We start from the raw sequence: 250,996 nt of genomic DNA, 5'->3' as shown, positions 1-250,996 counted from the left end.
ACATTAGGTTGGACATGTCTCTTTCCGTGACACTCGGAGGATATAGTGCAGACTTTCAGGCTACAGTAGAGGTTAACTTTTGCTATGTTTTGATTGTACAACTTGAATATGTGTTTAATTTTTTGTGAACAGATCAAGGACTCTTCTGCACCCACTCCTCTGGCCCAGCTCATTAAGGTATGTGTATATTCTTGTCAAAGACTTAAAAAAACCCCACCACCAACAACAAAAAAACCCACTTGCTTCATATTTTTAAATCTTGTATGGTGATGTATAACTGGATGACTGTTGTAATGTGAACAAAACTTAATTTTTAATAATTTACAGTATTGGTTTTAACTTTAAAATGTGTGTATATTTCCATAGTATCCCGTAAAGAGTAGTTCCCACTTTGGGAGGATAGAAGGGGAGTCCCTCAACGTAATGTTGCACTATTGCTCATCTTCAAGACATAAAGAAGCAGCACTTCAGGAGCTGTTTATTGTTTCTCAGAGCTTTCGTTAATTTTGTGTTGGAGACTGACACAATTTTCACAGAAGAATTTAACTGGCTTCAAGTTATGGACATCTCGGGGGGGGGTTGCACTGGCCAAAATAGAAGCGTTTGTGTAACACGGGCAATTGCGGGCTACTGTTGAGTTTCTAGTCACTGCAGTTATAGAGCCACTCTCTGAATGCTGCACAGTTTCATAACTTGTAGTCTATGGAGACTGAACAACGCAACCTAATTTGTTTGAACGCAGACTGTAAATTGTGTAAATGTGCCTAATTGTTTGCAGGAATATACCAATGTGTTAGTGCAGTGTATTAGCAGAGGTGGCCTTCTGAAGCTGTTGTAATGCCATGGTTTGCTATGGAACTGCTTGCATTTTTTGCTCAACAATGTGTAACTTTGTCTGGGAAAGCACTAGTGGGTGCACTTTGTGAAAAGGCGTAGTGTGAGCCTGTCAAATTACTGGTCTTAAAGAATAGAGAAGGCAGGGCCTCATGCAGAGGGGCTAGTTCTTTCTTCTGAAAATAAAGGCTGGAGTTCGAGAATTCTCTTCCTACTCTCTTCTTCCCTCTCTCACTGCAGAATTAAATTGTGTACATTTGGGGAAAAAATCCCAACAGTTACTTTGGAAGGTAGTCACCAGAAGAAATTGGTCTTCATTAGCGCTGTCCCTGAACATGTCCTTGGTTCTGTAAACTCATGTGAAGTTTGACTCTAAAATGTGAAAAACTGTCCAAGTGCTGTACACATTTAAGCTTTGGAGAAAATGTACGTATTTCAGAAAAATACATAAAGCAGCTCCAAACTGTTATACTCCAACCTCCTCAGTGCAGACGGGCTTGACACGGAGGCAATGTGTTGAAAAGTTTTCTGCTTTATTATTACCTTGTAGGAAATTCCGTATTTGAATTATGGTCTGTGCCTAGTAATGGTTTGTGGGGTTTGGATGTGTCTTGTAAACTGTCTGGGTTTAAACAAATTGGTCAAGTATCTGTAAAGTTTTCTGTAAATGGTAACAGAAGGGGTTTCATAGATGTCGATCTGGATTATGTTCCTGTTGTGTCTATAAAACAACCATTTAATAAACTGTTGAAACTAGTGGGTTGCTTTTGCGAATGAATGCATATAAAATCAAAACCATGAGTGGCTGCTCTGAATGATGGGTGCTTGGAGGTCTGTATCCTTTACATCCCTCCCTTAGACCCTGCTGGGATCTGGACTAGTGTGTAATGAGAACATTTGAACAAATGCTACTTACAAAAAATCAGCTGGCTTCGATAATTTGAAGGTCTAGTTCTGCATAAGGGTTCTATTACAAGTTGTGTGTTAGAAGGACACAGCAAACAGGAAAAAACCTGCAGGTTGTGCTGACCGTAGTTAAATCACTTAACGTGAAGAAGTGAGTAGGCAGGGGACATGCAGTTTGGGCTGCCTACAGCACACGATGGTCCAATTTCTGCTGAAAAGAATCTTTTGTCTTGCTGAGGAATTATAAAAAGCTTGATTCCTCTTAACGCTTCTGTGTCTGAAGCTGAATTTCGGTGAGCAAAAGCAACTTCCCTGACTCTTAAGTTGTATGTCCTTTTAATGCTGCAAAATGTAAACACTGATACTTGCATACATCTCTCTCAATTAAATGTACAGCGGAGATTTTCTCCTTCAGATACTCTGGAGCTCAAGAATCCATTTAAAAATACTGGATAATGTAATTTTTTCTACGCAGAGCTTCAGTCTGCTTGGAAGACATTTGGATTGGTTACACAAGTCTTTATGTAAGGTACAAACAGAGCCTCAGGTTTTGAGTGCCCAAGAATGCTCCTTCCAAGCAGGTTAACGGGCACAGAGACACCATGTGATGGCGTCAGGGCTCCCCAGAACATCTCTGGGACAACTCTAGCTCATAGAAGCAGCTGCTTTCGTGCAACCTCAGCTACTGCTGGGCTGCTTTTTACAGGGTTGGGCGAGTCTTTGGCTGGGGGAGCTTAAATGTGTTTCTAATGTGCGTGTCCAATAATTACCTGTTAAACAGACTGGCAGTCTGGCTGAAGCCAACGCTTCCGAGGAAGATAAAATATGAGCTGTGATGATCCAGTCTTGCCGTCAGTACGATCCAATCAAGTAAGTGTTGGCAAAGTCCTACCTGTTCTTTGAAGACTATGGAAACATTGTAGAGATGGTTGTTGGAACAAGAGAGACGCTTACATACCATTTTCTTTTTTTCCCAAAAACCTTTTAGTTACGTGAAGAAACCCTTGGGTCCACCTCCACCGTCCTATACTTGCTTTCACTGCGGAAAACCTGGGCACTGTATAAAGAACTGCCCAACAAATGGGGTAAGATTGTGGGGGGCTTCTGGTGTCACTTGGTTTTTACTTGTTTTACCTTGGCAGTTACGCAGCAATTACATCAATACCCCTATTAGGAATTGTGTCTCTTGGGCTGAAATACAGAGGTTCTATGGCAGTGGTGCAAAGCCCTTCAAAATTCCAGGGAAAGCTGGAATTTTCAATGGGAAATTTTCTTTCTTCGAGGTCATAGTCATTATATATGTCCATAGATCTTTCTCTATGAACTTTAATGTGTATTTTTATATATTTCAATGTTACTGCAAATTTTTCTTGTCTTAACTCTTTTTAATGAGAGTTTGCAGTTTGTAGTATTTTGTAGAACAAGAAGACGTTTCTCTTGATCCCATCTATTGAATATTTGCGTGTTATAATTACACAAGTCTCTGGTTGAGTATTCATGCCATTTAACGTTACTCACTGAACGTACGTGCATCAGCTCTGAATTCAACCTTCACCTGTAGGTGGTGAATATCAGTTTCCCCCGTGGCCAACCCAGAGCCCTGCATTAAGCTCTCCCTCTGAACTGCACTTTGGAGGAGAGGGGGTTTGTGCCTCTCCTCTGAGGGGATGGTGAGCTGAGGGATATTTCAACCTTAAGGACCCTGAAGTTGAGCCAAAGAATGTCGACTGAGTTCAGAACACCGCTCGAGCCTTTGGAGTGTCCTGGCTATATTCAATTAGGAAAAAGAGTATTTCAGTCGAGCAACCCTTAGGCTAGGTAAAAGGAGAGGATTAAAGGCTTTTGCTGCTTAGAATAGTCGTTGAAATGTCATTTTAAATGTGGGTCTTAAGATGAGCTATGTCTGCATTGCTTTTCTTAACAGGACAGTAATTTTCAGTCTGTTCCCAGACTTAAAAAGTGCACAGGAATTCCCAGGAGTTTCATGGTGGAGGTGGAAGATCCCAATACAAAGGACGCTATGCTGACAAAGACCGGAAGATATGCAATACCAATCATTAATGCGTGAGTATGGAATTAGTTGGTCTGACCAAAAAGTGAAGGAGAGAAGCCACGTGTCAGTGTCTGAGTGGCAATGCCACCAAGCTGGCCAGCATCTGTAATTACGGGGGAAGAAGCACTGTCATTGTATCTTAACCTTAAAATCTGTGATGATTTCTAATATTAAAGTAGGACAGTGCTGCTGTTCACGCGCCTGAACGCTGGTTAAGCTTGTGGTATGCTAAGAATCCATATTTTTGCAAAACATTTCAGTCGTGTTTACAGTGGCGTCATTGTTATTGCAAGCTCCTTTTGCTTCTGTTTTATCTTGCTAAGGCTTCTTGCAGAATTTAACAAATAGCTGTTGGACTGAGATTCCCTCTCCCTCTGACATTTATCAGATCCCATGTGTGAAGCAGAGGGATGTTTTCCTGTTGCTGTAAACTAAGAAAATCCTGCTGTGTGCTGACAAGAGTGGCTGTTTTAAAATGCACTTGGGAGCACCTCTGTTTTTCTGTCATGGATCTCCTTTTGCAGAAGCTGTAACATAGACTTCTTCCATTTATAAAACATAATTAGGCAGAGACTGATTTTATCCTGAGCCTGCGATTTACATTTACCCTATGGCAAAGGAGAGGTGGGATTCATTTCACCTGGTTTCTAGCTGTCAGAAAATGATTTCTCTAGTCTGAGCTAATATCTTAGTTGATCCAATGAATGGAAGAGCTCTGCAGCAGGAAAATTGTTCCCCCCTTCCTTTTCTAGTGCTCTGGCTAGAGAAAAGTAGTTTAAACTAAATGCCTGTATTTTTGAAGGCTAATGTGGAGTGAGAATGCCACCTACTGTCTTCATTGGATAAAATCCAAAGCTTGGGAAAGTTTTCCTTTACCCATCTTTAACTTTTTTTCTTTTTCCTTCCCCATCCCCCCTCCAGGGAAGCTTATGCCAGAGGAAAGAAGGAAAAGCCTCCCTTTTTACCTGAGGAGCCTTCCTCTTCCTCCTTTTCCTCAGACTGTCCTATTCTGGAGGAGCTGTTATGTTTAATTTGTAAAGAAATCACGTCCCATGCAGTTGTTATTCCCTTCTGTGGAAACAGTTACTGTGACGAATGTAAGTGTTACTGCCATGTTTGTTAATTCCAAACATCACACCTGATCTTCTGACAGCAGAAAGATCATAACATTCCTTTGTTACCAGCTCTGTTTAATACTTCAGTATACCCCGAATAGGAAAGGACTCTTCCTGTAGAAAGGAAAAAACAGAGGCAGAAGGCTTTTTTCCCTTTTTATGCATCTAGTTAAATCCTCTTTCCATGCGGAAGGATGAGTACGAGAAGAGTGTGTAATGCTGCAGCTGATTACAGTATTAGTTATCAAATGCATTGAGCTTGTGCACAGTCCTTTCTCTCATACAAAACTATAGAGCCAACGCTGGTGACTTACTGTGGTCTGCAGCAAATGGCTCGTTAGGCATTTAATCCACATTCTTCTCCACGGGAGAGTTGGTTAAAACCGTCAGAACTTGAACCTACTAATGGTTTCTGGAGATGTGTCTTATTCATGAACCTTGAGGTTGGGGACTTCTCACTGTGCTGGACAGTGGAGAAAAGACTAGTCAAAATATCAGGACACGGCCTACTCTGCATCTTCAAATGTTACAATAGTGAAATAACAAAACTGGGCAGCCGTTTCCTGCATACTAGAAATTTTTTACACTGCTGAACATTTATAGCTTCATGCTCTCAGTTCAGGACCATATTCACCCATTAACCATCTACAGGATTTTATAACTGATTAGAACCCCAACAATGTCCTTAGTTTAGCTAAAACCTGTTTCGATGATTCTGATTATACCCAGGTATTAGAACGGCATTACTGGAATGTGAGGAACATACATGCCCAGCGTGTCATCAGGCAGGTGTTTCTCCTGGTGCTTTAGTTGCCAACAAGTGCCTACGCCAGGTAATGCAGTGACTTTATGCAGTGACTAATGCAGCGGCAGACATTACCTAATTTAGAAGAGCAATGACGGGGACCTGGGGAATCTACCCTAGCGGATCCGCTGGTTACAATAAAGCTAGGGACAGAACAAAAAGAAGTAGAATTTTTGGTGGACACTGGAGCAACATATTCAGTCTTGAACAAGGGCTTAATACCCTTAAAGGAAGATTACGTTATGGTGATAGGAGCCTGAAGTACTAAGGCTTGGACAATAAGCCCAAGCCAGAGTTGACCTATAGATGAATCCTGTACATTTTATAACTGATAACCATTGTGCTAATAGGAATTATACTAAGTTATAGCAAACCAACTATTCTGATGTAAAAGGTGGGAATACTGAAGCCTGAGCACCAGGCCCTGAACTGAAACTGCTAACTCTGTGTGTAGTCATTAGTGAAATATGCATAGAAGATGTAGCTTAAACATCATAAAACATGTCTATCCTGAATGTATCCTTATATTTCTTTATGTGTGAGCAAATAACAAGGCCACAGAAACAGTTGTCTGGCCTTGTGACCTTGCTCATAAATTAACTAGATAAGCAGGGAAACTCCCTTAGCTTCTCCCTTAAGCCCTGGCCAGGCTCTGGGGGGAACCTAATGTGAGATGAAAACCAGATATTTCCGCTTAAAACAAAGGTGCCAGCTATTCTGGCTTACTGATTTTTAGGTATATAAGGCTGGGCCCGCTCACAGCGACTTTGGAAGCCTCACCTACGGGTGGACGCACCGCGTAGGATTTCCCACTTGCAGGGAAAGGTTCTCCAAACCCTCGCTGTAACCGGGGCTCCCCAGCGACTGCGGATCTGGATGATGGTAACGTATGCAAGTGGTGATGGATCTTTCTTAATCACTACTCTCTCTCTCAAGTAGTAGTGATTTGATACATTACCCTGTATTTTCCTATCTGTTTAAGTGCACTGTTCTGTCTTTTCTTACTGTAGGTTTTCTGTATTATTCTGTTATATTATTTAGTTATTTCACTCTGGTGTCTGAGTTTAATTGATATCCCTAATCAGCAAAACAAAGCCACTGGCCAAAGTGAAAAGGCGTACTTTTGCAAACCTTTAAAATATGAATTAGGAAAGCAGTTAGGCATACACAAGTTTTTGTATATGCCTAACTCTCCAAAAGCGCCCCTGGGGAGGGACTTATTAGAACAATTAGGAGCAACCATCAATTTTAACAATGGAGAGATTACTCTGGAGGTAAACAATCAAGAACTCATTCAAATCATGAGCTTATCTCTAACCAGTGTTCCCACAGAGGGAGAAATTAGCGAGAAAATCATTAATCAAGTGTATCCTGGAGTGTGGGCCACTGACACGCCTGGAAGGGCGAAGAATGCTCCTCCCGTAGAGGTAAACCTTAAAGAAGGACAACAACCGGTAAGAATTAAACAGTACCCCCTAAAAAAGGAGGATCGGGAAGGGATCCAGCCAGTTATAGAAAAGTTTTTGCAAATAGGATTGTTAAAAGAGTGTGAATCTAATTTTAATACTCCCATATTACCTGTCCAGAAACCTGACGGGACATATAGAATAGTTCAGGACCTAAGAGCAGTCAGTAAAATAACAGAAGATCTCCACCCAGTGGTGGCAAACCCATACACTTTGTTAACGAAATTAACTCCTGAGCTAATCTGGTTTACTGTTTTAGATTTCAAGGATGCTTTCTTTTGCCTCCCTCTCCTCGAAGCCAGTCAGAAGATATTTGCATTTGAACGGGAAAATCCTAAGAGTGGGTGTAAAACCCAGCTAACCTGGACAGTATTGCCACAAGGATTTAAAAACAGCCCCACTATATTTGGTAACCAATTAGCAAAGGACCTCGAGCTATGGGAAATCCCAGCTCCACCTGAAGAAGGAAAGCTGCTGCAATATGTGGATGACATCCTAATCGCCACCAAGACCGAAGAAGCCTGTGCAGCCTGGACGGTAAGCCTTTTAAATTTTCTGGGACTTCAGGGCTACCGGGTATCTAAAAAGAAGGCTCAAGTAGTACGGCGTGAAGTGATCTATCTGGGATATGAGATCAGTGCTGGAAAGAGAACATTAGGACAAGCTCGGAAGGAGGCAATTTGCCAGACTCCAAGGCCACAAACAGTGAAAGAATTGCGAACATTCCTGGGAATGACAGGTTGGTGCAGGCTGTGGATCTATAACTATGGACTACTTGTCAAACCCTTATATGCACTAACTGCCACTGAACAGAAAAATCTTCAATGGAACAAAGAGGCCATACGAGCCTTTGATTCGCTGAAGAAGGCCCTAATGTCAGCCCCAGCCTTGGGACTCCCAGATGTAAGTAAACCATTCTTTCTCTTTTCACACGAGAAACAGGGAATTGCATTGGGAATACTGGCACAAGATCTAGGCCCGTATCGTCGGGCAGTCACCTATTTTTCGAAGCAACTAGATACAACCACCAAAGGTTGGCCCGGATGCCTCCGAGCGGTTGCAGCAGTGATCTTAAATGTGCAGGAGGCACGAAAATTCACCTTGGGCCAGAAAATGACTGTATTAGTATCACACACAGTGTCGGCAGTATTGGAAATTAAAGGGGGACATTGGCTTTCACCCCAAAGATTCCCGAAATATCAGGCTGAATTAGTGGAACAGGACGATGTGGATATCGTAGTAACTAACATTGTCAACCCAGATTCTTTCCTTAGCGGAAACACAGGAAAGCCAGTGCAACATGACTGCCTGGAGACCATTGAAGCAACCTACTCAAGCTGCACAGATTTGAAGGACAACCTGATGGAAGATACAGAAAACTGGTTTACAGATGGGAGTAGCTATGTCCTGAGTGGCAAAAGGTATGCTGGGTATGCTGTTACTACCACGGAAGAGATACTGGAATCAGGACCACTGCCTGTAAGTACATCTGCACAAAAGGCAGAGATATTTGCTCTAACCCGTGCACTGGAATTAGCCCAAGGCAAAACTGTGAACATTTATACAGACTCAAAATATGCCTTTGGGATAGTCCACGCTCATGGAGCAATCTGGAAGGAAAGAGGACTGTTAAACTCGCAAGGAAAATACATCAAACATGGAAAAGAGATTCTAAGACTACTAGAAGCTGTCCAACTTCCAAGAAAAGTGGCAATTATGCATATTAAAGCACACCAAAAGGTGAATTCGGATTTGGAAAAAGGAAATGAACTGGTGGACAGAGAGGCAAAACAAGCAGCCAAAAGAGAGGTAAAAATGGAGGGAGCTCTAGTCCCTGACGGGCAGACTATTTTAGAAGGTAAGCCTGCTTATACTGAGGAAGATCAAAAACTTATTACAGACTTGAAAGATCATATAATGAGGAGGGTTGGGCCGTCACTCCCCAAGGGAAGGTAGTAATACACTCTTATTTAACTAGACACCTGGTACGGGAGGAACACTGAAAAGGACACTGGGGAGCGGAGGCCCTGTACCGATATTTGGTCAGAAGTATTAGAGCCAGAAATTTGTATACTATAGTAAGGCAAGTGACTCAACAGTGTGATCTTTGCCTCCAGACTAATCCTAAGAATACCCCCAATATAGAAGTAGGCCAGATTGGAAAGGGAAATGAACCAGGACAACAGTGGCAAATTGATTTCTCAGAACTTCCAAGAAAGGGGGGGTATCGATATTTATTGGTACTAACGGATACCTTCTCAGGTTGGCCAGAGGCATTCCCCACTAGGACAGTTAAAGCCTGGGAAGTGACAAAAGTACTAATACAAAAAATAATTCCACGCTTCGGGGTTCCAGCAACTATATCCTCGGACAGAGGACCACACTTTATTTCAAAAATAGTTTAGCAAATAAGTCGCCATCTAGGTATAGATTGGCAACTTCATACCCCATACCGTCCCCAATCCAGTGGTCAGGTAGAGAAAATGAATCATTTGATTAAACAACAAATAGTGAAGCTCGGTCAGGAATCAAACCTGACCTGGCCCCAGGCTCTCCCTTTGGCTCTTTTGCGCATATGAGCCAAACCGAGAGCCAAGGAAGGATTAAGTCCTTTTGAGATACTATATGGCAGACCTTACACGGTGCAGAAGGGAACATCAATGCAAGTTGGGGAGGAAACTATGACTTCATACATGATAGCCCTAAGTAAGCAGCTCAATAAAATTGGGAAACATGTATTTGGAACTCGGGGCAGAGGGTTAGATGGGCCTGTGCATAATATACAACCTGGAGACTATGTGTATGTTAAGTCTCTTGCAGAAAAGACGTTGGAACCACAGTGGGAAGGGCCATTTCAAGTACTGCTCACGACATTTACGGCGATCAAAATTAAAGAACAGACATCATGGATACATCATACCAGGACATATAGCAGTCAGAATGAGAATAATGAAGACTATGAGATCCCTCCCATAACACCTCCTAATCTCCCCGACCCTTCCCTCCTGCACTTGGTGGACCACGAAACTGGATATCACTCCCTGTGCCACAGCCTGCCTCCAAACAGCCTGATACCAGCGTAACCCTACCAGAACATGGACCTGCCGGCCATCATGGTCTCCAACATGTTGAGTCAGGACAGGCATCTTCTCTCCAGCCAACTACCCACGATCCAGGAGATGGTCCACTCAGACGCCATGTCCTATGAGTCCAACCGGCAAGTGCCCCTGATCAATCACCCCGAGATGTTAGCCGGCCCCATGAGCGCGCTCAGCCAGTCACAGCTGATTTCTCAGATGGGGATGCGGAGCGGTGTTACCCACGGTTCCCCATCGCCCCCGGGAAGTAAGTCTGCTACACCATCTCCCTCCAGTTCTACTCAGGAAGAGGAGACAGAGTCACATTATAAGGTTACTGGAGAGAAAAGACCATCAGCAGACCTGGGCAAAAAGCCCAAAAGCCAAAAAAAGAAGAAAAAGAAGGATCCCAATGAGCCTCAGAAGCCCGTGTCAACCTATGCCCTGTTTTTCAGAGACACACAAGCAACCATCAAAGGGCAGAACCCCAATGCTACCTTTGGAGACGTATCGAAAATTGTTGCGTCAATGTGGGACAGCTTAGGAGAAGAGCAAAAACAAGCGTACAAGAGGAAAACAGAAGCCGCGAAGAACGAGTACCTGAAAGCCCTGGCAGTGTACCGGGCCAGCCTTGTCTCCAAGAGCTCTGCCGACCAGGGGGAGACGAAAAGTTCCCAGAGCAATCCACCTTCCAAAATGATCCCCCCCAAGCAGACCCGATGCTTCCTTGCCCTACCCTGGCCTGGGCTCGTTCAACTACCGTGGCCACCCCCCACCTCAGCATCTCCCGGACCCTCACCTCCAAACCCATGCTGCCCAGCATCAGTGCCTCCCTGCCGCCCTCCTTCCAGATCAGCCCCCCCCTCCACCAGCAGCTCTCCTTGCACCAACTGCAGAGCTCCCTCCTCAGCCAGCCCCTCAGCATGCAGCAGGTCCCCCAGCAGCCCCTCCTGTCCCCCCGCCATGGCACTACAGGTACAGCCCCCCATGAATGCCTCGCCTCCCAGGCAGCAGGACTTCTCACATATTTCGTCTGAGTTTCAAAACAGTGTCGGACCCCGTTCACCTGGTGCATCAAACCCTCCAGGAAGCACTGAGTGGTACTAACATATTAAAAGATTAATTATGGACTAGCCAAGTAGTAAAAGAATTTACTAAGTAGAAAGAAAAGGGGGGAAAATGAGACAGGGAATGCAAACAATTGTAGTTAGATGGCGCAAGACAGAAGGACTCGCGCAGAGACGAGGAGGGCTATGTGCAGAGACATACCAGGTGCTGATAGTGTTGCTAGGCTACTATCTCCTGGTCCAGGCAGAAGCTTCCTCTACCCTTGAAGATGTGTGTGTCAGCAGCAAGATTACCCTGGATTCCGGTACAAACTGGCCTGGTAGTTTGGCCAGGGAACAGGGAATAACTGAGGCTGCACAGAACAACTGGGTGAAAAGTTCACCAGCGAGGAAAAGGAGATACTTCATCTATAGGACCACTGCCCAGGGCTTGAGGAACTCAATGCGCAGGCGCAAGGGGAGGAGACCTAATTACCATGAGAAGCGAGGGGAGGTGGTGATAGGCAATGAATATGTACAGGCGTCTTATGAATATACAATACTTTGTACCATAAAAGCAAGGGAATAACTACAGAAGCGCGCGCATGCTTGTGGAGAAGCGATCCCCCGTGCGCCCAGCGCTGAATAAACATACCTGCTTTACAACTCCAAAGTTGTAGAGTTCTTTTCTCCGCAAGTCAGAGGGACGGGGGGTGGCTGAGGAACCCTCTGAGTGTGATGAGGAGGACTCCAAGGAAGAGAAGTCTGAGGGAGAGGAGAACATGGAGGAGGGAGATTTTTCCGGGGAGGATGATGTGGCAAGTGCTGTGTCTGAGGGAGAGGAAAACATGGAGGAGGGGGAATTTGAAGGGAAAGATGTGGCGAGTGCTCTGTCTGAGGGAGAGGAGGACATGGAGGAAGGAGGATTTGAAGGGAAAGATGTGGCAGATGCTGTATCTGAAGGAGAGTAGGACCTGGAGGACATATATTTTGCAGGGGAGGACGATGTGGAGATGGCCAGAGCAGAAGGGAGATGGGAGCAGGCGGGGGAGATAGAGCAGGGCAGAGGTGGCAGCTGAGGAAGGGGGCTCTAGGGGGTCTGGGGGGGATGGGGAAGGGGCAGCCCATGGAGCTTGTGGGCGAGGGGTCAGCCAGGAGGGGTGTGAGGGAAGGGGCCGAGGACCAGGGTGAAGCAGGGAGGGAGTGAGGCACAGTTTAGTAGTTACATCAGATCGACTTGGGGTTTCCCAAGTCCCTCTGCAAGAGATGCCAGAGTTTAACCACTGAAAATAAACCTGGCAAATTAAACCAAAGAGCTGGGATGTGCATTTTAGTTGTGGCTTAAGTGAAAAGCAATAAGCAAGTGTAACGTGTTGTCTAATAAAATTATATTCCTGTATGATACACCTGAAATAATCAGGTTTGCAGAAGATATCTTTATCTTTGATGTAACAGCTGGTACGTCTTCCTAGAGACGTTCTGCAAACCCTGCACGAGAGACAGCACACGTGCCAGCAGAGGTTGTTTGCCTGCAATAACGTAAAAGAAAAATACCCCTCAATGTTTGTGCTACCAATATTATAGTTTGTATTTACAAAAGCTATTTTTTCCATCCATCCATGCCCAAAAATTACACGTACCATGACTCACAGGAAATCTATCTTCAAGGCAAAACATTTTTCCTACAGCACGCATATTGAGGGTTAACTAATTTGATGGAGTTTTCAGAATAAGCTTTCATGGTTTTGTAATTAAACGCACCAGAAGAGGAAGCAAGAGATTCAAGTTCCACAGAGATATTTTGTGCCCAGTTCTGTTCTCACAGCATTAGAGTAACAGAGCAAGTTTTGGCCTCGCCTGAGCTCGGGGAGGCAGCTAACTTACATCCTTTTATTTCCCAGTCTGTACAAAGTCCTGCCTAACAATGAACAAACTTTGCAAAGTGATATGAAATTTTAAAATTAGAGTATTGAAGGGGGGGGGAAAAAGTCTGTCAAATGGAAATAAACCATGAACCACATCTTGATTTACCAGGTGTCTGTTAAAGCAAAGTGAACAAAGTGCGAGTTTCAAAATATCAGCAGTTGTTTTGACAACAAATTCAACAATTCTTTAGAATGTAACATCCATAGTGAAACCAGACAGAGTCATGGAAAGCAGCAGAAATCAGCAGTTTTCAAAACTCACATACAATTTTTCAGCAAGTAAATTGAGTGCAATTATTTTTTTTCTTCTTTCCTATAAAGAGAACTCTGTCGTGCAGACATTGTACATCACACATCAGCTAAATAGCCGGAATACTTTGAAAACCCAAGACTCCAAGTGACCGTAACAATTAAGTAATAACCCTTTGGATAATGGCATGCTGCATAGGAGGAATTTTGTAAACCAAACAATGACTAAGTTTAGATTTACTTTTTTTTTAAATTTTATGAGCCAATTTCTCATCTCATAGCAAACAGCTCATCTATTGCCTATGGCAGAGCAGCAGATTGGAGATGATTCGGGATGTGCCCTTCACCAGAACGCTGCCAGACCAACCGCAGAGAAAGCGAGGTCTGACTCCAGCCCTGACGCTGGAATCCCCCGTTTCAGTCATTCTTCAGGCTGTGACACCGCGGTTTGCAGTCGCCCAACCTCTCCCGACTGTCACCCTGCTGGCAGCCATCTTCCGCATGCTGACAGATTTACACCGCAGCGTAACACAGCACTGTTGGTAACAGCTGTCACCGAGCCAATCCTTAGCATTTCTCCAGTCCCTGCCCGCTCTGCCCGCCGCTGCCGCCTTCTCTGACCAGCGGTGTCTGGTTTCTCTCCTCAGAGTGCCAGCATCTCATCAGGTGGTGTTTGTCCTCGCGACCTTCAGACAGACCATCTCTGGAGGACGTTTTCAACCACTCCTGACTGCGAGGCATTCACCTGCCCTAGGAGATGGCAGACACCCCGTGTGCACGGTTTGGCCCAGGACCCTGGCACATAACAGCTCCAGGCTTCTCCTGGCCATAAGAAGCAAAGAAGACCACGCTTCCTCACCACCGTGGCACTGAGCAGGGATCATCGGGAACACTCACATCCTGCCGCAAAGCTGGGCTGGAGACCTGGTCTTCCAAGTGCTGGTGGCCACCATCCAACCCAGCTGTCCTGGGCTCCATCTGAATGACCCTGTCTCATTTGCTGGTCTTGCCACTAATTTTTTTTTTTTTTTCTTTTGGTTCTGTTATTGGTGGAGAGAGGAGACCTTATTGCAAACCATCTGGTTTTGGTGGCTCCCAGACATCTCCCTGAGCACCTGAATTCCGGACGGCGAGAGGATCAGAGACCTTATTGCAAGAGAAGCTTCAACAGGGGAAGAACAGTGGCGGAATGGCTGCCTCCGCTGTCACCGTGCTCGAGTGCCTTCAGCTGAGATCTGGGCTGTGCTGGAGGAAATACTTGAATTTTCCTACACTGCTGCTTTTCCAAGACTCACCTGGGTATATACTTCCTTTTCCCCTTTCAAAAAGAAAACAGGTCAGAAGACACCTGGTCGCCAAGCAGGCGATCCCTCACCTCCCGTGCCTCCACCTCACCTGGTTTTCTGGATTTCTTTGCTTCCCGGTGCCCTCACGAATGCACAAACGATGCAAACCAACAGAGCTGTAAATGCGTTCAGTTATATAGGGGCGAAGTTTGATGTACAGTTGTTAATAGTGATAATGTTTTACCTTTTTTTCTTTTTTCTGGTTTTGTTTTTAATTTATTTTCATGGATTTGTTTATTAAAGAAAGAGTTCTACCCGGCAGGATAACTTATTTATTTATTTATAACTCGCGTGGGTTTCCAACCCACGCCTTGCTCCCACAGCTGCTGACCCACCGGTTTTCTGTTCGGGCCTTCCCTCCGTGTCTGCCCCGTGCCCATACCCACCCGCAGTGTTTGTGTCTGGCGGGGTGCAGAGCGGCTGCCTGCTCCCCAGCTCTCTCTGTACAGAGTTTTGGTTGCTGTTGTACCCTTGACAGGTGTTTTGTTTTTCCCCACAGGTGTCTTGTTTGGGGCTGGGGAGGGGGGAGCTGCTCCGGGCTGTCCTCGCTGTCAAGTCTTTATATGTTTTAGCCGGCGGGTTTTTTCTTAATAGTTCATATTGTACAGGGGAATTCAGAAATTTTGTATTTTTTTAGTGCGCTTTTAAATAAAAGCAAACCACTTGGCGTGACGGAGACATCCCTTTACTGCGGGGCGGGATGAAGGATGCTGCGAGCGTGGCGGGTACCAGTGGCCACACCGTGGCGTGGCTACTGCAGGGCTACGGCGGGGACCGCCCGTTTGTCTCCAGCTGAGACTAACCCCAAAGGCTCGCTGAGCCACGTCAGCCAGGACCAGCCAGCTGACAGCCCCACGAGGAAGGCTGGACCCATCCCTCGGCGGGGTGTTTCCAGGGCCGACAGCTCCTGGCAGGTCTGGGAGGGATCAAAGGGCTGTGGAGCCCTTTGCGTTTCCGTTCACCCACAGGCTGGTGCGGAGCGTGTGCTGGGGACAGCGAGGAAACAACCATCAAAGCGACCTTGTGAAAGGCCGGGTGTTGTCAGCCACATTAAATTTCTGTCAGGCAGCTCCTGTTGCTCCGGCTCTGTTGGCGTGGAGCGGGTGTTGGGTGCCGAGTGCCGGGGGTTGAAGAAAGCTGCCGGCGGGCTGTGCCCACCTCCAGCTCGGCTGCGGCGAACGCGGAGCGAGGGGAAGTTGATCTTGGGATTACGAGAAGTCGGTCGCTATCAGTCAGTGGCGGTAACGCTTCGCTCGAGCTTTTACCCTCCACACTGTCAAACCCCACTTCCCAGCTCTGCAGTGCTCCGGCTTTGGGGGTGTTGGTTTTGGTTTCTGTTTCCACTTGGGATTTTTTTTTTTTTAAATTAATGTGCTGAATTTTGAAGCCCTGTTCTTGCTTGACCTCATGGCCCACCTGCTGCGCTGTGCACGCAGGGCTGCGTCTGCCCCAAGGAAGGGGTACGTTTCCCCTTCTGCAGGTTACTTTGCAAGTCCCCCAGATCTCAGACAACAGGACCATCCTTTCCTTTTGTTGCCCCAGGGCTTTCTTGCTTAAACCTGCCCCCCACCCCCCCCCCCCACCCCACCCCGTGCCCAGGCAGCGGTCCCTCTCCCTGGCTCACCCTGGGGTTGCCAGCACTGCTGTCCGAGCCGGGGGGCTGCTGTGCGAGGGAATGGGGGGTCCTGGAGCCACGTCCCAGCCTCGTGGTGTGACCTGGTGTGCTGTGTCACTGCTGTGCCTCTGCCTTCAGCAGAAAGCATTAACTCTGTCTGTTTGGTTTGCTTTTTTTTTTTTTTTTTAAAACTCAACTGCATCTTTCATCTCCTCAGGGCTGCTACAAGCAGGAAGCGCAGCTCCACACACCTTCAAAGTTTAGGCCTATTTTGAAATGTGGTTTGTATTTAACCTCCTCTCTCGCTCACTTTTTCCCCGGACCATCCGGGAAGCTGCTCTTACACAAAGCAAACCTTCCCGCCATGCTGACTGCTACCGCGAGGAGCCTGAGCCCCTCGGGTGGCCGCCGTCCCCCTCGGCACCACCAAAACGCTCTGGCGGCTGCCCCGGCTGCGGCCTGAGCTCGGCCCCCCCTGCCTGTAAACGCTGGCTGACTGCTGCGGTGTTCCTTAGAAAACTCACCGCAGAAAGGCTGAGCAGGTCGGGCGCGGGGCTGGGGTGCTGATAGTCACTTTGTTTCCACCTGTTGCTGATGATTTTGTCCCTGCCAGGCTTGTGCTGCAGGAGGGGAACGGTGCCATCGTGTCCCCTGGCAAGATCCCGCTGCCCGGGTACCATTTTATGCTGCCAAGGTGATGGGGTGTATCCAAGGTTTGGGTGTTGGGAAAGGATTGGTGCATGTTTGATCCCTGTGCATCTGCCTTCCTGTGCAGTAATGCCTTCACAGGGCTGAGAGCCACCAGATTCATGTCCCAGACCTCTGCCATGGGGACAGAACCATGGTAGGTGTGATGGGATACCTGAAAATGGGCAGCCAATGCCCGTTGCTCCCCTCCACATCATCTCATTGTGGCACAGGGGCTGGGGAAAAGGAAAAGGCTTTTTCATCCCTCATTTCTCCTTGACAGGGAGATGTTCACTTCCATTTGAGGCTGTCAGCTATGACAGGAGAGGATGAAGATGCAGGAGATTTCCAGCAGGAAGCGATTTGGAGCCAGCATCGCACTCCCACCTCTATTTCACAACTTTTTATTGCTCCCCGCAAGGACCCACATTTCGGAAAGCAGAAAAAAACGATGAAGCAGGAGCAGGATGAGATTTCAGACTGTTGGACCTCCCGTTCTGGGAGCACCAGAGTCCCGTGGATGGCTGAGGACTTGCAAAGGGCCAGCACTCATCACACCTGTGGCTTCCTGTACCCATCCATCCCCAGCAAAGGTGCTTGGTGATGCAGAGACGACTGGCCAGGGCAGCCCGCAGCCACAGCAACAGCGAGGGTTGTGTTTTGCACGTCGCTGTCTGGGAATGAGAGATGAGCAACAGTCAAACCCCTGTCACAGCTGGAACAACGCAGATGAGCACCGAGGAGAAAAACCACCTGGGGCATGGGGGCCGGGCTCGCCGCAGGGACACGAAGAGCTGGAGACTCCGAGGTGGCATCTCACCCCACGTCCTGCCGCAAGGAAAACATTCAGCTGCCCCCGAGGCGGTGTCTGAAACCCTTTGGTCCTTCTCAGCACAGTGAGGCACAGGAGCTATTTTAAACACCTGCCTTAGGATGGGGTGAATTATCAGCAAACCAGGTGTCCCGCGGCTCCGCGCCCCAGTAATGAATCCTGGTGGAAGTCACTCTCCAAAGGCTTTTTGCCAACGACCTGTGTGGCAACAGCACCACCTCCACAGGGCAGGTGGGGAAACTGAGGCACGGTGCCCCAACCTGCTGGAGATCTTTTGCGGTGGAGCTTGGGCTCACCTGCCTTTCCCTGTCCTACCCCTCCTTAGGCTGGGACCAGCCGCAGGGGAGCTCCCAGCTTTAAACCCCTGATGGCCCCACATCCCCCAGGCAGGGGATTTAGTCCTCTGGGAGTCGACACTAAAGCCCTGCACGCCCCTCAGCATGAACCCGGGGTGAAACCTGTCCCTTCCCAGCCCTCCTCTGAAAAATAAACCCCGTGCTGTGACAGTGGGGGCGGCCAGGTGCTGGTTTCAGGCACCTGTAGCCCCGCTCCAGACCAGATTCTCATGTTTTGGGGTTTATACCGACCTTCCTGAGAGTGGGATCTGCGCTAACCCTGCCTGTGTGACACATCGAAACTGAATCACTCGGCCTGAGAGTTGGTGGGGGTTTTTATGAGGAAAAAAACACTTTATTCACTGTAAAAAAAAAACCAAACCAACCAACCAACAACCACAAAACCTTCCGTTGTGTAAAGTTGAGTCAAATTTAGCAGCTTCATCTAAGGAAACATATTTTTTAAAGGAATAATCAGTGTGATTCTTTCATCCTTTTTCAAGCTTTTGGTCCCCTTTCTCCAGGGTAATATTTGTGTGTCCTTGATCACTGTGTTTATTACAGTTAGGAGGGGGTTAAGCAACCCAAAAAATGGAACAGCTGCTCCTGTTTCACATTGAAGCAGCCGCTTCAGTGAACCTGCAATGACACACAGGCACGCGTGTGCATCTGAACGGCTGCAGGGACGGAGATCTCGCCCCGCTGCAAAAGCTGTAAGAAAAACAGAAAAGCAGCAAAATGTCATTTCAGGTCACCCCTGCCAAAAGTCTTCCTCTTGCCCCAGCTCCCCGAAACGGGCAGGCAGGGCCGGGCCCCCGGCACACGCACGTGGCCTCGTAAGCCATCAGCACCGACCCCAACAGAAACTGCCCCCGTGCTGCCACCCGCGTGGCACGGGTGTGCCACAACAGCCGTGATCTCGGTGCCAGGCTACTACTCGTAGTAATCACTCGCTGTAGCATCCCTATGTGTGTGCATGGGTGCGTGTAGATTCCCCCCCAAAACACATACATTTGGCTCAGTTGGGCCCAGGTTGGCTCCTGCCGTCACCAGCTGAGACCTGACGGCAATCGAAGCACAGCTGAGGATGCCGAGGACTTGGATTTCAGCCCTTTTCCCCCATCCTCTGGGGGGTTTTCTCTCCTTTTGGGGAGAGGAGCAGGATGAGGGCAGCGTGGAGACAATGAGCCACCTTCCCTTGCCAGGGTGGAGGGGTCACTCTCCTGCTGCTCTAGCAGGGTGTTTCCAAACAAAGTCTTTGATAAAGCCAATAAATGAAGCACGAGAAGATGGAGTGTGACTGGCGATGACTCCAGGACAGATGGACAGACTCTCTGGCATGCTCAGCCTCCTGCTGACACTGAGGGCTCCCCCTCTGATGCAGGATGGTTTCTATCTCTCAAAGTTTGCAGCTGTGTTACGGGATGAAGTGATTTGCAATAACCCTGTTTGTCACACCTTGTAGCCCACAGGTTTTTAACTCTGGGTGGAAGGAACAGCATTTCCACCCTGGATGAACCAGCACCTTTCTGGAAACTTTTTTAGTCCAACACTGCACCCCTGAGCAGGAGGGCAGTGATCTCCCTGCAGCTGGGTACCTCGAAATGCTCTATTTTTTGTCAGTTCTTAAGTTTCTCTTCTCTGCTTCGGCTTTGAGATGGGAAAAGGAACTGACTCTTCTCTCTCAGTTTTCATTCTCATTCAAAATTGAAAGCTGTCAGAGATCCTGGGCTCGTTGCCACGGTCTTGGGCTCACTCTGCCCCCCGAAATATCTCCCTGTACCCCGAGAGCAGCTGATGGTGAGGGAAGGAGCAGGAAGAGGTTGGGTCAGGGCAAAGCACCCAGGTGCCAGGCCAGGCCCTGTGGTGAGGCGCCCGTGACGAGCCTGTGCCACCCTCTGCTGTCAGCCCTGTCCGCCCAAAACAGGCTGGTTTTGCAGAAATGCACCTGCTCTTTAATTTTTCATCCCTTTTTTGAGTTTTTCCGATCCTCCTGTGTCCTGAAAGGCTCTCCAAGCCTCTCCCTGGATGCTTGGCAGGAGCCATGATCCTGCCAAGCCGGGACCTGACCCTGAGGGGATGGCGAGAGCCACCCTGGCCAGGAGGCTGAGCTGGGGGGGGGGGGGCAATTATCCCTTTTCCAATGCCCCCCCCCACCTGAGACACCCCGACGGACAGCCAGCTCCCCTCCTGCCATTGCCCTGCCCTTTGCAAACAGAGGAAGCTGAGGCGTCTCCTCAGGAACTGACTCCTGTGGGGCAAGGCCCTGCCGGCGGCCTGGCTGTGTGAGGCGGCTGCTAATTCAGCAGGGCCATCGCACGTTTCCCTCAGGAGCAGGACGTCCCCATGTCCCCACAGCCCGGAGACACTGGTGACAGCAGATCCTGTCCCTCTCTGCCCACACCCGGCACCATTAAGGCCCAGTGGCTGCCGGCCACCCCTGTGGTGAGGTTTCTCCTCAGGGCACGAGAGGGATGGCAGTGCCCTGCGGGCTGGCAGGGTTCCAGTCCCACGTCACCTGGGAAGTTGGGGGGTTTTCTGACATCTGTGGGGTTTTTTTCCCAGTTTATCCCCACTTATTCAGAAGGTGACTGCTTGTGCCTCATGGTATGTCCAGCACAGACATCACATCACAGAAGTGGTCAACTGGGCTGGGCCACAACCCTTCAACTGGCTTGAGAAGTCTGTGATGATTGTGAAACCAATCAGTGCCCCAAGCCCAGAGCCAGCTGCCAGCGGGGAAAACACCTTCCAGCTCATCAGCCTGTACAGAGCATGGGGTGACACATGGCCAGGGACTGACTGTAGGACATGGTGGCCAGCAGGTAACACTCGCAGACTGCATGAGATCTAAGGAACTGGAGCTGAGCCGTGCAGTCCTGAGCAGAGGTGGTCCGTCCCCAGTCAGGAAGCTGGCCAGCAGTCCAGGAGGGTTGATGGAAGTACAGCACGTCTCCGAGCTGCTCAAATCCACCAGAAATACATTGGGCTGTGGTGATGCTGGTGTCACCACCAGCAGTGACGCTGTTCCCAAGCACAGCCTCTGCACAGACACTGAGAGAGAGGAGGAAGAGGCACCTGGAATCAGGCGCTTTCCCAACCCCAGCAGCAGAAGCTCTCCTGGTGACGTCTGTTTTTTCCCATTCCCCTTTCTCCATCAGTGTCCTTGGTCTGTCTTTTCCCCTCCTGTCAGAAAGGGCACCTCTGAGAGAGGGAATATTTGTGACAGAAGGTGTTACCAGAGGGAAAGCAGTGTTTGCACACACCAGGCTGTATCGGGTACCCTGAGCAAGAGGCCTTACTCAGAGTTGCTTAAATTTTATGTGCTTGCCACCCCTGGGAAAGAATGTATTGTTTACTGGGAATCATCGGCCGCAAAACTGCTTCTCATGGCACCCTGCAGGCCCCACAAAGGCTTCTCATCACACCCAAGGACACAGGGGACATTTATTGTCCATGCAAATGTTTCTCATCAAATACAAGGACAGATTGGACACATCAGACAGGTCAGTCTGTCCTTCAAACAGTCAGCAAGGAACTTCTAGTAAGGAGCTACCGTTCTTGGAGAGGAGAAACACCCTGGAACATGGAAACTTGTTAAAATTGTTTTACTTAAATCGGTTTAAGAACCTGCCTGGATACAGACCCTCACCCTTTGAACTTGCACAGACAATTAAAACCCCACTGTCACTTTAAATCAGAGCAAGCATGTCACTCCCCACTGAGGGGTACAAGCGATAAGTAATTAACCAATAATCACTGCAGTAAAGGTGTAATCATGTAGTCTGGGGTGTATAAACACTCCGAAGTTCTTTTGTGCCGAGTGCTTGACCTGCGGACTCTTCCCCTGTGCGGGATAAAGCAGTATCTCCTCTCCAAACTCACCTTGGTCTCCAGAGTCTTTATTTCAGGTGTCACACTCCCGTGCAGGGGCTCCACACTCCGTGCGAGAAGAGGAGTGGGGTCTTGGTGAGGCTGCTCCTAGGAGCGCGCCTTTCCCCCCCCCCCCCCCCCCAGCAGAGGAGTCGCCCCAGGGCGGTCCCTGTCCCCGCCTCTGGAATAAAGAGGGAACGGCATTTGCTCAGGCTTCAGCAGCACGGCCGCTGCGCCTCAAGTTATTCCCAGGATGCTCTGCACAGGCGGGAAAGGTTTCTCCGTTTGCTGTCGGCGGGAGAAAGGCACCTCAGTGTGGGAGAGATTTAAATCTCAGCCCACGGCGCGAGGAGAGGGAGCAGCACCAGCACCCTCAGCTGTGTGTCTGGCCAGGCAGGAGCTCCCCGCACTCGCTGAATTGCTGCGGGGGGTGTCCAGCTCGTTCCCGCGTCCTGGGATGGGCCCTGCAGGAACGGCACGGACAGAGCAGCGGCAGGACAAACGGACAGCTCGGAGGGGTCCAGATTTGGAAGTGCGGAAACTTCAGATTCCAGACATTTTTAATTCAACATTCTGGCATCTCAAAATACAGCACTTTCAAATTCAAACTGCCGACATTCCAAACCCGGACAGCTCAGATTTAGAATTCAGAAAATTCAAATCTAAAGTTCAGAGATTTCCAAATTTTGAAAGTCAGAAATTTCAAATTTCAGAAATGTCCAAGATGCGGACATTTCAAAATTTGTCATTTTCAAATTCAAAATTCCAACATTCCATAACCCCAGACATTTCAAATTTGGAATTTGGAAAATTCAAATCTAAAGTTCTGAGGTTTCCAAACTTCAAAATTCAGAAATTTCAAATGTGTCCTGGCACCCCCACACCCCAGACTCCCCCAGACCATCCAGACCCCTCCACACCCCACCCAGAACTCCCAGACCCCCCCGGGACCCCTCCTGGCACCCCCAGAACACTCCCAGGATCCCTAGAGCCCCTCCAGACCTCCGCCATCACCCCCAGACCCCTCCAGGACCACCCCCAGCACCCCCAGGACTCTCCCAGCATCCCCTGAGGATCCCCAGAGCCCCCCAGACCCCCCGTGGTACCCCCAGACTCCCCCCTGAACTCCCTGACACCTCCAGACCCCCCAGGCCCCGTCCCAGCTCACCCTGACCAGGGTAACCATGTGCTGCCCCTCCTCCTGCAGCCGCTCCTGCTGCCGCCCCTCGGCCTCCTGGGAAGGGGTGAGGGCGGTGGGGGGGGGGAGGGTCAGTCACCCCCCACCAAAGGTCGGGGGGTGTTGGGGGGACGCGGCAGGGTTCAGGGGGGCAGGGAACCCCCCCCAGAGCAGTGCAGATGTCACAGACGCACCCCAACCCCTGGTTGCAGAAGGTGCAACGGGGGCACTGCCAGCTCTACGGTAAAAAAAAGGTGTGGGGGGGTCAGGGCTTGGGGTCACCCCCAAAACTCGGGGACCCCCCCAAGGAAGGGCAGGGACCCCCCAAACTGACCTGGGGGCTGGGGGGGCCGTTGGGCGAGGCGGGGGCACTCGCAGACCCCGCAGAGGACGCTGGGGCCGGGCAGGAGGCGCAGGCACAGCCCCCACCTCGCTGCTGGTGTTGGGGGGCAGCCCCAGAGTCGGGGGGCCCCCCCTATAGCGCTGGAGAGGAAAAAAAGAGGGTGAGGGACCCTATAGATCCCCATAATGCCCCATAGGGGATCGGGGGGGGGGGGTTGGGGGGGCTGTACCCTGGGGTCCCCCCATGGGGGCTGGCTGGGGCGGTTCGCCTGGAGGAGGGAGGGGGCGGGGGGACACTCTCAGGATCTATAGGGGCCCTACAGACCCACACGTACCCCAGGAGCCCCCCCCCAGGCCCTCCAGCCCCTAGAGCCCCCCCAGCACCCCAGGAGGAGGAAGAGGAGGAGGAAGAGGAGGCAGCGGCGCCCACTCCGACCGGTGCCGCCTCCAAAATAGCGGCGGCGGCGGCGGAGGCGGCTGAGCTGAGGAAAGCGCCTTCCCGCCCTGCGGCCCCCACGCCGCGCCGGCCCCGTCCCCGAACGGGCTGCCCTCACGCGACATGGCGGCCGCGACGTCGCTCCGCACCCCTTCCGCGTCCTGCGCATGCGCCCTGCTGTCCCCGCCCCCTCACTGGCAAGGCCCACACTCGCCATGGCGGCCGCGGCGTCACTCCGCACCCCTTCCGCGTCCTGCGCATGCGCCCCTCTGGCCCCGCCCCCACCCTGGCAGTGCCCACACTCGCCATGGCGGACCCCGCTCCCCTCAGGGCCACCATGACGGCGGCGGCGGGGGCCGCTCCTCCGGGCCCTGCGGGCTCAGGTGAGGCGGGAAGGCGGGTAGGGGGGTCCTGGGATGGGGGGGACCTCGGGGGTGGCATCACGCCCGCGTCGCAGCCTCACCCCCGGCTGCTCGGGGGGGGGGGGGTTGGGGTCTTCCCCCCCCTCTTCCCCTTCCCCCTCCCCTCTTCCCCTTCCCCCTCCCCTCTTCCCCTCCCCCGCCCTTCCCGGGGGGCACCGGGGCCCGGGACGTCCCGGCGAGCGCCCCGACTGCGGATTCCACCCCACCCCCTGCCGCGGCCCCGGGGCCTGGCAGAGCTCGCAGGAGGCGCAGCAGCGGCCAGCGGGGCTGGGGCGGCAGCTGCAAGGTGAAGGGGAGAGCGGGGCCGCCGGCCCGGGGGGACCGGCCCGGGATGGGGGGGGCCGGGCCGCGCTGAGCGGGGCCTCAGCGGCGGCCAGCGCGCTGCCGCGGGCGGGAGGACGCCGAGCCCGGAGCTCGGGGGAGGCGCTGGGAGCCGCCCGGCCCGGCCCGGCCCGCTGGGCCCTGTCGCGGGCCCCCCCGAGCTTCCCGTGAGGGCTCTGTCGCGCTGCAGGAGCGGGGCCCGGCTGGCGAAGGCCGTCGTGCGACCGCGGGAGCAGGGGCCGGCCCGGAGGCAGGAGCCGAGCCGGCGGGGGCGGCTTGGGGCGGCCCCGGGCAGGGGCGGGCAGCCCGGGCCTGGTTCGCCCGGGCCCAGGAGCGCTGGCGGGAGGAGGGTGCCCGAGCTGGGCGCAGGGTGGGGGCAGGCCCGGCCCGGCCCGGCCCGGAGCCCGACGGTGCGCCCGGCGCTGCTGCCAGGTCATCCCGCTTCTGCTGCCCGTGCGTGTCTGCTGCAGGCGAGCAGGAATCTGCTGTGGCTGAGCGGGACTGGGGTTGGAACTAACTGTACTTGCTAAATAGTGAAAAGCAGTTTTGAAAACTCATTTCTCCAACTTCGAGGGCCCGCTGGACTTCCAGCCCGCTGGAAATACTGTTTGGGGGTCCATAGTGGCCGTGGGCCGGGCACGGCTGTCTGGGCCTGTCTGCTCATTCTGCTGCCATCGCTGCCGGAGCTGAGCAGGGAGCGCTACGTGTAAAAGAAACCCTGTCTCAAGTTCTTTAATAATAGGTAAGGTGAAGCTTCCCTGTGTCATAACGGCTTCTTGTTGGCCGTATCGGCAGCACTGGGGAATGTGCTGTGCTTGGGCTGTGAAGACTCAGAGAAAAGCTGGTGCGAGAGAAGCCGAGTCTGTTACAAGCTGCATTCGCTCATCTTTGTTCTCTTTATCCACCCAGGTGCTGCAGTACCGGACTCGGTGTCAAGAGCTGGAGCAGCAGCTGGGAGCAGGAGGGGTGAGTGTGGAGGTTGCTGACTACAGATAGTGCGCGTAGCATTCGTGCACACAGACAAAAAGCTCCTGAAAACAGTGACAGAGGAAAACAAAGTTTCGCTACCTGGGGATTTAGAGAAGTGCTGTAAGTTTGCCCGTCACTGTTTTGTCCCGTTGCCATTCTTAGAGCAGCCAGTAGTCCCAGAAATGCCAGTCCAGAAAACCCGTTGAAGAAGGATTTCAATTTTGTGGAAGAGTGCTTTATTGCCAGAGTGATATTTGTCCTAGGTCTCAGGAGAGGGCTGTACTGCCTGTTACATTATATGGCTGTCTCTGAAAAAGAGTCGGCTGAAACACAGCATTTTGGAAGGCAAGAATGGTGGCGTTCAACACACAGAGCCGGCCCTCTGCTTTTCTTTCTGCTTGACAGCTAAAGTAAACCTAGGAGACAAAGGATAGGAGAGTATTCCCAGGCTTCAAGTCTAAGTGAGTGCTCACGGTGATGAGCTAAGGATACCCAGCTGTGAGAGTGTGACAGTGGGAGGCTGAGGAGAGCCACTCCCACTGAGTAACACCCTTCCCCTCCATGGTCAGGAAGCCACGAGCTCCTGAGGTGCCAAAGAAACGGAGGGGAAAGCGGTGGATGCTAACAGTAGTGAAGGGAACACAAGAATTTGACTAAACATTTCCTTTCTTCTTAAGGGATCCCTTCCAGGCAGGGGGGAAGCCACAGAAGACCACAGCCTGGAGAAAGCACTGCTTCAAAGGTAAGGGGAAGAAGTGTTACCTTACATTTGGTATCCTGGATGCTTATGGAAGTGAGGGAAAACCTGTCGGGTTCTACCTGGTCTCCCCAAGGGAAGCAGTTGGGCAAGTTGTTTAGAAAGGAGAAAGGTCCACAGACTGTTCTGTGGTGCAGTAGTAGTGTTTCGTGCTGAATGGCTCTGTTTTGAGCAGGGGGTTGCTCTGGGTGACCTCCAAAGGTCCTTTTCCAGCCTAAATTCTATGATTCAGTAGGTGAGCTACTCAGCAGAGCCCCATTTTAGGTTGAGAATCAAGCCCTGACATGCTGAACATTTTGTGGCGCATGAGTTTTCCTGTTTGATTCTCCGCGAATAGCACACCCTGTGCTTATAACAGAGTCCCCAGTAGAGCACTTGCACCACAGGCATCTTCTGCCACATTTCTTTCTTTGCTTTTCTTTTTACCTCTGTCCAGGAGATGAACTGTGTGTGCTGTGTTACGTATGTTGCAAACTAAGGTGGGAGAAACACGACTCACGTTTTGATCCAGAAACTGAGTTTTGTGCTTGTTCACAGGGTAGCAGTTCTTTAAATTTTGTTCTTGAAATGTTTCCTGGGTGGGATGTCAGTCTGTGGCCCCAAAGTCATAAGCCTGCAGCGCCTGGCTCTTCAATTTTCAGTGGAAAGTTTCCTATAAAGCTGTTTCCCCTATGTATATGGTGCTGTCTTTGTGGTGTGCACTTTACTGGGTCAGCAAGGTGGGGTCTTTGCTACAGGTCTTACCCACTGTATTGTACAGACAGGGAGAGGCTTAAGGAGAGGGTGAGGGCAGTGGTGGGTACAATCATTGCAAGGGAAGAGGACATAGAAACTGAGGATAGTGGAGGAAGAGAGGTGGTCAGGACAAGGATGGAGAAAGGTGGTGCACCCAGTGATCAGAGAGCACGAAGGGAAGGCAAGACATTAGCTGTGGACATCATCAAAGGAAGGGGGAATGAAACTGTAGATGGAAATTGAAGGCTCAGAGCAAGGAGAAGCAAATGAGTGTGCCATCACAGAGAGATCTTAGTTAACCCTAGAAGGCACTTTTACTGCCTCTCAGTTTGACAACAGTCAGCGTTGAAGGAGTTGGAAAGTCACGGGGGTGCTGCCTGTGGACAGCAGTTGTTCCGTGACCTCATTGCTGTTTCTCCCTTTCCAAGGTGTGAGCATCTGGCAGACGTGAACACTCTCCTGCGGGAGCACGTCGATAAAGCCAGTGAGGTTAATTCAGCCCTTAAAAAAGATGTTGAAAAACTGATGGCGGATTGGATGAGGGCCCAGGAGGAGCTGGAATTGAAGGAGAGCGAATGGCGCAGTGAACGTGAGGTAGGGATAAGGCTGCGGGAATGTCAGACGTGATGCCAGAGGGGAATGAGAATGCATTTTATTTCTGGCACAGGCGACTTGCTGTGTGAAAGTTGTGGCTCCATTGAGGCTGTGTTGGTGCTGACTGGCAGGAGGCAGGGGCGTGAGATGGAGGAGTGTCATCAGACTGTGTGGATGGGAGATACCCCCCTGCTGTGACCACACTGCTCGGTCTTAAAGGCAAACGGTTGCTGTTGCTGGATGCTGTAGGGCAGTCCCACATGAACGGTCGTTGTTTCAACGGTTCCTAAATCGCTGTCTACAGCAGTGCAGAGCAGAGAGGTCTGTGTGTTTTCAGACTCAGAGTAGCCAACAGCAGAAGAGGACAGGCCTCCCTTACCAGTAGCCTGTTGTAAGCAAATCTGACACTGGTCTTGGAGGGGCTTGTTTTTGTCTTCTTCCACCAAGACTGTTTGACACCTCTGCAGGGCGAGATGATGAATCGTGGTCAGTTTGCTTTGCTGATCCCCACTCCCACAGGAGAAGTGTGGATGTTCCCTTCTCTGAAGTCAGGTGGCAGGCCCACTGAGGATGCCTCTGTGGTACCTCTTCAGCCCTTGATGCCCCTGTTGGAATTGTTATTAAAGGAGACCTGGTGATGATGGTTGTGCTCTCTCCTATCTGAAAGACTTGTACAGTGACAGTGGAGGCTGAATTGGCATTTCTTGTTGTCTTTGCCTGTTTAGCTTTCTGACAGCTACTTAAGGGGTGAACGTAACCGTCTGCTCAGCCTGTGGCGCCAGGTGGTAACCTTCCACCATCATTTCCTGGACATGAAGACTGCCACTGACTGGTGAGTAGAAGTTCAGGCTGGACCTCTTGCAGAAAAAATGTAGCTTCCCTTCACAGCTGCTTTTTAAGCCTTGATGTTACTTTAGCTGCAGCTAAAGGTAGGATTTCTCCTTTGGCAGTCTGAAGCAGTGCCATTAAGCATGCTTTTGGCTATTTTCAGAATAATATTTTTTGAGCTGGTTTTCAGAGGACACCGCAGGGCTCAGGCTATAAGCGGTGCGGAGGCCCTGAAGAGATGAACTGACTCTGTTGATGTTTGGGCGTATTAACACAGACAGGGGCACATGCGGACACCTTGGAAGAGACTCACCAAAGCTGTGCGTGCAGCATGTAGAGCGGTCCCTTTCACAGAGTGATTAACATCTGCCTTAAATCTCACTGGCTTTCTTTTCTCACTGCTCCTGACGGAAAGGTCATTCATGAATATTATCTTTTTTTTCCTTCTCATTTCCAGCTTACATTTATTCTGGTCAGTTTGTATCCATTTATTCCTGTAGCAACATTGTTGAGAGGAAGAATAGCTTCTTGACCCTGTTACTGCATTTATCCAATGTATTTTGCTTAGTTTGATACCTTCTTTTGATGACTGTTTTCTTGTTCTTGGTCTCTCTGAGGTTCCTTTCTCACAGCTGCCTTCTATGCAAACAAAACCAGTGTAGCCATAATAGTACATTCTTCTGTTGAAACTGCATGCAGTTTCAAACTGTGAGTTACTGTCAGCCATTTACCTTACTTGGCTGTAAGCTTTCCTTAATGTGCAGGGTATGCCCTGACCTACTAGTTCATTCTTGAAGCCTTTTGGCTGTTCCATACTTCTTATCTCTGAGGAGAAAATAGCCTCACTCCTCAAACTGTCAAATAGACCCATTGCTCAACTATCAAGATGTGTCCTGATCCCAGTGTCAGATGAATGGTTTGTCCCCAGCAAAGATGTCATCTTTCCTGCCAGCTTTTACTGCTGCACCATTAATGCGCTTCAGAAGTGAGTCAGCTGATAAAGACGGTGGTGTGAGTATGATCTCTTTCTTGATCCTTCTGCAGAGATTTGTCCGAGCTGAAGGCAGAGCAGATGAGGCTTTCTGGATCTGTACTTGTAAACTGCTCCCGCCTGAACTCTGACGTGCAGCTCTGGGAGCCTGTCAGTGTGGGCAGACCTGTCCTAAAGGATCAGGCACAGCAGCAAGCGGAACAGGAAACAAGCCAGAAGACTTGGGAAGTGATGCACTTACAAGTCAAGGGGGACCTGGAGAAGAAGGAGCTTCAGGACAGGTAAATGTGTTTTAAACTTTGCTTTTACCAACATTACCTTTTGTGGCTGCTTCTTGGATTCGTAGATGGGCTGTGTTCACGTTTAAAACATACCCGTTCTGCACAGCCTTGTTTCTGTCCCTAGCCAAGCTATGGCCTTCAACAGCAGGATAGAAAAACACGTCTGACCAACAGAAGCTTTTGTAAGACAAGACTGGAAAAGAGATCACAGTGTATTACAGCGTTTTTTCTGTTACCTGGTTCTTGGTGAGAAGTTGAGACCAGCATAAAGAAAGCTGTGTCTCTTGTACAGCCCTTTTGCTACCCAGGGCTGTGCAAAGGAGTTGGGAGGAATTTGCCCAGGGCCATCCTAAGCCCCTCTGTACTGACAGTTCCTTACAAGACTGAGTGCAGAAGTCCTTTGGGGCAGGAAGGGCCATTTTGCAACATCAGGCATATTAACCTGTAGAGGTGAACGCTGCCTTTGCTGTATTTTCTGGGCTGAACTTTCTCTGCTGTGCTTCTGGGAGCTGCTTAGCTCTTTAGCAGGTGATGGTGTGCGGTGCTTTTGGAATGGCACGTGGACCTTCTCTTCTCAGGGTGACGGAGCTCTCAGCCTTGCTCGTACAGTCTCAGAAGCAGAACAAGGAGAAGGAGAAGACCATGAAAACACTTAACGACACTGTGGAGATTCTAGTATGTTTTACCTTTATTTGGGAGATGGCCCAATGTTTGTTCTCCAGCTTTAGCATGAAGGGGTGTGGTTTCCTCAAGAGAAAGAGTGGTGAGGACTCTGATGTGTGGGAGCATCAGGCACGTGTGAGTCAGCCCAGGTGCCAGGTGCAGACAGTGGCGGGGAGCTGCAGACAGTTCCCGGGGTTGCACCAGTGCTATTCTGCCTGTGACTAAATCTCCAGGGATCAAAGTTCCTTGGAATTGACAGCTTCATAGCAGCCTGTGAAAATCAGCTGTTGGTCTTTCTCTTCTTAGTTTTAGCAAAGAAGGAATTCAACAGATGTGGGAAGGAATATACTGGAATCACTAGGGCTGAGGCTTATCAGCACGACGATGCTGCTGAGGCTGGGAGCGCTGCAGAGGGGAGCAGCTCTTCCCTGCCCACCCTTTGCTTATTCTATTCTCAGGAAGCAAGTCTGTTAGAGAAAGAATATGAAGCTTCATTGACTAAAAGTGTCAAAGAAGAGAATCTTTCCCTCCAAAAGCTGATAAAAGATATAACAGAGGTGAGTGAGTACAGAGTTGGGACCACATCCCTGTAATTTGATTTAAAAGTGCTTGAGGAAGGCAAACGACTAGCCCGGGGAATAGATATATGTGTTTTATACTGTCTGTGTTTTCTGAGTTGGCTACTTGACATTTGTGTTCTAGTGTTGCCTGGAGGCTTCTCCCACCTCTTGAGCAATGACTCTGTTGTTCTTTAGATTTTTATAAAAGGTCACTGACTGAATCAATGCACGTGCCAACTCTGCTCCTTTCACTCTGCATTCACTGACCATTATTATTTCCCCAGAATTGCAACTGATCTAACTGTTTAGGGCTAACTTTAGCTTAGTCCTAAACCTCACTCTAGGGAGGGGGGTTTAATCATCAGATCTTTTACACAGCTTCTCACAAAGTCAGTTCTTTCCCCTTATGTAGTCATTTTTATCTTCTTGTGCTACTGCTCAGAATAAACATTAGCTTTTTCATTGCTGTTTTCCAGTATTCATCAACTTCCTTCTTCCCTGGGTAGCATTAATATTTCCTTTCATTGCTACTTCCAGTGTTGACCCAGTGTTGACAGTGCTCCTCATCTCCGTGGCTCTAAGAAGCTGAAGGAGACTAAAATCATTCATGAGAGCTTCAAGAAACTGAGCGTTCAGGCAGCCTCCAGCCACTTCACAGTTGTTTCTTCTTGTTTGTAGTAGCTGTATTCAGAAATCCCTGGAGCACTTGTGACCGCAGGGACAAAACTTCTTTGTTGACTGAAGAAATTGAGTTTTTAATGGTTTTCTAGGGTGAAGTGGGGGAAAAGGAGAAATAGACAAAGAAAATTAAGTAGAATGAGCAGAGAGTAACAGCTTGATATGGGCTTTCAGGTGGTGTTAGATGAATGTGACAGCGTGGTCACTGACAGCTCCCAGCAGGCAGAGTCTAACAACATCCTCTCTTGTCTGAGCTCTGTTGATACAGAGCGTGCCTTCGTATTGGTTCAGGAAGCACTGCCAAGGAGGAGAGGAGCAGCACAGGTGAGAATTTCTCCTTATCTTCACCACTGGCCACAGGCTCAGCTGCTAATGCCTTGCTTATCTTGAATCCTTTCCATTCACTTAGCCAGTTTCTTTCTAGCCATCCCACTCTTGGTACTATATCGCCTCACCAGTCTCACCAGCTCTGTGTTCTGCTGCTTTTCTCTCTTTGATCTCCACCCCCTCATCACAACTTTTGCCTTCAGGTGAGCTGTCTCGCTGCTTGCTTCTCTCACAGCTATCAGGAGCCATCTTCCCTGCTCCTTATTGCTTGTTTGTGCTTTTCCCTGCCCATTCCTTGCAGGCCCTAGAAGAAGAGCTCTCTGCCAGGCAGGACTCTATCAGTTTCCTGCTGCACCAGCACAGGCAGCAGGAAGAGAAGTGCAGGAAGCTGCAGCAAAGCCTCGAGCAACTGGAGCAGGAATGCCAGACGGCCAGCAGCACCTGCAGTCTCTGGTAGAAGCACTCAGAAGGTGAGTGTTCCCTCCTCCTCCTGCATTCTGGAGGCAATCTGCTTCCCGTTCTGGCAGTTCAGAGGTGTTATGGGCAAAGAATTCGCCTGCCCTCCCCGTGTATGCCCCTGTTTGGCACTTCAGCATCCTCCTGTCACTGCTTTTCCTGCTCTACTGTGAATCCTAAGGCTGTCTTGGAGACTCAGAGCGATGTTGGAATACAAGACGCCTCCCTCTCGACGTGCTGCTTCTCTGAATTCTGTTCTCTGGGGGCCCTTTGCTAGCCACGGCTTCTCGGTGAACGAAGGCAAAAGCCTGCCTGCCTTCCTCTGTCCCTCTCCAGTGACCTTGTGAGGGGAAGGGCAAGTTGTTCCTTACTGTGCTGCTCACAGCGCCAGCCTGGAGTGACTGAAATGGGATCCGTGACTCTTCAGGCCTGTTCATTCTTCTGACTGAGCTTTGTCTCTGCAGTGACTGTGCAAACCTCGAGAAAACCAGGGCAGAGCTACAGCAACAGCTTGAAGAGACGGAGCAAGAAGCCTTGTGTCTGTGTCAGAGTAACACTGAGTTGCAGCTGAGGGAAGATGCAGCCCAGGGGGAGAGGGTGGAGCAGCAGCAGAGGATGGAGAGAGCATGTCGTGGCCAGGAGCTCCTGTGAGCATTAAAGCTTCCTCTGGGCAGGGGTGGGTGCTGCCGGATGGTGGGAGGCCCCCCTAAAAGAATGGATTTTGTCTGCTCAGCATGTGTAGCACAGAATGATGAAGGGAGCACGTGGGCAGGTCTGGCTCCCTGCTGACACAAGCAGAGGTGCCTCCTTGTACTTTCTTTATGGCCCTTGAAAAAAATCATTCCAAAGCTGACCGGAGTAGTTGATGACAGGCCTAAGGTGAAACAAGAGAGGTTCCGGCTGGATTTAAAGAGAACAAAAAATGGAACCATGAAGGCAATCCTGCAGCAGAACAGGTTGCTCAGAAAGGTTGTGCAGATTCCATCCCTGGGAATTTGGAAGCCCCAGGTGGATCGAGCCTTGAGCAACCTGGACTGATCTCATAGCTGACCCCAGGTCCTTTGACCTGAAGGCCTCCTGGGGTCCCTGCCAGCCTGAATCATCCTGTCATCTTATGGTTATTGGATTGGAAATTCATACAGATCTCCCCAAATAGATTGCAGGCTCTTTCATCATTTTGTTGCTGCAGGCAAGAATAATGGAGAGAATGTTAATCTGGACTTTAAAAGTCTGTCTTATGCAAAGAAGAACTTTGGAAAGTCTGGTATCTAATGTATCAAAAAGAGGAGAGAGCTAACAGGCAGGAAGCCGTTGAGAGCACCTGAACTTTTTGGAAACCTGTGATTTCTGGAAGCTTGTTTTACTTTCTCAATGATGAATGTTTCACTTGGGTCAGTGACAAAGACTGATGCAGCGCTAGGCAGGAAATTACAGTGTTCTTTAGGGGTAAATAGAAAGCTGTTGCAAATCGTTCAAACTGCCATATCTCGGAAATAGTATGTAATCTTGGTTTTGGAAATAAGACTGTTTTTACATTAAAAACTTGTTTGTCTTTCCCCTTCTCATAGGCTGAAGGACTTAGCTGCACTTGAAGAAAAACATTCTTTATTAGAGAGTGAGCTGGTAGTTGCAAGAGAGACACTGGAGGAATCGCACCTTCAGAGGGATCTGCTGAAGCAAGAGAAACATGAGCTTACCATGGCGCTGGAGAAGGTATGGTCACCTTATTCCTAGGCAGCACTCGTGGGAGAGGGAGTTGTGGTAGCAAGACCAGCACAGGTGCCATTTCTGTCAGTAGAAGACAGTGACGGTGTTGTTCTTCTTGCAAAAAGGGTGATCAGACCACACAGGCTCCTTGGTGTAGTTAGTCCCCACGTGCTTATTGGGAGCGCTGGACTGGGGGTGTGTCAGAGACACCAAAGGGGATCTGGAGTCGCTGCTTCAAGTCAGGGATTTTCTTGTCTTTGCTTTCATGTTGTTCTTTTGTCTCTTCAGGGAGAGCAGTCAGTGGCAGAGTTGAGAGAGGCTCAGAATAAGCTGGGTGCTGAAGTAGCTGTTCTACACGTTGCAGCAGCAAAGATGAGCAGTGTCAATGAAGCTCTTGCACTGGATAAAGTGCGACTGAACAAACTTGTGTCGCAGGTGAGCGGTTGCCAAAGATCTTGGCAAGTGTTCATCTGCAGCTGCTGCTGCTTTTCAGACTTCTTGCCTTCAGACGTATGACTGCCTGAATATGGAAATGTTCCTTTTTCTGTCGAAGCCAAACCTTCTCCATGGTAAATCTTACTGTATTTCATTTCCTCTGTGCTTCTGTAACTGCAGCTGGAACAAGAGAATGAAGTTCTGTCAGGTAAAGTGGCTGAGATGGAGAGAGTAAGGAACTCTGACCAGGAGAAGCTGAGCTTGTGTGAAAGAACAAATGAAGAGCTCAGTGCAGAGAAAGCCCACCTGGAGCAGCTGCTGAAGAAAGTGGAGCAGCAACAGGAGGGGCTGCAGGTAGAGCTCAGGATACTGGCAGAGGAGAAGGCAGAAACCCAAGAGCAGCTCAGTCAGGTGAGACCAAACACCTGGTGCTTTCCGGGTGGGCTTTTGGCTGCTCAGCTCAGTGAAACTCAGTCTGTTGGATTCTGCGGTGGTTTTGTCAAGGAGACACTTAGTAGTGCTGGAGGTCAGAAGCTTTGTTTACTGCCTTTTGGAAATGTGTTGATGGCTGGCAGAGCTGTTCTGCAATTCTCTCAGTTGTCCTCTGCTGCTACAGATGACTTCAATCCACCTGTCTGTGGTGGCCTCTTTTTTGGCTTTTGATAAGCTGCAGAGAGATGATTTGTCTTGCCCATGAATCTGAGTGAAGCTGCTACTCTCCCATGTGGCAAAAGAAGCAAACAGCGTAGCTCTCCACCCTTTTTCTGAGTCAAAAAACCACGGGGTTGCATGTTTCTATTTATGCTTTTTGTTGTGAAGTCTGCAACTTTCAAAACTCCATTTGTTCGAGCCTAGAGAGCGGGACAAAACTGCAAGTCAATGTCTGCTGTCTTGTACTGCTAAGAACGGGAATGAGATCTTGAAATTGTTGAAATTGTTGAAATTGTATTTTAAGACATACATGCAACTTTGTGGCTGGACATATGCCTGGGGAAGAAGGACCTGGGGGTATTGGTCAGCAGCTGGCTGATTATGAGCTGGCAGTGTGCCCAGGTGGCCAAGAAGGCCAATGACATCCTGGCTTGTGTCAGAACTAGTGTGGCCAGCAGGACTAGGGCAGGGATTGTCCCCCTGTGCTCAGCACTGGTGAGGCCACACCTTGAATACTGTGTTCAGTTTGGGCCCCTCACTACAAGAAAGAATTTGAGATGCTGGAGCATGTCCAGAGAAGGGCAACGAAGCTGGTGGAGGGTTTAGAGTACAAGTCTTATGAGGAGCAGCTGAGGGAACTGGGGGGGTTTAGTCTGGAGAAGAGGAGGCTGAGGGGAGACCTCATCGCTCTCTACAACTACCCGAGAGGTTGTAGCGAGGTGGGTGTCAGTCTTTTTTCCCATGTAACAAACGATAGGACGAGAGGAAAAGGACTCAAGTTGCACCAGGGGAGGTTTAGGTTGGATATTAGGAAAAATTTCTTCATGGAAAGGGTTGTCAAGCCTTGGAACGGGCTGCCCAGGGAAGCGGTTGAGTCACCATCCCTGGAGATACTTAAAAGCCATGTTGATGTGGTGCTTAGGGACATGGCTTAGTGGTGGCTTGGCAGTGTTGGGTTAACAGTTGGACTTGATGATCTTAGAGGTCTTTTCCAACCTAAATGGTTCTTTGATCCTGTGAGCTGTTAGAGCCTCTTCAGGCTTTGAGGAAGATGAGAAATCGGTGATCACACAAGACTCTTCACTCTGGACTAACTGATTTTGATACCCTGGAAAAAGAGCTTGGGAGAATCATGTCACTGAAGGAGACCAGGGAGTTTGTCATCATTTAAATGTCAGTTTCATAATGTACAACCTTGGATATTATGGGATAACTTTGAGAGAATTGTTTCTGATGGTCTGTTCTCTGTTAGATAGTCAGTCTTGGAGTCCACGGTATGTTTGGCAAATACCCATCAGAGGTGTTATATTGAAGAAAAAAGCTAAAAAATCATGGTTAATCTTCAAGTTTGAATACCAGCAAGGTATATTAGACAACTTCTTTGTGTGAAACAAGCAAACAGTGTTTTTGACATGAACTGCTGTATGAATAGAGTCTACCATCTCTTTGGCCGCATCAGCCAGACTTTCATAAATCACCCCAAGGGCTGTTTCCCTGCTCAGCATCACCTCATTGCAGCCAATGCACTTTGATCTTTTTTTTTTTCAGAAGGAGAAACCATGTGTATTTTCACTTTCTTCAGCGAGCAAAGTTGCTTTTGCTCAAACTTTTCTGAAAATTTCCAGCACTGGGATAGATTCTGATAGAGTTCCAGTTTGCAAGGTGACAGTTCTGGAAGATGCCATATTTTTGCATGCAAACACGTAGTCTGGTGTATTTATGTTTGCTGTGAAGGGGCTGTGTGGTCCCAGGCAGCCCAGCGTGGCCATACTCATCACTTCCAAGTTAACAGTCCCAGTGCCTTTTGGCAGCCCAGGGTATTAGCGTGGTATAGAGCAGATGCTCTTAAACTTTCAGCCCGCAGTACAGGAGCTCTTTCTCCTCCAGCTGATGCAGAAGTGGCACTGGCTGGCTCTGCACAGAACTCCAGAGAAAGGACTCTGTCTTTTGTCCTGCTTTCACGTTTACCGCCAGCAAGCGTCAGCTCGCAGCGGTCTGAGCAGCTGCGCCAGGAGCCCTCTCGCCAGGGGCACGCACTGGCCACGGTGTCCAAAGAGAAGGAGTTCCTGGAGCATGAGAAGGCTGCCCTAGAGGTGCGACTGCAGCCCTGCAGCGGGGCAGACGAGGCCTTTCAGAGTAGCTGGCAGAGGCCAGGTAAAGGCAGGGAGGAAACCCTAGGCAGGACATTATATAATGGCTGTAATTATAAAGGTGGTAATCATTACACGAGGATTTACTGCATCCTGTGTGCTTTTCAAATGTTTTCACCTTCCACGGGCAGAAAATGAAAGAATCTTGAGCAAAATGAAAAAAGTATACTATGATTTTAATGTTGTTTTCCTGACAGCTAAAACTAGCAAACATCTCCTGGGCCTTGGGTTCATGTTTATGCCCCCTTCCTGTGTGAAGTCCAAAGCAAGGCAGCTTGGCTCTGAATTGAGTAATAATTAAACCCTGCAGACGTTTACTGAAACTGAAGTTTCTCTCTGGTTTTGGTTTCTTGTTCTATGCATTTGAACATAGATCTTTCCTTATCAAGTAGTTGGACTGTTGATGGCTGTTCCATGCAGACGTTGTGAGTAGGACACTGCCATCTAGGGTGGAGCCAGAGGCTGGTGCTGCAGATCTCGAGGGCCTTCTGGTTGGAAGCTAAGTCTTGTTACCTGTGGTGCAGGACCCACAGCTGGTTACACCAGCAGCTGGGAAACCTCTTTTGAATCCTCACGTCTTTGAGGATTCTTGCCCATCACTGATGTCTGCGTCCTGTACTCCTTACCACCTGCTGTTTAGAGACAGATGTTGTGGAGAAGTTACACAGGGAAGGAGCAAGATTCTGTCCTTCTGCCTTTCTAAGATCATATGTGACAAGTTCTGCTCAGAAAAAAAAAAAAATTGAGTTGTTTGTCCTCCTTGTAGGTGTTTTTTAGAAGACTCCTGAACTTGCAGAGTTGTACAAATGATGTTTTAGACATTGTTTCTCATGTTTCTTGACTTTTACACTGTATTACTCCAAAGTATGTCATTAGGATGGCTGATAAACACCTATTTTGACTCAGTATGTTTCTTGAGAGCTGCTGCTTCTTCTGAGCTCCAGCTTCTCTTATTTGATCCAGCTGAGTTATGTTTGGTCAATTATTGGGCTGTTACTAAACTATTAAATATTCAGCTCCTTTTTAAAAATTTTTTGAAAAGGGATACATTTTTTTTAAAAAAGATAAATTAGTTATGAAGAACTTTGACAATAGATAAAAATTCAGCAACTGTTTTTGCCAGATGTTGTTCTCAAGAGTCTTTTGTTGTCACAGTTTTGGACTCTATCTTTTCTGTTCTGTTTTAGAGACTGATTCTATTTATCCTGAAATGGAGCCTATTTACTTTGGACTGCCAGAGACTGGCACAATCAGAAATATGTGCTTGTTCTCCTTCTTGAAGATACACCCTCCATTGTCCATCCAAGTAGTGAAATTCTACTGCTGTGGTTTTTATGGCATCCCCGTACTAGTGAGGCAGTGCTGTGTGTTGTAGGAACCTGGCACACAGGGTGCTGTGTTAGATCAGGGAGGTCACTTCAGCTCCTGGTTCCAGAACCCTGCATGTCATACGCAGCAGTTGGTTGAAGTCTGTGGTTGTAAGAATTTGGCTCTGCAGTACTACAGCTTCCATTTTAAAGAGCAACAAGTCACTTGGGCTACTGCCTACTTAAATAGCAACACTTAGAGAAAAGCAGCAAGTTTGTCTCTTGAACTTTCAACAGTTGAAACTGAAGGCTGCCCGTCTCTCCTTTCAGGTGGTCCTTGTTCAGATAAAATCTAGTTCAGATTTCTTACGAATGCTGCTCCAAGTGGGAGATCTTACTATATCATCTTATGTATTTCTTGAGTCCCTTTTAAATACAAGGAGTCTGGAAAATCACTTACCTATAGCTACACTGTGAACAGCATTCAAAAAGTCACGAGTCATCCAGGGAGATACTCTTGTTCTGTTCCCCTGCAGAGCAGCTTGGAAGCGCTGATGAGCTGAGGGCTGTGAGCAGAGACCGGGCTTTTGCTTGTTGGCCCAGACTTTGGGCACAGCTACCTGTGTGTCAGCCAACAGCAATTTCAGATTTGGCCATTGAGATCAAATTCGGCTGGGCTTTCTGTGTTATGCTAGGTCATAAGCAAAGCCTGGGCATTCCCCTGGAGGGGCCTGCATTGCTATTTTAAATGGAGAAATATGCTTTCTGTATACAAGTTTCCTTGCAACCCATTTTCCGTACTGAGGGGTAGGGATCTTGTGGGCATAACTCTCAGTGGGCATCAGGAGCAACAAACTCATTCCTCTCTGTATTCACAACTCACAGGTCAGTGAAGGAGACACTGGAATCCAGCCTGTTTGAAGCTCAGCAGCACTTATCTCAGCTGGAGATCACCAGGAGTCAGCTTGAAATCCAACTTCACACAGTCACATAGGCCAAGGAGGTGATACAAGGTGAGAGCCTCCTGTTTCTGGTGATCCCCCTGCTAGGGAAGATGGTATAAAAATAGCTCTGTGTCCGCAGTGCTTCTGAGGAGTGAAGGAGATGGAGGCAGATCTCTCCTGCACTAGAGTTCAGATGGCTTAAGGTCAGTGAAGTCAGAACCATTGTTTAGACTCTGAATCTTGTCGTTTGTCCTGTTTGCAGGGGAAGTGAAGTGCCTTCAGTGTGAGCTGGAAGCAGAGCGATCTCTAATGAGGCAGAAACGGGAAAACATGGTACAACAGCTCTTGCAGACAGAACAGCAGTATAACAATACCCTCAAACTGCGGCAAACTGATCATGAAGTGGAAACAAACCAGCTCCTGCAAGACGTGGTAGGAAACAACATGCTTCTGAATTCTTCAAGCAAGCTTTGTGGGCTGGCTTTAGAAGAGTAATAGCCTGAGTGTGTGAAATGGGAGAAACCATCTGTCATAGGTCACACCTTGCTGGGCCAGGCAGATAATCCTAACCCCTAACCTGTAACCCCTAACCCGTAACACTAACCCCTATCCCCTTACCATAACGCCTAACCCCCAACTCCTAATCCCTACCCCCTGACCCCCTACCCCCAGCCACTAACCCCCCTACCCCTAACCCTGACCCCTAACCCAGACCACTAACCCCTACCCCCAGCCCCTAACCATCTAACCCTAACCTGTAAACCCTAACCCCTAATCCCCACCCCTAACCCCTAACCTCCACCCACCATGCCGAACCCTAACCCCTACCCTTAAACCCCACACTCAGCCCCTTACCTCCTACCCCTAACCCCCAAGCCCAAAACCCCTAACCCGAACCGCAAACCCTAACCCTAATCCCTAACCCCCAACCCCTAACCCCCACCCACCACGCCTAACCCCCAACCCCTAACCCCCTAAACCTTAACCCTTACCCTTAACCCCCACCCTCAGCCCCTTACCTCCTAACCCCTAACCCCAACCGATAACCCCTATCTCTAACCCTAACCCCCAAAACCCCTAACCCCAACCCCTAACCCATAACCCTAATCCCTAACCCATAACCCCCAACCCCTATCCCCTAACCCCCACCCACCACACCTATCCCCTATCCCCTTACCCCCACCCCCTACCTCCTAACCCCAACCCATAACCCCTATCTCTAACCCTAACCCCAAACCCTAACCCTAATCCCCAACCCCTATCCCCCCATCCCCCCAAGGCCCCCGATCCCCCCAAGCCACCCAGCCCGTAACCTCCTAACCCTACCCCCTACCCCTAATGCCTATACCCTGATCCCCAACCCCTAACCCCTAGCCCTAACCCTAAACCTCGTACCTGAAGGCATGTGAAGACCCCCAGGATTCTGCCAGGACAGTAGAAGCAGCCACAGATTCAGTGTGGGCCTAAGGCGAGTTTAGCTGGAGTTTGGGTGCTCCCCACCCAAAGCCTGGCAGGAAAGGGGTAGGATCTTACCAGCCTCCTGTCTGCCATGAAGTAGACTCCTCACATTGCTACCAACTGCAGTCACGGGAACTTTCTCCCTTTCTTTCTGTCCTGTAACCGTCGTCAGAGGTGTTACCTCTGGGCTTGACGCATGTGTAACAGGCCCCTTGTTCCTGGTACCGCCGTTTGTGGCCTGTCTTGTGACTGGGGCATCAGGGTACCAGTCTCTTTCTCACCCTGCAGTCCATCTACATCTTTTCACTGATGGAAAGGGATGTGAGCTTTGAAAATAGACTCTAAGAAGAGAGAGAAATCCTGAGGAGACAGGTGCTAGGAAACAGGCAGCCATCAGAGAGAGGAAGGTAACATCTCCTTTTCATAATGATTGGACTCAATGATCTTAAAGGTCTTTCCAACCTAAATGATTCTATGATTCTTCTACCTGCTGACCCGCCTTTTTAAGTTCCTTGACAGGATGTGATTTATGGAGAGCACAAAGCCATTGTTGTGCACTGTTGAGGTGGGGGATTGTGGGAGGGATGAAGCTTCACATTTGTTTTGAGGAGCGTGGCTGGGACTTCACCTTGAAGTCTTTCCCTCCACTCCTCAGGCAAGCGAGTGGGAAGGGCATCATTCAGAGCTGCAGAAGATACTGGAGCAATGGGAAAAAGAGAAGGTGGAGACAGAAGGGGAGCACGAGAAGAAGCTGTTTGATATGAAGCAGAAAGTTGCTACCATGCAAGCTCAACAAGAGGAGGAATGAACCAGAGTTGAAAATGCCAAGCAAGAGGTAAAGACTGTGAAAGGAGAATTTGTGTAGCTTTTTTGCAAGGCTAGAGCCTTGGGAGATGTCTGGATGTCAGGCTGTGTGGAGCATGCCCTACATGTTTTCTACATTGAATTTGGTGAGGTGAAAGGCAAGCAGGGTTCTCTTTGGGACTAGGAGTGAGACCTGTCAGAGGAAGCCAGGCAGAAGCATCACCTTTCAGTTGAGATTTTTGTGCTGCTGTTGTGCTGGGTTTTTTAAGACTTACCTCAGAGTATCTTCACAGTTCTCTTAACAGTCCTCTTCTGATCTTTACTGATACATGCTTATAACCTTAACTTCATTAAAGACCAAACTGAATTTGTAGCACTGAATCCCCATGAGGATGGGGTTTTTGTTTTTGGGGGGGACAGGGGGACATGGCAAGATTGTTGACAAAAGAAAAAGAATTTTAAAGACTCCTCTGAAATATTTCTGAGCAGTCAAACAGGGGTGTCTTCTGGGCTGTTTTAAGTCACTTGCTGGTAAGCTATTTTGTGCCCAGATCTCCTGTGAACCCTGTCACACAGTGAGAGTCCTCCTTGTGTCCCACCCAAAGTCCTCTTCACGGAGTCTGCCTGGGGACTGCAGTACCCCCAGCTGTGTCTACAGGTATTGAAATGCCAGGGCAGTGCTCAGAGATGACAGTGTGTCCCTGCCATGTCAGTACTTTACCAAAGTCTAATGAATACCTTAAAAATGAAGTAATTTTCACCAAACCCCACTTGAAATGCATGAGTTTTCTGAAGGAGCTGCCTCGCTTCAGCCCTCTGGCAGCCCTGCATTTTCTCTGCTGCTAAGTAGGTTAAAAGTTGCTATTGAAAGACAAACAGGACACAGCAGAAGATGAGGGATACCCTCACCAGCAAGGCGAGACATTTGAGAAGTGCCACACGTTTTCCTGTTCGATGTTTGTTGGAGGTTCAATCACAGGGGGACTGTGGCTGGACCATGTTCATACTGCCGGTCTCACTTAGGAAGCTGTGTCTGCAAGTGGGCAGAGAAGGGCCTGGGAAAGCAGCAACACAGCACTTTGAGAACACGTCAGCCCATCGGTGTTGGAGCCTTGCCACACAAATTCTGTGTGGGAAGTTTAAACCTGTCTTCTCTTTGTGTGCAGGTCCTGCAAGAAAACGAGCGTGAGAAGAGTGCTTTATTAGAGACAGTCTTTGGACTCAGGGAGAGCTAAGAGAAGCCAACCAGCAGCTGGAGAGCTCAGGCAGGAGGTGAAAGAGCAGCACGAGGATGGGCAGGTAAGTCTGAATAGTAGGGTGGGTTGAAGGAACAGGCCGTTGGCAACTGGACGTAAGCTGAGAGAGGCCGAGAGAACCAGCTAACAGAGTGAAGGGCAGTAACAAGGAAATAAAGCCTAAGTGCTGTGACTGAGGAGGCAGGGACTGCTGCAGGCACTGAAATCACAGAGCCTGATGAGCTCCAGAGATCAGCAACAGGAAGGAAGCGTACAGTGGAAGCAGAGCTGGGTAGAAAAGCAGAAGTGGCTGAATGAATGTGATTTTGAGACAGAAAGAAGACAAAGCTGAACCTGATGGCAGGACCCAGTAGCTTGCTCTCCATTTGTGTTTGCAGAACATCACAGAAAAACTGCAAGCAGAGCTGCAGGAAACTCAGAGTAAGATCAAGGCAGTGGAGAAGAGGCACAAGGAAGAAATCAAAACCGTGAAAGAAGAAATTAATGTCCTCCTTCAGCAGAGGGATGATCTACAAAACCAAGTGACTGAAAACAGCAATAGCTACTCCACTCATCAAACAGGTGGTCTCTCCCCTGGCAGAGCAGCAGGTGATGGGGTAAGTCCCTCTGGCTGCCATCACACTGTGGTCTCCATCTCAGCTGGGCTGAAGGAGACTGACTGGCCAGCTGCTGCCCTGGACAGATGGGCTACTCTTTTTGCCTGTTTGCCAGCACTCATCAGAATGGATTTCTGCTGGCCTGTTACTGCTAGCCTTGTTTTTTAAGGTGCTTTTTCAGATGAACATGGTGACACACTTAGATTTTTAAACAAGCCAGCTGTATCCATTGTGAATCTGGTACTTTCATGAAAGGGTGAAATTTAAAGTTGTTCTTTCCCTTTCCTCATAGTATATGATATGGCTGATATGGCTGACAGTGGCAAGCTGTAGTCTTTGACTGCTTTGTTGTGTTTTACTTGAGGTGGAAGAGTTGACATCTCAACTAGCAGCCTCCAAAGAGTCCCATCAAGTGATTGGCCGCAAAGCTCAGCAAGATCTGAGTGAGACACAGGAACTGTCAAGGCAGAAGGTGCTGGAGGTTGTGCACCTCCAGAAGATCCTGGAGGAGAAGAGGAGTCAACGGGAGAAGGTAGAACATCAGAACAAGATGCTGCAAGTGTGTTTGCAGTCTTTGGAGGAGGAAAGGAGTCGATGAGGAGAAGTGGAGCGTCACAACACAGAATTTCAGGCTTCCTTGAAGGTCCTAGAGAATGAAAAAGCCAGGTAAATGAAAGTCTGTGAAACTCTCTATTCTGTTTAATGGATTCCCTCTTTCAGATCTTCACATATCCAAGTGGCTCTGGCAGCATTTCCTAAAAAGCAGAGTTCTGAACTATCCATGCAGATATGTTTCATTCTCTTGATGCGGTGTTTCATTTTCTTTTCTTTTAATCCTTCAGTTACAGTTTTTCTGAAGACAGTCGCTTTTGGAGTAGTCCTTTCCTTAAAATGAGGTGTTGTTTTGTTAGGTTGGCATGTTAATGATGTTAAATGAAACTTTCAGGGGTTTCAAACCTGAAACACACCAAAGGAGGCAGAACAAGCTGCAGTATAATGAGCTAGATACATCCATCAGCTCTGTCTTGGGTCTGGTAAATTTTAAACATTTGGGATCTGTATCAGTCTTCCATCCTGATGCCTTTGGTTAAAACCATGATTTTGAACTAAGCCAGATTCCCCTCTGAGGCACCCAAGAAATAAGCATGTTTCTTATTGCCATCTCTTTCCTCATTCCTCAAAAAATCCCAGCGGGTGTCTGGAAGGGCTTGAGCAGGGTCCCTGCCAGGCTCAACAGTTACAGATGTTACTGACTTTCCAAGGAATGCAAGAAAGAAGAGAAAGGGTAGGTAGGGTACTTCACCTGGTAAAGTCTTGCCAGCCTTCAACACACACCTTCATTGAAGAAGAGAAATAAAAGGCTGTGCCCTCTTGCTTGCCCCGTGAGGGATCTGGCATCTTATGTAAGGATCTGAGTATTTTCTCCAAACCTCCATTACTGCTTCTGGTATCAGCCTTCATTTCTCTAGCTGAAAGTAATGTGGGTGCTGCAAGTCTTAGGAAACTCCGCAAAGATCACCTGGCTGTCAGTTGCTGCTGTTCCTACCAGGACATACAAGTTAGGGGAAGAAAATGTCTCTTCGTTATTGACAAAACCTCTCCCTTGGAGTCTCATTAGTCAAAAGAAAAATTTTCCTCTGCCCTAATGTCTTCATTTCAAGACTTTGTTGTGTTTCTATTCACATTCCCATCTCAAAAAAAGTAGGGTATTTAGCCAATAATTCACCTTTCTTCTGTGGAAAAAAGTGTAGTGGGCACGTGCTTGGGTGTGGTTGCCAACCTGGCTGAGGACTGAACAAGCAGCCTGGTTGTTCAGACAAACCTCAGCAGACAAATCAATTTTCCCCTTGGTGGTGGAAGTCCTAAGAGTTTATTAAATGTTATATACCCTGTAGTAATGAGTTGCATGCTCCGACTTTCAGGCTGTGTCTCTGGAAGAGAAGGAACTGAGCCTCAAAACCCTGGAAGAAAACAACCTTGCCCAGCACAACAAGGTGTCTCAGCTTCTTTCTGCTCTTCACCAGGCCAGGCAGCTCCATTCCGACCACAGAAGAGAAATACAAGAGCTGAACAACCAGGTGACCTGTGCACTAGCATCGTCTTCTCCAGGGACATAGAATACCACCTTCAGCTTGTAGGCCTCAGCTTGTTTTCCCTCCCAACAACGTACACTCCTTCTGTGTTCTGCCCAGAGACTGCACACTGAGGCTGGATCTGCTGTGTTCTGCCTGGGTTTTCCCCGGTTCTCTCATGGTTCATGGCATTAAATGTCTGAGGAGAAACAGAAGACTCCTTTGGAGCTTCTCAGTATCTCTATTACACCCAGATGGTGTTTCTGCCTCTGCCAGGCACTGAGCAGTCTGGTGAGACAACATTGGTTATTGGCAGTCTGTGGGAGCACTCCCGTCTCGGCCATTCAGCTGGCATTGGGGAGGTGCCCCATGAAGGATGCCGATTGTCTCCCCTTTGCTTCTAATCCCAAGCGTCCCTGGCAGCCCCGCTCTCCATGCAGGAATGCTTCATCTGCCACCTCACCCTGCCAGCCAGCCACTCGCACCCTCACACACACAGAAGCCTTCATTTCTGAGGATGGAAGGCACGAAAACCTGACCGTTCCTTTGGGGATGGGGAAACTTCCTTTAGGCCCCTTAGCCTCCAAGTACCTGTTTGTAGCTTCTTTTGCTCAGTTTGAATCCTTGCCCTCGTGCGTTCTGTTTCCAGTGTGGTTTTTGGCTTGAAGTAATTCCTCCTTCGCCCCTTCCTCTAGTCCCTCTCTGGTGCCTCAGCAGCAGCGCTGTCCCTGAGCGCTGTGCGTCTGTGTTACAGGTGCAGTCGCTGCAGGCAGCGCTGCAGAAGGAGGCTGGCCTGGCAGCTCGGGAGGAGCAGCTGCTGCGGGATCTGGAGGAGTCCCAAGCAGGTGAAGGGTGCTCGAGGAACTCTCTGTGCATGCTGGAGGCTGAGGTGTCTGGCCTGCGTTTGAGGCTCTGTAGCACAGAGAGCAGAGCACAGGCATTGGCCACGGGGTGTCAGCAGGCCAACAGTGCCCACCGCAAAGCCCGATCCCAGCTGGACAAACTGCACTTGGTTCTCCAGCACACGGTCTGTGACAGCAGAGACTTAGTCCTTTGGAGTTCAGGCAAGTGTGGGGCTGGGTTCACAGGTCTGTAGGCGGGTATAGGGGAGCAGGTGCAGGGGGAGTGGTTCTTTGTAATCCTGATGTGACAGACCTGTCCTTTCAGTTTAGGCTGATTCAAGTTTTGGGAAGTCTTGAAAGCCTGACATCCCTGCAGAGACAAGTCCGTGTTTGTATGTGGAAAAATGACCAGCATCAGAATGAAATAGGGCCCAAGTCACAGGGCACGTGTGTCCTTCCTTGAGGCAGTGCGGACATTAGTGGTCATCAAAATAATGTTAGCCCGGGACACACATCTTGCTGTAACACGAGCTCTAGGACGACGTCAAAGGCACTGCCACCTCCTCCTGTGCATAAAGAGGCCTTGTTTGTTGGAGACCCTTTCGGTTAAAGCTTGCAACAGAATGGCTTCTCTCTTCAGAACAGGCTCATGCCAGCTGTTTCCCAGGCCAGGGACCTCCCTGCAGAGCTCACAGTGGACAGAGTGGCCGCAGCCCTACAAGATCTGCGTCAGCACCTGGAGCAGACTCAGCAAGATCTGGTAACTTGTGTCTAGTGCACCCAGAAATCCCGTCCTTCTGCTGCACTGAACTGACAAGCAGAGTGCCAAAGCCAGAATGGATGTAAATTCTTGTGTGCCAGGTTGGCTTGCTGCCACGGGGGAAAGGAGAATCCCCATCCCATGTACCATTACTGTCCAGCTGCCCCCTCCCACCTTGGCTGTTTCTGCCTGTGTGTTTGTACCTCTTTGTCTCCTGCCAGCAGTGGCTCTGTGAGGTGATGCTTCTCTTCTTACCTCTTCCAGAAGGATGCAAGGAAGAAGATACAGGACTCGGAGCTGGAGCTGAGCAAGAGGCAAGCTGAGAAGGAGTACTTCAGTGCCTGCAATCAAGAGCTGCAGAAACAGTTGGCTCAAAGCCAGGAAGGTACAACTTCCCTTTTCCAACCCACTGACCCCATCTTGTCTGACCAGTGGGGATCTCTGATACCACGCAGGGGAAAAATGCAGTGCCCAGAGATGGGAAGAGGAGAAAAACAACAAGCCTGAGACTTATCGATAGAACTACCAGGGAAAGATTTTTGTAGAGAAAGATCCAGTGTCTGGCAGTGCATCTGGCTGTGTGACTGGTGATAATGTGCAGAGGTGGTGCCTTTCAGGTCCCATGTCACTGCTAAGTAGGTGTAGCGTGATGCCTCACAGTATCCTTCTCTGTATGGTCTTTAAAAGCACCAACCTCAAAAAGCCTTGTCTTTATCAACTTCCTTTTCCTCTTAGATGGCAGATTCACAAAGCATTAGTTCAGTGTTGAGTTCCTGTGTTATTGCATCCTTTCTTCTGCTGCTTTTCCTCATTCTCTGGTACCTAGTGCTTCTGCATCCTTCTTACCTGTTTTCTTGCCGATACTGATTAGGCGTCGGACCTCACAGCCATACAAAACACAATTTTTTACTTCTGAAGCCTTTGGTAACATGTTCATGTTGTGTTTATCTATAAACTGGTTTTCACATGTAGCTAGTTGCCTTTTCCTCTAATCTCCAGGCCATCCCAGAGCCTCCAGGGCTATTGGCCTCTCTATATTATAGCTGGACAGACATTCCTTCTCCTTTCTCTGTCATTGCTTTCCCACTCTCCACACCAGAATTGGGTTTTTATCTCATTGTCATGTTTTCCTTGTCCCAGACTACAGGAACAGGGAGGTGTGGGCATTGCTCGTTGCCTCCCCCACAGGCTGTTGCCTGCTCATGTAGAGCCTTTACCTGTTCAATATTTCTTCATGTTCCCTCTCTGAGATGGAACTGCTGATCATTTTTCATAGAGTTTTCCAGGCCTTAGATCATTGCTTTTTTCTGGAACATTCATAGTTTTTACTACATATGTTACATATGATAAAGCTTATATACTTGAAATTCTGCCATTGGATGGATCCCGCTTGTCCCACTAGTCAGTTCTTTCCATCCTTAGTTCCTGTCTATTAGTTTAGTGTATTAGTTTAGTTTTAGTCCTGTCTATCTGTAGTCATCCTTGCTTCAGGTCTCAGTACTGGTGTGATGCTCAGTGGTTTTTTCCTTGCCGTTGTCCTAGTACCACCAAATATTTCCTTTCTTCTTTTTTCTGCCAGTGCACAACATATTCCCCTAGCTTCGTTCTTTTGAACAAATGCCAAAGCACATCTTCAAGCACAACGTTGACAGATCTGTTTTTTTCTGTAAAGTCTCTTAAGTCATAGTCAGTCTTCACTTTTGCTGCTTCTTTCTTTTCCTTTAGGACACTAGATCTGACTCTCACCTCCCGTCTCTGCCCGTGTTTCACTGATGTCAGTTCTACCTGCTTCTCACACTGTGGGTGATGTGCTGCCATGCCCTTAGCCCTGCCCTTTCAACTCACAGAAGAGCAAGCACGTTTTCATATTCTTCTGAACCTTGCCACTCTCATTCTTCTTTTATTCTCTGCCTGGAAGTTTCCTTTATTTATGTGTGCTTTGAAAGACCTTGTGGGCTTAGGGCCTGGAAAACACAGACAGGCGGGTAAGAAAATGATGTTTTCTCTGTAGGATGCAAATCAGTTTGGTTTTGCTTTGCTTGTCATCTTCTCCTTCACCTTTCCTGCTGCAGAGACACAGATGGCAGAACGCAAGAAGAACTCTCTACAAAGTGCCTTGCAGGAGGAGGCTGCTGCTCTAAAGGAGGAGACTGTGACTCTACATCAAGAGGTGGCATCTTTGGAAATGAAACTCGAGACCACTGAGAAGCAAAGAAAGGATGTCCTGGTGAGGCTGGCAGATGCCATGAAGAGCCATTTCTTACATATTTTTTGGCCTTCTGTTAATAATTTTAAGGAGCAACTTTTTCCAGTGGAGATCTGATTTTAGGTGGTCTTGTACAAGTGCAGTTGAGATCTGAGAAGGTAGAGAATATGCAAATGCTCACCAAGCTTCCCTCATTTTCCCCTTCCATTCATCATTCCTGTTTCCCAGACTTGCTTTCGTGCCAGGCCAGGTAAACTGAATTAGCAGGGTCATCACCTTGGGTAAGAGAAGACAGTCCAGAAAGGAGAGATCATTAAAATGACCAGTATCACAGACTTTGTGGAGAGACCACAGACCACCATAAGAGCAGAAGAATATTGTTTACATCAGTGGCTGTTTTTTAGTTTAACTTTTCCAGTTACATCCTTCTGAATAAGTAGGGAAAGATGCTGTAGTCATATAAAATTCAGTTAAGATTCAGGGTGTTTATTTTCCTCTATTTTGATGATTTCTCCCCTTGAAGCTTAAGTCAAAGTAATTTTCAAACTTGTCTCTATATACATTGCATGGTTTGGGCTGTTATTTGTGTCCAAATCCATATTTAGATTTCTAAATATCTGGATCAGAAAAAAGGGGTGAGAATACAAAAGTTTGCTAATAATAGAAAGCTGTTCAACGTTACCACTGAGAGCAGACAGTGGGAAAAAAATAGAGACATTTGAGAAACAAAAGTGCTGAGCCAGATAAATATGTCTGCCTGCAAGGGGACAGCTAGTCCTGATTTGAAACACAGAATGACAGTCTGTGATCTGACCATCACTCCTTCGAGAGGGCACAGTGCGGTTCTGGAGGATGGTACCGTGAAAACACTACACAGTAGAGGTCCAAAAAAACCCCCAACCCCAAAAATGGGAAATCAAATGTCAGGGTTGTTGTCTCTTCCCTTTCTCCCTAATAGAGAGAACATCATCGTGCCACTGCCTAGATCATGCTTAGTCTGGACTTTAAATCCTGGCTGCAGTTCTGGTGGCTCCTCCCCAGAAGAACATCCCAGAAGTTCAGAGAAGGGCAAAAAGGCAGATAGGCCAGTGGGACTCTGAGGGAGGAAATAGCCATCCTGCAGAGAATGGTTTCAGAGAGGGACACGGGCTGGTTTCATCATCTATGAAGGATTCTGAAGGGGTTTCCCATAAAGGTATGGGAATATATATTCCTACAAATAGATGACCTGCTTGGCCAGAGAAACCATGCTTGCAGCCGGCAGGTTTGCCTGTCTGTATAGCTCCGGCCGGAGACCATTCACCTGCTAGAATGTTTTCTGTCAAGCCCAGAGCTACTGAAGGAACTACGGAGCTTGCTGTTAAAATTACCTCAGGTGCAGAAGCTGGGGATGGGTAATTGGTTCTCTCTTACCTGGGCCAGCCTAGCCAACATGTTGTGGTTAGCATTTGGCATGGAAAGGAAAGGGCACAACTGACCAGAGTAATGTACTAAACTTAGTAGTATTGTGTCATGATGGCTGAAGAGCAGCTGCACTGATGGTGCTTAGAGGATGCTTTTGGAGATTTAGACTTCTGAGGTACAGCTTTTCCAGTGTATTGAAAGGAATTGAATTGGTCCCCTTGCCTTATCTGGTTAATGGCTTCCTTGTGCATTCAGGATGTACTTGTGCAGTGGTCCAAAAAGCATGAAGGCAAATTTGTGTGGATTTCTCCGAGGTGATCTGGAGGAGGGCCCCTAGGAAGAGAGTGTGTTGTCTTGGCCTGTGGACCAGGAGGAGAAGGGACTTAGCACTGTCCATGCCTTGGGCCGGTCACTCTCCCCGACTTGTTGATTCTGGCCCTTCCAACCCTGATGTGGCACCAGCTCACGTAATCCCCTCTCTGTACCCAGCAGGCTGCTGCAGAAGGGGAGCAGCTCTCACAGCTCTCGGAGAAGAGACTCCTGTCGCAGCGGCTGGAACGTCTGCAGCAAGCAGTTGCAAGGCTGGAACTTGAGAAGACGGAGCTGAAGCAACTCATTGCTGAGCTCAGGAGGACTCTTGAGCAGGTAAAACCAGCTTTCACTGCCTCTGCAAAGCCTCATGGTCCTCTGGAACACAACACAATTCCACAGACAGCACTTTGGAGTCCTCTGCTTGTTTCCTTCCCTCTCCCACTTTCCCCTGTGGACACACACTTTGGTATTTTCTCCCACCCCATTGCCTTCACAAATGCACATTCACGCCAGTACCACCCCTCTTGCCCCAGTGTCCCCATACGCACACGCTTGTCACTCTCATGTCAGGAACTGTTTCCTCTTGCTCTTCCACAGTCTACTTTGAGTGCTTTTTGCCCTCGCTGTTCTCTGGTGCAGTTACAGTCTCTGAGCAGAAATCTCCTTGCCGTGATGTCCAGAGGTCCTTTCGCTCCTTGTTTGGTGGCAGCTTTCTGTGACCCTTTCTCCTGTCCAGCGTGCAGGTGGAGCGTGAACGGAGGAGACTGAAGAGATGTTGTCGGTCGCTGCCAGATGCACGAGGATTTTCCCTCTCTGACCAGCACAAGATCCCTGCTTCTGGAGAGGTGAGAACAGAGTCTTACTTGGTGGGAGGAGGGTCTGGCCATACGGAGGAATGATGGCAAATCCCAGTGGCAGCGGCCCCCAGTATAGACCCAATAGAAGTTGAGTACAGACCATGGCCCTGACCAGACTGGAGACTAAAAAGAAATCCTTGCGTTTTCTTCGCAGGAGGAGTCTCAGGCTCGCTGCAGTCATTGATGAACTGAGTTGCAGAACCAGGTGAGGAGTAGGAGAGCTCTCATCAAAAGCTGCTGTGCCCGTGCTGATGGGCACAGCTTTGCACGACTCTACAGCCCGAGTTCTGTCTGGCTGTCAGGAGGTGAGTGCAGCAGGAGCTGGGAGGGCCCCGTCAGACACATCTGTTGGCCGTGGCCAAACAACATCATTCACCTGGGTCTAGTCTCTGACTTGCCTAAAGGTCGCGCATGGTGGGAAAGGGGTTGGAAGAAATTCCCTTTGCAGAGCTGGCTGTCTGGGTTTCACATCTAGTCTGCTCTCGATGCTTAGCAAATTAAGGTCCCCCTCTTCATCTGGTTTGGCTTTATGTTGACAGACCTTGGTATTGTAATTCAAATGTAGCAGGTTCCATAAGCCACAGAACTCCTTTAGGAATTGCTTCTGTTGTTTGAGTTCACTTGCCAAGAGAATACTTTCATATTCCCAGCCTGAGGTTGGGGGTGGCATTCCCGTGGGGAACACGGCCCTTGGCAAAGCACGTGTCACTTTGAGAACAGAGGAAAGCCTCTGACCTGAGCTGTTTCCCCCAAAACAGCAAAGCCTGGAGTGCTGCTCCCAGTGCTGGCATCTCCCGCTCTCCAGAGCAGGCAGAGGGCAACAGCCAGAGCTGCTATGGCTGCACCACCCCATGTTGCCAGGAAATGATAGAGTTTGAGGATTGTCAAGGCCTCGGCAGTCCTCATCAAGTTACGCTCTGCTCATTTGGGAAACGCTCTAAAGTTAGGAAAAATGAGGGTTTGCTCCCTTTTCGTGTGCTAGCTGTCAGGTTTTTAAGCTAGACCCTCCAGAGCAGTTCTTCACTGCCTGGTGTAACCAGTAGAAACTTGAATTGTTGGTCATCTGAGCTCGGCTCAGGGGACTCTGGGAACCTGCTGCTCCCCGCGGCACAAGGACACAGCGTTGGTCAGGGCTGGAGGTAGAAGGTGCAGCCGGAGCCGTGGAGCTGCGGCTGGGCCTGGCGCTGGGGGCTTGTCTGAGCTCGGCCTTTTGCCTCTTCCAGGCATCCCTCCTGCAGGCGCAGCCGGCACGAGACCCAACAGACGAGCAGGACTCTGTTGGATGCTGTGCGAAGAGCTGTCTTGCTCCGTAGCAGCTGGGGTCAGGGAGCTGAAGCTGCTGTGCTGGGAGCAGAGACTGGGAACCCAGGTCCCCCTCCCTGAGCCGCCTTGTCCTGCAGAGGGACAGCTGCAGCAGCACAGCGTTCCTTTCTTGTCTTCCCAGAAATGTGCCATGTTTTGCTGTGGGGAATGGGGGTGCATTAGTTCTGTTTCATTTGGAAGCATCTCCTAGTGACAAAGATTTTTTAAATTATTTTTATAAAAGAAATTTTGCAGAACTGCACTTTTTCAGTAGGAAAAAGCAAGTGGTAGGTAAGTATGTGGTTTAGGGAGAAGGTGACCCCAGTTTTTCACTGGCCCAAGGAAGCTGTTCTGAGCTCCTCTCGAGCTCGCAGCCGCTGGCGGGGCAGAGGGGGCAGTGGGGGCGTTACCAAGCGAAGGGGGTAGCTCAGGGCGGGGATGGAGGGGGCAGGAGGGGGGGTTTTCCTCCCTTCCAGCCTCAGCACAGCAAGCGCCGGTTCGCTTCCCGAGGCGGCTGATCTGCTGTCAGCGAGCTGCTGCGAGAGCAGCCTGAGGGCAGCCCGGGGGTTCTCGAGAGGGCACTGGGAACCCGGCCCCGACCGGCCAAAGCGGGAGGCGGCAGCGCGGGGGGGGGAGCGATGTCAGCCCGCGCGGAACTGCTCTGCAGCAGCGGCTGGGTCGGGGGGGGGGGGGGGGGGGTGCTCGGAGGGGTCCTGCAGGGGCCCGGGGCCAGGGGCGGGGAGGCCTGTCCTGCCCCAGGAAGGGAGCCCCAGCCTGGCCCGCCAGAGCCCTCGGCCGGCTCCTGAGCTGCAGGGATGGAAGGAAGGAGGCCCTTGGATTCGCCTCCCAGGGAAGGAGGACTCTGTGTTTTTCCTTGGTTCCTGGGTTCATCCGGAATTGTACGTTGACAGATCGAGGGGAGATAAACTGAAGATCAATCGAGATGGTATTTTTCCACATATGCCTTGTGACTGTGAGTCAGACTTCTGAACACTGGGGTGATTTTCACCCCTGCTGAGGCCCGAGAGGCTCCGTGTGCCTGGGGCTGCTGAGCGCTGCCTGGGCCAGGGGCAGGGGGGGCTGGTGGTCCCTTGGGCTCCCGCAGGGATTCCAGACGGGCCCGCTGGGTGCTTCAGCCAGCACTTCCAGTCAGGAAGCGTTATTTTTCTGGGTTCTAAATGAGGCTACGGTGTAAACCCATTTAGACTTCTGTACGGTGGTGTACTCTGTCAGAGAGCTCAGTAGTACTGAAAAAGCTGGCACAGAGTTCAGCTGGGACTCGAGATCTGACTGTGTTGCTGTTAAAAAACTGTATAGAGCCTCCTTGGGCAGTTACTTGGCAAGGCACAACTTTTCTGTGATTTTTGTACTCGAATTCTGACTGTAATGCCAATGCCATGTGATAACCTTTCTCCAAAATGTTTCAGTCAGAACGAGCGTTCATAATCTGATTACCTCTGAACTACACCCAAAACAAAGTTGCAGGGTGAAGTGACGGAAGATTTGGCCAGCCTGCCTGGGTGTTCCTGCTGCGCACGTTACCCGACCGTCCGCTCGTCTGCCCTGCGCTTGTCCTGTTGGAGTGAGTCCTCTGGGTAACGTGTGGGCTCTGGACGTGGTGAGTCTGACTCCCTCTGACCACCCAAGACATTGCTGGTCTTTCCCTCCCTCCTGTTCTGAGGGTGTGGGAAGGCTGCAGAGACTGGCAGGCTCTGCTGTGCCCTGCAGAGCAGCTTTAGCCACACAAGACCGTGTGGCCGCGGGTGCATCGTGGTGCTTCGACACCAGCTGGGACCACAGACCTTCTCCATCAGCTTGTTAAAGGGTCCCAGGGCAATGTGCTGGTGGGGAAGGGGGAAGGGTGAGGGGGGTCGAGGTAGGAGGCAGCTTTCAGCTGATGTTAAGCTTAAACTGAAAGTGGTTCTGGGCTTCGAGAGGGTTGGGTTTGGTTTTTTGCCTTAAGTGTGTTATTACCTTTCCAGGTAATGCTTTCCGTGGCAGCTGGCAATGGTCCTTGTGCACCAAACCTCAGCTCGTATTTTCACTGTGGTTAATACCTATAATAGTAATGGCATTATACTGAGAATCACCCAGGTTAATGACAAAGAAACTGGTGAAGTCAGGACTAGTTTCAGCAATAGGTGCCCAGCAACTTCCTCGAGATCAACATCTTCAACTCACAGAGTGAGAGTGGACCACAGCAGATCCCCCCGCTCTGAGCTCCCAACGCAGCAGAGACACACGCCCTCCTCTGCTGTGTCTGTCCAACGTCACCCCCTCCACCAATGGAGCCGGCTCTGCCTCATCCCTCCTACCCTGACAGATGGTCCTGGCAGAGAGAGCCCGGAGCTACGGACTGAATGAACTCGACACGTTTTGGAGGGATGGCCCACAGACTGCAGAAATGACATGTGTGTGTGTGTATATCAACCCCCACCATGTTCTCAGTGTCCCCAACAGGGCCAACAGCTTCATATGAGCCTTTATTGGGGAGCTGGGGGGTGTGTGTGTCCCAGCCCCCACCCCCCAAGTTCTTGGGCCTCGAGGCCTCAGCCAGCGCCTGCAGTCATCTGCCAGTTGGTCATCTGCCAGTTGCCCCGCAGCGGGGCACCGGGGGCCGGTCCCGGGGCGGGCAATGCCGTCATGGTCCTGCAGAGCACCGGGCCCGCCGGGCTCCGCGCCCGCGCCGCCGGCAACGCGGCATCTGTGGAGGTGCAGTCAGCGTGGAAGGGGGGGGTCGGGGGGGCACCCCCGGGCCGGGGCCCGTGCCCAGGAACCGCCGGTGCTGGGGACGCGCTGCCTGACGGGACCAGCCGGGACGGGTGGCCCCGCGTACCGCGGCCCTACTCTCAGTGCCCCTTTTTCCTACGCCAGTTTTACGCCGTTTTTAATTCCTCGGCGGACCGTGTTTTAAGGCAGAACCAGTTTCGCTACAGCAACCCCCAGAGAGAAACATTCAGCCGCACGCACTGGCACCACGGCGCAGTCTTGGATTAAGAGCCCTGCGGGCCAACAGCCTCTCGCTAGAACAGCCCCAATTCTCCCCATTTTCTTCGTGCTGTGTCTTACCGTCCAGGATTTCAGGGCTCTCTCCTACGTGCCGCTGAGTAGCACCCCCACCATCCCTGTGTTTCTTGTCAGAGAGAGGGCTCGGAACCAGGCGCAGCCCCCCCCATCGCGGGGGAGGTCCCGGGAGAGCCCCCCCCCTCCGCTCTCGGCTCCGACAGGACCAGCCCGGGGCCACCCGGCCCGGCCCGGCCTCCCCTTCCCTCCCGCCTCTCCCCGCCGAGGGACACCCCCCTGCCTGCCCCGCGGGGCCGTTCCGCAGGGCCCAGCGCGGAGTAAAGCGGCGTCCGAGGCAGGGGCACTCTCCGGTGCGCCGGGAGACGGCGGCCGCGGGACGGGGCGGGGGGGTGCAGAAATCGGGAATTCCCCACAGCCGGCGTGTCCGCCTGCCTTCCCCTCCCCAAAACACGGTGCTGGGAGCGCTCGCTGAAATACTGTGGGCGCGTACCGGGGCTGTTTAGGCCGGGCTGTGGCGGGAGGTGACAGAAGCGCCCAGCCGCAGAGCCGAGCCCCTGCGCGTTCCGCGCCCGCCCCTCGTGCTCCGGGAATGACACGCTGAAGTGCTAAGGCTTGGACAATAAGCCCAAGCCAGAGTTGACCTATAGATGAATCCTGTACATTTTATAACTGATAACCATTGTGCTAATAGGAATTATACTAAGTTATAGCAAACCAACTATTCTGATGTAAAAGGTGGGAATACTGAAGCCTGAGCAACAGGCCCTGAACTGAAACTGCTAACTCCGTGTGTAGTCATTAGTGAAATATACATAGAAGATGTAGCTTAAACATCATAAAACATGTCTATGTTGAATGTATCTTTATCTTTCTTTATGTGTGAGCAAATAACAAGGCCACAGAAACAGTTGTCTGGCCTTGTGACCTTGCTCATAAATTAACTAGATAAGCAGGGAAACTCCCTTAGCTTCTCCCTTAAGCCCTGGCCAGGCTCTGGGGGGAACCTAATGTGAGATGAAAACCAGATGTTTCCGCTTAAAACAAAGGTGCCAGCTATTCTGGCTTACTGATTTCAGGTATATAAGGCTGGGCCTGCTCACAGCGACTTTGGAAGCCTCACCTACGGGTGGACGCACCGCGTAGGATTTCCCACTTGCAGGGAAAGGTTCTCCAAACCCTCGCTGTAACCGGGGCTGCCCAGCGACTGCGGATCTGGATGATGGTAACGTATGCAAGTGGTGATGGATCTTTCTTAATCACTGTTCTCTCTCTCAGGTAGTAATGATTTGATGCATTACCCTGTATTTTCCTATTTGTTTAAGTGCACTGTTCTGTCTTTTCTTACTGTATGTTTTCTGTATTATTCTGTTATATTATTTAGTTATTTCTAGTAAAATACACCTGCTCTTTTCACTCTGGTGTCTGAGTTTAATTGATATCCCTGATCAGCAAAACACACACCTTTCCCCCCAAAACTCTCCCCTCTCGCAGAGCACCCCCGGCCACGGTGATACCCGTCACCCCCGCCCCCCCCCGCGCCCGGCCCTCGGCTCCGCGCAGCCCTCGGGGGGACCCCGGCCAAGCCCCGCACCCCCAAAGCGTGGCACCACCCCCTCCACCCTCCCCCCGCCGCAGAGACCCTCGCAACCGCGCGGGCGCTTCCTCAGAGCTGCTCCGCGGCCGCGGAGGCTCCGCCGCAGGGCGAGGGGGCGCGGCGGGGGGGCCGCCTTCCCCTGGCCGCCAGCGCAGCCGCCGCGCCCGCCCGTCACCAGGCTCCGAAAACAAGAAGAAACGCGGAGAAACCTCCCGCACGCGGTTTTTCCCCCAAGAGCCGCTCCATGAATTACTGCTGCCGCCATCGCCGCGGAGAACAACGCGCGGACTGACTTCGTCGGCGCCCCCTGCTGTGTCGTTCAGAGAGGAAAGGCGCGGGCGTGCGGGAAGGGAGCGATTTTATAGAAACCGAACCCGCAGCCCTCCGCGAAGCGCGCACGAACGCCCCGAACGGACTCGTTGACAGCGCGGAAAAAGGACCGGCGAGCCAGAAACTCCGCGCAGCTGCCGCCCGTCGCAGCGCAGCTTCCCCCACCTACCGAGACCTGGCCCCCGCCCCCCGCCGCGCTTCCCTCCGCACCCCCCGGGGTTCGTCTTCCGCCGCAGCTCCGCCGCTGCCGCACCCGAGCGGTGAGGGCCCGCGTCCCCCCGCAGCGGGCGGGGAGCGAAGACCGACCCCAGGGGGCACCCCGGGCCGGGACCCCGTGGCGCCGGGGGCGCAGACCCGCGCTCTGCCCGTCGCCTCCCGGGGCTACGAGACCTCCCCCCGCGGGGCCGCCCCAGGCCCGCCGGGGAGACGCCCGAAAGCCGCCTCCGGGCCGGCGGCGGGGGTGTGGGGCGGGCCGGGGTGTCCGGCGGTGTCCCCGGCCCCCCCGCTCTGCCCGCCGTGCCGGGCCGTGCCGCGGCTGGGCTGGCGGTCGCGCCGTGCCTGGTCGCGGCCAGAAAAAACCCCCAAGCCCTGCTTGCCTCGCCGTGGCAGCGGCTGTGGGGGGCGTCAGGACTAAACTCCAGCGAGGTGCCGTCCGGGCTTAGGTCGGGTTTAGCGCGGGACAAACGGATTTCCCGGGGCTCGGCCCCGCCCCTCGCTCAGTGACGGTCCTGCAGAATCGGCTCCGAGGATTTGAAACAAGGATCATGGCTTTTAGGGGGAGAAGAACACGGGGCTTCTCCTTTCCTCCAGCTGCTCGAGAGCAGAATTCCCTTTTCTCAAACGGACCGTATTTAGGGACGGACCCACCAGTCTCAGTTTGCTTTCCTGGGACTCCGCGGCGTGTCTCGCATCTCTTGTCAGGCGGAGCTGAAACAAAGGGGGGGCGGCGGGAGATGGAAACACAGCGGCGAGTTTAATTAAAGACACCTGGCGAGTTAAATAGGCGCAGAGAAGCAGCGCCCGGGCATTTACGGCCCCTGCGACGGACCCGCTGTTGCTTTATTCCCCCGCGATGTGCCGGGAGCAGCAGCAGCGTTTGGGGTGCGGGAACTCTGCGGGGACGGCTGGGCTGGCGGGGGAAGGCGCCAGCAGCCTGCGGCCCCCCCGGCTGGGGATTGTCCCGGGTCTGCGGGGAGCTGAGGGCAGCCGGCGCCGAGCACCCTCTGCCCGCGGCGCGGCCGAGGCGCGGGGGTTCATTAGCCCCGCCGGGGGTGTCGGGCTCCGTTTCGGCACCGGAGAAGGGCCCCGGGCGGCTCCGATGTTCCTTTTTCAGCTGAATGAGGAAGGTTTTCTGGCGGGACCCCGGGGGCGCAGGGGGGGAGCGGCGAGGCAGCTGTAGGGGGGTGGGTGCCCGTTCCGGGGGGGCGCACTCGGGCTCTGGGCGGCAGCAGGACGGACAAACCGCTCCCGCGGGCCCCGCGCTCCGCCGCCTCCGCCGGGTTTGCTCAGGCCGCGGTGTAGGTCGGGCCTTTGTTTAGGCGGGGGCGGCGGGGGGAGGCTGTGGCAAGCGGGGAAGGCGAACGGGGGAGGTCTCGCCGGTTTTTTGTCGCTGCTGTTGTTGTTGCCGTCTGTGGTTCCCCCCCCCGGAGAGAACGCTCCCGCGGCGCGCAGGCGGGTTTTGCGCGGGGGGTGAGGCCGCCGAGGCAGGTCCCCGCGCCGCCGGGCCACCCGCTGGGAAACACAAACATTTCGCTGCCGGCGCTGGGAGCAGAGACCTGGCGCGGGGTCCCGGGGCCGCCTGGGGGATGCGGTAGGGCCGGGCCGTGGGGTGGAGGCGCGACCCGCTGCTGCTCTGCGGCGGGAGGACAAGGACCTGCCCGCGGCGGGAGCCCCGCGGGTGCCGGCAGCCCGGGCTGGCGCGGAGCCCCCGGGCGAGGCCGGAGGGGCCGGGCGCTGACCGCGCTCTCCCCGCGCTCCCCCGCAGCCCGCCCCGACGAGGACTCCTGCTCTTCCTCCCCGCCCCTATCGCCCTCTTGCTCGCCACGGTCCGTGGCCTCGGGCTCCGGATGCGGCCCCGGCCAATGCGTCTGCAGGAGCTGCGGCCCGAGATGGTGGACAAGGACCTGCTGAAGGGGGGAGCGGGGCGGGGGGGCGCCCGCCCCCCGGTGCCGCGCTGCCCGCCCCGGTATCTAACCCCGACTGCGCTGCCCGCCCCGGGACCGACCCCGGGGCGGTGCTGCCCGCCCCGGGACCGCCCCCGGTGCCTAACAGCCTGCCCCGGGACCGCCCCCCGGTGCCGCGCCTCCCGCCCTGGGACCGCCCCCCGGTACTGCGCTGCCCGCCCCGGGACCGGAACCCGACGACGCTGCCCGTCCCGGCACCGGCCCCCGGTACCTCCCTGCTCGCCCCGGCACCGCCCCCGGTGCCTCGCTGCCCGCCGCTGGACTGAAACCCGGTACGGCGCTGCCCGCCCCGGCACCGGCCCCCGGTGCCTTGTTGCCCACCCCGGGACCGAACCCCGGTGGCGCGCTGCCCGCCACGGGACCGGATCCCCACGGCGCTGTCCGTCCCGGGACCAGCCCCGGTGCCGCGCTGCCCGCCCCGGGACCGCCCCCGGTGCCGCACTGTCCGCCCGGTGTCCGGCCTCCGGTGCCTCTGCCCGTCTCGGAACCGCCCCCGGTAGGACGCTGAGCGCCCCGGGACCGAACCCTGGTGCCTCCCAGCCCGCCCCGGCCCCGGCCCCCGGTGCCTCCCTGCTCGCCCCGGCACCGCCCTCCGTGCCTCCCAGCCCGCCCCAGGACGGACCCCCGGTATCTCCCAGACCGCCCTGGGACCGCCTCTCGGTGCCGTGCCTCCCGCCCTGGGTCCGCCCCCCGGTGCCTCGCTGCCCGCCCCGGGACCGGCCTCCGGTGCCGCGCTGCAGGGTCCGAACCTCGGCGGTGCTGCCCGCTCCGGGACCGCCCCTGGTGCCTCCCAGCCCGCCCCAGGACCGACACCCGGTATCTCCCAGCCCGCCGCGGGACCGTCCCCCGGTTCCGCGCCTCCCGCCCTGGGACCGCCCCCCGGTGCCTCGCTGCCCACCACTGGACCGAAACCCGGTACGGCGCTGCCGGTCCCGGCACCGGTCACCAGTACCTCCCTGCTCGCCCCGGCACCGCCCCCGCTGCCTTGTTGCCCGCCCCGAAACGCCCCCGGTGCCTCTCTGCCCGCCCCGGTTCTGGACCCCGGTGTCGCGCTACAGCCCCGAGACCGGTTTCCGACGGACGTGCCCGCACCGGCACGGAAACCCGGTGGAGCGCTCCCCGTCCCGGAACCGGCCCCCGGTGCCTCGCAGCCCGCCCCGGGACCGTCCCCCGGTATCGCGCTGCCCGCCCCGGGACCGGAACCCGCTGCCTCACTGCCCGCCCCGGAACCGGACCGCGACGGCGCTGCCCGCCCCGGGACAGGCCCACGGTTGCTTGTTGCCCTCCCCGGGACCGAACCCCGGTGGCGCGCTGCCCGCCACGGGACCGGATCCCCACGGCACTGCCTGTCACGGGACCGAACCCCGGTGCCGCGCTGCACGCCCCGGGACCGGAACCCGACGACGCTGCCCGTCCCGGGATCAAACTCCGGTGCCTCCCTGCCATCCCCGGCACCGCCCCCGGTGCCTCGCTGCCTGCCGCTGGACCGAAACCCGGTACGGCGCTGCCCGTCCCGGGACCGCCCCCGCTGCTTCGCTGCCCGCCCCGGCACCGGCCCCCGGTGCCTTGTTGCCCACCCCGGGACCGAACCCCGGTGGCGCGCTGCCCGCCACGGGACCGGATCCCCACGGCGCTGCCCGTCCCGGGACCGCCCCCGGTGCCGCACTGCCCGCCCCTGGACAGGACCGCGGTGCCTCGCTGTCTGCCCCGGGACCGGAACCCGACGACGCTGCCCGTCCCGGGACCGAAGTCCGGTGCCTCCCTGCCCGCTCCGGCACCGCCTCCGATGCTTCGCTGCCCGCCGCTGGACCGAAACCCGGTACGGCGCTGCCCGTCCCGGGACCGCCCGCACTGCTTTGCTGCCCGCCCCGGCACCGGCCCCCGGTGCTGGTCTGCCTGCCCTGGTTCTGGACCCCGGTGCCGCGCTACCTGCCCCAGCACCTGTTACTGAAAATCCGGAATAAAGAACTTACCAACACCAATTTGATGCAGATAAGCAGACACTTCTTTATTGACGGCCGGGCGCGCAGGGGAGTATTCTCACCAACAACGCGCGCCAAGCACTAAAATCACTCATCTTATATAGAACTGTTTCGTATACAATTTCCAAGGACACAGTTTCATACACAAACACAATTCCCAAGGACACAGTTTCCTTGGCAGGTACTTGTAAGCTGTTACGGTTGTTTCCCTCAGTTCCTATTATTCCTAGACTTTGACAACTACTTGTATTCTCCTGGTCCTATATATATATATTATAAATCAACTTACAGATCAGTTTGTATTTGGTTACCTAGATTCCAAACGTTTCTACTAAATGATTATGACCAATCTCCTCGGCCTTGGTATGGGACTGTACAGGTGATTTTAAAGCAGCAATCGGTTGCTAATACAAACCACAACAAATAAAAATTTTACTAAATATTTCTTCCGATTTTATATTTCTACTAAATCAAACACAATTTCTTCTACTTATTGGTAAATCAATAACATTTCCCCCCTTTGAAAGTGTTGAAAATTATTTCAATACTTTCACATTTTATTCATTTTCATTTTTAAGGTTAGTATTTGTTTCTCCATACTTCGGTGGTGGACTGTATTCAGGTGGCATATGTGGTACTTCTCTCATAATCCTTCGGTGTGCTGCAAGTCTATTAATAAACTGTCTTTTAAGACGAGCATAAATTAAGATGATAATCACAAAGACAATTAACAGCAAAAATAAGGTCTTGATTAGGGATTTCAGCCAAGAGTTCAGGTTCCATCCTAATCCACTAAAAATCTTTTCCAACCAATCTTCGGACATATCTTCTCAAATTGTTTCTGTTTCTTTTTCGATTTTGTCTAAGAGATCTAGATCATGTTCTACATCCTGAGTGACATTAGGAATATGAATGCAGCAATGATCTGGGCTATCCTTGAGATATCCACACACTCCATGCTCCTTTAGCAGAAGCATGTCTAATGCCATCCTGTTCTGAAGTGTCATTCGGGAAGTTGCCTGTAATTGAATGTTTAATTCTTTAAATCCTTTCCTTGTGACGTTGGCCAATTTTTCTACTTGTCCTGTTAACTGATAGAGCCATTCTCTGTTTCTATATGAAGCTATAGGGTTCAAAAGGGACTCTAAGGCCCAGCCAATTTTCACTCCTGTTGATGGTTCATTCCATGTGTCATCATCTGTTTCAGACCTCTTGGTTCGTTTTAATCTTAAATCTTCTAAGGGTCCTTTGAATGGTGATTTCTTCCAAATTGGACACAATGGCGGCATGCCTAAAGTAACTTGTTTCACCTTACCATCTACTGGCAAGTGAGTTGTCCAGGTTCCATCACTTAATGCCCAAACCAAATGTCCTGAACTCTGAATGGTAGATTTCTTACAACTGAAAAAGTATCCTCTCCTGGGCGTGAATATGCTTGTCAAAGTGAGGTTATTATGAAAACCTCGACAATAACAACCAAACTTCAGAGAAGCTGCTAAGGGAGGAATTCTTTGAATTATTGAGTCTGCATTGCTGCAATCATACACCTTTTCACACTTCCACCATGGTACTACATGTTCCTTTTCTATTCGTGTAGTACCTTTATCTACTACTGAAGGAAGAATTGCGAGTACACCTTTAACCCAAGTACCGTCCCAAGTAAAACACCAGGGAGTTCTAGCCATGTACTGAAACTGAGAAAATATGGACATCGACCATACAGAATTCCACTGTGCCTGTGTTTGTGTACTTTGACCAGTTTTGTTACACTGCCATTCCATGATGTCTCTGCTCACATTGTTTTTAATCTGTTCATCGTATGAACATCATCCTAACAATCCCTGTTCTGGACCTGCTTCTAGCCCTAAACCTAGATGAGTCATTGGTGTAAACTGATGATTCAAGAGTTTTAGACAATCTGCCTCTCTGCCCACTGTCGCGGATGAAAGTATTGACACGGTAATATTTAGTAAGAAATCTAGGTTTATTAATAACTAACAGCAATTTATTATTATAAAATAATTCAGAAATACTAAAAGAAAGAAAAGCGACTTATTCAGATTCTAAAATGACAAGATTCACACTAACTTACTTAACGGTACCTATATATACATATATACACATGCATGCACATAACAAAATGGACAAACATACAGAAACAAAGGTGTTTGGATTCAGTAGAATGGACACAGAACAGACATACACACACAGAAACAAGGGTACGTACCCACACACACACACACACAGAGTAAAGAGAAGCTAGCTCAAAGAAAATTTCCCTCTCGAGTTTAGAGCAAATACTCACAATGCCTTGGCATTCCTCAACGGGCGATAATTGAGACTCAAGCGGGGGACTTCGCCCTGGCCTTCCGTCTGGAGCAGACGACACCTTAAGGGTTTGGTACCTGAGAGGCGTCCCAGCTCAGGGGAGGTGCTGGTCACAGGCCCACTGCGATCCAGGAGAGCTCAAAGGGTCTCCCTGGTGGTCGCCATTTATAGGGTCCAAGATAATTGACTTTTGTCAAATGCCTTCTGGTGCCTTCTGCCTTCCAGCAGTTACAAAAGAATTTGATTAATGTGCGACTCTGTTATTGTTCCCATTTGACCACATCCCAGGCACAGGTGTGCCAGGCCATTAGGAGTTGATGGGCCATTTTAACCATTTCCGAGCAATCGGGAGGGGCAGGAGCCAGGCTCGTTAACATTGTCAGTCCTTATCTCCACAGACTGGTGTATAGCTCGGGGGGATGTGGGTGGAATCGCACCTAGCACCAAGCAGCCCAACAAAGAGGGGGGGGGGGTAAGAATTGCACCACCACACCCACCGATTTCCATTGTTTTCTGATAACTTTCACCTGTTCATTCCATTGAGTCACTGGCCTTTGCTCACAGTAAGTGGATTCGTTTTTATGTTCCAGGTTGGTCAAATTCGTAGTTAAAATTCCCCAAGGAATAGATTCACCTACTGCTCTTGGTATTGGCAAACAAGCAGTAATCTGTGTAACATTCTGCAAGTTGGCAAATCCCTTAATCAATCCTAACATCAAATTTTCCTCAGACATTTCTTTGGGAATGTTGATCAATTGTTCTGTGTCGTCTTGTCTTTTGTTTCTCACCAACGAATCAGTCCCCACCAATATCACCTGCTTAGCTAACCAAGGAGAATAATCACAAACTGATATGAAAAATTAGACATGTTTCAGAGTCAGTTTTAAAGTCTTTGGGTCATGGCTAATAATCTTCCATGGAGTGGGCGCCTTCTTCCCCCGGGTATAGTGTATCCAAGCATCTGATTCTGCAATCTTGATAGCCGTAAAGGTGGTTAACAGTATCTGGAAAGGTCCCTTCCAGCGTTCTTGCAGAGGTTCGGAAGTCCACGTCTTCACATAGACATAGTCTCCTGGTTAAAAGTCATGCACAGGGTTTTCAAGGGATAATGGTCTGTTCCACAGTATTGCGCTCCGAATTGCGGTCAAAGTTTTTCCTAAGGAAAGTAAATAGTTATACACGTCTTGTTTCCCTTTCACATGCATATTTGGATTTGGTTCTGGGGGTTCATAAGGTTTCCCATACAATAATTCATAAGGACTGACTGAGGTTCCACTTTTTGGTTGTACTCTAATTCGTAACAATGCCAGTGGAAGCGCTTGAGGCCATTTTACATTAGTTTCCTGACAGATTTTGCTTATTTGTCTCTTTAAAGTTTGAGTCATTCTTTCTACTTTTCCACTGGATTGTGACCTCCATGAAGTATGTAAGTCCCAAGTGATACCCAAAATTTTGCTAATATTTTGGACTACTTCTGCAACAAAGTGTGGACCTCTGTCAGAGGTAATTCCAATAGGAACTCCAAATCTTGGAATTATTTCTCACAGTAACCACTTTACTACTTCTTTTGCTTGTGTGGTGCGACAGGGAAAAGTTTCTGGCCATCCTGTAAAAGTATCAACCCCCACCAGGATGTATCGATACCCATTTTGTCTAGGTAATTCTGAAAAATCTACTTGCCAATAATCTCCAGGTTCCGTACCAGATTTTAACCTGCCCATTTGAACTCTTTTCTTGATCACTGGATTGTTTTTCAAACATACTTCACATTTTGCAGTTATTAATTTAGCCATGCTCATCATCTTCACTGATATAACTTGTTTTTTTAAAGATGTTACTAGAGCTTCTGCTCTGCAATGACATTCTTGATGTTTGGTTTGCATTATTTCTCTCATTAATGAAGGTGGAACTACTACTCGTCCATGAGGAGTTATCCACCATCCAGCTAAATTTTTCTTGGCATTCAGAAATTGGCCTAGTTTCTCATCTTCCACCGAATATTTTGGCTTTTCTCTAGGAAGGGTTACTGTCTTGGAGGGAATTAACGCCATTTGGAATGCTCGTTCCTTCGCTATTTTCTTTGCCATTCGGTCAGCCAAATCATCTCCAACAATTTCTTTTGTGTTCCCAATTTGATGTGCTTTACAGTGCATGATTGCTACTTGATCTGGTTTTTGAACTGCTTGTAATAATTGTAAAATTTCATTTTGATGCTTAATATTTGATCCCTGGGAGGACAATAATCCTCTTTCTTTCCACAAAGCTCCATGGACATGTACTACCCCAAAAGCATACTTTGAGTCTGTCCAAATATTTACTTTCTTCTTTTCACTTAGTTCTAAGGCTCGAATTAAAGCAATAAGTTCTGCTTTCTGAGCTGATGTTGTACCCGTCAATGCCTTTGCTTCTATAACTGTGGTGTCTGTTGTTACCGCATATCCAGCGTATCGGACCCCTTGCTCCATAAAGCTGCTACCGTCTGTATACAGTTCCCAGTCTGGTTGTTCCAATGGTACGTCCTTCAAATCGTCTTGACTGGAATAAACATACTCAATAGTAGCCAAGCAGTCATGTTCCAGTTGTCCTTCTTCCTGTATGGAACTTAAAAACACTGCAGGATTTACCAGATTAGTTGTTTTTAGAATCACATCATCTTGTTCAGTCAGTATTACCTGGTACTTCATCATTTGGCTCGGAGACAGCCAATGTCCCCCCTTTTGTTCTAAAACAGTTATCACCATGTGTGGGACATAGACTGTTATTGTTCTTCCCAAAGTCAATTTCCGAGCTTCTTATATGAGCATCACTGTTGCAGCCACTGCTCGAAGGCAGTTCGGCCACCCTTTACTCACTGTGTCCAGTTGTTTGGAGAAGTATCCAACCGGTCGTTTCCAGCTTCCTATTCGCTGAGTCAGCACACCCAACGCCACACGTTGTCTCTCATGGACAAAAAACTGAAAATCTTTGGTTAAATCCGGAAGTCCTAAAGCAGGTGCAGACATTAAGGCGTGTTTTAATTCCGTAAAAGCCTTTTGCTGTTGTGGGCCCCATACGAAAGGAAAGTTTCTCTGGGCCTCATACAATGGTTTAGCTATCAGACCGTAGTTCATGATCCAAAGGTGACACCACCCTGCCATTCCCCAAAACGCTCTGAGTTCATGAATATTTTTTGGCTCAGGTATACTACAAATAGTTTCTTTGCGATCTTTTCCTAATTGTCGCTGCCCTTTTGAAATTTCAAAGCCCAGATAAATCACAGTCTGGTAGGCTATTTGGGCTTTCTTCCGAGATACCTTGTACCCATTCAGTCCTAGAAAATTTAAAAGGTCTGTTGTTACCTGTATGCAGGTAAATCTTTCCTCTGTGGCAATCAGTGTGTTATCCACATACTGTAAAAGTAAATGTCCAGGCCTTGGTTTATCCTGTTTCCAAATTTCAAGCTCTTTTGCCAGCTGATTTCCAAAAATCGTTGGGCTATTTTTAAATCCTTGGGGTAGTCTTGTCCATGTCAACTGCATTTTTCGTCCTGTTTGTGGATTTTCCCACTCAAAAGCAAACAATTTTCTGCTTTCCTTTTCCAAAGGTATACAAAAGAAAGCATCTTTTAAATCAAGCACTGTAAACCACTGATGAGTCTCCTTTAACGCTGTTAACAATGTATAAGGATTTGCCACCACAGGATATATGTCCTTGACTATTTGATTTACTGCTCTCAAGTCTTGCACCAATCTATATTCACCTGAGGGTTTTCTAACTGGTAGAATAGGAGTATTATACTCAGATTCACACTCTTCTAAAATTTTGTACTCCAAAAATTTATCAATTAATTTCCTCAGCTCCTGTCTGACTTCTGGTTTGATTGGATATTGCTTAATTTTTACTGTCCCTGCACCTTCTTTTAAATCTATTTTCACAGGCTCTGCCAATTTTGATTTGCCAGGAATATCTGTTTCCCACACTGTAGGAATCACTGCAGAATCCACCTCTGGTGGAATTTCCTGCTCTTTCACTTTTTCCTGTATCATCAGGATTTCTCCTGTTTTTGATTCAGGTATTTTCAAGAAAAGTTCTCCTTCTTCAAAAACAATCTGTGCATTTAATTTGGATAACAAATCCCTTCCTAACAAGGGTATCGGACATTCTGGTACATACAAAAATTCATGTGTAATTATTTTATTTCCAGATTTTAAATCCAGGGGTTGCAGGAATGGCCTATTTTTCTCCTTCCCTGTTGCTCCTATTATGTTTGCTGGTTTTGTTCCAATTTTCCTTTACAAGTATTCAATACTGAGAATGTTGCTCCCGTATCCACTAAAAATTTAACGTCTTTATCTCCCAGCTTAATTACAACCAGAGGCTCAGCTGGGTTCCCGTCCGGTCCCCTTCAGTCATCTAAACCCATCAATTTGGCTATTTCTTGCTGAGCATTCCCGTTTCTTGGGCAGTCTCTCTTCCAATGTCCTTCTTGTTTACAAAAGGCACACTGATTCACTCCTAAGGGGGTATTAAAGTTTTGATTACCATAGTTCATAAATCCTCCCCTTCCACCAATTCCTCGTCCTCTTCCTCTGCCCCTTCCTCTGCCTGCTGTCCCTGTCATTACAGCCAACAATCTACTTTCTCTGGTCTTCTATTCCTCTTTTTCCCTGTTGTTATATACATTCCATGCTGCTTCTAGCATTTTATTCAAAATCCTTGAATCCTCTCCTTCAAGTTTCTGGAGTTTCTTTCTTATATCTGGTGCCGATTGTCCCATAAAAATCAAAGCCAATTGTATCTGAGCCGCCTCTGTTTCTACTCTTAAGTCAGTATATTTTCGGGCTGCTTCCTTCAATCTCTCCAGAAACGCTGAGGAAGATTCATTCTTATCTTGTCTCACCTCATATAATTTAGACCAATTCAGAGACTTAGGCATGGCATGTTTAACTCCATACAAAATCCATTTCTGGTATCGATTCAGTCTTTCTCTACATTATTTGGATCCCACTGCGGGTCCCCAGATGGAAAATTCTGCTCTACTGTTCCACCTGTTGTCCCACTCAAAACAGCCACTTCTACCTGTGCTTTGCCAGCCTTTAATACCATCTGCTTTTCTGTATCATCCAGTAAATTACCCAAGATCACCTGTGAATCACTCCAGTCCGGATTCTGTGTTCTGATTATAGTATCTACCACTCTGCCTACTCTTTCAGGATCTTCTCTATAGATACCTGCTGCCTGCTTCCAAGCCATCAAATCCGTAACTGAAAAAGGCACTTTTACATACACTGGCCCATCATTACCAACGCCCTGCTGTAGAGGAGCTATTGTTTGCACCTGCTGCCGAGTTCTTCGGGAGACAGGAGTATGAATTACAATCTCAGATGGCCCTTCCTCCGCATCCTCTATTCCACTACTCTCTGGTTCCTCTACCTGTTCCCTATATTCTCGTCCCCGATGCCTTTCTCTCCGCGGAGGGGATATATCTAATTCTGGCCCTTCATCCTTTTCAACAGAAGCAATTCTTTTCTTTAAACAATCTTTTCCCAACTCACATGTTGACAACACTTTTTCACCTTTTTATCGTCAGAAGTCATAGCCATTACTAAATTATCCCTACTAATCAACTTACATGCTTTCTGCCAATCTTTCCTCTGTCTTAAATAGAAAAATAAATCAACATATGGCACTTCACTCCATTTCCCTTCCCTTCTACAGAACAGCATTAACTGCAGAATGGTGTTATAATTCAGTGTCCCATTCACAGGCCATTTTTCCTGATCTTCCAAAATATACAGAGGCCACCACTGATTGCAATATTCAATCATCTGACTCTTTCGCAAATCATCATGCAAATCTCCCCAATGTGCTAACAAACATCCTAACGGAGAAGTTTTCGGAACTTTGTCATTTGCAGCCAGATTACCCATACTTTTACTTTTAAACGAATGAGTCAGCTTAGATGCCATAATAAATCACTTTACAGTACAATACACAATCAATCACTCAAATCTGTCGCTTCGTTCTTCTCCGGTTGCACACCTCGCGGAGTAACAGAAACGCGGATCCGAACTCCGCACTTGCTTCGTGCTCAATTGCACATCTCACACTTACAAACACACTCACACTCACACCTTTCCACAACTGTTACTATATACAAAGGTATATAACACAATATTATACAATTCTTAAATTCTTATACAGTACTCTACAAAAAAATAAACAATTTTACAATATAACACATGTAAAACTTCTAACTTCTTGTCAGAGGCACTTCCTTTGAGAATGCTATAGCATATAGGTTCTCTTGTTTCCCAATCCACAATTGTCCAACCCTGCAATAGCTTTCGCTTATGTCTTACGGGCAGACGCCTAGGCTTCCAATACACGAGGATCCTCTAGCCCAACCCTGCGCAGCTTTCGCCGCGTCTGACAGGCAGGCTTATACAGTGGGACTCTAACCCACTGTGTGGGACTCTAACCCACTTTCCAAGGGTGGGACTCTAACCCACTTTGCAGGGTGGGACTCTAACCCACTCCTAGTACAAAAAAAAAGAAGTGTCTTACCAAAATCCAGGGAACGTCGCGAAGAGCCTTACGGATCGGGGATTAATGGGTATCCCCGAGAAATCCTCGGCGCTGGCTGGAACCGATCAGGTCCCCAATTCCTCTGGTCTCTCTCAGCGAGGTCCCATCTGGGTCGCCAGAAACTGTTACCGAAAATCCGGAATAAAGAACTTATCAACACCAATTTGATGCAGATAAGCAGACACTTCTTTATTGACGGCCGGGCGCGCAGGGGAGTATTCTCACCAAAAACGCGTGCTCAGCACTAAAATCACCCATCTTATATAGAACTTTTTCATATACAATTTCCAAGGACACAGTTTCATACACAAACACAATTCCCAAGGACACAGTTTCCTTGGCAGGTACTTGTAAGCTGTTACGGTTGTTTCCCTCAGTTCCTATTATTCCTAGACTTTGACAACTACTTGTATTCTCCTGGTCCTATATATATATATTATAAATCAACTTACAGATCAGTTTGTATTTGGTTACCTAGATTCCAAACGTTTCTACTAAATGATTATGACCAATCTCCTCGGCCTTGGTATGGGACTGTACAGGTGATTTTAAAGCAGCAATCGGTTGCTAATACAAACCACAACAAATAAAAATTTTACTAAATATTTCTTCCGATTTTATATTTCTACTAAATCAAACACAATTTCTTCTACTTATTGGTAAATCAATAACACACCGGACCCCGACGGACCTGCCCGCACCGGCACGGAACACCGGTGGCGCGCTCCCCGCCCCGGAACCGGCCCCTGGTGCCTCCCAGCCTGCCCCGGGACCGGACCCGGACGGCGCTGCCGGCCCCGGCACGGAACCCCCGGCACGGAACCCTGGTGCCGCGGTGCCCTCCCCGGGACCGGACCCCGACGGCGCTGTCCACCCCGGGACCGGGCCCCGGTGCCGTGCTGCTGGGACCAGACCTCGACAGCGGTGCCCGTCTTGGTATTGAAGCCCGACGACGCTGCCTGTCCCAGGACCGAACTCCAGTGCCGCGCGGCCGACCCCAGGACCGGACCTGGACGGTGTTGCCAGCCCCAGCACCTGCCCCCTACGGCGCTGCCAGTCCCGGGATCGGTCCCCGGTGCCGTGGCCCCTCTGGCATGGGGAGGGCGGCGACAGCCCGCTGGAACAGCTGGGACCGTCGAGGCACCGGCCGATGCTCTCGGAGTCGGGCTCAGCCGGCTCGGGGAAGTTTGTTCCCCGCCCCCGGCACGGTCCTCCCGCCCCGCCGTCGCTCGGGCAGCCGGTGCCGGTGCCACCGCATGCCCCGTCCGTGCCCTCGGTGCCTGCTGCGAGTGGAGGTGCTGCGGGGGGGCGGGTAGAAGTACGAAGTTCGTTGCGGGCGTGTCTGTGAGTTCGGGGCCGGGGGGAAACTGAACTGCTGCTCCTGCTCTGGGCAGCGCTTTCCCGGCGCTGGGGTTGGGTTTTCTTGCCCCGCTGCAGGAGAGAGCGGGGAGGGCAGCGGATGGTTGGAGCAGGGATCGCTGCCCGGCCCTGCCCGCCCCCCCCGGGTATGCGGGGCGGGGTGACCCCTTTGTTATCAGCTACAAGGAGTCTCTAGGGTGATGTTGTGAGCCTCGAAGCAAAAGTGCTTCTCGACAACCGTGGCAAGCAGTTATTCCTGTGAAAGGTGGTCTGGTGCTGTCTGAAGGGAACAAGCTGTGGGATGCAGAGGGGTTTTGCTGGCCTGAGCGTTCAGACCTGGGTAGGATAATTAAAAACCAAACAAACCATGTGACTTTAAACATGAAGTGTTAATGTGGTTCGAAGGGGGCTATTTTCCTTCTGTGTTACACCACCTGAATTACCCATGATCAGCCTCTTGCCCTCTGTCCTTCCAAAAGCCAGACAGAGCCCCATGCCAGGAGTCCCTCGATGCCATCAGACGGGGCTCACCCAAGGCCATGGCCCGTCCTGCAGAGGGAAGGCGGTGACGCTGCTGGAAACATCGCAGTGCTGTTCCTGGGGCACTGGCTGGGCTCTGCGCTGGGTGAGGAGCTCAGAGGAGCGGGTGTGCTGGGGCGGTGTTCATTGGGAACGGGGAAGGGGCAGGGGTGGGGAGCTGCTCGATCCCGTTGGTTCTAGGGAATCCTCTGCAGTGGGGGGCTGGCGCAGGGACAGGGCACAGGGCTGGCAGAGAGCGCACTTGGACTTGGTGCCAGTGCCATGAACTCCTGTGATGCTCCGGCAGCTCGTTTGTGACTGATTGTTGCTGTCTCCTGTCTCAACAACTGGGATAAGGTGGTGTGGGGGTGCAATTCTCACCCCTCCCCGCCCCTCCTGGTTGGGTGCTTGGTGCTGGGTGTGATTCCCCCCACCTCCCCCAGCTGTGCCCCGTCTCTGGAGATAAGGACTGAGAACGTTACCGAGCCTGGCTCCTGCCCTCCCACCTGCTGGGAATCGGCTCTAACAGCCCCTCATCTCCTCAGGGCCTGGCACACCTGGGCCTGGGGTGGGGCCAGATGGGAACAAGAACAGAGTTGCACATCCATCAAGTTCTTGTGCAGCTGCTGGACGGCATCAGAAGGGACCTGACAAAAGTCAATTATCTTGGGCCATCTAAACTGCGACCCCCAGGGAGACCCTTGGAGCTCCCCTGGATCCCAGCGGCCTGTGACCAGCATCTCCCCTGAGCTGGAGCCTCGCAGGGACCAAACCCTGGAGGTGTCGTCTGCTGCCAGAGCTGAGGGCAGGCCGGGGCGAGGTCCCCCCGCTCGAGGCTCAGGGATCGCCCGTGGGGGAATGCCAAGGCCTTGGGAGGATTGGCTCTAACCTCGAGAGGAGGGAAATGTTCTCTGAGCTCGCTGCTCTGTCACCTGCTCGGTCTCTGCTCATGGCGGGGACGGACCCTTGTTTCTGGGTGTCTGTCCGTTGGTGGATGCGCAGGGATCGATGGATCAATGAAGGCACTGGGAAGTGAGGGAGTGTGAATCTGGGCAGTTCAGAATCTGTGAGTAAGTCGCTTTTCTTTCTTTCAGCATTTCTGAATTATTTTGGAATGATAAATTGCTGTTAGTTATTAATAAATCCAGATTTCCTGCTAAACCATCACCGTGTCAATACTATCAACCGCGACACCCAGTGCCCCCCACTATGTGCCAGTGGCTCTCCTAGTGCTCTCCAGTATGTTCCAGTGCCCTACATTCTGTCCCAGTATCCCTCCTAATGCCCCCAGTATGTCCCAATGACCCTCTTAGTGCTCCCCAATATATCCCAGTATGTCCCAGTGCCCCCCAGTATATCCCAATAACACTGCTAGCATTCCCAAATATATCCCAGTATGTCCCAGTGCCCTGCAGTACGTCCCAGTAACCATCCCAGTGCCCCCCGTTGAGACGGACACGACAAACACCAAATTGTGCAAAAATGGCTACTTTATTGTTCTAACAAGCCTTTTTATAACTTTATGAAGAGTATGTGTCCATATATGATTGGTTTAATTACAGACTAACAGTTCATGACTGGATGACCTCTTCTCTGCCGCAACCTCGATAACCTTCCTCTCCTTGCGGTCAGGGAGTTCCAGTCTGGCAGTTCCTTAATCTTGTTTACTCAGCTCTTCTCGGGACTTTCAAGCCTCTTAAGGGTACGTGGTTATCTGTTCAAGGTCAATATCAAACTTCCATTCTGATCCCTCGGACCAGCCGAGGTCTCCCATAGTACCAGTACTGGTTCCCAGCTCCAAGCACAGAAGAGATGCTGGGCGGCTCAGGCCGCATGCTCTGCCCAAGCCAGAAGGTCACTGGGGCACAAGGGGCAGCCCTGGATCTGAGTTCAGGTGGGAGCAGTGTGGGAGGCTCCCACGCCCCAGCCTTACCATGGGTCCTGCAGTGCACCTGGTACAGTCGCTTTGTCCCCAGGGCCTCAAAATGCAGCGTCTGGTCAAACTGCCCCGGCACCGTGGAGCTGAATTGGACCTTCAGTTCCACCTCACCGTGGGCAGGCACTATCCACTGGCAGCTGCTCAGCCCGGCAATTAAAGAGGAGGCTTCAGACATTGCTAACGAGCAAACAAGAGAGGGAGGAGGCTCATGGACTCGCCATCCCATGGAGGCACCGGCAGAGGGTCCCTGCGGAGCTGGGGATGATGGACCCCGTTTGGCAAGATGGACGTGAAGCAGAGGGATCACCTCCTCCCTCACAGCTCACCTGACGGATTTCCCCGGGAATGGGACCGTGTCCGTGTTGCTTTGGTGTGCCTCGGGGGGCCACGTGGGTGCTCCCGTGCCCAGCGCCTGGAGACCTCTCCTGCCCCGGCTGGAGCTCCTCTTCTCCCTCACAGCCTCCCGCCTGCCCGTGGCTTTCTCCTCCCCCGACCGACCCCTGCTTGGCGTGACCTGCTCCTCTGACACCTTCACACCAAGGGAGAGAGGTGAGACCTGCCCTGAGACACCCCCATCCTGGAGAGAAAGCTGCAGGTTTGTTAACAGACAGGAGGGAGAATAAACCACCAACCACCTCTGCCCATGGATTTGGTCTTCCTTATGGGACTTTGTTTCTCCTGCAACACCCCTCCTTGCCCAGGACCCTCTCCTCAAGGGAAGTTGAAGGTTTTAGCTGATTTTTTTTTTCTCTCATCTCACAGAACTGCCCTATGTCTCAAGCAGAGCTGTATCTTTTAAACAGACAGGAGGGATGCCTGCAGACACGGGGCCCCATCATGTCTTCACTGCCCTTCCACAGTGATCCTTTTCCATCCCACCTGCCCCCCATGCCCCCATCCAGCCTGGCCCCTGCCCTGGCACCTTCACTGCAGGCACAACAGGGACGTCCAAGAAACTTCTGGTTTCCTTCTTTCCTTCTTCTGCAGTGGCACCTTCTGGCACCACAAAGGTGAAGTGCTCGAGGGCTTCTCCTGCTGCAGGGACCATCCGCTTCTCCGGGTAGCGGATCACAGAGTAAAAAGCAGTAGGTGGAATGGGAGGCCCCGAGGGACCCAGTCCCAGGTCATCCAGGATCTAAAGCATAAGAGAAAACCCTGTTTATACTCCCGTCGCCTTCATCCTCACACTTCCTGAAAGGCACTGAGCTTTTGGCAATGGGTTTTTTTATTTAGATGGAGTACAGTGCTTTTTTATGCCCAGTGGGGTGGGCAGGCTCCAGAGCAGTGCCAGGACCTACAAGTGGGACCTAGAGAGAAATCTCAGCTCTGAGTGACTCGGCTGAAGGAAACAATGACCAGGAGTTGCCCTGCCCTGGGACCATTTTTAATGATTTCCAGACTGGGAAACTCTCCAAACAGAGAGGATGTTCTAACAGAGAGCCCTCCCTCTTTCCACCCATCTGAGGGATGGCAAGAACTTCCCCAGCCATGTGGCTGCTGTGAAGCCATCGTGGAACATCATCAGTGTCCTGGACAAGGCTCTGTGCTGTTGTCACCTGGTTGGACACAATGCACCAGGGCCCAGACCACGGCAGGCTCAGCATCTGAGCCTCACAAGGGCTTTACCTGCTCTGCTGCTGGCAGCTTGCCACTCTCCAGGATCGCCCTAGTCACATCTGCAGAGCTCAGCACCTGGATGTCCAAGCAGGGCACCCCGACGTCCTGGCCCCTGGCTGACCCTTCTGCACCTTCCCCTTCCAGCCCAGATAACTTGGAGTCCTCAAGAGCCTTCAGTTTTTCTAGATGCTCCTTCTCTCTGTCCTTTCGGCTCCTCCGCCTGGATAAATGCTGGTGCTGGCCTTGTACTTGGTGCTGCATCACCTCTTGGTTCAGAGGGGACAGCAGGATACCCTGAGCCCTGTCCCAGGATGACAAAATGTGTGTGACATCCTTCTGTGATGCCTCGTAAATCTTAAACCTCAGGGCCAAGTTCTTCTCGCTGTCACTCTGCGCCTCAGTTTTGGTTTCCCCCTGTTCTGGGTCTGCAGGTTGCACAACCTCCACTGGGCAGGCCTCTGTCGGGGTAGCCTTGCTCTGCTTTTGCTTATCTTCCTTGTTACTTGCAAGAGAGTCTGGGTGCTCCTTTGCAGATCCCTTCTCTCCCCCCTCGGTGACATTGGACAGGTTGCCGGTGGATGCGCTGGTGTTGCTAGTGGATGCATTCGTATTCTGGGCAGGAGGAGCAGGAAAAAGCTGTGAGCATTTCAAAGCACCAACTCAAATGCTGTAGGACAGCGGCAATCTTTGCAATAGCACCCCACACCTCATCTGAGACCTGTGCTAGGTGCTCTACAAATCCCAATTCAGAACACAGCTGGTACCCAGCTGAGCTCAACTGAAACTAAACTCCCCAGTGCCAGACTGATGAGGAGTCCTGCAAACCAGCTGAGAAACAGAACAGCTTCCCCAACCCAAACAGGGAACTTAAGACACCTCCTTACTCCTGTGCAGTCCTCCGGGCACGTTTCTGGTGTGCTGAGCATCCATCCCTGTGTCTGGCTGACACTTTGGGAAGTCTGGCTGCTAATGAATACCTAAAGGGCCTGGTGGTATCTCCTGCCAGACAGGTAGCAAAAGACACCACATCCCAGGCGGGTCATGGCTCAGAGGTGTAAGTCACATGCAGAACGGGGAGAAATGCTGAACTAAAACTATCTAGGGCTTGGAGTTACGTGAAGCCACGACTCAAAGGCAGCACGACCCTAGAAGAACAGCTCTACCCAACAAACCCATGCGAAAATACCCCTGGTGAAGCAGCAGCACGATCAAACACTGGCTGCTGTTTCCCAGCACAGCCCCGTGTGTTGCTGATGGCCAGGTACTCACCCCCAGCACTGCGGGTGGCTGCTGGCTTCGCCAGGAATGGTACGGCTCAGCAGGTGGGTCCCCAGGGCTTTCACTCTTCTCTATAAACACAACCACCCACCTGCCTGACTCCAGGCTCGCTTTTCTTCCTTGAAGCATTTTCTTTGTCTTTTCCAAGCTTTCTCTTGGCCCACTTAGACAACTTCTTCAGCAATTCTTCCTCCCTCAAGCGTTCGAGCTCCCACCGGTGCTTTTCCTCAAGCTCTCGAGCCAGCCACTCCATCTTCCTTCAGCAAGACAAACAGAAAACATCCCCGAGAGTCACCGCCAGAAATCGGGGCTCGCTGCAATCCTAGCTGGTCCCACACTTCATTCACTGACCCTAAGGCCAGGCACAACTGTTAGACCAGCTCTGTGGACTTCCCTCAACCTGGGGAGGCTGGGACATCCAAAGTGAGGGAAGTGGGAGGGGACCTCCAGGGCCAGCCAAATCTAGGCTTTGCTGTCACAAGGTCTAAATTGCACTACTTCTCCAATAAGGTCCACCTGGACACCTCCAGCATGCTGCCAAAGACTGATCCACCATTGCTCCACACTGGAGCCTGAAGCTCTCAATATCCAGCTCACAAATCACTAAACCAGCTCACAAATCACTAACACCTGCTTATCCCTGCACCAATACTTGGCTTATCTAGCCCTTCTCCCTGGGCACAGCCTGCTCCTTAGCGAGACTAGCCATATCAATCAGAAAGCAAAGGCTGCAGTAACTGCCCTCCTGCAAAACAGGCTCCAAACAACCAGGTTTCCTGCTGGAGCCCAGCTGGGACCATGGGAAACTTGTGCTGCCTGTCCTGGAAATCACAGTTTGAAGCAGCCCTAGTGATCTCCTCCCAGGGAAACAAACTTCAGCTGGGGTTGAAAGAAGTGCTGAAACACAGGCTCGCTTTAAGCAAGTCCCTCCCCAAGTTTCAGGCAGGGGTTATGTACCGGGTCTGGCTGAGCCAGGATTGGTTCCCCTGTAGCAGCCCTCATGGTGCTGTGTTTCATGTTGGGAGCTGGCAGGGTGTTGATAGCACACTGGTGTTGTGGCTACTGCTGAGTAGTGCTTACACAGCACCAAGGCTCTTTCCGACATTTTCCCCCCTGCCCCACAGTGGGACGGGGTGGGCAAGATCTTGGGAGGGGACACAACCAGGACAGCTGACCCGAACTGACCAAAGGGATATTCCAGACCATATGACGTCTGCTCAGTCTGCTCAGTCATAAAGCTGGGAGAAAGGAGGAAGGGGGTGGGTCACCCTTGGTCCTCCGAGGCAACCACTACGCGTATTGGAGCCCTGCTTCCTGAGAAGGCCCGACATCGCCTGTTAATGGGAAGAAGTGAATAAATCTGTTGGTTTTTTCTTTTTTTTTTTTGTTTCCACGCGCGGACCTTTGCTTTGCTTATATTAAAACTGCTTTTGTTTTACCCACAAGGGTTGGTTATTTTCTTTCCCCTCTTTGCCCTGTTGAAAAAAAAGGGGAAGGGGGGGAAGTGATAGAGCGACTTGGTGGGAACCTGGCATTTAGCCAAGGTCAAACCACCACAGGTTAATAGGGGCTTAAGCTTATCCTGTGTATCCTCTTGAACAGGGCTGCTTTGCTGGATCAGAGCTTCTCCCAGGCTCACCTGCTGCTGCAGCTGAAGGTGAGCCTAAGAGACACCAGCTTTTGTGGCTGGTGTCACTCAGTAAGGAAAACCCTGGGAGCTCAGCAGTGCAAGGGCCTCCCTCACCTACAGCAGGACCGGGATCCAAACCAAGCCAGCACAGCTGCACCTCACACCAACCCACACCACAACCCCTCTGGTTTGGAGAAGAAGGGCGATGAAGATGAGAACGAACATAATTAACTTAGAGACACTTGTAAGCACTGTGGCAAGGGAAGCACAGAGCCCAGCTCCCTGCAGCCAGTGTCAAAGCCGAAGGGCTCACCACTAAAACGGAGAGAAGATGTTCTCATCTCACCGGAGGAAGGTCCCTCCTCTGCTGGGAACCAGGGAGGTGGAACTGGCAATCCTTGTGCTGCTGGCAATTAACGCTTTTGGCCTTGGTAACCCCTCTGAGCACAACCAAGGTCTCCGGAGCAGGGAAACCCTTTGGGGACACTATCCTGGGGAGGCACCCATTGAAGGCTTACAGACCTTTTCTTCCTCTCACGCTGGACTTGCAGTATACTGTTATCAAACTGAATTTTCTCCTCCTTGGTGAGGGCATCATACTCGTCCTCTTCCATCTCCCAGAGACGTGCTTTCTCCCTCCTGGCAGCTTCCTCCCACTCCTGTCCTTCAGCACAGACCAAGGAGAAACCACCAGTGCCTGCAAGCAGAGCTTGCTGCTCTGGGTGAGCTGCCAGGATTCACAACTCTGTCCTGACCCAGCCTATCATCCTGCCAGGAGATACTGGCAAGCTCACATCCCTGCTTCAGAATTCAGATAAGCCCCCAAACTATCGCTGGCCAGTGAGTTCCCATGCCTTGCCTGGCTCACATGCACCAGCACTGTGGACAGCTGGCCAGTGATTAGTTATTGAGCCACAACAGCTTGCATTTGTGCCCAGGCTTTAATGTTAGAGACTGAGGTCAGCCTCAGCATTGTTGAATTTTAAGCAGCTGTGAGCTGAGTGCTGGCTACACCGAGGCAGAAGGTGGAAGGATTAATAAAAACATCTCTTGCAAGTTCTGCTGGTAACCCAGATACACACGGGTAAGGCTGAGGGCTTGAGAGAGAAGATTTCAGAGTTACGGAGACGAAGAGTCTCACCTTCCTGCTCTTTTGCGGCCATCTCCCTGGCTTTCAAAGAAGCATAATCCTGGAACAGGTTCACAAAATAGATGTAAGGCCGATTTCTGACAGCTTTGATCAGGCAGAGGAGAGCAGACGCCGTGTCGCGTGCAAAGGGGGTCTCCAGGCCATCAAACACCACTCCCTGGTAGCAGTCACTCAGCTGCAGATAAAGTCGAAAAGGAAGAGAAAGTCAGCTGTTGCACGCATTGGGCTCTCAGCTAGTCACTAAAGCCTGATGTCAAAGATCACCAGCCATCACAGTTCCAAGTGCAGCAGCTCAGACAAGCTCTGATCTTTCCCCACGCTCTGCCAACTTATGGCATCTGCAGCTTCACCCACGGATCCCTGCACGCAGCCCAGGACTCCTCCAAGAGCAGGCACATCCCTCCTCCTCTCTGAATTGTACCTCGCTGCCTGTCTCTCTGTAGCAAGACCGTACCATTTGCCCCCACCCCACGTACATGCAGCCTTTCAGAGAGGATGACCACCAGCAGGTCCTCGGGCAGCACGCAGCTCCTAAAGCCCAGCTCTCCTGATGTGCTGCCACTGATGCTCAGCCATCGCTGCGCAGGAACGCAGGGAAGGGGAGAGAGGTGAGAACTTGATGAGCCCTGCAATGTTGAACACCACAAGAAAAATCAACCACTTTGGAAACCCCCAAACAATTCCAACTGCTGGGCTTGGAGCTGGGGTTTCTCACTAGCAGGAGACTAGAACAAAACTGCAGGCCAGCAGCTCCAGGGGACCATGCTGGAGGGTGCATCCGTGGCCAGCAGAGACCCAAGCTCGCAAGCCCCCAGCGCAGCACCCGGCAGCTTTGCCCACTGCTGCAGTCACGTTAGCCAGGACTGCACTTTGCCAACAATCTGTTAAGATGCCGTAGAGTTTTTCTGCCAGAGCACAGGGTTTCATTCCCACCCCGAGCCACGCCCAGCCTGCCCAGCTGGCTCTCTGCACTATAGACCCCCGCACCAGGCTCTGGGTGACACAGAGCCTCCACTGGAAGCGGCCCCTTCACTTCTCAGAGGCAACAGAAAGGTCCCAGGCATTAACCAGTGCAGATCGTGCTTCACCTGGGAGTCTGTCAGATCCATCAGATGCTGTTTCTGGGATTGGGGTGTGGGGCCATCTGTCTTCTTCTTGCCCGCCGCAGCGCTCACCTGGCCTCAGGACCTGACGGACCGCAGGCTGAGTTTGTCCACAGAGCTGGACCGTCTCATGTCTAGGCTGCGCTTGGCCCTGGTGCCGAACTGCAGGCTGAGGGACGCATCTGCGTTGTGACCTGTGGAGGGGACAGACGCTCAGTGGGGAGCAAGCAGGCACCTTCCACCCCAACGGGCACAGCCCTGCGCCCTGGCAGGGACACGGCCATTGTTCCCCAGCCTGCTGGGCACTAGCAGCACCGATCTCCAGAAGCAGCTCCTGCCCTGCTTCTCTTATTAGCATGGTAAAGCACACCATCTGATACTGGATTTTAAAGCCAGAGAGTTTTTAAGGCACAGCTCCGCGTCCCTCCTCACAAATGTGCACTCAGGTGACACTGCACACTAGCTCCCCTATGGATCAAGCCAAGGCTCCACCCTCCAGGAGCATCATTTGTGTACCTTGCAACCATCCTGCATTCTCACATGGAGATGGTAACATGCAGCCCTGCCCCAGTTGCATCCCCCATCTCCACTGGAGCTAAATCCTCCGCATGGGATAACCCCACCTGAGGCCCAGACCCTTCTTCCTTCCACCAGCTCCCAACCCAACCAGGTTCAAAGCGGAGCAATGCAAAACTTCCCCCACCAGAACCAGGGTCTGGCCTCACCCTGCAGAGCGCGGGGCACCAACTGCCCAACCAGATTTTCTAAAAGTCTCTGGTCTCAGGTGGAGAACAGCACCACATGCACGAGCTGTGTGACCTGACAGTGTGTATAGGAAAACCTCTGGAGAAAAGAGCTCATCTGCAGCATGTCTCATCTGAAAGTCTGGGAGGTTATTCTTCCCTTCCTCTCATGTTTCTGAAGCCACACTCAAAGTCAGTTGTCTAGTGCTTAATGAGCAGCTTCAGAGGGCTTCTTTGTTGTTAAAGTGGGCAGCAGTTCTGCCTGATGGCCACGAGGAGCCAGCTGGATTCAGCTTTGAGGAAATATAAAAAACCCCTGAGAAAAATACAGGTGTGCTTCACCACTCCTAGGAAAAGGAGTATGTGCTGAGAAGCCCAGAGGCAGTAAAAGTGCCCCTGTCTGAGCCCTTAAAACAGAGATTATTTTTTTTAATAACACGAGATGCTTTATGAAATGGCTTTGCATTTCTACATGCTGCACCCATGTTCCCTAGGAGACCCAAGGGCTGTCAGACTTCCTCTCTGGAGCAAGCAGAAGTGGATGGTCATGGTGGGTTTCTGAAGCGCTGCTCTAGGTCCAGTGTTTCTCCTTACCGGCACCCTCTGCCTCCTTGCAGCTCTGCTCGATGGCAGCCCCGATGCACAGCTCCCGGGCGCACAGCCCTGCTGAGCTGCTCCTGTCCGAGATGGTTTCTCTCACCACGGTGTCGATGGACAAGCAGGCAGCGCCATAATATTTGGACAGGGCAACCGCTGCTGCTGTCTTTCCTTGAGAGAGAGGAAGAGTGCTCGGTGACACTTGCATGTGAAGCATTTTCAGGACAGGCTCTAGAAAGTCCCCAGACAGGATTTCAAAGTTTCAAGGACAGTCGGAAATCAAGTGCCCCTTTAGGGGAGACCATGACGGAGGTAGTTGAGCATGGCTAGAAGCATTCTCCTCTAGAGCCAGGAGGATCACCTCCACCTCACATCCAGCTGAGCACTTTGTCCCTCGTGGTGACCTCAACCCTGGGCCAGAACATTGTTTCGAGCCCTGTCCCGCCACCACTCAGAGCGTTCACCAGCCTGTGCTGGCCAGCGCTGCCTCAGGCAGCGTCTGGGCACGGTCTGGGGGTCAGCGTGGGCGAGGGACTGCTCCCATGAGGCAACATGGGCACTAGGCACTGTGCTCCCACGAAGCAATGGTGATGTGGTCACCCTGTGTGGGGGAACGATAGCCTAGCTGTGTGGACACAGGGTGAGCCACAGCACTTGCCCCAGCTGGTGAAGGCCTGGGACCATTTCATGTACCAGCAGAGCTGTGGCTTACCTCGCTTCGCTTCAACTGGTCAACCAAGCACCACAACCCACCAGGATGTGTCTCTCCTGCTTCCCCACTCCTTGCAGACACGGGCTGCGGCTCACCTACCTGTCAGGGGTGCCCCATGGATGATGACGACGATCCCTCGCGTGCGCCCCTCTGCAGAGATATCGATGCCAAAGTGGCGGGCGATGGCCCTATAGACAGGGCTGTCAGTCAGTTCTCCCGCGGCTGCCTTGCTGCTGGTGATGCTCTGCCGATGCTCTGCTGTGCAGAACCAGATAGAAAAGTCAGCCTCCTGCCTACCTATGATCCTGATCATCCTCCCCATCCCCTCAGATCCTGGGAGAGAAGACTCTGCTGAAACCAACACCACACCGAGGTCTCACCATGCCCCTCCTTTAGGCTTGTGCAGATCAGGGTCTGCCCTAGATGGTGGTCAAGGTGCCTGTTCAGAGTATAGGAAATGGGGTGGCAGAAAGAGGAAAGAGCAAGCATTTGGCAATACCTAAAAGGACTGGGCCAAATCTCCCGTGCCCTGTCAACATGGTCCTCATGGGAGTTTGGTCCCAGGTCCTGCTGAGTAAAGGGGGGACAGACAGAACCAGGCATTTTACACCGTCCCAAGGGAGAGGCTCCATTTGTGGATCAAACCATTATCCAAAAGCTGGATGCTTTAGGAATATTATACCAGGAGATGTAGCTGGGCTCTGAATTCACCATAACAGCATTTGCAAAGAGCTCCCACCTTTGCCCTTAGGAGGTCACCAAAAGCCATCTCGCTTGCAGTGTCACGCAGGACAGAGAGCGCGCTGCCCTGCCTAGGAAAGGGAACAGCATCATCCTGATCCCAGCAGCTCCTGGGGGAAAAGGTGCTCATTTGGCAAAACTGGGGAGAACCTCTCTGGCCTCTCACTTGTCCCTGCCCTGCCTGCAACATTACCCATCCCCTGTCTTTTCTCAACACCTTCCTCCTCCTCCGCATTCAGATTTAGAGTCCACTTGTTGGACTGGCTTTCATCAAACACGGAGGGGAAAATGAATGAGCTCTGGGATGAGACAGTGTGAATGATCCCAGCAGAGGACTTTCTTCCTTGATCTGACAGAGACTGGACATCTTCAAAGTTTGCTGAGGAGGAAGGCCACAGGGAGGGAAGAAGAGGGTGGACATGGCCAGGCAATCTGTTCTTTGACATTTGCCACTTTGCACGGCCACGTGCAAAAGATGGAAAGTTTCCCAAGGAGAAGTCTGTCCAGGCTGTCTCTGCCCTCGGGGGGATTTTGAGTTTGTGCTTTTGGTGCTGGGAAGGAACAAATATAAGATAGCTGGTGATATTAGACCTGGCCCTGCTGGCTGAAGAACTCATCCAATCCTATTTTTTGTGGTTAGGGGACACAAGAGGACAACATGATTATTTCCCCGGTCCATGGTAGGCAGATATGAGCTTGCTTTGGCTGCACTCAGGGCTGGTAGGGGATGCGTGTTACAAGCCACAGACCTTCATGCTGGAATTCCTCCACCAAGCTGGGGAATGGGTGGCTGCTAAAAGCCTGGGCTTCTCATGTAGAGCTTGGGGCGTGCGGGCTGGACTCCCCGCTGTGTCCACACTCAGGACAGCCAATGCCAAACCCTCACCGTTGTCCTGGCCTGCTGGTTCCCCAGTCTTGGACTTTGTCTGCTCATCCTGCAGCCTCTTCTGGTCCTGATAGTACTCCAGCACCTCAGGGGGCAGCTTCTCACCCGGGGCACGCAGAGGCAGCAATAAGGTGTTGTGGCAATCGTAGTCTTTAAGCGTCTGCAGGATCTGTGCATGTAGGGAAGAGAAGCCATATGCAGGACGTGTTTCTAACAACACGGACTATCCAAGCCCCTCCACAGTCTGCCAGCAGAGCTGGCTAACCCTGAAATGCCACCAGACTTTGCCCTGGGGACTGTCTCCATCTCCCTGGCACGAACCCGGGAATGCTGGAGCACTGTGAAACTACGGGAGCGTGCACATGGGGACCAGACCTTCCCTCTCACCTGCTCCTCAGCAAGGTACTGCTGGTCGAACTCCAGCGAGTAAAACTCGATGGGGAACTCGCATGGGTTCTTCACCACCACTGTCCCCTCTGCTCCACAGCTGTACGGCAGCAACGGTCCCAGCTCAAGCACTGGGGGGCTGAACTCCAGCTGTGGCTCCAGCCCACACCCCAAGACTTGCAGCTGGAGGTGCTGGCTGCTCTGGCAAATGTTAATCTTCAGCTCACTTCTATAGGACTTCTGAAAAGAGAGAAGCACAGAAAGCTCCTCCATGAAGTCCCAGGTGACAGGGCCTCAAATTCAACTCTTGCCCCAAGGCAGGGGTGTCACCAGTACCTCTAAGGGGAATAGAAAACAGATATTTACTTCCAGCAGGGGCTACAGCATCTGCATGCTGGCTCTGAGTAACTGGGATGAATCCTGGTGTGAAGTGTAACTGGATATTTGGGTGTCAGACGAATCTAAAATGCACTGTCAGATGTTTTCACCTAGTCACGAGGGAGTGTGATGCTCATGAGAAAGGTCCTCAGGGTTATGTTGCCCAGACACAGTCCTGGCACTGCTGCATCAGGCAAACATCAGCTCTATGAATGAGGCAGATGAGCTCTCACTGGCTAGAAATAAGGGTCGTCTTCTCTGCTCAGTGATTGGCTCTGGTCAAAGCCAGACACAAGATGGTTACACCTCTACAGCAATTAAAACATCCCTGGGACTGTTCCCAGGCACGGAAGCACTTGTGTCCATCCTGTTACCCACTGCCAGTTTCCAAGTCACAGTGGCCACAGGCAAACTGCTTTTGGGAATGCCCCATCATTTCACCTGACTCCCAGACTGCCTGGGAACGTGCAGGCAGGCTGGGCCAGAGCCACAGGGACTGCTGGCAGCACACCACTGCAGACGACTGTCCTGCCGTGCCCAGGAAGGTGCCTGGTGGCTGTTTTGTCTGCTGGTACCAGCAGCAGGACTTGCCTAGATTGGCCCTTCCAGGGTTATCCCCTGCAAGCGCACCAGCTGCTCTGCACCAGGGCGTTGCAGCCTTAAACAGGCCTGTGGAAGGGGGAGACGAGGGCAAACAGGCAGATTTCCCCCCATGCGCCGAGAGGCAGCCACCTCACCGTGCCCTGATGCTGAGCAAGCTCCCCAGGGGGATTTCAAAGCCCCTCTCAGAAGAGTGTGCTGCAGGGGGAACTGAGGCACAGTGGGTACGGTGCTTGCAGAAAGCTCTCTGTGGAGGCAGACGCCGTCTCCTCTTCCCTGTGCTGGGCTCTCGTTACCACACTGCCCTGCCAGACCTCTTGGGGGTGACACTTGCTGATCTCACCTCTTCTGTGGGTGACAACCTGACTCGCACGTTGCATCGCTGTCCTGGAGCGAGGGATCCAGCCGAGGGCAGCGCCTTGAAGACACAGGGCTGGGCCTTCAACTTCTGGGGCACCTTCCGACACATCCTCGCTGGCCAATGTCTGTCCATCTGAGAACAAAAAAACAATTGTGTGAGGTCTCCTTGGTCTGCGAGGACAGACCCTCGGTTCCTCCAGTGCTCTGAGACACCGTCATGGTGCTGAGGGCACCCACAGCCAAACCAGCCGAGGCCACCTGTGGCCTAGAACTGGAGGGAAAACAGGCAGGGCAGGCAGATGGGGAGGCACCATCCTCAGAAGAGGAGGAACGGGGGAAGGTGGCAGAGAAGTGAAGCACCAGCTAATGCACAGGTCCAGGTGAGCCAGCCTTGCTCTGTACCCTCCAAAGCTTCCTCAGATGAGCTGTGGCCCAAGTGCTCACGCAGCCACAGGGGCAGAAAGGGCAAGAGAGGCAAAGAAAGCCCAACCGAGAAGTTACATGTTACACATTGTCTGTGCTTTACCTTCTTAACAGGCTCATTTATAGTGATGACCCAGTTACAGGGGACCTGGAGCTGACTGTGGAGCTGGACAGTTTCTTCCTGGCACTGCCCACACTGGAGAGTGGAGAACTCCAGTCTGTCCCTGGAGACGCAGAGGGATGGCACAGCCACGCTGGCATGGAGGTGGACATGGAACGTGGGGCCTCCTGCTACCTAGGGAAGGACCGAGTGTCCAGCTGAGAGCCCCAGTGACATCTGTTGCTGTCACCGACTCTCCACCTGCCCCGAGAGGTGCACGGGCACAGCGGGGTGAGGAAGCACGCCGTAGGTACCTTGATGGGCAGGAGCACGTCCACCTCTCCCAGTGGCAGGTTGGCGCTCTGTGGGTCGAAGCGCACTTCAAACACCTTGGTCTCGCAGCAGAGCAGGTGCTTCACGTGGTCCAGATCCACACTGAAACCTTGAACAGATGAAAATAAAGCAGCTGAGATGCACAATAGACATGAATGTGTCACAAGCACGTTAAGGCCATATGTCCTGGCTGGCAGCTCTGTGAAGGACCCCTTTGTACCTGTGGAGAAGATTGCCACTCCTTCTCCCTTGTCACCATACAAGGAGAAAGGGCTTTCACAGCCAGAATCCAAGACCCACATGGTAAAAAGGAAACATCTCAGTTGAGGAGCTCCAACCATTCCTTCACTAGGCACCCCAGGGAAGGATGCACAGACCTCTCCAAAGGAGAATTTCCAACTAAGATTCCCCCATGCCATGGTACTCCCTGAAAAACAATTTAGAGGAGGCACCTGATCACCCTTCAGACATGGCGAGTCACCGTTTGCTGGTACTGCAGCCTTATGTCAAGGCCTGTTTAGAAAGCCTATTTTGATACAACAGAGGGCCTCACAGGCTGTCTTCTCAATAAAGGCTGAACAGAAGTGCTATGGCATTATGAACTTTAAACAAAGCACTTCCAAACCACAAAACGTCCATCTGTTTGCAACACAAGCCCATGGAGTGCCCATCAGATGATGCTCATGGTAGCCAAGAGCAGAAGATGCTGAGAGGTGACCAAGGTGATCAGCCCATCCAGCCCCTGCAGGGAAGTGTTAGGGCAGGCACAGGCAGGCCGGGTCTCTGAGCACTGCTGGCCAGGAGAACTCAGGCTCTAAAGCACCAGGCAGAGGGTCCCAAGGAGGAAAAAGTTATACACACAAGCACTCAAAAAAACTCCCCATGTCTAGTGGCTTAAGCTAATCTGTCAGAGACAGCTCCTTCAAGCCCACGTGAAGTATCTCCAGCACCGGTTACCTGCGTCACGCAGGACCCGTCTATCAGTGTGGAAGGACACAGGGAACTGCCCGGTGTTGGTGATCCTCACGACGTGCGTGGGGGTGTTACCGAGAATCACGTACCCAAAGTCCAGGAGGTACTCGGGCAGCTCAACTCTGAAAGGAGGAGTAAGGACAGTCCTTAAACCACAGCCTGGCTACATTTCCAAGAGCATGGAAGATGCAAATAAAGTGAATATTTCTGGATTCGCTGCTGTAAAAACTCAACTCAAGCCCGTGAAACCCAAGGCCTGACCACCTGGTAGTAAGACTTTGGTAAGTCACGAGGAGCATAGGACCTAGGTTTTATCACCTACCAGTGGGACCTTAAAATAAAACTAGTTTAAAACGAATACTGGTCACAGCTCCTCTGCTATAGAAAGCCACTGTAGATAAGTCCAGTGGACCTCCACTGGTCTCAATGAAACTGCTAAGCCTGGTGTACAGCCCCAGCCTGAAATGGCTTCAGGACCTTGTCATAAGATTCGCCTGCACAGGAAATCTTCACTGCTCTGCAACCAGATCTGTCCCCAAAGCAGCACCGACAAATGCAGTAATCAACACCTACAAGATTCACGGCAGGGTCCTTTTCCAGAGCAATCACACTTGGGAAAGCACATACGTGATCAGTTTTGCAGAGCATCTTCCCGAACTGGAGCCTACCATGCCTGTGCCTCCTCATGAAGGAGCAGAGGGAAGTTACCGAGGTAAGTCCTGCAGTCCCACCAGCATCCAAGCCACCTGATTTAGGGTTTGTCAAGGGTGTGTCAACCTCTGCAGTTCCCTACTCTTTTTGCTCAGTGTGGTCTGTTAGCTGGAACAAAGATGCCAGCTTTGAGTTGCCTCTTTCAGAGCTGGTCAGCAGGGATGGTGTTGGTGCTCTCTGGAAGGGCTTGATGCTCTGCACTGGACCCCCTCAGCCCTAAGAGCAGGACCCAGAGCCTGTGGGGAGCTGAGCACCTCCAAAGCTCAGGGTGGCTCTGTGGAAGTGAGGACACTCAGCTGCTCACAGGGAGCATGTCAAAGCTACCAGGATCAGACCCTTTCTGAAGTCCCCACTATCCCCAGCTCTGCAGACACAAGGACCTCTCAGGAGCAGGGGTGCACTGATGGGTGTTACCCTTGGGGCACAAGAAGATAGGGTACAAGAGGCCCTACTAACTTGAGAAGCCTCTGATGAGCGTGCTGGTCAAAGGCAGTGGCCTCTGGGGGACCAGAGGTGAGAGCTTTCTGCTGCTCCAGGGCGTGTTCCTCTATCAGCATCTGCTCCATCTGCATCTGCAGCCGAGGGTCCAGCTGAGGGAAGGAAAGGCAGTGGCTGGTTAGCAACGGTCCTTCCCAAGGCTCCCCCCTGCTTGTGTTGAGAGGGGTGATGGGGTCCTTCTGTCTTGCTGCTCAGTGTCTGTGACACCTCCTGCTCTCTTAGTCAGGGCCTCATCTCAAGGGCAATGAACTCCAGTATCTTCGCCTGCCCAGTCACTGTTATAAAAGCTGATCTGGCCAGACAAACAGACAGACAAGCCGGGAACCTTCCAGAGCTCCAAGTCTTTGCTTGCCCCCAGCCAGTGCCAAAGCAGCTCGGACAAAAGCTCTCTTGTAAAGGGAGCCACGATAAAGCTGCTGTCTCTTAGAGATCAGTCCTGGCAGCACAGTCCCAGGGCACAGTCAGGCTGCTGCTATTAAGCTCTGTAAACCTGGCAGGGCTTGGGTTGTGAGCAGCAAATACCCCAGTGATGACCTACATCTCCATCCCAAAGTACCATAAATTCAATCACTTGAGCAGGGTCTTCAGGATCTCTCCCTGGGGCAGCCCTGGGGGCAATGCTGAGCTGATGCAGGATCATGGGCAGGTTGGGTGTCCTGATGCAGGATCATGGGCAGGGAGGTCCCAAGTGCCAACAGGGCACCGGGAAGCCTGCTGCGGGCTGCAGGGGACCAAATGACACCGGGGGAGGGAGGCACGTGTCAAATGGGGCAGCAGCCATTCTCACCATGGCATCCAAGGGATCTGGGGGTGGCTCCGCGGCCACAGCCTCCCCCAGAACAACTGCTTCCTCTCTCTGGCTGTCTTCCATCTTTTCTATCACCTCCTTGAGGACCTTCTCATATTTTTCATTTCCTGAAGGAAGAAAACATCCACAAATAGAAGCATGGCACAGCGCCATTCCCATTTAAGCTGGGAAGCCCCACTTCCTCGACTCTGGCCTCTCCCAGAAACACCCTCCTCAAGCAATGTATGGAAAGTAGATGCTGCTTTTCCTCTACCAACCCTGATGTTCATTCCCACCCATCTTCCTCCCCACATAGGAGCATCTCATCCCCTGCAATGTGACGCAAATCCAACCCTGCCAAAATCCCTGCCAGCGTGTGCTCAGCTTTCCCGAGCATTTCTGTCCAGCCACCACCTTCCCAGGACTCCGACACATGCTGGCAAGCTCTGCAGGATGGTTCCTGGGGCAAAGCCCACACGGGCTCATCTGCCAGAGCCTCAGGAAGCAACTGGGGGGTTGAGTGTTGGTCTGACAGCCCTGAAACCTCCAGGCTCCATGGAGGCAGGTGTGAGCTGCCCTACGGGCATCTGACATGGAGGAGAAACAGGGGATCCTCCTGGGGAGCAGACAGGCCGTGCTCACCTTTGATGTTCCTGGACAGGTCCAAGTAGATCCTGGGAAAGGTCCCCTCTCCTTTCAGGGAGATTTCTTCTGGTTGTAGGTGACCCACTTGGATCTGGAAAGTCCTGCAGAAGGCTCCAGGCACTCCTGGCAGGTAATAGACTTTCAGGACTTGCTCCTGGCCAGGTCCAACTTAACCCTGCAGGGTGTGGGAGAAGAGGGAGGGAATGAACCAAAGAGGGTTTGGTGGAGGGATGGCTCAGATGACAGACACGCCGAGAAGGGAAGGCAGGTTCTCATATATAAGAAAGTATCAGACAACATCGCCTTCTAGCTTTCTTGTACCCAGAAGCTGAAGTCTCCTACACTAGGTCCTTCAGAGGGCTCGTAGGGATGCACTCCCCCAGGACAGACCCACAGACCGCCCCTTGCTCAGCATGAGCACAGCTCTGCCCCTAGCGGTGTTTACCCTCTGCTAGCAAGAGCCAGGCTGAAGAAATAAAAGCTCTTTTACCAGCCACTATGCAAAATAAGGGAAGTGCCCACACTCTCAGCATGGCCAGCAGCTCCTGCCACAGCACATCAGCGGTTCCCAGGCTGGTGTTGAAGGGCCTGACCCCTTATAAATGATCCCAACCAAACACCTCCTGCCTGTGCGGTTACACCGGGGGTGCGTGAGCCTATCCAGACTCACGGTGACCTGCAAACATGCATCTCTGGAAAGGCAGGAGCAGAGACTAGGACAAGATCTAGGGAAGGTGTTGCCAGGAAGGGCACCTCCTCTCCAGGCTTCCAGAAAGCTGCCTGAGCCCCAGGCTAGGCTCCCGCCAGCCAGGCTGAGAGCAAATGCAAGCAGACAGCAACATAGCCTGGGGTGACGGGACACAGCCGCAGCTTTCCTCGGCTCACCCTCTGTACACTGGGCTGGACCCTTGGCTCCCCACTCCCCTTCATGCTGCAGGGAGAAGCTGCTGAGCGGGACAGATCCTGCCACTTGGTCCCCTGAGCCCCTGGTGCAGCGCAGAACACAGCTGCAGCAAAAGCCAGCCCTGCCAAGCTGCCAGTGCCAATGGGGCTGTCACAGCAACTGATTGCGCGGGTCTGAGCAGAGCTGGGTCTTTGGAAGTTCGCAGGAAGAGGGCATCAGTGTGTCACCCCTTGTAGGAGACAGGCATGAGGAAATGTGAACGCCTTTGGCTTCTTCTTCCCACTGCAAAAAGGGACTAGACAGGAATGCTGCTCCAGCCCAAAGACAGCAACACAGGACTGAGAAGTTGGGATGGTGAGATGCTGCAAAGTCCTCTCCTCACTGTTCCAGCCCTGCTCCTGTCTGGCCCCCTCACTGCCCCACAAAGCTGCTGCGAAGCAGCCAACTGGGGGAGTGGGGGACCGGTACAGGGGCTGCTACAATTTCTGGCAAAGCAGCTTCATGCCCAAGTGAGAGCATTTAAGTCCCGCTCAGTGCTGGCAGGGGACTGGCAGGGTGTGCTACAGGCAGGGACAAGGAGTAAGCCCTGTCCAATCACACACCCTGGGAAAGGTGACTCTCAGGAGAGCCGGCACAGTGTGGCTCCAGTGCCCGCACAGCTGGAGCACTCAGCAGTTGGGGTCCCCAGAGCCACCGAAGCACTGGTGCCTCCGGCCGGTGGCTGCTGTGTGACAGCAGGGTCACCCGCCGGCAAAGGCCGTGAAGGGCGATGAGGACCACGCTTGCTTGACCCTCCCTGCCTCCCAGTAGCAGCTGCTTGCAGCCCTGTCTCTCCTGTCTGCTTTTGTGGGTTGTTTTCTTTTTTTTTAATTTTGTTTTTTTCCCCTACAACCCGCTGCTGGGCAGCCTGACCCAGAGCCAGGGTCAATCACTCGCGCCACCTCCGTACTCACTGTGCTGGGCAGGACCAGGGGCACGCCGGGCAGAGGGCTGTCTGCGGTGCCTGCGCTGGGCCTTAGCACCACGTAGGTGAATCCCATCTTCCCGCTGTTCGGCAGGGTGACCTCTGCTTCGGTGACTTTGTTAAACAGCTGAAGAGAGGACAGAGGAGTGGGAAGCTGAAGGCACAGGCCTGATACTGGGAACCTCCTTCTGCTTTCATTGGGATGCGAGCAAATGAACTCAACACAGGAGAAAAGCAGAGGCAGAGGAGGTACGGGCACTTGAGTCTCCCAGGTTAACCTGGGGAAGCCACCGCCACAGGGCACCCCTTAGCCCTACACAGGAACAGATACTGATGGCGGCATGCAGAGGGGCAATGCCAACCACAGAGATCAGTCATAAGGAAACCAAGGAGGAGACAAGCTCTCTGCACCTCATGGTGTCATCTCACACCCAGCTGGAACAAAGGAGGTGGCATCAAGACATTGCAGAAGAAAAAGCACCTGCAGTGACAGCAAAATGGGAGACAGGGCAACAGCTGGAAATATCTGTGGGGTTTTTAACCAAAAAGAAGTGGGGATTATTCTAGGACATTCTCTCCAGCTACAGTGACTGGGAAGCCCAAGTTAACTTCCTCCCTCGTTTATTTTGTTGATTAATCAAGAACATCAAAAGAGAGCACCTCCTTGGACCTCAGGCTTTAGGAGTGGATCAGCAGATGGATGTCTTGGGGCACGTCCCTCTGGAGATCACCACTGAGACCCTGCCTGCCCCAGGAGGTGCTGTTAGTTACCTTGAGGAGGAGGAATTCCCAGCTGGAGGGGGGTGGAGATGGCCTTTAAAAACCAGCTTGAATGCAGGACATATCACTCCAAGGTTGTACTTCCAAGCCATAGAGCCAACAAAGTAGTTGGGAAGGGGAGAGAGCCCTAGCCCTAGGTGGGTGGCAACCCGCCGGTGATGGTTTCACGACAAGGACCTCTGCCAAGAGAAGCGTGTGGTACTTGCAGCCTGTAGTCGATCTCTGTGATGTCTAGGAGGTAGCTGATGAGCGAAGCCTCTCCACTTAGCACGATGTCATAGGTCGGGCCTCCCTCCACCCTGCACAGCACCATGACATGGGCGATGATATTTGTGTAGCCAAAGAAGGTGAACATGACCCGCTGGCTCTCACCTGGCTGCAGCACACCGTAGAGCGGCAGGACATCGAAAACCTGGAGGTAGGCGAGGAGAGATCAAGATGTCGAGCATGGAAACTGATGCAGAAGAGCAACCATGGCTTGGAGCGAAGTACAGGCGTGGCTGGAGGGGGCTCTTCCTCAAACACAGGCAAAATCACCCTAATCTCATCCTGTATCCATTCCACTTACCAGCGGAGGGGCCACGGGAAAAATTTTCTCCCATACTCACTCATTAACGCATTAATTAGTACACTACATATTAAAGTAATTTGGGCTGTCTCCTGGCAGCAAGAAATTCTCTTCACTGCAGAACTTGCCTTTAAAAGCACCTTTTACTGCCTTAAGAAAAACAGAGTATTCGGAGGTGAAAGCCCTTAGAGCTGGGGAGGGAGGACTCCAGCCCAGCTCATCTGACTCCTGATGCTTTTCACTCTCTCCGATTTGCATGCTGCGCTCTCTCAAGATGCTACAGCAAAAGCTACTGCAGAAATTTCCTGTTGACCACTTGATTAGCAACAAGATGAATAATGCCCTCCATAGCTGCTGCACAGGTCAACCCTACGACATGTCCTGCGTGGCCTCTCCAGTGACCAGTTGCTTCAGCAGCGCTGTGCGATGGGCTTGGAGGGACGTGAGGCCACTCTGCGAGCAGCATCGAGGGCCACCAGTGGGAGGGGGGCTACATAACTGCTTGCCACACTGGAAACACGGCACAAGATGGATTCCCATTTACCTCCTCCATTCCCAAGGTGACGGGCTCTGCCTCCACAAACTGCATCAGTCTGTTGATCCCCACCAGGCTCTGAGTCTCCACAGCACCTTCCAGCTCCGCAGCAGTGGATGGCAGCAACTGGAAAACAAGCATCATGGGCTGCAGTAAGCAGCTGGCTGGTCTGGGTGAGACCACTCTGCTGCAGGCTCCACCACCTCATCCAGCCAGGAGCAGCTGAGATGGGACCTGGGCGCAAATCAAGTATGGGTATGTCCGTGCCATCCGTTGAGAGTGGGTCCAAGCCCACCCACAGGTGAGACACGGGCTCCATCTGCACTTCCTACGCACAAGCTTGCATGGGGAAGCTGAGTGCACTCAGCCCTCAGTCCTGGCAGAGACCTCAAGGGCATTTTGCACCCTTGTGCCAGCCCAGCTTTGCTCACTCCTGCCCAAGGAATGTGCCCAGAACCCCAAGCCTCGACAGGTTAGGTTCTTCATGACAAAAACAGGAACACAGCTGCAAGTGAGAAGTATCAAAACCAGGAAAATAAGGACTTGGCACAACTATTCCATTTCAGAGAGTGCTTAGGTTTCATCTCGTGCAGCCATCAGTGCTGGAGAGCTGAGGATCTCCACCAGGTCATTCTCTTGAACAACACCTTCCTGAAGAAGGCAGCCGAGGTGTTCTTCTGTCTTGCAGCAGCTGAGAGCTGGTGTTTGACCTCAGAGGTGCCATCTTTCAAAAGGAACCTCATCCCTGGGCTTCTGATCCCTAATTTAATAAGCGAGGGCTTTGTGAGTGCTTTTGAAATGTAGTAATACCTGCTTCTTCAGTAACGTGAAGAAGTGCTTTGTGCTGGGGCCCTGACATCAGCAGAATCTGCAAGAATATTTATGGGACATCTTTACACCTAATCAGAGGCTACACCTCCCCGGTAGATGAAGCTCAGAATCAGAAGATTCAATGCTCTTTCTCTCATCTTCACATTTTCAAGCCTAGCAAAGCTTTGCCAAGCGCCTGTTCCCAAAGATTCTAACCCGCATATTTCCTAGGCCTATGGTCTCCCACCTCCCCAGGGAGGTTATGTGGTACAGTGACACAAGCGGAAGATGAAGCTGCAATCCAGACATATCCTTTGAGGCACTTTTGGATCCTACTTAGCCATATCTACTTGAATTTCTTTGCTTTATTTCTGCATACATGGCAACAAAGCAGGAAATAAAGATGATTCCACCCTTCTATCTGAAAACATTCAGCCACACTATTCTTTACGTCTACAGGGTATCATTTCTCCTGATTCAGAAAAAATGTGCAGTTATAATGTTAAAATGACCGATATTTGGATGTGAGCAGATGCAACCCCTCTCCTTGAACTTAATGCCAACGCCAGTGCTTTCAGAACTTCCCATGCTTTCCTGCATCCTTTTTTATTGCCCCAGGAGCAGCCTCTGTCCCACACAATGCAGAACAAGGCGCCAGTTCCCACTAGCATGGACGTCGAGTTCCAAAGCACCGAGGTTCACCAGGAAGGTCAGCAGACCAAAGGCCATTTTCCATGCCAGGAGGAAGAGACAATGACTTTGCAAAGTCTCATTTTATCAAAGACAGCTCTGTGGCCATCCCTGCAATACTGCAGGTTTCGGGTGAAGGCAGAGACATAAAAACAGGCGGCTCCAGCTGGGGTTGAGAAGGTGGTACATGGAGATCACAGTACTTGGCACAGCTTGATACAGGAAGGAAACTGGAAGCCTTCACATCATGATGCAGATAAAAGCCTCATTTTACAGTGTAAAAACAAGCCAAAAAACCCCCAAACTCAGCATAGGTCCGTAGGATCTGAGAGGGCTTCTCCAAGCAAAGCTATCCGATTTCTCCCTCCCCAGAAGCCCCGTGTCCAGCCACTGGCCCTGCTGCCCAGCCCGCCCTCAGGGCACATGACAGCAGGGCAGCAAAAAGGGGGATGGGCACAAGCACGGCTTTTTGGTGGCAAGCTGGGGGAGGCAACGCAAGCAGTAGGTGTACAAGAAAATCTACCTTTGCTTCCAGGGAGTCATCTGCATCTGCTGGCTCTTGGGCAGGATCCCCTGCGGCTCCCAGGGCTTTGGCTGGTTCCTCCACACCTCCATCCCTGCAGCTGCTCCCTGCAGACACCGAGCACTTGGACCAGGCTCCCTCCTCCTTTGGTGGTTGGGGTTTGATGAAAAATTTAGGTACTGGAGGGCTGAACCTGGAAAATAACATAACTTTGATTGTGGACCTGCAGTGGGAGGGAGGGAAGCCTGCACGAACAGCTCCTCAGCAGGATGCGGCCCCTGGCTGGGCACTGGTGGTGTGAACTCAGTAACGGGTCTGACCCAACAGCTCCGAAACCAGGATGGAGCAGGTCAGCATATGGGGCTGCCTAGGGATGACGCTGGTATAGCGGCAGCGCAGGCAGCTGGCAACTGGTTGCAAGGAGAAATGGAAGAGGACACAGGTGAAAGCCTTGTAGGGAGGTAAAAAGCACAGCAGGAGAGGAAGAGATACACAAACTGTGCGAAAAGGTGAACCTGAGACACAAAGGGGCAGATCCGGACAGCAACAAGCCAGTGCAGACCCACCAGTGCCCTCCCGAAAGCACCCACAGCTGCAGACTGTGCCTCCCCCACCCAGAGGGCCAAAGCAAGAACTTCTGCAGCTCTACCAGGTGCTAATCCGGAATATTTCCCCTGTCACCCACCCGCAGCTGCAGGTCAGCACAAGCAAGCAGCAATGCCCGAGGCTTTCTCCAAGTGCCGTACGGCAGGAGCAGGGATAAGCCCGGAGCCTGCTGTGCCCTAACCCCGACAGAGCCCAGCACCGTGCGGGGGCACCCATGGAGCCCGGTACGGGACACCCCCACACACACGGGGCAGCGTGGAAAGACACGCTGAGCAACTCCAGGCAGAGACTCACAACTGAACAGCCCATTGATCCCTGAGGAGCACCGAAGCAGCAGCGATTGGTGCTCCGGGAAAGGAAGCTTTGGTCATTTTTAATCAATACACAGCAAATGCCGATGACAAGGTTCAGCTCCTGCTGTGCTGCCGGTATTCCCTGGCTGTGAAACAACGGCTCCAACCGCACCTCGCGCTAAAAGGGCAGCAGCTCTGCTGAAACAAGGCTATAACCGATGTGGCACTTACCAACGGCATGATCACCTGCCCAGCAGCTTCTAAACGCAAACCATTTGAGGACCAATTTGGCAAATGATTCAGCAAAGCAGTTCAACAGCTCATCTTACTGACAGGACTGAGTTGATAGTTGGACCAACACGTGTCAGTAAAGAGTGTTCGGTTTAACATTTTCAAACATTCCCAGTGACTCAGACTACATTCCCTGTTTCAAATTGCAGCAGGTGCTCACAGTAACTCTGTTCACCCTTCTGATGCCCCATGGAGGACACACTGGAACCATGCCTGCCTGTCACCACACCTATCTGCAAGTGTTCCCGAGGGCAAACGAGGCCCATCTTTTACAGCAATGTGGGTGCTTCCTTCCCAGCTGGGAACTCAGTGCCTTTAACGACGTGCTCCCAAATGAGTATTTGTCTCTAGCTTTGCAGCTCATCATTTAAGGCTGGTTTCCATTTCTGGATTAGAGGCTCTGTGCCTCACAACCCCCAAGAGATCCCACCTGACTTGTCCTTCCTGCAACCACATGCAAGAACAAGGCTCTGCCCAGGCGAGCTGCCCCAAGCAGGGACCGATGAGCAGCAGCGCTGTCACTCCTCCCCAGCCCCCCCTCTGCCTGCTACTGGGACCACATGGGGGACACCAAAGGCGACCTCAGCACCGTCCACGTGGAAGAGCAAAGCAGGACTGGAGGGGACGAAGGCATGCGCTTGCCCCTGCAGAGCATCGCCCATCTCCAGTCCCACCAGTGCAACCTTCGCTCCTCTCAGCCGAGGCACCTTAACAAGTATTGGGGTGCCCTGAGGGGTGACCCACCTGCTCAACACCTCCAGCAGCTGCTACCTTGGGCATCTGCCTCAGGATAAAATAAATCCAGCTCATCTGCAACAACGGTGCCTCCGGGCAGCCTGCAGCTGAACGCTGCCTGTCCCTGGTGATAGGGAGATGCCCGCAGCGCAGGGGCAGACACATCCAGGGCCAGGAACACCTCGAAGCTCTCCAGCTACACACCAGTCCATGCACCAGTTCAGCGCATGGGTCTGACCATTGTCATGGTGATGGTCCCAAAACTGCTAGCTGTGACCCATCCTAGCCAGGAAATGAAAGCGCAGCTCTCAGAGCTGCTTGTGATAAATACTGTAGGTTAAGAACAGCTCCTGAGGAGAGGTAAACCCCCAAGATGCAAAATCCACAATCACTTATGAAATTACCCTTAGCTTTATAGAATGGCTTGAGGCAACTTCATGGGATCGTGGTGCCTAGACAACAATATTTTTCTCTCTAAAGCAGAAGCCTCTGGGACCTGGTGCTGGGAGATGATGTGATTAGTGAGCCCTGCTGTGGAGAAGCACAAAGCATGGTAAGGGACTTTTTCCAGTGAGGGAAATCAGAATGAACAACAAGAAATGTAACATGAAAAGGAAGGGAGAGAGGAACCCAAGGTGTCAATAGAAAGCTGATCCCTGGAACAAGAAATCTTCCTGGTGCTGAAGAAAAGGGGGTTGTCTTCAAAAAGGAGAAGAAAGGGGAAGATAACAAGATGCTCAGCATCAGCCCAAGCTTTAGGCAGCTCTTGCCCTCCAGCACCTTCTGGCCAAGGCTGTGAATGCAGGGAGGTAGGCAAGGAGCAGAGAGCAGCTCCTCCACCTGCAGAGAGGACCCATCCCAAACCAGAGGGGCTGAAGGGCTGTGGATGTGCCTCCACCAGCACCATGGAGCTGAGAGATGGAGTCTCCTGACATAAGCAGGTCATCCTGGAGCTGGAGGGGCTGAAAGCAAGGGGTTAAGCCCTCCATGTCCATCTCACCCAACCTGGCCACCCCTCAGGTGAGACAAAATGCATCCAGGAATTAACAGTGGGGATTTAATGGGAGTATGGGAGGATTGACACCAGGGGGAGAGGAGTCCTTCCTGCTAAGGCCAGGACAACCTTGTGTCACCCACTCTCCCCAACCTCCTGTTAAAAGTATCTCAGCCTGTCTCTTGGTTTCTGAGCCTGCTAGGGCCACAGCTTCTCACAGCTTCCCACACCCACCTCCCAAAATACAGGAGCTAGAAATCCCACCACTTCTGCAAACTACATGTGAAGATTCACACAGGATGATGTGACCTGGCTGGCTGAGGCTGTGCGAGAGCCAGCAACATGAGGACCGTCCCCCCAACCCTGCAGCGCTGCAAGAGGAGTGCCCCAGCTCCCCACAGCCCCGGCCAGCACCAAGGACATGAGCCAGAAGCCACCACCCCTTCACATTAAATGCCAGAGTTTTAACGGTGCTGAGACTGCTTCCTAGTGCATGGCACCCACGTGTGGAGCATCCTTGCCCAGGTCCCCAAGGACCACCCACTGGTGCCCCCACTAGCCATGGCACTGGGTGAAAATAAGCCTCCCAGCAAAGCACGAGCTCTTCTCAGGTCATCACAGGGAAAAGCACCAGAGACCGCATGCCCGTGAGGCACCTGAACAGGCTACAGGCCCCTACAGTGCACTTTTATTTCTCCTTCTGGCCATCAGATGCATATTAAAAAGGCACTTTGGAGCCAGCTACAGACAGCTCAAGAGTGTTTGCTGCTGAAAACAAAATAATATAATACAGGTGCAAACCAAAAGCCTTTCCAGCGCACGGTGTGGGAACACTGGGCTTGAGCTGGGCCAACTGGCCAGCAGCTGAGGAAGGCAGTGGTGAGGGTTTGCCCTCATCAAGAGTGACTATTGAACAGCATTTCATCCAAATGGCCCTGAAGCCTATTTCTTTGCTTGGATAAATTCCCCTGCTGAGCTAAGGTTTGTGTATTTACTGAACCACCCACTGAAATTCAGACCAGGCAGCAGAGAGACAGAGAAGAGAAGCAACATTGCTGCGGTGAGATCCGACACCTCCAACTCCTGTCTTGCACATGCTGGAAGGGATTAAGCTGGATTTGGCATTCATCTAAATGCAGCGAGCGGTCCCACTGTGACCAAGTATTAATTAACTCGAAGTTCATACACAATTTCAACAGCCACTTACTTATCCAAGTCAAAAAAATGTCAGTTTTGAGAGATGAGGGAGAATTTTGATTTCTTGTTTGAAAACAGAAATTGTGTGGGAATGGATGCAGCGGAAGTGAAGTGTCTCATGTTCCTGGGGCAGCAACCAAAGCTCGCCAGCACCTTTAAGCAGGAGCCACAGGATTTGATTTTTGGGTGCACAAGACTCCTCGGCTCCTGCTGAAGCCCACAGACCTTGACCATCCCATCACTTTCGATGAGAAGAGTCAGAGGAGGGTCTGAGGCCCCTCAGGCTCCATCTGACAGGGCTCGTGCCTCTCCCAGAGTACTTCCACGGGATGTGGCTGGTCCAGTTTTGCAGGGGACAGGCACTAAAGCTCCTCAGGCACTTTGGTTCAGCTGAAGCTGGACCAGGGCCAGCCACCACTGGCATCGCAGGCACAGTGGCTCTTTGTGGAGATCATCCTTTGGCAGCAGTACTTCCCTCTCTTGACAGGTCACAGCCCTGGACGAAGTCTCCACTGACTTTACCGGAGTTATTCTGACTTGCATTGCTTTTACAGATGGCAAAGCATGACCCAGTAAGTCCTCCCCTTCCTTGTGCTTTGCACATCAGCCAGGTGATTTATAAGCATCAGGTGAGCTCCTGATTCTCTATCAGATAGAAAAATGCTTCTCAATCCGACTCTGCCCAGAGGTCCCTCCGATCAAATCAGTGGCTCTAACAATAAATACAATTACAGTCTTTGTTCAAAATTAAACAAGCCCTGACAGCAGTATTTTGCAGATGCTATTTAAAGTAATCCGTACCAATTACAATTGTACCAGATGCTTCAAAAATCATCTCTGCCAACAGACGACTGTATTGACTCCCGTGACTGATAGCAAAGGAGGAGAGATGTGCTCCAGCCGTCTTTGTGGCAGGGATCTGGACACTCACCATTTCAGGATGCTTTCAGGGGGACAAGCGCTAGAGCTTGGAAACACAAAGGGTGTGTCTGCAAGGGTGAAGAATACTAGGAAACAGGGGGGAGCAGAAGAAGTGCTTGAGCATAACCAGCTGAGAGCAGCAGGATGCTCCTGGGTGATTAGAAAGGCAAGCAGGAGGCTCCTGGCCCTGGGAAGAGAGAGGTTCTCAATCTCCTCTCCTTAGGGAAAGGCTGCAGGAGGCCGAAGCTGGATCTCAACAAGTTTGTAAAAGGGGTGAACAGGACAGTCTGAGGTGGTAGGGGCCAGGCTGGGTGGGCTTGGCAGGCCAGTTTCACCCTAAAGGAAGCCAGAAAGCAGCTCAAGCCTGAGCTGGGGCATCCTGGGGGTTGAGGACCAGCAGGTACCTGGGCTCTGCCCAGGCAGCCATGCGCTCTGGGTGCCTCGTTGCACCCCGCGGCAGCACGCAAAGACCTTGCAACCCCTGACCAAGCAACCTCCAGAGCACAGGGGCTCACAGCTGCACCACAGGAAAAGCCAACCACGGCCCCTCTGCCCACCACCTCGCATCACTGTCCCTGCACGGTGCCAAGAGCAGAGCGAGGAAAAGGAGGGAGATGCAATGACGGTGCATGTCCTGAAGTCCTCACCTAGAAGGAAACGTCCCTGCTCATCTTGACAGCATCTGCTGAACCCCAGGAGGTGTCTCCACCAGCCCGCACTGGTGCAGGCTGCCCAGCATGCCCGGGGTAGGCAGCGATGCCACAGCGCACCCTCCCAATGGGGCTCTGCAGCGGGTCACCACAGGGAAAGACAGGAGAAGGTAAAGCAGCAACGATAACTAACGCAGAAGGAGAAACAAACCAAAACAAGCTCCAGTTTCATATACTTCCGAGGGTCGCATCCCCAGATCACTCAGACAGACACTGAAGCTCCACCCCCTGAGTACACCAGCACCGCCATCCACCTCCTGTCCAGAGGAGCAGGGTTTGTGGCACCAGCAGAAATCACAGATTTAAGGCTGTGCATGGCGAGTTAACATCACTGCTGGGTTATTATTAAAGGTCACTCCCATAGCACAACTTAATTACCCCCTGCTTTACCAAGAGCAAGGCAGAAATACTCCCAGGAAACGTGCTCACAGTCCAATGGCCCCACTGAGCTCCTGGGGCCGGGGCAAGGGACGAGCAGACAGGATTGGCCTGGTCCAGGTGACACCGGGGACAGCTGGGGACAGCTGTGGGGTGATGGAGGCAAGTGGGTGAGGGAGAGGTGACAGGTACCACCAAAGAGGAAGCAAGCAAAGCAAGCTCACAGTTGGAAGGGTTTCACACAGAGGAGAAAGATGACTCTCCCAAGGGCGGAGCAGCTGAAAAGGCGGCATTAATTGAGTTAGGCACTCTCAAAATGCATGACATGCCAGCTGGCCCAGAAGGACCCTTGGGGTGCCCAAACCCCCGGGACTCCTGCCTCCTGCTACAGGAAGCGGACGGTGGGAAATAAACCAATCCTTCTCGCACCAGCCTACACCATTAACTCTGGGGTGGGCACCTCTTTGGGCTGCCCCGCTCTTTGCAGAGCCCCATTAAATCTCCCTGGGACCTGAAGTCCTCCCCAGGCTGCTGTGCTGTAGAGAGCTGAAGGTTTCCCCTCTCCTTGCCCCTGGCTGCCTCCATCTCCAAGTCAGGAGACACAGATTTATGGTGATACATCCCTGACATCCCAAAGTCCTCACCTGGCCTGTGTGAACATGGGGTCCATACTGCCTTAACCCAACTGCTACTTGTTCTCTGAGTTGGCAAAGACAAACCACCTGCTTCTGCAAGCAGCGTGGCAATCTGTCAGAGTTCAAGGATCACCTGGACAATGCTCTTAGTCATATGATTTCATTCTATGTGGTCCTGCGAGGACCACGGAGTTGGACTTGATGATCCTTATGGGTCCCTTTCAACTTGAGATATTCTATGAATCAATGCTCCTGCGCAGCTACAAGGGCAGTAGTAACAGCAGGTCTTCCCACTGTGGCTGTTTTCAGGGATGAAGAGATGGACCAGGTGGATAAGAGATGATTTTTTTATAACAGGCTCATTTTACAGAGTCTATCACAGCATGGAGTGGCTCCTCACCTAAGAGCACATGGAGCTGGTGGCTGTGGCCAAAGAAAACATTGGCAAAGAAACCATTGTGGGACCAAAACACTGGCTCTGGCTTTTAGAGGAACAGCAAGCATTGCTTCTGCTCCACGCCGGGACAGTTTCCTGTGTCCTTGGTGATACAAGAGGAAAACAGAGCACTGGCACATGCCAGGCAGATCCCACTCTTTCTGAAAAAGAAATACACGATGATGTTTTGGGAAATGATCTCCCTGACCGGTATTCTCCTCATCTGCCTTAAACCAGCCAGTCAGCAGCAAGAGATCTGAAACCCACCCAAAACCCATCCTGCCCATCCACCATCCCAATATCAGCCTCTCGAGGGGAAAGAGTGGCTGTACACAAGGATGAGCACCAGTTTCACTGTCTTGTGAGTGTCCAGCCTCACGCAGGACAAAATCCCTGTTCTCTGGAAGGGTTTTTGCTGCCCATCCCTGTCTCGGCAGCAGCCAGCTCAGGGCTGATGATGGGACCAGCAGGGAAGCTGGGCTCTCCATCACCTCTGCACTAGGCAGCACCTTGGACTAGAAGGAATCAGCACAAAAATCCCCTGTGCAGATTTACACCCAAAAAGATGTGAAGATTTGGCACCTGGATTCAAATTTGGCTTGAGCCTCTTTTTCTAAGAGTTTAAAGATTTCTCACCTACCCTCTGAAGACAGGGATGCACCAGGAAAGAGCACAATGATACTAGAGACGGCACTCTTGGGCAGAACGATGCCAGTGGGCTCAGAGGGATTTTCCCTTAAGGAAAGCTGTTTGATGCATAGCTTGCTGGAAGCAGGAAAAGAGTGAAGGGTGAGAAACAGCTGGCGAAATTACAAGAAACAAGGTCTAGAAAATTTTGTCACCGTACTCCTCATTGCCACATGCAGTGACAGCAGGTCAGCAAATAAAGGACTATAAATAGCCCATCCTGCCCCCCAGATTTCATCTGGTGGCTTCACTACTCAGTGCTCTACCAGAGGGATGACAGGGAAGCAACAGCAGCAGTCCCTGAATCGATGCTCTCGCTCTACCTCAGCCAGGCTATGACAGCAAGCCGTTCCCATGAACAACAGAAAAATTAAAAAAAAAAAAATCAACATTTTGTTTCATAAACATTGAAGCTCTGCAGAGACCGGCCTTGAGCAGCAGCCTCCTGCCCAGAGGGAATTGAAGGACGAGTCATCCAGGCCGCAGAGGCGTAACATCATTTATAGGGAGAAGGATGCTGTTTGCAGTGCAAACGTACCTTGGGTTCCTGCTGCGTGCCCCGGGTAATGAAGATGTCCAGAAAGCAAAGACAGAAGTCAGCTGCTCCCCAGGTTTGCTAGCTGAACATCGCTGACAGAGCAAGACGTCGTCACCTTCCAGACAGCGTTTGCTGACCGGCTACAAAACCAGAAGGCAACCCCCATCCCACCACAGCCTGCTCGGGGCGTGGGTGACACTGGGACACCTCCCACACTTTGTCCTGAGACAGTCAGCTGCCCGACAGCACCTTGGGTAGGACGTGCAGCGCTTTTCACCCAACCAATGTTTTCTCCTTCGCCCTCCCTACGCTCAATCTGCTCCTCCAACAGCCTGGGGCTGCTCCCCAGTCCCCGAGGCGAAGGACAGCTCTCAGGGTCTGTCACCCTGTGCAAAGGAGGAGGCTGAGCCTCAGAAAACCCAAGAGTAATAGTTAAAGCAATTCTCACGCAGCTGTTCTGGGCTCCAGCCTCCACCACAATGGCCCAGGTGAAAGTCCTCCAGGTGTGCGACAGCGTAATGGGCAGTCAGAAGCCCTGGGGCAGCAGAAGCTGTCTCAAACCTGCAGTCAGGCTCCCAGGAGCACTACCAGAAGGTGCCATGCCCAGGCCTGGGGCAGGCTGGCTGACTCGCCAGCACGTGAGCTGGGAAAAGAGCAGCACCGTGCTGGAAAAGGCACAGAGATGGAGGGTGCATGGTGACAGCAGAGAAAAAAGAAGCTTACAGACATGTTGCAAATAGAAAATCATCAGCCCCCCAACCTTTGTCCCGATAAAGCATCACTGTACCACACCTGGTATGCAGGTTTATGTCTCTAAGATAGACTTGGTAACAGCATATGCTCGCTTACGTCTGGCTCCAAACCCCTCCCTGGCAATCATTTTATTTACCTTCCATTCTCTCTGGGTGCAACAGGCAGCAAATTTCCAGGTCTCCCTTGCTCCAGCTCCCCAGTGTCTCTCCACAAGCACAGAGCCTCTCCATCAGCTGCCACCCCAGAGGTGAAGCCTGCCTGGCACCAGTCCTTGCTCCAAGACACTCCATCTCTGAGAAATAAGAGGCCACTTTTCCCTTACACCAAGCAAAACACTTCTCTGCTGCTGCCAAACCACATGGAGCTGAAGGCCGCATTCAGCAGCACGTTTCCATCACGACTCAGCCCTTTTCTAACTTACCCACGGGATTTAAGCAGGAAAAGCAGCACCCATGGGGCTACCAAAGCCCAAAACGTACTGCCCTGAGGAGCTGATGGCACTGGGGGATGAGGAGGGGGTATGGTCTACTGTCACCCATCTGAGACTCCCCAGCACCAGGGGCACGGTGGATGGGTGCATTTCGGATGTACATGCTCGCTGCTGCTGTTGCTACCTCTCCCCTCTGGTGGCTGACAGAGGACTGCTGTCAGATTTTTGCCTTGCACTGTTTTTCACTGCCTGCATTTTCCATTTCTTCCTTGTTACAAAAACAACAAAGCAGAAACCCCATCAAATATAACAGAGAGTTGGGGTTTTCTGGTCAGTAACAAGGCTGGGATCTGGCTCGCAAGGTCCCTGCACTGCAACCTGCCAGGGGACATGGAAGGAGAGAGGGCGGAGGAATGAGAAGTTACTAATGCTGTAGGAAGACCCACTTGGGAGGAGAAAGGCTCCTGGTTGGTTCAAAACACATTGGCTGAGAAAATCCTGGATGGAAAGGAAAGAGTCATTTTCTACATGTTTAGCTCAACAAACCCTTTCCCCAAAGAATCTACTGGCAATTCATTATGCTGGATTTGTAGCTACGAAGTTCCCACTCTCCAGACACGCCAGATCAATACGCAGAGGGGGTCTGACATGTGCCACAGAGGTGCAGAGCTCCCTGCTGATCCATCCTGGCACACGGACTGATTGGTGTGTGTCAGCTCTGTCCCAGGGAGGAAACGTGTCTCGCGTGAAGGGGACAAAGAGGTGATGCAGGAGGAGCAATGCTCAAAGTAAATGACAAGGCACAGGTCCTTAACAGAGGATGAAAACTCTAGAGAACAGCGAAGTTTGGGGATGAGCCTTTGGCAGCCTTTGTCACAGGTCTCAAAAAAAAATCCTTGTATATCCTTTGGGATTTAATGTCTTCCTTTTGATGGGAAAGCCAAACAGAGCTGAGGAGCTGGATACTGCCCTTGGAAAGGGGGACAAATCAGTGTTTCAGGAAGAAACCTTTAAGGTAAGAAATATGATAAAATGTCCAAATTTGACTCCAGACCTACTGTCTCCTGCTGGGTGACTCTGGTGACCCATTCCAACGCTGCAGAAAACATCTTGGTGCAAAGGCTTAACTCAGCTTTGAGCTATCAAAGGCCCAAAGGGTGAGGAGAATGTATTCTCAGTCTGTCTCTAACCACATAGAGGTCTAGAAGAAGAGTAACCGTGAGAGATTTATGGCTCAGCAGCGCCAGAGAAGGGACCTGGGTTGGCGTGAGTTGGGCACGTCCAACCACACAGCAATGCTTGGACTGTGTTACTTATATGATTGCTCTGCTCAAAGCAGCAGCAGTGATTAAAGGGTAAGTAGGAAAAATAGGTTGAACAATTAGAAGAAAAAAAGATCTAAGCACGCAGTCTTGTCCAGGCAGAGGAACAACATTTTTCTCTCCTGGCCAAAATAAACGTGTGTGTCTGATTGATGGTGGGAGTCTCTGATGATCGGCTCCAGCAAGGTCAGATGGATGGATGGTTAAACTCTATTGATCTCACCTTCATGAGTCCTGATGTTTGATTCCCTCGATGTCAGACTGGGTGAGTTTGATCTGATAATTTAGAATACTAACAGTGCTTAATGTGGACCAGAAATAATATCTGACATGCTGCCCTTCTGCCAGGCTCTTAATGAGCAACTTGAGGTGTTAATAGCTTGGAGACCATCTTCATTTCCAGCTCTGCCACGGAGAATCACATGGTGTCTGCTGAGGGACCCACAGAAAGTACATTTCTGCTTAATTAACATACAGAGCAGAAAAGGGAGCTGCCACAATGCCCCCAGTGCTAACGAGCCAGTGAAGGGGCTATGCCAAACCCTTTGGAGCAGAGGCTGCTATCCTGCCAGATGCTCAGGACCCTCAACTGCTACCGACTCAGCAGAGTTGGGTGACTCAGCATCCCCTGGAAGAACAAGCACCTGCAGGCTCGGATCCTAAGCCAGTTTAGGTGGAGACAGGGTAATTAAAAGCTGAAAACTGATTCAGAATTCACATTTCCAAAAACCTAAATTGGTTCTAAAAAAAGGAAAGAGTAAAGATAGACAGTGGCCCCAGAAGAAATTAATTCCACACAGGCTTTGCTGTAACATGCTTACTTCTCTGTTATTATAAAATATATGCATTGTTCTATCATCAAAATTAGATTTTCCCTCTAGCTTGCAATTAAACCCTAATCTAATTTACCAGGAGATGACGAGGCCTCCAAGCAGAGCTTACAGCTCTGCTCCTCCTTCCCTGCCCACCTCCCTCCACCTGCTTTTGCGGGCTTTCCTCTGCATGTTAGGGTCTCTTCTTGAAGGTGCCGTGCATCAAGAAGGGCCACACTAAAGACTGGTTGTTACTCGGTAAGATCCGGCTGTGAACAGGCTAGCCCAGTGCCCAGGTCTTCTCCGCCAAGCTCTCCTCATAGCCATAGCTAATCTCCAGTTCCCAGTAGGTTATGTCCTCTGAGCCAGATCCCAATTCTCTAAACAAACCTGTTTATTGATCATCTCTATTATTTGTAATGGCAGCACTTCAATGCACAATGGTTAACTTTGCTCAGTTTCCTAGGGCATTATGGAAAAACCATTTGCTACTGTAATTAAAACTGCCCAGACTAGACTTTTGTGCTATGCAGAGAGGCCACAGCAGGAGGAACTGCTGGAAATGTGTTTATAAATGTGCTCCAGCACGACTGAAAGATTCTTCTTGGGCTTGGAAACCACAGCCCAGTGCTGGATGGCCCCATTTCCCACAGACGTTCAGACAAGTGCTCCCACCAACACCTACAGCTGGACCCAAAGCTGCAGCAGAACCTGCCGTTTCCCTGTAAAACACTAAACAGCTGTTTGGGGAATGTGATGAGCAGTTTAACAGATGAAAATTCACTTCACCAGTGTGGTGTTTGCCTCAGGCCACAAAGGTCTGAGAAAGCAGCTTTCCAATACCAGCCTTCCTTCCCAGGGGAACCAGTATGGGGGCTACAGCAAAGCAGCAGCAAGAGACTGGGGCAGCAGCACATCGTTCTGGTGGCAGTGCCTGTGTAGGTTCTTAGCGTAAAATGACAACACATAGGGTTGGCAGGAAAGAAAAATCATATATCGGCTTGTCCCAGTGCCTAAGTATAGGTTTGCAGCTCCAGAAATAAAGTAGGACTCTAGGCTATGGACAATGCAAAAAGTGTTGGTAGCATCTCACAGCCCCAGCTTGGCTGGAGAACGTTGTCTCCTTCCCAGCATCAAACTGGTGGAGATCACTTATTCCCTGAGAACCTAAGCCCGACCACGGCTGGTAGGTGTTACTCCCACAGGGAAAGTTGAAAGCAATTTGTCAGATCACAGGCAAACAGCCTTGGTCTTTGCAAAGCACAAACAGGACACGAGGAAGGAGAAGAGCTGCAAGGAGAGAGCAAAGGGGCACATACCTCATCTGGCTCACGTGGCTGTCCATCAGGAACGCCCAGTGGTACTGGACAAGAAGCGGGCTGCAGTTGGTCATCTCGATGTAACGCACACCTTCAGTGTTGTTCAAGATGCAGCCAAAGTCCAGGGCCGTGGGCTGGTTATGGAGATTCGGAAAGTAGACTTCTCCCCAAACCGTGACCCGCTCCTCATGAGGATGCTCAAGAAATCGTATCTTCAGAACCTTCTCTACTACCTGGGTACACAAATCCTCTTCATAAGCAGGGTTAAATCTGATGGAGAGATGAAGTTCCTCCCCTATCTCCAGCTTCACGGGCTGCAAGGAAATGAAGAGTATTAATCATCAGTGTGATGAAGTCCCAAGGTCCGGCAGCATGAAACGTGTAAATGTTCAATGTGTGACCCCAGCGTAGGCTTCTCAGTTCATCCTGCGTTCCCTTCACAGTGTGCGCCTGACTGCAAGCCCCACCACGCTCTTGTCTGAGACTATCTCAGGCTCATCTCACTGTGCTCTGCATCAATACACGAGGAAAATAAATATTCTTCTGCTGAATTCGGGACCCACAGAAGCTATGTGCTAAATACACAACTAAATCAGCACTCTGGCACACCAGGGCCTTTTGCCCCAACTCTGGAGGAACTCCTTTAGCCTCACAGCACAAGCAGCATGGCACTGCAGCCTCACCCTTGCAGGGACTAGTCACTGGCACAGCACAGAAGTGGTGGCCCTGTCTACGACAAGTGTTTAGCAGAGCCCATGTCCAACACCTTCCACCAACAACAGGGCAGGGGCCAGGCAGCAGCTGGAGGAGCTTCCTCAGCCTTCCTGAAAGCAGGGCTGCCCTTGAAGAAAGCAAGCTGCTCTTGAGGTTATCTGAGAATGGCTGCTGGAGAGCTCGATGGCTTCCAAGAGACACCTTTACTACACGGCTTGCCCAGACCTAGCTGCCTGCTCCCCTCTCCTCACGTCTTAGAGCCAGGATGTATTTCCCCAGTTCAGATGATAGTTCGTTTCCTTCAGCAGCTCGTTTCAAATCTGATTTAGTTCAGGCCAGTCTACCACTGAGTCTAAAGAATAAACTTCTCTACTAGAGGACCTCCCAACAGAAACGTACCACCACACTCCCCCCTCTTCAAACCCCACCATCAGGAAGGCCCACGGCTGCTCACCTGAACGTCTGCAGAGAGGGGCTGCTGGTCTGTACCGCAGATTAAGAAGGGCTGCTCTAAGGCCAGGACAATGCTGAGTGGCAGGGAGGATGTGTTTTTCAAAGAAAGAGGCTGGTACTGCAGAGTTAGGACATCACTGGGGTGCTACAGAAACAGGACACAAGGGAAAGAAACAATGTGAAGTTTTTCAACCCCAAAGGGCATACACCTCTATTTACTATTTTTATTAGTTTCTACCCTTCTAGGTGGTTTTTCTCTAAGTATATCAGATGCCTTTCATGTTTAGAAACCACAGCATCCCCCAGGGACAGGGAAACACTCTTGCATACAGAGGAGGGAATAGGAGCCCGAGAGGAGGCAGCTGCATGAACAAGATCAATAGCAGAAAGTGAACCCAGACCACTTGTCTCCAGTTTTGTATCCTCTCTCGAGAAGAATGGCACAAGATGATTTTCACTCACATACAGTAATTTCTTACAACCTTATCAGCTCTAGTAGCCTCATAAAAGCAGTGATGCTGGTCAGAGGAGAAAAGCGAGCAGGATTTGGCCCATAGTGGAGAGCCTGCAGCAGCCTAAGGTTAGCTTTGAACATCTACAGGCACATACAGCCAGCTAGAAACCTCAACAGTCGGGCTACAACGGGTGTCCTGCTGCCCCTGCTCCAGTGACAAGCTGTCTGTAGCCTCAAAGTTTGGCTCCACCTAAGCTATTTTTTCCTGTTTATGCATTGCTCTGGGCTTCCTGCATGGTTTATATCAACTAGACAGTGTTTGGGAAACTGGTTCTGGATGTATCGATATCAAACAGTGTCATAACACTCGATAAATCAGAGCACATGGCATCAAGCAGACCACAGGCAGACATCAGGGATAGCTGAAAAGCTTCTAATTAAACCCGAACTGCCTGCTCACAGGGTTTTGTGCTTCTCTGGAAGCCTGGGAACCAGAGGAGAGACCTGAAAACACAGAAACTAAATAATGAAATATCTTCTCTTTTTCAGACACCTTGCGGGAGAGGGAAAGGTGATGCAGCAGTCAGGATCCAGAGACTAAAGGGCATCTGCTTTGCGCTGGTGTTATCATCACTGCAGCTGAAGGATGTCTGCGGGTCCTTTGAAGAAGGTGAAGCTTGGGGAATTGCAAAGAGCTAGCATCCATACCAACAGCAGAGAAGGCAAAGAGAGACAAGAGATGACAGGTTTTTCTCATCAGCCTGAGGAGCTGACAGGAGTCTCAGTTCTTCTCAGCTTCCCTACAGGATCGGTGTTCAGACATCACTGTGCCTTGGAGGATCCCCAAAAACCTCCCTTCACACTGAGTACAGGAACTGGTGTCTCTCTAGAAGTAGCCACGATCCCCCTCGGCAGAGTTTTACTTGGGTGAAGTTACAAACCAGTCCTATCTCCAAAAACATCCTCACTTACTTTACGAAGCACCTCAGGACGGGTGAGGAGGGGGTTTAGCATCGCTCAGCTGCAGCAGTCTGCTCGCCCACCCGCAGCCCCAGCACACGAGGTGGCTGTGCAAAGCCCACGCTGTTCTCGTGGGTCCCACACATCTCGCCCTGTGCCCTTGGCTCAGCAGTTCAATTCTGTCTCCATATCATGAAGGCAGAATACAGCAAGGCAGAATACAGCTGGTGGGACTGCTCCCAATCCCAGAGGAGCAAAATATTGATCTCAGTGTTAATGGCAAAATCTTGGTCCAGCTCAGCTCAATAGTCAAAGTCCCACAGACTTGGAGAAGCCATTTAACTTCCTCCTTTGAACACAAGCACACCCCCGCACCAGGCTTTCAGTCATCAGCCATGCTCTTCAATGCCAGGATGAAACCCAGAGACTTACCTTCTCCACCCGGAAAGTGATTTCTCTGGAGGACATTTGCAGGACGGGAGCAATGAACTCGCACGTGACATCCACTTGCATTATCGGTGCCTTCCCTGCCTTGCTCCCCACGACGGCGTGGCACAGCAGCCGCTCCTTCACCACCTGCACGGAGGAGTCAGCCGTCACCCAGCGGGGGCCAGCAGGGCGTCTCGAAAACGCACTGCATTTGCTACCCACCCAGCCACAGACCGTATTACTGCCATCAAGTTACATCCACTGGGCTCCTCAACAGCCCCCTTTTCTTTTTATGCTGCATCCCATTTATTCTGCTCTCAAACGTCCGTAATGCTACACCCCACTATCCACAAAAAGCCCTTGTGAGTCATGTGTTGCCTACAATTGTAATAGTCCCTGCCCCAAAGGATTACTGTTTTGATTTGTACCACTGCCAAGCATAATACTTACAGAAAGCTGTAGGAACTGATTTAAAAAAAAAAATAATACAACTATATTAAGGAAAACAGGTGATAGAAGGGCCAATGCTAGCAAACCCTCCCTTGGAAGCTTAGTGGACAGGATCCATGGGAAAAACCCAAATAGCCAGACTGCCTTCAGGTAAAGAGGGGGTCACTCATTCCTAGCAGGTACTGTGCCCTCCTAGAGCTGGTTTTAAAAGAAACCTCCCCAGGAAAGAGATGTCTTGCAGTTCACATGAAAACCCTCTGCTTAAGCTGGATGCTCTTACACTTAAGACTTTTTCCTGATTTCTCATGGTTTCAGTTCCCCAAATTCCTCCCTTCATTTCTCACTCTTCCCTCTGATTCAACACCACAACCCAACTGCTCCTCAGAGTCCACAGACTCAAAATCATCCGTGTTGCGTGTGCAATGCAGGGAGTTGGGCTTCTGACCAACCTCAAGAGTATAAACTTCTTAAGACCCGAGGAAGGTGGAAAGCCCACTCCCAGGGTCTTGGCTTTGACTGCAGGAGGCAGGTAGCCACAGCTCAGCTCACAGATCCCCTTTTGGCTTTCCAGGCAAGACAGCCTCACCTGCACCCTGATCACTTTATTTCCTTTCTGGTACCTTTTCCCCATTTCAGCAAAACCTTTGGGCTCCGAACTGCACAGGGACAGTCTCATCGCAGTCAACTAGGTGAGTAATCGAGTATTCCTCAAGCTACCACCAAGGCAATCCTTTAAAACACCTTTCAAAACACAAGTATCAGCAGGAGCTTGACGCAGATTTATTCCACATTCACCTAAATATCTGTGGTCAGCGATCTTGGAGAAAGGGAATGCACACCAGGGTTAGCTGGCAGCTTCTCTGGAGAGTTGGATTTCCCTGGAAAGAAGGGTCCAGGGAGGAGAACACCCAGTGATCCTGCTGAAATCTCCCCCTCTGAGCTGCCATCCAAGGGTGCTGCGAGACCTGCCTGCCCTTGGGACCCTGGGACTGGCTGAGAGACTGGGGCGAGCTGTTATGGAAATATTGACAAAGGCCAAGCTGTCAATTATAATGATCCCTGCGAACAGTTTCCCACATGGATGAACATCACCCCGATCACTACAGCTGACACACTGTTCATTTTTCTGCTCCAGGACTCAGTGCTAGACAAGCCCTCTGCCCATGTTTGTCTATAGAGGAAAAATGATGCTACTCCCAGACCCTCCCACCCTTCACAGGTGTTTTGTTTTACTCACTGCTTCCCCCAAATACATTACTTTGCACTTTTTTATTTACTTTCTGCCTGTGCTCCTAGTCTAAGCGTAACTTATTTTCTCTGCCCTTCCTTTCTGCCTCAGCACATGACACCTTGTAACCTGCCATTTGCCCCTGAAGTAGCAATATTTCCTTCAGCCTGTGTTTTGGTATCAGCAGGTTGGGTTTACGGTAGCCATGGAAACATGAAAAAGCCTTAGGAACTGATGGTGGCCAGCAAGGAAAGCAGCTGGTGCTGCCATGGTAACTTGTGACTCTTGAAAGCACTTGCTCCTGATGGGGAAGGCTCAGCCCTCGGGGGGGACCTCACCTGGGGAGTGCGGGAGAAGCCTTCCAGCACCATCTCCATAGTCTTGCCTGGCATCAGCTCCACCCTCAGCGGTTGAACCTTAAACACAGGGCAGGCAGGTCTGGGGCTCCGGGAGAAACCTTGGCCCTTGGTGGTGCTGACAGCAGGGACCCGATCGCGCTGGTGAAACAGGCCAAAACCTTCTGTTGACCAGTATAGCTGATGGGTGCGCTGTCCTTTGTTTGTTATCTTGAAGTGGTAACAGCAGGGATCCAGGCTGGAAGAGAAAAAGAGATGGAAAATGTCATGGGAGCTGCTATCTCCCAGCGGCCACCCAGCTTCAGCACTCCGATGGCGTTATCTGACTGCACACTCAGCAATAAAAGCACCTCCAAAAAGGCTGACCTAGCTCAAAGCTTCAGCAAAAGCCAGACCTTGGTTGCCCCTAAGTTTATCAGCATCCAGCAGCTGCTCTGTTTGCGTACAGCAAGGAAGAGCTGCATGAAGATCATCATCTCAGCTGCCGCAGACAGAGCATCACCAGCCCAGAGACCCTCCGGTGACCTGGGCACCCCTTGCCTCGCTGGCGGGGCCCCTGCCCTGGCACCCACGTTATCCCTTCACCCCCCATCCCTTCGGGAGCATTCAACCCTCATCACCCCCAACATGTCATCCTTTGCCTGAACAGTGCAGCTGGTTTTGTGGTTTAGGAAGATAAATGCACTGTGAGAACACAGGATCAACAGAAGTTTCCCCAATACAAACACGGCAGCAAGACCAGGTCTGGCTGCTGAGGGGATTGAGCAACAACGAGAGATGAATAACGAGAGCTAGATATAAACCAAAATGAATATTCAATGGAAATGATTATGAAATGATTATGAATGGAAAAAATTATGAAATCAAAAGGCAGAGCCTCTAAAAAAAAAAAGTAGTGTGGCACTCACTGCCACTGACAACAGAGCCTAACTTGTCAAGCTTGGTTCAGCCAATAGCAGACTGCTGAGTGAGCTAACGAAGCTTGTCTCCATTTGTGTCCTCAGTCCATAGCTCACCCCTCCAGATTCCATCTGCGCTTCCTTGCTGGGCTGGGGAGATCAGGGCCACCTGGTTTGATAACCAAACTCCTCCTGCTTTTCCTTTGGGAAAAGCACCCGGCTGAGTCACTCTTGCTTGTAGGAGCGTAACTGCCTTGAAGATTCTACCCTTCTTTAATTCAGTTAACCAACAGGTGCAGCATGATACGACAAGTTTAGTTTCCCTAGACAAGCAGAATAACAATTTCTTCCATTACTGAAAAACAGAAATTCTGAAAGGGCATGAACTCATATAAGATACCTTACGTGATAAAAACCAAACTCTCCCCTGTGGCCAGGTTTCAGGCACCTTTTCCAAGGTCTCCTCCACACCTCTGCTCCCCTTTCCAAGAGCCACATGCTCTGGACTTAAGCCTGCTGGACCTAAGCCTGTGCGACACTGGGAGGGACAGAGCCTTCCACCTTCCTCAGGTTTTGGTACAACCGGTCACCAGGACAAGACTGACGCTCCTGGCCATGACCCCTGCTCATGACTGATGCCGTGTGTTTCCAGGCACAGTTGGCTACAATGAATGGTTCCCTCCAGCTCTGGCAAGACCAAACTGGGTGGAAATCAGCAAATTGGTACTGCTGTATTAGCAAAACATGGCCTTTAAAATATAAACTAATGGCTTAAGCCTAAAGGTGAGCTTTTGGGGCACCATGAGGCTCTGGTGGGACAGCTCTGGAAAGAGTTAAGCCTGTGCATCTTATCTTCAAAAGTTCTGCTCACCTTGGAAGAGATCACGTATTCAGGGCCAGTGCTGCCCGTATCCTGGAAAGTTAATTTAACACTCATTTCTAAATAGCATTGCAGATATCATTTGAAGGGCACAGCACTGTCTGTCTGCCTGTCTTGCTACGACCAAACACTGACGGGCTGGCTAATTATTCAGATGCTTGGAGGAAAAAAAAAAAGCAATTTACAGTAGATTTAAAAAACAGCCCCTCTTGCCAATTCAAGTCTGCTCCAACTTCAGTTGGAGAGAGCTACAAACAATGCCAACACGCTCTTCAAAGCCTTCCCTCCCCACAGCCTGAACAATTCGCTCGGATATCAGCAAAATTGCCCATCACCCAGAACAGGAAACAGAAGCAGCATCCCTTTATTGGCACTGTTTTTAAGTTTATCTCCACGTTTTGCTGTCTCTCCATATGGCCATTTCTTTAATAAAGGGAATGTTGTCAAAAGCTTGAGATACTAAGCAATGAAATTAGTAAATGAAACAAATCCTGCACTAATGAGGAGAGAGGCAAGTACGGGAATGAGAACTGCGTGTCCTCCCCTTGCTTACATCACGTTTGACCATGAGCCTTTAGACACTGCCTGAAAATCAACTGACTTTTCTTCAGTGAATCCCAGTGAGAAGATAAACAGTTACAGCTTTTTTTTTTTTTTTTTTTTTTAAATTAAAAAACCTGTGTCTCTTCTGCAATGTCAGCTCCACTTGAATCTGACGGCAGCTCGTCCCTGGGAAGGTGGAGGGGGATCTACTCAGCAGGCACCCTCCTGAAGAAGACAACACATCTGGCTGTATGACCGCTGCTGGAAACCAGGCAGCAGCAAGCTCCACCAGCAGCACAGGGCTCTGGATTAGGGAGGTCAAGGATCAGGTCGAAGGAGTCAGGACCCCAAATTAGGACTGTCATAAGAAGAGGAAATCCCAAGAAAGGTCTTCTCCCTCCTCCCTCATTACAAGGCACTGGGAAACCACCGTTTGGCTCCCTATGGTAGCACATGAGAGACCCAGCATGGTGGTTATGCAGGGAGAAGAAAGCTGCCACTGATTAACAAAAACTACACCTCTGTCTTTTCTTTCCTGATCACACAGGCATGATATGCAGCTGCCTTCCGTGGTGCCAAGAGATGTCATTCTTAGCAGCTGAATAAAAGATCCCCAAGAAGACAGAGTGACAAAGAACAAGTAGGAAATGATCAAAGAACGATGCTTTTTCCTTTCTGCCTTTCTGCAGGGAGAGCAAACACTTCCATTAACCAATACAACTCTTCTGTACTGGTCAGTATGGCAAAAAAATCAGGCACTTAGGGAAAGAAGATGACAGCGGCAGCAAGGAGGAGAAACAGCCATCTTTTTCAGCAGGTTGCATCAGTCCCAGCTAAGCTGCAGCAGCCCCTTCACCTTGACCTGTTCCTCCAGTCTTTTCTACCCAAAAAAGCTCAAACTCTTGCCTTGCAGGATCCAGAGGATCCTCTAACAGGGCTGCCTGGCAGCTGGGAAAGCAATCTGACAAGGAAAAGTATGTCAGACACACACAGGATTCAGCACGGGATGACACACTGGTCCCAGGGGTCACAGACCTGCAGACACCCTGGCACACAGGGATAAGCCAACAGAGGACTAGGCTACAAAGTCCCTATGCTCTTCTTCAAACCCAGAAAAGCCCCATCTCAATGCACAGACTTGGAGGTTTCTTATTTATTTCTTTCTGGTGGCAGAGATGTTCAGTGCTGCTCCCCACAACTCAGAATATAAAAGACTCAACTCATCCAACAGAGAGAAGAGGAGACGGTACGGGGAAGCCTGTGCACGAGGGGTACTCCAGGTAATTCCTTAAGTCACCACCCCAAAGTGAAGTTATCCACAAAAGAGCATCTTGGCTTGCTCAGATAATGCTCTTTTCTCCCATAGAGCAAGAAGAAATCTTGGCTTGACAGGAACAGCAATTTGCATGTGATGGTTAATACCACCACCAAGGTGGCACTGTGACCATCTGCATTACAGCATTTTCCTTTCCTGTTTCGAACAAGATACCAACCTTTGACTTGCCCTGTTGCTGTCCCTTAATTTAATCTCATTCAGTTTGTTGAGCTGCCAGTCAGCGTGCTGTAACATTGCTGATCCAATGCTGCTGTGAAAATTTCAATCATAGCTCCTTCCTTTGAGCAGGGACCGTGATCTATAAGCCTAACTGCAAACAGCCACAGTTTCGAGAATAGCCATCAAACGGAGACAGGGAAATCACAGCTCACTGTCCTGCAGCAATCTCCAAGCAGGAAATCAAAGCAGCAGCTTTTCCATCTTAGAGAACACAAGACTTGGGTTCAGGGGTGCAACTGGATGCAGGATGTCCAAGTCACCCACCATCTAGGCTAAGGGACAGCCTCTGCTCTCACATGTACGTGTGCAGTTCACCCTGATGCCTGACTACATCTCAAATTTTATCTCCAAAATTATTCAGTCCTCTCTTCTTCCCATCAATAAATGGCCAGGCAGCCTAAGGCATCAGCAAAGGGCGAAACTTCAACTGAGGCAGCAAAGCAGCACCAAAGGAGGCACCTGCTGAGGACAGGGGAGCAGCTGGAGCACACCTCGCCTGCCGCAGTGCTGCCTCCACCCAGCACGCTCAGCATCAGGGTGCTGAAGAGTCTGAAGAGCCCTTGCTGAAACGACTGATCGAGCAGGTTCTCAGGACCTGCTTCCTTGAACACCTCCATGATAGCAGCAGCTGTCCTGAGAAGCCGAGATGCTCACCGTGGGGTAAGTCAAGCCTGTGGGGTCAGCAGGGGGGACTATGGAGCAGCAGAGCCCACCCTTACTGCAGGGAAAGAAACCATCCCTGAACCACCTCATATTTATTGTTCTATTTATTGATTAGCCACCGTATTTGCAGAGATCGCAGTGAAGCAGGATAGGATTTATTGCCCAGTCCCATACCTTAGGGCCCTGAGGCAATGCAGAGGCAGATATACCCTGTGAGCCCCCCGGGTACACCACAAGCTGCCCGGGGAGGGAGGGACCGGGACAGCAGTGCCTGAGCAGCTCTGCGGGTCAGTGCCTGGTATGAGCACGCAAACCCCATCATTCGTACACCAGTACCACCCACCCCAGGTAGCTTGCTTTCGGCAGAGATGGAAAGCAGGTTTTCATTGTGGAATCAAAGCAAGCTGCTCTGGGAATCCCCCACTTTGAGGTTACATTTATCCCCCAAACAGCTGGAAAAGCAGCACGAGGGAAATTCAGCCCCCTCCTTGGCCCAGGAGGCTGAGCCTGTACTCTCACACACTGCTTGATGCTCCATCCACAACACCAAGTCCACAGTGCCAGGTCTGGGCTAACCAGCCCCAGAAGTCTGACCCACCTAGTATGGAGAAGAACAAACCTCCTCTGAACCCATTTTCAAGCCCCTCACAGATCCCCCCTCCAGTGGGGAGCACACCCCAACCAGCCTCAGCACACGAGCCTGTCCTGGCTGCATCAGCCCTGCTCCCCCTGCCAGGGAGCAACCCAACCTCCCTCGGCTATGCAGCTTCTCACACTACGCAGCCTCCATGAATTAAAGAGCCTTTTTCTGCAGCCAGTCTCCAGAGGTGCTCTGCAATGCGACACAGTCCACCGTAGGTACACGACCCTTACACGTACATTCTTGTGCAACAACCCAGCTGGTTTGACCCCCAGTAGGTGTGAAACTCACCTCACTGCGAGCAGTTTGAGGACAGATCTCACACCCTAGTCTCTATCATTAACAGCAGCTCGACAGAAAGCAAATGCAGATCTAACAGGGAAACCGTGCGGAAACCCATGCCCTTTCAGGAGCAAAGGGCCACAGCGTTCTCTTGGTCTCAGAGCTCCAAGCACATGACTCTTAGAGATAAATTACCTTCCACAAAATAAAGGGAGAACTTGCAAAAATGATCCAGACTCATTTCTGCTCAAACATCTATGCAAATTCTCTGTTTTACTGAGGGGTCCCCCAGCTAAAACTGCCCCCAGAGCCAGGCTCCTCTTGCTGCATTGTGATGGAATACGTTGCTTTCTCAATCATATAGTGATATGCAAATGTTGCATATAAAAATCAAGTCACAGGTTGCTTGTCAGTCATTTTTGTTAGAAAATAGCCCCACAGATACTTACCATCTTTGCCCTGAAGGATGCAGGGATGACACTCTGATTGGAGCGGTGGAGACTTCGGGAAGCATCTTGTATAACTTGGATACTGCCGAAATTTATCTTACTTGGGTGCACGTAGACAACTGCTCCTTCTCCAGTGCTCACTAAATGGATTTTCTGCTCCAGAAAGCAGGTAGGAAAGATCAAAAAAAACAACAGAGAAAGTTTAAAATGATTAGACAGCTCTAAGGGTACTCCTAGACTGGGGGATAATTATGGCTGTTTGAAGTTTTTTCAGTGTTGTAAAACCAAAACAGAAGGCCTGGAGCAAGTGTGGGATCTGGACTGATCCCATCTGAAAAGCACAAGCTCCCGTTATCAGGGGATAAAGAAACCCTGGTTCCTGTGTTTGCTTTTTCACACCTCCTCCACACTGTTAACTCTCCTTCCTCTACCTTGTGCCTGCTCCCACTCCTTTTACTGCTCAGTCTTGCCCCAGACCACCCTCCCTGATTTCTGCTGCTGCACAGCACACTTGGACAGTGACTTTAGCCCCAAAGCTACACCTGTGAAAGCCAGCACAAGTCAGAAGCAAAGCAGGCCCTTTAGAGTAGAGATCACACAAGTTAGTTGCCTCTGATTTGCACATATGTGTATTCCTGGTATTATATGGATAATGGGCATTAATTAGTAATTACATCATTCAAGCAGTATTGTTTTCTTTTGACAGTCTGAGACCCAAAAGTTCTGTTCTTGCAGAACTGGCACAGACTATTGGAGGAGGAATGTGGATCCCTTGGCTAAACCACCTTCTCTCATCATTAAAAACATTCAGGAGGCATTCAGGAGATTTAGCAGCACCATTTCCACTTGTTTTATTAAAAGTTTAAAGCCCTGTAACTACTTTCAAAATGTCAGCCTTTTGTTCTGTTACAGAAAGCTTAAGGTTCCCAGGAATCCTGTGACATCCTCTTTCATGCTCAGAGAGATGAGAAGACGTTTTAAAACAGCTGCTTCAAAAGTTGATATCATCTTAAATTAAAGTTTAATTAACTATATTTGTTCTCGATTTCAGCTAGATGAAGTCAGGACACTACAGACAACATTCTCTTGCCTACATTTTGTTGTCATTGCTGCTGTTGTGTATGCCTGAATGTGGACATCATCTTTCAGGAGGCTTTAGTCCAGGAATGCTTTGCCTCATCCATTTCCAAACTTAGTAGAAAAAAAAGTCTCTGTGCTCCACGTGCAAGTGCTGTGGAGACTCATGAGTCTTTGGCTGGAGCTCTTGGCAAAGAGATATGATGGATGTTTCTCAGACGTGATGGCCCTGACCTTCAGCATGGCCTCTTACACAGCACTTGCCTTAGCAGGATTCAGGGACGTCCCTGCGTGCTCCTGAACAAAAGGCCTAACGAAACACCAGTGCGGTTCATCTAATAGCACAGCAGAGTACGAGACCCAGGGGTTGTTCTGGGCTTCAGACTGGCCCTCTTATCCCGACTGACCTACCGTAATTAAATGCTGTGTCAGACACTTAGATTACCACCTAGGATGATACATCCTTCCTCTTCTCTAGGTGAAGGGAAGTTGCTGCGAGTATACTTGAAATTACAAGACCTCCTGACCTTGTTAATGTATAGAAACCAGTAAAGTAGGACGTTTAGTTTTAACGTTAACCATCACTTGTGTTTCACTAGCTTTTATTTTTCCCGTATTTCACTGCAATGTATATAATTTCATTTATACTCTTTTCCTAACTACCCTCTGACATCTTACCCACTGGTAAAACATCTTGAAACCTGTAACTCCTTGCCTAGTGGAGATAAAACAGGCCTTGGACAGTCTGGCAAACTCCGAGTACATCCCTGATAACAGGGACCTAAAAATGCAAGACAAGTGCCTGAGAAGACGCCAGCGTCAAGAAAAGCGACTGGAAGCCGGTTTAAACCAACCTCCTCAAAACAAACAGGAGCTGAAGGAGGGATGGGGTCACTCCATGACCATGTATGGACATGGGAAACCTAAAGTTCAGCTAGCAGACAGTGTGAGGAAGGTGATGTGGACCACCAAGGTGGGGAGAAGACCCTCACTCTATTTTTACTACGCACTCTCAGACTATGTAAATGAATTCTGAGAACCCATTAGCATAAGACTGTCTTTTCTAGGAAACCTGATGCATACGTATGCTTTTTGTGTATATTAGTCAGAGAGTTTTGTTAGTAAGCGTGGCACTCATGGTGGAGTGATCCCCAGTGCTGCCCAGCGCTGCGAATAAAGAATCCCTGCTGAACAACAGTTATACTCAGTTCTGACTGTGGAGTGAAGCTCTTTGTTTCACAGGCATTAGCTGTTGTGTATGCCACAAACCCCTTCTTTCCTTGTCCACACCAGCATATATTACAAGTTCTTGTTTTCCCGGGAAGGATCCCTGGAATTAGCAACCCTGCCTTACGCTTCACACCCCACCAAGATGAGTCGCACAAAGGCCCACGTCCCCTGGAACTCACCAGAGGGGATCCTTCACTCCCAAACACTGCAGCATGAGCAACAGTGTCCTGCTCTCCCGTCACCTGGGCCTCCAGGGTCAATGGGACCTCCACCGAGCTGTGAGGCTGGACAATCCCCCACGGCACGGGGCTGGAGTACCACACAGAAGTGTCCTCCTTGTGTTCCTGTAAGGGACAGAGTCAAATGCAACACACAGGAGTGACCTTTGAGGAAACTTTGAACTCCTCAACATCTACACAATGGCAATTCACACACATTTTCAAAAATCCCCAGGAGAAAGCAGAAAGGTACAAAGCAAGATGCAAGACTTGTATGGGCTTAGCATCCTCAGGGGGTCTAAAAGCTGCTGCACCCACAAACACCCACTCCTGGGCTGGCAGCCTCCTTGCAGCAACTTTTCACAACCCTCTATGTTCTCCTGCATGAAAGCACCCCAAAGACTAGAATATAAACTGCTTCCTAAAAAGTTTAAACTGTTTCCTGAAGTTTATACTCAGGTAGGTTCCTGTCTAACTGCTTCCTGAAGTTATATTCAGGTAGCTTCCTTTTCTCAGCAACCTTTAGGTTTGAATATAAACCAGCAAGGTCTTATCCAAAACCCTTTTTTCCCCTAATAAACCCCTTGATAACATCTGAGGGCAGGAGGCGGATGCAATGCCAAACCTGAGGGATAACCCTGTAGCAGCCTGGAAGATTGCTGTCATTCACAAGGGTCAGCATCTGCTGATAAGGGAATTTTAGAAAGCACCGTCCAAACATCACGACAGGGTTGAGTACTCACAGCGGAGGAACCACGCATCTAGGCAAAGAGATGACCAAAAGGGAATTAGAGATACCGAGAGAATGTAGAGTTCGTTTACTCCCCAAGTAGCATGAAATAGAGCATAACACATGTGTCAAATAGACACTTAATACCCCTACAGCGATAAATCACCTTTAACTTCTTCTGACTCAACCACCTCCTGTAAAGGTGGGGCAAAACCCTGGGACTCAGCCTCGCAGAGGCTGCCAAGTGCCCAGGCAGCGCACAGTGCCCTGTCCCAGAGCTGCCTGATCAGCTCTGCCCGCTCTTTGCCCCAGGAGGCTTGCAAGGACCCTCCCAACAGTCCCAGCAAGGCGTGAGCTCTGGGGGAGCCTTCCCACTGAGGACCAGTGCTCACCAAGGCTCAAAGAACACAAGACTCCAGTGTCTCAGTGAAAATGACTCCCTCCTCTCCCACACCGCTGTTGCCCTGCCTGAGAACTCAGCCCTTTGCCCCAGCGATGGAGGGCACAAGCCACCCCCTGCCTTAGGCAGTGGGGGATCACCCTCTCCCAGTTCCTGCACCCCCACGGCTCCATGCATTGTCTGTCCCCATTTGCACTTGTTTTACAAAACTGCAGCCCAGGCACTGACTGGATGACTCTGCCTGGGAAAGGGAACAGCACAGTGAACTCATCCCTCTTGTAATCAAACCAACACCCACTGCAGCACAACAGGATTGAATCTGGCTGCAGCAAGATCTTCTGGCTTAAGTCTGAGAACATTAGTGCTCAAAAGAACCAGAGGGAAGCAGAGAAACCTGAGCTCACCTTTCACATCAAGGACTATTTTTCCCTTCATACAATCGTGCTTTGAGCCTTCCCTCACCAGTCCTGCCATAAGCCCCTTTCCCATTCGCATGCACCTTCGTTAACTGACCCAGACACCAGCTCTCAGCAGGCTGCTCATTGCGGCCCAAATGAATGCTGTATTTTGGTTGCAACCCAGCACAAGTCCACCACTTGCGGGAAGGAGGAAAGATGGCCCTTTGGAAACTTATTACACCTCAAGCACCAAAAAACAGGCCAATAATGAATATAATTACTGTTCCCCTTAGTAAAAGGCTCAGGGCCATGCCTGTCCGTGGAGTACAGGTGCTGCTTTCAGAACACTGCCAATCTCACATCTAGCTGGGCAGAACTAGCTCATTAAGCAACACTTGTCATTTGGAGATGGAGCCAGCAAACCGCGTGCAAGGCAGCGTGGTGCTGGATGCACGAGGAGAGACGACGAGCTGCAAGGAAAGCGCTGATACCCGGCTGTGAGGAGCAGCGCCGACACCGCCTTGCCAACACCGCACACGTCCACCACCAGTGCCAGCTCGTAGCTCTTCACAGTGTTGGAACACAGGGTGACCTGGTGGGAGAGAAGAGCATCAAACACTTCATCACTCCCAAAAGCCATCGTCCATGTGTGCTGTCCTCCGGTTCTTGTTCCACGAGCAGGAGAGGGAGGATTTTGCCCTAACTCTTCTGCTGGTCCATGTACAGAGCACAGTTGCTGGGAGCAACAAAAGTCTTCTGACAAATCTGCTTTGTTAAATACACCTTGCCCTTACCAGGGCATATGTAAGCACGATTACATTAATGCTCTACTCACCACTGTATTAAAATTAAGGGACGAATTTTTAATCTCAACTACAACAGCATAAATCCAGAGTCAATCTGTTAACTTCAACAGATTCAGCTTTACATTGGGAAGCTGAGGGCAAAATGCAGCCCAGCAGGTGCTGTGCAGTTCATGGCTGCCAGACCTTTTTCAGTCCCCACTGGAGATCACCGTAGTGAATACAACTCATTCTGCTCTTCAGGAGAGGATATATAAGACCAGGAAGAAAAGCAAACTGCTTTATATAATGACATCTCTCTTTTTAACAGCCACCACCTGTCCTCATCCTTCCTCTGCCCACTTTAAATCAGTGGGGCTCTTAGTGTGGGGATGCTAGGATCCGAGCCAAGACTAAGACCTTAGACAACACCTTTTTTTCTCTGTTTCATCCTAAAATGAGGTAGGTGGGAGATGATTACCCAGAGACAGCTACAGATGTTCCCACCAAGCTCCTGTAACCCTCCTCACCTGATAGTCAAGGTCACAGGCTCAGGGGATCCATTCACACTGAACCTGAATTCTTCTGTGAACTCCCCCAGGATGGCGGAACTGAAGGAGATCCGGATGACTTGCAGCCCATCCGGCAAAATGATGCCCTCCTGGGGGAGGAAGGTGAAGCAGGAGCCCAGAGCTATAGCTGGAGGGACCAAGTTGAAGACAGTGTCAATGGCTCCTTTGTTAAACAGGACCACCTGCAGCAGCAAGAAAGCAAAATGGAAATACATAAGGAATCTTCCTTTCTTACAGAAGGCTGATTTGTCTTCTGATTAAGCAATTAACGACTGTAAAAAGCAGAAGATGCTGTGTGCTGCTGCTTGGCAGAAGCCAAAGAAAATGCAACAGGACAAGTTCTGCCTTTGGGTTTTTCATACAAAGCAGTGACAGCTTCATAGAAACAGTCACTCGGGGTTTATTCCACTGACGCAGAGCAGCCCACTTCGACTTGCAGTGCAGAGGAGCTGCTCAGCATCACCAAGTCGATTCAGACCTGTCCCTAAGAACAAGGAAGGGCAGTTGCAGCATTACTAGTGATTCATCACACAACTGATTCTGCTCCCGATGAGTCCGATCCTGCCAAGGGCAGAACATGTTGCAGCCAACAAGTTTACTGCACATAGAAGACACCTCAGGGCAGCACTATAACCAACTTCAGAAGCACTCCCCAACTCTGCTACGGTATGTAATTTAGTTTTCTTATTTTTCCTTTAATGGGATACTTTCTTAGTCTTTGCTCAAACAGACGTGTCAGGAAAGGATGAGCGTGCGGTGCACAGCAGCTCTATCTATTCCAAAGAATTTCTCTTTCTTAAATATTCACAGCCACCATCTAAGACTTTACCGTTATCAGAATAAACTGCAAATTTAGAACTAAGCCGTATTTTGTTGAACACTTGAGAGATCTACTGCCTCGATCAAGTGACACAATCCCGTAGCACTTGTTGAGAGTCAGCTCTTCTCATGTTGGGTGAGAAATGCCCACAGCTGCTGCGAGTACCAGCACGCTGTCAGTCACCAACAAACCCACCCGAAGCAAAGCGGTAAAGGTTCTGATTGCTGCAGGGTGAAATCCTGCCATTTCCATGGACTTAACTATCTGCTTTGGATTTCTTTTCCCTAACTTTTGTCCTTGTAAAACCTGGTAGAAAAATTGAGACAGAAGCAGAGAGATGTCCCTTATTTTTTAATTTTGCAGCTGCTGTTAAAAATATTCACGTATTCAAGCTCTGCAAGGGTAACCTGAAAACTACTCTCTCCTCCCTTGTCTTTTACACCTCAGTTACAAATTGCACTTAGGGATCCAACGCTGAGCTGAGGTTTACCTCCAGTCTAGCTGCTTAGCACAGCACTAACAGTATCATCTACTTAGTCACATTTTCTCAAGTCATGAAAATAATAAAACGATAATCAATAAATTATCACCATTAAAAATACATAGAGAGCACAATATTTTGGTAAGAAAACACCTTAATGTGTCCTTCCCTGCCACAGTCAAGCTTTTAAAAGTATTGCCTCAGATCTACCTCTTTCAGTTGCCCTATCTTATTTTTTTTGCAGAAGACTTGACACCATTGGCAGGGGGAGGCAAATATGTAGAAAATTCCTTTGCTTCATTTCCAGAAATGCTTTGCTCTTCATAGAGATGCAGCAAATCTGAAGAGTGGCGAGAGACTGGTCAGCAAGGGAAAGCACTCCCAGTTCTGTTGCAAGACACAGCTCTGAGCCAGGAGGCTGGACAGCTTTCCTCCAACTCTCAGGAACCAGCAGCACGCACTTAACCGAAAACTGGCTGCACTGGACTGGAGTTCAAACACAGTAAATTTGTTCCAGCTGCTTTTTAACAGCCCGGGTACAAAGGTGCATTGCATCCAGGGCTGAAACAAAAGCCTCTGAATATTTACCTTTTTGTCCCAGTGTTGCTTTCATGTGTCAAGGGGGTATTTTTTCACATGAAGCCTCCCAGCTGATCTCCAGGGAAGGTTGCCAAAAAGCAGGGATTAAGGCTTCACAAACAACATATGCACCTTTCAGATCCCATCAGAAGTATCCAGATTCTGGGAAAGCCCCCGGATTTGACTAGTATGTCAAATACTCCCTGCTCACAATGACCTGAGTTGCCAGAAATCCCACAGGTCCACCAGGCTCACTGCTGCCCTGGGAGCCATCAGGATCCCCCCCAGCCCCTCAGAATCACCTCATAGCTGTGCTCTAATCCAACAAAAACCTTCCCGATGTCCAGCTGCTCAAAGCTGAAGTGGAGCTGAGGCCCTGTGCCTTCCCCTTTGATGCGCAGGGGCAGCCTGGTCTCAGGGCCTAGGGAGAGATTTCCACTTCAGTACAGTAATTCCCTCTGTTATCCTGGACTGTCCAGGCTGCCTCAGTGCTACTCCCTGACTCGGGGCTGGATGGGACCAGCTCTAGGTGCTCCAGGAGGAGATACAGGACTCTTCCCTTCCCTCAAGAGATATGCCTTGGGGCTGGCTTCTAATTTCTAACCAACCCCTTGGGCTGGTTTCTCATTGAGCCATCAGTTTGCACCCTGAAAAAGCAATGCTGAGTTTAAAACACAATCTCTGAATTTCTTCCCATGTGCTTAGATGAGCTCTGAAATCCATTCAGTGAAGGCACAAAGCTCACAACACAGAAGATAAAAATACGCCATCTATACTGATGCAATCGGAGACAAGAGCACAGGAGCCGAGAAGTACGAGCCCAGGCAAGGCGAAGCTCCCTGCTAACGGCGGTATGCACGTCTGAGACTGCCTCCAGCAGGCAGAGCGTCTCAGCCACTGCCCGTGCCTGACACACAGCTCCGTGCCCGGGGCTCCAGGGCTCACCTCCTGCAGTGGCACCTAAATAAGACAGGGCTTTGTGATCTCCAGAGAGAAGCACTCACCTATGCCCACCATGATACCAAGAGCTCAGCTTTGTAAAGACACCTTACCTGAAGCACGCTGAACAGTTATGGAAAACCTCACTGCTGAGGTCAGAGAAGCCATAAACATACTGCTAATACACACACCCCTTGCTGCAAAGGAACTGAGACTGCAAGGCTTATAGCTAAACTCTAAGATGCTCATTTTCTTCCATAAGCCTGCTAAGATGACAGTGTGGGATCTTTGTCTGAAGGATGCTCTGAACCACTGGAGCAGCCTCAAGTGCCTGAATCCTGGCCACTGTAGCTCTTTGGCCTCTACAGGCACCTGGCAGCAGAGCAAATGCTGGCAAACCCACGGCATGAAAACCTATCCCTTCACTGCCTTGGTTGTTCTGGGATCAGTGATCCAGGCTTGTAGCGACACATCCTGAGGGCTGGCCTTGGACAGGAGACCACCTGGAAACCGCAGGGACAGTGGGCACGTACCAGCACCCTGCTGACCACTGACCCTTCCTACCAACTACACGAGAACCGAGTCGGCTGCAAGACTACTTGTGCCTCCACTGTGGGCAACAGAAGCAGGAGAAAGGAGCCGTACCTGAGATGTCGCAGTAGACCGTTTGTTGATAGACTCTGGCTTCTCGGGGTCTAAAGATCACATTAATTTCAGCTGAGGAATTTGGCCAGATATCTCCCTCCTGAAACAGAAGGAGACAGCAAACCATTTGTCTTCAAATGTCACATTTCTTGTTTTCAGCCACAGCCCTGTAGCCTTTATTTAGAGCATCAATGAAGAGCAGGGAACAAGCAACACTTATCAACAAAATTTATGGGAGTTTGGAAGCAGCTGCAAAAAAACTTTCTAAGTCTCTTACCTTTACTGGCATCTGGTAGAGGTGTTTTGTTAAATTAGGGCTATAACGAAGCAACCAAACTGGCTCACACTCCAGTAGCACCTCAGGAGCCAGCGGTCTGCCTGGGCTACGTGTTCTCTATAGGATGGCAGTTGAGTCAGAGCATGGAGAACCACCATGGATGGTAACCAGGACAGATGTAAAACTACGCAGTGCTGTGAACATGGTATTGCAACACTTCTGGCTGAAACACTTCTGGCCTCAGACAGGCTGCAGCTGGCCGGTGCCATAAAATACAGATGGTGGATGTATGATGGTACAGCACAACCACTCCAGCTGTCGTATCCTGGTTTTGCTACAGCATAAGCAAGGTGATACGGGAGGGGATGGCACACCGTGACTCACAGCTGTCTCTCTGCAAGAGCCCAACCGTAAATACATGCAGATCCTATTTCTTCCTCAGCCCCTAAATAATGAGAATCTGCTAGATCTCCACCAGTCTGAGTAAGAAAAAGCTGATCTTGAAAAGCCGGGCACCACCAACTGCTGGCCAAATCACCTGCTTTGCTTTGCAGAGGGGGAAGGCAGTGGAAGGAAATCACTGCTCAAAGCAGTCAAAGAAACAAAAGACAGAGCTGGCAACAGAAGTACTAAAATGACACTCAAAGTGCATCCTGTCAGCTCAGGGCACTTAGGAGAAAGGCAGTGCCAAAGCCAACATCTGCCTCTTTCCATAAATAACTGAACCCACAGGGAGCTGTGGGATGGACCACGGCTCCCACTGGAGATGGTGTCTTCTGCCAAAAAACAAAGTGCTCTGCAGTAGCCTCTCATCTGGATGGGGAACAGCTTGGTTCCCCAGCTGAGGTGCAGATTTGCAGCAACAATCAACACTGTTACCTCCTGGCCCAACCTCTGGATCAACAACAGTAGCACCTTCGCAACCTGGACATCTTGAAGACCACCTTCATCAGCTCAGAGTTCACACGTGACACTGAAGAGTCACTACCAGGCAAGGACAGGACAGCGATGACTTGTCAAGGTCAGTGTAACAGTAACAAGTCCTCGTCCTCCCTCTCCTCTGGTTGCCATTTCCAAGGAGTCAGCTCCCACGGGTCTGCAATGTGACTTACAGCCGAGCTGTGGCGGGGAGGATGCAGCAAACAGCAAGGACTTTGTCCTTTGGCAGCCACCTGGGCCTCTATCACAGCTGCCTCTGCTGACATAACACGTGTAGATGCAAAAATAAACCAAATTTGAGATGTGCTCAGAAAGTCAGAGCTGTGTATCAGCTTGTTTCCCATAGGCTTGGACAACTGCTCAAAATGTTCTCGGTCACACGGTAATTCCAAAATCATGCCTCCTCTTTTTTGTTATTATTTTCATCAGCAAGTTAACCCTATACAGACTGAAGTGACCTGCTACAGCTTCTACAGATTGCAGCACCTGAAAATACTGGCAGCTAATGGTCCACTGACACAACAAAGCTTCTGCACAAACCCTGCAAAGCCATCCCACCCAGAAAGCGTTTCCAAGATTACTCTCCCTCCACCAGCTTCTTAACCTCTGGAAGCAATTATTTCCTCCTGTCACCTGTTACAAGGATTTCATTATTTCTGTGGGGAGCTCCCACACATCACGGGTGAGAGGTGGGAAGAAGAGAGCAGCCACTTTTGGCCAGAAGGTCTGAGGCAGCAAGGTCCCATCTCTGGGGGGCCTCTCCAGCAGATTTACATGGCAGTGCAAGAAGGGTGTCTGCCCAAGCTAAAAGTTACAGGGCTGTCACTGGAGAGAAGGTTATGGAAGCCAGCAGCAGTGGATTTTTAGATTCTACATTTGATAAAGAGGAGAAAATACTTACTACCATTTGATGTAAAGACACCCATATGCCAGGGGGAAAGACAGGCATGAGCAAAACTGAATGTGAACCTGATTGTTCCATAAATAATGGAATTAATGGAAATCAAAAGGTTGATAATGCTGGACAATACAGAAGGGGAGAGACTCATGCAGTAGCCCACTTATATTCAGTCCTAGAGAAAACTGCGTAACATTAACACAGACATTCAGGAAAGGTTTCCACTCGAGAGTTGAGGCCACGCTACCCTTTATGTCCGTATGTCACTACATGGAGTACCAGGACTCGGCGCTGTGGGCAGCCGGACTTCTGGACCTCACCTTAACGCACTTCAGGAGCTCAAGAGCAGGCTAAGCTAGTTGTGGAGACACAGTCCGACTGAAAAGCAGCAGGAGCCCTGGGACACACTCCAAAACCAGCTCTGACACACCGCAGCGTGCTCTTAATGCTCAGCTGATCAGCTCCCACTCTCTACAATATTCCCACCACTCTGACACAACCTCTTGGTCACATCATGCTGCTGTCAGCTATAGTGGTGTGAAACTGCAGCTGTGCCAACATTGGTGGCTCTCAGCCTTATATGTGATATAGGAGTAACTGAGAAGAGAAGATGATCCCCTTCCTTGAAAAAAAAAAAATAGTTTCACCTATTTTAAAAGGAAGAAGAGGTTGAGATTATCCTAGGATTTACTCCAAGATGAAAAGGGATTTTGCATTGCTCGGACAGTGGCCGTTCTTCATCTCAGACCATGCAAATACTCAGAACCAGAGCTCTGGCTGATTGAAGGATATGGCGTTTTGCTTGCATAAACAGAAAAAGCAAAAAAATTTCTGTACCTATGTGCAATGAAACTCAAAAAGTCTGTTTAAACCTGCCAGCCTTGTGTCCAGGCTCACAGATGACACTGGAAGGGAGATTCAGCCATGGTATCCATCCAGGTTATATGAAGAGATTGATATGTCTGTGATCAAACTTGGGTTGAATTTGGCCTCCTTCAGAGGACCATTTCATTTCTCAGGTCAATATGTGAACTGAGAGTGCTCTGATATCCTTTGTTAATCCCCATACGCTACGTGTAAGCTGTGTCCTTACTCATAATTATCGATAGCTCTCAGCAGTGTAAGGACACTTATGAAGTGCCCTTAATTTATAGCCCTTGCAGCAGAGCTCAGCTTTAGGCAGCCTCTCGCTCTGTCAGGAGCCCACAGAAATGCTTTTTGCAACAAGCTCTCACAGCCTCACTAGAAACCTGGTGTTTTCTCTCGGCACATCAAGCCAGCTGATGCAGGGACCTGCCAAGTGACCTCAGCCAGGGAGGAGAAGGAAGGGAGCTATCGCTTACCAGAGGCTCAAGGGTGAACACATCGTCAGAGAAAAGCATGGAGTCTCCTTGCGCCTTTGCCCGCTGGTCCTGGAAGGGGCAGGAGAGAAAGGAACGGCGTTCTTGGAGAGCGGGCTCCACCTTGCACTCCCTCAGACAATGATCCATCTCGTCCTCTTTCTGCCTCTGCAGCCTGCAGCCACGGGGAGAGACAAACCAAGCAGATAATTTAATGAGCAACATATTTGCAGAGACTCGTGTGAGCGCAGGGGCAGCAAAGCGCTCGGGGAGGAACAGCAGCAGCTCAGCAAGGGGCTGACCCCAAGCCGTGGGGTCCCACACGGATCAGATTATCACTTGCTGTTCGCGGGCACGGCACATAGTTTTACTCCATGCTTACAAGCTCAGCGGAGGTTTCTGAAAGCCAGCAGCCCTCGAGAGCCTCCTGGCTCAAAGTCTCTGCCACAACGGATGGAGAATCCACCAACAACCCCAACTGGCTTTTCCTACCACAGAGCTGCTTGGGGGAGGCAGATCAAGATGAAGGAGCACCCACTGCAGGGCTTCACTGGCAAGGGGAGACGCAGCTGGGTTTCAGCTGCAGGCTACTGGCATCACTCTTTTCTTCCCCTTTGGACCTGCAGGGATAAGCAAGCTAAATGTGCTCTCTGTGCCCTATACCGCCTTCCACCAGAGGATCCCAGAGCACTGTAAAAGCAAACCAATGAATTCAGGCATTGCATCACTTTGGTGAAACCAATGGCTTTACATGCATGGAAATAGAGGCCCTGAGAGGGGAAGGGCGTTGCCTAGCATCACCCACTAAAGAAGTCTGGACCAGCATCTCTGAATCCAAACCCTTACATGTAGCCTTGAACCACCTTATCTTTTTCCTCTTTTTGGCCACCTCTGTAGGGCTTTGACGCAGTTAATCTCTCCCTTACTTGGTAGCTGTAGCAGAAATTATTCTAGTGTTTAAAGATCACAACCAAGAGATAAGGGAGCACAGCTACAGAGCAGTTGCTTCCTAGCTGGCATATCACTGTCCCCTCTGCACGCTCCAGTCCCTGGCCATGAAGAACCAGCAGGTGACAACTCTGGGGGGATGAGTGGAAGGCTCCACGTATAGCAGATCGAGGCAACGTAGTATAAACAGGATAGCAATCATCACTCAGCTAAATTCAAATACAGTTCAAAAGGAAATACGGTCATGGACGTTACTAGCTGTACACAGACAGAGCCTCGGGCAAAGGCTGGCACCAGCGCCAAAACCACTTGCTTTGGCTCGCTCCCCCTGGAGTGCAGTGGGAAATGTTTCTCCATGGCTGACCTACAGCGCTGCATGTGAGGAGGGCTTACAGCCACCGAGGAGCAACCCTCAACTCAACCTCCATCAACGACAATAATTCCACCATTACATCCCAGAAAGTCCTGCAGGAGGGAGACAGAGCAAACCCCTGGATAGACCTTCTAATGATCCAGGTCTTTTGGGGTCACAGCCCAGAGCAGGGTCCTGCACTGCCTCCTCTCATGGAAAAAGCCCTCTCTGCTCTGAGATCTCAAAAGCTTCTCTGACAGCAGGACAGTGGCCTTGGAGCTATGACCATCCCTGAGATTGCAAGTAGGAGGAAAAAACCATCCTGATCAGACTCTAGGACATAATCTGGCACGAGATCAAATGTAATTGGAAAAGAATCAGGTTGAAGTGAACTGTGGGGAAACCTGGTTGCCTCTGAGGGGAAAGAGGATCACTCAGGGTCCAATCTGAGACAGGCAGGCAAGAAGAGAGCGGTAAAGGAATGGTCCAGGCAAGTGCCCAGAGAAGGTAATGAGATTTTCTTTTAACACACTGAGCTTGCATGGAAGTCACACACTGTGTAATTAAAAATAGAGAACAGAGGAAAACTAGTTTTGGCCTTCAAGGCATTTTTGACCTAATTATGTTGATCTTTATTGGCTCAGAAGCCCTTAAAAAGTGCTCCAGTTTAAGGCAGTTTCCTGATCAGCTATGATCTAACTCCTATACACCTACATTCATGCAAGTCTGAAAAGTCCCACAAGGATTCCCTTAATCACCCAAACTTTTAAGTGTCGTTTCCAGTTCATCCCCCCGCGCTATAAGTGTTTCTCTGCTGCCTGAAAGGGGAATTTCAAAGCTTCACCACAGACACCCTTTGAAGAACCTGCCCCATCTCTCAGCACCATGAAGACACAGGCTGCTGCACCCCAAATGCGCTCTGTCCTACCTGTGCTGCCCTACCTTCCCTGCAGAACCCTTCACCTCCGAATTCTCCCCAGTCTCTGAGGAAGGGTAGAAATACCTCGTTGGGCTGGAAACCGGGACAGTGCAAGGCAATTCAACATCCTACAGCAGGATGGCCTCAACATGCTGGGCCAACGAAGCACTTTACCTGCACATTACTGGAGAAGGAGCCTGCCACCTTATCAAAGCTGGAGTGGAAGAAGCTGCAGTGAATATCATCAGTTATGCTCCCTGCAGCTATGTTAAGTGCTGCTACTCAGTGCAGTCCCAGGTAACGAGTGCTGACACTTTCCTCAGCCTCATGGACCCTCCATAGCCAGGGGCCTCTGGACCTCAGTGGTTTGGTGCTCCCACAAAGCAAATTTGCTCTCTGAGGAAATCCAGTCATTGCAATCAGCCTTTCCTCCCCAAAACACCATCCTCAGCTGGAGTATGGATGGAGCTGGAATGGGAGGCACTGAGCTCCATTACCCTAAAGCCCAGGGACACGTAACCTGATGCCGTAGATGGTTTACTTGTCCTAAACCATTCAATGCACCAACACCCCTTGAGGCCATACGTTAGTTTTACCCTTGGGCAGTGTATCTTACTGAAATGAATCTTTCAAACAAACCTCAGCTTCTGATAATCTTCCTCTGCCTGAGTAACAAAAGCCTTCCACTGGAAGTGGACTATGATTTCACTCCGATTGTGGATGACCACAGATCTGTGGTTTGACAGCGTGAGGTAAGTCTTCTCAACTGTCAGGGAGCTCCTGGCCAGCCCGATGTTGACATCTACAGCTGCTCCATAAAGGCTTGTGTGAATATCTTCACCCAGAAAAAAGCATAGGGGAGTCTTTGCTCATCTCACTTGCTGGTCGAAGTACGAGGAACAAAGCAAGCCACCAGTAACAGAAGAAATTGTTACAGCTTTTACCTGTATTAGCAGTTCCACAGATCAGCACATTTATCACATCCTGACAGATGCCCGTCTACAGAATGAGGATGTCCTGGGCATCACCGTCAGCACCTTATTTCTGGGTGTGTTTGTAGAGATTTATCCCCAAGGTCACAGTATTTACAGTGAGATTTTTCAGATGTGCTCAGGAGGCCTTTGGGTTGCCATCCCACTCAAGTCACAGGGAATTCTGCATCCAAGTCATTCGGGTGACTCTGAGGAGTCCCACCTCAGTCAGGGCTTGCCCAGTGTTGTGTCTCTCCTGATCCCTTGTTGCTGACAAGCAAAGATGCCTGGGGGCACGCGGGCAGGAAATGGAGGTTCGGAGGAACAACTGACAGCCCAAGGCAGGATGGGACACAGAAGAGAGCTTCACTGTGTTGCAGAAGCAGTGCCCTCACTTGCTGTGGGTTTTGAAGACATGTCAAAACGAGACTGGTGGGGCACGGCCCACCCCAACCTGCCCATTACAGTCCTGCAAGCCCATTTCCTCAGCTGGGACCCTGTTGCTTATGCCTGAGTCTGCAAGTCTACGCTGCGTCTTCCCAAGCCATTCAATGACCAGAGCGAGGGCATCTTTGCTTTCCACCTCAGACCCAGCTGAAGAGGAGAGTGTCCTGGGCTGTGCACATCAACTGACTAACGACTGGAGCCTTGCTGGAGTACCTGCCAGCACGTCACCCTCCCGAACAGACTCCCACCAAAGGCTCCCTCATTTCCAGAGCTTTCAAACCTTCCTTCTTCCCAGCCAAGTAACTCCTGGGAGTCAAATGAGCTCAAACTTCAGTACCAAGCCCACTCTTCCTCTTGCAGGCAAGTGTTCCCCAAACTTGCAAACAGCAAACATCAGACATGCTCTCTAGAAACGGCATTTCGGTGGAGTGGTGCTTAAAGCCTCAGAGCCAGCCCCACTGGACAAGTGCCATAGCCTGGAGAGCATCCCTCTGCAAAGGCAGAGCCTCCTCCTCACTGCACAGGTCACAGCAAGGCAGCCAGAGAACGGACCTGCCTTTAAACAGCTACCGTGCAACAACACAGGGAGAGAGCTGGATGTGCGCTGGGTGGACTCCTGAAATCCTAAGCCAGACACAACACGGCAGAATCACATTGATTCCAGGGAAAAAAAAAAAAAAAAAAAAAGGAGCCCCCTCTTTTGGGGGGGCACTGGGGAATGAAGCAAGACTCACCCTTAAAACAGTAGATCTCTAGAGTCATTCACTCATCTCCACACACAGAGAATTCAGTCTTCATGCCTGTATAGCCTCAATTTCTCTGCTCTTAAGGGACTCTGGAGTGGTAGGGATTTGTGGCCAGAGATGAGTTACGTTGCGAGGACAGCAGCAATGTTTACAATGACTGGGCAATCTGCTTTCTATAATGGACAACTTGGCATACAAAAATAACTGATGTTCAGAAGGGTTACAGAGGTGGGTATGCTTTATAAGCATTGCCTCTCCCTCCACTGAATCCTTGGCATATATTGGCAAACAAAGGAGCCAGGAGCCAAGAAATGGGAGACATGCACAGTGCTTCGAGCTCAGGTTTATGGAAACACGAGCCAGCACTCTACAACGATCAAGATGACAAACTACTGCAAAATAAACACCACGAAAACTATCATCGTCTCACTGTCTAAACTCATGGCCACATGCGTCTTGAAATACTGGGTATAGTTCTGATCTCAAAAAACAAGCTGAATCATTTGAAGCTAAATAGAGAAGGGCAGAAGGAACAATTAAAAGTATGAAGCAGCTTTTATAAGAAGATTGAATAGGACTCCTCATCCTAGAAATCATATGGGAGATAGATGGGAGAGACTTGTAAAAGCATGAATGGCCTGGGAAACATGAATAAGGAAAAACTGGTCACTATTTGTCATAAAACAGGAACCTGAGGGCCTGAAATAATGTTATTAGTCAGAAATTACACAAAAGTGGTAACACTTTTCCAGGGAGTATTCCTTCCTTTGGAACACACTGCCACAGGAGGCTGTAGAGGCTAACAGCTGTAAATCCAGAGAGCAACTGGACAAATTCTTTGAAGATAAAGCCATCAGAAGCTATTAAGCAGTGATGAGAATAAAGCCTCCAGCACAGAAAAATGCTAACTCTAGAGCCCACGAGGGAGAAAGCATATGCACTGCCTGTTTCTACACAATTTGCTAAACATCCCCTATTGCTGCTCTCCCGGGGAGGAGCTGGGGACTCAGCCACCCTTGCGGTCCTGGCTGCAGGCACCGAGGACTCTTCTGAAGGCTGGACGGTTTGCTGGAGCACCTTCTACCACAGAGAGCATTCGGCATCGTTCTGAATACATAAACCCACAAATCTCTGGGTCCAGGAGAGCGTGCACAGCTGCCAGCGAGTCAGGAGGAGCCACGGATCTGTCTGCCAGGCCAATGAGCTGACACAGAGAGCGGACCTGCCAGGGTCGGCTACGGGCGGCTGCAGGCTTCATGTCTTGGGTCTCAAATTAGATGTGACATTTCATTTAAGACTCTTGGCTCTTTAATATATAAGTTTTTTAAAAAAACCCTCTGTACTGTAACAGCGACATAGCACTAGGTATTTCACTTGACAGGGTAATGTCCATGGCGTGTGGTTTGGGATGCTTGGCTGCCATGAAAGCGCATTTACTGAATCTAGATGTATCTGCCCTATCGTTATTTACACAACATGATCTTATTACAGGCTGTCAACTCTCTCATTCTTACATGCTTTTGATACACTTCCTACAGGTGGCAGGACACAGCTTTTTCTCTGCAACCTGAACAAAGCAATGCCTGAACTTGAAATTAAAAGCTAGACTTTTTATAGAGCAGTAGAGCAGATGCTTTGGGTTGTGCACTCCTGAGCGATGCTCTTTGACACAGCAGAAACACCACTGTGTTTTATCCCAGCATCCATCTGCGTGACTACGGACACAGGTATCTGAGCACACCATGATAACTTTTCACTATCTTGAAGTGAGAAATATAGCATTGGGTCATCCTCTGTGGGGCTCCTGTTGTGCAGGGAAACAGACAAAGAGAGAATTTACAGAACAGCTAAAACATCTTTCTGAATTCTTCTAATACTGCATGATCATCCTGGTGCAAGGGGGAATAATTTTCAGAGCAGTACAAACTGTTCTTAAACAGAAAGACAGATTTTGTTTAGCCTGAAAGTATAGATCAATGAATGGATGAGCAAACCCTTGAACAAGATTTCAAAACAAATTTCAGGTTTTATGAAGAACGCTTTCCTAGTATTCAACAGCTGGTACTTTCCTTCATTGATTACTGCTCTAAACATTAGGAAGCTGGTAGCCAGATTGATTAGACTGAACAGAAACAAAACAGCACCCTGATGCATTTTGTCTTCACCAAGACATATTCTTCCTCTATCCCTGTGTCTCCCTCTCTGCTGAATTTGGATTTTAAATCTTTTTAGGAGTGAATGACAGTCAAATTTGGAATATTTAGGTAGCATGGAAAGCAAGTGTAATTTCATTTGCCCAGTTTGTCAGAAGACAGTGCCTTGCTCTCATCTCTTCTATGAATGCAGCTGGAGAGAGACAAGTCCTGCTGCTTTTTCACTGAAAATACAAGCAAGCAATGAAAGCAGAGCTCTTCACTCAAAAGGATGTTACTGTACCCCCATATCGACCTATGATAAGTAATTCTTTTGCTCCTGCTACTATCATACCCAGCTGCCTCCACTGCCAGCATATCCTTGTTTTTCAAACAGCATGCAGAGGTCTCTGTTACCACTTCACCGCCAAAGAAGCGAGTCACTTCACCAGGCTAAGCGACCTCTGGAAAGCTGGAGAAGTCACCTACAGCCTGATCCAGCCCCCCCACCATGTGGTTTTTGCTGCGTCTCCCACAGAGCTACCACTAGATCAGAGTCAGGAGCACTGCTCTGAGTTGTTTCGCTGTTGGGAAGCTAATGGCTTCACCTACAAGATGCGCTGAGTCTCCGCCGGCCTGAGAAAGGCCGTCTGTCCGTCCCCACGCTTGTATTTCCAGCCCTAGAGCAAAATGCAGAGCAGCGACAGTCATTTGTAAGTGCTTCTCCGAGGTGGTGTTCAGGAGCTGCCTTCAGACATCATTAAACCATCACGTTATTTACTCCAGACCTCGTTTATAAACCTCACCACTAAATAACTGCTGCTGCTAACACAGGTGTTTCTAAAGAACCATTCCCAGGCTACAACAAAGCTCAGAGCATCCTCGTTATTACTGTGGCCACAGTTATTGCTGTAACAGTCAGAGTCCCCAGTGTGGCCCCGGCCTCGGCAAAACACCCACTGAGCCCACGCAGCACAGTGCAAGAAGAGGGTCTCTACCCCAGAGGCCCTGCAAGGAGCCGTAAGACAACAGATGGGGATGAAAAGGGAGGCAGAAAGCAGTGACCAGCCAGCAGTGCTCTACAGGACAGGCTGCAGGCTCTTCAGACAGCTCTCCTGCACGTTAAGTTATCTCCTCTGCAGTCAGGCTCTTGCTGTGCCTCCTTCTGTGACCGAGCACCCACAGCATTCCCCATCACCCCCTCTGCACTGTGCTTAGGAAGAACTGTTTGCCTCCTTCCAGGATGAAATACTCTGGCACAGGAATATCTGGGAGCCAGCACGGAGGCTTCGTCCTGCCCAGCATGAAGGAGCTTCGCAGAATGTATTGAAAAGGACGATGAAACCGTCGGATGATGAAAGACCACTGCCGCATACCCAGGATGCCACGGGCTATTTTTAACCATTATTGCTACTACAGTAACGATACGCTGGGGTACCTGACTGGCTGAAACATTGCTTTTGGCCATGGGGAAAAGAGTGCAGGAACTTTCATTCTGATTGCCTGGCAAAGACATGCCCAATAGACCACGTAATAAATCAGTCACCCTTCAAGCTGCTCTTCTGCTTCTCAGCAGATGCTGATCGATCCACAAGGAAAGGAGGCTAATGAATGGTCAGTTCTGCCCTGAAACACATCCACCGGTAATGACACTTCAGAACATGTCAGTGATTTCCACTGATGATAGAGTAGACAAGCTGAGGTCAAGGATGACCTGCAAAGAGATGAAAACCACATTCTTCCAGAAATCTTTCATGTGCTAAAAATGGGGTATGCAGCGTCACACAGAAGTCTGTTTCTGTGCATGCCTGAGGATGAACAAAACAGCCAGAAGGAGATTTTTAACTTCCAAGTGACCCTCCTAGTACATATATCCCAGTCTGTGCTCACACAGTCAACTCCATGGGTTGCTGGAGCAGGCTTTTTGTTCGGAGAGGTGTTATGGAGTTGTGGAGCTACAAAGCTGTGCAAAGAAACCTCAAGCAAATGAAGCACAAATTTAACTCCCCTTCATCTACCCTCAAAGTGACAGATCATCTCTCTTGAAACACAAGGCCCTGGAGAGGGGCCATACTCTGCAAGGAGCAGAACGACCTTATCAAAAACAGTATAAGAAAAATTCATTATTACAAGCAGTTCTAGAAGAGGGGAACAAAGACAGGAAACAGTTGTTACCTGTTAGCTGTTTTGACAGAAACGAACACTTTGGAGACCAACTAGACTCACCCATCAATCTAAGTGATTTGAACTATAAAAGCATATAACCAATCAGTTGTATAAAGTATTAGTTACCAATCCTCGGTCTGTTGCAGTGCTGCTACTATTAAGATGCAAAGACAACATATAATTGCACAAACTCCTATTTGCACTTCTTTTGCCTACAATATACGACTTCCTCCACTCACTTTGAAGCAGATGTACAAGAACATACAAGTTTGACAGAAACCATCCACACTGCTGGGAATTCTCACAAGCGAAGGAAAAAAAGCACAACGTGCACTCACCACCTATGACAGGCAGAAAGAAAAATCCCTTTGCAAAGGTTTTAAATGCCTGATAGACCAAGGAAAATCTAGAGAAGCCTCTTGTACAGCATTCTGGCTTACACTTTAGGATAACACGGGAAACAAGATGTTCTTTAAAAACTGTAATAATGTAAGAATACTGTAAGTTTCTAACCATCTGCCAGCACTAAACACAAATAAACAAGAATTACATCGGTTAGTGCACTACAGTGAAGCTTTGGATTCAAAAGGGGCTGCTGCTTAGGAAGTGGAAGATTTCCCCACCTCTTAGCACTTGTAAGCAGCTACTATAAATCTGCCTGGTGTGGAAGGAATGGAGAAGTGCATGAAGATGATCAACTGCAGGCTGGAGTGGCAGTGGCACACAGCGGTGGCCGCCAGAAGCTCATGGTCTGTTGCCATGAATTTAGCTCAACAGTAACTTAATGCTGCTCACGGCAACGTCAGAGTCCCTGTAAACACTGGCACAAGACTAAGATTAAAACCAGAAAATGGTTTCGGTATTCCCACCCTGGTATCCTGCACAATACAGGGACGACTCAAGTATGCAACGAGGTAGGGAGTTTGCTCAGACAAGTACTGAGCCTCCTCCATTCTGGCTGAAGTCAGTGCAAATTGAGAACACTCAGCAACTTCTTTGAGTGATCTCAGGAATGGAAAATGCAGCACAACAAGGGCTAAACCTCAGTTAAACCCTGCTGCCTGTCCACATGCCTCAGTGGATTTACAAAGGAGAAAAAAGAGAAAGGAAAAGGCTTGATCTAGAGACTACATCAATAGGATTTTCATTTCATTTTCAAACAAGTTCCTGGAAGCCACTGATTGCAATGCCAGCCTTGCAAGACAGATGACAAGACCCTTGGTTGAAAGGGGGTTCTTAAAGGAAAGAGAACAGAGCTCTACAAAGGTGGTTGTTTTCTCCAAAGCCTACACAAAACCACAGATGACTATCACAGCAAGGCAGTGCTTTTCTCGGATGCTTTATCCTTGTGGGTAGCTGAGATGTTCAGACGTGCTGGCACGTCCATGCTACAGTTACTTATTCAACCTCAAACAGCAGTAAACAACCAGGGCTGGGATTTCATGAGTTTCCTGCATGTGTTCAGTGACCACTAACACAGCGCCAAGCCCTTGCATGGGTGGCCTCATTTACCAAAGTAAGCCGGTTCAGCCAAACCCAGCACCAATTTTACCCGAAGAGAGGGATTCAGCATCCCGACACGTTTACATTCCCAGCTGGAGTATGAGCTGGGATTTTTCACACCCAGACCCATGTACATGGGGGAAATGGAGGAGTTTGGACATATAAAGCAGTGAAGGTCAAATTTTCATTGTAAATCATTATGCTCTTAGCAGCAAAGACATTTTCTTCACACTCACCTGTAAAGTTTGTAGTAACACAACTACCACCACATAGACAGTCTATCTAGGGGACAACACCTGTACTCCTAACCAGGACAGTCTAAAGGACACACAATTCTAATCAACCAAATAGCAGGCAAAGGCAAGAGCTCCATGTTTGCTTAAGCAATGCTAGGGACAGATTTGACTCAAGTTCAGCAAAAACTAAACCCACGTACCATGCACCTGATCCTGCGTCAGTCACACTAACAACAGTGTGACTCACTGAGAACTACTGCCACTTGTGAGCAAGTCAATACAGACACACAGTAAAGCAAGGAAAATGCCTCCCAACACCCTACACTGATATTTTGCTCTTAGTGCCTCTGTTTCCTAAGAAACAGTCTGTTGGTGGCTCTGAAAGAGCAACCCAGCTGCTTTTGTATGTGAGTCACAGGGAGTCTGATTTAGCACAGGACAAATCAGCCAGGGCTCGCCCCGCCAGGTTGGGTAACATTGTCTGCTGCTCTGCACTACACCTGCAACAAGCAGCTTTTAAGACTGATTAAATGTTTCGGTTTCACTTCAGCAATTAATCTCAGCAGCCTTTTACTTATTTGTATGCTTCAAAGCTTGAGAGATAATCCCTTAATTATTCCTTGCTCTCCTTCTCAGTCTGTGGTTTATTGAAAAATAACTGCAGTGCTGTACTGACAGGCAGGAATGAATCCTGGCTTCATCTCCCAGGTGGCTGCACCATGTTCCGGGGAGGTTGCCTATTCCAGAGCCAGCAGATAGTTTGGTCCCTGTGGCCTATCCATGAAAATCACTTTTTCAAAGATTAACCATGGAGGAATCAGGTGTTTCAGTAAGAACAAGACTCAGGTTTTCAAAGCAAGCTGTGAAGATCCTGGCCCTGGATTCTTCACTTGGACCTTTCATTTCACATGGTATAAACCCCACAGCCCTAACCTCTAGGGTAGTTAGCCCTGATCTAACTCAGAAGATCTATCCCTCTGAAGTTTATCCTATAGGTTCCCTATATGCATACAAATGAGGCACCTTTTGTCCTTCTCTATCTGAAATTTCAGTAGTTCTGTCAAGACAGTGTTACCCAAACCAATGAGCTTCTCTGAGTGAGCATAAACCATTCTCTGTGAATGTGTCATTGACTGAAAAATATTAAACAAAGCTGTGATAACTCAGAAGCCTACAAAGAGCACTTGGAAGATACAGGAGCATTTCTAGAACTTCTACAAACTCAAGACAATAAAATGCTCGTTGCTGGGCTAAAGCATCACAGCAGCACCTAGGTGAGGACATCACACTTCCCAGGACCAAAGTTCAGGAATAGGGACAAAACAAACCTCTCTTTCAGGCAAGAGAAAAGGCACACCAAATGCATTCAGGCAACTGAGGAAGTGTCTCGACCGGCATCACAAGATACCTCTGCTGAACCAAGGCAGACAGAGGCATTTTAACATCACACCTTTTCTTGAGTTTTTCCCACTTACTCTTAAAGTGACTTACAAAGCTGACAGCATTTCTGTGGCCTGAGCTTGGCTTCTCGTACCCTAGTATAAATTTTATACCTATCTTGGGAGGCAGCGAGCACTCCCTGCCAAACCCCAAGAGCCCTCAAGTCCTGGCTGCTTCAGTCCTGATGCTGTGAAGTGTGGGATGTAGGTGGGTAGAGGGCAACATAAAAAAAGGGTCTGTGGCAAGACAACGGAGAAGCAGTACAGGGGACAGAGGTGTGTAAGAGACGGGGGCATTTAGAGAGAGTCCGACAGAGACATGCATTCCCCACGTTACACTTCAAACAGAGCATTGTCTAGGAATAAAACTTCACACCTGCATGTGCACACTGCAGTGGAGAATCAAGGTTCCTCCTTCCTCCACTCAGCAACTCCCAGAAAAACAGCCTACCAAAAATCTCATTCCTGCTTGAGGGGATCCACTTTAACAACCCCCTAAACACCAACTATTTCTCACTTTTTCCCTGAGGTAAAGGACAGGGGAGGCACACCCAGAGAGGGAATTAAGGTGGCTGCAGCAATGGAAAATGATGATAGATGACTGTCATGGGGGCGTGCTGACACCAGGGATGGACCAGCACACAGCCACACAGGACACACAGAACAGACTCAGCCTTTGTCCCTTATCTGCTCCCTTCTAAGCACTGACACGTGCAGAGGTTTTGAAAGAAAAGCTTTCAGAAGTAGTTTGCAAAGCAAATTTAACATTATTCTGCTTAGAAAGGGCTCTGTTCTGAAGGATGCAGAGAGCGTGCACCACGCAGTGCCCAGCACTTACCTGTGTCATAGTGAACTACCAGGGAACTGGAATGATCCCCAGTCTTCAGCGGGTGAAACTCCACTGTTACTTGCATGGCATCGCCAATCCCAAGAGTTCCAATGGACGGCTTGACAGAGAAGGGGCTGCAACGCAGAGAAAGAGACACATCAGGGCTACTGTGGGCGATTCGGGGACTACACTCCTTTTGCAGTCTACTCCACTTCAGCTCACTTGTGCAAGCAAAAAGCAAACAAGCCACAGTCAGTAAAAAAACCCAGAACATAGAGGATCAGAAATGGCTCTACTGACTCTCACTTCTGAAGAGATCCAGCTCTACGAACATCCTGTGGTGTCAAACGACCTCATCTCCCCCATACTCTGCATCCCCTTCTCTGCAGGGAGGCTCAGGAGTCCGACCGCTAGCAATACAGACAGAGGATGGGTTTTGAGGAGCACAGAGATGGTGAGAGCTATCTGCCTGCACAACTTGACACTGACTTCCTCAGGAATCTGTCTTTTTCTGCCACCTATAAACTCCACCTCAAGAGATGCAAATGTCAGGGCATTACTTGTCCCAGTGAGACTGCAGCCTAGGAATCAGACAGGGAGAATAAGTGTCCTTCTGGAAGACCAGAGAATAATTATGGTTTAATTTGCAGAATTCACTTTTTTACCTTGAAAACATCCTAGTTTAGCCTAAGAAAGGGCATGTTTTATCGGCATTACAACGAAAGCTGCTCTAAGAAAAGGAACAATCAGAAAAAGCTGAATAAGTGCAAACGCAGATTAGAGCAATACAATGACACGGAAACAAGACACGGAAGGGGGATCCCATTTACATCCTGAACCATTAAACCCCTGGCTACATGAAGTGCCATTACCAGGAGCACATCAAGGCGAGCTTAACAGGAGGTTTTCTGTGTATTCAGAAGCACTGCAATCTGGGACTCTGGGTTGTAATCCAAGCTCAATAACTGTTTGCTTGGCCCACCAGGCAAATTCTGTGCAATGCATTGAAAATAATTATGAAAATGTGTTGGGGTACTTTGAATTTAATATGAGCAATTGTTATTTGTCACCAGGTAAATGGCTCTTGGCTGACAGACACAAAACTCAGTGCTTTAATGCAAAGGGACAAGTCAAGTGAAACATGCTTCTGCAGCTGGGGTTCATGGCTCTTCTACAGCCCCACTTAGAAAACAAAAGTTATTTGGTTTAGTGCTTTGCTGGTGGTCAATTTGTCACCTTAAAAACATGTTCTGGAGAGTTTTACCATGACTAGAGAATGCAACACACACAAAAATATTGAGAACAACTGGAGCCATGCGCAAGCTGAACTTCGCTCATGTAAGTAGTGACAGCTGATGAAATTTCCCTCCCTTTCTGGCTAACTGGACCAAGGAACAGATGGATTTGCCCACTTATTTTCTGGGACTTGAAAGACCAGCGCCCTCAAACACAGCTCTACTCTAAAATTTTTTGCATCCTGACATTGAGTAAAATCACAGATCATATTCCCTCCTGCTTCTTCTGTTCCACATCATCTATGCAAAGATTAACATTCTCTTCCCCTCAACTTTTACACACAGCCTGCAAGCAAGGCAGTAACTTCACTCCTTCACTCCCCCCAAAACAGCTGCAGCGTTGTACATGTCCGAGGTACTGGGCCCTTTACAGTTTCAGGAAAGGACAAGGTTGTCGGTTCCTTTTGTGTTTGCAAGAAACCCCAGAGCACAGCCCTGTCCTATGGACACAAGGCCATGCTGCAGCAAGAGCTGGGATTAAAGGCCTTCAGGGCCCGGGAGCTTGGCAAAAGCTGTGCTGAGGAAGAAGCTGATGTGAGCACTTCGATACGGCCCTCAGGCACCCAAATCCCTTTGTGCATGTGTCCAACAGCTTCCCTTGGTAAAATAAAACTGAACAGAGCTCTGATGAGACTGTGCTGACAGGGACGGGAAATTAAGAATAAACAGCAAAGTGCTTAAAGGACATGAAGAACAAAAAGGCAAGTTCCATGTAGAGGCACAGCTCCGTGCCTGTACAGATCCTGTGGCTGTCACTGTGCCCCGTGCCAGAGCTCTTGTTTCAAGGGACCCCACGTCACTCGTGCTGGAGCAGCAGCACCAGCCTCAGAGCTGTCGGATACCAACTGATCGCCCTCCAAACTTAAAGGCTGGGGATAGATGGGCACACTCTGCCCTACAATACACTGCACCCAGCGGCTCTTGTAGGATCACAGGCTGGTGTCTGAACCTTGCTTCACTATGCACAATAAAGCCTCTGCCTTCTTCCTTACGCAAAGATCAACCATCTCCCTCTGGCGTAGTTGGTTAATTTGCCTTCCTATTACACTTTGCTGGAAGAGGAATAGAGGAGATCTGTTACAAGTGAGACGCAGGATGCTGTTGAACAATTTTGTTCAGTTACATCATCTTGCCCTGTTCAGGCTTAAGTAGAAAGGTCACATTTCTTGCCTAGAATTCACCTGCTTAGCTATAATTATCACATAAACAGCATCTCAAGGGATCCAGGAAAGGAGGAGGATTTCCAGGACTAATCTCTTGCCCCTCCAGCCCACAGCTAAGTGGCTGAGTGCTTTCTAAATCAAGTCTCGCTACCCAGGAAGCCTCACCCGTCACCTCTGAAATTCAGTCCCTCTGAATTTTATCACTTTGGTACTGTCATCCCGCAATTTATTACAAAAGCTCTACCATAGTTGAGAGAATGAATAGGAGCCCAGTGTTACACCTTCCTGTTATTTAATGAACTTCAGCTGTCTGCTGACAGTGAGATGCACCAAGGGTCCCTTCCAAGGGTGTGCTGGAGAGTCCCCAGCTCCACATACTATGGAGCTCCACATACTATGGAGCTCCCGCCTTAGGTATTTACAGCACCATTTTCCCCTTCCCAGCATCCGATCTCTGCTATCCTGGCTTGGCAACTTTGCATCTCCCTTTTTATTTATGCTTTTACTGGCATCTGGACCACATTTCATAGAATCATTTAGGCTGGAAAAGACCTTTCAGATCATCAAGTGCAACTGTAGACCTAGCACTGCCAAGCCCACTGCTCCTTTCCCTGGATGTACGCAGGAACTGCTGCTCAGAAAATCCCTATGGATTTCAAATGCAGGGAAAGGACAGGGAGGGGGAGTTGGCTTTGCAGTCCCTCCCAGCTAGGCCACCTGCTGCATTTTTCATCCTCAGCCTCCACAGCATTTTCTAGACAGAGCAAGAATAATCTAAGCCCTCATGTACACACCATGCAAAACAGATTCCAGGCCAAAACAGCCCAAAGGCCGTGTGTAAACCAAGGCGGGCAAGGCCAGCAGCAGCAAGGCAGGCAGCCCCCCTCCCTCCACGTTTCACCCACAGCCCGGGTGCACTCACAGCCGCAGCCCCGGGGAAGAAAGGGAGACAGGCCGGCACTTTCTCTCTCTGGCAGCAAAGCTTGCTCCCTGCCCAGCTCCGCTTGGGGGGAGAAGAGGCTCCAGCTCCCAGCCCCTGACAGGGAAAGTGCTTCATCCTCCAGGTGCCTCTCGCCCAGCACAAGAGCCCCCCCTGCCCTGTGCTCCGGGGCCAACCTCCCCCCTCAGACCCTCCCCAGACCAGCGGCTGCCGTGCAGGGACACAGATCCCACAGGAGGGTGAGCACAGCCCACGGCCAGCAGAGGTTGGGCAGGACCGTGGGCCCCCTGCCCCGGGCACCACCCTGCCCCAGGCACCCCACTCTTGCACAAGGGATGCCCCCAGCCCTGCGGCATGGGGCAGGGGGTGTCACCACCCCCCCCGAGTTCCCCCGCAGCCCCGGTCCCTGCTCAGCCTCGCTCCCAAGACCCCCCCTGCCCATGGGTGAGCCTCCTGGCAGCACCGGCACCCAGAGCCACCCTTCGGCTTTCGGTCGGGGAGGAGACACAGCCACCCCCCCCACCCCAGGACCCCTCACCTCTCTCACTCCGCAAGGGCCACGGGGACACACTCACGGGAGGATCCCCAATGCCAGACAGGCTGTTTCCCCCATTTCCAGGGCAACTGGGCATCCTGGCTGGCCCCCAAACTGCCATGGCAACAGCGGTGATGTGCCGGGGGTGGGGGGAGGCGGGCATCTCCGGGACACGGAGGCAGAGGGGACAGGGATGCTCAACGCCCAAAGCCCCCAGTGAGCACAGCAAGCAGGTCCTGAAACTGCCTCCAGCACACCCGCCAAGCTCCAGCACAGCTGCAGCCCTGGGTGCATTACCCCGGCACGGGGCAGCGGCTACAGCCAGTCCCTTGCTGACCCTGCTCCGCTCTCTGACCCAGTCCTGGGCCTCACCATGCCTGGAGATGGAAAACTCCTCAGACAATCCCCCCTTTCACAGAGCTCCCTGCCCAGGTACACGGGTGCAGCTGAGACAGGGAAGTTGAAGGAGGACCAAGTCTCTTCCGGGCTTCTTCCCAATGACCGGGCTTATCGGTTCCAAGAAGGCTTGCAAGCCAGCCACAAAAGGAAGCATCAGCCACTACCCCTAGGGGAGACCTACGCTTTCAAAAAGAGAGCCCAGAAGCTGAAATTTCACCACCGTGGATGCTCAGGACCATGGAGTCAGAGGAGGGACGGGGTTTATATCGCTGCCCCCTCTCCATTCCTGGGGTTGGACATACCCACCTCTGCTCCCTCAGGGACCAACAAGCCCCTCTTCCCTTGCCAACACTCCCTCTGCCCCATGAGCTCCCCTCTGCTTTCCTGCACAATATCCAACTGTTACCAGTAAGCTCAGCTTGGAGCCATCACTCCCAGCTCACACTTGGCTCTCAGCTGGCTGCCTGCATTTCTGACTCCAAGAGGACACATGTGGAGCAGCCCAGGGCATGGAGCGGGGATCACACTGGCACACAGCCCAGCACAGAAGCAAGCCAGCCCCCTCAGCACTTCACACAAGCCACCCTCCTCCATCCTAGCAGGGTCTGACCAAAGCAGGCTGCTGGCCCTGCTCTCTTCAGAGGCACAGGGAACTGTTGGTTCACGCAGGCAGCTGCTCTACAGGGCTGAAAATCCTTCCCCCATCCCCTGGGAAATGCCACTGACAGCTCTCATCCTCCTGCAGAAACACACGAGAGTACAGCCAAGGCCAGCAGCAGGTGTGTGGCATTATTAACCTCTCTCTTGCTGCAGTGCCAGAAGGACACAGGGTACCATCAGCCTGCATCCCCCCACAGCCCTGCTGCAGACTCCGAGACAAAGCCCCAGCACAGGCACTGCCCAGCTTCTGGACACCAGGACCAGAGCCCCTGGGGGGTGACACAGGCACATCAGAAACGTCTTTCCTGGCATCAGTGCTGCACTCACCAGATCGAACCCACAGAGTAACTGGGCACAGCTGGTGTCTTGCAGAGGACATGGAGCTGCAGCAAAGACAAAGACAAGGGCTGCAGTGAGGACCAAGGGAGAGGAGGGCAGTGCTGGCACAGACAGCTTACACCATCCATGGGAGCATTCCCTTCCCCCGTTTTAACCCATGAAGGAAGAACTCCAGCGCTCAACGAAGGGACTGACTGCGACACTCAAACCATTTTAGATGCTATCAAAAGGTTTCCTACCAAATAACTGCAGTGAGATCACTTACCCAGCTGCATCGTCACGAAGTCCCAAACATGAATTCCCAAATGGGCAGCCCATAATCCTCTCTAATCCAAGCAGGGTTTGTACTTGTTTTCTTCTGAGAAAGAAGGGAAATAAAGTTGGCTCCTTTCAGACATGTTTCTCCTGCCTTCCCCTGAGCAATGCAATCCCACATTGCAGGGGAGAACATTGATTTTTTTGGTAGCACACACCTCAACACACAGCCCTGGGTTTGCTTTCTCCCTTTCTATTCCCATGTTCGGAATCAATTTTTTTCCTCACTTTCTGTTTATTTTACATCTCACTTCCAAACCCTGAGCTGGTTCTCTACTCCTTTTCTAAATGAAGACAATATCTCAAATGTCTACATTTTGCACACCCTGACATTAGCGGTGCAACCACGAAATCCAAAAAGAGTAAACTCATTTTTCCCCACTACTTTTTGAAACAAATCAAAGTCCTTGGCCCCAACAAATGTAATGCCTCCTAGGTTTTCCTTTTCTGTAATACTATGAAACCATTTAATCCAGCCAGCTGTCTTTGTGTAAATGCAGAAGAAAATTTACAAGCCTCAACAAGTTAATCACAGCTCAAGGGGAATCTCTGACATGGAGGTCAGCAAGGCAGTAACTGTGAGGCTGTGACTGCCAGGAGACAACGCCACAGGAAGATGGGTCGATTCTGGATGGAGGTTCAGGCCTGACTCAGCAGGGTACTGCCCTTAGGCATCTCAGCCTAAACAAGAAAGTGGACAGTTGTCAAGGGCACTGATCACCTACACAGTTACAGGATGCTTCGATAGTTGTTCTGGGGCTCACTCTACCTTAATCCCAACTCTCCTGGCCTTGTGTTCCCTCTGGCAGCTAAAAGACACCTAAGTCCCCACCATATTGAGGGCAGAAACACACTGCAGTACCAGTGCACTGTAGGGGCAGGGCTTAGTGGCCTTTCACAGTCACAGAGGCAGAGCAGGGGTCAGTCTCTCCTCCTCCACACCCAGCTCTTCTCCTCAGCTGGCAGGGTCCTGCCAGGGCATTCTCCATCCCACCCTGTGCCATGGGGCACCACAGGCTGGGGAGCACCAGGCCCTCCTCTCCTCCACCCAAGGAGGGCACAGAGCCTCCTTCAGAGCCCAAGCACATGGCAACTCTCTACCACTGGACATCTCATGCATTTAAAACCATGGCAATACCTGAGCACCCACAGCCCAGCAAGATCATTCCATGGTCAGCTCCAAGGACCACGCTAAATACCACAAGTGGTCCTTCCCTCCAACTTCTCCAGGACAAGAAAAAAAAACAATGTGCTTTACCTGGTCCACCACAGCTTGGTTTGCATTTGCAGCTTCTGGCATCACTTGGCAGCTCCATTTGCAGTGGGACGGGTCTCCTTGGCTCCTGGTTTCACAGCAAATCAGTCATCCAAAGCCCCAGCAGGTCCAGTACCTCTCCTGCAGGGCGCTTTCAAACACCAACATCTGTTTCTGTGATTTGAAGCAAAGGAGAGGAAGATTAGAAAAAACAAGAGCTGTAAGTGGGACACAGGGAAGGGACAAACCCAGCCCGTGACATGCATTTCAGCCTCAGCCCACAGGAGCCCCAGGCACAGTCACGGCAGCTACAAAGCACCACAGCGTGTTCAGAAGCAGTGCTGGGAAAGGAGCAACTTGCTTTCTTTATGCCTTGTGAAGCACTGAAGGGACAAACTGGTCTCCTTGCCACTGCCAGGCCAGCGGGTGCAGCTCCCTGCAGCACACGGGCTGTGCCAAGAGGTGCTGGGGCAGCCTGAAGGCACCAGCTCTGCTGGGCGAGGAAGTTACAATGTGAACAGGCATCAAGAAAAAAGGCAAAGTGGAATGTAGTTTTACCTGCTCTGGGCAGTTGCCTTCAGAGGCTTAATACAACCATGCAACAGCCACAACTGCTGAGTTTGAACTCAAGCAAAATCCCAAAGCAATTGCTGGATTTGTCAAATATTTGACTGCATTTGTATCCAAAAGTCTTTTGCCAAAAAAAAATGGGCATTTTGTTAAAGAACAGCCACACAGAGGCAGTCCTGGACTGGAACCTGAGCCAGGGCTTTATGATTTTTAAACAGGGCACCTAGTGCACCCCACAAAAGAGCCTCTGCTCTCTGCCGTGGAAGTACTGTCAGACTCCACAGCTTTGACGTGATCGAGGTCTCCATGCTGACTCCCAGCACATCACATCCTGGCAGTGGGAGCAGAAAGGCAAGTTTTCATTTTCCACATAGAGATCGTCCAAGCTGAACTGTTAAACGAGCTCTTCAGGTTCTTCCTTTGAACCTCTTCCCACCCTTCACACATCCCAAGAACTACCATGAATCAAAGAGCCAGTAACAAAACCAGCCCCAAACATCTGCAGATTCTCCTTGAGAGAAACCTTCCCACTCGTGAAAAAACAGCTCTGTAATAAGCACACGGCCTCAAAAGCAGAGGGGAAAACCCTTCAAAACACAAAGCAGGAGTGGAGCCACTCGTGAAATCAGACTGGTTCATCAGAAATGCTGATCGGTCTGTGCAGGGAGCACCAAAGGCCTGAAAGAATGAATCTGCCAAGCCACTGATATCATTGAAAACAGCTGGGATTTTAGAAGACAAGACAGTAGCCACATTAAAAAAAAAAAAAAAAAAAAAAAAAAGGAGGATAAAAAATTAAAAGATAGGCACCCCAGTGGGTCCAGAATCAGCCATGTTTGCATTTCAGTGACCACCAGCAAAAACATCTCCGAGTTTCAAGGCTCAGCGGTGCAGGACAGATCCACCCAACCCGGAGCTGTCAGCCTCACAGCAGAGCTTTTGCTTCCCATTACCAGGTCTGTTATAGGAGCAGCTCAAGAGGGTGCAGGTTTGGTTTGAGCAGCCTCTCTCTGCCAAGGATGAAAACAGGGATCTGAGTACCCCACTTGTGACTTCCTCTCACACTGAAAAGTCTTCCTAGTGCATCCTGGCACCCGATCTCATTAAAAGGGAAGAGGGGAACAGATGGAAACCAAAAGCAGCTGTCAGCTGCCAACCACTGACCCCATCCGACTCCATCCCTCGCCCCACTGCGGCAGAGGCACAACTGGCTGCTCCTGGAAGGACAACAACAAGGCCAGCAGGAGACAAGGAGGATTTCAGGTGGGCAGTAAACAGCAGGAGCAGATGAAATCTTGGTAAATAAGAGATCCTTTGTCAGGAAGAAATTCATCTGCAATCAGGAAAGACAACATGTGAGGACTGTGCCACGTCCGGGACCATCCTGTCCCTGCAAACAGTGAGGAGCGGGGTGCTGGCTGGAACAGCCACCATGTCTCAAGCCTCTCCAGCACATCTCTGCCTCCAGGCACCAGCAAACCCAGCAGCAAAGTCCCGGTACCTGAGCTGGGATCCCCGGCAGGGCCTGTGGGAATCACACTCCTATCCCACAGCCTCTAGTTCAAGTATTCAAGCACTCCAGGAAGCCTCAGCAGACCCAGGTGATGTCCTGTAAGCAAGAGCATAAGAGAAGGTACATATATCCATCACCCTTCCCTCCAAGGTGTTTGCTTCATTGCTATGCCCAGAGCATCCCCCGTGAGCTCCACCACAGACACAGCCCTGACACTTTCCCTTACAAAACCGCACGGGAACTTCCAGGGCAACTAGGCCAGAGAAGAAACCTTCCCCATTTCCTGAACCAACCCAAAACTTTTTCCTCTTTCCTATAGATAGAAAAAAAATCCCCCCCACGACAGAGGCAACACCTAAGATGGACCAAGGGTGACACTGAAGGTCACAAATTTGCACTCATCTCATCACAGCTCTGCCAGGGACCAGGCAAGGTGTTTGATCTCACAGGGACTCAACGTTCCTACCTGCCAGGCCAGTTCAGCAATACAGATTTGGGAAAAGGCAAAGTCACAAGGACAAGCAAACAGCTCACATTCAACACGGTGCTGTGAATGCTGCAGAGAGGCTTAGCTATCCTCTCTGTCATCAGCCTCTCTGAGCAGCCTAGTGTTTTTCACAACATACAGAATAAACTTTCTTAGTAGAAAATGGTATCTTTTACCAGACTAACTCGATGGGAACAAAAAGTTTTACTGACAAACTTTACCTTCTCCATATCCTTACAGCATGTTGGCTAGATCAGCATTCCTTAAAGTATGTGCCTACAGCAGTCCTGAAAGGCAGAGAAAAAAGCATCTCAGCTTGGTGGATAGAACTGTGATGCAGATGATATTGCACAGCAGAATTAAGGTGTAAGTCTATTATGCATCAGATTTTCTCCAGTAACTGCCTACAAGCAGGGTCCTGTCCCACAGAAGACACGAGGTGTCACACTCCCCATTTGCTGTGGGCTTCGATGCCCGGCACATCTGCAGCCAGGTTACAGCTGCCTGCCTCCGGCCTTGGCCACCCACCTAAAACCCTTGAAGAGCGAAATGGAAGGGCACCAAGCACCCAGCTGATGCCTTCAGCCTTCAGCATCTTCCATCTCTAAAGAAAAACAGAGCAGGGCAAGTAAAATTATGCCCAGGCACCAGGACCTTCTAGAGGCATCCATCAGCTGAACTTCTGACTGAGAAACAAATATCTAGGGTTTCCCTTTAGCACAGCCTCAAGGCACATACCTTCTTTTAACCCTCCCTGGCTGTTGCTCCCACCTTTTTAATCAGGAACTGGATGCTGATTTCTCCCAGACAGGTTCACAGTACGTCGCTGGGCTGAATGCAGAAAGATGGCTTCTGTTTAATTTTCCTATGACTAGAAGTCAGAGGTTTCCAAACCTGTTTGGAAACTTTTTTTTTCCCTGTCTGGTCTCACCAGCACTGGGAACTCCTTTTACAAATGATATCTCATTAAAAATACATCTGGTATTAACCAAGCCAGCTACATCAAACCGTCCCAAGGAATAGCTGGGCTGCAGGGGAACTGATGAACCTCCTTATGGAGCAGATCTGGGTAACCAGCCCAGCAAGGAGACTGGTCAGGAAGCCAGCTTGTCAGTAACACTTCTTCTCCACGAGCAAGAGCAGTGACAGCTTTGCAGGCTGACTCTGGGAGGCTCCAGCTGCTGGCAGAACACAGCTCCCTCCTCCACCACTTTGCAAGCCCTCCCTCCCCAGGCAGAGGCAGCAGATGAGGTAGCCAACCTCCCTTCAGACAGGACATCTGAGTCTATAATGGCAGCTTCGATCCCTGGGCTTAGCTTCCTTCCTCTCCACAGCTCAGAGAGCTTTTCTGTCTCGTTGGACACACTGGTCCCTCCCTGCCCTGAACTTGGGAGAGGGCCCTGGGGAGGTTGGACTGGCCCCTCCATGCTTTCAAGCTTGCTGGGCTGTATCTCTGTGCAATCCACAGTCCCTGCACATAAGGGAAGCCCTTTTTTCAGTCTCTCTGGCAAAGTGAGCTGAAAAGCAGCTGAGGAGAAGGATTCACTTGGGACAGTCGGATTTCTCCTTCCAAGCAAGCAGCATTTGCAGGGCAGCAGACAAACTGGCTGACATTTGCCGAGAGCTCTGAAGGCACACAACCCTCCAGAAATGCCCATCATTAGTCCTGCTGTTCTTGACCCACAAAGCTTGTCTGTCTCCCACAAAAGCTACAACACAAAAGCACAACCCTTGCACACATCCTGTCTCCCTACTCTCGTCCTCTTTGACTTAACTGTCCCCTTGAGCCCACAGAAAAATTTCAAGGCCTAGAAACACCTGGTATGAAATGAAAACAAAGGTGAGACATCAAGTGCAACCCCTCCTGGGGATGTACGCCCAACAAGAAACCCTCTCTCATTATGGTCATAATCCAGGTAAGCCTGAAACAGCTGCTCTTGAGGAAAGAAGCAATACAAGGAGCTCCTCCCCAGCACATCACTCCCAGAGTCCTGCTTGGTCTCCGAGCAGGGCAGGGGCTGCTGCCAGCATGGGCTCCCTGCCTTTCCAAATTCCCCCCTTGTCATTCCCACTTGCCCCAGGTCTATGTACAGGTTCATCGGGACACTTCACAGCAACAGCAGTTGCCTTTCCAGTCAAACAAATTCATCTAGAAGAGAAAAGGCAGCTAGCATCTGCTCCCTGGCAGAGCTTGCAGCAGACAGCAATATTGACACAATTCTCCATGTTTTACAATGATTTTTCTCTTCCTTTCACTCATAAAGCAGACTGCATGGGTCATCAGCACGATCAGGTAGAGAAACACGGAAAAATTTAGGAGGAAGAGACTTTGGATGTCTCTGGTCCAACCCCTCTGCGCAAAACGGACAATTTCAAAGTTAAAACAGATTGTGCAGGATGCGTCCAGCAGCGTTAAATGTCTCCCAGGATGGAGATTCCCCACCTCTCTGGATCACAATAAACTTTTACCTGCCTTTAAAGTTACCAGACGTTTGTCCTCAGCTACAGCACAGGCTCCAAGAGATACTGTGTGTTGTGACCCTGCAGCCTTTGTTCTGGAAGTGAACCTCAGCACGTGCCTTCAAAGTCCTTGGCTCCTGGAAAAGAAGAGAAAGTCTCCTAGTTTGGGTGTTTTTTTATTTTTAAGCAGCCATCTGCTGAGACCAAAATGCCAGTTGCTTCCTACCAAAGACAAAAGCCAAACCCAGCATTCAGCAGAAAGGCAGGGAGGTCATCGACCTTGTGCACAGGAGTGCCAGATGTGCCATGGACCAACAATCCCATGGAAATAAAAGGTACCACTTGCCTTTAAATATGGGTGATTGCAACAAATTGGTGCAGATTTGTGTCTGCTCCAAGTACTTTAAAGTGCTAACGTCTGCCCTGGGGCCTTTTCAGTAAGAAGCCCTTGGAGACACAGGCTGCCAGACTTGTGCCAGCCAGAAGAGAAGAGGGCAGCATGTCAGTGATTCTGGCTGAACTGGCTCTCGCCACAAAGTCAGGAGGAAGAATTTGATTTTTTGGTATGTTGGGCTACATCTCTTTGTGTTTCTCTTTCCTGGAAAAACTAAAGGTGATGGTTGGAGCAGTAACACAGAAAGGGCACGTCCCAGTCTCAGTCAGGGTCACCTACGTTATAGGAATGATAAGGTCTGGTCCCCCAAAGCCACCCGGAGCTCCCTGCAGTGGTAGGAGGGGGTTAACTGGGAAGCAGCGATGCCCGTTCCACTTCCTGGTCTGTCAGCTGAGTACAGACAGAGCAAGTCAGAGATGGACATCCAGACAGTTGCTTGTACAAACCAAACTCTTTCAGCCAGAAAATACTGAGGAGAGGCCAGAGTCCCAAACAACCTGATAGTAGAGCATGTGATAAATGGGCTGATGGAAAGAAGGAAAAGGGTTCCTGAAGCCCCCAAGGCCCACGAGGCAGGAAAAGTCAGAAGGCAGGTAGCATTCCTGAGAGTCAGGCCAGCTGTAAGTGAGCCCAGCTCATGGGCTCAGAAAAGCAGAGCTGTAACTCGTACTGAGCGCCAAGATCTGCTCAGCTAAGATATGTCAAACAATAAAACAGCAGTTCCGGTTTGGGGCTTTTTTCCCACTGGATGAATAATCTTTTCTATCGGGATGCAATCAGGAACCCAACTCCAATTTGGCTGGGACAGCCCCTCCTCTGATCAGGAACCTGGAAATCTCAGCTCAGCCACTCACAAGTTTCTTGCTCGCAGGGAGACTGCTTATAACAGCGCAGCAGACTAAACACAACAAGCAGTCACTGCAATAATCAAGGCAAACCCAGAGCTGCTGCTTGCCAGCAGAGCATTTTAGTTGAGGGAGCAGAGCAAAGGATCCTCCTTTCACTGATCCCTTGAAAGTATGCAACTGCTTTCCATCACTCATCGCCACCCAGATTGAGAAGGCTGAAGGGGTTCAGTTCTTCCTGCAGTCAGGGCCAAATAACAGGCACTTGTCACCTCACATCTGCACTTGGGACTTACACAACCACTGCAATAACACAGCACAAATCCAAAAGTCTGTCCTAACACTTGATAACCACACCTAGAGGGCACAGCTCATGGAACAGCAGGGCCAACCCTGAAACAGAGATCTGCCCAGGGCATGGGGGAGAACGTGGAGGAAGATGCAGTGCTGGAAGCACTGGCTTCCTGAAGCTAACAGCAGCACGGATGCAATCTAGACCAAAAGCTCTGCCTGCTGCATTCCCATTGAGTAATTAGTGGGAGGTTCAGCTTTCTGTATTTGTAAGTTTGTCCTGTACCTTGCTAGAATATGGCTTGCTAGAGGAGTATGTCTCGTGCAGATCTGCAGTAGGGGATGTGCCAATTCACTCACCCCTGGCAAATCAAAGCTGTATCCTAATGACAGAAAGCAGAGCTGAGCTGAGAGATGGGACCACTGTGAAAGCCACTGCCTGACGTCCAGGACAGAGGAGCAGAGGTCTCCAGTCTCCATCACAAGGGGCCACTCCCAAAGTGACTCCTAACTTCTGGTCAGTACAGCCATAACTTACAGAGCGGTGACATCTTCGAGAAAGGGTCCGAAACCTCCACTGCAAACAGCAGACGAGCCCCAGATGTCTTCAGCACAGGGTTGGCTGGATTATTCACAGCCAGGGAATCAGCTAAATGCAGTTTAACTCAGTTGCCTGCTTAATCCAGAGCACTTTTAAATCCCCATACACTGATCCAAGTTGCCAGAGGTATTTTAACCCCTGAGACCACAAGATGCTAAACATTGGTTAAGAAAGCAATTTTAAACACACAAATCGAATTTCCTTCAGTGTTTCAGTAACTGTGAATGAACTGCTCATCCATCCTGGCTACCAGCTCTTGCTACAAGGAGGATTCATTTGGCTCCATCTTGCTTAAAATACTGAGCTGAATCAGCAGATCCTGTCCTGGAGGAACAGGTAACCCTGCCCCGAACCTCTGTGCATCACGCAGCCCCAATCTGCTGCTGCAGATTAGGGGCCAGAAGCAAAACACAAACAGGACAAAGAATAAACTGACAAACTGCTGGATTTGGAGGCCTGGTAGCCCCCTCCCAAAAGACACGTCCAAAGACACCCGGGCTAAGGATTGTTCCTTCAAGTACAAGAGGTAATACAGTAAACCCTCTTGTTTTCTCCTGGATTTGGTCACCAGAGAGCTGCCCACCAGCCCCTGGACAGAAGAGCACACATCCTAATTAAAGGCAACACGTAAAAGCCCAAAGCAACAAGGTGGCATTTGGCAAGTGACAAAGATACAGAAGCTTTTGGTAACAGTTCTTTGAAGGGAAAGCCAGAGTTGATAGGCATCACCGCTGGAAGGCTCTTACAGAGGAGAGTGTTAAATAGCGTCAACTGGCAGGTTTAAGCATTGTCTGGGAAATATCAAACACTGTCAAGATACCACAAAGCTCTCTGCAGCCAAGCCCCAGCGAGGGACTCCTGTGGGCTCATCTCTGAGAACACAGACTGATGGGCCACCAGACCTGCCGACAGAAAACACCTTATTAGCAGCTGGTGCAGAGAGTACAGCGCCCTCAAAACAACCAAACCAGCCAGGTCAGCCCACCCAGACACCCAGCATCTCCCCGCAGTACCTGCAGCCACAGCCGCAGCCCAGCCCTGCTGTCAGGAGTCCTCTCGGACTGGTCGGGTCAGCGCTCCCAGCCTTCCAAACCCCGCCCTTCTGGGAGCTGCACTCAGCCCAGTGCAGGGAAAAAAGATGAAGACACCCCTTAACCCGATTTGGAGACTTCCAGGAATTCTCCCACCTCAAGGAAAAGGAAAAGGAATGAAAATTTTTGTTCAGTTTTTCCAAAGCAAAATAAAACTCAACCACTGCAGCAGCGAGACAGCTGTCACAGGAGTACAGATCTTCAAAGCTCTGAAATAAATAGTCTTGCCTCTGGCTTCCAGCTGCATGGGATTGCTTTATAGCACCTTACACAAAACCCACAATAAAATACCTCCTACAGGTTGTCAAAGCAACAGCATTAAGGTTGTCCACGGGATTAGGCATTGGCTTCTAAATCCCCCATTCTTTGGTACCTTCAGCAAACGGCCAGCTCTGATTCAGCCCTCGGTTGGTTTTCTGAAAGGGTGACAAAAGCAGCTTCAGCAAGATCAGAGTCAGACCACAAAATCTGCTTCCTTTAGAGATCAGGCCCTGCTGCCTCTGAGCAGCTCAGATCCCCCAACAGCCGCTGGGCCTGCAGGAACTGAACAGCTCGAGTCTGACCAGGGGATGAGGCAAAGCCTGGGGAAGAAGGCCAGCTGTGAAACAGTTTGACAGAGAAAAGAGGAGAGAAAAAATGTGGGACAATGGAGCTTCCAAAGGAGATTATTAGAATCAGGTGTTCATGAACCCAATCCATGAACTAGAGGTTCTGTATCTGTACAGATGTTACTGTACTAGGAGCGGCAGAACACTAAAATCCATTGCCCAGGGAGAGCAGAGAAGCTTTGGAGATGAGCACAGAGCACAGCGCTGCCAACTCTTTTAACAGCCAGCAGAGCACACCTCCTCCCAGGGGTGGCCAGCTCTAACTGCCACACTGCTGCTCAGGGAGGACAGGGAAGGAGAGTCAGGACAGCTGCAAAAAGTTCATGAGACTTCTCAAAGGGGGAAAAAAGGAAAGAGAAAATAACCAAGATCTTTTTACCAGGCTGTCTGTGACACGAGCCATCAAAACATGAGAGTGGGTGATGGACAGTTGGGGAGAACAGTCAGGATTGGACAAAACAGTTCAGACAGCATGAAATCAGAATGAAAATGAACATTCGTCAAAAAAATCACATAGTATTTTGCTTTGCCCGAGAGGCACCTCTGTGTCACAAGGTAAATATCCCATGCCGCTGCCCAGATGCAGATTTATTCCAACAGAGAATTATTCCACTAACCAAGGGCTTTTCTACACAATAACCTCTGCAGCCTGGGGCAATGCAGCCGTGCATTCGAGTACATGCACACCCACTGTGTGCAGGCTTGCAGCTGAAACCTTCCCATACTTCTCTCTTCATTGCTGCTGAAACATTTTGACTCCCCAACCCTACACTCTGGTTCTGCAATAATTCCCCACACAGTCAAACTACAGTTTCAGGCACATCCCATCGCCTGCCCAGGATGGAATCCCCAAAGTGCGACTGTTCCCAATTCCATTTTTCCCGTAGGAAACAATGGGATAGAGAGGAATGTGTGCAGGCGCCTCAGCAATGCACACAGCTGAACCACACAGGAACAGCTGGTGTGATGTGGAAGATGGTGAGACAGAAGCGAGACCTCTGGGGTTGTCAGCTGCCAGTTCAACACCTGGTAATGACAGAAGTAGTAGAGGAAATTCTAACTGTTTTTAATATACCAAGAAATAACTGCTACTTGCCTGAGCTTTAGAGTGGAAAATCCCTTTATAACACAAAATTAAACTTCATGATGTCCTGGTGACCCCGTGTGACCCATCTTCAAACAAATCACCATTCTGAAACCTCTCAGCTGCTTCTCCTGTGAGACTGAACACCTGACAACTCTTTCACTGCCAGTGGTCCTGCTGCCTCTCCTGCTCCATCACATTTTCATCACCACCTTCAGATGCCTGCTACTCAGCAAGGTCAGTGAAGGATGAAGGAAAACAGGACCATGACAACAGTAACCAGAGCAGGGTATTAAATAACTGACAGCAGAACTCTGAAACAGAAGGAACAGACAGCAAGGCATTACTGTGCACAAGCTTTCACAGTGCAGATGCAGTATAGACAGGGTAAGAATCTCCTCCCCAGCTCTGGAAAAAACAACTGGTTACAGCACATTTACAGCAATCCACTGCCACATGCAGTGAAAAGCGACTATTTTATGCAGAGCTGGTGCAGAGCAGAGAGCTGGAGATGAAGGAGCAGCTGACGGGGGAGGCTGAAGCAGTGCCACCCACGGCAGGAGCTCTGCCGGCTGTTTGCAGCCTGAGAGCAAGTGTTGCTGCCGGATTTCACAACCAGAAGCACTCCCAGGATCCCAGCACACAGAAACTTGTCCTTTAATTACTTTTCAATTACTTCTTGTACCTTCATTGTGTGAGACTTCTGCTCTGCCTGCAGATGTCAAGAGATTCTTTTCTGAAAGCAGAGCAGGGTTGTTCCAACTTGAAACAAACAGGATTTGTCTTTTGGAAAAGGTGCAAATTAGAAGCTCAGCACAGAAACTGAACTTCGTCCAGAAAGCCAGAGGAGCAGCGGGGCTCTGCAAAGGGGCTGGGCTCCAGCACACCCCCATGCTCACCCCCCCACATCGCTCCCAGCACCCCCGACCTGGGAAAAACTGTCCCACAGCCAGAAGGCAAGAGCCCGCCTGGGCCAGCTCTCGCCCTCAGGCTTAAGGCCGGTTTCTGATCAGCACCTCTTGGCTCTGGTGACTGGCACCCTCTGAAGCACCACTCTGAGGTGTTTCATCAGATTGAACCCACCCAAACCAAATCACCACAGAGAGCAGAAAATATTAAATGTGTCACTTCTTTCACACTTGAAGTAAAAATAAAGGGCTAAAATTCACTTTCCCTGGGGTAACCTGACAGATAAACCCCGCAGACACAACAGACCCTTACAGACAGCAAAGACCCACCAAGTTCAAGGTAAAAGCACAAGCACAGACACACATCAGAACGTCTGAACAGCCCAAACTGTGACAACAAACCTTTATTTAAAAAAAAAAATCAGAATCATGAAAAAGTTTGGGTTTTTAGAACAAAGCTTTCCCCTTCCCCGGTGATCCCACCACCCCCTCCAGGGAAATGGGCCCCAGCCCCTGCACTCACCCACTGCTAGGCCGGAGCCACCACCACTGGTGCTGGTGCTGGTGCTGGTGCTGGTGCTGGTGCTGCTGGTGCTGGTGCTGCTGGTGCTGGTGCTGGTGCCACCTTTGCAGGAGAAAAATTCATTCAGCCATCCAGAACAAAGCGAGTGTTTTAAAAGGAGGAATTCCCACTTGCTGGGTGAACCAAACTCTCTTCCTGGAACATCCCTCAGTGCAGACCACAGAGAGCTGGAGGACCTCCTGCCTAGGCCGCCTCACTGCAGACCATAGGCCCTCGCAGACTGTCAGCAGGAAGTAGGCCCTGTGGGGGCCAGGGGACCCCCGGGGGGGGCTCCAGCACGTTGTCCCCCCCCAGCACCTGCCCACACTCCTGCCTGTGCCGTGAGTGGGGGATTTGGGAGCTGGGGGGATTCTTGGGGGGGTGTTATTGGGGTTCTGTGGGAGTTGTGGGAGTTATTGGAGTCCTGAGGGGGTTATTTGGGTCCTAGAGGGAGTGTAATGGAGTCGGGGGGTGGGGGGTGTCCTGGAGGGGTTTGGGAGGGTTATTGGGGTCCTCGGGGGGGGTCTTGAGGGAGATATTGGTGTCTGAGGTGGGGGGATTGGGGACATCCTGGAGGGGGTTCTGGGGGAGGTACTGGGGCCCTGGGGGTGTTTTGAGGGAGGTATTGGTGGAGGGTCTTGGTGCTTGGGGGGTGTTATTGGGGTCATGGGGGAGTTCAGGGGGTTATTAGTGTCGGGGGGGGGGGGGCAATGTGTAATGGTCTCCTGGGGGTGGTTTCTGGGGGAGATATTGGGGTCCTGGGGGACAGTAATGGGGTGCAAGAAGGGTCCAGTGGGGGCTGCTGGGGTACTGGGAGGGATCTTGTGGGGGATAAACCCCCCCATAACATTTCAAAACACCTCTTATATCCCCCATATCCCCCCAAACCACCCCATATCCCACCAAATCACCCCCAAACCCCCCATATCTCCCCAAATCACCCCAAAACACCCCATATCCCCTAAATCAACCCCAAAACTTCCCCATAACCCCCCAAACCCCCATATCTCACCAAATCCACCCAGATCATCTCAGAAGTTTCCCATAGCACCCCAAAACCCCACATATCCTTCCAAAATAACCCTTATATCCCCCAAACACCCCCATATCCCCCAGGTCTCCCCCACATATCCTTCCAAACTACCCATATGCCCCCAAATCACCCCCATATACCCCCAACCCCACCATATACCCCCATATCGCCACAACCCCCCCATATATCCCTAAATCACCCCTAAAATTCCCCATACACCCCCATATCCCCCAAAACCCCCATAAACCCCAAATCACCCCCATATCCCCTCAACCACCCCCATAACACCCCCAAACTTACTATACCCGCTAAACCTCCTCTATATCCCCAAATCAACCCACAACCCACCCATATCCCCTAAATCACCCCCCAAACCTACCCATATGCCCCCAAACCCCCCCATATCTCACCAAATCCCCCCTAAATGCCCCATATCTCCCCAAATACACCCAAATCACCTCAAAACCTTCCCATATCACCCCAAACCCCACCATATCCTTCCAAAATACCACTTCTATCCCCCATATACCCCCAAACACCCCCATATCACCCCCAAATCACCACCCGATATCCCCCCAAACCACCCCATATTCCACTAAATCACCCCCAAACCACCCCATATCCCCCCAAATCACCCCAAAACACCCCATATCCCCTAAATCAACCCCAAAACCTCCCCATAACCCCCCAAACCCCCATATCTCACCAAATCCACCCAGATCACCTCAAAACTTTCCCATAGCACCCCAAAACCCCACATATCCTTCCAAAATAACCCTTATATCCCCCATATCCCCCAAACACCCCCATATCCCCCAAGTTTCCCCCACATATCCCATCCAAACCCCCCATATACCACCAAATCACCCCCAAAATTCCCCATATGCCCCCAAATCACCCCCAGATACCCTCAACCCCACCATATACCCCCATATCACCGCAAACCCCCCATATATCCCCAAATCACCCCCAAAATTCCCCATACACCCTCATAGTCCCCCATATCCCCCAAAACCCCCATAAACCCCAAATCACCCCCATATCCCCTCAACCACCCCCATATCACCCCCAAACTTACTATACCCACTAAACCTCCTCTATATCTCCAAATCAACACACAACCCCCCCATATCCCCTAAATCACCCCCCAAACCTACCCATATGCCCCCAAACCCCCCCATATCTCACCAAATCCCCCCTAAATGCCCCATATCTCCCCAAATACACCCAAATCACCTCAAAACCTTCCCATATCACCCCAAACCCCACCATATCCTTCCAGAATACCACTTCTATCCCCCATATACCCCCAAACACCCATATATCCCACCAAATCACCCCCAAATAAACTGTATCCCCCAAAACCACTGCCCCATATCCCCCAAAACTCCCCAAACACCCAAATAGCTCTAAAACACCCCCATAGCCCCCCATAGCCCCCATATGACCCCAAAGCCACCCATATCCCAACAAATCACCCCCAAATTCCCCATATCCCCTAAATCACCCCCAAAACATCCCCATATGCCCCCAAAATCCCCCATGTCTACCCAACCCCCCAAAACCCTCCATATCTCCCCATATCCCCACAAATCATCTCAAAACCTGCCCATTACACCCCAAAACCCCCATATCCTTCTAAAGTCCCCCTTATATCCCCCATACCTTCCCAACCCCCCACATATCTCAGCAAATCACCCCCCCAAAACCCCATATCCCCCCAAATCAACCCCACATCCCCCAAAACCCCCATAACCACCCAAATAAACCTAAAACACCCCCATATTCCCCCATATCCCCCATATGACCCCAAAACCACCCGTATCTCAACAAATCACCCCAAAATTCCCCATATCCCCTAAATCACTCCCAAAACCTTCCCATACCCCCCAACCCCCCCAAATCCCCCCTAAATCCCCCATATCTCCCCAAATACCCCCAAATCTCCTCAAAACCTGCCCATATCCCCCCAAACCCCCATATATACCCCAAATCACCCCCCCATCCCCTCAAACCACCATACCCCCCAAATCACTCCCCAAACCCTCATATCCCCTCAAAACACCATATCCCCCCAAACCACCCCAAAAACCCCCATATACCCTAAATCACCCCCAAAACCTCCCCATATGCCCCCAAGCCCCCCATATCATCCCAAATCAGCCCATGTACCCCAAATCACCCCAAAACTTCCCCAAACACCCCCGTGGCCAACCTCCGCTCCAGTGACCCCCACACACACCAGAGTACCCCCCGGACACCTGGGTTCCCTCAGAGTGGGGCTGGGGACTCCCCAGGTGCCTGGTTCCTCCCAAGACACCCCTCTCTGTCACTCTGTGTGTGTGTGTGTGTGTGTGTGTGTGTCCCAGGCACCATTATATTATTATTATAATTATTATAATATTATTGTATTATTATATTGGATGAGAAAAGGGGCTTCTGTGTTCATGGAGGTGCTGGGAATGCCGCAGCACGTCCTGGAAACATGAAGGAACGAAGGTCATTGGAACTAGGCGTCAGCATGGAGTCAGCAGGAGAAACCCTGCTGGCCCCACCTAATAACCTTCTGTGGTGAAATGACGGCCTGGGGAGACGAGAGGAGTGCGGTGGCCACTGTCCACCCAGACGTGAGGAAGGCTTTCCGCAGCGTCTGCCAGAATAGCCCCGTGGAGACGCTGAAGCAGTGTGGGCTGGCTGAGGAGAGGGGGAGGTGGGTAGAAAGTGGCTGACCAGCCAAGGCCAGAGGGTGGTGAGCAGCGGCACCAAGTGCAGCTGGAGCCCGGGAGCCAGCGGGGAAGCCCAAGGCAAGAGGCATTGCCAGCAGGTGGAGGGAGGAGGGGTTCTTCCCTCTGCTCTGTCCTGCGCTGGGCTCCCCAGGGCAAGAGAGGCGGGGCCATGCTAGAGAGGCGGGGCCATGCTGGAGAGAACGCCCAGCCTGTGGCCCCTCCCACTGTCCGTTGGGCTTGGGCTGTCAATCAGTTGGAGCCAACAGCCCCCAGCGCTGGCAGCACGGAGCTGTGCTGGCACAGAGCGGCACTGGGAGGAGGCAGGGTCTGGCCGAGCAGCGCTGACCAGGCTCCGGCAACCCGCTTCCCATCCTCGCTGTCACCGGCTGGGCCGCATCCTTGGTGCACAGCGAGGGTCCTCCTGTCCCGGGCAGGATGGGCCAGGCCAACGGCTGCTGCGGCTCCAGGTGGGCTCCCCCTGTGGCTCGGGGACAGGGGGGCACGGCCGGGCCCCGCAGCAGCGGCCTTTCTGATGCCTGCCGTGCTCTGCTCCGCAGGGACGCTCTCGCCGATGCAGAGCCGGTGCTGAGCGCAGACGTGCAGCTGACCCGGGGCTGCAAGAGGAGCGAGAGGCGCCTTCTCCTCCTCCAGGAGGAACTGGTGGTCACCAAGCTGCGGTAAGACCCTCCGACCGAGCTGCCCTTGCCCCATCCCTGGCCCCGGCTCAAGGGCTGGGACACCCTGGCCCCCGGCCCCAGGACCTGTGTGCTGGATGCACCAATGCCCATCCCAAGGGCAGGAGGGGAGCAGGGCTCTGCCCGGGGGGGCACCCCAAGGAGGCCACCTCCAGCTCACTGCCTGCCTCTGCTCTCTGCAGAGGTGGCAGCACCCTGCGCCCACAGCTCCGCCTGGCCCTGGACCAGCTGTGGGTGCTGAGTGACGGGAAGGAGGCGGCGTGGGAGGAAGAGGTGGAGGGTGTCGGCAGCCGCGAGGAGAGGAGCTCCCTCATCTTCCTCTGGCCCAGGGGCTCCTGCACTGCCACTTTCGGGTGAGTCGTGGTGCCACGTCCCACGGCCGGGCAGGAGAGGTTCCTGTGAAGGGCCTCTGCCCTCCGTGCAGAGCCTGGGCAGGGAGCGGGCAGCACGCCGGCAGGGAGGGATGGGGGGCATTTCTGCGTCCTGCATCCCCTGGTCACCTTTTGATCCCCAGAAGGGAAGGACCAAAGCAGGTGCTGTGGCAGGACAGAGGGAGCCAGGGCTTGGGCAGCAGCTCTATCCCGCCCCATGGCGCTTCATCCTGCCCCTGTGTCCTTCCCCAGGGGGCAGGGCTGTGCAGGCATCCGCCTCTGCCCACGGGCTGGGGGGCAGCGGGGCCTGACGCTGTTTCTCCTCTTGCTGCAGCTCCCAGGCGCTGAAGGAGCTGTGGGTGCATACATTGCTGGGGTAAGCTGGGGGGTGCTGCAGGCACAGCCAGATGGGGGAACACAGCTCCCCAGCTGGGGAGAGGTGCCCCCGCGGCTGTGGGCAGCTCTCGGGGAGAGCTGCCTGATGAGAGAGAAGAGGTAGCTTGGGGCTCACCCAGCTCTGTCCCTTCCCGGTACACAGGATACCTGACGGAGCCAAGAAGCCCCAAGTGACCCTTGTCCCGTCACTCAAGCTCCTGGAGAAGCTGAGCCGCTGCCATGCCGTGAGTGTCTGTCTGGCCTGGGCGCTGTCCCCAGCACTGCTCCTCCAGCCGAGCAGCACAGGCATCACTGCTCACCTTCTGCCGCTGCTTCTCTCTTGCCAGTGGAGGCCGTTCAGCACCAGGAGCCTGGAGAGGCTGGTGGAGCACCAGTCAGAGGTGAGAACGGCTGCCTTTCCCCTCTGGCTGTGCTGGGGTGCAGGGATGGGCATGCAGTGGGGTGAGCTTGTGAGGGAGGGAGGGAGGGAGGGAGGGTCCCCTGGTGCAATTTAGGGAGTGGGGAGGGTTGAGGAGCCACCAGGAATGCTGGCATATCCTTGCTGGTGGCACTGGGAGGAAACCTGCCACACGGGTCAGAGAGCCCAGGAGGGCAGAGGGTCCCCACTCCGCGGTGCTCAGGCTGCTGGTGCCGGGTTCTTGCAGGCTGATCTCAAGCAAGGGCCTCCAATGGTCCCGTCGAGCAGTGAAGGGAGACTTTGCCGTTCACCAGGTGAGTTTGGGAAAGAAAGGCCCCTCCTGCAAGCGGCTGGGCTGTGCTCACTTGTCCCTTGAGTGTCCCCATCCAGGTTGGGCAGCCCAAGGGAGGACGTCAGCCAGAGAAGGAAGGACAGCGCTGGGCAGCGGCCGATGGACGTGGCTCTGCAGGGACACGCAGCCTCTGGTGCTGCCCACAGCCTGGAGGAGGACAGGGCCAGGACTGGGCCAGGCTGTCCCAGGCTCTCAGGAACCCCCGAGCCGGAGCTGTTGAGCTGGAGCCGTGGTTCCAGCTGCCGGCTCCCTGCCTGTCCTGCCTCACTGCTCAGCACCATGCTGCAGGCAGGGCAGGGCAGGCTCCGGGAGCGCTGGCCTGGCGGCATCCACTGATGGGCTCTTGCTCTCTTTTTCTTTGCAGCAGGAGGGATCAGCAACAGAAGCAGCAGCAGCAGCAGCAGCAGGAGGTGGAGGGGGCTGCCCTGGCCCTTTGCTCTGTGGCGGAGCCCGGCCTCTGTCCCGGCGCCAGGGCAGGCGGGCTCCAGCTGCAGCAGGGCGCTCTTTGGGCAGCCCCTGGCAGCCCTCTGCGAGGATGGCACACTGCCCCAGCCCATCCAGGTCAGCCAGCCTGTCCAGGGGGTCCCCAGCCCTCCCTCCGCAGGCTCCGGAGGGGCAGCAGGTGTCCCCAGGAGCTCCGGGGATGGGGCACTGGGCTCTTCACCCCCAGCACGGAGCCAGCTCTGGGGCAGTGCTCTGGCCACCGCCGCTGGAAGGTGGCTCCTCAGTGACGCAACTGTCCTCCTGCCTCTCCTGCAGGAGCTGCTGGCTGTGCTGAAGCAGGAAGGACCGTCGACGGAGGGGATATTCCGCAGAGCCGCCGGTGGGACAGAGCTTCGGGAGCTGCGGGAGGCCTTGGACTGCGGCGCAGACGTCGACCTGGGAAGCCAGCCCGCGCTGCTGCTGGCCGCCATCCTGAAGGTGAGCGCTTCTGCCCTGTGGCTGGAGGAGCTCCTGGCTGGCCCCGAGTGCTCAAAGGCTCACCTGGAGCCCTGGGCCTTGCAGGACTTCCTCCGGAGCATCCCCTGCAAGCTCCTTGTGACTGACCTCTACGAGGACTGGATGGCGGCGATGCAGAAAGCCAGCAGGGAGGAGAAGATCAGGGAGCTGAGAGCGTAAGTGTGGGCAGCAGCCTGCCTGTTGAGCAGGAGCCCTGACCGCTGGCCCAGAGCACCTGGAAAGCTGCGCTGGCTCCCACCAGCCTCGGGCGAGTCTGGGGAACGCTGTGGGCAACATCTGCTTTATTAGCGCCGTGTTCCTGTTCCCCCAGGGTGGCCGAGAAGTTGCCTGCAGCCAACCTCCTCCTCCTGAAGCGGCTGCTGTCCCTCCTCCAGCACATCGGCCACCACGCAGCCACCAGCAGGATGGGCTGCAGCAACCTGGCTGTCTGCGTTGGGCCAAACCTGCTGAGCCCAGCCCACGCAGACCTGCTCCCACTGGAGGCCATGCTGGAGGTGACCCACAAGGTACACGTCCCCACCTGCCGGGGCAGCCTTCCCGGCCCACCAGCGCTTGGCTGCGCAGAGGGCTCTGCAGGCCTCCTCCCGCCAGCAAATGCTGTCGGGGTGGCTGCCTGGAGGAGCAGCCCCACAGCCACAGCCTCTGGGCAGGAGCAGGGGGCAGGGGTGGGAAAGGCTGCTTGGTCCCTTGTCAGGCAGGGGGATTGAGACCCACGGTTTGATGTGTGCAGGTGAACGTGCTGGTGGAGTTTCTGGTGGAGAACTGCAGGGATCTCTTTGAGGAGGACGCGGGCAGCCTTTCCAGCCCAGCAGACAAGGAGCTGCCAGTCCCCCTGGAGAGCTTCAGAGGTGAGAGGGGGGACTGAGGGTTGGCACCGGCTGGGGCTTGGGACACCAGAAACCTCTGTGTTGCTTCTGACAGGGCTGGGCATCGAGTGTTGTCCTCTCAGTCCCGCTTGTCCTGTGGCCTCTCTTGCCACTGCTCTCCAAACATGAATGTCTTCCTCTGCAGGATGAGCTGAAGCCTGCAGACAGGGCATCGGAGGGCTGACCACAGAAGTGTAGGGCTTTGGGTGGGGGTTGCTTTAGCTCTGTTTGCTTCCAAGAAGTCACCATGTTGCACATGCTTTTGCTTTCTAGACCTGAGTTTGGAAGAGAAAAGTGTCCCTGCAGGCAAAGTGGACATTGAGCACCAGGCAGAAGCTTTGCCGCATGCACCCCCCTCTCTGCTCGGTGTCCTCACGGAAGACGGGGGAGATACGGCGGTGGAGTCTGAAGTGGGAGAGGTACGTCAGCTCCCCAAACACGGTGACAGCGTGTCTGGGGTAGGAGGGGAGTCGCTGCTGTGCCTCTGCCTGGCAGTAGAGGTGGTGTGGGTTTGGGTTATTCCTCCACCCCTTGGGATGATACATAGCAAGGGAAATTGGCAAGGTTGTGTCTCAAATGCACTCGGCAGGTGCTTAATCAAACCAAAGGCCCACAAAATGCCTACAAAGAGGCAGAGGGGAGCAGCTGTCAACTTCAGGGGGGTTTTGCTCAGGCCCTACTTCATCAGAGCTTCCTCAGGTCTATTTGGGGGTCATCAGGGGGACTGTGTGAACTGTGGCTGATGCAAACCAGCCCAAGGCATCTCCTCTGGAGATCTCGGGTACCAATTTAGCAAAGAGTCGCTTACCACTCCAGGTCACCCCTTGCCACATGCCAACCGTGACATTTCTGGTTTAGGCACCGCCAGCTTTGCCTCTAGCCACCCCCGAAAGCATGGCAGACTCCCTGGGGCGCCCAGAACAACTGGCCAGGTTTCCAGAGGAAAGAAGGTAAAATGAGCTCGCTTTGGTTAAAATCAGAACTGACTCCAGTGGGTCGTGGCTTTCCCTGTCTAATCCCACTGTGGGATGGAAAGATTTGCAGGCTCTGCCCACGACGAGGAGAAGAAGAGGAGCCGGAAGAGAAGAGAAGCCTGGGGAGAAGAGAGCGAAAGCTGCGTGGAAAAGAAGAGGAGGAAGAGAGAAGGTGCTTCTGGCGACGGACCAGCGAAAAGACGCAGGAAGGCGCAGCAGGTCGGGCAGCCCAGGTACGTGCCGGGCTCTCTGCCCAACTTTCACACCTCTCCACACTCCTCTGCATCAGCCCAACGCGCTGGCGAGGGACAGCGAGGGACGGTGCTGCGCGGGGTCTGGAAATAACTCCCTGGCAGGGCCCAGGGGCTCCCGGCCGAGCCCTGCGGCGTGGCACAGGGGCACTGCGCGTCTCTGCGCGCGCTCGGGGCTCGAAGGGCATTGCCCGGGGGACGAGGCGCCAGAGCCACCCCGTAGCCAGCGCCAGCAACAGCTCTCTGCTCTGGGCCGTCAGCAATTCCTCACACACGGTGTTCCCCGGAGAGGGCAGCACAACCCTGCCTCTTCCTGCCGCCAGGGACTCACCAGAGCTTTCTGACTCTCTCCTTGCAGGTGCCGATTCATTGTCACCGCCTGATCCGCTGACTTTGGGGCCCCCAGCATTGCTGTTTGCAATAAAAAGTTGTTTTCTCTCTTGTGACGGAGTCTGCCACAAGACATTCTGGAGTGGGGGCTGTTGTTCTGTGATGGATCCTGGGGGAGGAGTTTGGGCTGGTCCCTTGTCCCAGCACCCTTCCCAGTGGGCATCAGGGCTGAGTCGAGGTGCTGTAGGAGGGAAACCCAAGCCCAGAGTCACGCGGGAGGGTGGAGGTTGGACGGAGCCTGTCCAGGTCATCTGGTCCAAGCTGGGCTCAAGCAGGCTCAGCTCGAGCAGGCTGCCCAGCAGCACGTCCTGGGGAGTTTTGGGTTTCTCCCAGGAGCAGCGCCGTGAGCTCAGGGTGAGGGCAAGACCTAGGCAGTGCACGGTGGCCAGGAAGGGCTGAAGGTCCTTATGGGGCCACCATCCCCGGCAGCTCGCTGTCCCCCAGGGCCCTCATCCCTGCACACGGATTGTCGGGCGGTTTCCTCAGAGCCCCAGAACTCATGGCAATGGTACAAACCAAACGTCCCCTCTGGGCGGTAGAAACCCTCCCCTCAAACGCTGCACCCACTCCTGGGTTGGAGTCCTGCAGCAGTGCCACGCGCAGCTTTGCCAGGGGGTTTCCCCCAACAGAATTTTCCTCTGCACAGGGAAATACTAAACGCTCCCAAAGTAAGGAGCCGGTCGGGGGTTTCTGGTGGGTGAAGGGGGCAGCCGTAGCGCTGGGTCTCCCCGCCAGCCCCAGGGGGTACAAATACCTTTTAGATGGCCCGCAGGCACGGTACTGAGCAAGACCTCAGCTTGTCTTTGATTTTTTAAATCAATAAACAAGTAAATAAACAAATAAAAAATGCTGTAAATAGCCTAAAACAAAGCTTCAGATGGAGAAGACAGCCGTGCTGGGGCATGCCGGGGCAGCCTGGTTTGCTGACAAGGCAGCTGGAGGCTCACAGCCCCCCCAGCCCCACTCCCAAAATATTTCTGTAGGACCTACAACCCCCCCCCCACATTGACACCGACTCCACCCCACACCTTCACTGCAAGGTCCTTTATTCCCTTAGGACCCTCCACCCGCCCCCCTGAGAGAAACCCCCCCCCAAATACACCAAAAATGAAATGGGGTGGGACTTCCACAAGCCACGCCCCTCCCCCCCCCCCCCCCCCCCCCAGCAGGTTTAAGGCACTTGTGGGGCAGGGGGGAGAAACCCACCAGGCTCAGGGGGAAGGGGGGCGGGGAAGTGAGGGGCTGGCAGGTGACCGGTGGAGATGGGGGGGTCACTGGAGGGGGGGGGCGGGGGGTGTCACTTTGGGGGCCGGGGGGGGAGGGGTACACCACCATGCACAGACGCTGCCCAAAGTGCATCAGGGCGGCTGCGGGAGAAGAGGGGGCGGAGAGGGGGGGCCTGTGACCCCAAAGTGCAGTACAGCCGCCCCCAAACCGCACCCCCACAGTGCTCCCCACAGACCTTAGCACCCCCAAATCACCCCAGACAACCCCCATATCACCACAACCCCCCCATAGCCCCCATATTACCCTAAAACCTCCCATATCCTGCCAAATCACCCCTCCCATATCCCCCATATCACCCCAAAACAGCCCATAACCCCCCAAATCACCCCAAAACACCCCCATATCCCCTCAACCCCCCCATATCACCCCCAAACCAACTATACCCCCAAACCTCCTCTATATCCCCCAAATCACCCCTAAACCCCCCCATATCCCCTAAATCACTCCCAAAACCTCCCCATATCCCCCCAAACACCCCATATGCCCTGAAACCCTCCCAAACCCTTACATATCTCCCCAAATCCCCACAAATCACCTCAAAACCTCCCCGTATCACCCCCAAACCCCCATATCCTTCCAAAATACCCTTCTATCCCCCATATTCCCCCAAAATCCCCCTGATCCCCCCAAATCACCCCCACGTTTCCCCCCCAAACACCCCCATATTACACCAAATCACATTAAACCCCCCCATAGACCCTCAAATCACACCCCATATCCCCCAAACACCCCCATAGCAGAGAGACGACAGAGAGCTGGAGGACCTCCTGCCTAGGCCGCCTCACTGCAGACCATAGGCCCTCGCAGACTGTCAGCAGGAAGTAGGCCCTGTGGGGGCCAGGGGACCCCCAGAGGGGCTCCAGCACATTGTCCCCCCCCAGCACCTGCCCACATTCCTGCCTGTGCCGTGAGGGGGGATTGGGGACCCGGGGGATTATTGGGGGGGGTGTTATTGGGGTTCTGTGGGAGTTGTGGGGGTTATTGGGGCCCTGGGGGGGTTATTTGGGTCCTAGAGGGAGTGTAATGGAGTCGGGGGGGGGTCCAGGAGGGGTTGGGAGGGATATTGGGGTCCTCGGCGGGGGGTCTTGAGGGAGATATTGGTGTCCGAGGTGGGGGGATTGGGGACGTCCTGGATGGGGTTCTGGGGGAGGTACTGGGGTCCTGGGGGTGTTTTGAGGGAGGTATTGAGGTCTGGGGGAGGGTCTTGTTGCCTGGGGGTTGTTATTGGGATACTGGGGGTCTCCTGGGGGGGCTAATGGGGCTTCAGGGAGTCCTGGGGGTGGGCTGGTAGGGTCCCGGGGAGATATTTGGGGTTTTGGGGGGTAAAATGGAGAACTGGGGGGCCAATAGTATCTGGAGGGGTGCTAATGAGGTGGGGGGGGTTGGGGGGGCTGAGGGTGTTTTGGACTGACCTGGGTGTGGCAAATGCAGTTTGGGTGGGTTGCAGGGGGGATTTGGGATTCCTGGAGGTCCCAGGGGTACCTGTCCCACCCCAGCAGGTGCTGCTGCTCCAGGGGTACCCCAAGGGCGTCAGCCCCGACTACCTCCAGTACGAGTGTTGGGATGCCGTGGGGGTGGGGGACGGCGCCTCCACCATCACTGGGGCCACCCTCACCTGGGTGCTGCGGGGTGAGTCCCCCCGATCCCAGACCCCCCCTTTTCACTCCAAAATGGCCCTTGGTCCCCAGATCGATGTTTGACCACCAAATCCCACAGTTTTCCCCCAGAATTTCTTTTTAACCTGATTTGCGGAAACAGACTCTACAACTTACAGAGATTTATAAAGCACCAGTCTGGTGCTGGGGTGCAAGGGGATTTCTCCACAAAGCTTGCACCCCAACAGCACATTTTACCGGAAACTTCTAGAGTGTGGATATACATAGTCATTGGATTACATAACACAAACATCCATATGCATAAGTGAGGCTGCGTTAGCTCTAGAGGCTGGTGTCAGCAGTTTATGTTCTCTTTGCACCTGCTCATTGCCTCCTGGTGGGCGTCTCCGGGGGTCTGTTGGAGGAAGGCTCACAGTCCTCCTCACCTTTTACTTCTCCTCGGAGCATGTGCAGATTCTCTTAGCCAATTTCTTGAATAACAAGAGTGGTTCCCACCTCTATCTTATCTAAAAGCACCAGTCTATTAGTTTCTACCATCCATACATGGCTATCTATCCACTACAAAGACTAAACTTTTTAGAACCCATCTGCTTTCCAAGGACATGTCTCTTATTTTTGCTCAACATTGTAGTTCTTGGTAAGTTTCCACAGAACAGTCTGGGCAAGCAGGATTATTAAGCAATATTCAGAAATCATTATAAGTTGCTGTAAGTAAATAAGTTGCAAAGCAGGTGATAATTTCCTTGTATCAGTACACTTCTCCCCTGCCCGTGGTTTGAGAATGAGTCAGCTGTATCAGAAAGCAAGTTTGTCCCTAGGAGCCTTGCTTTAATCTTAGGTCTAGTAAGGGGCAGAAGAGGAAGGGGCAGCCTGAAAGCTAAGGCAGTTGAAGGTGATGTGGAAAGGCTTCTGTCAGCGCCTTCGCCGTGGTGTCCCTCTGGATGCACTTTAGAACCTCTAGTTCATTCTCCCCTGGTCCTGTTCCTCTCTGGCCACTCAGACCGAGACGTTGCAGAAGGGACACACGCTGTCAGCTTGACATCAAGTGAGTAGGGGCTGCGCTGTGAACGTGCAGACTGCTTTGTAAAATCACCCCCGGGTGATGTAGTGTGCACCTTGCCTGTGACACTGAGCTCCTGAGAAGCGTTCCTCTTAGCCTGGTCTTCCTCGTGTAGACATTTGGAAAGACTTCATGTGCACAGCGAATGAGCCTTTGCTGGGATGACTGTCCCCTGAGAACAGACTCTCAGTGGGCTGTGGCACAGTTCTGACAAGGGGTCTGCAGCACTGAAAACTGTCCCATAAGGTATCTGACAGCCCCTCAGGCACGGTAGAAAATCAAAATAAGGGAGGCTAGTGCGCACTGTCAGCTGTGGACAGAACTTTTTAGATTTCTCTGGATGTTAACCAGTAGTAAGATAGCGACAGAAATCTCTTGCTTTTCTTCCTCACTGCCAAGGTAAGTGCCTTACCAGCACTGACACTGATGGCTCGTTGTGCACTGCTGGTTCATTACAACACAGGATCAACCTCTGAATCTCCTGGTTAAGGAACTTTTTAAAGCCAGTATTAGACCTTATTAGTGCCATACTGCTTGTAACTTACTAACAAATTTTTTTTTAGTTTGAAAGCAACTCGGTTGTTATACTAAGTAGTTTAGCAATGTGAATTCTGTAGTTTATCACAGTTTAGGAAGAACATGAAAGTAGCAAAAAATATTTTCTTACACAGTCATCCGCTCCTTTACAGACAGTTGAAGATGCGTCTGTACCAGTTGTCAAGTTTGAGTTTGATGGCTTTGAGGTAAGCGTTTTGCTTTTTTTCTTCCTTTGGAACAGGAGAACTTCTCCAGGGAGCTGCGACCATGCTGTTTTACAAGGTTATTGGTACCTTAGAGTGTATTCAGGAAACTGTAATTAAACGGCCTGACCACAGCCGATCCCAGGAGAAGACGCTGCAGTAAAATGGGAGCTGATAGGAAAATAAGCCCCCAGGAAGCCTGGCAGGTGGGGGGATATCAGGGACACCCCTTTCTGCCCTGTGCTTAGAGCGGGGGAGCCTGCTGGAACGGCACTTATCTCCCAGGGACCATGCAGAGTGGGAGCAGAGACAGGGTCTTTGCTGACTCCTCCCAGCTCTGACAAGCTGGCTTTCTACAGAGGGATGGGTATGGGGTAGTTCACTGTGTGAATCCTGTCAGCAGACTAAATGCTTTGTTGCAAATCAAAAATGAAGTGGTCATGAGACAAACAATCTGGAAAATGGCAAGTGAAGGTACTCATGTGACTCCTGCCTCGGTTTGTCAGTTGCAGGAATCCTTGTATCTTGACTGCCTCTTGTACAGTGAATGGAGACCTGCGTGCTGTAGTACCTAAGCAAGTCACTGCTTGGTACCACTCTCATGAAGTCACTTGTTCCGTGACCTTCTTGTGGCCTTTGTCTGGTGCAGACATTCACAGAATAACTTCCTTGCCTCAGACTGTGCTATGAACCAGATGCTTCAGGATCAAAAGGGCTTACTGAATAGAGAAAATGCTCTCTCCTTTGCTTGAAGTACAGCTGAGGTGGTTGAACTTACGTCTTAATTCTATGATTAATTTTAAATTCCCTTTTAATGGAAATTCTAAGTTTAGAGTAATCTTTTTCAACTTAAAAACCCCTTCCTTTCCCTTAGAAAGGGGGTTTTGTAGATTAAGGGGTTTGTAAATAAAATATGAAACTTCTAGCAATTTTCTTGAGTTTTTTGGCAAATAAATCTCTTGGGAGATGTATCTATAGTCACATAGTTCTAAATGCAAATGTTAACCCCTCTTTCTAGACTTGACTAACTGTCCCCCACTGGTGTGCTGTTCACAAACAGTGCAGCATTCTAACTCATGGTTGGCACTTTTTTTCCTCTTAAGATTGACCTGGTGTTTGCAAGACCATCTGTGCAAACTGTTTCTGACAATCTTGATCACGGAGATGACTGGCATCTGAGAAGCCTGGATGTATACTGAGCTTAAATGGTGAGCATATTTACACATCTTTAAGAAGAAAGTGTTACTGAAGTTGTCTAGAATGCACATGACACAACTCCAGTTTCTGTACAAGGGGCATAAGCTGATCTCCTGTGTACTTGAGATCTGAGGAGGTGGTGAGTGGGCTTAAATGTAGATGTTTCAAGGAGCTGTGTGTTTAGGTAGACCTGTATTTCATGTTTCTTGGATCAGGGTGTGTGCATTGTTCCAGTTTGCCACAGAGACTGCTTCAGATGAATAGGTGGAGCACTTGATAGAGAAAAATGTGTGGTAGTTCACAGAAAAAAATAAAGATATTTAAGCCTAACTTGCTTACTGTTTAACAGTGACTGGTTTAATTGTTCCTGGCTGTCGAAAGAAACCTGGCTTTTGGAATCCTCTAGAAAGGCCTTGTTAAAAATGGTTGGCGATAATCTATGAACTATGACAAAGCTGTTGAGGGCACCAGTTACCTGAAGGGATACTGAATGTTATGTGTAATCTGTAATTTTTAACATACTACAAAGCAAGTAATCCAAACTTATTTTCATAGATTGGAACGATAAACTGTAAGCTATTGATCCAGCGTAGCATAAAACAGACCTGTACCTGTTACTAGGAACTTCTGTCCTTCAATTTTTTCTTAGAGTTACAGATGAAATGCTACATCTAGTGCCAAATGAGGAGAACTTCCGGCTCACGCTCTGTGCGATTAAACTGTGGGCAAAACGTGAGTAAGGTGATTGTTTGTAATCTTTAAGCTTTTCAGAGGCACATCATGCTGAAAAAATAAGACCATTAGAAGTACTTCAGCCATGGATAGCCATTTCAATGACAGTTTTCAAACAAAAGCCAGTTTTTTAGTTTAGACTCAAGGTCTGTCCATGGGGTAGAGTGAGTGTGGTTTTTAATGGGGGTAGAGTGGGGAGAAGAGGGGAGTGCCTGCAAGACAAGGTGCTTTACTGCTTATCAGGAACCTGACTACAGATGGTAAAAAAGCCAAGTCAAGTGTAAAAGCTTGATCCATAAGGAATAAGAAAGTATTGTTTGTGCATGTGGCTAGAGCAAGTGCTAGAAGAATGGCAGAAATTTTGTCTTAAGGGAAGTTGGAGTGAAGCAGTAGCTGTAGCAGTATAGGCAAATTTCAGAGTAGCGGTATTTTGGGAAGTGGTGTGGTAATGATTCTTTTTCTCATCGCTGTTAAGGACCAACAGTTTTGTCTCATTGTGCTGCAATAACAACTGACTTTGAGGCTGAAGTGTACTGAGTATTCTATAGATTGTGAAGTTGGTGCTGCAAATTTGAAGGAGTATCCTTGGGTATTGAAAGACTGCAGGCTAACTCCAGTGTATCCGCTCTAGGACATGGCATTTACTGCAACCTGCTGGGATTTCCTGGTGGGGTTTCCTGGGCAATGCTGGTAACAAGCACATGTCCACTCTGTCCAAATGCTTTGGCTTCTGCTCTTGTGAACAAGTTATTTTTTTTCAAAATGGTAAGAGCTATTGTTTATTTTAATTTGCAGAAAGAAGTAGTAACATTTCTAGAGGTAGTTCTTCATATAAGATTTACGTCAACAACATTCAGTCCTACCCTGAATTACATGGCAGAGTTTTAGATGGACAGTTACTGGCTTTTCTTGTATAGGGAATGGCCAAATCCTGCACTGCTGACACATCCCGAAGACAGCAATCTTAATTTACCACTATAGGACCCTAGCGTGTGTAAAAATTGAGTTCAGAAGCCTTTAAACTTTCTTCTAACCTAAACTGATGCTAAGCACAATTGTTTTAACATGCCAGGTGAACCCCTCAGACCAGTACCATGTAATGGGGATCCTCACCCAAAAAACTTTTAGTTATGTGAAGAAACCCTTGGGTCCACCTCCACCGTCCTATACTTGCTTTCGCTGAGGAAAACCTGGGCACTATATAAAGAACTGCCCAACAAATGGGGTAAGATTGTGGGGGGCTTCTGGTGTCACTTGGTTTTTAATTGCTTTACCTTGGCAGTTACACAGCAATTACATCAATACCCCTATTAGGAATTGTGTCTCTTGGGCTGAAATACAGAGGTTCTATGGCAGTGGTGCAAAGCCCTTCAAAATTCCAGGGAAAGCTGGAATTTTCAATGGGAAATTTTCTTTCTTCGAGGTCATAGTCATTATATATGTCCATAGATCTTTCTCTATGAACTTTAATGTATATTTTTATATATTTCAATGTTACTGCAAATTTTTCTCGTCTTAACTCTTTTTAATGACAGTTTGTAGTTTTTAGTATTTTGCAGAAAAAGATGACGTTTCTCTTGATCCCATCTATTGAATATTTGCGTGTTATAATTACACAAGTCTCCGGTTGAGTATTCATGCCATTTAACGTTACTCACTGAACGTACGTGCATCAGCTCTGAATTCAACCTTCACCTGTAGGTGGTGAATATCAGTTTCCCCTGTGGCTGACCCAGAGCCCTGCATTAAGCTCTCCCTCTGAACTGCACTTTGGAGGAGAGGGGGTTTGTGCCTCTCCTCTGAGGGGATGGTGAGCTGAGGGATATTTCACCCTTAAGGACCCTGAAGTTGAGCCAAAGAATGTCGACTGAGTTCAGAACACCGCTCGAGCCTTTGGAGCGTCCTGGCTATATTCAATTAGGAAAAAGAATATTTCAGTTGAGCAACCCTTAGGCTAGGTAAAAGGAGAGGATTAAAGGCTTTTGCTGCTTAGAATAGTCGTTGAAATGTCATTTTAAATGTGGGTCTTAAGATGAGCTATGTCTGCATTGCTTTTCTTAACAGGACAGTAATTTTCAGTCTGTTCCCAGACTTAAAAAGTGCACAGGAATTCCCAGGAGTTTCATGGTGGAGGTGGAAGATCCCAATACAAAGGACGCTATGCTGACAAAGACCGGAAGATATGCAATACCAATCATTAATGCGTGAGTATGGAATTAGTTGGTCTGACCAAAAAGTGAAGGAGAGAAGCCACGTGTCAGTGTCTGAGTGGCAATGCCACCAAGCTGGCCAGCATCTGTAATTACGGGGGAAGAAGCACTGTCATTGTATCTTAACCTTAAAATCTGTGATGATTTCTAATATTAAAGTAGGACAGTGCTGCTGTTCACGCGCCTGAACGCTGGTTAAGCTTGTGGTATGCTAAGAATCCATATTTTTGCAAAACATTTCAGTCGTGTTTACAGTGGCGTCATTCTTTTTGCAAGCTCCTTTTGCTTCTGTTTTATCTTGCTAAGGCTTCTTGCAGAATTTAACAAATAGCTGTTGGACTGAGATTCCCTCTCCCTCTGACATTTATCAGATCCCATGTGTGAAGCAGAGGGATGTTTTCCTGTTGCTGTAAACTAAGAAAATCCTGCTGTGTGCTGACAAGAGTGGCTGTTTTAAAATGCACTTGGGAGCACCTCTGTTTTTCTGTCATGGATCTCCTTTTGCAGAAGCTGTAACATAGACTTCTTCCATTTATAAAACATAATTAGGCAGAGACTGATTTTATCCTGAGCCTGCGATTTACATTTATCCTATGGCAAAGGAGAGGTGGGATTCATTTCACCTGGTTTCTAGCTGTCAGAAAATGATTTCTCTAGTCTGAGCTAATATCTTAGTTGATCCAATGAATGGAAGAGCTCTGCAGCAGGAAAATTGTTCCCCCCTTCCTTTTCTAGTGCTCTGGCTATAGAAAAGTAGTTTAAACTAAATGCCTGTATTTTTGAAGGCTAATGTGGAGTGAGAATGCCACCTACTGTCTTCATTGGATAAAATCCAAAGCTTGGGAAAGTTTTCCTTTACCCATCTTTAACTTTTTTTCTTTTTCCTTCCCCATCCCCCCTCCAGGGAAGCTTATGCCAGAGGAAAGAAGGAAAAGCCTCCCTTTTTACCTGAGGAGCCTTCCTCTTCCTCCTTTTCCTCAGACGATCCTATTCTGGAGGAGCTGTTATGTTTAATTTGTAAAGAAATCACGTCCCATGCAGTTATTATTCCCTTCTGTGGAAACAGTTACTGTGACGAATGTAAGTGTTACTGCCATGTTTGTTAATTCCAAACATCACACCTGATCTTCTGACAGCAGAAAGATCATAACATTCCTTTGTTACCAGCTCTGTTTAATACTTCAGTATACCCCGAATAGGAAAGGACTCTTCCTGTAGAAAGGAAAAAACAGAGGCAGAAGGCTTTTTTCCCTTTTTATGCATCTAGTTAAATCCTCTTTCCATGCGGAAGGATGAGTACGAGAAGAGTGTGTAATGCTGCAGCTGATTACAGTATTAGTTATCAAATGCATTGAGCTTGTGCACAGTCCTTTCTCTCATACAAAACTATAGAGCCAACGCTGGTGACTTACTGTGGTCTGCAGCAAATGGCTCGTTAGGCATTTAATCCACATTCTTCTCCACGGGAGAGTTGGTTAAAACCATCAGAACTTGAACCTACTAATGGTTTCTGGAGATGTGTCTTATTCATGAACCTTGAGGTTGGGGACTTCTCACTGTGCTAGACAGTGGAGAACTGACTAGTCAAAACATCAGGACACGGCCTACTCTGCATCTTCAAATGTTACAATAGTGAAATAACAAAACTGGGCAGCTGTTTCCTGCATACTAGAAATTTTTTGCACTGCTGAACATTTATAGCTTCATGCTCTCAGTTCAGGACTCATATTCACCCATTAACCATCTACTGGCCTTTATAATTGATTAGAACTCAGACAATGTCCTTAGTTTAGCTAAAACCTATTTTGATGATTCTGATTATACCCAGGTATTAGAACGGCATTACTGGAATGTGAGGAACATACATGCCCAGCGTGTCATCAGGCAGGTGTTTCTCCTGGTGCTTTAGTTGCCAACAAGTGCCTACGCCAGGTAATGCAGTGACTTTTAGATAAACTGTTTGTAAGAAAAGTCTAGTCAGTCAATTAGCTGAAAGGGAAGAAAATATTAATTTACACCTCCTTAAACAAGGCTAAATGGAATAAGGCTAAATTTAATTTGCAAATACATTCCCTGTTGTTACAGAAGCTGGCAACCCTTGAGAGACAATCTGGCAAATTCAGGTCACACTTGTGTTTAACAGGATTGCCTCAGTTTCAAATTCAGTGTTAACACTGGAGTGCTTTACATACAGATAGTCTGAGTTACCAGTCATTAACACCAGTGTTTAATGGGATGCGTTCATGTATCACAGAAGGGTTTGGCTTGGAAGGGAACGTAAAGCCCATCCAGTCCCAACCCCCTGCCCCGGGCAGGGACACCTTCCACTAGCCCAGGTTGCCCAAAGGCCCGTCCAACCTGGCCTTGAACCCTTCCAGGGAGGGGGCAGCCACAGCTTCTCTGGGCAACCTGTGCCAGTGCCTCACCACCCTCACAGGGAAGAATTTCTTCCTTACATCTAATCTGAATATATCCGTATGTTGGTTTATTTTAGGATGGATAGTATATACAGGAATACACAAGTAATTTTACTCTGTGGAGGCTTTCCTAGAGCTTATTTCCTAGAGCTACAGAAGGTTCATGTTACCTCTTTGTAAATGTTTTTCTGCCTCTAGGCTGTGAACAGCTTCAGAAATGGAACTGGTTACGCACAGAGGATCTGTAAGCAGAGGCAGCAGCAGCAGCAGCCACCAGCACCTCCACCAACACTCGTGGCTCTGAACCCTCCTGCCACAGGACGTCCTCAATCTTCCCCCCATCAATCCACGGTTTCTGGGAAGAGAAGGTAGGTTTTCTTCCACCATATGCAGCGATTCTCGTATTTTAGTAGAGCTTATTTTCCAACTGTTTGCACTGATTCACAAGGGCTATCAGGTTCCTGCACTGACACGGCCAGCATTGCCGAGTCTTCTGGGCTACCAAGGACGATCCATACCCACAACTGGTAAGTAACCGTAACTTACAAATTTCTCTTAAAAAATTCTCTTCAGGTAAACTGAAGGGGATTTTTTTTCTCTCCCCATGCCAAAAGGTCATCCAATGAGAGCTGGCAAAATTCGCTCGGCGAGTGGCAGACCAGACTGGGAAGTGTAAGTATGCTACAGAAATTCAATATATTGCTGCTTGTAACCTTGTTAACCATGTTAAACACATAACGGACACAACAGCTGATTTATAAGGGAATAAGTATGCACAGATCGTTGTGGAGAATACATGTGGTAATTAATTTTAAAATGGCTTAATTTGAATTGGCCTTCACAAAGGGGATCTGTGCTCTCAGGAAGATTATTTAAAATAAAACTCCAGTACATGATTGAAAAGAGGACTCTGAAGAATGAAGTCTTTGTGAGGAAATCATAATTACGTGTAAAAATGAAACATAATTAAAGGATCAGATGGAAAGGCACCCTCTTGGTTACTGGCTGAATAGGGCTGAAGAAATTGATTTCCCAATAGAAATCAGCCTCCAATATTCTTTTTTTAACAACTTAACTAATACTGATTGAGCAAACTACTGGAAAAGGCAACGCTGTTATTTTACTACTTAGTCATCTCAAATAGCCAAGCTGCTTTCTCTCGGTTGGAGAGAGAGGAGTCTCTTTTGGTTTATTGCAGCGTCAGGTTAGTCCTTCCTTTTGGTATCTGTGTGTTATAGAGAGATTGTAAGGGTGCACTGTGTGTATAAAATCTTAAAAATAAGTCAAAACAAAAACCAGGATCCATCCCACAGATTGTCTAAAACCTCAAGTTCAGTAAGCAAAAAATGAAAATTCAGGGCCAAGAACAGGCCAAAGATGTCACCATGAGGCAACAACCTAGGAAGCGTGTGCGGAAGATGTTAAAAGAAGTTTGAGAGAAGATGAGTTAATGTCTGTGCAGTACTTTGAAGACCAGAACTGTGAAGTATTAAGGGTGTCAAGGTGTGTCAGAGGAGCGCTTGGCACGTGTCTCTTTTAGCACGGGCAGCCTCCAGCCACAGTTGCCAAACTGACTATAAGAAGGGGAGACTGAGGGATTTGCTGGGAGTGACGATGTGGAAGGCAAGTCTGAGGACCAAGAAATGAGCGTAGTCTCAAATGAACAAAAAGCGGGGAGAAAAATGCTTCGGTTGAGAACAAGAAGTGCTCGCCACCACGCTCCTCCTCCATTCACTTTCCCCTTTAAAATCAGGGCAGAGTGTAACAAACAGTGACTCGTGTTTTGGGGTTTCTTTAGAAGCTCAAATCGAGGACATCCGCACAGTGAACATACCCAGAGGACTCAGGCTCCAACACTACCAGCATCAACACCGCTCTCTGTGCCTGTGCCTCCACCTCCCTTGTATCCTCCACCACCCCGCGCATGTCCTCTTCCCCCGGGGGTACCACCACAACCGTTTCCTCCTCAGTTTCCACCTGGGCAGCCTCCGTCTGCTGGGTGCACTCTCCCTTCTCCAGGATATGCCCCAGCTCCTGCAGACATGTCACCAGCTTGAGGACCAACAGCAGTTCCAATGGCTCATTCAAATGCCATCCCAATGACACAAAAACCTCTTTTGGAGAATCGTAGAATCACTGAGGTTGGAAAAAAACCTCACCAGAGCCGAGGACAGGGGGACCGTCGCTCCCCTGGTCCTGCTGCGATTTCTGACACAAGCAGGATGACTTTGGCCTCCCTTGTCTAGGGAGGAGTTTGACAGAGAACAACGAGACTTAAAGAAGAGTGGGGGCTTGACTCAATGAAGTTGGGCTGTTTTTCATGTTTGTGTTTCGATGGCCTGTCGGACGGCAGTTACACTCGAGTGCATCTGACATCAGCAAAAATGACAGAGTGTTTTCTCCAATAGACTTTCTGGGTGCAGATGGTAATCATGCAAAACTAAAACAAGACGAATGTCATCCTAAAACTGTCCCTAAGAAAGTTTTTGCTTAAATAGCACATCCACCTTTGCATCTGCAAGCAGTACATTTTCTCATACTGGCCATGTTTTGTTTCTTGGTGTCTTTTTGTGATAAAGGTCAAGCTGTAATTGTAATAAAGGTCAAACTTCTTTTAACAGGGAGAAGAAGAAGTCCAGACTTGATGAGTTACAGATGGTTCAGGAACGGATGGAATCTAAAAAGACTCCAAAGGAGCGCAGGCGTTCGTTTTCCAGGTAACTGCTTTACATGTCTGTAACGGAGAAGAAGGCTGTCTAGAGTGAAGGGAAGTTGCTACAAGTATACTTGAAATTGCTAATGTACATGGACCTGTAAAGTAGAACATTTAGCTTTAACGTTAACCATCACTTGTGTTTCACTAGCTTTTATTTTTCCCATATTTTACTGCAATGTATATAATTTAATTTATACAGTTTTCCTAACTACCCTCATTACCCACTTGTAAGATGTTTTGAAACCTTTAACTCCTTGTCTAGTGGAGATAAGACAGACCTTGGACAGCCTGAAAAACTCCCTGGGTACATCCCTGATAACAGGAACCTAAAAACAAGTGTCTAAGAAGACACCAGTGTTAAGTGACTGGAAGCTGATCTAAACTAACCTCCTTAGAACAAACAGGAGCCGAAGGACAGATGAGGTCACTCCGTGACGATGTATGGACACGGGAAACCTGAAGCTCAACTAGTGGACAGTGTGAGGAAGACGATGTGGACCACTAAGAGGGGGAGAAGACCCTCACTCTATTTTTACTACACATGCTCAGACTATGCAGCTCATCCTGAGTACCATCACACAACACATGCGGGACAACCAGATGATCAGGCCCAGTCAGCATGGGTTTATGAAAGGCAGGTCCTGCTTGACAAACCTGATCTCCTTCTACGACAGGGCGACCTGCTTATTGGATGAGGGAAAGGCTGTGGGTGCTGTTTACCTTGACTTCAGTAAGGCCTTTGACACCGTTTCCTACAGCATTCTCCTGGCAAAACTGGCTGCTCACGGCTTGGATGGGCACACGCTTTGCTGGGTAAAAAACTGGCTGGATGGCCGGGCCCAAAGGGTTGTGGTGAATGGAGTTAAATCCAGTTGGCAGCCGATCACGAGTGGTGTCCCCCAGGGATTGGTTTTGGGGCCACTCCTGTTTAACATCTTTATTGATGATCTAGACGAGGGGATCGAGTGCACCCTCAGTAAGTTTGCAGATGACACCAAGCTGGGTGGGAGTGTTGATCTGCTTGAGGGTAGGGAGGCTCTGCAGAGAGACCTGGACAGGCTGGAGCGATGGGCTGAGGCCAGCTGTAGGAGTTTCAATAAGGCCAAATGCCGGGTGCTGCACTTGGGCCACAACAACCCCCAGCAGCGCTACAGGCTTGGGGAGCAGTGGCTGGAGAGCTGCCAGTCAGAGAGGGACCTGGGGGTGTTGATTGACAGCCGGCTGAACATGAGCCAGCAGTGTGCCCAGGTGGCCAAGAAGGCCAATGCCATCCTGGCTTGTATCAGCAATAGCATGGCCAGCAGGGACAGGGAAGTGATCTTGCCCCTGTACTTGGCACTGGTGAGGCCACACCTCGATGACTGTGTTCAGTATTGGGCCCCTCACTCCAAAAAGGACATTGAATGACTCGAGCGTGTCCAGAGAAGGGCAACAAAGCTGGTGAAGGGTCTGGAGCACAGGTCGTACGAGGAGCGGCTGAGGGAACTGGGGTTGTTTAGTCTGGAGAAGAGGAGGCTGAGGGGAGACCTCATCGCCCTCTACAGCTACCTGAAAGGAGGGTGCAGAGAGCTGGGGATGAGTCTCTTTAACCAAGTAACAAGCGATAGAACAAGAGGGAATGGCCTCAAGCTGCGCCAGGGAAGGTTTAGACTGGATATCAGGAAGCATTTCTTTACAGAATGGGTTGTTAGGCGTTGGAATGGGCTGCCCAGGGAGGTGGTGGCGTCCCCATCGCTGGAGGTGTTCAAGAGGCGGGTTGACATAGCGCTGAGGGATATGGTGTAGTTGGGATCTGTCAGTGCTAGGTTATCGGTTGGACTGGATGATCTTCAAGGTCCTTTCCAACCTAGATGATTCTGTGATTCTGTGATTCTATGTAAATGGATTCTGAGAACCCATTAGCATAAGACTGCCTTTTCTAAGAAATCTGATGCATATGTATGTTTTGGTGTATGTTAGTCAAGAATTTTGTTAGTAAGTGCGGCACTTGTGGTGGAGCGATCCCCAGTGCTGCCCAGCGCTGCGAATAAAGAATCCCTGCTGAACAGTTATACTGACTGTGGAGTGAAGCTCTTTGTTTCAAGAGGAATCAGGAGGATCTGCACTGCCCCTCTCCGGATGGATGGGGTGATTCCGGGGATTAGCAGGGAGAGGAGTTCCATATGTAGGTTACTAGCTCAGCTACGGCAGAGATTACAGTTGGCTGAGAGTTACAATTTGGTAGCAGTTGCTGAGGAGCAGGTGTCTCTTTCACTAAGGCTTCTCTGCAGTGACACCCTTCACCTCGGGATGCAGCAAGTAGATTCTCTCTCCATGTTTTAAGGTTTCTCAGTCCTTGAAATGAGACCTGAGAGGCCTCTGTGGGTTTTCTCCTCCTCCAGCTCCAAAGTGAGCTCTTTATCACTTTATCATACTGTCGCTGCCACACAGCTTTGAACAATGAAGGATTAGGGGGAAACAGTGAATGAGGGTGCTTTTTATTTTGGGTGGGGGGGTGGGGGGTGGAGGGTTGGTGCTGAAGAGGAGAGCTTCTTTTTTCTTCTCTAGCAGTCTTGCCCCCTTGGAACCACCAACACCCCCCCCCCCGAGCCCGCCAAAATTGCTGAGGACCCCCAGAAACCTCTTGAGGCCCCCCAAAATAGTGGGGATGCCCTCAAGCTCCCCCTAAGACCCCCAAAACCCCCTGAGGTGCCCCAAAATCAGGGGGTCCCCCCAACCTGGGACCCCTAAGCCCCTCTGGGACCACCAAAACCTCCCCAGGACCCCCCAAAATTGGGAGGACCCCCCTTAACTCTCCCGAGACCCTCAGTTTCCCATTTGGAACCAACCCCCCCATTCCTACTGTCTCCTGCAGGGGTCTGGGGGAGGTCCCAGGGATGTCAACCCCCTTGTGCATCCCCAGTTCCCCCGTTGGGACCCCCAAACCCCTCCTCCACATCCCTACTGTCCCCTGCAGGAGCTCTGGGGGGTCCCAGCACTGTCACCCCCCCACACCCCCCAGTTACCCCACACACTGTGTCCTGCTGTCCCCACCACCCCCTGCAGGATTTTTGGGGGGGTCCCAACAATGCCACACCCCTATCCCTGCACCCCCAAACTCTCGAGGACACCCGGGAAGGGGGGGCTTCCCAATGCCCCCCACAACCACTTCCCTCAGATTGGGGAGCCTGTTTTCACCCGTGTGTCCCCCCCACCCCCCAGGAAGGGGACCACACCAGGTTGACGAGGAAAGTCACCAACAGCCTCCACTTGTACATCCACGGCATCAACCAGGATGGGGGACACAGGGGCGTGCCGGAGGGGCCATGGGGACACCCCCCACACACCACTCAGGGTCTCCTGGAGGTCCCCAAATCATCACCCTGGGCATGGGAGGGGACATGGGGACACCAAGAGGGCTCCTGGGGACATTCCCATCCATGAGGTGTCCCCCACGTTGATGCCCCATAACCTTGAGGGACCCCAAGGTGGCTCTTAGTGATGCTCCCATCCTCGGGGCGTCCCCCAAGTTGACACCCCATGACTTTGAGGGGACACAGGAGACCCCCAGCTGGCTCTTGGGGACATCCCCATCCCCGGGGTGCACCCCACTTTGATGGCCCACAACTGGGAGGGGACCAGGATGTCCCCAGGGTGTCTGTGGTGATGTCTCCATGCCTGGAGTGTCCCCAACATTGACACCTGTCACATTAAAGGGTAATTTGGCAGAAAATAAACCCCCTTGTGTCCCAGTTCATCCTCAGGTGTCAGGGGGGCTGGGGGCAGCTACATTTAGATTCTGAGTGATACCAACTTGTCACTGTTCTTGTCACTTGCTCCGTCCAACCACCACCCTCCCGCGTGACTCTGGGCTTGGGTTTCCCTCCTACAGCACCTCGACTCAGCCCTGACGCCCACTGGGAAGGGTGCTGGGACAAGGGACCAGCCCAAACTCCTCCCCCAGGATCCATCACAGAACAACAGCCCCCACTCCAGAATGTCTTGTGGCAGACTCCGTCACAAGAGAGAAAACAACTTTTTATTGCAAACAGCAACGCTGGGGGCCCCAAAGTCAGCGGATCAGGCGGTGACAATGAATCAGCACCTGCAAGGAGAGAGTCAGAAAGCTCTGGTGAGTCCCTGGCGGCAGGAAGAGGCAGGGTTGTGCTGCCCTCTCCGGGGAACACCGTGTGTGAGGAATTGCTGACGGCCCAGAGCAGAGAGCTGTTGCTGGCGCTGGCTACGGGGTGGCTCTGGCGCCTCGTCCCCCGGGCAATGCCCTTCGAGCCCCGAGCGCGCGCAGAGACGCGCAGTGCCCCTGTGCCACGCCGCAGGGCTCGGCCGGGAGCCCCTGGGCCCTGCCAGGGAGTTATTTCCAGACCCCGCGCAGCACCGTCCCTCGCTGTCCCTCGCCAGCGCGTTGGGCTGACGCAGAGGAGTGTGGAGAGGTGTGAAAGTTGGGCAGAGAGCCCGGCACGCACCTGGGCTGCCCGACCTGCTGCGCCTTCCTGCGTCTTTTCGCTGGTCCGTCGCCAGAAGCACCTTCTCTCTTCCTCCTCTTCTTTTCCACGCAGCTTTCGCTCTCTTCTCCCCAGGCTTCTCTTCTCTTCCGGCTCCTCTTCTTCTCCTCGTCGTGGGCAGAGCCTGCAAATCTTTCCATCCCACAGTGGGATTAGACAGGGAAAGCCACGACCCACTGGAGTCAGTTCTGATTTTAACCAAAGCGAGCTCATTTTACCTTCTTTCCTCTGGAAACCTGGCCAGTTGTTCTGGGCGCCCCAGGGAGTCTGCCATGCTCTCGGGGGTGGCTAGAGGCAAAGCTGGCGGTGCCTAAACCAGAAATGTCACGGTTGGCATGTGGCAAGGGGTGACCTGGAGTGGTAAGCGACTCTTTGCTAAATTGGTACCCGAGATCTCCAGAGGAGATGCCTTGGGCTGGTTTGCATCAGCCACAGTTCACACAGTCCCCCTGCTGACCCCCAAATAGACCTGAGGAAGCTCTGATGAAGTAGGGCCTGAGCAAAACCCCCCTGAAGTTGACAGCTGCTCCCCTCTGCCTCTTTGTAGGCATTTTGTGGGCCTTTGGTTTGATTAAGCACCTGCCGAGTGCATTTGAGACACAACCTTGCCAATTTCCCTTGCTATGTATCATCCCAAGGGGTGGAGGAATAACCCAAACCCACACCACCTCTACTGCCAGGCAGAGGCACAGCAGCGACTCCCCTCCTACCCCAGACACGCTGTCACCGTGTTTGGGGAGCTGACGTACCTCTCCCACTTCAGACTCCACCGCCGTATCTCCCCCGTCTTCCGTGAGGACACCGAGCAGAGAGGGGGGTGCATGCAGCAAAGCTTCTGCCTGGTGCTCGATGTCCACTTTGCCTGCAGGGACACTTTTCTCTTCCAAACTCAGGTCTAGAAAGCAAAAGCATGTGCAACATGGTGACTTCTTGGAAGCAAACAGAGCTAAAGCAACCCCCACCCAAAGCCCTACACTTCTGTGGTCAGCCCTCCGATGCCCTGTCTGCAGGCTTCAGCTCATCCTGCAGAGGAAGACGTTCATGTTTGGAGAGCAGTGGCAAGAGAGGCCACAGGACAAGTGGGACTGAGAGGACAACACTTGATGCCCAGCCCTGTCAGAAGCAACACGGAGGTTTCTGGTGTCCCAAGCCCCAGCCGGTGCCAACCCTCAGTCCCCCCTCTCACCTCTGAAGCTCTCCAGGGGGACTGGCAGCTCCTTGTCTGCTGGGCTGGAAAGGCTGCCCGCTTCCTCCTCAAAGAGATCCCTGCAGTTCTCCACCAGAAACTCCACCAGCACGTTCACCTGCACACATCAAACCGTGGGTCTCAATCCCCCTGCCTGACAAGGGACCAAGCAGCCTTTCCCACCCCTGCCCCCTGCTCCTGCCCAGAGGCTGTGGCTGTGGGGCTGCTCCTCCAGGCAGCCACCCCGACAGCATTTGCTGGCGGGAGGAGGCCTGCAGAGCCCTCTGCGCAGCCAAGCGCTGGTGGGCCGGGAAGGCTGCCCCGGCAGGTGGGGACGTGTACCTTGTGGGTCACCTCCAGCATGGCCTCCAGTGGGAGCAGGTCTGCGTGGGCTGGGCTCAGCAGGTTTGGCCCAACGCAGACAGCCAGGTTGCTGCAGCCCATCCTGCTGGTGGCTGCGTGGTGGCCGATGTGCTGGAGGAGGGACAGCAGCCGCTTCAGGAGGAGGAGGTTGGCTGCAGGCAACTTCTCGGCCACCCTGGGGGAACAGGAACACGGCGCTAATAAAGCAGATGTTGCCCACAGCGTTCCCCAGACTCGCCCGAGGCTGGTGGGAGCCAGCGCAGCTTTCCAGGTGCTCTGGGCCAGCGGTCAGGGCTCCTGCTCAACAGGCAGGCTGCTGCCCACACTTACGCTCTCAGCTCCCTGATCTTCTCCTCCCTGCTGGCTTTCTGCATCGCCGCCATCCAGTCCTCGTAGAGGTCAGTCACAAGGAGCTTGCAGGGGATGCTCCGGAGGAAGTCCTGCAAGGCCCAGGGCTCCAGGTGAGCCTTTGAGCACTCGGGGCCAGCCAGGAGCTCCTCCAGCCACAGGGCAGAAGCGCTCACCTTCAGGATGGCGGCCAGCAGCAGCGCGGGCTGGCTTCCCAGGTCGACGTCTGCACCGCAGTCCAAGGCCTCCCGCAGCTCCCGAAGCTCTGTCCCACCGGCGGCTCTGCGGAATATCCCCTCCGTCGACGGTCCTTCCTGCTTCAGCACAGCCAGCAGCTCCTGCAGGAGAGGCAGGAGGACAGTTGCGTCGCTGAGGAGCCACCTTCCAGCGGCGGTGGCCAGAGCACTGCCCCAGAGCTGGCTCCGTGCTGGGGGTGAAGAGCCCAGTGCCCCATCCCCGGAGCTCCTGGGGACACCTGCTGCCCCTCCGGAGCCTGCGGAGGGAGGGCTGGGGACCCCCTGGACAGGCTGGCTGACCTGGATGGGCCGGGGCAGTGTGCCATCCTCGCAGAGGGCTGCCAGGGGCTGCCCAAAGAGCGCCCTGCTGCAGCTGGAGCCCGCCTGCCCTGGCGCCGGGACAGAGGCCGGGCTCCGCCGCAGAGCAAAGGACCAGGGCAGCCCCCTCCACCTCCTGCTGCTGCTGCTGCTGCTGCTTCTGTTGCTGATCCCTCCTGCTGCAAAGGAAAAGAGAGCAAGAGCCCATCAGTGGATGCCGCCAGGCCAGCGCTCCCGGAGCCTGCCCTGCCCTGCCTGCAGCATGGTGCTGAGCAGTGAGGCAGGACAGGCAGGGAGCCGGCAGCTGGAACCACGGCTCCAGCTCAACAGCTCCGGCTCGGGGGTTCCTGAGAGCCTGGGACAGCCTGGCCCAGTCCTGGCCCTGTCCTCCTCCAGGCTGTGGGCAGCACCAGAGGCTGCGTGTCCCTGCAGAGCCACGTCCATCGGCCGCTGCCCAGCGCTGTCCTTCCTTCTCTGGCTGACGTCCTCCCTTGGGCTGCCCAACCTGGATGGGGACACTCAAGGGACAAGTGAGCACAGCCCAGCCGCTTGCAGGAGGGGCCTTTCTTTCCCAAACTCACCTGGTGAACGGCAAAGTCTCCCTTCACTGCTCGACGGGACCGTTGGAGGCCCTTGCTTGAGATCAGCCTGCAAGAACCCGGCACCAGCAGCCTGAGCACCGCGGAGTGGGGACCCTCTGCCCTCCTGGGCTCTCTGACCCGTGTGGCAGGTTTCCTCCCAGTGCCACCAGCAAGGATATGCCAGCATTCCTGGTGGCTCCTCAACCCTCCCCACTCCCTGAATTGCACCAGGGGACCCTCCCTCCCTCCATCCCTCACAAGCTCACCCCACTGCATGCCCATCCCTGCACCCCAGCACAGCCAGAGGGGAAAGGCAGCCGTTCTCACCTCTGACTGGTGCTCCACCAGCCTCTCCAGGCTCCTGGTGCTGAACGGCCTCCACTGGCAAGAGAGAAGCAGCGGCAGAAGGTGAGCAGTGATGCCTGTGCTGCTCGGCTGGAGGAGCAGTGCTGGGGACAGCGCCCAGGCCAGACAGACACTCACGGCATGGCAGCGGCTCAGCTTCTCCAGGAGCTTGAGTGATGGGACAAGGGTCACTTGGGGCTTCTTGGCTCCGTCAGGTATCCTGTGTACCGGGAAGGGACAGAGCTGGGTGAGCCCCAAGCTACCTCTTCTCTCTCATCAGGCAGCTCTCCCCAAGAGCTGCCCACAGCTGCGGGGGCACCTCTCCCCAGCTGGGGAGCTGTGTTCCCCCATCTGGCTGTGCCTGCAGCACCCCCCAGCTTACCCCAGCAATGTATGCACCCACAGCTCCTTCAGCGCCTGGGAGCTGCAGCAAGAGGAGAAACAGCGTCAGGCCCCGCTGCCCCCCAGCCCGTGGGCAGAGGCGGATGCCTGCACAGCCCTGCCCCCTGGGGAAGGACACAGGGGCAGGACGAAGCGCCATGGGGCGGGACAGAGCTGCTGCCCAAGCCCTGGCTCCCTCTGTCCTGCCACAGCACCTGCTTTGGTCCTTCCCTTCTGGGGATCAAAAGGTGACCAGGGGATGCAGGATGCAGAAATGCCCCCCATCCCTCCCTGCCGGCGTGCTGCCCGCTCCCTGCCCAGGCTCTGCACGGAGGGCAGAGGCCCTTCACAGGAACCTCTCCTGCCCGGCCGTGGGACGTGGCACCACGACTCACCCGAAAGTGGCAGTGCAGGAGCCCCTGGGCCAGAGGAAGATGAGGGAGCTCCTCTCCTCGCGGCTGCCGACACCCTCCACCTCTTCCTCCCACGCCGCCTCCTTCCCGTCACTCAGCACCCACAGCTGGTCCAGGGCCAGGCGGAGCTGTGGGCGCAGGGTGCTGCCACCTCTGCAGAGAGCAGAGGCAGGCAGTGAGCTGGAGGTGGCCTCCTTGGGGTGCCCCCCCGGGCAGAGCCCTGCTCCCCTCCTGCCCTTGGGATGGGCATTGGTGCATCCAGCACACAGGTCCTGGGGCCGGGGGCCAGGGTGTCCCAGCCCTTGAGCCGGGGCCAGGGATGGGGCAAGGGCAGCTCGGTCGGAGGGTCTTACCGCAGCTTGGTGACCACCAGTTCCTCCTGGAGGAGGAGAAGGCGCCTCTCGCTCCTCTTGCAGCCCCGGGTCAGCTGCACGTCTGCGCTCAGCACCGGCTCTGCATCGGCGAGAGCGTCCCTGCGGAGCAGAGCACGGCAGGCATCAGAAAGGCCGCTGCTGCGGGGCCCGGCCGTGCCCCCCTGTCCCCGAGCCACAGGGGGAGCCCACCTGGAGCCGCAGCAGCCGTTGGCCTGGCCCATCCTGCCCGGGACAGGAGGACCCTCGCTGTGCACCAAGGATGCGGCCCAGCCGGTGACAGCGAGGATGGGAAGCGGGTTGCCGGAGCCTGGTCAGCGCTGCTCGGCCAGACCCTGCCTCCTCCCAGTGCCGCTCTGTGCCAGCACAGCTCCGTGCTGCCAGCGCTGGGGGCTGTTGGCTCCAACTGATTGACAGCCCAAGCCCAACGGACAGTGGGAGGGGCCACGGGCTGGGCGTTCTCTCCAGCATGGCCCCGCCTCTCTAGCATGGCCCCGCCTCTCTTGCCCTGGGGAGCCCAGCGCAGGACGGAGCAGAGGGAAGGACCCCTCCTCCCTCCACCTGCTGGCAATGCCTCTTGCCTTGGGCTTCCCCGCTGGCTCCCGGGCTCCAGCTGCACTTGGTGCCGCTGCTCACCACCCTCTGGCCTTGGCTGGTCAGCCACTTTCTACCCACCTCCCCCTCTCCTCAGCCAGCCCACGCTGCTTCAGCGTCTCCACGGGGCTATTCTGGCAGACGCTGCGGAAAGCCTTCCTCACGTCTGGGTGGACAGTGGCCACCGCACTCCTCTCGTCTCCCCAGCCAGTCATTTCACCACAGAAGGTTATTAGGTGGGGCCAGCAGGGTTTCTCCTGCTGACTCCATGCTGACGCCTAGTTCCAATGACCTTCGTTCCTTCATGTTTCCAGGACGTGCCGCGGCATTCCCAGCACCTCCATGAACACAGAAGCCCCTTTTCTCATCCAATATAATAATACAATAATATTATAATAATTATAATAATAATATAATGGTGCCTGGGACACACACACACACACAGAGTGACAGAGAGGGGTGTCTTGGGAGGAACCAGGCACCTGGGGAGTCCCCAGCCCCACTCTGAGGGAACCCAGGTGTCCGGGGGGTACCCTGGTGTGTGTGGGGGTCACTGGAGCGGAGGTTGGCCACGGGGGTGTTTGGGGAAGTTTTGGGGTGATTTGGGGTACATGGGCTGATTTGGGATGATATGGGGGGCTTGGGGGCATATGGGGAGGTTTTGGGGGTGATTTAGGGTATATGGGGGTTTTTGGGGTGGTTTGGGGGGATATGGTGTTTTGAGGGGATATGAGGGTTTGGGGAGTGATTTGGGGGGTATGGTGGTTTGAGGGGATGGGGGGGTGATTTGGGGTATATATGGGGGTTTGGGGGGATATGGGCAGGTTTTGAGGAGATTTGGGGGTATTTGGGGAGATATGGGGCATTTAGGGGGGATTTGGTGAGATATGGGGGGGTTTGGGGGCATATGGGTAGGTTTGGGGGGTGATTTAGGGGATATGGGGGGGTTGTGTGTTGATTTGGAGATATAGAGGAGGTTTAGTGGGTATAGTAAGTTTGGGGGTGATATGGGGGTGGTTGAGGGGATATGGGGGTGATTTGGGGTTTATGGGGGTTTTGGGGGATATGGGGGACTATGAGGGTGTATGGGGAATTTTGGGGGTGATTTGGGGATATATGGGGGGTTTGCGGTGATATGGGGGTATATGGTGGGGTTGAGGGTATCTGGGGGTGATTTGGGGGCATATGGGGAATTTTGGGGGTGATTTGGTGGTATATGGGGGGTTTGGATGGGATATGTGGGGGAAACTTGGGGGATATGGGGGTGTTTGGGGGATATGGGGGATATAAGGGTTATTTTGGAAGGATATGGGGGTTTTTGGGGTGCTATGGGAAAGTTTTGAGGTGATCTGGGTGGATTTGGTGAGATATGGGGGTTTGGGGGGTTATGGGGAGGTTTTGGGGTTGATTTAGGGGATATGGGGTGTTTTGGGGTGATTTGGGGGGATATGGGGTGGTTTGGGGGTGATTTAGTGGAATATGGGGTGGTTTGGGGGGATATCGGGTGGTGATTTGGGGGTGATATGGGGGTGTTTGGGGGTATATGGGGGATAGAAGTGGTATTTTGGAAGGATATGGTGGGGTTTGGGGTGATATGGGAAGGTTTTGAGGTGATTTGGGTGTATTTGGGGAGATATGGGGCATTTAGGGGGGATTTGGTGAGATATGGGGGGGTTTGGGGGCATATGGGTAGGTTTGGGGGGTGATTTAGGGGATATGGGGGGGTTGTGTGTTGATTTGGAGATATAGAGGAGGTTTAGTGGGTATAGTAAGTTTGGGGGTGATATGGGGGTGGTTGAGGGGATATGGGGGTGATTTGGGGTTTATGGGGGTTTTGGGGGATATGGGGGACTATGAGGGTGTATGGGAATTTTGGGGGTGATTTGGGGATATATGGGGGGTTTGCGGTGATATGGGGGTATATGGTGGGGTTGAGGGTATCTGGGGGTGATTTGGGGGCATATGGGGAATTTTGGGGGTGATTTGGTGGTATATGGGGGGTTTGGATGGGATATGTGGGGGAAACTTGGGGGATATGGGGGTGTTTGGGGGATATGGGGGATATAAGGGTTATTTTGGAAGGATATGTGGGGTTTTGGGGTGCTATGGGAAAGTTTTGAGGTGATCTGGGTGGATTTGGTGAGATATGGGGGTTTGGGGGGTTATGGGGAGGTTTTGGGGTTGATTTAGGGGATATGGGGTGTTTTGGGGTGATTTGGGGGGATATGGGGTGGTTTGGGGGTGATTTAGTGGAATATGGGGTGGTTTGGGGGGATATCGGGTGGTGATTTGGGGGTGATATGGGGGTGTTTGGGGGTATATGGGGGATAGAAGTGGTATTTTGGAAGGATATGGTGGGGTTTGGGGTGATATGGGAAGGTTTTGAGGTGATTTGGGTGTATTTGGGGAGATATGGGGCATTTAGGGGGGATTTGGTGAGATATGGGGGGGTTTGGGGGCATATGGGTAGGTTTGGGGGGTGATTTAGGGGATATGGGTGGGTTGTGGGTTGATTTGGGGATATAGAGGAGGTTTAGCGGGTATAGTAAGTTTGGGGGTGTTATGGGGGTGGTTGAGGGGATATGGGGGTGATTTGGGGTTTATGGGGGTTTTGGGGGATATGGGGGTGTATGGGGAATTTTAGGGGTGATTTAGGGATATATGGGGGGGTTGTGGCGATATGGGGGTATATGGTGGGGTTGGGGGTATATGGGGGTGATTTGGGGGCATATGGGTAGTTTGGAAGGATATGTGGGGGAGACCTGGGGGATATGGGGGTGTTTGGGGGATATAAGGGTTATTTTGGAAGGATATGTGGGGTTTTGGGGTGCTATGGGAAACTTCTGAGATGATCTGGGTGGATTTGGTGAGATATGGGGGTTTGGGGGGTTATGGGGAAGTTTTGGGGTTGATTTAGGGGATATGGGGTGTTTTGGGGTGATTTGGGGAGATATGGGGGGTTTGGGGGTGATTTGGTGGGATATGGGGTGGTTTGGGGGGATATGGGGGATATAAGAGGTGTTTTGAAATGTTATGGGGGGGTTTATCCCCCACAAGATCCCTCCCAGTACCCCAGCAGCCCCCACTGGACCCTTCTTGCACCCCATTACTGTCCCCCAGGACCCCAATATCTCCCCCAGAAACCACCCCCAGGAGACCATTACACATTGCCCCCCCCCCCCGACACTAATAACCCCCTGAACTCCCCCATGACCCCAATAACACCCCCCAAGCACCAAGACCCTCCACCAATACCTCCCTCAAAACACCCCCAGGGCCCCAGTACCTCCCCCAGAACCCCCTCCAGGATGTCCCCAATCCCCCCACCTCAGACACCAATATCTCCCTCAAGACCCCCCCCGAGGACCCCAATAACCCTCCCAAACCCCTCCAGGACACCCCCCACCCCCCGACTCCATTACACTCCCTCTAGGACCCAAATAACCCCCTCAGGACTCCAATAACTCCCACAACTCCCACAGAACCCCAATAACACCCCCCCAAGAATCCCCCCAGCTCCCAAATCCCCCACTCACGGCACAGGCAGGAGTGTGGGCAGGTGCTGGGGGGGGACAACGTGCTGGAGCCCCCCCCGGGGGTCCCCTGGCCCCCACAGGGCCTACTTCCTGCTGACAGTCTGCGAGGGCCTATGGTCTGCAGTGAGGCGGCCTAGGCAGGAGGTCCTCCAGCTCTCTGTGGTCTGCACTGAGGGATGTTCCAGGAAGAGAGTTTGGTTCACCCAGCAAGTGGGAATTCCTCCTTTTAAAACACTCGCTTTGTTCTGGATGGCTGAATGAATTTTTCTCCTGCAAAGGTGGCACCAGCACCAGCACCAGCAGCACCAGCACCAGCAGCACCAGCACCAGCACCAGCACCAGCACCAGCACCAGTGGTGGTGGCTCCGGCCTAGCAGTGGGTGAGTGCAGGGGCTGGGGCCCATTTCCCTGGAGGGGGTGGTGGGATCACCGGGGAAGGGGAAAGCTTTGGTCTAAAAACCCAAACTTTTTCATGATTCTGATTTTTTTTTTTAAATAAAGGTTTGTTGTCACAGTTTGGGCTGTTCAGACGTTCTGATGTGTGTCTGTGCTTGTGCTTTTACCTTGAACTTGGTGGGTCTTTGCTGTCTGTAAGGGTCTGTTGTGTCTGCGGGGTTTATCTGTCAGGTTACCCCAGGGAAAGTGAATTTTAGCCCTTTATTTTTACTTCAAGTGTGAAAGAAGTGACACATTTAATATTTTCTGCTCTCTGTGGTGATTTGGTTTGGGTGGGTTCAATCTGATGAAACACCTCAGAGTGGTGCTTCAGAGGGTGCCAGTCACCAGAGCCAAGAGGTGCTGATCAGAAACCGGCCTTAAGCCTGAGGGCGAGAGCTGGCCCAGGCGGGCTCTTGCCTTCTGGCTGTGGGACAGTTTTTCCCAGGTCGGGGGTGCTGGGAGCGATGTGGGGGGGTGAGCATGGGGGTGTGCTGGAGCCCAGCCCCTTTGCAGAGCCCCGCTGCTCCTCTGGCTTTCTGGACGAAGTTCAGTTTCTGTGCTGAGCTTCTAATTTGCACCTTTTCCAAAAGACAAATCCTGTTTGTTTCAAGTTGGAACAACCCTGCTCTGCTTTCAGAAAAGAATCTCTTGACATCTGCAGGCAGAGCAGAAGTCTCACACAATGAAGGTACAAGAAGTAATTGAAAAGTAATTAAAGGACAAGTTTCTGTGTGCTGGGATCCTGGGAGTGCTTCTGGTTGTGAAATCCGGCAGCAACACTTGCTCTCAGGCTGCAAACAGCCGGCAGAGCTCCTGCCGTGGGTGGCACTGCTTCAGCCTCCCCCGTCAGCTGCTCCTTCATCTCCAGCTCTCTGCTCTGCACCAGCTCTGCATAAAATAGTCGCTTTTCACTGCATGTGGCAGTGGATTGCTGTAAATGTGCTGTAACCAGTTGTTTTTTCCAGAGCTGGGGAGGAGATTCTTACCCTGTCTATACTGCATCTGCACTGTGAAAGCTTGTGCACAGTAATGCCTTGCTGTCTGTTCCTTCTGTTTCAGAGTTCTGCTGTCAGTTATTTAATACCCTGCTCTGGTTACTGTTGTCATGGTCCTGTTTTCCTTCATCCTTCACTGACCTTGCTGAGTAGCAGGCATCTGAAGGTGGTGATGAAAATGTGATGGAGCAGGAGAGGCAGCAGGACCACTGGCAGTGAAAGAGTTGTCAGGTGTTCAGTCTCACAGGAGAAGCAGCTGAGAGGTTTCAGAATGGTGATTTGTTTGAAGATGGGTCACACGGGGTCACCAGGACATCATGAAGTTTAATTTTGTGTTATAAAGGGATTTTCCACTCTAAAGCTCAGGCAAGTAGCAGTTATTTCTTGGTATATTAAAAACAGTTAGAATTTCCTCTACTACTTCTGTCATTACCAGGTGTTGAACTGGCAGCTGACAACCCCAGAGGTCTCGCTTCTGTCTCACCATCTTCCACATCACACCAGCTGTTCCTGTGTGGTTCAGCTGTGTGCATTGCTGAGGCGCCTGCACACATTCCTCTCTATCCCATTGTTTCCTACGGGAAAAATGGAATTGGGAACAGTCGCACTTTGGGGATTCCATCCTGGGCAGGCGATGGGATGTGCCTGAAACTGTAGTTTGACTGTGTGGGGAATTATTGCAGAACCAGAGTGTAGGGTTGGGGAGTCAAAATGTTTCAGCAGCAATGAAGAGAGAAGTATGGGAAGGTTTCAGCTGCAAGCCTGCACACAGTGGGTGTGCATGTACTCGAATGCACGGCTGCATTGCCCCAGGCTGCAGAGGTTATTGTGTAGAAAAGCCCTTGGTTAGTGGAATAATTCTCTGTTGGAATAAATCTGCATCTGGGCAGCGGCATGGGATATTTACCTTGTGACACAGAGGTGCCTCTCGGGCAAAGCAAAATACTATGTGATTTTTTTGACGAATGTTCATTTTCATTCTGATTTCATGCTGTCTGAACTGTTTTGTCCAATCCTGACTGTTCTCCCCAACTGTCCATCACCCACTCTCATGTTTTGATGGCTCGTGTCACAGACAGCCTGGTAAAAAGATCTTGGTTATTTTCTCTTTCCTTTTTTCCCCCTTTGAGAAGTCTCATGAACTTTTTGCAGCTGTCCTGACTCTCCTTCCCTGTCCTCCCTGAGCAGCAGTGTGGCAGTTAGAGCTGGCCACCCCTGGGAGGAGGTGTGCTCTGCTGGCTGTTAAAAGAGTTGGCAGCGCTGTGCTCTGTGCTCATCTCCAAAGCTTCTCTGCTCTCCCTGGGCAATGGATTTTAGTGTTCTGCCGCTCCTAGTACAGTAACATCTGTACAGATACAGAACCTCTAGTTCATGGATTGGGTTCATGAACACCTGATTCTAATAATCTCCTTTGGAAGCTCCATTGTCCCACATTTTTTCTCTCCTCTTTTCTCTGTCAAACTGTTTCACAGCTGGCCTTCTTCCCCAGGCTTTGCCTCATCCCCTGGTCAGACTCGAGCTGTTCAGTTCCTGCAGGCCCAGCGGCTGTTGGGGGATCTGAGCTGCTCAGAGGCAGCAGGGCCTGATCTCTAAAGGAAGCAGATTTTGTGGTCTGACTCTGATCTTGCTGAAGCTGCTTTTGTCACCCTTTCAGAAAACCAACCGAGGGCTGAATCAGAGCTGGCCGTTTGCTGAAGGTACCAAAGAATGGGGGATTTAGAAGCCAATGCCTAATCCCGTGGACAACCTTAATGCTGTTGCTTTGACAACCTGTAGGAGGTATTTTATTGTGGGTTTTGTGTAAGGTGCTATAAAGCAATCCCATGCAGCTGGAAGCCAGAGGCAAGACTATTTATTTCAGAGCTTTGAAGATCTGTACTCCTGTGACAGCTGTCTCGCTGCTGCAGTGGTTGAGTTTTATTTTGCTTTGGAAAAACTGAACAAAAATTTTCATTCCTTTTCCTTTTCCTTGAGGTGGGAGAATTCCTGGAAGTCTCCAAATCGGGTTAAGGGGTGTCTTCATCTTTTTTCCCTGCACTGGGCTGAGTGCATCTCCCAGAAGGGCGGGGTTTGGAAGGCTGGGAGCGCTGACCCGACCAGTCCGAGAGGACTCCTGACAGCAGGGCTGGGCTGCGGCTGTGGCTGCAGGTACTGCGGGGAGATGCTGGGTGTCTGGGTGGGCTGACCTGGCTGGTTTGGTTGTTTTGAGGGCGCTGTACTCTCTGCACCAGCTGCTAATAAGGTGTTTTCTGTCGGCAGGTCTGGTGGCCCATCAGTCTGTGTTCTCAGAGATGAGCCCACAGGAGTCCCTCGCTGGGGCTTGGCTGCAGAGAGCTTTGTGGTATCTTGACAGTGTTTGATATTTCCCAGACAATGCTTAAACCTGCCAGTTGACGCTATTTAACACTCTCCTCTGTAAGAGCCTTCCAGCGGTGATGCCTATCAACTCTGGCTTTCCCTTCAAAGAACTGTTACCAAAAGCTTCTGTATCTTTGTCACTTGCCAAATGCCACCTTGTTGCTTTGGGCTTTTACGTGTTGCCTTTAATTAGGATGTGTGCTCTTCTGTCCAGGGGCTGGTGGGCAGCTCTCTGGTGACCAAATCCAGGAGAAAACAAGAGGGTTTACTGTATTACCTCTTGTACTTGAAGGAACAATCCTTAGCCCGGGTGTCTTTGGACGTGTCTTTTGGGAGGGGGCTACCAGGCCTCCAAATCCAGCAGTTTGTCAGTTTATTCTTTGTCCTGTTTGTGTTTTGCTTCTGGCCCCTAATCTGCAGCAGCAGATTGGGGCTGCGTGATGCACAGAGGTTCGGGGCAGGGTTACCTGTTCCTCCAGGACAGGATCTGCTGATTCAGCTCAGTATTTTAAGCAAGATGGAGCCAAATGAATCCTCCTTGTAGCAAGAGCTGGTAGCCAGGATGGATGAGCAGTTCATTCACAGTTACTGAAACACTGAAGGAAATTCGATTTGTGTGTTTAAAATTGCTTTCTTAACCAATGTTTAGCATCTTGTGGTCTCAGGGGTTAAAATACCTCTGGCAACTTGGATCAGTGTATGGGGATTTAAAAGTGCTCTGGATTAAGCAGGCAACTGAGTTAAACTGCATTTAGCTGATTCCCTGGCTGTGAATAATCCAGCCAACCCTGTGCTGAAGACATCTGGGGCTCGTCTGCTGTTTGCAGTGGAGGTTTCGGACCCTTTCTCGAAGATGTCACCGCTCTGTAAGTTATGGCTGTACTGACCAGAAGTTAGGAGTCACTTTGGGAGTGGCCCCTTGTGATGGAGACTGGAGACCTCTGCTCCTCTGTCCTGGACGTCAGGCAGTGGCTTTCACAGTGGTCCCATCTCTCAGCTCAGCTCTGCTTTCTGTCATTAGGATACAGCTTTGATTTGCCAGGGGTGAGTGAATTGGCACATCCCCTACTGCAGATCTGCACGAGACATACTCCTCTAGCAAGCCATATTCTAGCAAGGTACAGGACAAACTTACAAATACAGAAAGCTGAACCTCCCACTAATTACTCAATGGGAATGCAGCAGGCAGAGCTTTTGGTCTAGATTGCATCCGTGCTGCTGTTAGCTTCAGGAAGCCAGTGCTTCCAGCACTGCATCTTCCTCCACGTTCTCCCCCATGCCCTGGGCAGATCTCTGTTTCAGGGTTGGCCCTGCTGTTCCATGAGCTGTGCCCTCTAGGTGTGGTTATCAAGTGTTAGGACAGACTTTTGGATTTGTGCTGTGTTATTGCAGTGGTTGTGTAAGTCCCAAGTGCAGATGTGAGGTGACAAGTGCCTGTTATTTGGCCCTGACTGCAGGAAGAACTGAACCCCTTCAGCCTTCTCAATCTGGGTGGCGATGAGTGATGGAAAGCAGTTGCATACTTTCAAGGGATCAGTGAAAGGAGGATCCTTTGCTCTGCTCCCTCAACTAAAATGCTCTGCTGGCAAGCAGCAGCTCTGGGTTTGCCTTGATTATTGCAGTGACTGCTTGTTGTGTTTAGTCTGCTGCGCTGTTATAAGCAGTCTCCCTGCGAGCAAGAAACTTGTGAGTGGCTGAGCTGAGATTTCCAGGTTCCTGATCAGAGGAGGGGCTGTCCCAGCCAAATTGGAGTTGGGTTCCTGATTGCATCCCGATAGAAAAGATTATTCATCCAGTGGGAAAAAAGCCCCAAACCGGAACTGCTGTTTTATTGTTTGACATATCTTAGCTGAGCAGATCTTGGCGCTCAGTACGAGTTACAGCTCTGCTTTTCTGAGCCCATGAGCTGGGCTCACTTACAGCTGGCCTGACTCTCAGGAATGCTACCTGCCTTCTGACTTTTCCTGCCTCGTGGGCCTTGGGGGCTTCAGGAACCCTTTTCCTTCTTTCCATCAGCCCATTTATCACATGCTCTACTATCAGGTTGTTTGGGACTCTGGCCTCTCCTCAGTATTTTCTGGCTGAAAGAGTTTGGTTTGTACAAGCAACTGTCTGGATGTCCATCTCTGACTTGCTCTGTCTGTACTCAGCTGACAGACCAGGAAGTGGAACGGGCATCGCTGCTTCCCAGTTAACCCCCTCCTACCACTGCAGGGAGCTCCGGGTGGCTTTGGGGGACCAGACCTTATCATTCCTATAACGTAGGTGACCCTGACTGAGACTGGGACGTGCCCTTTCTGTGTTACTGCTCCAACCATCACCTTTAGTTTTTCCAGGAAAGAGAAACACAAAGAGATGTAGCCCAACATACCAAAAAATCAAATTCTTCCTCCTGACTTTGTGGCGAGAGCCAGTTCAGCCAGAATCACTGACATGCTGCCCTCTTCTCTTCTGGCTGGCACAAGTCTGGCAGCCTGTGTCTCCAAGGGCTTCTTACTGAAAAGGCCCCAGGGCAGACGTTAGCACTTTAAAGTACTTGGAGCAGACACAAATCTGCACCAATTTGTTGCAATCACCCATATTTAAAGGCAAGTGGTACCTTTTATTTCCATGGGATTGTTGGTCCATGGCACATCTGGCACTCCTGTGCACAAGGTCGATGACCTCCCTGCCTTTCTGCTGAATGCTGGGTTTGGCTTTTGTCTTTGGTAGGAAGCAACTGGCATTTTGGTCTCAGCAGATGGCTGCTTAAAAATAAAAAAACACCCAAACTAGGAGACTTTCTCTTCTTTTCCAGGAGCCAAGGACTTTGAAGGCACGTGCTGAGGTTCACTTCCAGAACAAAGGCTGCAGGGTCACAACACACAGTATCTCTTGGAGCCTGTGCTGTAGCTGAGGACAAACGTCTGGTAACTTTAAAGGCAGGTAAAAGTTTATTGTGATCCAGAGAGGTGGGGAATCTCCATCCTGGGAGACATTTAACGCTGCTGGACGCATCCTGCACAATCTGTTTTAACTTTGAAATTGTCCGTTTTGCGCAGAGGGGTTGGACCAGAGACATCCAAAGTCTCTTCCTCCTAAATTTTTCCGTGTTTCTCTACCTGATCGTGCTGATGACCCATGCAGTCTGCTTTATGAGTGAAAGGAAGAGAAAAATCATTGTAAAACATGGAGAATTGTGTCAATATTGCTGTCTGCTGCAAGCTCTGCCAGGGAGCAGATGCTAGCTGCCTTTTCTCTTCTAGATGAATTTGTTTGACTGGAAAGGCAACTGCTGTTGCTGTGAAGTGTCCCGATGAACCTGTACATAGACCTGGGGCAAGTGGGAATGACAAGGGGGGAATTTGGAAAGGCAGGGAGCCCATGCTGGCAGCAGCCCCTGCCCTGCTCGGAGACCAAGCAGGACTCTGGGAGTGATGTGCTGGGGAGGAGCTCCTTGTATTGCTTCTTTCCTCAAGAGCAGCTGTTTCAGGCTTACCTGGATTATGACCATAATGAGAGAGGGTTTCTTGTTGGGCGTACATCCCCAGGAGGGGTTGCACTTGATGTCTGACCTTTGTTTTCATTTCATACCAGGTGTTTCTAGGCCTTGAAATTTTTCTGTGGGCTCAAGGGGACAGTTAAGTCAAAGAGGACGAGAGTAGGGAGACAGGATGTGTGCAAGGGTTGTGCTTTTGTGTTGTAGCTTTTGTGGGAGACAGACAAGCTTTGTGGGTCAAGAACAGCAGGACTAATGATGGGCATTTCTGGAGGGTTGTGTGCCTTCAGAGCTCTCGGCAAATGTCAGCCAGTTTGTCTGCTGCCCTGCAAATGCTGCTTGCTTGGAAGGAGAAATCCGACTGTCCCAAGTGAATCCTTCTCCTCAGCTGCTTTTCAGCTCACTTTGCCAGAGAGACTGAAAAAAGGGCTTCCCTTATGTGCAGGGACTGTGGATTGCACAGAGATACAGCCCAGCAAGCTTGAAAGCATGGAGGGGCCAGTCCAACCTCCCCAGGGCCCTCTCCCAAGTTCAGGGCAGGGAGGGACCAGTGTGTCCAACGAGACAGAAAAGCTCTCTGAGCTGTGGAGAGGAAGGAAGCTAAGCCCAGGGATCGAAGCTGCCATTATAGACTCAGATGTCCTGTCTGAAGGGAGGTTGGCTACCTCATCTGCTGCCTCTGCCTGGGGAGGGAGGGCTTGCAAAGTGGTGGAGGAGGGAGCTGTGTTCTGCCAGCAGCTGGAGCCTCCCAGAGTCAGCCTGCAAAGCTGTCACTGCTCTTGCTCGTGGAGAAGAAGTGTTACTGACAAGCTGGCTTCCTGACCAGTCTCCTTGCTGGGCTGGTTACCCAGATCTGCTCCATAAGGAGGTTCATCAGTTCCCCTGCAGCCCAGCTATTCCTTGGGACGGTTTGATGTAGCTGGCTTGGTTAATACCAGATGTATTTTTAATGAGATATCATTTGTAAAAGGAGTTCCCAGTGCTGGTGAGACCAGACAGGGAAAAAAAAAGTTTCCAAACAGGTTTGGAAACCTCTGACTTCTAGTCATAGGAAAATTAAACAGAAGCCATCTTTCTGCATTCAGCCCAGCGACGTACTGTGAACCTGTCTGGGAGAAATCAGCATCCAGTTCCTGATTAAAAAGGTGGGAGCAACAGCCAGGGAGGGTTAAAAGAAGGTATGTGCCTTGAGGCTGTGCTAAAGGGAAACCCTAGATATTTGTTTCTCAGTCAGAAGTTCAGCTGATGGATGCCTCTAGAAGGTCCTGGTGCCTGGGCATAATTTTACTTGCCCTGCTCTGTTTTTCTTTAGAGATGGAAGATGCTGAAGGCTGAAGGCATCAGCTGGGTGCTTGGTGCCCTTCCATTTCGCTCTTCAAGGGTTTTAGGTGGGTGGCCAAGGCCGGAGGCAGGCAGCTGTAACCTGGCTGCAGATGTGCCGGGCATCGAAGCCCACAGCAAATGGGGAGTGTGACACCTCGTGTCTTCTGTGGGACAGGACCCTGCTTGTAGGCAGTTACTGGAGAAAATCTGATGCATAATAGACTTACACCTTAATTCTGCTGTGCAATATCATCTGCATCACAGTTCTATCCACCAAGCTGAGATGCTTTTTTCTCTGCCTTTCAGGACTGCTGTAGGCACATACTTTAAGGAATGCTGATCTAGCCAACATGCTGTAAGGATATGGAGAAGGTAAAGTTTGTCAGTAAAACTTTTTGTTCCCATCGAGTTAGTCTGGTAAAAGATACCATTTTCTACTAAGAAAGTTTATTCTGTATGTTGTGAAAAACACTAGGCTGCTCAGAGAGGCTGATGACAGAGAGGATAGCTAAGCCTCTCTGCAGCATTCACAGCACCGTGTTGAATGTGAGCTGTTTGCTTGTCCTTGTGACTTTGCCTTTTCCCAAATCTGTATTGCTGAACTGGCCTGGCAGGTAGGAACGTTGAGTCCCTGTGAGATCAAACACCTTGCCTGGTCCCTGGCAGAGCTGTGATGAGATGAGTGCAAATTTGTGACCTTCAGTGTCACCCTTGGTCCATCTTAGGTGTTGCCTCTGTCGTGGGGGGGATTTTTTTTCTATCTATAGGAAAGAGGAAAAAGTTTTGGGTTGGTTCAGGAAATGGGGAAGGTTTCTTCTCTGGCCTAGTTGCCCTGGAAGTTCCCGTGCGGTTTTGTAAGGGAAAGTGTCAGGGCTGTGTCTGTGGTGGAGCTCACGGGGGATGCTCTGGGCATAGCAATGAAGCAAACACCTTGGAGGGAAGGGTGATGGATATATGTACCTTCTCTTATGCTCTTGCTTACAGGACATCACCTGGGTCTGCTGAGGCTTCCTGGAGTGCTTGAATACTTGAACTAGAGGCTGTGGGATAGGAGTGTGATTCCCACAGGCCCTGCCGGGGATCCCAGCTCAGGTACCGGGACTTTGCTGCTGGGTTTGCTGGTGCCTGGAGGCAGAGATGTGCTGGAGAGGCTTGAGACATGGTGGCTGTTCCAGCCAGCACCCCGCTCCTCACTGTTTGCAGGGACAGGATGGTCCCGGACGTGGCACAGTCCTCACATGTTGTCTTTCCTGATTGCAGATGAATTTCTTCCTGACAAAGGATCTCTTATTTACCAAGATTTCATCTGCTCCTGCTGTTTACTGCCCACCTGAAATCCTCCTTGTCTCCTGCTGGCCTTGTTGTTGTCCTTCCAGGAGCAGCCAGTTGTGCCTCTGCCGCAGTGGGGCGAGGGATGGAGTCGGATGGGGTCAGTGGTTGGCAGCTGACAGCTGCTTTTGGTTTCCATCTGTTCCCCTCTTCCCTTTTAATGAGATCGGGTGCCAGGATGCACTAGGAAGACTTTTCAGTGTGAGAGGAAGTCACAAGTGGGGTACTCAGATCCCTGTTTTCATCCTTGGCAGAGAGAGGCTGCTCAAACCAAACCTGCACCCTCTTGAGCTGCTCCTATAACAGACCTGGTAATGGGAAGCAAAAGCTCTGCTGTGAGGCTGACAGCTCCGGGTTGGGTGGATCTGTCCTGCACCGCTGAGCCTTGAAACTCGGAGATGTTTTTGCTGGTGGTCACTGAAATGCAAACATGGCTGATTCTGGACCCACTGGGGTGCCTATCTTTTAATTTTTTATCCTCCTTTTTTTTTTTTTTTTTTTTTTTTTTAATGTGGCTACTGTCTTGTCTTCTAAAATCCCAGCTGTTTTCAATGATATCAGTGGCTTGGCAGATTCATTCTTTCAGGCCTTTGGTGCTCCCTGCACAGACCGATCAGCATTTCTGATGAACCAGTCTGATTTCACGAGTGGCTCCACTCCTGCTTTGTGTTTTGAAGGGTTTTCCCCTCTGCTTTTGAGGCCGTGTGCTTATTACAGAGCTGTTTTTTCACGAGTGGGAAGGTTTCTCTCAAGGAGAATCTGCAGATGTTTGGGGCTGGTTTTGTTACTGGCTCTTTGATTCATGGTAGTTCTTGGGATGTGTGAAGGGTGGGAAGAGGTTCAAAGGAAGAACCTGAAGAGCTCGTTTAACAGTTCAGCTTGGACGATCTCTATGTGGAAAATGAAAACTTGCCTTTCTGCTCCCACTGCCAGGATGTGATGTGCTGGGAGTCAGCATGGAGACCTCGATCACGTCAAAGCTGTGGAGTCTGACAGTACTTCCACGGCAGAGAGCAGAGGCTCTTTTGTGGGGTGCACTAGGTGCCCTGTTTAAAAATCATAAAGCCCTGGCTCAGGTTCCAGTCCAGGACTGCCTCTGTGTGGCTGTTCTTTAACAAAATGCCCATTTTTTTTTGGCAAAAGACTTTTGGATACAAATGCAGTCAAATATTTGACAAATCCAGCAATTGCTTTGGGATTTTGCTTGAGTTCAAACTCAGCAGTTGTGGCTGTTGCATGGTTGTATTAAGCCTCTGAAGGCAACTGCCCAGAGCAGGTAAAACTACATTCCACTTTGCCTTTTTTCTTGATGCCTGTTCACATTGTAACTTCCTCGCCCAGCAGAGCTGGTGCCTTCAGGCTGCCCCAGCACCTCTTGGCACAGCCCGTGTGCTGCAGGGAGCTGCACCCGCTGGCCTGGCAGTGGCAAGGAGACCAGTTTGTCCCTTCAGTGCTTCACAAGGCATAAAGAAAGCAAGTTGCTCCTTTCCCAGCACTGCTTCTGAACACGCTGTGGTGCTTTGTAGCTGCCGTGACTGTGCCTGGGGCTCCTGTGGGCTGAGGCTGAAATGCATGTCACGGGCTGGGTTTGTCCCTTCCCTGTGTCCCACTTACAGCTCTTGTTTTTTCTAATCTTCCTCTCCTTTGCTTCAAATCACAGAAACAGATGTTGGTGTTTGAAAGCGCCCTGCAGGAGAGGTACTGGACCTGCTGGGGCTTTGGATGACTGATTTGCTGTGAAACCAGGAGCCAAGGAGACCCGTCCCACTGCAAATGGAGCTGCCAAGTGATGCCAGAAGCTGCAAATGCAAACCAAGCTGTGGTGGACCAGGTAAAGCACATTGTTTTTTTTTCTTGTCCTGGAGAAGTTGGAGGGAAGGACCACTTGTGGTATTTAGCGTGGTCCTTGGAGCTGACCATGGAATGATCTTGCTGGGCTGTGGGTGCTCAGGTATTGCCATGGTTTTAAATGCATGAGATGTCCAGTGGTAGAGAGTTGCCATGTGCTTGGGCTCTGAAGGAGGCTCTGTGCCCTCCTTGGGTGGAGGAGAGGAGGGCCTGGTGCTCCCCAGCCTGTGGTGCCCCATGGCACAGGGTGGGATGGAGAATGCCCTGGCAGGACCCTGCCAGCTGAGGAGAAGAGCTGGGTGTGGAGGAGGAGAGACTGACCCCTGCTCTGCCTCTGTGACTGTGAAAGGCCACTAAGCCCTGCCCCTACAGTGCACTGGTACTGCAGTGTGTTTCTGCCCTCAATATGGTGGGGACTTAGGTGTCTTTTAGCTGCCAGAGGGAACACAAGGCCAGGAGAGTTGGGATTAAGGTAGAGTGAGCCCCAGAACAACTATCGAAGCATCCTGTAACTGTGTAGGTGATCAGTGCCCTTGACAACTGTCCACTTTCTTGTTTAGGCTGAGATGCCTAAGGGCAGTACCCTGCTGAGTCAGGCCTGAACCTCCATCCAGAATCGACCCATCTTCCTGTGGCGTTGTCTCCTGGCAGTCACAGCCTCACAGTTACTGCCTTGCTGACCTCCATGTCAGAGATTCCCCTTGAGCTGTGATTAACTTGTTGAGGCTTGTAAATTTTCTTCTGCATTTACACAAAGACAGCTGGCTGGATTAAATGGTTTCATAGTATTACAGAAAAGGAAAACCTAGGAGGCATTACATTTGTTGGGGCCAAGGACTTTGATTTGTTTCAAAAAGTAGTGGGGAAAAATGAGTTTACTCTTTTTGGATTTCGTGGTTGCACCGCTAATGTCAGGGTGTGCAAAATGTAGACATTTGAGATATTGTCTTCATTTAGAAAAGGAGTAGAGAACCAGCTCAGGGTTTGGAAGTGAGATGTAAAATAAACAGAAAGTGAGGAAAAAAATTGATTCCGAACATGGGAATAGAAAGGGAGAAAGCAAACCCAGGGCTGTGTGTTGAGGTGTGTGCTACCAAAAAAATCAATGTTCTCCCCTGCAATGTGGGATTGCATTGCTCAGGGGAAGGCAGGAGAAACATGTCTGAAAGGAGCCAACTTTATTTCCCTTCTTTCTCAGAAGAAAACAAGTACAAACCCTGCTTGGATTAGAGAGGATTATGGGCTGCCCATTTGGGAATTCATGTTTGGGACTTCGTGACGATGCAGCTGGGTAAGTGATCTCACTGCAGTTATTTGGTAGGAAACCTTTTGATAGCATCTAAAATGGTTTGAGTGTCGCAGTCAGTCCCTTCGTTGAGCGCTGGAGTTCTTCCTTCATGGGTTAAAACGGGGGAAGGGAATGCTCCCATGGATGGTGTAAGCTGTCTGTGCCAGCACTGCCCTCCTCTCCCTTGGTCCTCACTGCAGCCCTTGTCTTTGTCTTTGCTGCAGCTCCATGTCCTCTGCAAGACACCAGCTGTGCCCAGTTACTCTGTGGGTTCGATCTGGTGAGTGCAGCACTGATGCCAGGAAAGACGTTTCTGATGTGCCTGTGTCACCCCCCAGGGGCTCTGGTCCTGGTGTCCAGAAGCTGGGCAGTGCCTGTGCTGGGGCTTTGTCTCGGAGTCTGCAGCAGGGCTGTGGGGGGATGCAGGCTGATGGTACCCTGTGTCCTTCTGGCACTGCAGCAAGAGAGAGGTTAATAATGCCACACACCTGCTGCTGGCCTTGGCTGTACTCTCGTGTGTTTCTGCAGGAGGATGAGAGCTGTCAGTGGCATTTCCCAGGGGATGGGGGAAGGATTTTCAGCCCTGTAGAGCAGCTGCCTGCGTGAACCAACAGTTCCCTGTGCCTCTGAAGAGAGCAGGGCCAGCAGCCTGCTTTGGTCAGACCCTGCTAGGATGGAGGAGGGTGGCTTGTGTGAAGTGCTGAGGGGGCTGGCTTGCTTCTGTGCTGGGCTGTGTGCCAGTGTGATCCCCGCTCCATGCCCTGGGCTGCTCCACATGTGTCCTCTTGGAGTCAGAAATGCAGGCAGCCAGCTGAGAGCCAAGTGTGAGCTGGGAGTGATGGCTCCAAGCTGAGCTTACTGGTAACAGTTGGATATTGTGCAGGAAAGCAGAGGGGAGCTCATGGGGCAGAGGGAGTGTTGGCAAGGGAAGAGGGGCTTGTTGGTCCCTGAGGGAGCAGAGGTCGGTATGTCCAACCCCAGGAATGGAGAGGGGGCAGCGATATAAACCCCGTCCCTCCTCTGACTCCATGGTCCTGAGCATCCACGGTGGTGAAATTTCAGCTTCTGGGCTCTCTTTTTGAAAGCGTAGGTCTCCCCTAGGGGTAGTGGCTGATGCTTCCTTTTGTGGCTGGCTTGCAAGCCTTCTTGGAACCGATAAGCCCGGTCATTGGGAAGAAGCCCGGAAGAGACTTGGTCCTCCTTCAACTTCCCTGTCTCAGCTGCACCCGTGTACCTGGGCAGGGAGCTCTGTGAAAGGGGGGATTGTCTGAGGAGTTTTCCATCTCCAGGCATGGTGAGGCCCAGGACTGGGTCAGAGAGCGGAGCAGGGTCAGCAAGGGACTGGCTGTAGCCGCTGCCCCGTGCCGGGGTAATGCACCCAGGGCTGCAGCTGTGCTGGAGCTTGGCGGGTGTGCTGGAGGCAGTTTCAGGACCTGCTTGCTGTGCTCACTGGGGGCTTTGGGCGTTGAGCATCCCTGTCCCCTCTGCCTCCGTGTCCCGGAGATGCCCGCCTCCCCCCACCCCCGGCACATCACCGCTGTTGCCATGGCAGTTTGGGGGCCAGCCAGGATGCCCAGTTGCCCTGGAAATGGGGGAAACAGCCTGTCTGGCATTGGGGATCCTCCCGTGAGTGTGTCCCCGTGGCCCTTGCGGAGTGAGAGAGGTGAGGGGTCCTGGGGTGGGGGGGGTGGCTGTGTCCCCTCCCCGACCGAAAGCCGAAGGGTGGCTCTGGGTGCCGGTGCTGCCAGGAGGCTCACCCATGGGCAGGGGGGGTCTTGGGAGCGAGGCTGAGCAGGGACCGGGGCTGCGGGGGAACTCGGGGGGGGTGGTGACACCCCCTGCCCCATGCCGCAGGGCTGGGGGCATCCCTTGTGCAAGAGTGGGGTGCCTGGGGCAGGGTGGTGCCCGGGGCAGGGGGCCCACGGTCCTGCCCAACCTCTGCTGGCCGTGGGCTGTGCTCACCCTCCTGTGGGATCTGTGTCCCTGCACGGCAGCCGCTGGTCTGGGGAGGGTCTGAGGGGGGAGGTTGGCCCCGGAGCACAGGGCAGGGGGGGCTCTTGTGCTGGGCGAGAGGCACCTGGAGGATGAAGCACTTTCCCTGTCAGGGGCTGGGAGCTGGAGCCTCTTCTCCCCCCAAGCGGAGCTGGGCAGGGAGCAAGCTTTGCTGCCAGAGAGAGAAAGTGCCGGCCTGTCTCCCTTTCTTCCCCGGGGCTGCGGCTGTGAGTGCACCCGGGCTGTGGGTGAAACGTGGAGGGAGGGGGGCTGCCTGCCTTGCCGCCGCTGGCCTTGCCTCCACCATCCCCTGTGCAGAGAAGGTGAGTGAGCGGCTGTGTGGTGTTTGGCTGCCGGCCAGGTTTAAACAACAATATGGCCAAAATGAAAAAAAAAATACTGACCAAAGTCAATCATCTTGTGATCCTATAAATAGCAATCCTGAGTAAGACCCTTTGAGCTCTCCGGGATCACAGCAGGCTGTGACCCAGTATCTCTGAGTTGAGATGCCTCTCAGGGTAGATATCACGAGGATTTCAAATAATAGATTTCTTGAAGATTTCAAAGGAAGATTTCCAAGATCATCTGCTGATAGATGCCAGTGAAGATAAAGGGTTCAACGATTGTCTGCTGACAAATGCTGATGATGGAGAATAGTGAGTAATTCACTACAATCAGATTTCTCCAAAGTTTCAAAGATTGTTTGGTACCAATAATTTACTATTATAGGTTAAATTCTGTATCTGTGTGTGTGTGTGTTTGTGTTTGCACATTCGATTTAGGAAACTTCATAGTGTTGATTATAACAAATTCTGTTAAATCACTCTGATAATTGGTTGATGATTAAATATTGTTAAAAATCATTCAATCTAATCTTGTGGTTTACCGTAACAGTGTGAAGTGCTAAGGCTTGGACAATAAGCCCAAGCCAGAGTTGACCTATAGATGAATCCTGTACATTTTATAACTGATAACCATTGTGCTAATAGGTATTATACTAAGTTATAGCAAACCAACTATTCTGATGTAAAAGGTGGGAATACTGAAGCCTGAGCAACAGGCCCTGAACTGAAACTGCTAACTCCGTGTGTAGTCATTAGTGAAATATGCATAGAAGATGTAGCTTAAACATCATAAAACATGTCTATGTTGAATGTATCCTTATATTTCTTTATGTGTGAGCAAATAACAAGGCCACAGAAACAGTTGTCTGGCCTTGTGACCTTGCTCATAAATTAACTAGATAAGCAGGGAAACTCCCTTAGCTTCTCCCTTAAGCCCTGGCCAGGCTCTGGGGGGAACCTAATGTGAGATGAAAACCAGATATTTCCCCTTAAAACAAAGGTGCCAGCTATTCTGGCTTACTGATTTTTAGGTATATAAGGCTGGGCCCGCTCACAGCGACTTTGGAAGCCTCACCTACGGGTGGACGCACCGCGTAGGATTTCCCACTTGCAGGGAAAGGTTCTCCAAACCCTCGCTGTAACCGGGGCTCCCCAGCGACTGCGGATCTGGATGATGGTAACGTATGCAAGTGGTGATGGATCTTTCTTAATCACTGTTCTCTCTCTCAGGTAGTAATGATTTGATGCATTACCCTGTATTTTCCTATTTGTTTAAGTGCACTGTTCTGTCTTTTCTTACTGTATGTTTTCTGTATTATTCTGTTATATTATTTAGTTATTTCTAGTAAAATACGCCTGCTCTTTTCACTCTGGTGTCTGAGTTCAATTGATATCCCTGATCAGCAAAACACAGTGTTAATAAATCTTTAATTACTGCTACCTCAAATTGTGTAGGATCCATAATCACTCGTTCCCCCACAAATTGGTGTAATAAGAGTTACCATTTATATTAATAAGAGTTACCCTTTATATTAATTCCATTAGACATAAGCTGTTGACCAAGTCTGCGACTAAGCCTGGATCCAGCCTCACCTAGACGTCTCTCTGAGAAGGAGTTTAGAAAGCAAGGGGGTGTGTTCTGAACTCGAGACTCAACGGGAGGTCTTCCTTACCCTTTGTACCTCTCCCATTAGGCATAAACCATTGACCAAGTCTGGGATTAAGATTGAATGTAGCTGCATCTAAGCTCCGTCAGGAATTTAGAAAGCAAGGGGGTCCATTCTGAACTTTGTGACTGAACAGGAGGGTCTCCCTTACCTTTTTACGTTTCTGGTCTCTGTGTAAATAATTTTAAATAAATTCTAACTTGATTTTCCTTTGTATGTTTCTTCTATGTAGTAAGTCATAGAGTGAATGTTGCCATAGAACTTTGCGAAGGCACACTTTTATAACATCACATTAAAATCACTTTTTGCTAATACCTTCCATAGTGTCTCTTCAAGTGATCTAAAACACCCACCCACAACACACCTGCCCGGGACCCCAAGGGCCCTGGGCACCCCCTGCCAGGCGGTGGCCTGGGCCAGCTGGCAGGTGACAGTGTGGACCTGGGCAGGCTCATGGGACACCAGCAGCACCATGACAGAGGGCAGCACTCAGGCAGGGATCAGCGGTGACATGGCTGGGGTGGTGAAGCTCCCGCCAGGCACCTCTGATGCCGTCAGCAGCTGGATAGGGAACCTCTCTGCAGGGGGAAGTGAAGAGGGGTGATGGGGTGAGAGCCTGGCAGGCAGAGCTGGCGGGGGAGTTCCCTGGAGAGCAGGAGCCTGAGGAGGAGCGGGAGCCTGCTGCTGTACCTACCATGGTGGTTGGGCAGTGCGGGGTCTGTTTGGGGCAAACAGGGTTTTGGGAGTCTGGCCCCATGGCGATCATCCCACCAGCACCTGCTTCAGCCAGCCTTACAGGGTTTTGCTTCTTCACACCACAACTCCCATCTCAGCGGTTCCCCATCCTGCTGAGTTCCTGTCTTCAATGAGTCTTTCCCATCCCCACAATGGTTTCCCATGTCAATGATGATTTCTCAGCCCCGTGATGGTTTCCTATCCCAACAGTCTCCCCAGATCTGCAATCTCCCATCGCAAGCATGATTTTTTTGGGGGAGGTGAATTTTGTGTCCAAGGGGAAGGGATGGGGCCGGCACCAGTGGCCCTGCAATGCCGACGTGTGTGTGCTGCCCCATCCTGCCCCAACCGTGGGGATGAGCGGGGGGTTGGGGTGCTTTTGGGTTGGTGTTGTCCTCTTCCTCTCCACTCCCAACTGCGGTAGAACTGGTGCTGGTACTGCTACTGTGTGGCCATGATGGGGAGCTGTCACCAAAATTTGGCAACTGGCTCGTGCTGACCAAGGACAGAGGCTGGGACACAACATACAGGATTACAAAGGGAATTCTTTTATTCATGCCCATGCATGTGCAATTTCAGACACAAATGCAGCTGCAGCTGCCATTCCGGCTGCAGATACCACTGCAGATGCAAATACTACTCCAGATGGAACTACAGAAAGGATTTGCACTGCGGACACCACTGCAGATGCGTTATCAATGCAGATACAGTTACAGGTACAGTTACAGGTCCAGGCACCATTAGAGAGACAGATACTGGCACTATCAGAAATACAGGCACTGGCTCCATCACCTGTGTCAATATAATTACAGACACAGACTCACACTGAATTGCAGATACAGTTGCAGATGAGGCACAAAATAGCTACAATTCCAGATGCAGTTTAGGATACAAGTACAATCACAGATACAAGGACACATTCAACCAGACAAGCAGCGGCAGATACAGCAAGTGACACCATGACTGACTGAGGTACCGTGAGACAGAGGAGCTGTTACACATAAAGGCACTGACACAAATACAGCACCAGCACAGAGCTGTGCTGCCACAGGCAGAGGTAACTAACGGGTAACTGCACGAACAGCCACCGACAGAGATAGGGATGAGGATATAGAGATGGATACAAATACAGTGACAGACGTTGGTACAACTCCAGAGATGGGCACAATTACACGTTGTTCTTCCTCTACGCAGGCAAAGGAAGAGCTATAGATATGGGCACTGGAACACACTCAGATGCAATTGCTGACACAGATACAGTCGGACGTACAGAAACAATTACACATACATGTTATAAATGCAGAGGCAGAGCCAGAAAATAACTTTTAAAAATTTATTGCAATAAGAACAAGTAAAACAAAAAGGCTCGGTACTCCGGTGAGCCGGGGGGGGGTTTCCACTCCGCACCGACGGACACCAGGTGGAGCTGTGCCACCCCCCTTATAGTCTACCCTCATGCATATTCACAAAATGGGCGTAATTCTCCCCAAAAGGTTTCCACTTCCTGGCTGCGCAAGCGCAATAGAGTTTCTTGAGACTTCCCCTGTCTGCACATGCACAGTAGAGCCTCTCGAACTTTCCCGGGTCTTTCTGGTGTTGCTAGGGACTTCTGACAGGGTCCCTCTAGTACTTTTCCATTTGCGCAATAGCAGCCCATAGGAGTCTGTGTTTACAGAAAAGAACTCTGAACCATTTTAACAACAAAACCACAGTAAATCCCCTTTAACTTATATACATTGCAAAGTACCTGCAGCATACCTGCCCTTCACATTAAAGTCACCATATTTTACAACACGAATCACCACCATATTCTTCACATACAGGTACCAGTTCCACTACACGTACCAATAAACACGTCCCAGGTGCTGTAAGGAACTGAAGGAATTGATGCCTCAAACATTCATCGACACAGAAAACCTCCAGGACAAGCTGTGGCCTTTGGGTTAGTTGAAGGAATGTCCCCCAGGGAAGCGGGAGTGTATAGAAGGCTGCACCCCCCGCTGCCTTGCAGCTGCACTGACAAACTCCTCAGATGAGGCTCAAAGGGGGGAAAGTGGACTGAGTGAAACCAGGTGTCTCCCCTCAGGCACAAGTACCCCTCAGCCCGACACTCTGAGGCTCTGTTGTGCAAGCCAGGCACCGTGCTTGCCCTGCTAATGACTTCACACCTTCGCCGCTGAAGTGGTAACAAGAACTGGTAAGAGGGGATCACCTCTGGGGTGACCAATAAGAAGTGTAAAGTCAGCAAAAATCTCTGGAACAGAGGAAAAACCAAAGCTGGGCAGGGCGAGTACGGCCACCCACCGGCTCAACTGGAACCCGCTCCACCTTTATCCTCGTCTCTCATGGAAATAAGTTTATGGAGTTCCCGCCCCTCTTGTCTAGTATGCTAATGAGCTGATAAAATGAACTTAAAAGGGGACAGAAACTTTGCTGGGTGTGCACCCACCACCCAGGATCACTGGACATGAGACAGCGCTGGATCCAGGGGTGCTGATCTGGATTTGACTCTCCTGTGCCTTGCCTTTCCTTTCCTTTCCTTTCCTTTCCTTTCCTTTCCTTTCCTTTCCTTTCCTTTCCTTTCCTTTCTTCCTTTCCTTTCCTTTCCTTTCCTTTCCTTTCCTTTCCTTTCCTTTCCTTTCCTTTCCTTCCTTTCCTTTCCTTTCCTTTCCTTTCCTTTCCTTTCCTTTCCTTTCCTTTCCTTTCCTTTCCTTTCCTTTCCTTTCCTTTCCTTTCCTTTCCTTTCCTTTCCTTTCCTTTCCTTTCCTTTCCTTTCCTTTCCTTTCCTTTCCTTTCCTTTCCTTCCTTTCCTTTCCTTTCCTTTCCTTTCCTTTCCTTTCCTTTCCTTTCCTTTCCTTTCCTTTCCTTTCCTTTCCTTTCCTTTCCTTCTTATAGATTTATAAGAGACCATGTTGCTCATTATCCTTTTCCAAGTCTAAATTGTTTTCTACTGCAAATAAAACATTTTAACCGGTTGTCTGGTGTTGTTTCACCGTAATTTAACCAGAGGGATCACAGAACCGTTGTGACTCTCTGGGCTTCCAGTCCGGGTCGCAACAGTGCCACCACTGCAGATGCAGATACCACTGCAGATGGCCCTGCAGAATGAAATACCCTTGCAGACACCTTTGCAGACGCACGGTCCATCCCCCTAACCCTGCAGATGCAGAAACCAGTGCTAACAGCATGGCAGACGCAGACGCCATCGCACACTGACACACCACGGCAGACGCACCCACCGTTACAGACGCCAAACCAGCTGCAGGTCCCTCGGAAGCCAGTTCAGCTGCAGACAGGTACCACCGCAGACCCCACTGCAGATGCCATTCCAGGAGCGAACACCAACAGCGAGCACTGCAGGTGAACACCCGACTGAAGATGGGGACACCACGGCAGATGCCCCCACAGCTGCCACGGCCGTTGCAGGAGCCCTTGCAGATGTCTCTGCGGACGCAGACACCCCTGCCGATGCCCCTGCAGGGGCAGACACTGTTGCAGACACTATTTTCCCTCAGACACTACTGCCTGCGCCACACCGCAGATGCTGTTGCGCTTTGCATTCCTGCGCAGGTCCCACTGCAGGTAGAGGTGCTTTGGCAGATCCCGCTCCAGGCACAGACACACCTGCAGACGGCATTGCAGGTGAACGTGCAGTTGTGGATGGAGACGCTGATCACTGCACCAGCCAGAAAGCGCCTGGAAACTTCATCTCTCTGTACTGTCCATTTCCTGCTCAACACCCTGGAGCCAGCGCAGGCCATGGCACCTGCGGGAAGAGGTCTCAACTCCCTGGGCCTGGCTGGCCGACGGTGCAGGATGAGGTCCCTGTCGGGGCAGTCCCCCGGCGCCCCAGGTGGGTCAGGGGCTGAGCTCCTTCCTTAGGGCAGTCCCAGTGATGCCGCTGGGGTGGGGGATCCGCTCTGCAGATACACCTGGTGTAACCACCAGTTCTTAAATCCCACATTGGGGACCCTGGGGTGACCCAAGAGGACATTGGGGACTGCAGGGGAACAGGTGACAACCAGACAGGTTGTGGGGCGCTTCATTAGCCCTAACGAGGCTGGGGGAGGGACTTGGGGACATCCCTGTCACTGCTGCCACCCCCATCACTCCCCGCCGGGTCAAGTCGCACACTCCGTGGTGCCCGTTTGGATGCCGTCCCCTGCCGCCTGGCCATCAACCCCAGCAGTGTCTTCCTCATGTCCAGCAGCAAGTGTCCCTGTCCCCAACCTCGTCCCCCTGCCCCACCCCACCTCTGCACCTTCCTGCCGCTCATCTGGGAAACGAGAGCGCCAGGTCTCAGCCTCCTCGGCCACCGCTGCCACCGCCCTGTCCCCATCGCCTCGCCGCTGTCACCACCCTGGGGTGACCAAGGGACCTGAAACCCCCCTTGTGCTCCCCAACTTCCTGCCCCCCCCTTTATGTGTCCTCCATCTGCATGATTGTCCATGAGGCTCCACAAACTCCCATGTCCCCTCCCCACCAGCAGCTGGGCTGCACCCACCACCATCACATCCCCCTGGATGCCTGGGTCCCTCCTGGACACCTGGGTCCCTTGGGGTGGGGGGCAGGGAGGGGTCCCAGGGGACAGGGTCCCTTGTGGGGGGCAGGGTGTCCCTGAGCCCCCCTGTCCCAGCAGGCACCTGCTACTCTCTGTGGGTGTTGGCTCAGGTCTCAAGGCCCAAGAAGAATTAAGGGGGGTCCAGACCACCCCCACCCCCCCCCAATAAAAGGCTCCTATGAAGCTGACAGCCTTGTTGGGGACACTGGGGACACCAGTGACATGGGGGGGACACTTGGGACACACATGAAACACATGGAAGGACAAGGGGGACAGAGACACAGAAGGGATTTTATTGCCCAACTCAGCAAGCGCCCAGCTGGGACAGCCACTGCCTGGGGGGGGCACAAGTGTCCACAGGTGTCCTCGTCCCCTGCAGGGCAGGACCAGCCCCCCCCAGGGGAATAAATGGTTTGTGGGTTAAAACCACCAGGAATGGGAACAAGGACAGGGGTGGGGACAGGGACCAGGACAGACAAGGAATGGGGACAAGAACAGGGACAGGATAAGGACAAGGATATGTGGACAGGAGGGGACATCAGGGTGGCAGAGGGCCCACCCCAGGTGTGCCAGCGCAGGCAGCCAGCAGCAGCTGGAGGGGCACAGGGGGGTTGGTGTCACCGTTCCCATCCCTGTCCGGCCGTGTCACCGGTTGTGCAGACGGCTGAACTGCCGGGCCCACAGGGTGCGGGGGACAGGGGACGCTGTGGGGGACCCCAGCGTCCGGGGGGGGAAATCCCAGGTGTCCGGGGGGGACACCCAGGCATCCGGGCACCCAGTATGAACCAGGATGTACCAGTATGGGCAGCGCTCATCGGGGCTGAGGCTGTGCCAGAGCTGCGCCAGCTCCCACATGGCCACAGTGGAGGCCAGCCCCGGGGGTGGGCGCTGGCACCATCGTTGGGGTGTCACCACCTCAGGACACCCCTCCGCCAGTCCCCGTGTCGCCCCACAGAGCTCATATCCCCCTTGGCTGTCCCCATCCTCCTGGGGTCCCCATGTTGTCCCAGGGTCCCCATGTCCTTCCTGAGGTCCCCACACCCCCCCTCCTCCCTGGGGTCTCCATCCTCCTTGGTTCCTATGTCGTCCCCACATCCCTCTCCAGTCCCCATATCCCCAGAGTCCCCATGTTGTCCCAGGGCCCCCATGTCCTTCCTGGGGTCCCCATATCCCCCCTCCTCGCTGGGGTCTCCAACCTCCTGGGTCCCCATGTTGTCCTCACATCCCTGTCCTCCGGTCCCCATGTCCCCAGAGTCCCCATGTTGTCCCCAGGGTCCCCATGTCCCCCCCGGGGTCCCCGTGTCCCCAGAGTCCCCATTCTCTCTGGGGCCCCCATGACCCCCCTGGGGTCCCCGTGTCCCCGCCTCATGTAGTGTTTCCAGTTCAGATGGCAGAACATGATGAACCCGTTCACACATTTCTTCTTAGGGCGGGGGGGGCACCCTGTCCCTGTGTGCACGGTGTCCCTCCCATCCCCACGGCCACCCTGGGGGTCGCCGGGCTGCCATTGGCCGCTGCCTCCTGCGGTGCCACTGCTGGGGCCTGCGGGGACAGTTGTGTCTCCTGGGGGTGACACTGGGAGGGGTGACATTGGGGGGGGGGAGGTGACACTGGGGGGCTGACAGTCCCCACCTGTGGGCTGAGATAGACATCTGCGAAGAGGGCTGGGGGGGATGGCGACACTGAACTGGGGGACACAGACACATCGTCACCCTCCCGGCCCCCACAAACCTACCTCGTACCACTTCATCAGGGGGCTCTGGGGGGGGGGCAGTGAGGCCAGCAGGGAGGGGCTGAGCCCCAGCAGCCCCTCCCGCCCTGGGCAGGGTGTCAGGAGAACCCCCACTTCCCAGTCCAGTGCCTCCCAGTAGGGCCCAGCCAGGGGCCGCTGCCCCCCCCATCTCTTCCTCTTCTTCTTCCTCCTCCTCCTTGTAGGGCACCAGCCGCTGCCTGGGGGGCCTGAGGGGGGCGAGGAGGGGGTCAGCACCCAGTGGTGCCCCCATCCATTTGCCCCCCCACACACACACACATACCCCCATGTGCCTCCAGCACTCAGTCCCACCTCCACAGTGTCACCGTCACCAGGGTGGCCTGTGGAGATGGGGGGGGTGTCACTGGGGGGGCAGTCCCCCAATGCAGAGGGGCTTAGGGGTGGCCTGTAGAGCTTGAAGGGGGGGGGCAAAAGAGGGGGTCAGGGGGGCCCAACGGGTGGAGGGTCCCAGGGAGGGTTCTCAAAAATTTGGGGTAGGGGTCATGGAGGGGGTCCCTGGATGTGGGGGGGTCCCCATCACCTGCCCCACCCTGGGCGATGCTCAGGATCATCTGCAGGTACCGGATGTACCCCAGGATGTTCTCCAGTACCTGCGCCTGGGGAGGGGAGACCGGGGGGTGCAGATGGGTGTGGGGGTGCAGCCCCCCCTCAGCCCCCAGCCCCCCGCTAGATCTCCCCAGCACCCAGATGACCCCCAGCACCCAGATCCTCTCCCCAGTCTCCCCCTGGCACCCTGCCCCCCATCAGCCCTCTCTGAGACCCCCCAGCACTCAGGATCCTCCCACAGACACCCCGACACCCTGCCCTCCCCCCAAACCCCAGTGAGTCCCCCGTCCCAAGGGTGACCCCCCCATACCTGGGTGCGGTGCCCCCCCCCACCGCGGGGCCATGGCACCATCTGTTCCAGGTCAGGGAGCAGCGAGCGTCAGTCCCGGCAGGGGTGCCTGGGGAGGGACACGGCAGGGAGGGACACAGAAGGGTGACATGGGGGGCACAAGCAGGGGGACAACAGGGGGCACAGGAGGGACAGTGGGGGGGGGACATGGGGGGGCCACATGGATGGGGGGTACATAGTGGGGACACTGGGGGGCCATGGGAGGACACAGAGGCATGGAAGGACACCAGGGGAACACCAAAGGGGGGACACTGGAATGGGGGTGACACTGGGGGGGCACGGGAAGGTGACACCGAGTGCCATTGCGGGGAGGCAGGGGGGCACCAGGAGAGGAAGAGGCGACACAACGGGGCACCGCGAGGGACGGCCGGGGGGCACTGTGGGGACAGCCAGGGGGTGACACGGGGTGGGGGGGACATGCGGCAGGGTGCGGTGCCTCCCCCCCCTCACCAACGGCTGCGAGTCTGCTTCGGGCCCCGGGCGCTGTCCCCCCGCGGCAGCATCTGCCAGGGAGGGGAAAATGCCGGGGTCAAACGGCCTTGGGGGGTCCGAGTGGGGGGACTCAGGCCCGGGGGAGGGCACAGAGCTGGGGCCAGGGCGAGAGGAGGGATCAGAGCCGGGGCGGGGGGAGTCGTGGGGGGTTCCCGGCCCAGGGGGTCCCAGTTCAAGAGGAGGGTTCAGAGCCGTGAGGGGCCCAGGCCCGGGGCGGGGGGGGCAGACCCAGGGGTGGGTCCCAGGCCCGGGAATCCCATGCTCGCCCCTCGCCTGGGCCTGCCGGCCCAGCCCATGGGGGGCGTGTCCTGCACGGGGGGCGGGAGTGTCCGCACAAACATAACAGAATAACATAATACAAGCTTCCAGTATCTTTGACGGGATTTGATGAATAAACACTTTACTGTCTATCACAATGTGGAAGAAATACACCGAGTTTTGGAAAAAGCAAAAAAGGATGCAGAACATAACTGGTGGGACACCCTTTTTGGGTGGTCACCCACTACTACAGGCATCTTAAATAAGTTGTGTCACCCCATTGTGGTTCTTTTGATATTAATTCTGATTAGTCTGACTTTGTCAGTAATATTATATGTCATAACTTGGAGAATGATGCAACGGGTAACATATCTGACATCTGTTTTGGATGATGACTTTAAATTGAGAAAAACTCTCCTGTTAAGTCAACAGGAATTGCAACGATTTGATGAACAAAATGGTAAAAAGAAAAAGGGGGGATTGTGATAGACAGTAAAGTGTTTATTCATCAAATCCCGTCAAAGATACTGGAAGCTTGTGTTATGTTATTCTATAAACTATGTAAACCTAGCCTAGGATTAATCTTAACTATTACATTGTGTAACGACTAACAGACTATACTAACAGACTATAAGTGCTTATCTAAGTTAAAATGCTGAAGCAAGGACTTACACTGTGCAAGAGACTAAAAGCAGGGAAAAGGAAGGGGGGGTTGAGAAGGGCAAAGGGGAAGTGTCTGTACTCTGTGAGGTATAAACAAAAGTTTTGTGAGACTACCCTCAGGAAAGCAAGAAATACGAGAAATTCGTGACGCGAGGAAGACGCGGAGCCTTCATCCCCATGACCACGGGGAGGCAGAAAACGACCCCCTAGCAACAAGGCGCGCAGACACAGAATACACCCTTTGACGAAACACAGATACCGGGAGATGGAGGATATAAAAAGAAAGACTTTTGGGAAGTGTGCGCGCACCGTTGGCGGAGTTGAACTCCCCGGCTGCCCAGCGCTGTTTTGCTTGTTGCCGCTTGCTAAATAAACAATTGGAATTTTTATTGGCCCTGTCTCACATCAATTTGAGAATTTACTTATAACATGTTTGCAAGTACAGGATCCCTGTCCCATTCTCTTTTCATTTTTGAACCTGCAGGATTTCCAAGCAAGATTATTATTTCAGGATTATTCCAAGCAATAATCACATGAGAAGCTGAAGTTTTCAGAACCATACTTAATAGCCTGATTTTGTCAACACCATTCAGGAGGCTGCTCTTGTATGTAGGACCCCCCAGCTTTAAGCTCTTTTTCAAGAAAAAGCTGCTCAGGTTAACCTCTTCAGTGAGAAACACTGCTCAAGACAGCAACTCCTGCTCTGTTTTCAATGCCCTGATGAGCAAAAATAAAGGCAGGGCTTTAGCCAAGAATGCGGTGAAGAGGACTCCTGCTGTAAGTGGTCTTTTAAAGGAATATCAAATGGTAGCTTTTCCATCATTTACTGCTGGCATCAAAAAGCTGTCCTAGAGACCACTGGTAAGAATCAATGTCAACCACTGAAGAATGTATGAATTCAGAAATGCACACATGTAGGGAAACAGCCTGTCCCATGAGCCAGAGTGCTCTTCAGCAGTAAAACCAGAATGCAGCACTGTAACAGAAAGCTCAGAAGACTAAAGAGAGAACTCACTTTCCAGCATTCACAAGTGTTGTTTCAGAAACTCAGTTATATGTTGAACTGTAACAAGATTATACACTTGAAGGTCAGAGAGAGGCTGTAGCTCTTAGCTGAATCACAGTCTCCTTTTTAACAAGGAGCCTGATCAGGCTCCTCCTTTAGATGCCTCATAAACTATACCTGGGAACAGCCCTTGGTGCTTAACCTGAATGAAGTATTCAGGTACATGAGTTCTGCTACCTGAAATGCTGCCTAGGCGATGCAATCAGTGATACTGCTATTTGCCACTCTGGGGGAAGGCAGGGAGGTGGGGGAGTATCAGAGAGATAAATTACAACTGAGAAAAAACCAAACACTCGGGACAACCAGGAGCAGAGGACAAAACGATACAAGCTGCTTACAGAAAAAAGTACCTGGCCCCATTCTTGCTTATCTGTGGTTCAAAAGCATTGCTCAGGAGAAGGGAGAGATGGCATAAAGGGTTTAATCAAAGGAAGTAATGGACCTTCATTAGCACATGACTACTTGCCTCCCCCAGCCCTTCTCAGTCAGGCTGCTATACCTCACCTTAAACAGAGCAGCAACTCCCTCCATGGGTGCGCCCAATACACTGAAAACAGCAGTATTTGCAACTAGGTTCTTCAGAGTCATCAGACCTTTCTATCAGTATTTTCATGGAGCACTTGAAAACAAGTACTTTTAAGACAAAAGGCACCACACAATGAAATCAAGTGTATGCTGTGTACTCATCTTGGAAGCAGACTACACACCTATGGTTCAACGCAAAAGCCGGTCACAATTCAGGATGTCCCAAAAGTAAAAATAAGCAATATCCAAATCTAATTCACTGTACCCTGGGGATAAGTACTTTGGCAGGAAGGACACAGAAGTCCGAGGAGAGCAGTCAAGAGCACAGAAATCATGCCAAATTTCCCTTCGGTATGGCAGCAATTTTTCAACAGATGACTTCGGGAACACTCTGCAACACCCTACTGTAAACAAGTAATCAAGCAGAGTCTGTTTTGTCATTTGAGACAAAGGTTCAATAACTTTTCTATTAAAAATGTAAACCCTTCTACATTTCAGGTAGTAAGTGAGGTTTATATAATGGACCTTCTTATCCAGGGAGGAAATGTCTCTCTAATGTCTTCGTGGTGAGATAATTTAGTAAGTAGCACATACTTTATAAAACTCATTTGTGTAAAGAGGAATGGGAGCAATTTCAGTTACCTCTTCAATTAGCTTCCCTTTGAACAACAGTTACAAAATGGAAAGCTCCAAGTGGCTGCATAGAAAATCATCTCTGGGCATTTAGAATGAATCTATAGATTCTTAAAAATCAGACAAATAACATTGTGTTAATTAATGTACTGATTTTTAAACTGCTGCAGAAGAGTTTAACATTTGTGAGCTGTTCAGATCACGCAACTTAGTGAACAATTTGATCTCCCTTATTTTTATAAATCACTGTTCATTTCGCCACTACTTCTCCAAAGAAGCACCTGTAACCATTGAACTACAGCATTGCATAGCATATGACAGTACCTGACACAGGCCCTAAGATACCACTCAAGCACTACACAGAAATGATACTTATAAGCTACAATAAATAAGAACAAAGACACAAAGTTAAACTTCCAGAGTTAGAAAATATAAATATTAAGATAATCTGGACATTTAGCAAGAAAAATTTCAGCCTTCAAATTTGCCAAGTTCAAAAGCAGCTAAAACCAGCCTCTGCTGAATGCTATTGTCTTATCTAAACTGAGGACTAATTCTCCACCGTACGTTTGGAGAACATGCCTGATCTCAGTCAGGGTTAATACATGCCTATTATATTACCAAATAAAAAATAATAATAAGAATTATAAAGCCAGTAATAGTGATACTGCAGTAACAGTTGCAGAACCAGCTGTTAGCCTGGTTCACTGACCCATCTTCTATCACCAATGGCTCACGAGACAAGTCTCTAACATCAATACAAACCATTTTGGCCATATACACAGTGAAACAGCAGATAGAACAGAGAAGAATCATGCAGAAGCTTTTTTCCTTCCATCTTTCCTAACTGGTTCCGTCAGGAAAATATTATCTACAAAATACATTCCATAGCACAATACTATAGTGGTTTTAAGGGTGCATGCACCTCCATCTCACCTAAGAGAAGGCAAGTAAAACTGGACCCTGGTTGCCACCAAATTTATGGCTGTCCAAATTCAGCACCTGAACGCATTTCTGAGTCTTACAATCTCATAAATCCCCTTTAGCATATACCATCCCTTACCTCTGGTTACTCAAATTTAACATTCATTAAAATAGACGGATGCCCCCAAGCATAACTATGTTTTGCATAATAGTAGACTACTGACCACACAAGGCAAGTTTTGCATTAATTGGCAATCTACTCCCTCTACTGTAAGAAAATGCTCTGCATCTGGACTTCTTCAGCTCCGTTCAAAACCCAGAGAGCTGTCAGAGCATAAGGCTAGATTTCTCACTTGTAAGCCCACAAGCTTCCAAGCAGGGATAAAAGATCCAGGTAAAAACACATACAGGGGCTTGGGGCAGGGGAAGCAGCTTCAGTGACTCTAGTGCTGAACTCCAAGACTCCATGCTTTGAACTTCCAAATAGAAAACTTTTTTTTTCAAACTGAGAAAGAATTGACTGTTCAGATACTCACACATGCAATAAACTTAATTTTCAAGTTGATTTTCCCAAGCACCAATTCTAATACTGCCTATTCAGCCAGTCACAATTTATTGTGCAAACAGATCTAAAAGATCCAGTATTTATGATTGCCACTGAAGCACCAGTTCCTGATCACAACAGGAGTGAAATAATGTAAGTGATGCATTGAAACCAGATTGTTGAAAGAACAAAAAAAGAGCAGAGAACCAAAATGAACCCTCTTCTGCTCCCAACAATCTGCCCCGCTTTACTGCTGTGAAGAAGCCACAGCTTTACTAAGTTTGTGGGTTGTTTTTGAAAGACATCTTTCAAATACCCCTTCTCCCCAGTAGCAATACAGTCATGAATAGCTAGTGGAAAGCGGGGCACAAAGTGCTAATGAGTATCTGGTTGAGCCAACAGAATTTGGTGGGGGTTTTTTTGGTTTGGTTTTTGTTTGTTTGTTTGTTTGTTTGTTGGTTTTTTTACCACTAGGCCCTAGCACGGCTCTCGACTATCGACCAAAGCAATGACTCCAAAGCTACGGATTGCCTTGCAACAGTTAAATAGCAAGCAGAAATAGTGCACAGAAGATCCATTATTTTCTAAAGTTTGCCACCTTTATAACGTTCCCTTAATATGCCAGGAGCACATTTTGTTGCCATGATACTTATGTCACTGTCACAGTAGTATGTAAATGGTATTTAACCACCATGTCCATATGAGCAACAAATTTTCCAGACACAAGGAAAAAAGTGAAGATCACAAGGATTTCAGGTTTACTTCCTATATGCATTTTCACAGTATAACAGATGTTTACAGTTCTTAAAGCAGTTCAGGAAAAAAACCCACACCATTGCCTAGAGGCAAACTGCGTACAAACACTGAACGTATTTCCCTATGCAGCCCTGCAACATCAGTTGCCCACCACAGAAATAAGATCACCACTACCCTTTTGGCAAAAGAAGCCACTGGTTTATTACAAAACATAGCAATAACAACAAAGCGGTCAGTAAGAACAGAACCACATTTGCTTCTGTTCATAGGTCCAAGTGCTCAAAGTCTCATACCTTTGGCCAGGAGACCAAAGATCCATCTAATTTTGCCCAATCTACCTGTGTCCAAGTTTTGCCACCATGAATTTCCTTTATGGACTTTGGAACTAAGACATACAAATGCCCTGGGTCTAGATTTCACTGGGTTTATAGCAGCACAACTTAAAAGTCAAGAAAATTAGCTTGAACTAGAATCAGCTGAGGGCCACCCACCATTACTTTAATGATTTCTAACAGTGAAGAACTGAATTTTTGTTGCTTCCTTTAGTGCTCTGCACACATACCTATAACCATAGAATACCATTGTGACTAGAGATGCTGTAACAGGTCTCACTGATGGAACATTTCATGTTGTCTGTACTTGTGCAGTTCAACCTCTGCCTTCTGCACAGAAGAACAAGTCCCACCCATCATCAAGAATGTTTGCTCTCAAGCAATAGAAAGGACATCACTGCCAACACTCTGGAAACATACCAAGGGGACACCATAACAGCTAATTCTTACGAGCCTGGAGAACACATTGAGTATGAAGTACAAAGAGAATATTCTCATTCATATACACAAGTATTTTGATGATCTTGTGATGTAAATTATTGAAGCTCTTGGCATACGCATGCTTATGGTCTGCTCTGTCCTGAACTGACGACCATCTAGGGAAAAGATCACTTTATCTCCTAACATCTTTAGGTTGATCTTCTGCAAGGTAGGAATATGGTGTTGTGTCTCATGCTAAGGTCTTTGTGACTGTAGTTTCATCATACCTTTTGGTCAGACTTTCCATCTCTTGTCCAAGTGACCAGATAACACACATCCCACCCTCCTGTCATAGAGACATGTCTTAGAATCAGGCAAGCTCCTCTCCTCCAAGCTCCATTTTTTCACTTAATTTCTTAAGCTTGCATGTCATGTGAGCTTGTGTGATGATAATTCACCAGCTCCAGACAAACAGCCTTTTTACTTTGAAACCGTCAGAACTAGTTGGAGAGCTGAAATTACAGGTAGGCCTGTAATTAGCTTTAAATAAACGTCCCTTCAACAGGAAATTAAATAGCAGGACCATTTAACAAAGACTACCACAGCAGACATGGCTTTCACTCCTTTGCCTCCAACACAAAACCAGCTTTCCTGCCAAGCACAACCCAAGCAGGATCCTGAAGCACTACAGAAATGACCATTTACAAAAGGGTCCTCTTTCATCTCTGAAAGAGGACACTTAAGATTGGCATGATGCATTTTCATCTACAAATCAATTGTTCCCAATTGGAGAACTGCATTAATTCCCTGCAATCACAACCACAGACACAAGAAAGCCAATAGCAACCTAACCACATGACAAAGCCCAAGGCATCCACAAACCCTACATCAAAAGACTGACTTTTGAATGGACCAAAGGGCCAGATGTGGCTGCTGGCTGAGGGCTGCTCAGCCTGGCTCCCCAGAGCAAAATGCTGAGGCAGTGGGAAGTGGGTTGAGTGTATTTTTCCAAAGGAGTCCTCCAGTCAGAACAGGCAGCTGCAGGAACTACTCCACACAGAGACACCTGTAAGGACAGAGGGTAGCTGTCACCCTCACCTGAGGGACACATCCACTGTCATGGCTGCACCATGGGCAAGCACCAACTCCGCCTCTACCAGGGCTTATGACAGGAATATGAAGCCTACTCAAGCTTCTCCTGACCTTCACAAGAAGCTGAGCCAAAGCATCCTATGATTTTTTCCCATTTTTCTATTTCTGAGAATTACTAAAATAGATTGGAAGCTTTCGTTCATCTAGAAGAGAATTAAGAGTGCTCGTTGAAAGAGCTGTTAAAACTTACTTTCTTTAAAGGTTATATGACCTAAGGATAGTTAAAAAAAATTAGTCAAGAGGCAGGCTGTCATTTCAATGTACACAACATTTAGCTGAAGGTAATATAACTTTTGCCTGCATTCATAATTTCTTATATCTGGTTTGCTCTGTCTCATCCATTTGATAGTGCTGCAACCAAGTAATCAAAACGTTGAATCCTCCTGTCTTCACTTCTATGTATTAAGTTTCACAGAAGCACCTGTGACAATTTTTTCCTAGAAAAGTATTTCTGGGTTTCATTCTAGTTATCTATACAGCCTGAGATTTTTTTTTTGAGCTACGACTGACTCACTGCCCGTAACTGATATTGCTCTGGCATAAAGCTGAAAATTGAGAGAGTGTCTCTTGCTGTCTACTAGAAACAAAAATAGAAAGATAAAACCATACAAAATATATCTCGCTATAAAATCACTCAGGAAAATGTTACCAAAGCACTTTTTGAACCTGACATTCTCAGCTCAAGAGACAAATGCTTGACATGAAATTGCTACAATGAGAATGTCTGCTCAACACCCTTTGCAAGCCATACAATTACAAGAAGTAAAGTTGAGAACACACTAAAAAGTTATAGGCAAAATTAAAAGAACTGAGACTTGCACTGAGGCCCATTTACTGTTATTGTCTCTACATAATCTGGACAGTGCCCCTGGCCCCGCATTTGAGGAAAAGCAATCTGTGACTAGGATTTCAGTGCTGCTTGCTGTGAGACTGATGGAGAAGGAGAGAAAGCAACAGATGGAGCCAAAGACTTGGTGAGATTTAACCCTCTTCTTTGCAAGTAGGATTATAGATTGAAAGGGACCACACTTCTTTCCTTCCCTCCTAGATAGTCTAGCATATAAATGGTATTTCAAAACATTAACAGCACTGCAGTTTGTCTGAAGGGTACATATGCAGTGATTATTACAGAGGAATATTGCACGGCTGGGAAGTAGCTGCATTCTACCCTTTATACTGAAAAGCTGTTGAAAAACATCTATCTGTATAAGTGTGTAAAGAAACTACATCTGCAAGCAATGCCCCAAAGGAAACAATTTTCTAATGAATATAAGCAGGGTTGTGACCAGATTGACTCCTAATGCTCTTTCTCTGACCTGACATTTGGAATATTAGTTACCCACTTGGGATCAAGCAAGCACGGACATTTCTGGATAGCAGCTGCCTATGAGTTAAATGCGACACAAATATTCCTTATGGACTCTGTCTGCCCAAGATGAAGCCCTACTCTTTTCAGAACAGGGCAAACTGTGTCAAATAAGCAAGCCCTCTGAGTGTCTCTGATACTTGACCACAACACTGAAGCAAAACTTCCTCTCCTCTTTTTAACTAAGTGATTTTCTTCAACCTCTTTTAAAATTCTGGGCTCCCTTTACAATCTTTTGGAGAGTCAAGAAACCTATGAACAGTAACATTAAGGTGGGATGGGCAGCATTTGCTTGCTCATTTTAACAAACCACTGAGAAGCCAACAGACCACCAGGTGTCCATTAGTAAGAGACTAAAACCTGGTTTTCCAGACTGGGGTAGAACAGTGGTGCATTATAATAAAGTGCTGATAACATATTTAGGCCTTAACTTGAATCCTCAAGTTTGCTCTGTAAGAACACTGCCCAAACAAACAATGCAAACCCTGCAGTTCATGAAGTGATGGAAGGATACTGCTTTTACAGTCATGAAGGTGGGAAGACAAAAGGCTATGTTCGATTTGATTGTCCTAATAGTGTTGCATATCTGGAAGTGCTGACTTCGAGAAAGCGTATATGCATAAGACACTGCCATCCTTCTCACTGTCTTCCTTCGTATGGAGATCTTGCATTTCCAAGGCCACACTCTCAAGTTGCCTCAATTGAATTAGCAGTTTCAAAGCCAATATCAGTTGTCAGTGCCAGAACTCTGTGAAAGCTTCCAAGTTCATTTAAAAGAGCCACGTCTGGTCAGTCAAGAAGACAGTTAAACCAGTGAGGCTGTGAAGGTCCATCAAGGCTTGGTTTTGAGACTAAAATTTAATCTGAGGCTGTGAAGGTCCATCAAGGCTTGGTTTTGAGACTAAAATTTAATCTGAGGCTGTGAAGGTCCATCAAGGCTTGGTTTTGAGACTAAAATTTAATCTGAGGCTGTGAAGGTCCATCAAGGCTTGGTTTTGAGACTAAAATTTAATCTGGGAGTTCTGAGCAACTTAAATTCTCTATCACTGCTTCCAAATAATAGGTAACAACTAGAAACAGCAGTCCAAGAAACTTGGCCTAAGTTATCACACTCTTGCAAAAGAAGCAAATAATATCCTGTCAGTTTTCTTTTATCCACGGGACACAGCAGCAGGACAGTGTTGAGAGCTAGGTCACTGTGTAAATGTAAAGCAGTGATGGAAACTGAATTCAGGTTATCTTCTTGACTGTCACTTCTGTGTTCCCACCACAAAGCCACCCTCATCACAACCACACCGTGTGATGACAGATGACTTGCTGCAGTTCATTCCCCCTCCTTCAGAGCTTCCTCATTACTATTCCAAAAACCTAAAATAGCTCTAGACCCATAACCAGCAGTCTCCTCTCTTCTCTTGCTCTGCTCTCCCATGCTTCTAACCCAAATGTAATTGATTACTTGCAAGACAGCTATCAAGAGCTATTGTAGTACTTACCTTCCCCCAAAAGGTACCTTCACCTTCAACCCTGAGGCTCTTATGTTTTGTTTCTCCTGTGTGTATCCCTCAACTCCCTTTTTCTAACCCTGACTTCTCTTCTATACATCTCAGCACTTTCCCCTTAATTTCAGTCATACATAGAGGACTGTTCCTTCTCCCTTCTGACACACCTTTTCCCACTTCTTATAAAGCTACTAGTTTCCACATTTTTACTGTTCCCTCCTTTCTTCAATAGCCCTTCCTACCCCAGGAAGGCATATGATTTGGTATTACAAGATGTTTGATTAAATTAGAACATAAAATGTGCAGTAAGAGTGGGATTCAGCTTCCAGACTACCTTGTCTCCACTTCTATACTTAGGAATAAGCTCCATTGTCCGTTATAGATCTCCACTGACTATAAACAGAGACAAGATGCTTGGCTGTAGCTTACATGCCTACACATGAACACCTAAGTTTAGGTGCCTTAAGCTACAACCTGAATCCCACGCAGTGTCTTAAACACTAGCTAAGAGAGCATTCCCAGAACACAATTACAAACAGTAAATAATCACTAGATGCATTTAATTCTGTAGCAGGGGTTCCACAGAAATCAGGTCTTGGCCTACAGTTTTCAAACACCAAAAAATCCCAAGGAAGCATAGGACTAAGGTATAATGAACTTGCAAACAAGTCAAATAACGTGAACTCCCATCACTGGCAAAAGATATGGCGAAGATTAGATGGCTTTCTAAACTAATAATGCTACTGTAAAAACAAATTAATTTCCAGATATCTTTTGGCCCACACACTCTACAGACTAGATTACAGTCTTTCCAGTTTTATAGTGCATGAAGAACTCTGTTTCACTTCTGAAAGTGAAGTGCATCTTCTTAGATTCCTCTCTTCAAAACTCTTCAGTACAGCAACTATTATCTTCACCTGCTTCTGTAATGACCTTCTAGGTAGAGTCGCTTTCTACCCCTATTCCCTCCCTTCTTGGCACATGTCCTGCCTACTCTGGGGAGGACTTTGCTGAACTGAGTTCTCTATTAGCACTTCCTGCACCACTACCATCTGCAGATTTCTTTTCTTCCCATCCTTGCACTAGGAAACTCCACAGGCACTCTCATCCTGATCTTCATGGTCACACAACAGACTGAACAGGAGACCCTTTGCATGTTGGCAAATTATCTATAAATATCTAGCTTTCTAGCATGCTTGTTTGCAGCATGACTCAAACCACAGAACTCTTACACAGCAAGCAAATAGCCTTAAGAACAGGATTTACAACTGACAGACATCAGCATTTTCCTAGGCTTTAATTTCTTCAGAACTTCTTTTTGAACATAGCAAGTAAAACAAGCCTCATCATCAAAAAGAGTTTAACACACAGGACTAATTCGATTTCTGAGTTTTCTTCAGCAATACAAGCAATAATGACAATTAATAGCAGCACCTCTCTCCCAAGTCTCTTTGATAAACTAATCCCTTACCTCTTCACCTCCTTTATTTTCTTAATGCATCTTCTGTTCTTAAAACTTCTTAGGAAAAGATGTACTTGAATAATTTGTTAGAAGCGTGCTGAGTGTTTGATGACAGCAGGCATGCTAAAGAATGTTTATACTTTTCCCTGTCAAACAGGGTAGCCAAAAGATTATTTCACCATAAACATTGAGTATGGACCTTCAAGAAATACTTTCAATTCTAGGGATACTTTTGTGCTTTGTGTAGAGCATACAAACTTAAGTATTAACACTACCCCAAAGTCAAAGAGAAAAAAAGCCAGCACAGAAAAGCCTTCTCTCTGTACCTGGTAGATACCAACCCCAGTCAAATCCACTTGCAGGTGATTTGTTTGGCAAGAGATCAGCACAGCGTTGAGAGCTATGTCACTGCATAAATATAGTGTTCCCATGGCTTGTGGGACAGGGTTTCACTGAAAAGGTGACCATTCATCCAGAAATTCGCCCCTCTGGCAGCAAGGAGGGAGAACAGTGATTACAAGACACCCTGAGGCCACTGTCAACCTGTTAGGAAGTCTAGGAAGTCATTACAGTGAGCTGTTTTCTCTGCAGGATGAGTTATGCCACAGCATAATTGAACCATTGTCTTTTTAAGGGTACTGATTTTCCACTTAGGCACAACACCAATGTTAGCTCTTTTGGCCATGGGCCTAGAGCAGAAAAAGAACACACAAGACAAACTTGTGGAGTATCAAGGCAGCCTGATGTGTTTGTCACAGTAGGTACCCAGTAAAATCAGCAAACACCATTCAGGAAAAACATCTAAGGAAGTTCCAGCAGAAAATTTAATACAGTGTGTCCTGCTCAGCCCTGAAAGACCTCCAGGTAAGACTTTCTGGGGGATTTATCTCTTAAGTATCAAAAAACCAGGTTAAAAACAAAGTGAAATTAAATACTGACATATGTGCACTTACATCCTTCTACAAATACTGATATATATCTATCTATGGCAAGCACTCTTCGCCCTGAGACAAACTTCCTCCAGCTATGCATACGTAAACTACTATACTAAGGCCTTATTTCAAACCCAAAATGCTTTATCCAAAAAGAGAGGATGATGTTTCAAGTAGCCCATTGAGACTTTTTTCCCCCCAGATCTGAATTTGTTTTAGATATCTCAACACAGAAAAACAACATTATAGTATTCGGTTTCCCAGTGTTCCCACTTAAAGCACAGGTAAGCTTTTACTTGGCTGAGGTCCTACAGCAAGCATACAGCACTCCAAGTCTTGCAGTACTTCCAACAGTCTGTTTGTCCAGGCCTCAGCAGCAGTAACGCACTGCTCAGCCCTCTGACACTATGACTAACACAGCTACTGCTCCACATTGATCAGAAGCTCATTCCAAACTACCAGGCCCACAAAACTTTTAGCTAAAGAACTTAAATGGAAGTCTGGCTGTTTCCTACTTACTTCTCTTTCCACAGTCCTCCACCTCCCCCTCTTTTCTTCTGTGGCTTGCTTTAACAACTTACTAATGTGGTGAGACTAAAAGCACAAGATAAACTTTAAGTAGGTACAAACATCAGCCCCAATATCTTTTATAGCCAGAAAGGAGCAGGCAACTCGCTTTTGATTCAGCCCCGTTAAAGCAGGGAGAACAAAGTCTGTCGGGAAGGCATCCATCCCTTCAAACCTGGGATACTGCTGTAACAGAGGTAAATGCTAGCATAGCCATTGCTGCTCTTGTATCCCAACTTTCCTGTAACCACCCAGACAAACCTGTCAGCCCTATGCCTTGTATGCCAACAGAGAAGTCCCGTGAAGCACAGCTCCACAGTTCTCAGCTCCTTCCTGCTTCTCATCCTATTGGGCCACAGAGAAAGCACCTTAAAACTACAGACTATACATAAAAAAATCTAAGTCATCTTTGTGACAACCAACTCACAGCAACTCTGTTATTAGTTCAGTTACCTGCAACATTTAACACATACTGTGATTGCCAAAGACTGGCATTCACCAGGGGGTCAGCCAAAGGTCACACTGCCTGTGTGGTAACCATACACGTGTCCAGGAATGGGTACTAAGAGAGCCAAAAAAGAGTAAGGCAAGTATTCTGTGCAGGATAACTGGTGCCAGGCCTCAGACAAGTTGGAGAAGCCATGAGAAGTACCAAAACCAACTGTGAAAGGTCTATGGGGCCACGGGTCAAATCGCTGCAATGGAGGCTGACTGACTATGGGATCAGCTGGGAGAGGAGGGAGAAGAAATCAGTCATAGCTTCTTCAAAGATATCTTTAAAATCTTCTCCAGCACACACAACTTTCCTCCCTGCCTGGGTAACCAGTGATCCTGACAAAACGAAACATCCCCCATATTTGATGACTAGGAACAGATACAATGCATTCTGCTACTCTTCCACAATATGCTGTTTGGCACTTGGAAAGAGAGCAAAGGAATCCCCTGAGCCTACACATTACTTTGCGCTGAAAAGTTCCCATTCCAATTTTCTCCCGGGGCAACCCTCAATACCTTCGCATGCAAGGAGGCTAGCCAGATCAGTGCCCAGGTGGGGGGTCCTTGAAAACTGTATTTTTTTAATCCTATAAAAAAAAAAAAATGAACTTCAAGTGCAATTCATCAGGAGTGTAGACTTCAAATGAAATTTTACTCATCTGATCTTAGCGATTTAAGGCAATCCTTAAAATTTGGAGGGACAAAAAGCAATATCCATTCTTATTTATTATTCTGGTATCTATTAACTACAACTCCGTAGGTTCCCAGAAAAATAAAAGTTGCAATTTTTTCAAAAATATTGCTCTTGGCCTTACTTCAACCTCAGGCCAGATCAAGGGTAATGAATATTTAGTTTTGCAAATCTATTGTATATATTAATCTTGAGAATAAGCACATGATTATTTTCATATATTTATTTCCTTTTAATCACAATTGCTAGTATTATCTCAGATGTGTTTTCATATGAAGAACCACCTGGAAATCCACAAAACCCGAACATTACTTCTCCAAGAAAGAATCCCACTGCTCTTATATGATAATATACAAACCTATCAAAGCACCAACATAGGTACGAGTAATTCAAACGGCATGCCTTGACACCTGCACAGCTGCAGTCCTGCTTTAAGTAAAGCTATTGGCAAAATTCCAATTTGCTTCAATAACAGGATTTGACACTATGGGACCTACAGGGGGTCTGCATTATGTTCTTTGAGTGCATCGCCATGATTTTATAAGAATACTAAATGAATCCAAGCATGGGGGGGGGAAATTTTTTGTTTTGAATGTCATTTATCATTACATACTTTACTCAGCAGTTGTATTAACACACAAACTTTGCCCAAATATCAACAACTTGAATGTAAGGTTATGGTCATGACACAGCTGTCACTGATTTTTAAGGGGTCAGAATTTCTTCCTGAATGCAGGCTCCCAAATACAACATTTGACCTAGGCAGGGGTGTCTACCTTTCGCTTCTTCCAAAAGTTAAAAAATGCTTTTGTGGACTGCGAGGAAAATCAACCTAAACTCCCAGTAGACACCGCCAGCTTTGGGATAGGAGCCAGGAGAACTGCGTCTGTGGAAACACTTCTTCTACACAAGCTAATGTGGAAAATCAAAACTGCAAAAGTTGGACAAGTAGTACTCTGCACAAGATGACTGACTTGCTTTCCCAATCTGTACCACTCTCTCAATTTTTTCTGCTCAACACCTCTTATGTTTAAGAAAATCTGTCATCTATAATGAGCAAAAAAAGACTGAAGAGAGTATTCCACAATCCATTCCTCTACTGTCAAGCAACCCAGCATCTGGCATTTATCTCAGCCATCAGCACAGAAGAAAGTGGCAGGCACAGCAGCGCTGGGATATCTTTCTTTGACAGTTGGTGCTGTCAAGATAAATTACTGACAAGGGTGTGCAGACCTTCTGGCAAACTCCTATAAACTAAGGGATTACACTATCACTGTCCACCTGCCAGCCTTCACCCAGGAACAGAACAACCTGATTTCCCTCTTGGTCTGTGTGGTTCAGAGGCCAGGACAGGGTTTTCAGAAATGCTCAACACTGTGCTAATTCTGTTCTGAGTCAAGACAATTCAGTACCAATAGTAGAGTAACCAGGCAAATGCTGAGTCCTTTTGGAACAACTGTTTTGTGACATGGAGTCTCTTTCGCATCCATGGAAATAAAGAAACCCTTCAAAAGGCAACAAGAACAACAGTGCTTCATCAGAGAAAGGATCAGTCTAACCCAGGGCACTGTTTGTAGAAGTAGCCAACAGCAGATGCCTGCAGAATAATTTTAGAGCAGGGTAAGCATCTGGTGATGCTTTCTGACAATATTATTCCAGCTCTGAAATTATTTGCTTCCCAGAGCTTCCCAAATTAAACTGTTTAAAGGCTTTCATTGTATTGCTTGGAGGTACAGCAACGGAGCCAACGGAGAACGTATCAAACATGGTAGTACACTGAGAATATAGTTGTCTTCTAAACCTATATAGGTCTTCTGCCCTCAGGGTCTGTTGGCAACTACTGAGACAGATCTGGATATTGTTGCATGCCAAATACAACAATAGTCCTGAACTGTAAGGAGGGGAAATGCACCCTATCAAAATCAAGCACTTTGCCCTTCGGTGGTCATGGCATACAATTATTCATGTACCATGTTCTTGATGTACTGATAACACAACACCAAACTGAGAGCAGTCAGTATCCTGAAGGATGGGGCTGCTATTCAGAGAGACTTCAGAAAGATGGAGAAATGAGCTCACAGGGACTTCATGAAGTTCAAAAAGTAAATACAAAGGCCTGCCTCTGGACCAGAATAACTCCTTGCAATGACCCAGACTAGGGATCAGAAAAGACCTGGGGCTGCTGGTGGAGGACAAACTGAACAAGAGTCAGCAGTGTGCCCCTGCAGCAAAGAAGACCAACTGCATCTTGGGCTGTTAGGATCACAACATAGAATCACTCCAGGGAATTGATCCTTCCCTTCTGTGTGGCATTTATGAGACTACATCTTGAGTTCTGGGCCGGAAGAGTACAGTTTGGGGCTCACAGGACAAACAAAGGCATTGGTATATGGGATTGAGTGAAGCAAAGAGCTACTAAGATTTTTGTCAAGGTTGACTTAACTTGCATATGTCCAAAGACCCTGGACAAGCAGCTGCTAGGCCTGTGCAGACTGACTCTGGAAGACAGTTCAGAGTGTGCTATGACTTTAAGCTGATGTCATGTGGCTGGCAAGGTTTACACATCGCTAGGCAGATTCTATACAGAAATGTGGAAGACCTACTTCCACTCTTTCCAGTCCAAGGAGGAGAACACACAGATGATGACATTATCCACCAATACATTCTAATAATGGCCTTCTGACAGGAAAATGCTTCCACCTTCCGGCAGTATTTGAAATATTCACTGCTTTATTCCCAGTCCTCACGTCAGAGCCCATCAATCACTGCTGATGGATTCACCTCCAGGGGTTACCAAATCCAAGGGGTGAGGGGTGATGGACTCCTTGCTGTTCAGAGCTTCTATAGCTGCTTCCATTGATCCCTTCTAACCCTCGTGATTAAGCTTTGATAATGCTACAGGTATATGGTACACATTTGCTTATCATGTCATCGTCACTGGATGGTCCTGGTTAAATGGAAGATTTTGTCAGAGTAAGAGCTGGATTAGCAATTTTGTGTGCTGCCCTGTTCCTTAAGGATTTACCTACCTTTGGAAAGTTGAAGCACTCATACATTTAATGTGATTATTTTTCTCTTTGACCACGTTTTTTTTAAATGTTTTCTGATATTTGTATTTAGTGATTTGCAGCTGCTTAGATGGATTTCATCTAAGGTTCCTAAAGGGGAAAAAGCACTATACGACACTTTTCAATAAAGTTTATCTTTAAGTGATTTAATTTATCTAGACATAGTCCTGCATGAAAATATCAAAAAGAAAAGGTAAGAGTGAAGTGTCATCATCCCACGAAACAACAAGAGGTCACAAATTATCCTTGTTGTCCTTTGACTAAGAGACATGACATTTTTCATGTATGATTAGGTTTTTCTATAGACTGAAAAAGGGATGTTAGGGAAGAGGGTTGTGTTCTATATATCTAGAAGACTGATTGTGTAAAAATGGTAATGGATGCTGTAAAACCAGTAGGAAATGTGAGCAATGTGTCAGAGCACAACCCATCCAAACCACAAAGGGCGTAAAGTATTTTTTGGCTGTTGCACCCTTTCAATATGTGATGACAAATGCTTCTTATTTTACTGAAGTTGATAAACATCCCTCCCACTAAAATAAGATTGCTGTTAAAATATCTACTAGATCTTTCTTTGAATTGAAAATATTCAAAATTTTCAGTTTCTAATATTACAAAAATGCTTTTTTTCTAATAGTATAAAAAATGAATCTTAGTGAAAATGGGTACTTCTCACAGTCAATCTAAAAAAAAGATCACAGAAAATATAATTGAAAGTTGATGCAGTGAACCTACTGTCACAACAGCCTCCAACATATCTGAGCAGGAGTTGAGTGTTTGTGGCAACCAGTCTGAGACCAAATGAGCTCACACTTCACACTTGAGAACTGTTATGAATCCTGCCAAATTCCATGGACTGCAACTCAATGAATGCACAAACCAAGACCAGATTTTAACTGATCATTGTGACAAAATACACAGTGGTAAAGTGTACAAAATAGGCAATTCTCTGCAGAAACTGCTAGTTCTTTTGAAAGGAATGCCACATTTTTAGCATTAGTCCTCATACATTGTTAATGAAGAAGCGAAACAATTAAATGGGTAAAGGGGACTATTAAAACAACACTTAATTCTGACAACTTGATAAAGTATCCCACTAGCTAATCAATACAACTTCTGGGAGCCTAACAGGCCTTATCGATGTTACTGATATCTGTATATCTGCTAGTTTTAAGTTCTTGTGTTACATCAACAGAGTGCCAGGGGAGAAGTTTTTCATTCTAAATCTGCTGAGAGAAAGGAGAACCCAGCGGACAGGAAGTTTTCCTTGGGATACATTTTAAGAAACACATTTATATCACCCTGCTTTTGTTTCCAGTAAAGTTTTACCCTTCTTTTTTTGTCTCTTGGGGAAAAAAAACCAAAATCTAGATCAAAGATAATGGGTGATTTAATCTGTAATTTACTCTTTTGTAAGCAAAATGGTACTATTGAGTAAGCAAAACTACTACAACACAATTGCATGTTGGCCACATAGATTATCAGAAGAAAAATAAGCAGCTGGTGATATAAAATGAAAACCTATGCTGGTGTTTAGTATAGTTCAACACCACCCCTATCCATGGCAAATCATCTTCCAGTTCTACCTCTCATTTCCACATTACCAAAGACACTGAAGTTATCATTTAATAAAACTACAAAGTAAGTACTCAATTAAGGCATGTTCAATTGCAATATATTAGATTTGGATTTTCATCAGTTCTGCATTAATTAGTCTGCCTGTCTACATTAACAGACATTAGTTTAATGGTAAAAATGTTTTTTGGTGTAGGTGAGCAGTGGATACAGGTGGATACAGAGGATAATAAAAATGGAAGTGATGCAAGATCCATTTAAACCAGTAATAAGACTCAAATGGACATGACGTGAGATTTCATATTTGCATGTGAGATGTTAGGCCAGGACAAGCACAACAAGCAGACTTCTATACTTGGTCTCGTTTTACACAAAGTCTCTGAAAAACAAAGCAGCAGCTCCCTTACTCTACTAGTGGTCACCGTTTGCAGATTCTGCCTTTTCTGGAAAAGCATAAGAATGATTATGAAACTTGTCAGGCAAGATTTTATTACCCTATAAATGGCGGACACCCAGTTTTAGTAACAACTTTACATGGTATCTGGTAGTTCTGGGGTGAGACTGCAACAATCAACTTCTACACATCTTCATTTTTTCTGAAGACTTTTCCTAAGAAGTCTTAAACTGACATCAGGATCAGAGTTTTCTATTTTCAGAATTTTCCAACAATGTTTTCTGTTGGGTCTCCAAATATACATGTAAATGTAAGTGTTCAGCTTGACATTAGAGTTAAGAGAAGGAAATAATCTGGATCTGGTCCAAGAATGACATAAGACATTCTTCTTCAGTTTTCATTAAAAGTGATAATGATGCTGGCAAAATACTTTTCACTGAAAAATCTTTCCAAATTCTGGTTTTATTGGATATTTATTGTAATCATAATTTTTTTCACTGTCATCCGAGTAGACGGGTCTATCTGCCAAACTTTGTTCCACCCTCTGTTACATCGCTATTAAAAAATCTCTGTCCCATGGGACCTAGCAGCATGAGCATCTGTCACACTGTTAATATTTTCCCTGCTCCACAGTAGGGAAATTTTCTCAAATTGCCTAAGTACATTAATTAAGGTAAACCAGGAACAATTGTTCCTATCCTATACTTAACTTGACATTTGCTTCTGATCCAGAGCAGAAAAAAGGCTGATGTGCTCAAAAGCTTCTCTATTTTTTCCAGTTTTATGGAAATATGGCTTGACTTTACAATTCTACACATTCTTGGTTTTAATTTAATTGAATGTAAGACTTTCTAGAACAAATTGTGACAGAAAAAATATTGAAGATAGAGTCAAATAAAAAATGTTCACCAATACAAAGTTTATCAAAAGTTGTATACAGATGAAACTATTGTATCTCTGGCTAAGAGCTGATATGTTAAATTTGCTTTCACTTGTATAAATCTTTCCAAAAACAATCGATACATCTGTTTAACATGGTGAATCAAAAGCAAGTTGATGAATTTATTTCAGTGCATACCTCTAGTATACAACATGATTGATTGTTGTGCACATCTAACAGACTAGGAATAGAGATGTGGAGACATTGTGAAAATACAAGAAGTTTTGGTGACACTTATTGTTGAGGTAGAAGGGATGAAATACACTGATAAAACCCACAAGAGAGCTTGTTTTGGTGGTCATCACTAAAATTACATCCCTAAATACCTTCTATAAGTTGTTTCATAAAAGGCAAAAGTCTGACAATAAAATAATTTCCTGTGATTTAAAATACTCTCTGTTACTATAAATTTGGAGTCTGGATGTGTAACCCTGACCAAATGACTGCCGGTGGTGTTCAGTGAGATGGCTGAGCTGATCTAACAGGTTCCTGCTGTGGTCCCATCTCCCTGTCCCTTTCCTATTCCTTTCTTTTGATTACATTCTCTTGCGACTTCCTTTGTAGCAGCTCTGGTACCCATCTGACCTTCAATGAGCTTTTTCAGTTCACTAGCCAGGCAGAAAACTAGGCCACCAAGAAAAAAAAGAAGAAATAGAAAAAAAAAAAAGGAAAAAAAAAAAAAGGAAAAAAAATAGAAAAGAAAAAAAAGGAAAAAAATAAAAAGGAAAGGAAAAAGAAAATAAAAATCCCCACAAAATAGAAATAGTTTTCTGATGGTTTAGTAAGTTCACAATCTGTAGTTTTCAGTTCAGGTTAGCTATTCCTATCTGTTCTGACTTTCACACAAATTGATGTCTAGTTTGGGAGTCAAAACCCAGGAGGGAATTGAAATCACTAGAATGTGCACATATAGAAACCTCAGACACATTTTTAAATACTCAGTCATACTATTTTTAACATGTAAACATTTTGTTCTCTTTTACTTACTTGCCTATGGGAAAAAGAGAAAAATAAAAGGAGGCATTATTTTATGTCAGGTGGTAGCAAACAGGAAGCAGAGAGCTTCACCAATACCTTTATGGGAATCAAAATCACAGGTATAGCTTGAGCACACTTCCTAAGTGGCACACAGCCATAAGGCATGCCAGTTAGAGACACTGAGACAGTAATTCCCCATCATGGAGAAAATAATGGTCAGAAAGGTCACAGGTACAACCAAACCCTTGTGAATGTCTTCGGTATTCTGCTCAGTAGCCTCCAGCACACAGGCAAGCAATGGTGTAGAGTCAGGAAGAAATTCTGCAATAATATGATAATATTAGTATTTTTACCCCTTGAGCACTATGATGCCTCTTTTTTCTCATATGTCTTTTGGGGTCACTACAAAATTGTAAGCGTATATTTGGAGAATAGGTGAATGGAAACACATGCAAGCTGAAAAGGAAGAGGAGGAAATGAAGAAAAAGTGAAAATGGGGAGAAAAATGTGTTTAATGCGAAAACAAATAGAGGACAGGAAGTGGAAATGTCTTCTGAACACTCATTTTGGTTGCAGATATCAGAAAAGACATATCACATATGTGAACTTATGGCCTTTAGGCTTGGGAAGATGTCTAAGTTCACTTGGGAAGCAGCCTGAATAAATGTCATTTCCAACCAGGTGAGGTGAAAGAAGGAAGACCTAACATGCTTAGTCTTAAAAGGAACTGTCACTTAGACACGCTTTCCCATGCAGTTCCTGATATGTGTGCTAAGATGTCAGAAGTGTACGGGGTTCGGAAGGGAAGGTGAGAAGACTAATTTGCAGTGCAACATTTGACGAGAAATACAAATAGAGAAAACTGGATTTTTTGCTAGTAGTCTGGCAGCATATTCTGTCAGTGGTTGCGTACTCTGGGGTTTCCCTACACATCTGCAGAAAATAAATTACAGCCTGATATTGGAAAGAATAGGGTTTTTCTCTTAACTGGCTGGTTAAAAGTATACATTATTAAACAAACAATGAAAACCTATTTGACAATACCTATTTTTCATGACTGCACACTGACAAGAATTACATATATCCTGTTTTCTGACTGTGAAATTCATCCTTTTTCCTCCAGACTGACCTTCCTAATTCCCTGATCTCCCTCATTCCCCACACACAGGGTTTTCATAATAATATATTTTTTAAATGAGTGGTTAAATTGAACCAGCTGTTTTCTACAGCACTTGTGGGTGGACATTACCTCAAACAATTGATTCGGGAAACACAAAGGTTTATTCTTCCATTCAAATAGAGAAATGTCTCTTTGATGTATCACAGGGATTTCATGCATCCTCCGACTTTGCTCTAAATACTGAATGGAAAATTGCATTCAGTGTTTTGCTTTTCCTTTATCGTTCCTTCTGGTTTTGTCCTCTAATAAAGCTGGGTGTTAGGGCCTGTAACACAGCCTTTTTCCTAGTCACACATGATCAAATGATTCTTTTAACTTTCCTCACTGATCACCTACATGGATAAGATTGCAATTTATATTCACTTTCATTAACTTTGTCTTTTATTTTGTATGAAACTCCACATACAAATGTACGCAATAAATTCTGTATATTGGTGTGCACATGTGCTCACATATTTTTATTAGTTCCTTCCTATCTCCTACTAGCTAAGATGTGATTTTTGCCTGGATCTGGGGGGGGTGTGTGTGTGGATTTTTTCTGAGAATCCATGTGACTGAAGTGTCTGCTGGCTTGTAACACTTTCCCTTCTAACCTGCCAGGCTGGCAATTGTTTTGAGCTTTGGAGAATGGCCTTTTTCAGGTTCCCAGTACACATGAGGCTCTTGGGGATGCCATGGTATATTTACCTTGACACAGCCAGGTAACACTATCTAGATAGATAAAGGCACTATTTTCTTTTCTGCTAGAGTTCAAATCAGGTACTTTCTTTCAAGAATTTATTCCCCAAAGGTAAAATAGAGTTTTATTGTCTATTATGAGGGGAGCTATATCAATTCTCTATAGCTAACCACTTGCTCCGGACCATCTGTTCTTTTGCAAAGTTTCCTTGGCAATATGTTTTCCTTTGTTCGGTTTCCAGAGCACTCAGCTGTGCTCCTGTGCCACAGAAGCTCCAAGTAAGGAATCATCAAGTCACCCACCAGTACCCCACCAGCCATTAAGTCTTTTTGATAATTTCTCTTCTGAGTCCTGAGTGTGTGGTTAAATCAAAACTTTTCACAGCCACAGGGCTAAAGACATGCGTTTAATTCCAATCCATTAATTCTCTTGGGAAATGCCTGATAAGGCTAGGTGCAAAAGGGGCCAGAGA

The 250,996-nt window shown here is 50.4% G+C and overlaps 3 pseudogenes; 2 read left to right on the top strand and 1 right to left on the bottom strand.

Annotated features, from left to right (window-relative positions):
• The first annotated feature begins 9,159 nt into the window (after window positions 1-9,159).
• LOC141938074 (TOX high mobility group box family member 2 pseudogene) lies at window positions 9,160-11,726 on the top strand (annotated as a pseudogene).
• A 12,700-nt stretch (window positions 11,727-24,426) lies between these two features.
• Window positions 24,427-58,201, top strand: LOC141938257 (uncharacterized; annotated as a pseudogene).
• Window positions 58,202-78,317: 20,116 nt separating this feature from the next.
• On the bottom strand, window positions 78,318-219,445 carry LOC141938256 (hydrocephalus-inducing protein homolog; annotated as a pseudogene).
• Window positions 219,446-250,996: the final 31,551 nt, after the last annotated feature.

This window comes from Strix uralensis, chromosome Z (assembly GCF_047716275.1).
Source record: "Strix uralensis isolate ZFMK-TIS-50842 chromosome Z, bStrUra1, whole genome shotgun sequence".
NCBI lineage: Eukaryota > Metazoa > Chordata > Aves > Strigiformes > Strigidae > Strix > Strix uralensis.
Note: the sequence above shows the minus strand (reverse complement) of the source record. Positions and strands in the feature narration are given on the sequence as shown.